Below are 255,065 nucleotides of genomic sequence, written 5' to 3' on the forward strand. Positions count from 1 at the left end.
GCCGCCGCCGCCGCCCGCGCCGGCCCCGCCGCCGCCCGCGGAGAGGAAACTGTTGACGAGGCTGTTGGTGAGGCGCGGGGACTCCGCGGGGCTGGAGTACAGCGGGTCCGCCCGGAACAAGCCGGCCGAACCCCCCGCGCCGCCGCCGCTGGAAGTTGCGGCGATGACGGGCGGCGCGGAGACAGCCATGGCCAGCCCGACTCCCGCAGCCCCGCGCACTCTCGCCGCGCTGTTTGCGGTACTACTAAAAACAGCGCCGCGCGCCCGCCCTCCCACACGCAGCGCCCGCCGCCAGCCGCGCGCCCAGACCCCTCCCCAGCGCCGCCGGGGGGAAGAGTGACGGCGCCGTCCAGCCAATGAGCCCCGCCCGCCTTCGGGCCGAGCGCCGCCATTGGCTGCCTGGCGGGGGGCGGGGCGGGGCAGCGCCGGCCGCAGCACCTGGGCCGCGGGGTGTGAGGCGCGGGGTGGCGCTGCCGGCGAGAGGAGGGGCGGCGGGTGGTTGCGTGAGGGCGTTTCGGGGGTCGCGTCCCGTTGCTGGGTGCGTTGGCGCTCCCTCGCTGCCCGCCGTAGCTCAGAAAGTCTCGGGAGGTCTCACGTGTAACTTTTTGAAGTTCCGAGAACCTACTGCATCATCAGTTGCGTTTCAGGTGCAGCGGTACCGGGCCCCTCCTCGCGCCTGGGGCAGCACGTGCGGCCCTCAGCCCGCGCAGCCGCGCCCCGGGCCGGGCGTGTCCTCGCGGCAGCGGTCGCGTGGGACGAGGAAAACCGGCAGAGTCGGGCGTCCCTGAGGGAGAGCTGAGTGAGTGCAGCCCAGCGATGGTCGGAAAAAACGCACGTGGAGGTGTTGAGTCTGACGCACCCAGGCACAGCCTAGGCAGCTGACTGGGTTGTTAGTTTGCTCCTTCGCTTTTCCAACTCTAGCTTTATTGGGCTTTTGCTAGCACCGTCCCTTTCTTCCTTTGAACATCCTTAATTCTTCTTGTTTGCTCTTTTTGCAGTTTTTTTTAATCTTTCTTTCTTTCCTACTCTAATAACTTCTCTAGTTCTTTTGTTTTGTTTTGTTTCCCCTGTGGCATTCAGTAAACAAAGCAAACAAAAGAGTACCAACAAAACGTGTAGGTGGATGCCATTGGAGCATTTTAGATACTTCCCTGGTCGCACTGCTTGCGTGAGCCATCTTTTTGCTAAGCTTGCTTAGCTAGCCCCTCTTTCTATAAAATGTACCATTTTTGCTTTATGAGATGAGGAGAGATGGCTGTATGCTAACTAAGTTGGTGTAGTGGCCACCCATTTTAGGCTTCTAATGTAGCTGACTGGGGCAGAATTACCACATAACCTGGTGCAAAGTGAATATCTTTCAGTGAGAATAATCGTCTTTCTAAGATGAGAACCTTAGATTAGTTGTGTGGTGCAGGGGCTATCTGCTTAGCAAAAAGTTTCGTGCAGTTGAGCCCTGAACTCATCTTGAGATTTTTACATGCTAGAATTGGTACAAATATTAAGTAACTGACTTCAAATATAAACTTTTGGGGGTTAATTTACAGGATGTAATTGCTATTAGGAGATTTAATAAATCAGATTTAAGAATTTCTCATTGGCTTTGCCCTTTTAGAGACTTTTTTTTTTTACTTTGAGATTAATGTGACAATCAAATTCCGCTGTGAGAATTCTTTTTCCTTTTTGACTTTAATGTCTTCCATAAACTAAACATATTTCTAAATAAGACTGAATTTTTGCAAGGCCAGAGGAAGCCTTGCGCATCAGCACCCCGCAAGTTGGACTGGCGTGAAGCAATATAAAATCATAAAGGCTGTAGTAAAAATAGTACCCTTGAGAGGTGACTATCCATGGAGAGCAGAACTGCTCTTAAACTAAGGAAATGCTCAAGGTTTGAGAATTAATACCAGCCAGCTGCCCAGTTCAGCCACGCATGCAGAAATCAACAGTATCAATGAATATTTTTATTTGCCTGTAATTTTATTACTGACAAGGCGAAGTTACCAAAGCCTTACAATCATACAGTAATATCTTGTCATTTATAAAGTATCCAGATGGTTTATTTGAGTAGAGTCCAGCAGTATGCAATTTGAATGTAAGTCTCCCTAGAGCTTAAATAAGTATTTCAGAAAATTTATTTGAAATCAAAGTTTCGGTATTTTTGTTAACGCTAGACTGGCATGCAAAATAGATTTTTTTTTTTTTTAATACTGTCAGTCATTGACATAGCACTGTATTGTATATTAGTGATGTAAAAAGTGGCCACATACCTATGGCAAAATATCAAACAGATTCTATTTGCCTGTTTTTGCTTTTATGATCACTACCTATGCCCAGTTGGTGTGAAATGTGAAAGAGATCTTTTCTGATGCTACAGAACAGAGGGAAGCTCCAGTCATTTCAGTTAGGGCCAGTCAGCAGCTTTCCATAAACTACTTACAGCCAGCTGGCACAAACGTGGCCACTGGCTCACGGGGATCCTACAGGTAAAATGGGGGGTGATGTAACTGACTAGGATAAAAAAAAAAAAGTCTGCTTGAAAAGTAAAATAATAAGAAATTAATAAATAATAATTTTGTTTCTAGAGGACTGGAAAGCACAGTAGTGAAGTTTGTGTTGTGTCTCAGTTTACTGTAGTTAAACATGAGGCAGGTTAATTAAAAAAAGGAAAATAATTCCATAGATCTTGTTATGTGAAGATGCATGGTGAATTTTTTCTTTTTTTGTGTGTGTAAATTCTTTTTTGGAGCCTTGATACGAGTATGTCCAGTGTGAGCGTATTATGGGAGAACATGTTTGGTTTTAGTGACAGTCTTGGAACTCTCCCCTGTACTCAGTGGTTTCTGAGGTGTAAATGTGATCACAGATTTATGAGGGTCAGAGGCAACTGTGGACCCAAAATGAAGAATGAAAAAATAACTGAAAGATTTATTTACAATTCTCCCTAAACATAATGAAATGAAACACAATTTTTTCTGAATTCCAGCCTGACTGGAGTCCTAGTGACAATGATATTCCCCTAGTCCTTAACAGAAAAGTTACTTAGGCTGATCTAAAGCACTCTTTGACTTAATGTCATGACCGTGTGAGAACTGATAGAGCTAATTCCTAGTACAGCCTTAAAAAGGAAGAAAAAAGTTGAGTCCTTTTTTTGTTGTTTGTTTGCTTTTGAAGGTTGGTGTTAATGCTTTCGATGTTTTCAAGGGAAAGTGTAACCAGGGTCAACAAGTGTAGGCCACTGATGTGAGAAAATGAAGAGAGTGAAATTAGTGTATCTTCTTATTACCCATCTTTTTTTAAATGCTCTAGCACTTGGTACTTGTGTTCAATTTACTTCTGACATTTCAAGAAAGTTTTGTTGTTTGAAGTGTGGATTAAAACTTCCCATCTAAGCATCAAGGATTTTAAGTAAAACTGATGAATCAGAATGTCTAAGTATCAATAGAAGAATGATCCCTTCTCTTCTTTAATCAAATGTATTGTATTAATGTGTGCATAATGCAAAATCAATAAATAATGAATTACCACTGATTGTAATTGAATGTTTTCATAATTTTATTGTCAGCCATGATAAATAATCAGTACATTTATACTGCATTAAATTAATTAGTGTGTCATTTCTATTACATACATCAGCAGTGAAGTAATGCAGTGACATCTGTTTCTAATGTTTAAATGATGTGATATTCCTTATTAAGTAAAAGGAAGAGTTATTAGAGGTATTTCCTGTGATTGGCAGTTATACTGGTAGATTGAAGGAGATTGAATATAAGAACATGCACTTCTGGCAAATGCTGCATTTCAAGCCTTTAATGTAGAGTGTAACAGCGAGTGGGGTGAATTTTGTTTATTCAGGCTTTTAAAAAATCCTCCTCATCTTGTTATAGGAAGTAAGAGTGGATCTTCTCTCTCTAACACAGGCAGAGAAGATTCTAACATCCAGTAATTAACACCTTACAGAATAATCACGCATCTGCATTCATTTCTAAATCTGTTTTTCTGCCTCAGTTCTCTGTGTTTTGGCAGTGACATTCTTATCTGGGCTTTTGGGTCTGCACCTTTGCTTGGAAATTGTACTAATTTGGCATATCTCGGCACTTTGCCACTCATGCTGATGTACATTACTTGCAAAGGAAAGAGAAAACTGGATGGATGTTGCAAACATGAGAATTGAAAAATGGAAGATTAGAATATGAGAAATAGAGTAAATGGAAAGGTACATATAGAAGAGAAATAAGAATCACACCGAGTCAGGGTGTGACTCAGAAAAACTATGATCAGTTGGTTAATCATCTGCAAGCAGGGTGATGTCAAGTAAAATACACTGAGAAACAACAACTGTGGACTACAATGTAGTTCTGGGATTCTTAATGAACACTGTCTTTTCTGAAACAATTATGGACATTCTTAATGTTTCTGTACCATTGCATCATCTTTGAAAAGAACAATTAGAAAGCCTCGTTAGGGCTTGTCTTGCCCTTTGTGCTTCATCCATAAAACCGCTTTTAATTTTTCATACTATTAATGTCCTTAATAATATTTAAGGATAATTGAAACAATTCAGAATTATTATTTTCAGTGCAAGTCTCACAAACTGCTTTCAAGTGGAATCTCAGGAGCGTCTAATCAGAAATGACTGACTCCCTTTTGACATTACCTTGTAGTACCTTTACAAATTTGGGAGAGCGATCCACAGCAACTGTGTGCATAGAGCAGTTTGCCCAAGGGTTGCTGTGTGTACAGTAAGCTCTAGTCTTGGTATGGATTGCCTTTCTGGGCATGACTGACATCAGGCTAGCTCACAGTGTTCATATGTTGCATACTTGGAACGCTCTAACACGATATTCCAGCAGCTTGTGAGCCTGCATCTGTAGGCTTGCTCACAGTAGTTGAGAAGTTGATTGTTTGCTCTTCAGGCTATCCTCAATAAGACGTAGTTTCAGAGACAACCGCTCCAGGTCACAGAGTCTGAATTCAACGGTTCAAGCTTTACTTGACACATGAAGGATTTGACCATTTACTGTAGGAACCCGAGAAAATTAAAGCACAAAAATACTTGCTCAAGCAAGGTCCTATTTACTCTTCCTATTCATTAAAATGTTACCTGCCTTTTGCAACTGAAGAGATGTGCCCTTTTTGCTTAGACAGTTACTTCTTGTCTAAGTGATGTGTAAACGCTGCTCTCCATGAAAGCGAGCAGTATGTTTGTTGTGTAAAAATGGGAATAGTACTTTAAAATCATTCAACTGAAATAAATAAAAGATACAGTTGTTGTTAACAACTTGCTACTTTAATCTGGGTTTTGATTCTGGTTGAGGATAGAAGACAGTAAAATGGCACAGCCAGGACCTTTAATATAATAAAGCTATATTACATGAGCTACAATCATCATTAAAGTTCAGTATTGTTTGTATCTTCTTCAGGAAGAAAAATTAATGCCATTAGATGTATACTGAAGTTAAAACACACTTTATAACAAACTATGAACACAATAACATGTACTTGAGTATTTTTAGTAAGTCATTGCACCTGAATGCTCGTTAACATCCCCAGAAGAAAAGATTAACCTCACCTCTCATTCTCTATGCTTGCAGGTCAGCTAAAGAAAGCAGAAGTTTTCTTACAGTCTGTTAAAGCATCTCAGCCCTAATCTGAAGGCACCACCATCTAGTGGGATAAGAAGGTATTTGATTTTTCTTTACTTTTTTTGGCATTATTAAACACAAACGTTGCATTCTGCTTAAGCAACAACAAGAAGTTTTTTTGTTGTTTATTTAAGCATATAAGGCTCATGTGGACTTTTCATAAATTCTCCTATCTTCTGCCTAACAACAAAGTATTTTCCAATAAAAAACTTAAGAACTATTTCTGTGAAAACAGGTTTTCATAAACATAATTTTATCAATGAGAAAATAACTTATCCAGACTCAATGAGAAGTGTAATTGATTTATTGAATAAATATTTTTAGTGTTTTATTGAATCTACTTAGTGGAAATCCAGTTGGCAGAATTATTAATAATGTGAAGGTAATTATCTTAAGCTCATCTTAGTAAAGATACGTAGTTGCAGTTTTCTATATAGCCATTAAATATACAGCAGTGGTTCTAAGTATACTCTGATCATTAAGTCCCATCAAGAACAAATTTTGAAAGTGAATGCAAAGGATCCATTTTATCTTTGCTCTAAGAGTGACCATTTATTGTACTTTGCCTGTACTGATACATGGACTGCTACCTGACTTTGTTTTTCTTTTTATGCACTTAACAACTGGAAAGGATAATGACAGGGATTTTTTATGGGGGAGGGCAAACATAGAGGTGAGCACTGCATATTCGTTTGTTTATTTTTTCCCAGAGAGTGCATGCATCTGCAGCTGTTATCCTAAGATGCCTCCTTGTGTTCAGGTCTCATTGATCTTGTTACAGCATTTCACACATACAAGGATAATTGATTTACATCACTTGAGACTACATATCTTTTGCTAGCATGAGAAGAAACGTTAGCAAGTTATTGTGTTTTAAAATTCCGTAGATATTTCAATATTTTTGTCTAAAACATTAATGAAATAACAAAGATTTAAAGTACTTCACAACACAGATAATATACAGATATTCAAAATTTGGGCCTGCTTCTGTTTCAAGGAATTTGGATGTATTTTTTCCACTGATACTTCTTGGCTTTCCTCTCCATAATTAACAGAACTCTTGTTGATGAAAATTAGCATCAGTGTGTATTCTGCATTGTACCGAATTTTAGTTTGCTACCTTCAAAAATACTACATTTCTTCTGGAAGCCATGCAGTAGCATCAATGTATGTTGCCAGTTCTTAGTAAATCAAATTGAAGTTTTGAATAGAAGTCAATGGAACTTGTCTGGACTAATTGCAGTGGTAAATGCCAGTTTTACCCTTTGGTTGCTAAAACACAAGCATGAGAATGTTAGAAATATTTCATTTAGAATGCAAATAAACAGCATTATAAATATATTCAGTTATCTAAATGAAAGTCATCTGTGGTTGATAAAGTCCAGAATGTTGTAGCTTCTGGTTCTTCTTTAAAAGAGCAAAAATCTTAAATGCCTTTTTAGAAGGCAGTCTGGGATGTATAGAGCAAACATCTAAATTAAGGCCAGTAATCTGTAGGCCTTCCAACTCCTGAGTTGCAAGTAAGTGTAACTATTTAAAATCCTGTATCTGGTCAGGGAGTCCAAACTCAGGTAGAACATTATTGTTCAGAATTTTTAAGAGAAATTTCATGTTCCATCACTCAGTATCTACGTACCAGTTTTTCTGTACATATGCATGAATGTATGCAATACTTCTTGATTTGACTTCTTTTGAAACATCTTTCCACCTTTTAAAAAGATTACAATAGCTTGCATGAAAAGTTCAGACTGAAAAAAGCAAATGAAAAACCATAAGCACTAAAGCACAAAACAGAAAAGAACTGCACTGACATGTGAGATGTGTTAAAATTCTTCTTTGAATCAGTCATTTAGACATACAAAGATAATGATGATGATTATGATGACAATAATTATAATCAACTGAAATTTAAATTCATCCATTTTCTTCTAGGCAAATACCAATTATATTTCTTTTCTTTAAAATGAATGTGACCATTTTAAGTAGTTATTCTTGCAAATCTTCCTAATAATCTCCCTCAACATTTACAACTGCGTAGCATTCTTCTGAAGTGGGGGAAAAATTCTGGCTCTTCCAGCTTAACTGAAGGGTCAATAAATGGGTTTATATAAGCTGTATAGAATTAATATTCATACAGCACCTTCAGAATCTGAAGAGATATGACCTGTTCTTTCCTTTTATTTACTTAGACAAACAGAGGAGGCAGTGTCACTCAGAAGGTGCTAAGTAGGTACAAAAGCAGAGAGTGAACATCATGTTCTCATTAGTTCTGCTTTAGAGTTTCTGAGTCATTACAGGTGCACAGCAGAATTAAAGAAGCATAATGGATGAAAGTCTTCCTCACCATAGAGAGTCTGTGATGGAAATTTGCTCTGAGAGGTACAGTTATATTTCTAGGAGTAGTCAGAAGTTGGGCTACAATTGGAAATTCTGCTATTGTGGAAATCACTTTGTCAAAGGACTGTTATGTTACTGAATGGCTGTATGATGTAACCATCTTCTAGGACTGACAACCACCAAGCTTAGATCTTATCTCCAAACAGATGATGCTAAGATTAAAAGGATAAAAATGGCTTCTAATTAGTACTGCTTAATGTGATTTGTTACCTTCCACCCTAATTTTTTTACTCAGACTCAACCAGATTTGACCACGTATTGTTCTAGTTGTACCCATCATCACTGTTTATAGGAATGCCTAAACTAGATAACATGCTTGTCATGGCCATGGTGTTGAAATGTAGATTTTAAATGTAGTAGAATTCTCACTTGCATTATCCTCTGAAGAGAGATTAAGATGCAAACTTCTTATAAAAGTCGCTAAATACTTTAATATTGCTGATCCACAACATATTTACAGTATAAACATTCTTTGCCTAGACACATGCGGTTTAATTAAAGTTTCAGAAGTGCAATGTGGATGTCTTATTTTCTGCACAAAAAAAAAGCTAGCATTTATGTGGAGTGTGCACTGTGTTTGGATTAATGAAAAATAGATGTTAAATCGTAAGTGTCCCTTCTGAATTCTCAAAAGCATTACTACACAGAGTCTGGCACCAGCTTACAATCTCTAAAAGAAAAACATGTACTTTTCTCCTTTCTGTGAGACAAGCTGAATGTAATTTAATTTAAAATTTCTTTAAAATCTCAGTGAACCCCTGTAGTTACTCTCTGACTCTAAAATCCTAACCAGGATCTTTTAAATTAAAAAAAAAAGCACGAAAACTTTTAATTGTAAGGTTGAGAGAAATGCTTAATAAGCATTTCCTGCATGTGGCTTTAGAAAATGTACTTAACTAAAAATAAGAGGTGATCAGACATACTCCTGTTTCTTAAAAGCAAGACTGACAGCTGTAGAAACTCTTTAGAGAAACTCAAGCTTTCTTTCTAGTCACAGTCCATTAAATAATAATAATAAAAAAAGTCTCCCCAAATCACCTTCCTACAATTGACAGCCATTTTCTCATGTTCTTTCAGGGGAAAATAGAGTAAGAGGGTCTGGCAGCTCCTCCTGGCCCTCTGTACCCACAGAAACATTAATAAGTTTTCACCACTGCAGCTGTAAAGCCTGAACTAAATCTCTGCTCTTGCTGTAGAGCGATAAGTGCTGCTCCAACTGACCCGGCACTTCTCAACTAAGGCAAATTCAACCTCAAACACAGACTTTTATGAAGTTAAAAAAAAAAAAAAGTAAAAAAAAAAAAAAGGGAGTATTATGTTTGCTGCATTACATTCATCACATTTATTCATCTGTTTATATCATTTCATAGTTGTTACAGTTTAGTTCATATTTTTAACTTACTGATATAACTGATAGCTCACTGTTAACTCATTCCTGACTTGTAGATGTCTCTTGGATATAGTTTCATGTTTGAGTCTTTAGCAATAAGTATATCTTCACAGGAATGCAAGCCTGCAAGAACTCATTTCATCTGAGGCCTTTACAGTCTTTTGTTTATGGTTTCACTGGTGAAGTCTAGGTAAAAATACTGCATATGAGATGCATCAATTCACTTGGCTTTATGGACTACTTTAAGCCCTTTAATTATAAGGGAATATTTATGGTGAGTTTCCAAAGGGAGCTTTTTCAGTTTCAGAACTTAAAGTCTTGGTTTATCTTCTGTTTTCTTTTCAGCCATGTGTCATTTATGATTTTTGAGTCTGGAGAAGACTACTGTTCATTAAAAAAAAAAAAAAAAATTCAAAGATCTTTTACTTTTCCATTCTCCTCAAATGAGGAACAAGAGCCTCGCACTTTGTGGGCTGTTGTTCTTTCTTTGTTGTTGGTTTTGTTTTTGTTTTTTGCTTGATATGCCATGTTATCCATCTCCCAGACCATCTACTGTTTTTTTAAGTATTTGTGCATGTTTTTAAATATGTATATACAGTGAGATAATTACTCCTATCTGTACACATAATTATTTTTGTTAATCACTTAGCAGACACGATGATACAAGAGGCTGAACTTTGCATGGTAGAAAATGGGTCAACTAAGGAAAGAAGACTATGCCCTAATCGGCCACAAGTCTGAAGAAGTTAATGAAAGAAATGCAATGCGATAAATAAAAGGAATATTTCCAGAGAAAAGAGATAAGTTTTTCATATAAGTATGATCTCCAGATGTGTTGGAAAAGATATATTTTTCCTACACTCTGAGAACATACGTGTGAAAATCTCTTACTATGCATTATAAACTGCTTAAAGTAATGCCGCAAACAAATTAAGGCAGTAACTGACTATGACTAGACACACACAGTTACTAACCTTGATTTATCACGCCACTTTATATATTCTTCGTAGGGCTATTTATCCAATCATTTTCCTTTTGTCTGTTGTTTACTGGCAATATCTGACATATCACAATTGATCAAGACTTTAGAAGTTGGAATATACAAACAATGGAGTTGCTGGTACAGAAAGCACCAAACTCTACTTTTTGTAACGTTGTGTTTTATGATCACATAATTTCAGTCATTCTTCTCAATTTCTATTGATGTTATTGATACAGAATTTTGTTCTGACTCATTTTCAGTACGTGAGAAGAAACAGGAGGCATTGGTTATTAAAGGAATGTTTTAAAAATGCTGTTATCTTGTAGAACATATAAAGAAGCTGTAAAAACATACTTGTTACATATGCAAAGTACATATATTCTACGAGAGTTTATAATTTATTTCGTTACTAGCATAAATAAGGTTCAACTGTGTATACTTGAATTCATTTTAACTGGTTGTTTGCTTTTCCTTATGATTTATCCGGCATTATCACAGAATCATACCATAGTTAGTCAAAATGTGTCTTTCAAACTGTCCTTGTAGAAGAATGGCTTACCTTCCAACTTTATCCAGTCACAGGCAGGCTCTGTTAGTTTAATCCACTCCTGGAGATTTATCACAAACTTGTTTGCTACACTGATCTTCTCCAGCTTCCCTTCAAGTTTCTTCCTAGCCCTCTCCTGTATTCTTTTTTCAGGCTGACCGCTATTTTTTCTAAATTTTGATCAGGGCCCAGAACCTTTAAAGGTTGCAATGAGATGACTGAAAAACTTTGAAATTTTATTTTAAGTCCCTGTGACTTGGCTTTCCACATGGGGCCAGCTGTGTGCTTTTTAGTAGCAAAAGCGGTCACATATTGGAGGAACTAACATTTCTAAGCTGTGATTTCAGTAGTGCTTTTTCTTTGATTTCAAACACATATATGTTGTAGTGCCTGCACTATTTCCGCAGTTTAAAAACTCTTCCAGCCAACCTGGCTAATTCTGAATTGATTAGGGAATTGTTCTATGGAGATACATTTTTCCAGTTTTGCTAGAGTCATTTCAAGTTGATGATTTCTCTGTCTTATAACCTACACATTTGATGAAGAATACACAGAGTTGGGCAAATGAGAAGTCTTTTTTAAGTGAGGGAAATAGAATTGCAGCTTGTGCCTACATAAATCATTATGATTTATGTAGCTGTGGTTAGGCAGTTTCCTTACATCTTTTGTGGTTCAACTGCCATGATGCTTAATCCTCATTAGAAATCCATAGTATTTCCAGAACACATTTTTGGCTTCTACATCAGAGTCTTTTCTAATGCTAGGCAGGAACTGACTGCTGTGCATTCCTTTACATGCAGTGTGAGTATTCCACACTTGACGATTATCCTGACATCAGCACAGGAGAGCATTTTCCCTGGTAACTGATTTTGCCATTTTTTTTTTTACCAGTCTTGAACTTGAGAGTTTTAGTATGTTGAGGAACTATTTATAATTTTTCATTTACAGAGTGATGACACAGTGGTGAGTTGCATCTTCTTTTATTCATTTGAATAGGAAGATCTGGTAATCCATACACAGTATAGAGTCTAAAATAAAGCAGTTCAAAAGTCATGTGCAAAGTTCCACCAGAAATACCACCTTGTCAAGGTAGTCTCAAGGGCCTCTTATATATGGTTCAGAAGATTCTACCAGGAGGGTGAAGTAAACTTCTGGAGAGGAAGAATTGCTTTACCTGAAACACCGTTACAAACTCCTGATGATTTTTTTCCCTGAAATGTACAGAAAGTTGTAGTCTTTTGCTTAAGTTATTGACATTATTTCAGTTTCAAAAATAGTTTACACTATCCTGTCTCTATTTCAGAAGTATTAGAGTTTTTATCTAGAAAGGGTGTTTTACAAATATGTCTAAATGATTCAAAAAACAAAAGTAAAACCCACTCAAAAAACTAAAAGAGAACATACAGCAATAATAATTCGCATGCTCTACTAAATGATTTTTGCCACTGCTAGAGAGCACTGACAGAAGTAATCTAACTAAATAAAAAACTGAACTGACACCACATATTGCATATAATGCACTAATGTCACACTTTTAGAGCAATGTAAGTCAGGATACAGTCTGATTCTACTACACATAGTTCACTCTATCTCCAGTTCCTAAGGTAAGTCTCCTCCACATGTCTCTAAGAAACAAGTTATAAAAACTGCACCATTATTAGTCATCCTAGATTTGTAAGCCATTTCAAGTATAAAAGATTAACTTGTAGCAAAAACAAAACAAACTAAAACCCTGAACTTGTGAGCTATTGTAAAGACTATCTCCTCCATCCTGCACACTGCTATTTTTAGGATTCCTGTATAACTCCTAAGAAATCATTAATGAAGCTAGAGTGGAGCTTCTTGCTTATTCTCACAGTTACGCTGGACAGAGCAGCCTGATCAGAGCTATGATCCCATTTATTTCTCCTCTGCCTTCAGTTTGTACAAGAATGCTTTGACTGCAATGAGCAACCTACAGAATTTTTGCAATATATCATTAATTAAAGAATTGGAAAAATGGACTTGTTGCTTTGCATGCTTACAGAAGTGAAGCAAAATCAAATTTTCTTTTCCCATCTCTTGAAGTACCATCTTAGTAGTGAAAGTGGCAATTTCATCATTCGTTTCAGTGCTCCTTAGTTTCAGTGTGTAGGTTTAATGTTTTGAGATTTTTTTGTTGTTAATATGTTTTGTTCACTGGTTAACCAACGCCAAGATTACTGTATTAAAGGACTATTCATACATACAGGAATTAGGTATCAACATGTGATTGAGAATTTGCAGTTTAGGCTCCAATCCCAGTTCTGATAAATAAATGACAAGATCCATATGACTTAATAGGGCTGCAGTCGGGCCCAGTGTGCCAACCAGTGTAGTACCTGTGCAGCAGGGACAACCTTACCAGATTGTTACAAGAACAACAAAATACATCCGAGACTGTATGATAACTGGATTAATTACACATAAACATTGTTTATTAAAATAAGATCATTAAGTATCTACAGTTTCAATTTCATTAGCTCTAGGACTTAAGGAGCAGAATCTGTTGATAGAAATTGTGAGATTGTTACTATTTTTCTCAGTGTTTATTATAGATCAGACCTCCACTAGATGAATTACATAGAAGAAAATGAAGGAAACAGAAGTTTTGATCTGCTTAAAAACGTTCCAAATACATTGCCATTTGCTATGTATATGTATGTGTGAGTTCATGCAAAGATTAACAATAATTTCTATCATTCCAAGAAAAATAACTACCATTTTGATTACAAGTTGCTATTACTGCTCTGGAATTAAAATTGCACTTCCTAAGGAAGTTTAGAGTGACAGAGTCCTCCTATCTGTCCCTCCATGGATTTGGTAGCCAAACAATCATTTATCAGGTATGGGGAATCTGAAATCTGTAGTGTGGACCAGAATAATGCAAGATCAGAACAGTGTCTCACTGTGGAATGTAAGAAATAAAACACAAATAATGTGTTTTATGGGCATAAGTGGGAGCAAAGACAGACAATTGGAAGCTGCTAAGAGGTAGAAAGAAATATTCAGGTATCAGTAACAAAGAATAAATGTGTATCAGAGTTGAAAAAGATTTTGTAAAGAAATATACTTTTCCAAGCATGCTTGAATGTAGAGTGGCTGTTTCCGTAGTTAATGAACAATCTATTTTGTGCATGCTTGAGTGACTGACAGTTGCATAACAGCAAACTCTATATGACAACCATGCATAACTTCAGCAACACACAAACATTTTCTTGCTGCCTGAACTAATGAGCCATTTAGTTGGATAAATCAGGTTATTCAATAGACGTTTCAAGCAGCTAATAGGCCCGATCCTGCTGCTGATCCTTATTCAAACTGGTACTCAAGGAGAATTAAATTCTGTATCCACTGAGTGAATAATAAAGTGAAGAATGAGATTTCACACGTGAAGTCATGGCAGGATAAAGATACTATGTAATTAAAAAAATCATAATAGTGTGAAATATTTGCTGTTTGTTTTTTTTAGAGAAGGAAATATTTGCTGAAATGATCTGAAAATAGATCTTGAGGCAACTACAAACTTAATTGTTCAAATACTGACTTTTCTTGATTTTTTTTCCTATGGCCTTGGGCTTCAGTGTTTCTATCTGGAAAAATAAAAACATATAGGTTACGAGTTTCTTGCTAAGATTACTACATTTCCAAGAAGTATTTTAGTAAAGTTAGATATAATCTACATAAACTTTAAAATAAATAAGGTAGTTCTATGAAAATGTGAAAATCTAAAATAAAAGGTATGAAGCAAAAATCTAAGTTTGTATAAGAAAATAGATGTTTTACCTGAAAGCAAAGCCAGAGAAGTTGCTTGCAGAAAATATATTAAAAACTGCTAAATGTGGAATCTCAGACTGATCTTTGCATGTGTCCTTCTGAACTGTTACTACTAAAAATGCCTATGGATTCTTTTCAGTATATCAGATTATGAGTTATTTCACAAAAACAAACAAAAAAATTATGTAATACAAATGATTAAAAAAATAAATTTTGTCTGGTCAGTGTGCATTCCTGAATGCTTCTTGGCAGTTCTAATTGATGAGACCTAGTTTTATAAAATATAGGGAAATTTGCAATCAGCCCACAGGATGTGCAGTTTAATTACGTTGGTGTGCATTTCTTCTTGTTTCTAATGTAGAGGATCTATTGGTAAAATGAATGCCCATTTTGTGGTCTGTTATGCAGAAAATGTTTAATCCACTGTTTGATTTACTCTGTTAAATCTTCTTTATTGAATGTGCTTATTCATCCATGCAGAATTGGGTATGCTGCTTTCTGTTACTATGACATTGCAATTAAATAGCTAAAGAGAAAAACATGGCAAGACATTTTCTCAAGGTCCGTGAAATTCTCATAAAAATTATTCATACTTACATATTTTACGTTTGCTGATATAAAAAATGTAAGGTATGGGAAAATATTTTTGTTTTGTTTTGTGGGCTGACAGACCCACAGTTTGCAGTTAAAGATCCTGAATAATCAATTTTGTCAAGTAAATAGTACTAAGAAAAATTTCTGGTCCAGTGGATAATGACTGTCATCATGAAATAGGATTGCACTGATTGCATCTTATGAATGAAGCTAACAGGAACTCAGGGAACCAAACAACAGCATTTTGTGCTGGAATAAATACTTAAGCACTTGAGAAACAGTAAGACATTGATAGCGAAATAGCTCAGTTCTGTTGCAGTCCTACAATTATACTAAACAATAACAGAAGATTTTCACAATCAAATTATATTTTCATGAGTATTCTCTCTCAGTAAGGAAAGAATGTGAAAGGGGAATTTGTCTTATCTGAGCTAACCAGTATAGTGATGTTTTGTTCCTCTGCTCCAGACATTGAGGTCAGGATGATCCAACATTGTGAGAACTCTGGAGCTGAATGTTTTTGTTAGAGGTTGAAAGGTAGGCATGGCAGCCCCGTTAGCACAGTTGGACTACAGAAGCTGCAAAATGGAAAAGTTCTTAACATTTCTATGAGACATTTGGAAGCATAATATAAGGAACATAAGATTTGATTTTACTACTTTTACATCTCAATCCGTAACTACTACTTTTCTCTTTTACATAGTTATTTGCATTGTAATCAGGCATCAATGTTTATATGTTTTTTATTCTTGTGTTGAAATGTACTGCTAGGTCACTTTCTGCTCTGAACTCTGCTGTAGCACGTCTGGCAGTACCATGGGGGTAAGGTGGGCTCTGGTTTCCATTAGTTGCTTCATACCCCTTTCACTGTTCTTTGTGGTATGTGCACTAGGAGCTTGTAAGAAGGTGTTAACAAGCTGCTAGCTGCTTTATTGTTATTATTGATTGAAGGTGTTAAGATTTGTATATTATCATACACAATGAATAGTCATAAGAGATTAGTTTAAACCCGTACAAGTAATTAAATGGAAAATAAAAAGTAAAACTTAAATTTCAAGCATGCTGACACAGCTACTCTGTGCTAGGTTATTTTGCTTACACTGCTGTACATACATTTGGGTATTTACAATACAACTTGTTGTTCTGAGTATGCTTTCACTCAGTCCGGTGGTACAGGGGTGCTGCTCTGAAGCGGTGCGTTCCTTGTCACTGCTGATTTCCCTTTCATTTCTCTGTGACGTGAAAGAACAGGGAAAGCCAGACTGTAGGCTTCACAGGAGCAGACAGTGTTCCTGGTGGGCTAACAGAAAGTTTCTGAATGCAACAGAGAACCAGGTACAGTCCAACATACAATATTAATGGCTGTTGACAAGGAGGGACACGGAATTAATGACCAGAAACAAGCTAATGCACTTTCTTTTAAAATGTCTTTGACACAGCAGAAAAAGGAAAGATATTACCACAACTGGGCAGTGAGGAGGCTTTAATATGGGAAATATATTCTTAGATCTCAAATGACAAAAAAAGACAAAGCCTGCTGTGAGTTACGGAGTTGTAGCGGTGAGTGCAGTGAAGAGGCCACAATCGGTACAGCCCATAGGGCTCCTTGCCCTGCAGCGCGTGCATTTGGTTTCTAGCGAGGAGGCGGCCCTCGGTCATACCGTCGAATTTCGGAAGCTCACAAACGGGTGCTGGGCGCTCGCACATGTTCCGCGTTGCTTCCACCATATTTAGTACCCGAAAAAAAAGAAGAGAAGCAAGCTGCCGGGCAGCGGGCCGCCCGCGCCGTGAGACTACGAAGCAGCACGGCGCTCCGCCCGGCCGCGTGACGTCAGCGTGTTGCGCGGGAGGACTACACCTACCGGCGGCCCTTGTGTGCGGCAGCCGAGATTCCTGCGGCCTCCGCTTCCGGCAGCGCAGGCGACGTGACGGTGCCCCTCCCAAGATGGCGGACAACCTGCCCTCCGAGTTCGATGTGGTGGTGATAGGGACCGGTACGCGGCGGCGCGGGGCGCGGGCCGGCCTGTGGGTGCTGGGACCGTAGAGGGCGCGACCGTGGCGGCTGAGGGCGGGGGGAGCGGCAGCGATGTGTGGGGAAACGAGGTCGTGGGGCTGCGGGTGGCGGGTCTGCCAGGAGGCGCCTATGTGGACGGCGCGGCATCTCTGTACCTGTGCTGGCGGGCTGCTCGGGAACTGGTGTTTAGGCTTCAGCGTCAGGAGTTATTTAAGATACAAGGGATAGCTGCGGTGCGGGGCGTCACCGGGAGGGCAGCGGGCGCTGTCTGTGAAGTGCCAGCTCGCCAGTCGCACCCCAGCCCCTGTACTCCTAAGGTCGAGTGCTGCTTTGGTGCTTCACAAAGCCACTGTCACCCTGAAATAGCCCTGCTGGATGAGTTGAAAACTTTCTTCAGTGAACTGAAAGTAGTTCTGAAGAGCCAAACTCAGTATTATGGTGGGAAATATGGTTTATGCTGATAATCTTAACTGTGTCCCGTAGTGTGAGAATTGCATTCTCTCTTGAAAAACTTTTTTATAATCCCTGTGCTTGCTTACAGACAACCCCAAACTTCCTCTTTTTGGATACTTCTCGTTAAAGCATTTTATTCAGTGTACAAGAAAATGTAGGACTGCAAGTACTTGACTTGACTCTGAACTTTCTCAGACTGCCTATGCTTTGTGTATCCTATACAAAATCATAAATTTTCTATTCCAGTGAGTGATAGTGGAGATCTCAAATGTGTCACTGAAACATACCACAACATTATAACTACAACTAAAATTTAAAATAATTTCTTAAATTAAAATTAGAAATTAAGAGATCCCCACTGTGTCCTTGGTTCTGTTGTTTGGAGTGGAAGCCTTAGTAATGAAGCTGATGTTTTCTTATGTGTTGAGATTTGTGACTGTTTTGAGTAAAAGAGAATAACAGCAAACAACAAATGGCTAAATTACCAAACTGAAAGGGTGAAGTATTAAAAGCTGTACAACTCCTGTGATTTAAGAGTGTAATTAGTCTTTATTTCCATGAAAAATGCTTTTGTATCCAGTGGTGTAGAAAATTAAAGGAAATGCGGCTTCATAAAATTAGTATTTATGTTTTCTCTAGCTAATCTGGCTAAGAAAAGTAAAAGGTGAAAACAGGAATGGTGCGTATTCTAGATGCTAAGGAAGCTAGTGAAGGTGTTACATCTTTAACACATCTGACTAAAACAAGCATAGATAAGACTTCATCTTTTCACGATTCCTATGGAGAACAAGAACATGCTGTCAAAATTTTCTTCTGGAGGTTCTGTAATTTTTGTTAAAAATAAGATGTAATCCAGTTTGCTCTGGCTGCTCTTACGTTGAGGGGCCTCACAGGACCGTGTTGCAGGCAGAGTGAGTCACGGGCTGCAGTTGTGTGCTGTCCTTGCTGTCCCTGTAGTGGTGTTCTTGCTTGCTGTATAACATGCATGTTAAACCTTAGGCTTCATGCGTAACAGTGGTTGGTAGTAGCAGGTCACAGACAGGAAGGCCTGCGCTTTCCAGCCGTGCTCCTAGGAGTGTTCACCTGAAGCGAGGCACTTCTGGCTGAGCAGTCTGTGGCAGTGAGGGTCGGTCCAGGAGCGCATACCCACCATCGTTTTCCCTGCTTTGGAAACAGCTTTTAATACTAGACATTTCATGCTGTGCGGGAAAATTCCATGAGGTGAATTCTTTTGTTGAAATGTTGCTGTAGATGGTGTTGGTATGGATTTGTATGAGAAGATGCCTTTTTGAGATGTTTGCCCTCCTACAGAGAGCACTGTTATGCCTAGTTTGAAGATGTTCAGAGCTTCTGCCTTTCCAGAATTACTGACTTTGCTTTGCATTTCTTCTATTAAAGACATATACAAATGATGACTAACGGTGTCAATTGTCTATTTTTTTAACTGTATTAAATACTGGTACTAAACTACTTTTGAGAAAGATTATTCCAAGCAAGATTTTTATCTTTCAGGAAACAGCTGCTGAAGGAATTTCATAGAGTCTTTAACTCCGTGTACTGATGCTATAGCCAATGCTGGGTGTACATATGCATATCTAATTGTCATATTATAATAACTGAAATGTTGGTGTTAATGTTTTTTCTTTTTACTCTTTTCTGCTTGCCTGGCCTTCCTCGGGTTTTATAACTTCTGTATCTGTTAATTTTAGTAATTAGATTGAGTGGTAACATTAGATTGGAGTTTGTTTTTATTTCAGGCTCATTGAACTATTTCCCTGGAGTAAGCTTATTGAAAATGGAACCTCACACTAAATTTTTGTTATCTGTGATGCATTTAAGAGTTAGGTTCAATTACTTTATCAGTATTTCTATGGTAAAAGCAAATTCAATTATTGATGAGACTACTTCTCTTTAACCCAAATAAAACATGTTCTTGCACAGACAATTTTAGAACACTCCGGATATGTAGTACAAAAATACAAGTCCTCGTGGGTTCAGTAAGAAAAGTTTAATTACTATCATGGAACTCATATACACAGTTCTTAAGAAAATTAGATTACTGTAAGACATAAAAATATCTTGAGGTTTTCAGTGACAATACAACATGGGAATTAAAGCTGTTATGACATTGTTCTTTCATTCTATCCCCATTTCTTGTTGTAGAATTGAAGTTCATTTTAAGTTTTATCTTAACTTCTTCCCCAACAAGGCTCTTGAATCCCTGTTTCCTTACTTTCGGATTATATTACTATGTTCATGTTATCCACTAACCAAGTAGGAATGTCTTCATGGGATGATTTTCTGCCAAAGCAGTTATTATACTTGCAGTAGTTCTGGTATTTTGGAAAATTACACTTGTTGATTGTTATTTATGTTAAATCCTGTAGCATGTAGTTTTGGATGGCTGTTATTGTAAGTGCATACATGGAGACTTCAGAGTGGGCAATAATCATATTCATTATTGCTACCCTTCTATGGGTCAACTGTTTACAAGGAGGGAATGTTATGAGATCTTTAAGTACATTAAAAAAAACTGTTTGAGAGAGTGACACAGATCACGGAGTTAGTGGCAGGGATTTTATTCAGGCAATTAACAAATAGGAAAACTTGCAGGCAAAACATTCAGCACTGTTGAATTTATGGCATAAATCACTATAAATGTAAAGATTAGCAATATTTGCAAAATGCAAGCAGCCATAACATAAATATTTAAGTGAGTGTTTAAGGATACAGGGTATCCCTTACTTTCAATTTCTTCAATTGTTTGGATTATATTCAGTCTTGACTTGGTAAACTAGTTCCTGATATTGCAGGACTCCTGTCTTAACTTCTAGTGAAGTTATAAAATAAAGGACAGTACTCTTTAAAAGGTGGCTGTATTCACAAGTTTGCCAGTAATTCTAATTTTTTTTTTTCCTAAATAGGAGTTATTCTTTATAAAAGCAGTCACAGTAAATTTTCTAGTTCTATGCAATTTTCTTTCCATTCTGGTTTTCAGTGGCTATAAATAACACATGAAATGACTTTCAAGGTAGAAAGCAGGAATCCGTTTTGAAATATTCTATAAAATAAAGAGTGATTTATGGTTTCATATGATTTTGGCTGAAAGCACTCGGGCTTTGCCAGGTCATCAAAGTCCTGTCAGGAGAATCTATTATTTATTGTTCGATATGCTGGGAGTGGTGTAAGTACTTCTTGTTTATCTTATGTAAGTATAGTGTTAGGAGAAATCACTTCCAGACACTAAAACAGTTCTAAAAATACACAGTGAAAAACGAACCTAAATATAATAATGTGAATGATGAAGTTAGCATTGGAGATAGTTTTGTAAAAATAGATTTTTGAAAAGTGAATAATTCCTAATGCTTTTATTATTGCAAGTGTAAATGTACCTTTATTTTCTTCCTGCTGACTTTTTAAACTTAAAACTGAGTGGTTTTTTTTCTGGCATGCTTTCTATTCTGAATGTTCTTGTTCAGAAGAGCTGCTATGTCAGCCTTCTTGAAGGCTTGGTATCCCGCTGATACCTCAAATGGGATTCTTTTCCAGATCCTGTGAGATGTCCCTTGCTGCTCTTATAAGAAAACTAATTATTTTGTGAAGCCTTTGCCGTCCTCGGCCTGTTAGTGTTTCTCAGATTTTCCAGATTATTTGCTGATCTCACAGAAGGAAGAGACTGTACTCCTCTGGTGAGCTGTTGAAAATATAGAGAAGGGACATTAAGGTGAAGAATTCCTATGGAAAAGATCTCATCAGGGTACCCTGAAATTCTGTTCTGAATCAGGAGTAATCAGAAAGGGTCAGGAGTGATTGAGAGTTACTACAATTACTCCTAAGGAGTAGCAGAGGGAAGTGCTGGTCTCTGCTTGCTGGGAGCCAAGGGCAGGGTGCGTACAAACAGCACAAAGCTACGCCAGGGAAAGTTCAAAGAGGACGACGGGAGAAATGTCCTTATAATGAGGATGGTCAAACACTGCACAGGATTCCCGGAGAGGTGACTGGTGCCCTGTCCTGTCAGTGTGCAGGAGCCATTGGGACAGTGCCCTCAGTAACCTGCTTCAACTTTTGGTTGGCCCTGAAGTGGTCAGGCAATGGACTTGAGGATCTTTGTAGGTTTGTTGTGACTGAACTGTTCTTTCTTACAGATGTGAGTATGTACTGATGTATTTAGCTAAATTATGTTTAGTTTGATACATCAAAGTACACAAAATTCTTAGAAAATCCTCCTCCTACTGGAAGCAGATCTCTGATGAGGAGGAATCAAGTTGCTATTCCTTTCAGATAAACAGAATCCCTCACCTTGCAGTAGTGTAGCATTGGAAAAGTGGTGAAGGATAAGAAACTTTTTACATATGGCTCCTTCCTTAACTAATTATCATTTCTTACTCATCTTAGTAGATGGTGTCAGTAACATTACCGTATTTTGTAATGAGGAAACATTTTATGATATTATTCTGTAATATGGACATACAATAAAAATAATTGCAACTATTGTTAGTTTTAATTAGCTAGCTTTAACTTTAAAAACCCTGTCAAAACATAGGATTTCTGTTTAAAACATTCCATGAAGATTTTCTAATGAGCTTCTCCACAATCACTTTAGAAGTTTGAATACAAACAAAATTTATTGCAGTCGGTCAACTGTCTGACTCCCGAAGATTGTTTTGAAATTGTTTCTGTCCCAGCATTTTGAATATATTTTCCTTCGACATTTTATGATATGAAAAAGCAACTTGTGATTTATTTAGTAGACACAGTGAGGCACATTAGACATTTAAACCTCTTCAAGAGGAAGCTTGTGTGATTCACAAAAAAAGTGAAAGCTTTTTCACAAGTAAAAAGCTTCCCAGCCAAATGGCTGGAGAATGGTTTTCAGTGGAAAAACTTCGGAGCTGAGATGCTTCCCCTCATATGCAGCTGTTCAGTTTGTGTATTGCTTGGGGAGGTGAATGCGTCCATTTCAAGTCAGTTGAAGATGCAGCACATCACTATAGCACTATGTATAGCTATTAATTGCATGAGATAATGCGTAAGCCTGAAAACTAGCTTTTAATTACACACAGGTGAATTATAACTTTATTTTGTAGAGCTTATAAAATGAATTGGCTCTTAAAATTGAAGAAGAAAGCTTTCTAGTTCAAGAGTTACTTCTAATTTTCATTTTGCTGTGTTGAAGCTAAAAATAAGATTCATACCTTGACAACTGTATGTTTGTAGGTAGTCCTCTATTTACTTATAAAATGCATCATTCATGAAAGTGAAAGTATAGCTGATTATGTTCTGTAGAGAAGGTCTGAAACCTCTTGTAACAGAGATTATCTTGGTCATATGTTGCTGGAATCAAGTAGATGTAAACTTCGATGTCAGCTTGCGATAGTCACATTGGTAAGATTTATTGAGATTCATCTGGCTCTTATGTATCCAAGAAGGTTATACCAGAGCTGGGAGTTGCACAGCTGGAGTGAAAACTAGTGCTCTGAAATGGGGACTTGATTCTTCATCGTAAGCATGTGTGTTAACCTAGTGTTTATACTGTCCTCTTTCTGGATTACTTTATTCTGGTGCTGAAACTATTTCTGATACAGTCATGGAATCTCTTGTGGCAGTTTTCAGTGCATCTTGCAAATAGCTCAAGAACCAGATAAATGTGTAGGACTCATCTCAGTTTGTATATGTTGAAGAGAGCCGTGCCAAAGTGCATGTTAGTGTAATCAGAATCCACTCGTTAACGATTTTATTTGCTTCCATTTTTGTCTCGGCATCTTTCTGACAGCATGCAAGAATTTCAAGCACAGAAGAGCAAGTATTTAGTCATCCCCTTCTTGAACCAATGCAAGTTTAGAAGTTAGTTCGTGTTGATTTTGTTTATGTTTCAGTGAGGCAGTGTCACTGATCCACGTGAATGTATCACTGTCTGGATAGGTGTTGAGGAGTTCCTACGATGGTTTACCTATTAGAACATACTAGTGATCCAGAGATCACTCATTAGTAAAATCCTTAACTTTATTCTTTTTATAATCTGTCTGCAGATGCAATGTGCTGCTTCACTGAAATTTTGCAGCGTGTTTCTTTGAGAAAGCTAGAGGGGTTAACTTAGCTCATATTGCATCTGCTCCATGGGGGTTAGTAAGAGGAGAAAGAAGTCTGTGTCATCAAGAAATGACAATATAGGTACTGGGTACTAATCAGTCCTCCATCATGAAGAAAAACTTATTGTTTTTCCTGGTGATAAAATTGAGGGACAGGACTGTTGGTGGAAATATTTCACATGTAAGCATTCTAAAATATGAAGGGGCCAGGAAGCGTAGAATGTCTTTATGCATCTTGATAATAGGCACTGCTATTTCTGTATTGACTAAGCCTGAAATATGAGGAAATTCCATGTCAGCGTATTAAATTGATACTACAAAGAATTGCGTGGGCTCCTTACTACTCCACGTAAGTCTCTCTTGTGCTGCCAGATGTTTATATATAAATATCAGGGACTGGATCTTGTTGCTGCTTTGTTGTGGTTGAATCGTATGTTTACTGTTCCAACTTCTTATTTCATACTGTGCCATCGGAAAGCTAAAAAACTGTTTGGACTTGAAACCTTTTTTGAGAAAGTATCCTTTTTCATTTTAGATGCAATAAAATCAAATGTGAGCTGTGTTTCACAGACACTGATATCCCTAGTAACTTAATAGGAAAATACTGGTTACTATTAGTGATACCAGAGGGTATATCTCTCAATGACTCAGCAATTTCATTGCTGTATAAACTTAATTTTTTTCACTGCTTTTTTTTATCTAAAAGGAAATGTAGATTGTCCTTCAGAGCTTGCTGACTTCTGATAGAAGTTATTGAACCCAAACCACAACTCAGCTTCCCATTCAGAAACATTGTGCATCATGAGTGACAGGTTGTAACACCAAGTCCTTCATCCCTTAAGCTAGCAAAAGTAAAAGCTGAGTGTTCCCAAAGAGGGGCAAAGGGCAGGAAGTGTTAAAAGTAATCTTTCATGAAGAAGAACATCTTATAGATACTCAGCTTTATTTACTCGTTAGGTATAAGTGGAACTTTAGAATCAATATTCTAAGTAATTCAATATGAACTTTCTCCTGTGGTCAGTTAAATCTTGCAGTAAATAGTTGCATTAAAACTGAACTGAGAATGAGAAGTAGAGTCACTGTCCTGTGGCGAGGGTCTAAAAGCATTTCAAATGTGAGTACAGCTCAGCTTCAAGTTCTTGGAAAATCAAAGTTCAGAACAGGAGACTCTTTCCAAATAAGAACAATTATTTTTTCCTTTACTGAATAATCTGAACTATTTTGTGCAGCTATTTTGTGTGAGCATCCTATAGGAGATGGTTCAGCCTCATGTGGTATAGGTAAATAAATTTGTACCATTTTGGTAAGGAGGCTTTTCCAAGAGTAGCTTTTTTTGTTTCTTTCTTGACTAGAGAGGAACAATCCTTATTACAGTGGTCTGTGTACCAGTGCCGCCTCTGTTGGAAGGAACTTTTGTGAAGTAACTGTCTTACAGTCCAGATCTTATGCAGCAGTAACTTGCATTTGACAAACCTACTTGTTTTCCATGTGGTTTTATTTCTGTTAGATAATAGAATTCAGAATCTGGTGCCCAAGGCACAATCTTGATTTCTTTGGTTTACTGAAGTTTTGTCACTTAAGAACTGATGATATCTTGATCCATCACGTTCTAAGAGCCTCTCCAAAAGCTAAAATGCATGGGCTGTGGCATTCTTGTATTTTCTCATTCTGTTGCTGGTGGGTACTGAGGACGCCCCCACATCTTAGAAGCAAAGGATTGGTGAAGAAAATTGATGCCAGCTTTCAAGAGCAAGGAAGCTAATTCAGGGAACAATTTCATCCAAGGTTAATGGAAGAACAGACCTCCAACACAGTATCAATTGGATCAAGCTTAAAGCAATCAGTTATGCTCTAGTAGCTATAACTCCAGTCCTGGTCAGCCAGGCAGCACTTGGTGATGTTTTACAACACTTTCTCATTGGCTTTTATCAATAAGGAAGGAGAAACAAGTTTCTCAATTCCATTTCTAGAGTGATAGTCTCTGTGCCTAAATGAGGGAAAGAAAATCTTTTCAGAAGCTACAAACAAAGCAGTGCGTGAAGGTTCTGTTCCAGACAGTTAGTAGGCGAAGAGAAATGAAGCATATGATATATGTATGTGTATAAATACCTGTGGAGGTTAGCTGAGTGTAGTGTTGTGTTTTTGTATCATTTGGCTGTGCACGTGAACGATCTTGTGGCTGTCCTAAAGTGCGTGCTGCACTTATGCTCTTGTGTATTTTCTCCTTATCTCTTTCTTCAGAATAGTCTGTATATAATGGCTTACTTTAAAAAAAAAAAAAAAAAAAAAAAAAAAAAAAAAAATCCTTTGAAGTCTCAGTCAAGGCATTTTGTAGCTTTTCCCAATTATTGATTTAGATTCTCTAAACCAAAGACTTAGGCTAAAGGTTTAGAATAGTGGTAGATGCCATTTCTGGCTCATAGAGCTCATGAAACTGTGGTCTCATGTATCTAAGTCCTGCTAGATTTTCTCTAGGCTGTTTTTCAATTTCTGTAACTAATAAAGACCAACTCAACCATTTAAAATGGTTTGATCCTGATTGAGAGTGTTAAATTATACTTAATATTCCACTCAAGTCTAACAATGGCTTCTTACTCTAGATGGGTAAAAACTGATATCTGTAAATAGTAGACCAGTAATCATTACCATATTGCATTGTGTACTTGAAGTGAATCATCAAACTGGCAGTGTGTCATATTCTTTTGAGAAGGCACTATTCTTATTCTGGAGAGAGGGGGAAAACTGCACACCTAAAATTCTCATGAAGATGTTAGCATGCAGCTAACCCAAGTTGCTTCTGCCCTGCCACACCTGCTGTTTGCACTTGCAGTTCTGTCTCACATCAGTTGTACCAGAACAGCTGCTTCTGGGGCTGCACTGTAAAAATCTGTGAAACACTTCTTCCACTTCTTTTAATCTTGTCCTTTATTTGAATACATACCGTGTGTCTCATAATAGTAGAGCTGTAGAATATAAATCCCTTTCACTGAATTAGCTGTTTAAAGAGCCAGTAGATCTTTTTAGAAGAGATTTTAGCGAAATTAGCACTGAACAACTTGTTAGATCCTGGGCTATGCTGCTTTTCTGAGTCTAGTTTTAAGTCCAAGTCATCTAACTGCATCTAAACATCTAATGAGTGGAAGTAGAACTTAGCGAACAGCCTGGTTTATTAAACGTTCAGGTGGTGTCATGTCATTCGGAGGAACATTGGTGGTAGAAAAATATATTTTCTTTGCTGCTTTTCCAAATATAATGAGAACATACCTATTTTATAGAGCATAACTGCATGACACAGAAGATAGCGATTCCACTTTGAAGATGTCCATCTGATAGATAATTGCTCCGTCCCTAAAACTACCCTTTTAAATGTGAAGTACACCTACACTGTCACTTTAGCTTTTCTATTTGCACTCGATTCTTGGTCTGCTTACAGAACTTTGAAAGCAGAACTTTGTAAGCCGAACTTTTTGTTCTGCTTACAGAACTTTTTTCCTGGGTGTTCTTTTGCAGCATACCAGTCGGCTCTATCTCAGGCCAAATCTAATTGTAATTCTGAGACCTGTGCGCACTAGGTTTGTTTGCCAACAGACAGTGTACAGGAGACAGCATCATGCAGGACATTATTTGCCTTGCAGAGATGTTCAGTGCCATCATAGCAGGTTTATACCTTCATATCCTCCAGTGTGTCCCTGAGCAACATGCTGGGTAATGCAACACCAACTATAAGCTTTGAAATTTATAAACATTGTTTTAACGGGTCGTGACACAGTAATCACATTGTCAGTCACGTTGAAGTGAACAGAACTACACAAAAATGCCCTCAGATTAAGTCTATCCAAGGGGATACAGTTACAGTGCATCCCTTGAAAATTTGGGTATCATTATGCTGGCATTTGTCCAATCTGCTTAGAGACAGCAAGGCAGCTGGAGAAGGAGCTGGTGACGAGCTTTAACTCAGAGGCGGTAGTGTTTGCAGGCGGTGTGTGCTATACTATTGTGCATTCAATAGGGTGATGTTAGTAGGCAAAATGTTAATGAACACAGAAGAGTGTTTGTTATTTTAGTAGCATAAGAGTATTAAAAAACTTAATGACATTGTAAATTTTTTAATTGCCTGTTGCTAACTGATTTCTAATTTTATTTCAATTTTTAAGGTATCTTAGCACACTAAGATCTAAAAAATGCATGTGTTCTTTCAGGTTTGCCTGAATCTATTATTGCAGCAGCATGTGCCAGAAGTGGCCAGAGGGTTCTTCATGTTGATTCGTAAGTTACTCCAATAGTTTACCTTTTTAAGAGTTAAATTGGCTAGAAGTCTATCTGTGTCTTGCTCAGTATGTCCTTGTATCCTGTGTTCACCTGGCATAAAGCAATCATAAATTTCTATCTCATTTTGGGGTGATTTCATCAATAAAGCATGCAATTTTTGCATGTTATCTTAGTCATTAGTAACATACCTGATGTGGTCAAGAATGCTTTTGATAGCTCCTTTTTTCATACAGGTAAGGATGGTTACAAGTTTAATGCCCTTCCCTATTATTCCCAATAAATATCCCATTGTGTGAGGATTTTAAACTCAGCCATTGTTATTTGATGACTGATGTTTTATTGCTGTCTCCTTTCTATCAACTTTCAATGCCTTTAGAAGTTAATACAAGTATTTTTGCATCTTAGTTGGTTATCATGACATCTGGCTGATAAGAGATTAACAGAGCGCTCTTCATTTGTCTTGTTTATCGTATACTGAATAAGTTTGAGTACAGAACACTACTGTTCTTTTACACTTGGAAATAAAAGGATTTGAAGAAGCACTTGGAGTAGCACATTTCATGGCATCCTTTCATTTTACTTCTTTTCTTTACTAGTTAGCCAAAGATGGCAATTTTCTTACAAACTTTATAACTATACACTGATGCACACTGTTTTTAAAGAAAAAAAAGATATTTAAAGCCTAATCTATTTGTACATCTGCTCAGCAAAATTTAGTGCCATGACTTAAGTCTAGTGCTTTGGTTTCAGAGACACACATGAGATCAAATTCTTCAGCTTAAGATAACCAAGACAAACCTTTAAAATACCCCTCTCCCCTATCTATTCCTTCAAGGCTCTTGATTTCTCATCTGTCTTTTGAGACCATCTTGGTCTCCACTAAGCAGCATTTGAGGCTGCTTTATTGTCTGTGTTTTTCTAGTTGATAACAAATGGAGTGCATTTCATACGACTTTAATGCTAGTCACCAGGACTGTGCCTGATATAGTTCATTATGCATTATCAAGGTATGATTTATATAGATATTTATTTTTGGCAGGCTCGTCTTGTCTTAATTGCAGCTGTCTCCTGCTCCCTTGCTACTTTTTCAGTCCAGTCATTAGTGCACTTGCACAGTATAATTTCCTGGGCTTGGCTGATGCAGTTGTGAGAAAGGGATGTAAGCAGTAAGCAAGGACTACCTAAATGGCTCTGCTGCTGCTAAACATTGGCATAGCCTAAAATGCATATTAAATTTGTAAGTGTAAAAAATTATCATGCATGTAAATTAGTAAATTAAACAAATTTCTGCACTTTGTCTCAGCTGTGGTAAGTTATTTCTACACGTGACTAAACTGGAAGCTTTGGTAAACCTTGACCTGAAGTGGAAAAAAAAAATTACGCTTACCTGTAAAACCATAACTCCGTTCATAACCAGTGAAAGTCGGGTTGCAGGCAGCCCGTTACTTCTTCTCCAGGTGGTAGAAGTTGAATTTCAGGAGAGAGAGTAACAGCTGGAGGGTTTGAGGTGATGATAGCAGCAACACTACTGTGAGCCCGGGTGCTCTGATTGTTGGTTGTTTACCAAAAGCTACAGCCTTGGCTTAATGTTTTGTTTTTACATCATTCTTGAGATCTTGCTTTCTGCTGAATTTCTTGTAAATTGTACATGTAAATGTGGACCACACTTTGGTTTAGAGACTTTTTCACAGGCATAGTGTATGTGCTTTCAGTTTTCCTTCTGCTTCATACTAGGAGCTTACTATGGATACTCTTCCTCCTCTTCACTTTTTCTGAACTGTATTGGTTTAAAATTAAACTTCTGTAATGTCTTTTGCCCACAGCCCTTCCAAGGACCTATCCGTTTTTCATACGCGTATTTCTTATATGAATTCATACTTAAATTCAAAACTTGCATGAAATACGATTTGAGGCTGCTTAGCTGACTGTTAACACTGTCCGCAGCATCTCTGGCTTCTGGTCTTGGGCTAGCAAAAATTATGCATACGTGACGAGCCTTTCAAAAAATTACGGAACAGGCAGCTGGAACTGTGCATTAAGGATTTTGTTTATTACTGTTTGGACTTAAATGTGCTCTATTAGGTTCTCCCATGCTTTTTTTTTTTTTAATTATGATTAAAAAAAGGCTTCCTTTTTTTTTTCTTTAATTCCTTTCTTCTGTGGAGTTATTTTGCAACTCCAAACTAGAAGCTACAAGCTTCTTAGATCAGGAAGAGGCGTTCTTAACTGAGCTGGCTTTCACTCCTGAGTAGTTGGCATTTTAACTGGTGCAAGTACTTACTAAATGATGGTCTAAAATCCTTAACTTGGCCAAAAAAAAAAAAAAAAAGTGTTTGTTTGTGCCATACAACCCCCCCAAAAATAGGAAAGTGTTTCATGCCACCTGCTTTTCTTGTTCAAGCATGATAGTGCTTTTACAAAAATAACAGTGAGAATAAAAGATACACACAAAAAAACCCAATGCCATTTGAATTTCAAGCAAAAAGTTGGATCTCTGGCAAGCTTTCTAAGACTTCATCTGAATTATAACATTTAAATTTTATCTTGTGTATGTCTAGTTTAATATGCTAATTTCCTCTTAAATTTTCAAGTTTTATTTTACTAACAGTATCATTGAAAATTGATCAGCTAAAATCTGTGTATATTCAGAATATCACTTTAATGATCTACGTCGTTCCTGTCTTGAAGGGTCATCAGTTAAAACTGTTTTCAAAGCATAAGAAAATAAATTTGGGGGTTACTCAAATACCTGTGTTAGATGTACTGCTTCCATTAATTTCTGTCTTCTGTTCCCTACAAAGGTCTGAGTTAGGTTAGGTACAAGGTTTAGAAAACATTTATGGATGAAGTCTTTGTTTATAATTTGTTTGCATTCATTACGTTGTGTAGATCATTTTATTACTTTTAATCTCCAGCCATGTTTGTGTTTATCATACTATACTGGATAGGTGATTATGGTAGATAGTTTTGAAGTGGCTTATTATAAAATACTAAGTTCTAAGCTTGATTTATAAACACTGTCCAAGCATTGCCATCAACAGTAGCTAATCTTATTCAAAATAGTCTCTTCACTGCAGTGTTGCCATAAATTCCTGTAGATGGATTTTAAACTAGAGGTAGCTTCTGCCAAGTAGTAATTGAAGGAGCTCTATTTCTCTGTGCCAGCTATCTGTCTCAATAAACGTAAAATCTGTGGTTCTTTTTAGAGAGCTACATTTACTGTAGATATTAATGAGCTGTTGACATGTGAATTTTCAAGGATAGATATTAAATGATTTAGAGAAGTAATTTGCAATTTAAAATGTGGAGATTGGCACCTCGTTTAAACTCAAAGATGTTGAAGGAAGGCAGAGCAAGACTAAAAGTTGATTACTTTAAGTGACTGTGCCTCCCACAGTAATTGTTCATGTGCATAGGATTTTCTCTTGGTGGTTAAACTATGTTTTCTAATTTTGGTCCTTTGCTTATCATCTTCTTGTATGAATATAGTTATGTACTGGTTTGTTTACTGAGGATGAGATACTGGAGGTGAGGTATGTTTAGCTACATGTTTTTTATTTGATTTTCAGCATCTATAACATAATATTTTTAGATTGTAAATGTATTCTGTATGTCCTTCTTGTCTTTGCATGTAGAGTTTAATTTGAAGACTTTCGAGGTAGAGGATTTTAACTTCTCTTTTGTTCTCAATTTACTCTTTCTCATGTCTTTTTGTTTGTTGTGACCTTGTCTTTCTTATTTTTTTGACCTTGATTCACATGTGGAGTACCTAAAAGTTCCTGGAGTTTTGTGTGAATACTGAAAAGCTCAGATATCGTATCTGTGCGGTTTCTTCCACTTCGTTCTATATCTGTCTCGATTTTTTTCATAACTCATTTAAAATATATAATGTGATACAACCTGTGTCTGCATGTAGTCTTCTTTTTGATCTTTCTCTTCTGTGAAGTGACAGAGCTGTGTAAGTACAGCAAACAGGGGAAAAGTTGCCCAAAGCAAATCAGTTTATTCTAATAAAAACGGAAGAAATGTTTAATTTTCTGAAATCTAGGCAAAAAGAAAGGGGAAAAAAAACAAAACAACAACAACAAAAAAAAACCTAATTAATTCACCTATATTTTAACCTTATTTGAAAAAGCAGTTTTCCTGTTGTTTTAGCATATGAACTCAGAGCAAAGGTATTACAGAATAAAACTTTGTCTCAGCTGGTTTGTGATAACTAGCCTTGCTGTTTTCTTATCTTAGGATACAGCGTAATTAAGGTAGTACAACAGACTGCCATCATCACCCTTTTGTTGAGCTGGAGGATCTCAGGAGACAGTGAGATTAACTGTTTCTCTCTGTGTGGAAACTTGTCATGCTCCAGAACACATTTACTGTGGCAGAATGGGAATTTCAAATCAAAGTCTGTGTACTTAATAGGTAGCACATGAAACTTTATGGGTTTGAAACAGAAGTCATTTCGTTTTCAGATCCTTAAAATCGATGTGGCAGTAACTTCTTTTGCAAAAGACAGCTGCTCTGATGGTAAGAGACTTCCTTCTGAAAGATCAAATGCCAGACAGACACAGAGGCGGCTCTTGGGAGCAAGCATGAAGCGTCAGCAGCTTTTTGTCAGACATCACCATCTTTGACTGTTATACCATGACTGTTAAGACACAGCTTTCAGAGAGGCAATCTTCTTACATAGGGGTAGTCTATGCAATACTCTAGTAAAACGTGAGCGAGAACAGATATCGTGCTTTCAAAAGTTTTCAGTTTCTAAAATTGCAATCTGTCTTCAGAAGGTAATGTTAGGTATTGGTTCAGATTCCAGGGATGTTAATGTGTTGGAAACAATTTGCAGTTTTACTGTTCGAGGCTGGGAGTTAGTAATTCTTTCAAAGTATTTATGGAAAAAAAAAAAGTGTTAATAACTGAGGAAAAAATCGCAAACTAATGTAGGAGAAGAGAGAATTAAGCTTTTTTTTTTTAGAGGTGAAACTGTACCTGGGTTGCATTTCAAAAATCTGACCAAAAATATAGCTTGATCAATTCTGTTGTTACCTATAAAATCCAAATATGGGATTTGAAAAATCGGAAATATAAGCAAGAATATGTTAATTCATATGAAGCTCCTCTTACTACAGGAGATTTGAACAAATGGCATTTAGGGAATAACTTATGCTATGTAAAGAAAAAATCTGTTCTCTATCTACTTGACAGAAAAAAATATTTTCTAGTTAAAGGGTTACTCCTTAAGAATGTGTGTTGACACAGTTGTGTATTTGCAGTGTTTCATGGGCTCATCAAGAGGATAATTGAATTATAATCCTAAGAAAAGGAAAATTGGTCTTTGTGCTCTGCTAATATACCAAGAGAAGAGAGAACTTCAGTGCTCAAGATTTGGGGATGGTGTTTTAGCTTTAATTAGGCTTTGGTCTTGACCATTACTCAAAAGAATTCCTTATTTTAGTCTGTCTTCAGTGCAATTATAACAAAAATATTTTATTTCAAAGGAGTACGAATTGTAAAACCATAAATCAACTCTTTTCAGATTACTTCAAGAATTTTACAAAAAACTGTTAATTATCAAAATAATTGTGCCTTGTCTACCTTATTCTGTGATGTTTTCATAGGAAAATTAAGCAATCCTGTTAACCACGTAATGCAGAGTGGAAGAATTAAAATGCTGGGGGGAAAAGAATCTGAAAGTTGATGCTTCCAGAGGAGATTAATATTAGAGGTTGTGTAACATAACTTGGGAATGGTGCTCAGATGCCAGAAAAGAGACAGCTGTGATTCATTTTCCGTTTGAGAAAGACCATACCATCCTCTCAAAACTGATTGAGCTTCAAAACAGAATTATGGGGTGCTGTGTTGAAAACATTGATTCACATCAGTGCTGGTTAAAATGGAAAGCAGTTTCAAAGGAAAATCCACCTGATGAGCAGAGGAATGTTTTCATCAAAGATGACTGACAGCTCACAAACTTTTGTAACTTTCTGCAAAAATAATTTCTCTTACTGAAAGTTTTCATTCTAATTATTATTGAATTTATATTGGCATAGTTTCAGGAAACCTAGCCCTAATTTTAGGCAGGTGTTTTCTGCAATTCCTGTGATCGATGGCCTTGCTTGCACTGACAACCAGATTGTATTCCATATTCAAGAAAACTCGCAGCTAAAGCAGCAGATTCCCTTAAAAATAAATCTTTGTGGCTGTGGTTTTTCACAAGTCCCAGAAGTGGCAGATAATATATGGGGATTTATTCTGTGAAATCTTAAGAAGAAGCAAGACAATAACCTGCACTGTTCCTTCTTTTTTTTTTTAAGAAGAAAAAGAAATTGACTGTTGTCGTTCCATTTAACTATCAGTTGCTGTTTTACAGACTAAAATCTAGCAGAATCAGGCATTTAGTAATAGACTTAATCATTATCTCTTTATATTCTAAATGATACCAATTAAAAGCAATTTTTAAGCCGCTCCCATATCATTCACATAATGAGACAAGTTTGAACTCCCTTTTATAGATTATTGGAGTTTCGTGTAGATAACGTTTGCAGATGAAGTCGTTCTTGGGATAACCAACTGGTAGGGTAAACAGTTTGAATTTCCTTCAAGCGTATACCGAATCCTCCGCAGTTCATGGCCTTAAACCATGTGGGTTGTTTTTTTTTTTTTTTTTATAACCCACCTTAATTCAGTGAATGTTGTATTCTGTTGTCTTTGCAAAAGATGTCCTATTTCTGTTCTTCCCTGTTGCCCTGTAGAAGCTGAAAGACTTTTTTTAGGTCAGTTTCTAGTCAGGAACAATTAGGCATTGTTTAGCAGACGTCTGTCTTTCGTATGCTAAGTAAGCAACATAGTACAGAGCATAGCTCTGGTACTGCAAAGGGGCTGACACTCTTAATGAAATCTTTCTCAGTACAGATAAGCCTTGTCAAAAATATCCCCATCTCAAACAGTGGAAGCAACCACAAATTTAAGTTTTCACTTTTATCATACTTATACAATTCAAAAATGGAAGTGATTATGATAATGTTTTAAGTTCATTGGATTAATCAGTCTTTGCATTACTGTATAAGATATAAAGCTACCTTCGTTCCAAAATGTTTTTTTTCAGTGTGTGCAGCACCAGTAAGTATCCTTTCAGAAGGGCATTTTGGTACCCTTCACTCTCCTGAAATGCCAGCATACAGTGCCAGAGAACAGGGTTAAATGCCATAGCAACTTTTTTATTTTGCAAATACTGATGATTTTTATCAAATGCAATTTTACCAATTGCATTTATTCCTATCTAGGTTGTTAAATATTTCGATTAATACTTTGATTAACAGCAGTACAATTGATTGATTTAAAACAGGTAAACTAGTATTTTCAAAGCAGAAGGTGACAAATATAAACTGAAAAGTAATCAAGAAGGTACGACTATTTTCTACGAATCAGTTCCTTTGGCTCCACCTACAGTATATACAGCTTCATCATGATTTAGCCATAGCCTCTTAACAGTCAGTAGTAAGCATAATCTATTCTGTGAAATGTAGATAAACAATAGTGACTTTTCTGTTACTCAGGATAATGGGTAACAGACTTGTGGATTTTACTGTCTGCCCCTGAGATGGTTTTACTTAACCTTCCCTTGCACGTCTACCTCATGAAGTGTTGTTAGGTTAGAGGGAGCGCACAGTGAAATGGTTAACTTCCAGCTCCTCTTCAGTCAGAAGCACATTAGCGATGTTTGTGTGACAAAGCTGGTAAGTCCTGCCATTCCTGAAGCTGAGTGTGGTACAGATATGGAAGACCCCAGCTGCCTATTCTGAGAACACAGCTGAAACTGGCAGACATGTTAGTTTGGCTCCACATTAAGTAAAATGATTGTAGTGATGTGCGTGCTTCAGCTGGAGGATCAGTCTTGGCTGAAGAAGCATAAACTATCTATATTTTTCTTTTACTCTCAGCAATCCATGTGCTTTCTCAGTATTATTCAGTTTACCCTCTGAATAATGGGATATTGGACTACAATTTATTTGGTCAGAGATGAATGAAAGTTGAGATCTTACATCTGATTAAGAATTTTGAAATATTACACTAACTTCTATGACTGCAAAATCTATCATGAAAAATATTTTGAATGTCTCAAAATTTGTTTTTTCACTGAATCTGAAAAGCTGTATGATTTCTGTCCATCACGTTTCACCATTCTTTTGTGTTTGTTTTTTTTTTCAGGCGAAATTACTATGGCGGAAACTGGGCCAGTTTTAGTTTTTCAGGATTGTTGTCCTGGATTAAAGAAAATCAGGTAAAAATTTCTCAAATGATTTTTAATGTTCTTTAATGTTAAATTACAGTTGTTGGCATAAGTTATTACAAGCCATTATCACAATATTCTTTCTCTTTGTGGAATTTTACAAATAAAGTAAGTTCCTACTTAACAGCTTCGCTGCTTAAAACTCCTCTGTCTGGTCTAGCATACTAAGACTCTGGTATGCGTGTCTTATTGATATTATTATCTGGGACCAAGAAGTCCAGTGATCAATCATGCTTCTTGATTGTGGAATTTATGAAGCAACTATACTGCTGTTTCTGTTCCTTTCTGAGCATCTTCTGCAAATGATATTCTGGTCTTTTCCATTTCTTGTTTATTTTCCATTCTTATCTTTCAACCCTTTCGTTTTGTCTTCTGTGCTTTCAGCTAATTCTTCCTAACTGTAAGAAAGATAGTTATTGGACCCTTCATTGAAATGTCCTTTAACCAGGGTAAAAAGATGAATGTTGATAGTGTATTTTTCAGTTACCAAAGGTTGTCAGAGTTTGTTTTAAAATATACAGAGGTACAACAGATTATTTGGGAATAGATTTATGTAGATCAAGAACAGCCAGCACAGTACAAAATGTAATTTCATAATTGTTCTTTGTAAGCAAAATACGGATATCAAGGATGAATGTGAAGACTGGAGAAAACTGATCCTTGAGAATGAAGAAGTTATTTCTCTTAACAAGAAGGATAAAACTATTCAACATGTAGAAGCTTTCTGTTTTGGCAAGTAAGTATAAACATAGAAATAATCTCATGTGCTCACTGGTAAATTATTATATTGTGCTTCTGGCTTCAAGTACTTCACCACTCTACCATACTTCCTGTTGGTCTCAGAAAGTAACTGTGAGCTCTAAAATGTTCATAATCTGCTTGTACTTTTGTTGAAATCACACGCGCTTCATTGAAACCAACTGATCCTTCTTAAACTGCCCCGTCTGAATCTAGTTTAATTTGCTGGCCAACTTTTGAGCTAGTAATTTACATCTGAGTAAAAGAAAATGTTGTATGTGTCGTTCCTGATTTGTTATGAACTACCATCTATTGACTTTTTTCATTCTGAATTTGGCTGTTAGGTGTTATTCTCCTACTAAACGTTAAACACATATGTACGTGAAAAATAGAGATGATGTAAGAACAGGAAATGCTAATGGACCATAGTACTGCAACTGTAAAATACTTGACTATGCTAAAATACTGTAGTAATATATGTCTTTTGTCATTTTTTAGATTCACTACATTTAATCCATTAAACAGTACTTAGCCATGGTATTTTGTCAACAATTGCATGATCAGAGGCTCCTGGAAATACAACAAAAGTTAACATTTTGGGCTGTCAGGTTTTTTTGTATTTGAAGTAAGGTAACTCATCCCTTACTTTACATATGACATGCAAAAAATACATACTCAGTTGGAAATAAACACGTTTACCTTTATGATTACTTGTTGCAGAAGTACATCGTGAATAGTACTTCGTCTTAGAACTGAGGATGTGGTAGATATCTTTTAGCTAGGAGTTTGTGGAGGTATGTCTGCATTAGCAGAAGTGTATGAAGTTCATTTTCAGTTCAGCTTTTGAAGTAGGTGTATGATATGTTGTTACATACAAGCTATGTAGCTTATCACAATGTCATGTTATGTCATTTGAAAACCTAGGAAAACCAGAAAGTAACCTTGTGAAGCAGAAGTGTTGACCAGTGCATAACCATGGTAATAATGTATGGAAATTGTGTGGGGTCTCAGCTGAATTTCTCCATATTTGTTATTTTTATCTCTTGGATTTTGCTCTGATCTGAACGCTGTTCTGAACTCCTGGGTTCAGAACAAGGTTCTCTGGGTGAACTACACACGTTTAACCTTCAGTCTTCTCGCTAACATGTTAGGTAGCTGAAAGAAGCATTGCCAAATAGATACTCAAATAGAAACATATATTTATTTATTTAAATGTTGCAAATAGCTTAACAACAAACAAAAAACCTACAAAATAAATAAATGCAATTTCTGCAATCTGAAGGCCACAGGCTCAGAATATTCCAAATTTGTTTATTGCACGTTAATGGTTGCCAGACCTTTTCTGCACGTAAAATGTTACTCTTGTTTTACAGCAGGTATCAATTGAGTATTGTTATTGTAATCCTATTGGCATAATAAATATTGTTCAGAACCAATATTAAATCATATTTGAAGTTTCATAATTTCTTAATTTTGCAAATGAATTTCCGAGGAAGGTATTCTGTTGACTGGTGGCTGGCTCAAAAATAAGCTCCCTAGCAGTAAGATTTCACAGTTGATTGAAGTGAGCATTATACTTGAATCTTCCGTTTTTTCCTGCACCTACTTTTAGGCATTTACGTTAGTCTGAAAACACCGTGCTGTCTGTATCATCAGACAAAAACCAAACAAACACACAAAAAAACCAACCCCGTACAAGGAAGAACGATAAGTTTAATAAATCTACCAAAGATAGCAAAGAAAAAGTTTTCCAAAATAACTTCAAACTTTCTGAGTCAATTATTGTGCTTCCGAAACTTAAACATTCTGCCTAGATTCTGTTGTTTTTGCTTAACTTTTATAACTCCTATGAAGTAACCATTAAACATTTATTTTGAAAGAATAAACAGCTGGGTAGCAGTATAATATACACACTGCAAATCTGAAATGAATGGCCTTAGAACAAAGTGCATCCATCAAAGGAAAAGAATACTGTGTCTACAGCAAGCGGTATTGAAAAAAGGCAAATGGCTGAAAAATAAATAGTGAACACCTGTGCTGAATAAATTAACCAGCTGGTTGGCAATTTTTCATTTGACCTATCTGAAGGGGTTGCTGTTACAAGGCATTAATAAGACACATTCATTTTAAGATATCCCTTTGTTAGTACCATTAATTGATGAATGGTGGAAGATAATATTCTAAATTTACACAACAATTTGTCTGCAGATGTATTTTTTTTTTCAGAATTAGGAGAAGAATTGTCAGTACAGAAGTTCAATCTGAGTGATTTTTATAGACAGCTCTTACGTTATTCAGGGATATTTGTTGCTATAGGAAGGATGTCATGAATTTAGATTATATACAGGTTTTCGTTATAAAACGCCTAGAGATGCAAATCATGTAGATTTATATATTCATTTAGTGGGAATTGAATAGAGAATTAAAATATGTAAATATAGCATTTCTGCTATACTGCTTTTTAGTGGTATTTGAAAAGAGAATGTACTGCAAATCCAAATTTTATTTTTATCTTTTAATAGCAATAAGAGTATGTTTAAAAAGAGAATTGGCTGGACTGTACCTTTAGCTTGGGAGAAAGTAGAAAGAAGAGATTTCCCTGATTTTTTTTTCTGTTATATATAACTTTATGATGGATTAAATTAAAAAAAAAAAATCACTATTAGTTATTGCATTAGTATGTCTTTGCAAACCTCATGTTCAAAATTCCTGAAAATAAATAAACCTAAAGAGAACCCCACAACTGAATTGATCTTCACTTGTATTTTTAGTAGAGAGTATTCTTTAAAGAACACTTGATAGCATATTTGTCTTTTACGTTTTATAGTTATTTAATGCTTGCTGTATAAAGCAAAACCAGAGAAAAATGAAAGTACAGAAACAGACTTGTTTAGTGAGTGCTTCCTTACAGCCATTCCCTTATTTCCCAGGGCAACGTGTTACTCCACCCAGGAATAAGTGCTTCCTGGTGGCTGTGCACAAGCTGAGGCACCAAACTCTCACTTTCATCAGCCTGTACAAGCTTCCTGAGTTCACATGAGATAAGTGAGGAACAGTATAAAGGAGAGAACTTGTCTTCCTTTTTTACTTGAACAGAAATTTTGCCTCCTCCTTCCATCTTTAAGTCTACAGGTATGAGAAGGAGCGTTTTTATATGTGCTGATTAATTCCTTGCTGTCTGGTGAATGTTAAGCATCCTGATAGTTACTGCAATTTCATACTGTACATGCGCAGGTCACCTTTAAAATCATAGTTCATTAGTTTTCATCCAAGATAAAATTGTTTATTCAGTGCATTAATGGCTTGTGGTGTAAAGATAAAAAGATAGTGTGAAATTATTGCTGAACTCTTTTCACTAGCGATGATGCTGATTTGATTTATCTCAGCTGGTAGTTTAAACTGAAATTCTGAGTTCAAAAGTACTACTTTCCAAGGTAGATGTCATTGAAGTTCGAGATAAAAAGAGTAGATGTGATTAAAAGTACAGGTCTGCTTTGTATGAAGAATTCTAAAGGACTGCGTTACGTAAAGGAAATGGACTGGGTATTGCTTGGTGTGGTCGTGTCCCTCCTTTTGGCTGACTGCCTGCACCCTACCTATGTTAGAAATTAATCAGAACTATGCGCAAACTTGTAACGCACAGAATAATAACATTGCTTCGTGAGGGAACTTTGTTCTGTATGGCTGTTAACTTCTGCAGCTAAACACAATGCAGGAGAGCTGATAAGTAACCATAAATTTTTAACTTCAGCTTCAGTTCAAAATTCCGTGTTTCTCTTAAGGACCTACTACAGTAATATACAGGAAGCAGTCTCAGTTGTGTAAAGAACTTCTGTTTTCTTCTGCAAGCTTGTTGGAGGTGATGGTGTTGTTTTACGTTGTATTTTTTAATTACGAAAAACCCAGTCACATTTCATTACTCTGTTTATTTTGTTTATGTAGATGTGTACTGTGTACCACTATGTGAGTTTTGATTTTCATGTTAACCTCATTCTGCCTTTTGATTATGTTAAATAAGAACATAAAAGTGTTCTGTTTTGTTTTTCCCCAGTAAAAGTACTGCTCTGAATCAGTCTAAGAACCAGATTTCTTTGGTGTGTGATACACCTGATTTGTCCAGGATAAAGAAATTCTAATGTTTTTTAATAAGGGGGTTGAGGTTTCTGTTCCTGGCACAGGCTCAAAAATTTAAACAAGATTTAAAGACTCTTAGAGGTTTTTTTCTCTTCTTCCCCTGGTTTTTTTAATCAGTCAGGATTCAGCCGAAGATGTTGAAGAAGCCGGTGCATTGCCAAGGCCACCTGTCTCTGGAGCCTCTGTTGCTGAGGAGGTTGCTGAAGAACCAGAAAAAGAATGCCCACCACTGGAGAGCGCCGTACTTGGGGCTGAGAACTGGGAATCAGAGAAGGCTACAAGCACAGATCCAGCAAGTGCAGCAGAAGGGAGTGTTAAAGAAAGAAACTCTGAGAATGAAAGTTCTCATAATCCAGCTTCAGGCGAGTCCACTCTGGAATTGGGAAAAACTGAAGCTGCACTCTCAGAAGTTTCTGCCCAAGAAACAAAGAAAATCACATATTCCCAAATTGTTAGAGAAGGCAGAAGATTTAATATTGATTTAGTTTCCAAGGTAGGAACTTAATAACTCTTGTCATACAGCTACATTTACTTTGCTTAATATGCTGTAATGTAAAAAATGTATACGTTTCATTTTTAAGAAGGCTGATACAGTACTTTGAGGCAAAAAATACATTCTCTTGACTATTAAGAAAGCATTAGTACTAATAAAGCAAAGAGGAGTTGTTTCATGTGTTTTTTTTATTTTTTGTTTATAATAAAAAAGCCGTAAAGCACAGCTCAGGAATCTGTCTGGAAGAATAAATTTCCTGAAATTTTTCCTGAATTTCCTGAAAAAAAAAAAAGAGGAAGAAAAGCAACAGAGGACACTCATCTAAATGAAGATTCTTGTTTTCAAAATGAAAATAGTTTTTCTGCCTGTGGGGTATCTCCTAGCTTTTAGTAGCCTTTTGGCTACTTTCCAGTGTAAGTCCCTGCAAATTCAAAGTAAATGCCATTTTTTGTAACTTCTGTGTTATTTATGTGCTATTTAGTGGGAAGATTTTAATTCGTTTAGTATTATTTTGCAGGTACTACATCTTGATATTCTTTTATTTGGATTTTACTTAATTGTGTATACTTATAAATAGTTACAGAAAATATCTTACATATGAGTACTTTGGTGTCACTATTTCTTTTTCTTTGATGTAAGCATTTTCTCTTTACTCATTATATTATTTTTCTTCATTGTGCAGCTGCTTTACTCCCGAGGCCTGTTAATTGAACTTCTGATTAAGTCAAACGTTAGCAGATATGCGGAGTTCAAAAATGCAACACGAATTCTTGCCTTTCGAGAAGGAAAAGTAGAACAGGTATCTTAGATGAGATTAAACACATGCAGTATATAATTCTTTTTAAAGTTAAAAAAAAAAAAAAAAAGTGACTTTGGTTGCATGAGAGTTTTCTAACAATAAGCTAGTATTTTCCCTCAAAAGAAAGGAACGGGTTTTTATTTCTCAGAATAAGAAAGATTTGTAAATGGTATATCCAAATTTTAAATCACAAGACGAAAAACCTAAAACTAATTAAGAATGGATAAGAATGTGCATTCCAGTGAGCTATTGTCGTGAATCTTTGCCAGATATTTAGACCGTGATTGACTCATCAGTTAATTCTTAATGATTCACAAGTCTTAGCTTTTCAGCTCCCTGGCATGGATTTCAGGAGGAGTCATTGGTCTGATAATGCTAAGATGAGATTTTTGGCACAGGTAGTTAATGTAAGCTCTTTTCATTAACTCTACAGTTGGACATGCGAGTTAAATTGAAGAGAAATAAAGGAGAAGGAGGGGAAAAAGATTTTAGTATACTTTTGTGGAAAATAGATAACTTTTCTTGCAACAATGTTTAGAAATAATTGAAGTAAATATTTAAGAAAGTAAGTGTAATAGAAGATAGCTGATTATCTAACAAATATTTTCAATTCCTATGGTGTAGTTTCATGCTTTTCCTATTTAGAGTATTGAAAGTATCTGAAATTATTAAATATATATTTTTCAGGTACCTTGTTCTAGAGCAGATGTGTTCAACAGCAAGCAGCTTGCGATGGTGGAAAAACGAATGCTAATGAAATTTTTGACATTTTGTTTGGAGTATGAACAACACCCCGACGAATACCAAGGTAGGGCTTCGATGAACAGTGCACACCCATGTCTTGTGAGTTCATTCAGTTAGTTAGGCAAAATTTTGATAGTTCTCCTGTGTTTTCACCCTACTTATTTTTATGGATTCATTATTAAAGTATTCTTTGATCTTTTCACTTTCTTGTTGAATTCTTCTACTGAAATACTTGTTCTTCTGTTTCCCTCAACATCATTTATTATTTACATTTTTTAACAGGTTGTTTATTGCAGCAAGTTTTCAAGATGATTTAGATGATTTTTACAGTTCTTTTTTTCTCTCAGGTTTTTTAATATGGTGTGAGATATCTCATTTTTTTCTTCTCAGCTTCTTTGAATAAGATGCAAGTCTTATTTCACAGTATGTTGCCACAATAGCAGAAATGGAGGAAATGGAGTTTTTAACTTAGAATATAAATGTAATTTAATACCTGACAGAGGGCAAGTTTAAAGTGCTGCTATTAATTTTTGTCTTGTTTGGGGAGAGAATATATTTGAGCCATGTTGTAGAAAGCATAATGAGCATGATGTCAAAGAGGAAAGTGACTAACAGAAGGAGGGTGATGCGCAACTACTCTCTGCTTTAATTTTATACACTTAAAGGTAGCAAGAATTAAGCGGTCATGTTCTCAGTCTTTGGAGTCAGAAAATAAACTCAGGCAATAAAAAAAAAAAGAAAAGAGTGAGGACACGGGAACAGTTAAACTATTAATGTACGTTTCAGACTGAACCATGTTAGTCCTCATGTAGCTTGATAGTAGATCCATTAAGCAATGGTTTGAAAGAAGATAGTGTTAGAAACAATTCTAAAAATCATTTGTGTTAGTCTGATTGCTTAGAGCTGTAGGTGACTCTCTAAGATTGGGTACAAACATCAGAGAAAGTTAGTTCACCTGTACACAAAAGAAAATTGGTCAATATAGAGAATCATCTGGTAAGATTAGAGAAGCAGTCTAATGAACTTTGCAAAATCCTGTAGGGGAGATAGCTCATAAAATTCAGGTGTTTTATAGATTACAGGTAACTTCAGGTTTTTTGCTGATGGTGGAAGTAGAGGTACATAGAGTAATAATACAGGTGGAATTTAGAAAATCTATTAGGTAAAAAAAAAAAAAAGATCCCACATCAATTTTAAATTAATTTGTTGATTTATGTGCCTAAACTACATTAGATTTATTTTACTTCCAAATATAGTTAAACACATTTTGCTCTTACACTTTAAAGTAGCCTGGGAAGTAAATGGGAGTATTTTGAGTCAGGTTTGTATAATCTAGAGACTTCAGAACTTTGAAGTTGCTCCTGGTGAGATGATTACATTCACTGGAAGGCACACTTTCTATTGGAAGAGTTCACGATGGTTAAATTTAAAAAACAAAACAAACCACAGAAACACTTGTCATTCGGTGACTTGCATGGCCGTGCATCTGGTAGTAAGATGCATTCGTAATAAGCCATTGGTTGAGTCTTAAGCAGGATACGTGGCTTGATAATATTAGGCACAGCACTGATGAAATTGCTTCTCATTCTTTGTATGCTTCTGATTCTTTGTATTTCTTTGAATTAAAAAATGCGTCAGCAATAGTATTAATTTAAAGGGGAAATTCCTCATCACTGGCTACTGCTTATCTTATCCACGCTTTTGTGTTGCGAGTAAGTAAACAAAATATGTGAATGGCTCTTCTCTGCATATATGTACATTCTAAGAACTAAATCAATCTGGATTTAGCAGTACTCTTCTTGAATGTGTGTCTTTCAAATGATATGAGTAATTTAGCATCCTCAGGCACCTTAAAACCAATGGATTTATGTGCACAGTTTCTCACATTTTTCACAACTTAGAAATGTATTTAGATGAACATAGCATAATAAATAGAAGAGGCCGTATTTAGATGTTGATCTTCAGAATGTTTGTCTTATGCAATGGGTTTGTGTTATTCTGAAATATTTTAATTGTGGTATTTCTCTCTTCTGAGAATTTGCTTTATGTCTGAATGAGCAATGTCTGAACAACTCATTTGCTTTTATAATTATCTTTGTATATTTAAATATAATTGAGCCTGAAGAAAAATGTTTCTGTGAGAAAATGCAGGTGTTATGCTATGCCCTTTACTTGAATTTTCCTTTTTCCTTAGACTACAAGAACAGTACATTTGCTCAGTTCTTAAAAACACGAAAATTAACACCTAGCTTGCAGCACTTCATTCTTCATTCTATTGCAATGGTTTCGGAAAATGATTGCAACACTCTTGAAGGTCTTCAGGCAACAAGAAAATTTCTTCAGTGCCTTGGCCGCTATGGCAACACACCATTTTTGTTTCCTCTGTATGGTCAAGGAGAGATTCCACAGTGCTTTTGCAGGTAGGTCTTACCTTTTTTTAACACGGATCTTCAAAACAGGAAATAGTTGGTAACCTAATGCTGGTAGAGGTCATTCAATAGAAGACATCTCGCTAACCATTTCGTGTTTGTTTTGTTGACTTTGTTTTCATTGGCTATGAAAAGTCCGAAAAAAAGTCACAAAGTGACAAATCTCAAAAAAAAAAAAAATGCATATTTTAGTTAAAAAGAAAAATAATTATAGGGTTGTCAAGCACTCAAAGCACTCAGCTGATGAGATCAGGAAACTGGATTTTGAAGAGTGTTCCATTGAGAGAAGGAGAAATGCTGTAAATTATGCCATTTTAATACTTGTAATAAAATGAGAATTGTTCCGAAGTTGTAATGGGTGATGTTTGCACTCAGTGACTGCATTTGGTAATAAGCGGACAGGAGAGGATTTAAGTTGTACATGACTGTTCCTTTTTAAAACTGACAGATGGGGATTAATAGTGGTGTCTGCCCAAGATGACTGTAAGTTTTGGTAGGTTGAGAAAATGTACTTTTCATTCTAACTGAGGTTACAAGGTGATATACGTCATAAATCTGTGTTACAAACTAGTGCTGAGAGTACATCTAGAGTTTCTATTGTCCCTTTATAGGTATTTCATAGTGAATTCGATTTTTTTATGAAAGGAAGAAAGTACTATTGTATATTCAGTTTATTACGAATCAAAATATTATGCATTTCTATCACTGTTGTTGTATCACAGAGTTATCCATATGGGGCAACCAATGTGAAACTCTATCGTTATTCTGTTGGCATAATTTTATCTATCTGCATGTGCAGACCGCAAACTTCCTCCTACAACTTCAGCAGCATATAAAGGCATCATAAAGCCCTGTTATTGAGATATACTGACTGTAGTTTTACATGCTAACATCTTAAACAACGACCATATGTTCTCCACTACTTGAGCCTGAGAAAGTAATTAAACAAGCAATACCTATATTGATTTCAGAATAAAACAATATCCACTTGAACCCCTTCACTTGAGCTGTGGGCATGGGGTGTGTTCTGTAGTGTGACTCCAGACGTGTGCTAGGGATTGTAGATCTTGCAGGGGAATTGTTGGCTGGTGCTTTGGGTGACCATCAAGAATAGAAATACAGAGGATGATTGGTTTTAATTTTCACTGCTTTCTAACAGCTCTCAGGTGTTGCTTTCTTTCATTTGTTGTTGCTGACAAGAAGCCTTTACATCTGCTCTATGTGAGTTTTTAGTATTGCTAACCTTGTAGGTCTGAAGCAAATATGTTAAAAATATATATATATATATATTGTGCTATCAGGCCATTTTGTTACTGTGAGTGATATATTCAGATATCATTCATTTGAATATCAGTGCGAAGTCTTACCTACTTAATTCTTTGGACAAATTCTGCTTTTTCTGTGTGTGCTACAATTAAGTAATTTTGTTTTATAGCTTGCTCTTGGTTGTTAACATTCTTTTCTCGTCTGCGTGATAGATTTTCTTCTCTATAGCAGTATATAAGCTGCAGTTAAAAGAATGGCCTTAGCAGTTTGAGCTTCTGTGGTAATGTATAGGATGGATGTAACTATGTGTTGATAGAAATATTCTGGAATAATTATTGTACATCATGGAGGGTGTCTTTAAAGTAGCTGGCTGCAACAGCAACTGGCGTTATCGTGGAAGGTCTTACTTGGCCGTGTGAAATTGTCCTCTATTATGTTTTAGTATTCATCTGTATAAATTACCTAATGGTTCCATTAGTTCCCTAGGCTATTAGGAATTGTTCTTTACTGTATTAAATGGAAACTTTATTTGGTGAATTTTTCCAATAACCTTTCATCTGCACCTTAAACTGTAGACATTAATAAAAAAAAAAGAGGGGGGATTATACAATTAAGCATTCAGAATTTGTGAGCAAGATTTTTTACATATTTATTCAAACTTCTGATAAGGATTCTGAACATTATCATGTTATAGAACTGGTGTTTATGGATGTTAGAGATGTTTTTCTGTCTTACCAGGACTCTGTGTTATTAGATACAAGTACGTAACCAACAGACTAAAAGTCAATAGATTATTGGAGACTGAATTACAGAAGCACAAGTTTTGTCATCAGTCTCCTTAGACCTTCTTGGGCTTCAAATACCTGAAAGAAAAAGTACTGAAATTCCACTTGTAGTTCTCATTGTATTTTTTTTCTTGCAGACTTAAAGGCCATTTGGCTTCATTTTGTTTAATGGTCAATACAGGCAATTTTCTGATCTGCAACAGCAATATATTTCAAGAGTTAGAAGCAGTGGTGTCTAGAAGTTGTGTGAATTTTCTTATTGGAAAGCTCTTTCACAATCACAGGAAATCTTCAGCTGGATTGAACTTTATACCCATTGTTTGTTGCATTTTAGGTTTGGTTTGGTTTTGTTGAATTGTAAGTCTTAGCAATATGATAAGGAGAGTATTTAAATTGTTGAAGCAAACTACTCTCTCAAACCAAGAAATAATGTTTTTAAAAGATTTGTATTATGAAACGTTTAGGTAAAAAAATTAAGAAGTTTGAAATGTCTTCAAGTGAACAAACAGCTTAGAAGGCAGACACTTTTTTTTTTTTTAATTAATCCCAGTTAATATATCTGGACTGCCTGGGGTATTGTATCTTTTTAAAACTGAGAATTATCTGAGGAGTACTATTCAAACTGTATGGTAAAGTAGAAATGCCACAGCCTATACATCATACCCTCCAGTTTTTATCACCAGGTTATCAGAGTAAGGTGTCACCTGTTCTGTGATTTCTAACCGCTGTTCTATATTCTGTTTTAATGTAAACCTCTTAAGCGTTTCTTGCAGCCAGTTACACTGTGTGTTCTCATCAAGGCTACTGTTATAAATGGCATACATGCATATTTATGTGAATGAGTCAAAGACATTTGTAAGTCACATCCCTGCATTCCAAATGAATTCTGCATAAACAGTACAACATTTTATAACTACTGATGACACTTGAGTGAGTAAAAGCGGTGTTAGTTCTTTATTGGTTTAAACAGGTATGGTTTAGGAGAGAAAATTAAACTTTTATATCACTGTAATGTACCTCCCAATATGTTGAGGTACAGATGTGAGATTTCTGTCTCTATAAATTGAATCTGTGATATAAATAAGGTCATTGGAAGCCTTGTGCTATTCTAGGCTGACAAGAAGCAAAACTTCTGCTAGCTTGAATACAAGCTGCCTTTTGTTCAAACTTGTAGATATGAAACTGTTAGCTTCCTTCTTTTCTAACGAAGTAGTAGGCATTATGCTTGGTAAAAGTAAACTAATGAAAAAAACCTACCATTTGAAGAAAATCATACCGAACCTTTAGATTTGCTACAGCAAGCATAAGACACCAAAACTTCACTGAAATATATGCAAGACAGCTATAGGAATCAGTATGTTGTGTGGTTTGCTATTATCATGTTTGCTGCAATTCTGTAACAACTGTAATTTTCCAGAAAAAATGTCTCTGAAGAAAAATGACAACTGGGCATTGTTGTAAGCTCAAAGGCCTCAGGAATGCAGCATTTGTTTTGCATGGAGTGATTGTGTTGTTTTCTTTATACTTCTAGACATGATTAGGAAATGCCCCAAACATTTCTTAATGAAGGAGTAAATCTTAAAATTGTCAACTATTGATTTTTCCTTTGTAGCTGGAGGTCAAATAAGAAATATAGGTTAAAAAAAAAAAAAATCTAACATAACTGCCAGATACTAGGCTATTTATTTTGAGTTGTGACCTAACATCTGTAATTTCTCCATTTGCTTGCTTTGGGAACAACATGAATTCTGATGAAGTCTTTGAGTTTCTTTTCAGTTTGTTTTCAGATTCTTTTTTTCTGGACACTTGCAAATGTGAACATTCAAATGGAAACCAGCCTTTCTAAGTAGTGTTGCATTTTTTTTTTCCCAGTTAAAATGTTAGAGAGAATTAGAGACTGTTGGTACACCATCTTTTTGCATGCCAAAGACTTGGAGGGGTGATACACCCTGCATTTATTTTTTTATTAGTTGTCATCCGAGAATTGACAAATGTGGTCCTGGTAATAGGTGATCTTCTGCTGCTTTGCCATAGGAACTAACGATTCACTGACTTGTATGGATAATCAATTAATGTCTTGCATTTCCTATAGAAAGGCTCTGAACTTTTACATTGCGTGTGCATTTTGGGGGCAGTGTAACTTTTTCTTAGTAGTTGTTAGAGATTCTAGCTGAAATTAGTCATTTTGTCTCAGAGCCAGCGATAATTTTTTGATGGAGGAAAGATTTGATGAAGGTGGGTCATCCCTTTGAGTCCCTAAATTTACAAGACTGTTGAGTCCAGGCTGAGATAAAATGGATTATGCAATTGATTTGGAAAGTTCCTGTATGTATTTCAGAAACGAATAATCGGTTTTTACCCCTACATTTCAGGCATTAACTGCTACAGATATGGAAGCTTCTAAGGTTGCCTTAGGTATTTAACATTTCAAATTATGTACATATTAAGATCTTTAGGATGCTTTTGGTGATGTAAAATCAAAACCGGATCTTAGGAAACCTGAACATAATATGCATTTAAAATTGATATATTAAGAAATTCATCATAATAACATCTCTTTCACTTGAATCTATAAATAAGTATCAAATCTTTACATGTAAGCAATATGCATAAATTTTCTGTATTAGAAGATTTGGCATATTAATAAATTTAAACAGTGTTGTTAATTCCTTTTGACAATCAGATGACAGATTTGACTATTAAGAATTCTGCAGTTCTGTGCTAGTAGGAAAGAAACACAGCTGATTTTAAAAACATAGGCTGTATCTGAGAGAGAACATATAAATTTCAAAATAAATCATTTTCATATTTATCTATCCATTATCACTTAAGATAATTCCCTTCAGACCAGAAAATTTGCTTTGGAATTACTGCTCACTTGCCTGTATTACTTGGTCTTCACCAAAATGCCAACTAGTAAGAGAAGCTACTGTGCTGGTTTCTTTTTAAGTTACTTCGTTTTTTACTTGCAGTACAGTGAAATAATAAAACTTCTGATGCAGTTTGGTTTTTAAAGCCAAACTTGATATATTTCTTTTCAATTTGTTCATAGATGAATGCCAAATAGACAAGTGTGTAGCATGGCTTTGTAGGATCAGTTGTTTGTTTTTTCCCCCTAAAGAGAAACTCTTTCTTGGGATAAACATCATGGAGGTGTGATAATCCATCAAGCTGAAACCTATTCTGTAGTGATGGATGGATAGATTGGTAAAGTAACTCAATAATCTTCATTTTTTTCAGGTTATTCACAGATCAGTGAGCATTGTCGTTAATAAAGCTATGGAATGCTTTTGTGTCCTTGCCCACATTATTTCTCAGGATTTGACAGGAAAAGACTTCTAATTTGGAAATAACCTTTGTTGGGAAATGCATTCTAATGCATTGTATGAAACTTCTAAAATGCCTAGAATTTATCTTTTTTTCTCAATGAAATGTTTGGTTAAAAATTATTTACAAATATGAGAGCTTTTCTTATACTTACTGCTTCACTTACAACAAGTATAGTCATCTTCAAAAGTTTGTGCTTCTGAGGACCTTCAGCCAATATTAGGATTTATCACGTGGAATGCTCTGAATCATAAGAAAGTTGACAAAATGTGTAAGTTTTAGAGCCCAACTAGTTAACTGGTTAACTGAAAAATTTCAGTTGAGAAATTGTATTACAGGAATTGGAATGCACTCTAATGTATTTTTTTGGTATTATCTCTCAACCATCCCCTAACAAGCAAATTACTCTGCATTTATTTGGGTAAGTGCAAATTATGTCTTATATTAAAGAATAAGGATTCAGACATATTCATGTCTTACAGCATTATGAGCAGGTATATGGAAACAACCAATGTGAGATGTAAATGCTGATGTAGTTGAGCAGAGTCCATTTTGATTAGAGTAGAAGGCAGAGAAAACTAGCCTCCAAAACATTACTAAATTAGTAAAATAGTCCATGAATTCCTTTGGTTAAGATAACTTGAATTTGTAAGCCAAGAGAAGACAGATGCGTTTTGTAGATGACCTAATGCTCACTGACTGGTTTCTGCAGTTGCTCTTTTCTCTGTCTGTGCCCTAGGGTCTGGATCTCTCAAGTTCCTCTTTGAGGGCAGAACTGTTGTGTAATTGCAGATAAAGGACCTTGTTTGAGGAATGTCTTCACTTCATAGAGCTTACAGCCAGACAGGTCTCATACTTTTACCTTCCTTAGAGATCACTCTTCAGGTGTGTTTGTAGTTAGCTACTGTCACAAAAGTAGAGAAACCACTGAAAAGTTTTGTGGGGCTTTTTTTTGTTCTGCTTTGTGGTAATGTCTTACAATTTCCACGTTGCTTTGGATGTAATTAGTAGGACAGTTGCTAGTTATGTAGTTGAATTTATTGTCTGGTGGATCTTTACCTTACTGACATATAAATAGTCTGTTTGAATATAACATCTGAGAGAATGATTATTAATTTATACTTAAAAGTAATGTTAATTGCAATATCCTGAAAATTTTTTATATATTTCTTCAATTTAATAAGCCAGTATTAAGCAACTTTTTTTCTTAAATTCTGGTAATTAACAGCTATATGATGATACTAGTACATCTGTGATATGGTTTAAGTGTGTTATACTTTAGGATCTTTGCCCAAAACTCAGTGAAGAATATGCAACTTAAGTATAGGTTCATTTTGTAGTTACTTCCCCTCTGAAGTCTGTTCTGAAATAATTTTGTGAAGCAAGATGCATGAGTACCAATTAAATCCATGAACAGTCTATTTGGAGTTAAAAAAAAGTTATTATTTTAAGAAAGGACACTTGCAACATTGTAGTTTTTGACCTTTCAAAATCTTGAGCCACTTCATGGCTCTGTAACAGCTTGTATTAGACCTAGTCCCGTATTCCTTACCTGAAATTTTGAATCGTTGCTCAAAAGATAGTAGGCTCATACTTCATCATATTGATCATCATCTTTGCAGTGTGTAGATTTACGTTACAGTTTCTGGAAGCACGTGAAATTTATTACTATATACTATTATATTCGGTGTTAGTAGTAATTTATTAATATCTGGTTTTGCTTCAACAAGTGGCAATACTTTTACCCTTACAGTTTTATGAGACTTTTTTCTGGATATGCTTTTACCCCAATAAGTTGTCATATTGTTTGTAACTTACAAGTCTTTGCTAAAATCTTTATAATTTTCACTCTTCCTGAGATTTTCTTGTAATTATTGTTATTACATGTATTATTGTATTAGGTTAGTTTGGTAGACTTTTATGTAAACATACCTTTCCTTCTAAATACTGTATTTAAGAAAGGCTGAAATCTAAACTATTTAAAGGCATAAATAGGAATATGTATTTCTCTATATAACATTCTTAAATCCATACAATCAAGAGCTAGTACTTCGTTCTCCATGAGAAGAGTTTGGTGAAACTGAAGGGTACAGAGGTGCTCGCTTTACAGAGGCCCCTCATTATTATTTCAGTGTTCCAACTGGGAGCTCTGCCATTATAGCAGCTCTTCTTGTAGCATTGCCAGATCAGAGTTCCAGGGTTTCTTTCTTTCTTGCAATGCTAGGACAGAAGCCAGGATCTGGTAAAAGAAGCTACCATGTTGTCTAAGTACCGGCATAAAAATTTCTGATCATTTTGTTAATTGGATTTGTGAACTAGGATAATTATAAATTCATCAGCATATTTCTAAAACTTTACAGGAATGCTGAACAGAATCTCTGGGGAAAAACTCAAAGTAGTTGACACTTTCTTCATTGGCTTGCTCTAGAATTTGTTGTAATTTATTATCTTTATTAACTAAAAATGCCAGAACAGTTCTGCGTGGAAGAATTAAGTATTTCTTTGGTGCTGGTTTTTACATTTTTTCTCTTCACTGAGCTGATCACTGCACATAATGAAATTGTCTTTTATATGGGAACTCTGTTTTGAAAAAATTACTTTTTTTTTTTTTTTTTAACTGTAGCCCCTACAGTTAGTTCATTTGTCTGTATTCTACTTTTTAATGTTTTTAGAACATAAAGCAATATTGAAGGAAATGCTTAAGTCCTGGAGAACTTTAAGAAACAGAATTTAACATAACAACAGGGATACTGATTGCTCTATGAAGAGGAAAAAAAATAAACCCGAAGAGGGCAATGCGTTAATTCAGGCCTTGACATGCTTTGGTTTTTTATTGATCTTGCTCCAAAAGTTGCTGTGCTGTTCATGCAGTATTCTTCTTTAAAAAAGTTGTTGTTGTTGCAGAGAGCTATACAATTGTCAGGAAAAATATTTCCTAACTGATCCCTCCATGCAGTTTAGAAAACAGAAGACAAAATATATACTAGAAGTAAAAACTTGTTCATATGAGTTAAACTATACTTTGTGGTTTGGTTTTCCACTTCTTTTATGTAGTTTCAAATTAAGGGTGGTCTGCATGTTCAGGGTGTTTATGATATCTCAGTATTGAAAATCAAGATGTCAGATGGAGAGATGTTCTATTTTTGTTCAATTAATATCTCAGAGCATTACATCAAAGTGGTAAACTCCTCATGTAGCAACAGATGCAGCAACCCTGAAGCCTATTTTTCTCTCATGTTACATTAGTGTTTAATTAAAGAAAACAACTAGTTGGAGGCAGTTACTTTCTGTGAAATATAATGAAGATTTATTTTGTAAGTGACCTTCACTGTATTAGCTGAAGCAGTAATCAGAAAAATTAATAGAATAATCCAATTATATACAAACTCATAAATCATCACGAATGTGTTGTCAAAAAATCAGCTTTTAATATGTACAATTGCTTCACAGCTGTATTAGCAATTACAGCTACTGATTTCTACCTTGATGGGAACTGAAATGCCATTTAAAGGCTGCGTGTGAGGGAGGGCTACCAGGCCAAAAATTTTCAAAACTGTTAATTTAGTTGTGATATGATTTGATGTCACCAGGGCAAAGTTGAAGTAGAGTACACTGTTGTTGTTATCCTTCAGCAAAACTTAAAATATTGTTGTAGGCAGTAGTTAATTAGAGTAATATCAGTTTAAATGCCTGTCATTTAGGGTTAATGGTATCAAAGAGTTCCCTTGTGCTTGAAGCGGAGTCACATCTTCTTGAATAGCCTATTGTATGAAAGTAATGTTAGCACAGTGATTTCAGTTTTGTCATAGATTATTGGGATGCCACTTAGTTAATATTTCAGCTTCTATATTTAAATAATTTTGGCAAGTTCTTCCTAAATATGCAATTTTTCATGCGGAGCTGTTTTAGTAATATTTTGGCTCTTCATGGTTGTTTAATACAATAAAATTAAAATTCATTCCTATTTTCATTTAAAAAGAAACACTTTCTGCTGGCCTACTGTGAAAACAGGTCATGCCCTCCTCTGCTGGAGTGCAGGCTATTCTTGAAAATAAGTAATTCACATTTTTGTGCAGCCAAGCAGCAAAGTTCTTTCAAAGCATGCTAGAAAAATAAAGTGCATTTATTTGTATTGAAACAAACAAAAAACAACCACCAATCTTTACTGTAGTTGAAGTGAAAGGAAAAGTATAGTTTCTACGGGTTTTTAATGAAGTAATCTTAGTTCTAGTTAGGAAAGAGTACAAATTTTTTATGTTATACCATATGAAATAAATTTATCAGAGTTGGTTTGAAAGATCCTGGTACATGTTTTATCAGCTTAGAAGTCATTCTTTGCAGTATTACGGACAATAAGCCAGTATCTCAAGGCTCTATAATAATTCTTCAGTGGACCTTATTTTGTGTCATGTTCAACAACATCCAGACAAACAAGAGCAGGATTCAATATGATGAATCTTCTCCCTGCTTTTGCTTGGACAGAAGTGGTATTTCTAGGGTAATGGATCTTCTGATTTGGCAAGAAGCAAGTAAGAAATATTGTTTGCATTTCCATAGACCATTTGTTGGAGTACAATTCAGAAGAGATGTGAGCTGTTAACACACTTCAGCCATTTGCTATGCTGCATTATTCATACTGTTTAAAAGGTATCATGGTATTAACTGTCCTTGAACTATCTAACGTGGCTTTCCAGTGCCAATACGGTTTCCATTTTTGAAGTAAAGTTTGCAACATCAAGCTTTTCTTTTCTTCCAAGTTTATCATCCATGAAAGCTACGCATGTGCCATTACTGGCTTGAATTTGTTCTTATGGGTGGTGTCAGGGGCAAAAAGGGAACGAATGTTCTTCAGTACTGCAGAATATCTTTAGTATGTAATAAAATATTTCTTTCCAAACATAATAATATCAGTGTGAGGTACGCAGTCTTCTCTGCATCTGTATTTTTTGCAGTGCCTCATTGGATGGTCATTGAATGGGCAAAGAAATGTGGATGAGTTACAGCTTATATCTTTAATTTCGAAGGAGACTGCTGTCTCCTGACTGACCCTGTTTCCTGTGAGCTGCTCTTACAAACAATGCATACAGCAGTATGATAGGGAAGACACAGACAAAGGTTTTGCAGAAATAGACTTTCCTGTACTTAATTGGTATCTTTCATTAAATAAGATAAGGCACATTTTTAACAGAGGAGAATAAACGTCAATTTCACTTGGGAATATATTCACATATCAAACTAGTTTTTAGTTTCTTACCTGTGGAATAATTGAACTTCATTAGGAAATTAGAACATAACAAGCAATGGTTGAATGATTAGTGTTATTGCTGCATACTTTCTGTAAAGTTTCAGTAATACTTTGTACGCTTGTAATTTAGAACTCAACAGTGGTTGGAACTCAACAGTATGGCTTTAGATTGGCTACCAAACTGAGAATTAAGAAAATCCCTTTCCTGTGACTGGATGAATTAGATTTATTTTTAATTATTTTTTATTCCACGTTAATAAAAAAGAAAATACTCTTCCTATTTTTTAATAATACATGATTTATTGGAATTCATTGAAGAGCTGTAACTTCAAAAAAGCCACAAGTTGTAAGCCATGAAATTCCCACACTCACCCTGGAAGTCGAGGAGAGCTACATTCCAGCAAGCCACTTTGTCTTTCTCGTATTGCGTGCTGTAGCTAGACTGATGCCTAGCTTAATGCCCTACAAGTATTAGAAATGTGGTAACACTAATCTTTTAAATTACAGTGTAAACTCTACTAAGGAAAAAATAGGATTGCACGTTCCTTTATTTTAAATGCAACACCTACACAGACTCTGTTAATAAGGCAGTGGATGTAATTTCTAATTTTTATGTCCTCCTAGTTCCAGCTCTGTCCGTTCATCTGTGAGCTGAAAACTAAATAGCTGGGTCCCACTAGAATCTAGGGGAATTAAAGGGCCATTAACAGGAAAAATTAGAGTATCTTTCTCCATTATGGTAAAATGTAACAAGTTTGTAGCATGTTCAGTACTGTAACAGACTGTTTTATATTTTCTTGTAAGAAGTTATTCTGGATAACAGCTATCACAAAAAAGGCACAGATTTATTTAACCTGTAAGAAAAAGGAAGACTTGTCAAATGCCACTTGATAGCATTTGGCAGTTATCTCAGCAGTTCTATCTGAGGATACTCAGTTTATGCCAATATGAAGATTGTATTCTTTCTTTTCTGCATAGATGAGAAGAAGTCAGTGATGGCTGATTGAAGTGAATGATCCACAGGAGAAAGTAGAATAACAAAATAAAGGTTCCCAAGATATATCAGGCAGTCCGAACAGCATAAACTTGAAATTGTAAGGGATCGGGGACATCTCCCTTTTTTACTTATTTCCATACTGGCTGGAAATTTTAAAAAGAGATTGTTTCTCTTTTAACATAATTGGAAAAACATTTCATCAGTGTTATTACTGTTTTGCCTTTTGCTACACTGAGAACTTCAGCCTGTTTTGTATTATTCTTACACTAAAAATACCTTGAAAATAGTGCACTGTTAACAACAAAAAAAAAAGACTGAATTGTTGTCCATACTTGCTTGATAGCATTTTCAAGATTTTCATCTTATACTAAGATTTCTGAAGAGCTCGGATTAAAGCTTTTTAGAACTAATGATAATGCAGCCATTTGAATGTTAATGTGGTCCAGTAAAAACTTGGGGCATCACTTAACATAAACTAAGCTTTTACTTATTTATTTTTGTTAATTATCTTTTGTCTCATCATATCAACTGAAAACTAATCCCCAGAGGTTTAGCCTGGAAGATCTAGGAAGTTGGGATGGGGAGATGAACCTGAGATCATATTTATCACAAGCGACAAGGCTTGTGCAGGGCTTGGAGAATATGTCCTGTGAGGAGCGACTAAAGGAAGTGGGGCTGTTCAGTCTGGGGAAGAGGAGGCTGAGGGGAGACCTGATTGCTCTCTTCAAATACCTGAAAGGTGATTGCAGGGAGAGTGAGGTTGGTCTCTTCTCACTGGTGACAGGTGACAGGACAAGGGGAAATGGCCTCAAGCTGCACCAGGGGAGGTTTAGGTTGGATATCAGGAAAAACTTCTTTACAGAAAGGGTTGTTAAGCACTGGAACAGGCTCCCCAGGGAGGTGGTTGAGTCACCATCCCTGAATGTGTTTAAAAACCGTTTGGATGTGGTGCTCAGGGACATGATTTAGCAGTAGGTTGTTAGAGTAGTATGGTTAGGTTGTGGTTGGACTTGATGATCTTTAACATCTTTTCCAACCTGAACAATTCTATGGTTCTATCAGCAGACCAACTGAACTTCTACTGTGCTGCTTTATGGGAGAGCAATTTTGGATCTTGTGCGTAGGACAGATTCATCTGGCGAAGGCTTTGGTGAGGGCTCAGTGAGACATCCTGGCTAGTGATGAAATCTTGCAGTGGGCTTGCTTCATGTGAAGGCCCAGATTTCATTCAGGTGCTGTCATACTAACTCTTTGGAAATGGAACAAAGATTGACCTTTTTAAAATAAGTGGGAAATCTAAGTATGATTTGATTTAGCAGATTAGTCTCTGGGCCTAGTTGCAAGTAGTCCGCAGTGAAACACAGCGGAGAATGGAAGGCACAGGTCTTAGAACAGAGGCAGCATGTTTCTAAGCAGGAATGCATGCAAGGTGTAGCAGCAGGTTACTTCTTAAAATTAGCCATGTTACAAACGGTGTGGTAAAATATACCTGTGTAGGACTGAGATTGAGTTGTTGACCCCTACATCAGCAGTGTTGTTCTGAACTGTATACATCCCACTGCATCAAAGCCCAGTACAGAACCATGGCCAGATGATTATTGGAGAACCTCTTACTAAAAGCTATATCCTTTAAGAGTTGGTATAAACACGTTCAAGAGTAACTTCCTAACACTTCAAATCAAACAAATTGTGACATTTAACTGTCAGTCTCCTTGGAGTATAAAAACAGATGAGTTGTAGTTCTGGCTTAATGTTTAGGTAGTGTAATTTACTTTCTCTTGTGCGATTGCGATCTGTTCCTAGATGGAAAACTGTTCAACAGCTTAGTTAATGTAGCTTTTTGAAAAACTGACTTGTGGATCTGGTTCCTTTTTCTGGTTAGAACACTTTTTTATTATTATTCCATGCATAGCAGCTAGATCTTAACATAGGCAGAACTTGGAGGAATCACTACTTGTAAGAGGATGCTTTCAGATTTTAAGTACCACCCTTTTCTCTTGCTCTCAAAATTTAAGCTACTCATAGCCAGTAAAGTGGCTACACTGCCTAGTGTCACGTACCAACTGACAAGTAATCCCCAGGGATTCGTAAGAGTAAAGGAATAATTTTTGAATCACACTTAAAATTCCAGTAGAAGTTTGGTTTGGTTACTGCGTGTTCTTCTCATTCTATACCATCGGCAGTGTAGTGTGGTCAGTAGTTCTTCTGTCTGTCTGCGGTAAATAGGTGCTTTTCCACCCTAATGATTGAAGATGATAACAGAGAATGAGTTCTCAAGCTAGTGTAACAATTTAGAAGACAAAGTGCAAATAAAAAAAAAAAAAGTTAACAAATGTTTTGCAAAACTATATGACAAATATGCCTTATTTTGATTAGGTTTTGATTATCTGATTCAGAAATTGACTTGTCATTAAGAATGTTGTACTACAACAGTGTGCACAGTACTTTGCCTTGCTCACGTTGCTTACAGTTAGTTGTGATAGAAGTAACCTTTATTTGGTATGTTTCTAGGATGTGTGCTGTATTTGGTGGTATCTATTGTCTTCGCCATTCCGTGCAGTGCCTTGTAGTGGACAAAGAATCTGGACGGTAAGGATAATATAAGTAACCTTCTGTTTATATACAAAATACAGATGAAAAATGTGTTAGGTCAATTTAAAAAAAAAAAAAAAAAGATTCTTCAAAGATCCTCCTTGATATTAATAACACATCAACCTTGATTAAAAGTAATTTGTGTATAGGTCCTCCAGAACAAGGAAAGTGGGTCTAGAATATAGAAACTAAATTAATTTCCCTGTGATATTACTACAGCTCCTGATCACCCAAGCTTGGAAGACAAATCATTTCAGCTGCCGAGGGCTGGTGATGAGTGATGTTAGTTTTCCTTGTGGCCTTACCTACTCTAATTGATTTTCATCAGATGACAACAAAGCCCTCTGTTATTGCGTTTTTAAAAATGGAGCTCACCTAAAGACTCATCAGATTAATCTCTGCTGATAATGCATGTCACTCCAAGAGAAAAGACTTTAATGAGTTTTTAGGTAGATTGTTGTCATAAACTATGCTGCCCTCTTATTCTGGAATAAATTCTTTTACAATATCAGGCCTGTAGGCAGGCTTAAAGTTGAGGTAAGAAAAATCAACCCAGAGTTTTTCCATAGTGGCATTTTTTTTAACACCTTTGTAGATTATTGTGTGTGTTACATACATTTTATCTGTCATTAGTCTACCTGCAGGCTTTGATTCTTTTGAGTCTTTTTGCTTGTTTTTCAGCTGTAATTGAAAACTTGAAAACATTCTGTAGAAAAAGTAACCTAGAAAATATGTAGGAATACTAGTAGTTTGTCTTGATTACAAATAAGTTAAACAAAAGACATACAGACAAATCGTGCAGTGTTCACAAATAGTTTACCAACATCTTTCATAGACTTCCGAATTTCATTCAGATCTTAGTGCAGTTAGTTTTTTAGTTTTTTCGATGCTTAGACTTTAATGCATGTAAAGACAATTTATACTTATAGATAAAGCCTTGATTTTTCATCTCTAACTTTTTATTGTCCTTTTAGTGTTTTAATCTGACCCTAAACGTTGCCAAAATTCATTCCAACGCTTCTCCAGACATGGCTAGCATTCTGTCTGGCTCAAGAAAACTAACAAGCAGTTCAATATCTAGCTGAGCTGCTTTTCCACTCTTTTTTACTATCTGTAATTGTATATACAGAGAGCAGTCGATTATAGTCCTGACCAGTTACATTCAGCATATTATTCTAGCCCTTTTTGAAAGTAAGATTCAGGGGAGACAGCATGAAATTATGCAAACTTTTAGACATACTTTTTTTTAAAGTTTCATTAATTCACTTGCAAATTTCTATTTTTTATTATCATATCTGATTAGGTCCAGTGTTCTAGTATATATGCAAAACTTCCTGCACTCTTGATGGAAAGTTAATGCTTTGTTAGAAAATTTAAAAAAAAAAAACCAATAACAAAAAACACCATGTTGCTTAGTTTGAGGTTAAAGCAAATTGAATGTATTCATGATGATTATTTTCTTTTTTGTTTTCTTTCTCTGTTTTTATTGTAGGTCACTTATTTGGCTTTGTCTAACAAACTTTGAAGTATTTTAGGTTACGTGTGTTGTGTTGATCAAATAAATGTCTGTTATTAGTATTACTTTCAAAATATGTTTCCAATTACTTAATTACATCTCGAAAATGGAAGAGAGATGAGAAATGGAAATTTATACATCTGTAATAAAAAGATATAGCAAACACATAGTAATTTACATATCTGTCTTGAAATACTGCACAGCAGCTTTGTCAGTGCTGGTAAGTCCATTTCAAGGATGTCGCCCTTAGTCCATTAGTTTGGATAATGAGCCCTATAAAGTACATTTATAACTCGTGGCACTGCAAGGAGATGGATTCTAATTTTCATCCTTTTATCTAGACACATTGAAAGAAGGTCAATGGAGGGTTCTGTATGATTCATTGTCCCAACACATATCAGATGACAGAGACCTGATAATGTCAGTGCATGAGTGTCTTCCATATTTGGAAGCAGTACTTGAAAGAAAATTTCTCAGCATCATCCTTTGAAGTAAAGTGGAGACTGATATGAAAAGCACTATCTCTTGTCTGTTCAAAATCTTATCAAACACACAGCCTGATAGCTATTCCTGAACAAAGGAGAGGAAACAACATTTAGCAGGAAAATAAAAAGCATGTAGCTGCTTTCGCTGGCTTTGAGTGATAAAACATGACATTTAATCAACCTTTCCCCTTCGATTACATATAGGGGGGTGGCAGGGGAAATTGTTTCATAAACAATAAGAAAGGTTATAATTAGATAAGAACTGTAACAGCTTGACTTCCTTGTTTATTTGCAATATTCAAATGAGTGCCTGAGAAAGAAATCGGTTAGGTTAACATTAAGAAAAAGCTTCTTAAAGTTGTGAGTGAAACGCAAACACATGTTGAACAGGATGTGATTGAAACTATGAAAAATACTGCATGTTTAAAGTTAAACAGTACTTACACCATTTGAGTTTTAATTACCTCTTTGGAAGTTATCTGTTAGATTTGAATATAGGTATACATGTGACAACCAGATTCATATGAAACAGACTTCAGAAGTCAGTGTTATAAAAGTGTGCTTACTTGTTATTAACTTCTTACATTTTTAAAAAAGTATTGCCTCCACCCTTTTTAAGTTCTCATTTCTGACTAGAAGCAGCAACAGTGAAATCCTAGCCCTGATAAAGCTGGTGACAGCTGATTGCTGTTACTTATGTAGGTTTGATGCTCATCTTCTCTTGTAGTATAGATGGTCTTGATCACAGAAGTTACAATAATGTCATTTATTCGTAAGCACAACTTGCATGTCAGGATATTTACTGATAGATGAATAATGTGCAATGGGGGAAAAATAACACCATGATGAAATCATTCAGAGTATGACTTTTCCATATAGTGTGAAGTGTGAAATATATGCCATTTTCATGCATAGTCAAATGGCAGTGTTATTTAAGTTTGTTTTCCTTATAAAGTGACAAATTTATTAATATTCTAACATGTACATAAAAATTGCATATACCATGTAGAACGTATAAGTATAGGATTTCTTTATCAATTATTTTAGGGGTTCACATGATGATAAAAATGTACAGATAATTCATTTGACAGATATAAATGGTGTTCTGCATAACTTATTTAAAACATGCATACTTTTGTTACTTTGTCTGAATTTATTAGTTGGGTTTGAATTTTTTAACAGATGCAAAGCAGTTGTTGATCATTTTGGACAAAGAATAAGTGCCAACTATTTTATTGTGGAAGATAGTTACCTTTCAGACAGCGTATGTGTAAATGTGTGTTATAGGTATGTAGTAAAACAGTAAGTATAGCATATCTCTTCAAACAGTAATGTATAAAGTATTCTGCAAATTAAACTTAAAAGTATATTGTTTCCTAATTAATCTTTGTAGCACAACCTCGTTCTGTGCATAGTTCTTCTCTTGTATATGCTTGCAGGTTTTTTCATCTTTCTGAAATGGAATATTTTTATTTAATTACAGGCAACTCTCCAGAGCAGTGCTTATTACAGATCAATCTGTGCTAAAGACAGATTCAGAGCAGCAGGTACATATCAATTTTGTTTCACTTACCTATTTATGAACTGTATTTATTAATGTTTAAACCATCTAACTGTTTTCAATTAGTTTATGCTCTTGTTTCTGCTTGAATCAATGTTTTTGATCAGCCTTCTCTACTGATATTTGTGTTGATAAAAGTGTTAGTAATACTACTGTATTTTAGTTCTATGTCTGAGGTTTCCCTGATTGTTGGTTCACACAATATTACTTAACGGTTTCTTGTTTGTTTAAGGATTTTTTTAATATTCATTCACTTTTATAGCTTGAGATTTCTTTCATATTTGTTCAGATCTTTTAAATTCTCTGCTTTGTCAGTCTTCTAACGCAGATTGCTGACCTTAAGTGTTTCTGCTGTATGCTTCCTGTACTCTCACGTACTTAATATTATCTGCAGGCTAAGAATATAGATGACAAAGAAGCGTATTCTTCCTAACCATTGTAACCAGCAGTCCTGCATTAAAGTACTGCTCTCATTCCCACCTAGTAGTGCTCTTGCCAGCAGATTTCCTAAACTGTCATCATTTTCAGGACTGTGATGTGAGGTTTTCTTTCTAATTTGCTGTTGAAGATGTTCCAAACAAAGATGACCTTATTGACTTCTGTAAAAAATTCATGTATGCATGATCAGGGTTAATACAGCATAGATGAAAATTGCATTTCAAATTAACTTCATATTCAGAATTTTCTCTTTCTGCTTGGTAGGTTTCTATTTTGACAGTGCCTCCAGTGGATTTAGGACAACCAGCAGTTTGTGTCATTGAGCTGTGTTCCTCAACTATGACATGCATGAAGGACACATGTAAGTTTATGCATGTGGTATGTGTAATCTTAACTGTGTTTGTTCTTTTGACAGTCAACTCTGGAACAAAATTTTAAGAAATTTTAACCAAATTTTAATTCCGTTGTTATATAGCAATTAGGTAATAAAAAGTTACTTGAGAAAAATCTGTACTAAAGTTACTGTTATCAGCAGGTAAGAGAAATAGTCCACTGTCTGTTTTTTATAGTAGTCCAGTGCTTAAGAAACATAATACAAGATTCCTCTTGCACTCAGTTTTGTCTTCATTTAAATTTATGCACAGTAATGATATCTATAAAAAGCTATTGTGGTTCTCATGACAATGAGATACATTGTTCTTTGTTTCTAATTAAGATCAAAATTAAGCACTGCTTTTGCAGTTATGTGGCAAATGAAAGTCGCAGTTTTATTAATAATGGGATACAGTTCTGTTTGCTTTGCAGTAATTATAAATTAGTGCCAACTTTTCTCTGATTGCTGTATATTTTTTTTTTACAGTGTACAAAATTTCACATTGTATGTTTTCTTTATGCTACAAGATTATTAAGGCTCCTGAAGATTTAGCAGAATAGCAGATATGTTAGTGGAGAGCTCTGGGAGATTGTTACTCCTCCACTGTAACTGAGATTCTACAGTCTTTAAGTCAAAATGTGAGGATTTTTTTTAACTTAGACATGGTTGGTTTTCTATAAATTTTCTGTCAAGAATTTCTCTTAGCACTGTGCTGAAAATGCCAAAAACCACCCAAAGTATTTTCTCATTTCTGAAAAAAAGCATGTAAGCAAAAAGCTGTGGGTTCGGTTATATAGATGTTGAGATATTTTTTTCCTTGAACTCCTTCACAAAATATGCTACATTCTTTAATGAAATTTATCATTATGTATTGAAATGAGTTGTATTTTAGGAATAGCTCAGTTCTTGTTATGGGAAATATTTCTACTTTTTTTTTTTTAAACAAACTTTCACATGATTATCTGTAAATAGCTTTTGACTAACCTGACCGATTTCTCTTTCAAGCAATTATTTAAGATAAGTTTACAAATGCATCTACTCTTTCATCACTCTGCATAAATGACAGGCACATAATCTGTATTGCCAGTTGAGTGGAACCAAACTCCTTCACTTGCCCTAAAAATTGAGACTGTAATGATGAAATCATGAACTGAACTCATCGTTCTTCTTGCTGGAAGAATTACTTGAAGACAAATGCTGGCAACCACTGTAACTAATGCAGTTATACCTGAGTAAATCAAATATAATCAAAATATATACTGATGACTGTAACTCATAGCCATAACCTTAAAGGTAATAAAAAAAGATTTTGCAGGAAGTAAATAATGAACTTTAATAATTTACAGCTGAACGTTTTGTTTTGTTGGAATTTTTTTTGAGGAAAGAATAGGTTGTGTTACAGTGTTTGTAGTTGTAAACGTTTAGGTAACAACAGAAGAAGACTTTTCATTGTCACTGCCTGTGCACCCAGATTTAAATCGTGAGTAGCCTAAGCAGGCAGAGTCAAAATTCCGAATTCCTGCTCAGTCCCAGTGTAGCCATTATTGAAGGGTGTTGACTAAAGTACTGGTATTTGTGGGTTAAGTATGTTGCTGAACTATCTGACTGTCAAGGAATATGGAATGTACTCAAGGATGTTCTTAGAGTTTCTAGATATCATTAATTGAAAATATGAATTTGTTCTTTCTTGATATTAGTAGTCACCTATTCATAGAACAATATTCTCTCAGTCTGTAGTACTGAGGTTAAATTGTATTTTGATCTTCAATTTATATGGATGAGAGTATAATCGTGAGTGAGATTCATGGGTGAAAGGCAGTTATTGGGACACTGGTACCTGGTGTATTCACAAACTCAGAAGAATGAGTAGATTCTTGTTGGAATGAATATAACTCACTTGTTGTATGTTGGAGGATGCCATGAGGAATTCATGTTTTGTGGTGCTTTTGTTTGTTTTTAAGTAATTTGGTAATGTTACTTTGGAATGGGAACTAGTATTTAAGTATGTGTACATGAGCTCATATCTACTACTTGTTTTAAAATGTTTAATACTGCTGCTTTGGTTCCTTTGTAGGTTTGTGCAGAGCTTCAGTGATAAACCTCTTAAGAAAATTTGTGTGGTGTATGTACAGTGTATTTTACATAATACAGTCCTAATCTGGGTGAAAGGAAAGTAATTTATATGAAGAGCAGTGACTTCTAACAGCCTACTGTGCCTCTTTAAAAATTGTAAATGGTATTTATATATCTGCATACTGGTGATTGTAATTAATTTGTGTTCTCTTTCACAGATTTAGTCCATTTAACCTGTCCATCAACAAAAACTGCTAGGGAAGATTTAGAGCCTGTTGTACAGAAGTTGTTCAGTCTAAATGCTGAAACAGAAAGAGGTAAAAATAACTATGTATTATATGAAAAATAGGACATAGCTATTACCGAACATCTGAATCCATCATCAGAATGAGCATATGTGGTGAGCTGCTATTTAGATGACAGCATTTCAAAGCAAAGGAATCTGTTGAGAGTGAGATGATGATTGGGCAGATGTCACGTTTCTTGTATTCCATGATATAATGTTCCAAGTATTCTTCAGCTACAGTGTACCTTCAGTATACAAGGATCATAGATTTAAGTGTCTAGGACTCTTCTAATATTTAGCACTTCTTTCCCCTATGGAAATTTATTTGCTCCTCAGCATAACTTTCAAAGGTGCAGTAGAGAAATGAACTATTTGTGCACCTTTATTTTTTTCCAAACTATCCTGTTTTTAGTGATCTCTATCACTTCTCTGTGATAAATAAATGAATAAATAAATGAACAACAAAATATCATAAAACCCCGGAAGTAATCTGCTTTTTTCCTCCAACTGCCAGATGTGCTCAGTGCTACAGTCTTCTTACTTTTCATTTGCCTTCTTCTATCCTAATGCCGTTACTTATTCTTTCCATCTTCAAGTGCTTCCTTGTTTGCTATTTTTGAAATTCTCTGGATTCTGCTTTAAGCAGTGGAAGTGTAAAGTTTTTATGCACTGCGTTGTTACTGAGAAGACAGATTTCCAGTCATTTCCAGTAATTATTTAGTTCTATATTTGAGAAACTTTGTCAGTGACTTTCATGAACTTTGACCGTGAGATGGACAGTTTCTGAGTGCCAGAGTAGCTGTTGACAAAGCAATCATCCCTGAGATACTTCGAGCTAGTTTCACAGAAATACTTGAAATTTAGTCTTGTATTCTTGAATTTAATTGCATTTTTGAAGAAAGCTCGTGTAATAGGTAGTGTGCACGTAGAAGCTGCTGCTATACTCTAACCCTGAGTGCAGTCTTTTTAAATAGTCTGCCCTCTTAAATATAGCAAACTGTAGTTCTGCTATGAGAAACCAATGCTCCCCTGTCCGTAGAAGTGTTTGACTGTATATATGCCAGTTAGTAAGATTTGGATATATTTTAAAACACAATCTGTTTGCTTGTAGTAGTTGCTCTAAAGCTTCGCTCCTGGTCACTTCATACATTCAGTTAGAATTTTCTCATATTGAAAAAAAAAAACAAAAACAACCACATTCTTTTATGTTCACAGTCTTTGTTTTTCCTCTCAGGTTTCTGTAACCACAAAAATGTTTTGTGAAGAGTTGGTTTCTGCTGCTTATAATCTTACTTTTCTGTGTTTTTTGCCCATTTTTTCCTCTATTTTTTAATGAAAAAGCAAATAGCTTATTGTTATTGTACAACAGTAGGAAGCAACTTTAAATAAAATCCGTTTTCTTACTTTTTTTTTACAGGAAAGTCAAGCTTTGTTTTGATGTCCCAAAGATGTAAATTTTTTAGTATATTTGTAGTACAAGAGTCTATATAAAAGAAATACGTTATTTACAGCTAGAGTTCGCAAGTTTAAAAAAAAAAAAAAACCACGCTGTAATCACTTTTCATGTTTGCATTTGTTGATTTAAAGCCTGCTGATTTCAGACCGTTAACCTTCAAAATATATCTTAAATTTTCAACACGGTACCATGTGTTTTGAAGAATCAATTGGTGAAGAAAAGATTAGCTTGCAGTTTAGCATCTTCTAGTCATTGGGGGAGGGGAGATAGCATTAATCTTAATGTTTAAAGTGATCCAGTTTTGAAATGATATATTGTTTAGAACCTGACTGAAATTCTTCTGTAGAAACTGTGTGATCATAGGGGTCCTCAGGTGCACTGAGGCACTGAAAAGCTAGTTTTCACTGACACATAGGCCTTTTTATCATCAGGATGAGGTAGTGGTCGTATTTTAATTAAAATGTCAGAACAAATACTGTTGGAGTTATTGAAAATGAATCACCAGATAAAGTGAGCACTGGGCCATGGCAGGTCAGAGAGGCAAAGTCACCTGGAGAAGAAGACTCCATTCATTTTCCTGCCTAAATGAGGAAGAAGTAACTTTTATGAGCAATGTGAACTTTTAAATATATTAAAGAGCATCTTGCCCTGTATTAAGGCTCAGACTTTCACAGGCTGATGAATTTAATTTATATTTCAAATTCTTCAAGATGTTTAGCACCTATTTTTAAGTATTTGGCAGTTATAAAAAGATACTAAAATAGTAGCATAGTAGTAGCATTCTTTTTTTTTTTCAAATTCAACTGTTTTAAAATACTTTTTTGAATGCTGTTATGTAGTAGTTTTTTCCTTGCGAAGAAGTAAATCTCACAAGGTCTTTTATAGGCTTCGTTTATTTTAGAGGATCTAAAATAGCAAAAATGGGACAGCAAATATGCCAAACAAACAGTATCTATTAAGCCTAGAAACTGTTTTGTTCATTGCATTCTGTGCTGTTAAAAAGTGACCTTCATCTTCCAAGATGGTGGGTTGGTTTTTTTTGCCAGTGTGCAGAGAAATTATATGAACATGCAAAGTAACTGCAAGAAGGTATAAACGATGACCAATCAAAACATAGTTTACGGTCATTTTGTATTTGTTATGTGTATGAGTAGTTTTACACAGTACAAATCCTCAACAAGTGTAGATAAATATAAATTAATGAATGATTATCATTTAACAGTATTTCCGAAGTATAGAGACTTTACATGTTGCATATCTCAAATAGAGTGCTTCTGGTTTTAGGTAACTCTTTATCTGCAGTTAATATGAGGAGTATTCTTTGTTGTTGTTTTTTTTTTGAAGTATGGCATTTGTTTATGCTGTGAGCATTGGCGAGTCTCCTCATTGGCTTGAAGAAGCCCAACCTTGAAGCACACCTCATTCAACCCACGTAATGCTCATGGAATTTGTCCAGAATAAGCTAGACATCATGATTTGTAAAGAGGTTAAATTTAGACAAAGCTTCTTGGCACTCTTCATTTAGATGATAATGCATTCTTCTGTGGCATATTGAGTACAGAATAAGTAGGGTTTATATACCTATGGGGAAACAGAAGTATGATGAAAGAGTATCTCTGAAAACAGTGGACAGTAAAATTAAATAATTTAGAAATACATGTTTATACATATGGTGTATTATGGTAATTTTGTGTTAATAAACTGACTTTTATTGTACTAGATTATGTATTTCTTTTATTACACGTACACACTGACCATGAGAAACACTATTTTTCTTTTTATACAGAAACTGAAGAACTGGAAAAACCTAGAGTCCTGTGGGCAGTATATTTTAACATGAGAGATTCTTCAGGAATTGACAGAAATTCATACAGTGGCTTACCCTCAAATGTATATGTCTGTTCTGGCCCAGACTCAGCTTTAGGAAATGATTGTGCTGTCAAACAGGTTAGTAGGACCAGTATTTTTTTGATTGCCGAATTACCATTCTGAAGTACAGTGCAGTCTGTTTTTGTTCTGGGTTATTCTGCCTTTTAGTAAGTAAGCAATAGTCATACATCTGTAAAGCTTCACAACTGGACAGACAAACAAGCAAAGTGAATGTCAGTGGAATTGAGAAATGGAAGAAGTTTCAGAAGAGGAGAGTTAGTGTATTGACATTAGCAGTAGTAGATGGTTAATCCAAAAAGGTATAGAGAATTTAGAAAGCAGCACTACCTGAAGATGATGTTCTTGCTAGGATTGTTACTTGCTTTAAATCTGTCATTTCAGTGGTACAGCTCTCTAAAATGTGTAGTCTTTTGTGTGTAAGGTTAAAGGAGAAAATTGTAGAGAAGCAGTATAAATGAAAGGTCAGAAAAGCCTGTCTACAGTTCAACTTGGAAAAGATGTCAAAGTAGTTTTAATACCTGCAGGATTTGGCCACAAGCCCAAAAACTCTTGGGTCAAAAAACCAGCATAATTACTAGTCTGTTATGTTAAGCTATCTGTCTCATCTTACCTTGCCTTTACTTTAGTACTACTGTATAAAAAAATCTATAGTGCAGTTGTATCTCTGAAAGCATTGAGAGGAATCTCACTGTACGTACAACCTTGAGATAGTATTTGGCACCAAGTCACATTCAGTTCTAACTTTTATTTCTCAGTATTTTGGTATCTGTGTATCAGTTTTCACCTAGCTGGAATCCTGAATTGAGAACCACTTGCAACTTGCCTAGTAGTAGAATTAACAGACCAGGACTCAAATAGAGACAAAATGCTAGTTCTTTGAAATGTGAAAGGTTTAAAGTGAAAGCTCCATTGAAAAAAAGGTAGGTGGAGAAATTGTGAAGTAGCTGCCTTCTGTGTTGGCCATACGCGGAGTATGCAGGAACACGAGATCATCAAGGTTGTGTACTTAGAAATTTGTTAAGTATTTTACATTGAACCTCTTTTTATGCCTTCCCAACTACTATTGAACAGAAGAAGACAAGATCTTGAGAGTATGCAGATTATGACTCGTTCAACAAAAGAAGACTGCAGGATTGCTTCTCCTTTGCTCTTCCATTCAAAGAGCGGTTTTGACAAGGAAAGTGTAGATTCTTGGGCAAATCTGCCACAGCAGTCACTATGATGTCAGGGTGCTTTCAGACCTGATGTGTGAGAACATTTTTACATCTTCATAGGATTAACTGGCACTACTCATTTTTAAAGCTGTTTTTTTAATGGCTCAGTTCAGACAATGTACATGCTATCTTCTAACTAGTTGCAGGAATTTTTTATGACTAAGTCATAAACCTCTTAAAATAAGAGTTTAAAATGTAAAGGCTGACATAGTCTGAACTGTAGGGTCAGAACAGTGTAATTAAGGGCTAATAGTACCCTTCATTTTGCTTTACAAGGCAATAATTTGCTTCCTGGTAGGATAAAGGATTGTAAAGACAAAAAATAATGCAAGACAATTATTATGGTAGCGGTTTTAAATTGTAAATGAATCCTTTTTTAAATGATTTTTTTTTCAAGGTAACTTGAAACGCTGCAAGTTAAAAGCTGTTTAAAATCTTGTTTTTTATATTTGTTAAACAGCTTATTTACAGTTCAGGTAGCCACCTTTTCTAGGATTCAGCTTTATTCTATCTTAAATGCTCCTGTTCTGATTAATGAGTAGATCAAGCTGTTTTTTAAGTAGCATAATTGTTGTAGTTTGCCATTATCTCACTGATGGGCAACAGATTTCACAGAAAAGTTAACTTAATACATCTCGGAGGAGAAACAGTCGAAAAGAGCATGACACACTGGCTTTCAGAAAGAGTGGAAGTTAGGGATTTTTTAACCTGTTTTAGATTTTGAAACAGACAGTCACTAATTTGAGTGAAAAGTACCTTAGTGTGAACATGTTTGTAATTAAAAGTCATAATTGGGGGGGGGGAGCAAGGAGTGTATGTTAAGACCAAATAAAGACAAGGCTGAATGTAAGGCAGAACATGCAGTTAGAACATACCCTTCCCATCTACTGTGAAGGTACCTTTGAGACAAGTGGAGAAGGGAGATCATGGATCAGAAAGCTATTAATAATTATATTTTTTAAAAAGAGTGTGTGTTAGTTTTGGAGATAAACTATATGCGGTTTTCCAAGCTATCTAACAGATTATCTTTGCTATTTTTTTCGTTATTGCCACTAGTTATTACTAATTTCTGTCTGTTGGGTTCTTTGAATGTATTGATGGTACATTATTTGTAAGGTAAGGTTGCACAACAAATGATTGATTATCTGTTTGCAGCTCAGTACACTAAATACTTAGTTCTTGTTTTGTTTTAACTTAGTGATAAATTTTTAGTATAGTGTTTAATAGAATTGATTAGTCTGTGTGCCATCAAGGGGGGTAGTTAGGATGAAGTAAAATACTTTTTATTCATAGTAATGAGTGAAAGTAACATACTTTTATTCAACTTTAAGCAGTTTGACAGTTGTGAATTAGAATATCTGTGCAAGTGCTTCACATGCTTACGTCTTACTGCGTAATCAAACGTGTACTTAAACCTCTGATACACTTAACTTTGAAGGAACTGTTTACTAACTCAATTACTTACAGTAAATATCAGTATGCTATTAATATGTCAAGTTATTATTGGTTATTTTGCATGACTTCAGCTGGGTAAGGTTAACTTAAAAAATTGTTAGACCTGAAAGCACTCTGTACCATTAAATTGTTCTATTATAATCAATGTCATGATGTCCTACATGGCATACTGAGAATTTCTTTCCATGTTCAACCTCATAATTATTTGACCATTTTTGTTCACTGACTAATTGGAGGCTAAAAAATTGTTCAGAAATGCAACAGGAAATGTTTAAATGCTCTAGTTTTTCATATGCTTAGTGCAAAATATGGCATTTTCTTCAATATTCTATTATGTGTAGTAATTCAAGTCTGTTTTTGAAGTTTCAAGGACAAGTGAAGCCTTGAAATACTTCTCTTACATTCAGAAATGCACCTTTGTAAGCCTTTTGTTGGACATTTGCTCTCCTTTGTCTTCCAGACTTATTAGGCAGAGTTTTTACATTGCAAAACCATGTTTTTGAAGTAGATAAACTAATTTTTGTATATCTATTCACATGTTAATATAAATAGCTTTAAAACAGTTATGAATGGGTATGGAAAAGTGAAATTTAGGAAGCAGAGTGAAAAATGAAATTGAGCTGGGAGTAGACAGGGTCATTTAAGCAGTTAATAATGGACCCCTACATTCATTCGCTAGTGATACAAATCCACTGCTGGTGGGCAGTCAGGTTTATCACAGAAAGCTGTTTGGTACATGCTCAATGCTGTATTAATCTGAAAACAATTCCCCCTTGTCCAGGAATCCGCACTGTGTAATCAGCCTTAGCACTTGGCAGTACCTGACCCTACTGACAGCTTTTTCAGTGCAGTGTCTGTTAATAGTATCAATGTAAAAATCACCTGTATTGTTGCCCACGTGGAAGCTCTTCTAGTGGGTTAATTTTAGAGCATAGTTTACTAAACAGACAAAATTGAGAGACAGTGTTCCTTTGCCTTGGAAGAAACGCAAGACGTAACTGGTGTCTGTATCAATTATCTCCATTTGCCATGGAATCCAAGGGGATTGGAAAAGAAAACCTTGATGGGCGTTGTGGTGATTTAACTTTAGTAGGGAGCTCAGCAGCACCATGCCACTCTCACTGTCCTTCCTCAGAAGGACAGGGAGAGAAAATACTATGGAAAAAAGCTCATGAGTTGAGATAAGGACAGGAAGATCACTCACCGGTTCCGTCATAGGCAAAACAGACTCTGTGTAAAGGCAACTCATGCAATTTATTGCCAATTAATAACAGATTAGAGCAGTGAGAACTGAAATTGCCTTACCCCATCCACCCTCTTCTACCTCCTTTCCCTGAGCAGTGTAGGAAACGGGGTCTGCAGTCAGCCCATAACGCTTTGCCTCTGCATTCCTTCATGCTCACTCTCTGCCCCTGCTCCAGGGGCACCCTCCCATGGGATGCTGTCCTTCCCGAACAGATCCCGCATGGGCTCTGCATGCAGCTGCAGCTCTTCAAGCGCTGCTTCAACACGGCTCCATACCATGGCACCCATCCTTCAGAAATTGCTCCAGCACAGGTCTTCACGAGTGGTACCTCCTGCCCCACCACAGGCTCCTCTCCATAGCAATGGCCTGGGGCCTCTTCCTGTAGGGGAGCTCTCCAGGAGCTGCAGCTTCCTTCAGGCCACATGCACTGCCGCGCCATGGGCTTCTCCATGGCTGCATGTGGCAATCTGCTCTGCGTGGTGCCCAGGGGCTGCAAGAGAACAGCCTGCTCTGCCATGGGCATCTCCTGGGGTGCAGGGGAACTTCTGCTCTGTTGGTAACAACTTCCTGGCTTTGCTGGATCCTTCTCTTTGGAAAGAGGCAAGATCTTTCCCATCTCTTTGAGTTAAGATATCTTTATAGTGGGAAAGGATTTCTTAGACAACTGCGGGATGTGTTTACAAAACTGCCAAAACATTAAGTCAGTATTGGTCTGAAAGAACGTATAATTTAAATTTCTGCACAGTACTTCTGTAAGATATTACATTTCAAGGTAAAGTTACTTTATTGTGTTTGTTTTCCTTAATAGGCTGAGACTATTTTCCAGGAAATGTTTCCTACAGAGGAATTTTGTCCGGCACCACCAAATCCAGAAGATATTATTTATGATGAAGATGAGATTGCATCAGAAGAGACAGGATTCAATAATTCACCAGAGACAAAACCTGAATCCTCACCTCAGGAAAGCAGTAGCAGAGGTAGTACCGCTGTTAAAGAGCATATTGAGGAATGAATTAGATCTGTACTCTTAGCAGAAGAGGCACTTGACAGAAGTTAGTTTAAGGGAGGAAGGGCAAGAAAAAGAGACTGGGAAAAAAAAACATGATACTATTTGTGATTGCCTTGCTTCCCTTAGCTTGAATAATCTTTCTCATTCAAATAGCTTCATTAATAGCTATTTCTCAATAAAGTCATATGTCTAACTGATCCAGGGGTATTCATAGCTAAAATAAAATAAAAATCATAAAACAAAGCATTTGAGTTTAACATGTTAAAATATAATTCATTATTTGTTGGAATAATTTGATTTTGGTTTACATCTTGGAAAGACTCCTCCATCTTTTAGACAGTCAAGTCAAAACTAATTGAAAGATCATGAAAGGTTGCTTACCAGTCGAAAGGTCATCTTCTGTTACAAAGTGTCAGAGTTCTACTAAAAGCCATTGTGCCTGTGCTAGTTCAATGTAAGTTTAGTAATCTGTACTTCAGATTGCTTTTTCAGAAAGAAACTTAAAGGCAATAATGTTGACGGTTCTGGAATGGCTTTAGACTACATAAGATGTCATGTTTAATTTGCATAGTGAAAAAAAAATTAATGGTTTTGAAACTGAAGCCATGAATTAGAAATGCATTACATTCAGAATGTTTTTCTTAAGAAGAATGCATAATTACACACTTTTACCAGTCAGTTAATTTACTGTAGTCAGGAAAACAGCACAATTTAAACTTAGTGCTAGACTTCCCAACAAAATTCAAACTCATGTAGTGAGTGTAACTATTGTTACCTTCCCTGGATTTGTTGCAGTGTTTGGACATCTGATAAGCCAGTAATTAGTTTTTTGCAAGTATGATGTCTGAGAAGTTTAGCGATGAACTGAGATTTTCCATGCTGAGGAGAAGGTTCAACTGGTAATTCTAAAGGTTTGTACTGATCCCAGTTAATAGGATTAAAACTAGTGTGATAGCTGTACGTGATGCGTTTTGTAATGATAATCATAAAACATTTCTACAATAAAATTTATTAAACTATTTATAACGGTAGTTTATATGAAGAGTTACAGAACAAGAAGACTGTTGTAAATGACAAGGCTAGACTTGCACTTCTTCTGAACAATGCTTGAAATTAGATATTCAGATTATGAAAAGCATTTAGCATTTATTTTAAGATTTACCTTAAAACATACTCCAGATCAACAGTGTGTCTAAATATAGAGATCAGTGAATTATGATGAGTCAGAGTTTAAGCTTGTACCTGAATTTCGATATAGTTCTAGCAGTGCTTAAATAGTGTGTGTAAATAAAAATGCCATTGAGTGATGAATATTCAGCATTGTCTGAACTTGACACAACCAAATTTTTGTACAGTTTTACAGTGCATGTGCCTGCCTTCAAAGTGGCTTCATGCCATAAAGGTTAATTAATTTATTTTTTTACAGCATGACAGATATAGTTAACTTTGTATTGCATCATTATACATTGTCGAATTTGCATTTCAAAAACTAGTTTAGTGCTTACCTTCTTTGCATATTGGATAGGCACTGTTGTGCATATAATCCCAAAGACCCCAGAAAAATGTCATTAAAATGTTTCCAGTATTAAAGAACAGTTATCTTTGGATGCTTGTGATTGGGCAGTTCATATATATTATAGTATTAAGCAGACTTACGCTTTGTTTGGCTGTAATTACTTTGTGTGTATTGGAAAGCACGAGTATCTGGTAATTGTATTTAACATCTAAAAATCTGTATAAGAAGTGGAGGACCTAATACCTGTTTGTCTTTCGGTAGTGGGGATCATAGTTGAACTTTTCATTTTCTATGTTTACAAGGAAGTTGTCTGATGAAAATTAAATGTTTGCTTGCAAGTGCATTTTTGTGTGTTTTCTTTCAACCAAACAAGGAAAGCGGATCATTTTTTAGCAGAAGCTTTCTGATAATTTTGTTCTTTACTTTCAGCATACTGCCAGCTGTAATATGATTGAAGCTTAATGTGTGTGACAGTATGCTTACATAAAATAGCAAGTTTTTAAAAAATAACATCTTAGTACTTTATATCCATGTTAAGCAAAGTTTGGTTATCCTGCAAATGTGATTTTAGATGAGACAGAATAATCTGCAAGTTACAGGTTATGACTTTGCACTACATTGATTGCTTAAAAATGTTTTCATGCTTTACTCTTGTGGTAAATGGAAATTTGAAGTGCTTTTCCTATGCTACTTGAGTACCCAATTGCAAGCTTACTTGCAATAGCAGTAGATAACACTGATTTTTTTTTTTATTATTTTACAGAACTGCATTTTGTTCTTGCTTTAAATGATTTAAGCATACAAAGTGAGGGTTAAGCTTATTTGAAGTAGTTTTTAAGGCTTGTCATACAGGATGTATTCAAAAGATAACATGACTTTTTAAAAACTGGCAATTTATCTGTAGGATTATTAATAAATCAAGTTTAAGAAAGATAAGGTTAATTGAATTTTTAAACAAGTAGCTGTATTATCCTTCAAGCACCTTGGAGCTCATACAATATTCACACTTTTTTTTTTTTAGGAGTGCTTTGATATGTTTGAATTCCTTTTTTAATGAGTACTTTCTTTTTCACTTGGTTAATTGGATTAACTCTTAATATTCAAACAGTCAATTTTATGCCATTTTCCCTTCTGCTGTTGTATTGCCTTATCAGTGTGACGGCAATTAGTTACCCTTCCTTTGGAAGTATTTTCAGCTATGAAGCTGCTACGTCTGCTTTTTCTGGTGATGATGATGCTTAGGGCCATTTGACAGGTAATCATTAGAACTTGGATCCTTGCAGGCTATGGGGTCTTTTATCCTATCATTGCTGGGGGATTTATGTAGGTAACTCCTATTAATGTTAATGGGACTTGCATGTGTAAATCCTCCTTGCATCAATGGGAAAATTGACCCCTGGAAAAAGAATCTTCATGTTAGACTTGCTGATTCAGAAAGTGCAGACACTCTCAGCTCCTGTGTTGGAAATGTGAAGGGTGGGTACATGCTAGCTAGCCAAATCGTTGTACATCAGCAATGTGAGTTGCAGTAACTTAATTTCAAGTACAATTTGCTTGTAATCTATTGATTAATGAAAAGTAGGAAGTATTAAAATAGTGTTTTCATGCAGTAAGAGACTAGGTTGCTTACAGTCTCTATTCTCAGCTGTTGAAAGGATAAAAATCACTGTCTGAAAACTTTTCCACCTGGCATTGGGAAAACATCAACTATCCACTTTCCACATGTGGTAGAAAGAAGAGAGCATCAAACAGGTGGAAATAGCTAAAAAAGGACTGACGTAGTGGGAGGGGGAGGAGAATATGAGGGCATTGGAACCTCTGTGCTCTGAGATCAGCTGTCTTGCACTTTTATTCTACCCTTCTGCTGTGTGGGATTACACAATTTCTAATTGTTGATGGACTTGGAGGGTGTGGTAAAAACGTTATGTGCTTTAGGGAATTGAGGCAACAACAGCTAGCAAAGAATCTTATAAATGGAGCAATGCCTAACACATGCACTGAAGAGTTTACAGTACAACTGAGTATTATTTTTTGTTTCTGTGGATATATTTGTCCATCCTTTATTGTGCATTTTGATACTCAGTTACTGTTGTAGGTCTTTTGTATAATCCTCTGCAGTACATTTTAGTTTTTCACATTAACAGTTTTGTATCAGCAGCAAACTTCCCCGCTCCTTTCCTTAAAATCATTTCTGAACATATTCAACAAGTTGGGTTTGAGACAATTCCTATGTTTTTTTTCTAGCTGTCATGACTAGATTTGGTGTTTTTTCAGGAGTTTCTGAGGGATCACACTGGAAGTTTCAGGGAAGGATAACATCTCTATGACCTGTAACCATCAAATTAGATTCCTCAAAAACTTCTGTAGACTTCTGAAGCATGGCTTTTCCTTGTGAAAGACTTGTTAACACTTTACCAATATTATGATTCTTCGTACCTTGTTCTTTTGTTGTAATGGTTTTTGTCAATATGCATGTTATGGAAATAGTGGTAACCATAAAGCCAAGTCCTCTGGAAAACAACAAAAAAAACCCCTCTCCCTTAAGAAAAAGAAAAGTTCCAACTCATCTCCTTAAACAGGAAAAAGTCTGATATCAAAGCAACTGTTCCATTGCTCTGAATATAAATTCAGATGTTTCTCCTGACTTTTCTGCCATAATGAATATTCTGTTCACTCATTAATTGTCAATAAGATCTGTAGGTTCTGGTGGTCTGTCTGCTGTTGATGTTCCTTTTCTTTTATTATTTTTCCTTAGGATTCCGTGCCGTTTTGTTTAATTTCAGTTCTGCAGTTCTGACAGCCCAAGTTCCTAAAACATAATCGTTTTGCATTTATGAATGTAATTTCTGTATGATCAATGAAGTTGCTTAATTTCTAATTAAGGGATCAAGTTACTAAAGTCACGTTGTAAAATTTGATTTTTTTGGTGTATGCTGAGTTCTTAACAGATTTTTCAGAAATAGTACATATAGCTCTATATGTGTATGTATACATATATAAATAGCTACTGTGACAAAATGAGTAACTCATAAAAGTTTATCATTTAAACCTTTGCAGAAATCAACCACTATACAATGTCCAAAAGTTAGAATTACTTGCTATTGCCAAAGCTGTCAAAAATATGTGGAAGAGTGGTAATGTTGATGGAGTTGCTTGCATTCCTTTGGTAAGTAGTAAAGCCAAGTGTCTTGGTAAGGTTTGAAAGTAGTTGTAACATTGGAAGTTTGAGACACCAAATCTTAAATGTTCATTTTCTGCAACCAGCTTAGGTAGTAAGAAGACTTCAGTAATCAGATAGAAACCTTACCTTAGTTGTGCACGATTTAAAGTGTAATTATTTTTTTAATGGGACAAAAATTATTGTAGGTGGATGCTTTCAACTGTGGAGGCGACAGTTACGAAATGGTCAGCCACGTGGAATTCTGATGTCATCCTCATAACAAGCCCAGAAATTACTTTGGTTGTAAATGGAGCTTATTAGCAATTTGAGTATTTTTATTTACAGGCTGCCAGTTTCCGTTCATAGCAGTGCCTGGTTCTTCAAAATCTGGATAGGGAGGCAGGCAGAAATGTTGTAAATATCAATGACATTTGAGATTTAGCAAGTTGACAGTCAAGTATCAGGAAGATGCAGTTGTTGACTGTATGGAGTTCTGATCACAGGAGACTTTAATAGAAAATCCTCCTCTTGTCACAATTTTAACAAACAGTGTATTTTACACTACTTGCATACATTGACACAAATATGGCAGGTATCAACCTGAATGTGTATCAAGGCCAGAAATGTTTGAGTAAACAATAGCTGAGTAGACAGTGGCTGGCTCTTGGCGTATAAAATGCTGTGCAAGTGGCAGTTTTATGTAGGTTAGGTGTAATCTTGGTAAAGAGCTTCTTTGAGAGTGTTGCTTTTTTTTTTTTTTTTTTTAAATTTGGCCAGTGTAGTGAATTCAGTAGTATAGTACCTTCATCGGTTTTAGTTTTTTCCTATTAACTGTCAGGTTTTTTCACTCCAAAGATTTAAGCATCAAGTAGATATAAAATACTTTCTTAGTGACAGTCTAATCTTTTGATTACCACAGGAGGCTTGCTGCAAGGAAATTGTACTTTTTAATATAAATAATGCTGATTTTTAGGAAAACTCAGAACATCCATATTTTTAGATACAGCTTTTCAGGATCTCATACTTCAGAAGCAAGTGCAATTCTTTAGCTGTTAATATATATTTGGGTCTCTGGAGAAGGCTTTGGTGCTATTCCTCCACACTCCGCAGTTAACACGTCAGTAAGTGGGGCATGCCAAAGGCTGTGGACGCTCCATCTGTCTTCTCAAACAGAGGAGCTTCTTCTCTGAGGTGTTACTGCATGATAGCAATCACCATTTGTGGCTAACAAATGTGGCTTCAACTTTTGTAGCTGCTTTTCAGCTGCTCCAGCTTCAGAAAGTTATTTCTGTAGTTCAATACTGATAGCTTTGTCTTATTCCTTTTCATTTGCCCTAAGCACAGAGTTGGACCAAGAAATGATTCTCCATTGTAAGCAGTTGTTTTCATGATTCTGAAACTGTTGTGTTAGCAAGTCTTAAGTAGCACAGTCATGAAACATCTGGACAATAGCATCCTTGAGATTAGATGCTTCAAGGCCTAGTTCACAAGCCATAAGACTAGTCTGGTGTTTTGTCAGGAAACTGCTATTCTGTACCTTAGTTGAATGGCCAGGCTGAGGAGCAAACGTTTCATTGCTGGCTAACATCATCCTAGAAACTCAAAATCTAGGGAAGTATAGTTTGTAAATAAATGTAAATGCTCCTGTGCTATGTTTTAGTATCAGTTGGTAAGAAACTTTACAGTAGCCTGTGTAGACTATTGAATCTGCTCTGGTTCAAACCCAGGCACATTTCTGGAGCTCACCCAAGGCCAGGCCATTTAATCATGATGAGAGACCAGCTGTCAGACCAGTGTAACAGAACATTTTTCTGGGAACTTTTCAGTAGCATGGAAGTCACTGCCAGTTGTGGTTGAGTCCTTTGTTGTGAATAAATTATCTAGTGAATTCAGCCTTTTTTCCTATTCAGAAATTTGTGTAAACCCTAGCTAAGTGCCTTCAGTGAATAATTTTTAACTTCTAGATTATTCAGAGACAATCCACTCTATAATTCTTACCGTAACTTACTTTTTAAGTCACATGATAGTTTTCATGTTCTTTAGTTGGATTCTGAAATAATACACAAAACTTAATTTAAAAAATGGCTTATTCATTTTTATTTCATATATGTTTTTAAGACAAAAATGAATACTTAGTGAAAAAAAATGTTATCTACAATCTTAAAAAGGCAACCTTTGTAAAACAAGTTACTCTTGTGACACTTGTACTTTTATGCTTGTATTTTCCTTCCATACAAGTAGTAAGCGAGGAGACCTTACGTTATTTTCTAGACTCCCAGTCTAAAATGAAAATAAAATAATTGTAAAAGCTAATAGCCCTCTCAGTTACATTTGCAGGACATACTCAGCTTTTTCAAGAAACCACTTGAAATGCACACTGCATAGAATACACATCTGATTGACATCAGATCTCTTCAGATGGTCAGTTCGGCATCATCTCTGAAACAATGTCAGGAAAATGCATGTGTGTGAGTTTAAGAAAGATGGGAAAAGCAGTATGCAAATGAAGTGTAGCAGAAAGAAGTGGATAATGTAGCAAGTTGGGTTTCAAGATAAATGGACTCATTTCTTGGCTCTGGCTCTGGTTTCTTGAATGAACTTGGTTGAGTAATTTCCCTTTAATGTCATAGTAAAAAGATGTAAAATAGTGATGGGTTTTTTTAAGCCTTTTGAGAGGTCAGTAAAATATAGAATTAATATGTGCATTTGAGAAGGAAAAGGAACTGTATTAATGATAACTGTAAAAATGGGGAGCAGTCATACTGAATAGAGGTGCAGTTGATTTTCTTAGGGGAAAACATGATGGCATAGCAGATACTTTTTTAGCTATCAGTGTAAGATTACCTGTGTTTCACAAGTAAGCTTTCACCAATCAGCACAAGCTTTATTTACTACTTTGTAATGTAAAGTTACGCTTCTTGAAATACTTTTTTGCCTGCAGGTGTTTTGACAGCAGATTGTGATGCGTATTGCTTCTTTGCTTCTTTGTTTCATTCGGACTTAGAATGTTAATGGCATTAGCTTTATGTGATAATTCTTAGGTTGCTTGTTTATAGATACAATGAAAGCCATATTTTTTTGTAGTGAAGTGTTTTTGACTGTGCTGTTAAATTAAAAATAATGTTAAATTTACTCTAACCTGATGTTAGTTGGTTGTGAGTAGTCCAATTAATCTGAAAAGCACTGCTACACACACTAAAAACATATTTTTAATGGTTCTTTGCTTTTATAAAGAGCCTGACTCGTGCTTTCCTTTGAGAAAGAAAAAATCAATAGATGGCGTTAAGCAGCAATCTCTGAAAACTGAGATCTGAAATTTGAAATCTTGTTCTGCTTGAGGACTATTTGGAGTTTTAATACTGAATTTAAGGAATCACAATTTTATCCTAATTGTATGCTGTGATAGTGCTTATAAATCAGATAATTATGCAGCACTTTTCAGTTTCTCACCGCTTCCGGATGTGGTTACAAAGTGCAAAATAATTGCTGAATTTTGTACTCCATGTCATCTCTTTAGTATGGACAATGAATCGTATGGATTTCTTTTTGCACAGGCTCTTTCTGAGCATTTATAATATCTTGTTTGCATAAATGATCTTCTATTCTAGGAAGGTTTTTAAATAAAAGCAGTGGGGTACCACTAACAAAAATCAATATGCGCTGTAATGTTGCAGTTTAATTAACTTTTCATTGTGTGCTCTACAGTCATTAGTACTGTACATCTGTTTGAGTCAAACAGATGATCAAGGAGGTTTTTTAATGGTATCAAGGCAATGAATAATACTTGAATAATAAATGGGAAGCTACAGAAGTTAAGGAGAATACACTTAAGTGCTGCAAGTTTCCTACCTACATTCTGTACACAATTTTTTTGCGCACACATTTTGTTGTGCCTCATGGGCTTGGAGTTCTTGTGTGGAGCTGTAGTGTTCCCTGTCCAGCTGGTGGTGGATGCTCACCAGACAGAGGAGGAGCAATTCTCGTTCTTCGTAGATGATTACACTTCACCATGTTGCTTCCTTCTTGAGGGAATATAGCATTAAAAAAATAAAACTTGTGGTGCAGTGCAACACAGGGAGGCACAAGAGACGGACTGTTTTTTGTGTCGCTCCTCTGAATCTTGTAAAAGCTTTGCTGTTGACAGATAGTGACTTCTTTGGCCAAGAGTAGTTGCTGCCGAGTGGAACGTGCTGTTAGGGCACCTCAGCATTCACCTTGTGCTTGCTGTTTTTAGCTCCTCAGGTGCAGAAGTGTTGAACCAGCACTGACCAGCTCTTCTGGACAGGGGAAAGTGAATGCAAGTCTGGACATAACTTCACAAAATGACTAAGCTTATGTAGGAATTTGAGGTGAATTTTGAGTTTCGTCTAGGCTTTTCTGTGGCTGTCATCCTTGGTGATCTTCAAAAGATGACCGAAAGCTAAATAAGCTGAAACAGTTCTTCTCTAAACGTTATTAATTTTCCACAAAGCTGGGCTGTTCCTCCAGGAAAGCTCGCGTTGCATGGTTCTCTGAAGGAGCTTTCTGGTTGCCTTTCTGGTAGCTTCACACTGGAGAGCATAAATTTGTTGAAATCAATAGATATTTTTCTTATGAAACCACATTGAAAGATTTCTAAAGGCTTACTGGAATTTTTGGATTACTGCAGATGAACTCATTATTTTTCACTGAACTGAATTACAGCATCGTATCTGTTGCTAGCATGTTAATAAAATGTATGAAGCTAGTTTCTTTGTGAAGAGACTCTTAAAAAAATAAGCAGGAAGGATTTTTCAAAGATGTGTATTTTTCTCAGAGTAATGTTGCATACAGACTGGAGATTGCTTCTTCTCTTGAATTGCATAATGAAAAATCCATCAGTTTAATGGTTGACAAACTTTGACATTCAAATAAAAATGTTGCTGGTATTTTCATAAAGACCTGTAGGCAGAGCTAGATTCAGTGACTTTAATTTATGCAATAGTAAATGTCTGCCAAAACATCGTACAAATGACTGTATAATGAGGCAGTAATAACTATGAGGAACGAAAGAAAAGCAAACAGAGGCTGAATTTCTCAGTTTTTGCTGATTATACAATTTTGCAAAGCCTTTCAGTGTAAAGCATGTTTCTACAGCATATTTTTCAACAGCACATTCTGTTTTGAAAGAAATAGCTGAAAATCATCAGAACACATTTATCTGAAACTTATGCATAGTATTGCATTAAAATGTTTAGTTTTTCTACTTGTTCAAGTCTTCTAACCAGACTGCATTTGCTTCGTGTCCACTTCACATCCTACTGTGTACTCAGCAAAAACTAGCTAAACAAAAAAGCCTTATACATAGTGGTTCTATTAGATTTTTCATATGCCGGTGAGCAAAAAGAAGGGATAGCAGTCCTTCGGTGAAGGAGGAGGAAAAAAAGTGAAAGGCTTGACAAGCTTCTGCATTTTCATGTATATTGGTTGCTGTTATTGATGGTTGTTTTTTTCTTTTTCTTTAATTCAGAGGGGAGAGAAATCCCAATGAGGGCAGAGGACACTTTGGTTTCCTAATAATTTATGATTTAAATGTATGTTTGAACACGCAGTTCAGAGCAAGAATAAAGTGAGTGCTGAGCCATGCTACTTCTTTCAGCCTTTAGGTACTCCTGTCTGAGATCCACATAGAAGAGGTAACCTGCTGGCATAATAAATCCCACTATCATCTCTTTTCCGAGAGTAATAAACATTCACATGTTTTTGTCTTCATCTCTTAACTGTTTAAAGTTTAAAAAAAAAAAAAAGTAGTGATTATAATTGATACAGAATTCTCCCTGGTGCCAAGGTAATGAGTAAGCAGCCCTTTCACTAAATAAGTTACCAACAATAGGTCTTCTCTCTCTTCTTGGTGTGGAACTACAACGCTTGAAGTTCGTACCAGCACACAGTAGTATGTACTTTATACTGCCCTGTTCATTCTGCATGTTGCTTATTCTTCTAGACATCATTGTAGGTCATACAAGTTTGGCTGAGGTTATTATGTAAAAAATAAATAAATAAATAAACCTTTATCCATGAAAAATAGTAAATATTTTATCCATAATGATAAAGGAACCAGTATTTGAACGCTAATCAAAAAGGTCTGCTAAATTGAGTGGAAGTCGCATCAAGCGGAGTTTTCAAAGTTCTAAGCTACTCGTGTGTTAGTTATTGTATCACTTGATTGTTGTAAGAAAAACAGATCTTGCCTGTAAAGAGTTGCTTAATTTTTATTTCAGTTGTATTTCAGCTAAAATTACTATTTCATTTAAACATACTTTAAAACCAGAAAATTCATAGACTTGTCCAGGAAGGAATCTGGCTTAAAAACGTTTCTGAAACTGAAAGAAGTATTTAGCCCTTTGTGTCTGAATCAAAGGGAACAGCTTCAAAACCAATGTGTTTTTCTAAACCTTTCCTCAGTGTTAGCAAGCCATCCTAGATTCCTCTGTTGGTCGTGCTGAAGTTGGATCTTCATAGCTAGACAACTCTCAGAGCGCTAGGATGTGTATACATCTCAAGTAATTACAAATGAAGCAAGAAAACTTTATCTCACTTCTTCATGAAAGCATGCTTTCTCAGCAATAGAACTGAAATAGTTCGCTAACCTCCAGCACTTGTCAGCAGCAAAATTGAAAGTATTTTTTGTCACCTGCATTGCTGTCAGCAGGGAAAAAAAATAGAAAGTAGAGGAACATAATTTCAGCACTAACATAAGTATCAGAATGATTTACCTGTCTGTTCTGCTTCACTTTCATCTCAGCTTTCAGGGCTTCATTCATCAATCTTTTATTTACACACGCATATCTCATTTTTAGACAATTTCTTTCTCCCTGACCAGATGGCTGCATTGTCTGCTTGGTGTTCATCAAAGGGAATGAGAAAACACATGGATGCGTTGTGTCATCTGGGTAGAATTTGGCTAACTCTGTTTTCAACAACAATTTTGTAAGTACTCAAATGATGAAAAAGAACACTTAGCTGATTCAGAAAAGTACCACAAAATCCTCAAACTTAAGTGCATTACATATTTTTCTGTATATGAAATTATTGCCTAGCCTGTGGACCAGGTTTATTTCATTGCACACAGACATAGAAGTGATAGTAGTTCAGAAGGATTAATATAAAGAATAAAGCTGGCCCGAAGAAGAAAGGTACACATTAACTCAAGTGAAAAATACTTTTAGTATTCAAAAAAATTACTAATGCAAATTTGAATTTGAACATACACATATGCTGCAGTAGTTCGATTTGTATTTCATCTGTAGTACCTATTTTGTCTATATATTGTTCTGTATTTAAAACAAGTTTATTATTTCCACTGAGCTTTTCATGAAATGTGTAGAACTTTTTTTGGAAAGTAGCTTGTTCTAGTCTTAAAATGCTTATAAACTTTACTCAGCTAATTTGTTACAAAATTTTTTTCGTTAATTCTGTGTAATCTGTCTTGCCTGCAGTATTTCTAACAAGTTTTTTAATTGTTGTATTCCTAGGATCTTAAATGCCATTTATACGTACATATTAACAGTACAGAATTTAGCTTCAGTATGACACATTCATTATTGCATCTTGTTTAAAATTCAACATACACATATTATAAATAAATATTAGTCATTTTATTTCCAGTTTTCATCAGTCCCATCTGTTGTAAACCAGATATTTTTCAAGTGTTTGTTCGAAGTTAGAAGTTGATTAACCTAAGTAATCCCATGAAAGAAATGGAAAATCAAAAGTTTGTATGGAATTTCACTCCTTTTGACAGTTAACATTGTTTTATCCATGACAAGTATCACTAGACTAAACTTTATATATGATTCTTTGGGATTGATGTTGAATAGGTATTTGTACAGATGCAACACAAATTTTAGATTGAAATTGTCTTTGCTAGAACACAACAAATTATCAGTGTGTTATGAATAGTGCACATGTGAAATGTATATAAATACAGCTAAGAGACCTCAAAAAGAAGCTAACAGTGGGAAATAGTCTTTGAAAGGGAGCATTTCTGGCAGGGTAGAAGAGTATGATGTTCTTCGTATTCTTATCAATAAAGTAACATAAACATTATACTACCCGTCAGGGCATCTGCCACTGACGAAATGGTTATGGCTTAATAAGCATTGACAAGGACAGAGCCATTATGCATAGTAATAAGCTTGTAATGGCAAGCACTGACCATTATAATAAACTATGCGTTAATGCTGCTGTAGTCAGATGTATTCTTGTAGACCAGAGAAGATAGTTTATAACTACAGAACGGACACTGTGTCCAGGAAGGAAGTGACTTCGAGGAGGATTTAAAGATAACAGTAGTAAATGACACAGTAGAAATTCCCAGCAAAAGCAACGTAAAATAGCACATACCGAATCTCGACTAACTGTACGTTAAATGACTGCACACTGCTGAGGCATTATGTGTTTTATTTTTAATTCTGCAGTATGTTCTCATTAATTCTAGTATTTAAATTGTAAAGAACGTTGAAGAGCTTCAAACATGAGTCAGGCTAGAGAAGCACCTGCAGAATAGACTGAGGCTGGCTTGCTGAGCTGTTCAAAAAGGACTTAATAGGATAACAAGTAACTTCATTGCATAAAGATTTGTTTACTAAAGTCTCTTTAACACAGATATAGCAAGGTCTAGAACCTTAAAGTAAAGTAAAGTAAGTGGTAACTTCTGATTATTATTGTCCTGGTCACAGAAATGTGTTTTAGTTTATCAGTGAATTTATTGAAAAGTATCCTGGAAAATGGGCGGACAAGAACTGCTCCTCAGAATAGCAGACTCTCAGGAGAAATTTGAGGAGTTGAAGCTCAAATGCCAAAACTATTTGCTGTGGTGATTTAACTTTTTTACAACAACCCACAAAACTGGTTTTATTTAGTGGCAAATAGCTAATGGACATAAAAGAGCACAAGAAGCAGCAGAATTGAAAGCGATTTTCTGTTAAATGAATAACAACGGTCACATAAGTGAAACTAAACTGAAACATAGCCCTGTTTGCTCCTTTTATTCGTTCCACTGAGACTGCCTGAAGTAAGAAGATGTACTGAAACTGGAATATAAGGAAAATATGCATTTGGATCACTTTTTGGCTTGATATTTTTTAGAGGTTTTGTATCTAATGCTGAAGATGACTTTTGGCTCTAAGGGCTACTTTGTCATTTTATACCACTTAATATAATATTTCCAGAGGGGAAAAAATTCAAATACTAAAATGTAGTCAGACGTAAAGCTGAATACATACAAAATTAAGGCTCTAGGCTGAAGCAGAGAAATAAATACAGAGTTCTCTGAATATGAAACAACAGGGTAAAGAGACTGCGGTTTTCTAGTGCCACAGTTAGTCCATTTTGTTTTCAAATTCTCCATGCTCTCTTTTGGTCTTCTTGATTGAAAACAAAGTATCTTGCTAGAGTGTAAGACCCTTGGTCTGTTGTCTTTGTGAAACTTTTTCATAGTTCAAAATTCAGGAAAATCATTGGCTGCAGCTCTAGATGTAACTATCACAGGTCTAGTGATTATTTATTTTAACTACATACATTGTTTTACGCTATTTCTGTGGAAGGAATGTTAAAATTAAATCTGTTTAAAAAAAAATAACAGGAAAAAAGCCAACAACCAACCTCTAGCTTTCTTAATCATACTTCATACTTCTACTGAAACTGGATAGTAGTTGTAGTACATACATTTTCAAATACAGGTATATGAATTTTAAATATTTTAAAAGATTCATTTTACAAGTAGAAATGTCACGGACTATTTTAAGAGTCTGTTCTCCACTGTGTGTAGAGAACACTGCCATCTGGAGAAAAAAGGAAGAGAATTGCCTCACACCTGATGGCAGGAAACAACTAAAAATTCAGAGTTCAGGAGCACTAAGTGACACGGGATACATTTTCTCAGAGCAATCTAACAGGCTGTGAAGACAGCAAGGCATCACTTACACAGGAGCAGGACAACTGTGATTTTGTTGATGGACTGTCCTCAGCAGGGCATCTCAGGTTTCAGGAATGGTCCAGGCTAACAATAACTATCTTTCTGAAGCTGTGAACTGCCCTGAAAATGAATACAAGCCCTTGCAGCATAGAAATGAGGAACTTCAATTTCTGCTGAATCATTTTTCTATGTCCTAGAAGAGAATAGCCATGACGGATGCAATGCAGTGAAATAACAGGAGCTTCTTGAGTTCATGCATATCAACAAGTTCCAAAACTGCAATCCCTCCATCTTTATCATGATATAAAAGCTATCTAAATCCAAGTACCTCCTTTCCCACCTCCTTTCAATGTTATGGAGCTCAATACATAGTCTAGTTTGTTTGATAGTAATTATATTAATACTACTGTTAATACGCATCTGTGGTTTGGTTCACACTTGCAAACCTCATAAATAGGGCTGATATAATCCCTATTTGTTAGGCTGGAAAACTTGAGAAGGAGGTTGTGACCTGCACAATACTTAGATACCTGAATAGTGGAGCATAGTTCAGACATTTTAAGGATCTGCTGAGGAGGGTACGAGTAAGTACACGGTCGGTTTTAAACTCTTTCTAGTTCTTTCATTCAGTCTTGAAATTAACAGTAAAATTTTAAAGATGTTTAGCATTGTAGATGCATTTTTTCCTTTCATCAGTGAATGCTAAGAATGTTAGTACTTCGAATCTTAATCATACACGCAGAGTCTATATTTCTTAGAGTTTTTTGGTTTTGTTTTTACATTTAGATGTTTTCTCTTAGTTTCCAGCTGGCGTTTGCTTAACCTTTCATATTAGACCTAGGTTCTTACGACGTAGCATGCATTTAGTGTGAGAACGATAGCTCGCTAATCATTATGTTTTCTTATATTATTAAATCATCTTTGACAGCTACAGTATCCTTAACTAGTCCTTCAGGGAGAGGAATGAAATCAAACCGCAAGAACATGTAATTACTGAGAATACCTGCTAACTATTAATCTCTACTAGTATAAAATAATGTAATGTATTTTGTGTGGATATGCTGATTATAACGATATGATTAGTGGACCAATTGTTTATGATCAGTGTTTTTCCAATGGATTCAAACACACTGCCTCTATTACTGAATTTAACGAAGCAATGTAAGTATTCATTCTGAAGTTTGGCTGCTGGATGCCAGAGAAGTCACTTTTCTCTCTCATGTGGAAGGCTGTTTGCATCTTACAAGCAAAATCTCAGTGTGTGTTCTTGGAATTCTTAAGCTCTTTAGTTCCTAAATGATTAGTGATTTTTTTTTTTCGGTTTTTCTAGGTTTAGCAACATCTTTACAGAAAATGAAAACTTTGTTTTGGTTCAGATATCCATCCTTTTTAAAGTAAATGTGAGTGGATGAAGGAATGCTGCAAGCTGTGGTGTGTAAAAAGATGGAGTATGTCAGCTCACAATCTGTGTCTTGAAACTGCCATGTATCAGGCGTAAGGACTGTTGACAGGTCTTGATGGAAATGTGTTATATCAGGTTATAAACTTGCCTAGCTGACTCTAACTTCTTTGACCTTACAAGTAACTCCAAAAGAGAGTGTTTTCTGATTTAACTTAAAGGTTAAATAAATAATCTTATATTAGGCAGAGCATTATCAGCAAAAACTGGGTGAAATGAAGAGAAGCTAGAAGTAGGGAGAGGGGAATATGCAATGATAAAGTCACTATTTAAAAAAAAAAAAAACCAAACAAACCTAGTAGAAGTTTATAATTGTCATTCTTGATTATATGTGCTCTTAGTCACAGCCAGCATTAGATGTTCCTGTGGATGAGTGAGAAACTTCTAAATGGGTATTTAAAGGAAAACTTGGTTCTAGGGGCTATTTTGGCATAACCCTCAGCCTTAACTCTATCTTCAAATCACAGTTTTCTCATGTTATGATATGGTCACAAAGATTAATAAAAACCTTTTTTTAGGATAGTTATATCTAAAGGCTTATCAAAGACAGGGTCCTCTTTCACCTAGTTTTTCACAAGTATAGTGTTCTATATAACCATTGTCTCCAAAAGGTAAGACATACAGGATGGTCAATTGGAGAAGAAGTATAGAATTCCCACAAATATTGTATCCAAATGACCTGAGGGAGGAGGAAAAAAAGGAAAGGATTTTTGATTATAAACTGTGGCCAGTTAGGAATGCAAGAGTGCATCTAATTTATGCATGCAGTTGCCATGACTATGTATGCGTACTAGATAATTGCTAGCACAAATGACTACTGGCATTTGCACACACATTTATCCAATTAGTATGTGCAATCAAAGTAATTTCATGCACAAATTAAGTGCACAATTGTGCATGTCTTCTGCACATGTAATGGTATGCCTAATTGGTCTGAAAGTCTTGTTCACAATGTGTGTCTTGATTTTATTGCAATATAACATAAAAAAGAGTGAATTTTATATGCAGAAATGCAAATTTTACATAATATTTGCATTTAATAATAAGTCCAAACTCTTTTTATTAGATTTCACAAAGCAAACATTTCTGTATGTGCTACCTGTAGGCAATCCAAGCTCTCATTCCATAAATTAACTGACAATTGAAAACTTAACTTGCCTCAAGTAGAAATGAAGTCCCAAAGTTTCCCCATTTTTATTCCTTCTGTGCTACATCTAACATTAGAAATTAGTACCTTATAATTGCTTACATATGAAGGATGTTGAAAATACTGCCCCAATTTCATATTCAAAGAAAATGTATTAAGTACTATGTTTAGGTAAGATAAGCATGAAAGTTCTGCAGGAAAAAATACTGGAATCAGTGAAGTCATAGTTTTGTTTAAGGTAATTTTTCCCCCATTTGATCATATGCCTCAACTAGAGCTTCTTTAAAAGTGAGTTTGTTTTGTAGTAATGTTTATTGATATAATTTTTTTTAGGTTTTGATTCTCAGAAACAAGAGCTTAAGAAGGAAGCTATATTTTTATTTGAAAATACCGTATCAGCCTCTGTCAAGTAAGCAGTTGTCATGGAAAAACTTCCTGAACATATACAATATATCCAATTTTTTTACTGTCTGTAATTCACTTAATTTACAAAAGCTTGGGCATTGCTTTTAACATTTCTAATGATGTGGTACAGTAGGTACAGTATCTTCTGTGTTTTCCCATGTTGCATCAATTGAGAGCTAGGCATAAGAAAAGTATATTGCAAATTGTGGCTTGAAAAGTGTTAAAAAATGAGAGAGATTGTCTACCACTGAATTTCCCTTTATGTTTTTGAATTCTTTTTCTTGATCAGGCAGTACTAAGAATACTTTGCCAAAACTAACCCAGATATGAAAGAAAGGTAAAATAAAGGAAGAGTGAATGTACTTGTTTGACAGGAAAGAAGAGCTTTTATTTAAGTATCCAGGATCAAAGAGAGGTAATAGATAATCAGGCATTTACTGGCAGATAAGAGAAGCTGATAGCAATCTTCAGGGCATTCCAATGTGAAAGAGCTTTTCTTACCTACCTTTGTACCCTAACCTGAAGGCCATTCTGGTGATAAAAGTGTAGGGAGATCTATCTTGCTTTTTTGTTAGGACACTGTTTATGGCAGTCTCAAATTGTTCAAAGTAATGCTGAAAGCAGATCAAAATTCCTCAGCTGTTCTTTGGATAGTTGGACTACCAAGGCAGCATTGACAGCATGCAGTAAACCACGTTCTTGGAGAAAGAGAATCCAGTTGTTGACTAAATCTCAGTAACTACGAGGGAGAGCAAAGCAGCAGGACTGGCCGCTAGATCCCTCGCATGGCTCCAGTAGCTGGTCCCTGGCTCTGAAAGTACTGCATGGATCTGGGCTGTTCTGTCTGGTGCTGTCTGCATTTCTCAAGAGTAAGATTAAAACACCTAAAGCGGGTTATTAGGTGATTGTTAATCACTGCCTCGTGTCTGTTGCATGAAGTTAGTTAATATTTAAGGGGAAGGAACCTGCACCATCTGTGGAACACACTATGTGTAACAGAGAACGTGTCATCAGTTGCTACTAAACAGTGTAGATGAAATCTTGGTCCCAAACTCCTCACTGTCAGAAGCTAGGACAGGGTATCTGAGGAACCTGTTTCTGGTATTCTTTCCCTAAGGATTTGCTACCAGACATGATAAAGACAGGATACTCAGATGCAGTATGGCAGTTCTTGTGTTCTTATTTGATTAATTCCAGTAGTCTCTTGGAACTTGGAATACAGTTTTCCTGTGCTTGGGATACAGATGGATGGCTGACCCCTGTGATCTAAAGCCTAAACATAAACGCTATCAGAAAAGAAATAAAGGCCTTTTTTTCCTCTTTAAGTACTGAAGGAAAATGGACCTGTCTATCCCTGAATACTAATATAAGCTAAATATTGACTCTCACCTGAGTCTCGTGTACATGTGCTTGATCCGTTCTGTCTGAATAGATGTGACAGTATTCCCTTCGATATGCCTTTTTGTTTTTTCTTCCTTTTTTTCAGATTGTGGTCTTCTCTTTGAATACAGGTTATAATACCCTCTCATTTTGTGAAGCTGGAGGTTAGTTTTTTTAGGAAAAAAAAAAAAAAACATGGAAAATGCACAGGTTTTTTCCTAGCTTGAAGATAATCTTCTCGTTTCAGCTTTTGATCTAAAATTACCTAAGCAGCTTTTTTTTTTTTTACAAGAAAGGAACAGTAGAGGGAGGTGTTCTCTAACTTTCTTACTATCAACTGTTCTGAAGTATGTAATGAAAATCTATTTTGCCATGTGATTGGAATGATGTATAAATACAAGTATTACATTGCATTTTAAGTATTTTGTGTCTGAAAATAGCAGTTGAAAGCCTGTTGAAAGTGTCCAAGATACTTGGCATATGCTCTGGGACTGGAATTGAATATGTTTATTCAGACATTGGGAAGGCTTCATAAGGCAATTATATATAAATATATATATATATATTTATAAGGGTGACAATTCTGGTTTCATAAATTGAAAAATCATACCAAGATTACCCTTAAGACATACATTTTAATGAAATATATTTTGGCTTGTGTTTTGAGTCTCTAGAAAAATGTGATCACTGTGATTATTTTCAAATTCATTTCTGATATTCAGATTCATTTTTTAAACAGAATTCGAAAATTTGGTTCCTTATGGTTTCTTAGGAGCTTCTTCTTTGTACTTGTCAGACACGCAGGATATACTGAGCTGCAGTTTTGTCCCCTTTTCTGCTTCCTTTCATTGTCCCAGCAATCCAGTGCAGCCTTTTTTGCTCATTCTCTGCTTCATCCTACAATCTCCCTGCATTCATCTGCACATTGTTTTTTCTTTTCATGGAAACATGGTATCATTAACTTTGGGGAAGTTCACTAAGATTATCAAGTACAACCATCAACCCATCTCCACCATGTCCACTAATCTGCCTCATTCAGTGCCATATCTACCCTTTTCTTGAACTCCTCCAGGAACAGTGACTCTGCTGCCTCCCTGGGCAACCTGTTCCAGTAACTGACCACACTTTCTGAGAACAAATTTTTCCTAATACCCAGCCTGAACCTCCTCTGTTCAATTTGAGGCCATTACCTCTCATCCTATCACTGTTACTGGAAGAAAATACTGACCCCCACTTCACCACAACCTCCTTTCAGGTAGTTGTAGGGAGCGAGGAAGTTTCCCCTTTTCTCCAGACTCAACAATCCCAGTTCCCTCAGCCACTCCCCATAAGATTTGTGCTCCAGAACCTTCACAGCTTTGTTGCCCTTCTCTGGACACACTCCAGGGCCTCAATTTCTTTCTTGCAGTGAGGGGCACAAACTCAACACAGCACTCAGGGTGCCGCCTCAATAGTGCTCTGCACAGAGGGATGATCACCTCCCTGCTCCTGCTGGCTGCACTATTTCTGATACAAGACAGGATGCCTTCTTGGCCACCTGGGCACACTGCTGGCTCACGTTCAGCTGGCTGTCAGCTAACACTCTCAGATCCTTTTCTTCCATGCAGCTTGCCAGCCACTCTGTCCCAAGCCTGTAGCAGTGCATGGGATTTTGGACACTCCTAATTTCAAAGCTCACTGTTTTCTCTCTCACCTTTCTCTCTCACCTCTCCTGTCCCTGCCTTTTTGGCCTTTGTGTTTGTTTGCTCTCTCCTCTGCTGTGCTCAGTTTCCTACAGACAAGTAACTCAACCTCAGTCCTTTATCAAACACTTTCATGTTCAGGTTCTTGTTCGCCTTTCTACCATCTTGTTTCTCTAACAGCAGGTTTGCTTTCATTGAACCTTGAGGGAAGTAGCATTGCATTGTTGAAAGGTGTGTGGTCTCTTTCCCAAAGAAAACATGAGGAAAGAGAGCCATGCTGAGTGAAAGGTTCGCAGAAAACCTGTAGTAGTTTGAGATAAACTAAGTATTTACACCGAGGCTGGTGATAAAATTGTATGTGTCTGCCTGCCTTGCAAAGCCAGAAACGTACATTTGGATTAGACTTCTCTGGGTGTCGGCTAAGTGGATGAAAATAAGTTTTGACATAATAGACATATGGATTCCTTCCCAGCTATTTCCAGAAGGATTCTTGTGCAGCCTCATGCTAACCTCATTTGTAAAATGGGGGAACAATACCGACTCTCTTCATATGGTTTTGCTCAATAATTGGGTCTTTGAAGCATGGTCTTTTGGCTTCCATCCCAGTGCACCTGTCTCTTGGTGGAAAGGTATTTGATGAGGCTGTTTACCTCTGTCTCTCAAATTGCAGATATGTTGGTCAGACACTTTCCCAGCTGGGGAGCCATATGTCGCAATTGCTTATGTTCAGTGGCTTTGATTAGGCATTTTTCTTTCAATTAAATGAAAATCATCAGTTTTTAAGCAAAGTGTTGTCTGTCCATCTGTAGATAAAAGGTGAAACTTGCAGGAGCAGTGACGTAACTAAGCAGGACAAGCTTACGTAAAGTGGGTACAGAATTTGAGACCTAGCTGTCCTCTATGATACATAACTCTTGATAATAGTGTGCGATGGGTACTGCATTGGAATTTTGAAGCTTAGTGAATTATAACGTTCTCCTATTTCAGGAGGTAGAAGCAAACTCAAATTATGAGTCTTTTATAATTAAAAGTGACATTTATCTATAATTTCATTTATTTCCTGTATAGATGTTTTGACATAAAAATCTTTAGAACATGTTCTATTAAGTTAGAGGCATGAAAATATGAAAATCGTTGGTGCATGGCTGCCTTTTTTATCTGTATGTTTTTCTCAAAGAAAGTAAAGTTAGCATTTTTCTTCCAGTCATCGGTCACATCTTTAAATTATTTCTGCTGTGTTCTCAGTGATGTTCAGCTGCTGGTATTGATGAGTGGAGCTTCCTGAAGTGAACTACCATCACCTTTTGCAAGAGAAAAATATTTTGAGGAATGCATTTTGCAGTGTTTCCTGGAATTTTCAAGTGCATTTATCTAGTTAAGGATTGTACTTATCATATCCTTGATATAGGTCATGTAACTGCCTTTTACAGATACACCTTTGTAAACCTTATACAGATACACCTTTATTTGCAACCAGAAAATGTCTTTATAAAAAACATTTCAGATCAGGTACTTCTACAATTCTTCCTCACGCCTAAGTGGCATTTCACTAGTGTGGAAAATCCAATAGTAAACATAGACGCATCAAATTTAGAATTCAAAGTCCACTCCCACTAGAATGAGTAGCATGCCATAAACGATGGGAACTAAACTGCTGGTTTTTGTCTTCTATGTAGGACAGTAAATTCATTTTTCATTTCTGTGATATTTCTATGGAATTGAACTGCTATTTCATTTCTTTCAGGAAAAGAAATAACTCTCCTGAGTTTTAGCTATGTCTTTCCCTATTCCTTGATAAATTGGATTTTTTGTTGCATTCAGTGTACTTCATTTTAGAAGATTTAGTTGAGGGCCTTCACAATAATGCTAAAGGGAACTCAGGAATGAATGCTTCCTCGCTATCTGGCAAGTGAAATCTTAGTGTCACAATTTGCTTAAGGAGGAAAAAAAAGATCTTGGATTTGAGTGTAGCATACTAGTATAGTCCTGTTTGGACCCTAGAATCATAAAATCTGCATGAAATAAGTAGCTTCACTGATTCAGCTTGTAGCATCAGTTGCTGCTTACCCTTTACTGTTGACTATTGTCAACGGTTTATGGCCTGGTTCGGCCTGGTTCTGTGACTATTGGGGACTATTGGGGGACCCATGGACCCACACCCTAGGAAAGGGAAAAGGGAAAAAGGGTAGGGAGATGGGCATAAAAACAAAACAGTGGCAGCGGTCTGAGGAGAAACAAACTAATTTACCAAATAAGATATCGGAATGCAAAATAACACAACATAATGCAATATAATTACAATTTAAGCTAATAAATCCAATAAAATGAGAGAGAGTGTCCAAAATTAAGGTAGGCCTTACTCTAATGCTGATGGTGAGACGGCTGGGGAGCAAGATGCTGCTGGGACCAGAGATGGGAAGTGAAGAAGGGGACGTCTCGTGATACGCGAACACTTTTTATCTTTCCCTCTGAACGGAAAACGGTAACAGAGCAGCAGGGTCCTCTGGGAAATGTAGTTCTTCTTCTCTTCTGAGGACCAGGTACCTAGCACTATCCACGATCCACAGAACCAAAGCATTAACTCTTCAACTCCCAGTACACTACATGGTGTTATGATGTGGAATACCGATAACCAAAAATCATAAAACCATGACAACTATGTATGGTGAATTGTTCCAGGTAGAATTATTATTAAGTCTTACTCCATGAAGGCAAATTCTTAATGTAACAGTGACCTTCTGGACTAAAAAATCTGCACAATTTAAGACAATGAAGATATATTAAAAATATACCAAACATCAGATGAGTAGGAACTCTGGAACCATAGGCTCTATAATGTGTTTGTTCCACGTCTGACTGATCTGAATATTTCTTATGACATGTCAGTAGGACATGCCAATGAAGTACTGATTCTTGGGGAATAAACATTTGAAAGTGAACAGGATTGGCACTTGCTGAAGTGTGATTGAATGACAGCTGTTCTGTTTTCCTAAATTTCAACAGGAAAACTAGCTTGAAGTTCTCAGGAGCTAAATCTATCAGCTTTTTGATACAAAGGAAATTCTGAAGGGCTAGAAAACTGAACCAAGCGGAGGTGTGAAGCACAGTTGTAGAATAAAGATCACAGTTTTTCAGATTTACTTTTTATTTACATTCTTGTCATATTTTAGAACCCGAGGTTGAATAGGCATATTAATAAAAATTCAGTAAGAGGCTGCAGGAGTATGTGATCTGTTTTTCTCTCCACATGCAGTGAATTTCAGTGTCAAACATAGAACTGAGAAAGCAAGGTAAAGATAGCATAGCTGTGGCTGTACATACTCAACAGAGGGACCAAACTAGAACCTATGCAGCATGTTGCACTTGCCATCAGTTTATTACTCTAATATAGGTGATGGTAATTCTCATTCTCAAAACTCTCCATATCTGGTGCATGGTTGTAAATGAACCACACTTTGGCTGTCATATCTTTCTTTCTGCAACTGCTGCTAATGACATTCTCCATGTGCAGATTTTATTTAAATTCCATTTTTCTTTTGATCTTCTTGTTAGTATTTGAAGTTGACTGATATTTATCAGTGCTCTCACTACCTGCCCTACTTTGCCTTGTGCATACCCCATGGCCCTCTTGCTTAATGCAGAGATGCTGGCAAGCTGATGATGTCAGACTAATGACTTAGGCTGGGTTCTGAACTTAAAGCTTTTGCCATTTCTGTTGAGGTACTTTTTTGTTTGTTTGTTTCAGCTTTCTCTGGGAGTGTTGAGGGGTGTTACACCCAACAAAAAAAGTCTTAGTATGGACACAGCTACTAAGCTAGCAAAGCTAGTCTAGCAAACTTAATATTTGGTGAGCATTCAAGGATATATTATGGAGGCCCTGGGCAAGTCAAATGAGTATTTTAATTTAGCTTTCTGTGTATTTCTCCTATGGTTAGGTTACTCATTTTAAAAGTAGCCATATTTTACTGTCAGGGTCATGTAAAAAAAAAAAACAAAAAAAAAAAAAACAGAAAACAAACAAACAAAAAAAAACAACCAGCACTCATTTTTTCAGTATAAATGAAAGGGAAGTGTTACCAGAAAACAAATTTGTGACGAGTGTTCTTCTGTTGGTACAGATGGCATCTGTGTATTTTTATCACTATAAATCACTCACAGTTGGAATCATACTCAGTCCAATATCTTGCTTTGTGTTTATTAAAATACTCACAGTGTTAGATATTATATTAATTACTCAGTTCATCTGAAACTTCTACATTGGTAGATGAAAAAACACTTATTTTGAGAAAATGAATGATACAGTTATTTTTCAACGTATTTATAAATGTACAAATGATATGCAAAATTGAAAAGTGGTGAATTAGTAAACTGAAATGTTGGTCTGCAAGTCATATTTTTCTTATACAACATATTGCAACTGTATGATTTGATATATCAAGACTTAAAATAGTACCATTAAATATGCTTGGAGGTAGCTACTTATGTTCAAATTTGAACAACATTCATAGATTTTTTTTTTACCTGAAAGTTCCAGTCTATTGATAAGATACAATAGCTCTTGATTTTTGCTTTTTATAATGATGACTACAGTTGTAATTGCAGCTCTGAGTTAGTAATAGTCAACAGTAGCACTAGCTTAAAGGGAAGGATGCGAAGAACTTAAAGACTAGATTTTCAGCTAGAAGATCACAATTTGTATCTCATAGGTTTAGATAAACTAATAACATTTTTGTCTGCTTCTGGAGATTGCTAATTTGTTGGGCTGTTAGCATAACCAAAGCAGTTTACAGGCTCTCTTGCATTATGTAGGTTATCTATGCTCTAGAGATGTCCATTCTCAGTTTGAGTGCCCTGTCAAGTCTTCCAGTGCCACAGCCAAACCTCCACAACACAGAAAGGGAGGGAGTAGAGCTGTAGGTGCCTACATGCTGCTCTTTTCTGTGTTTTGTGAGTTTGTCTAACTTTTACTGCAATTTCTGCATAATGTTGATTGTGAATCACTGCAAGTCATGCAGAAAACATTCTGCATAGCAATAGAAATGAGCTGTAGGCTGTGCTTCCTTCATCTCTTTGCAAAGTGGTAAACAGGGAGTAAATTTGCTCCAAGCTCTTGAAACTATGAGCTACAGCCTGAAGCAAAACTAAAGGAATAACTTCTTAGTTCTTTCAAATGAAAACCGGTTGCCCTCTGCTTTCCATAGGATATGTGAAGGAAGTGGGCCTGCATGTGCATTAGATGTTGTAAATTGATGCCAACTGGTTATATAACCTATGCAACCTGATCAAGATAGACAACTTCTTACAGTTACTGTTTTCTTCCAGAATGGATGCCGTTTTTCTGCCCTGAACTTCGATTATTACCCAGTTGAATTAACTTTAAAGAATGGTATTCAAACTATTAAACACTTAAATTCAACTAAGAAGTAGCCAAATAATTTTTCATCAGTAACATTTATTGAAAACTATGAAAAAATGTATGTTTCTATAGACAGACACACCCAACCTAACCAGTTTCAAATTTGTACACACTTGCATTAGCAAACTGCAGTTTGCTTTGCTCAACTGAACTATGAGTCATAAAGATATCAAAGAAAATAGCATCCAGAAATTCACTTTACGAGTAACAGGTAATTATAAAATTGGTTGACTCAAATGAAGTCTTGTTCATAAGTCAAATTATCTTGAATGACCTTCTATTTAAATATGCCTTTATAGAATGGCCTACACTTGCTGTCCCTTTTCATGTGAACTCTCTGCGCACATCAGCAGCGTTACTCAAAGGGCAGAGTTGCAGAGTCAGGCTACCTTTAGCACCGCTGAGTTAACTTGCATGCAGGAATGCAAGATGTGTTGCATGCACTATAGGAACAAAGAAATAAATATGTACTTTATTGCTAAATACTTTGAACATGGCATTTCTATTCATGGTATAAAATATAGTAAAAAGAATGCCCTGTCTTGCTTGATTGATAAAATTCAGTTGCTCCTGTCATGGAGAAAGGACAAATTTTTTTGCTTATTTCTGACTGGAGGAATTTCAGTAACTTCAGGGCAGTCACTCAGTATTTACGGCCAAAAAACTGAGTTTGGAATGTGCCCCTCAGATCTAAAAATACTCTGGAAACAGTTGTGAGAAGATCATGCTGCTGAAGAAAGTAGCGGAGAGAAAAAATATTTCAGAAAATGATTTGCGTGATCTATTTTATGAGTTCATATTTACATATGCATACATTTATATTTATACATCATAGAGAAACGAACATCAAAAGTTATCCAATTCAAGCCACTTTGACGAGCTAGGATTAGTTTTGCCTACAGCATGTTTTATAAGAAATGATAGCTTTATTATTAGGGTTTCTTGAAATGGAATTCTGTGCTTTGTGATGAGGAGCACCTCAAGTAACCTTAAATTTGTAACAGAACTTCAGAGAAAAAAAGGATGTTCCCATATAGATGCTTTTTCCTATCAGCTAAGAATCTACACTGTCTTACCATTACTTATGATAGATCTACTGTACTTAGCAGCTGGCATTCTCAAATAGATTTCTGTTAGTAGAAATGGCTTATATTTATATATGGCTTATAATATTTTATATATTTCTATATCAGAATAAACCTAGGTTTATTAAATATACAGTATTATCCATATTCATGAACAGAAATGAATGTTATTGTGATAATCAGATATATTTGTAATTAAGTTACATTTTTCTGGGGAAATTATATGCATTATACTTCCTATATTGATTCCAATGTCAATCATATAAAGATGCAATACACTTTTAAAAGAACATCATGCAATTGTGCTTTTAGAAATGAATAAAAAGATGCAGCTATTTTCATGACTAAAACACTATGCAGCTTTGTGTTTTATAGCAACCTACATAGAATTTGAAGGAAGAGACGAGCTGTGAGACCACTGAGTTGAGGTACTACTGTGCCGTTCTTTGGAATTTCTCCATGGAAGAACAAATTTTAAACATGTCTTGTGATACCTCATATCGGTGGTTACCTCAGTAAGGTGGTATTGCAGTGTATTTCTTTACTTCTTCCACTTGATCAGATTCAGTGCAAGATCATGGCTTGCATTAACGTATTGTATAATCTTTAAAAGGTATCATAATGTAATAATATTACATGTCCCAGAAACTCAATATGAAAATACAGCATAATTATTTCTTGCATTTGATTATAATTGTGGAGCAAGTCTAAATTAAAGAATAAAAACCAACACATTTCATACACAGCAAATATTACTGGAGTAACAAATTGGAAATTAGATATGAGAGAGCAAAAGTTGTTTTCCCCACATCTGCAGGAATGCATCCATGGTGAATGATTAGGCAGACGATAGAGTTTTTCTACCAAATCTTGTAAGATTGCTATTGCAAGATTTATGCTATCTGTAACTCATTTTAATGAGACCAGCTGTTCTTGTGTTATTTCAGCCACTTCATTCCATTTCATAATTGCAAAGTACATTTCTTCTAGATAAAGTGACAAACTGCGATACCAGATCCTATACTGCTTGTCCCTCTCCACTCATTCTTCTCCCTCTGGATTCAGTGGCACTAACTCTTTGCATTCTGGTTTAATTCATTTGTGAGTGTAAATGCAATACAAAACAATACTGTTGGAGCTGCATTTTAACTGTATTGTTATGGTGTATGCACAGCAACAGGTTACAGTAACATATTAAAAAAGTTCACTAGATACTATTGAAGAAAAGTTGTACAGAACTGTCCTAGGCATCACTTAAGAGATATTTGATATGTGGAATAAAAAGTATTTGTAACTATTACTGTGATTTAAAATGACTTCTTGATATCTTGTTTTTTTGGAATAAAAGTGTGAGGGGGAAATAAAGAGAAAATTAGAGCCACTTTTTTACAACTTTTTTCAAGAAAATAGAAAACATAACATACTGAGTAAGGAATGATACTAAAGTCTGTGAAGTACATCGAAGTACATTCCTTTGATAATTAAACTTTCACAGATTCCACTTCTCTGTTTAAAGAAAATGTTATTTCTGTAAAAATATCTTCCTGATTATCTTGAGATTAAAACCTATTATAGATGAAAAACCTGTAGAAAACCCCCGTATATTAAAGTCTATAGTAATAATCTGTTGCTTGCTAGGATTGTAACCAAATTTTAGAATTTATTTTTAAGTACTTAGGCTCATCTTTTTTAATACCATGACTTGGTAGCTGAGTAACATCTTTCTTCCTCTAACTTCTTTGCATTTTGGCAAGTATTTTCAAATATAAATGCCTGATATTAAATGACCTTATTTTCAGACAGAGTGGCTTGAAACCTGTATTGCATTATGGAGTGTTCAGTAGTTTTGAATATGCCTGGAATATTGCATAGTTGCTATCTTTTCTATTGAAGCCCAAAAATGTAACCTGTGTTCGTTTAATTTATTTAACATTAGCTATTGAAGAAAGAATATATCAGATTGAATAGTTAATCTAAGGATGGGTTTATGTTTTTGATAATGTAACTTGTTCTGCTGTGGCTATGGACAGGTTACAGCATGCCTGTAATTATATATCATATAAACACATTACTACAGTAGTTTCTATAGGCACAGTTCCAGGAACAGACTGGGTTTGTTCTAAATAACAAATACAATGTCACTGCAAAGTGTGGGAAAGAGTGTATAACATCCAGTGAAAACGCTCATGCTGTCAGGACTATCATTTGGTTGTTATGAACATAATAATACAAGAAAAAATTAATTAGAGATTGTTAGGAAGGGGTTATAGATAACTGCTTTGCCAAATTAGTACTCTGAAGATAAGACCCAGCTCAGTGGAAAATTCCTTACTGTCGCTATCTGGCAGGAATGTATGAAAGGGGGATTAATCAGTTGTTCTGTAAAATAATTGAAAAATGTTGTTGTTGTTTTTTGAGAAAGGTGAGGAATAGGAACTATTAGGGTGGAGCTGATAATTGCCAGCTGCAGATCTGGTTGGTGATTCAAGTATATCACAGGGAGTGATGGACGAGTATGTAGAATATGCAGGAGCGCTGTTGGTTGGTTATGTGGGCCACGTTCAGTGATACTTGCAGCTCTTTGTGACAACGTTTTTGGTTTTTTTTTATTCCAAGAATGAATTTTCTCTACTGCAAAGTGGTTCTTGAAATTAAGACATGAGCTTCTGTTACATCTCTTGTATTCAAAAACAGAAGATGTATGATGGTTTCTTCTAACGATTCCCCTCTATTACTATTTTTATTCACTTGTGAAATTTGGCTGGAACACAACAGATGTTTTTGCAAGAATAGTCAAAGAAGGATTTCCTAAGCAGTAACAAGGGTATCACTTGATGGGTTTTGAGCTCGTTCACAGTGGCTCACTGAAAAACAAATACACAAAACTTTGCAACAAAAGAAATCCATTTCAAATACTTAGCTGAAACATGCTGCAGGGAACTGAAAATGCACAAGGATGAGAATGTATCATCCTGTCAGCATTGTCATAACCAAAACAGCCCTTCTCACTTGTGGCTATAGTTTTAGTGTAGCACTAGTGGACTATGCTGACCCTTTTCTATAAGCTATGCAGCTCAAGAAAAGCTTGAAAGGTTCCAGTATGGTGCCAGTGCTTGATTGACCATAAAAAGCCACTTAAAAGCAGATATGAAACCTGCAGTAGGAACTGTGAGGTCAGCAGGGTCATCTCTTCTTTTCCACCCCAGATATTTCAGGACTAGCATCATTTTTTTTTTTTTTTCTTTTCTGGAACATGGATTATGGCAAAACTGATCTAATGTATTACTTCACATTCCTGACATCTTTTTATAGTTTTAGTGTTTTACTCAGTCTGGGGTATAAGGTTTAAAACACCTATTTATTAGAAGAAAGTTTATTTTAGAATTACTGCAGAAGAAAGGAAGTGTGCATCTAATCCAGGAAAACATTTAAAGAATACAGAATCATCATTCTTATTCTGGGTGTGCAGCTACAACGCTGTGCTTTGTGGTGAATGCCACTTGATGTAGTCTGCCTCCTGTAATATGGTGAAAAATGCCAATTTGTCATGAACGCATTCAGTCTAAAATGAAAAAAAACAATTCACATCTTTACGTGGATACACAGATGCAATACAATGACAGAGTAGAGTTGTTTTGTTTAATGAGTAATACCTGTGGAATTTGTTGCAAATTTTCCCTTTGAAGAAAGAAGTTTATCTGGATACGTTCCAAGAAAATATTTTGGACAGTACTTATGGTGTGAAACACTTTGCTTGTAACAACTTTTAGAAATGTTGGATCTCAGTTTGCTCTCATAACAACTTTGGTGATGATGCTTATCATTCTTATTACTATTATTATTTTTATACAGCTGATTAAATGTCATAACACTTGGAAATGAATGTTCTACTTAATTACAATAGAAGGACAGCTGTTAGGTGTAGTGATGACTGTTCTTTATTTCACTGTCTTTGAAGTTTAACTCCACCCTACAAAGCACCTTCTTCCTGCTGTATAACCATAATTCTCGCTGTTAAATGCTTGCACAAGATTCACGTGTATTAACATCCATTCAAAAACAATTCCAAGGTTACAAATCAAAACTGCTTGAATCTGAGAGACTGTAAAATCACCTAGTCACTTATCTTTACCAATACTCTGTGCTAAGACAGTAAGAAATCCTTAGTTCTGCTCTAGTCAACGATGCAAATTACACAGCATGATCCCTTCTATTTTTCCAGCATTATCAGAACTATAAACGTGTGAATTATAAAATTACATACAAATATTTTATTAGCAAGTTCTCTTACATGTCAAATTGTTTTATTTTCTATTTTTTCTGTTTTCTATATGAATTCCTTTAAGGTAATTTCTTGTCAGCTCAGATGCTTTCCTTTTGAGCTGTATTTTGCTCAGTCTTTAGCCCAGTCATTAGCGACAGACCCTTTTCAAATTCATGATTCATCAATCAAATTTTGATCATACTGTATCCTCAAACTAGGTAACTTTCATAAATCATAATACAGAATTTATTTCAGTGAGATAAGTACAATGCAGATATTTTTTCAGAGGAAAAAAAAATGTTGAAGTTTCTCAACTTTGTATTTTATTGTCTTCAGGAATTCTGGCACCGTGCTGACCTTTATTTGGTATATACATTTTTGATACTTAAATCTGAAATTAAATATCATCCCCTGTTGCTTTCTGAAGACAGCTAGCTGGAATAAAGCCCTCTGCTTTAATTTCGTGATGAGGGCTCTGGCTGTTTTGTGGTGTGGTTTTTTGTTTTGTATTATTTAAATAACGACAGACTCTAGTTCCTGGTTTAGCAGTCCCTTGTAGACTTCCTGGAAGGAAGGTAAGCAGGTGACCTCTCCCAGTGCAGTCAGCTCTGTAATGTGCTGTCTGTCATGAGAGTGATTCGTACCCTCTTCAGCAAACCCAAACAGCTTCCTGGCTAAGAATAGAGATTTCTGGATTCTCTTGGGTTTTGCAACTCCTGACTAATTCTAAACAAGTGTGTCTGGTTTGCACAGAGTGATCACTTACCAAGTTTACTGTATTCTCTTTTTGGTGCTCTTTCAGGTTTTTCTAGGTGGTCTCTGTTTTGTTTTGATTTCTTTTTTAAGTGGATACTTCTTTGAGAGGAGTAACTCTATTAATAGTCTTACATTTTTAAACCTGTAGAAGGAAAAGGAATAAGCACTTTTCTCTATCCACCAAAAGTGTTTCTATAAATTAAGTGGCAGCAAGGAAAACTTAAGATAAAATTGAAGAAAACTCTGATGAAAACTGTTCAGCACTGGAATCAGTTTTCTACAGAGGTAATGTTGTTACTAGAAAGAGACTGACAAACCTTAAGAAGCTTTTAGGTATAGCTGATCCTGCTTTGACACAAGGGAAATGACTTCTCAAGATCCCTTCCACCTCTTGTCTGTGAGCCAAGAAAGAAAAAAGCGTGTCTCATTCCTCCTCTGCCTCAACAGTTGCTAACTTAGATTTTTCCTTTTCCTGTCAAGGCAGAAATTATGACCCTGATACACTTTTTTTTTTCTGTGGGGTTTATTGGTTTATTACCTATTCGGTTTGTGTGGCCTGGAAAAGCAGGTTTTGCAGTTGTATAGAACAAAGATAAACAGTGTGCTTCGTAGTCCTCTTTAACTTTTATTGTAAGACTAACAAAGGATCTTTAAAAAATGAATTAAATTATAAATGTCACTTTTAGATGCTTGAATTGTCACACTCATAAAAAGGCAAAATAGAGAAAAACGGCAACCATACATAAGTCTGCACAGAAATGTAATGGGAACAGGGACCAGTTTGGCCTCCACAAAATCCTGTCCCTGAAAAATCTAATAAGTGGAGGGGGAAAAAAACAAAACCACACACAGAAATCAACTGTTGTTTCTAGGAACATATCCTATGTTTTTCCTTAAAGTATATGCCATAGGGAAATTCTGAATTTGTCATTTGGAACTCTGAAATTGCTATCTGCTAAGCCAGGATGCTTTTTCTAAGTGGAAAAATGTTTAACTCACTGAGCCAGGGGAAGGGTAGTTAAGCTCGTTAGACAGACATAGCTCTCTCCTGTCCGAAATCTTGGAATGAAATTCTCTGCATGTGTTTATGCATTCCGTGATATCAGAGGTCTTTGTACTGTGTTTACAGAACAGCTTTTATGAGATATAAATACCAGCACATTCTGGTAAGTTTCTAACAAACAGAATGGTCTACTCAGACTCAATATGGTCCTGTGCTGTAGCAGATTGGATACTATACTTCAGTAATGGGAAATACGTTTAAATTTTATCCAATGGTGTGTATACTTTATAAATTTAGATGCCTTGTGGGTGTATGGAAGCTGATTGTATACCATTATTCATTACGTGCCTTATATCAAGTTTTGGTTCCTGTTCTTTTCTATAGTTGCACATCAGCGCTCTTGAAGCTTCCTGCAGAACTGGTTTAAACTAGTCACTCCTGCCTAAAGAATATTCTATTTCTTCTGCTCTTGACATTATAAAAAGTTATTATTGATAGTTGGTGATTTTCCAGTACTCTTCTTGATTCATAAAACTACAGACTGGGTGCTCACAGATTAGCCATGTCTCTGAGAAGGTGTGATAGGTGGATAGATGGATAACTGATGGGTCATTTGTGAAAGGCTCATGATGATTACCTCCTATAATTGATCAGTTGCATTATCAGCCAACTTGCAATTAAGATAATAAGGCAGCTATTAAGTTAAGAACTCTGGAGGTGATAGTTTAAATTGCACTGACCACAGAATTAGTATTTTGTGTACCTCATTCTTACTACCTGCAGTCTCATCTCTCTCTGCTACACTCAGTTGAGTTTAGCCATGTTCTTTGCTGTGATATGCTTTCATTCTACTTTGTGAATTATATTCCTTACAGACAGAGAGGTTGGGATGCTGGGAATGGGGGAAACATCTTTTCTGATATAATTAAAATGGTTATGATTTATTGAGGTTGGAATTTTACTGGTACCTTTAATGGCTGATAAATCGATGAAGCCAGGTACGACGTAGGCCACACACTCAGACAAATATACTTAAAACATCTTATTTATTTATCTTTCTGTTTTTAGTTGAGAAAACTTTCCCAATATGCTTATCTTAAAATAATAAATCTTGTTTCTCAGGTAATGTATATAAGCATGGGTGACCAATATCTCCCTTGCAAAGGAACTAGAAATTTCTCAAGTTGATTGCACTCAATAGCTTCTCAGGTAAGGGCATCTCTGCACAATTAAAAATAGTTGTAAAAGGACAATTACATTTGAGCCAAACAACAGAAAGTAGAGCAGAAAAGCTGAAGTATAACCTACATGTGAACAGATTAATATAGAAAACAGAATCTAGAAATACTTAAATGCAATGGGAAAATATTTGGGAGGAAAGTGTAGAATCTGATGTAACCATAAAAACCACAGCTAATGTGGATTTAAGTAACAGCATGAATTTTTGTTATTGTGCACTTGTAAACCTACATACCTATGTAAATCATCAGTGTTCCCACAGCAGGGTACCTCTTTAGAGTGCTGCTTGCACAAAGTAACCATCACCCAGCAATGACAGGATGATTGTTAAGCTTCTTTAAGTGGGAACCAGGAGGCAGTTAGTGAAAGCTCAGATTCTTTAATCTCTCACTGCTCAATGAACTTTGTTCTTATTCTGTCATCTTATATGGGATAAGTATGAAAAGACCTCCTTGGAGGAAGGTGCAAAGTATCACTTTATTCACAGGAAAAGAATAAACCTCCATATCACAATAGGTTGTTTGAGAACATCATTTACAGCCTGAATGAATGTGGATGTCTAGAGAAGGCATATGGGAAAGGTTGCACCTGTAGAATCAAAATATTATTTTGCATGATACTTCTGAATTTCTGATCCAGAAGGAAATTTACAGAACTTGTAAAAAGAGTAATCACAGCGAGAGACTAAGATTAGAAAATATTTTCTGGGTCAGAATTACAATACTTACCTGAATGGTGAGTTGTGAGTTGTGTGCATACATGATTCCTGAAATGCTAAAGCTAAAGAAGTTCGGCATTTCAGTGTGATGTTTCAGATTCTAAAGCTAGTACTCCTTTCAGAGAATTAGAATTGAAAACGAGTCTGCTACCTGATAGAACTAGATGGTAGAACTCCTTCTTTCTCCATCAGGAATGCTCATTTTTCTCATGCACCAGTCATTAATCACTCACTTTCAACTTCCATTTTCTGAATCACACTGTGCATAATTAAGGGTGAGATACTGAAGTAAAAAAGAATTGCGGGATTACTGTTTTTGCTTCCCTAGACCTATTTCTAACACTAGGTAAAGAATACTTGCTTGAGACAGAGAGTGACTGTTTTGACTGTTTCTACTAGCAGCATGGCATAAGCTTATCTCTACTTTAGCACAATTAATTATTGTTTTGTGGTTTGAGTAGAGGGGCAAAACAGATTGGCCAGCTGCTGTTTCCAGTTGGCATGAGTGAAACAAGTCTGAGAACAGACAGTTAGTGGAACTGGGTCAAAATGAAAATGCCTTCCTCAAGAATCCCCAACAGTTGTGGCTTAGAAATATAATCTTTCAAATTGTGAAATGAAAGTATACGTTTTACTCACATTTTTTTCTTTACTTCTCCAGTTTGAAATGTAATTAAAAAGTACTTATAAATCTAAATGTAATAGCACATTCAGTCTCTACCGGCAAAATAATCTTGGGTTTTTTTTTTTGAAGAATGAAATTAAAATTTCAATGTTTATTTTAAATTAATTTTAAATTTTAAAAAAACACCCTTCATTGCATTCCAGTACACAGCACAATACAATCAGAAAACCAAAGATTCATCACTCTATAGAAAGTTCCTATAAGAAATCTTTGAAATCTTTCTTATCTAGGTTAAGAGTCTGTACAGCAAAGAGGTTTTAAATGTAACAAAAATTTATGCTTGAATGGGTTATAGAAGCCATGGAGCCTTCAATTAAATCAAAGCTCTCAAAAACAAAATATCAAGTCCTACTTAATAGAACTGTTTCATGTTTATGCTGCCAACTTGCTGATCTTGCATAAAGTTGTTCCCTTACTAAGGAGTTGGTTTGAGTAACGCCCATCATCCTAAAATGTATTACCTTGTAGGAGATCTACATTTTAATCAGCTGATGAAACAGATGTGGGAGGATTGTCATGAGCTCTGCTTCTGAAATCTGAGAGAAGCAACTATAGATCTGTGGAAAAAAAAGAAACTCCATCAAGTTTGTTTCTTGTTTTTTGCCTGACCAGTAAGAGACAGGTTAGAAATTTAAGATTCTCATAGATAATCGTAATTGAAGGGCTTGAACTGAATATCTTTATTTAGTGAAATTCTGCAGAATGCTTTGCTTTTAAATAATAATGTTTTAAAAAGCAAAACCAAAGGCTTGGTAAACACATCTATAACCAGGCAACCATATTACATACAGAGAAAAGAGCATAAATTCAGTACTCACAGAAATAGTTAAAATTTCAGGTATGATATAGGCATGTAGCAAAGTTAGGTTGCTCCAAGGGAGAGAAAATAAAATTTCATAATAAAAGGATGTATGCTTATAACTCGTAATTTAAAATATATATTTAGCCAAACAATGTGGTGTGAAGGAAAGGATGTATAGGTCACAACATGGAGACAAATCACATGCGTTTCCGTTAGCTTGTTTCGATACTAGAACAGTGTGACCATGGTGGCATGAAGCAGGAGGAGCTGTCCCTCTTCCAGTTCCTGTGAGCAGGTTGCCTGAGCTATTTAGATAGTATTCTAATCTCTGTATTGCAACAACATGCATTGTCCGTAGAACTTTCTATTAATTACACTTGTAGTTTTAAATTCCCATCATCCTTCATACCTGGCCATAGAAATTTTGTAGCATTTGAATAACATGGACGTAATTATGCATCTGAAATAAAGTGCAACTTAAACCATTATTTCTTTTTCATAGGTTACTGGGTGGGAAAACAGTCTTTAAAAATACATCTTATAATAAGAAGGTATTCCCTTGTTTTTAGTAGTTTTATACAAACTTCAAACTTAGACAAATTCCAAATGTTCTTCTGTTATTTGGTTAATGATTTCAGATTTTTTTAAAGACAGACCAGCTTTTCTTATGACATGTTTTTAGTCAGGTCCAAGTAAAAACAAAGATTAATAAACACCCAGAACCCAGTCTTGTTCTCCCTAGAATCCAGGGTACTAACATTTATTCTAAAGTATGTCACAATCTCAACTCCTTTATCTCCTTTATTAATGAGGACTCTTCCTTAGGCAGTCTGTCCAGGAGAGGGAAATGCAAATTATTGTTTTGGAATTAAACTCATTTCCTGCTCTTTGGTCATAATGAAGGTAATATCTTTCCTTTAATGTATCCAGCTCCACAGATCAACTGTTAGCTTACTATATTCCACATGACTGCAGGCTCTTTTCCGTTATCAGTTTGCTTTAGAGCATCACAGAACTATAAATTAAAAGTGGTAGTGTAATATAGATATCAGAAGGCTTTTGCAGCATCCTGACGTATGCTTACAGTCATCTTTTGCTAGTTATTGTGTATGAAGGCTTAAAGAAGGATACAGTTCTGTACTTAGCATACCCTGTTGTATTCCTAAGTTAGTATTGCAGTCATTTGTGGTAAACGATGACTGATAGTGTTTCATTAAAATGAGGCAGCCACTCTTCAGCATGCTGAATAAGGTCTTTAATGGATAGGAGAAATGTTGCTCAGCGTGTTTCTTTGGTTTGATCACCAATCTCATGCATAGTATTAATTATCTGAAACAAAGCAAATTGACTATTAAATAACCTCAACAATTTAAACAGGAAAATGGTTGGAACAAAAGAATAACTTCTGCTTACGGTAAGTACAGTATTGCATTATTTCACTTCCTGGAATGAAATACAATCTCTTGAGCTTTTGAGTTGTTGAAAATACTGACAGCCATAACAAAAAAACAGTGTCTTCATACAACAAAGTGATTCTGCACTGAATTTTTTTTGTTGTTCTGCATACACTTATACTATAGTACAGAGATTATTTTTCACCTGCTGGTACAGCAGAAATAGAAGAGGTATATTTTCATGTTTCTGATAATTTTGGATGATAAATCATCCTAGATATTAATCATTAAATTCAATTTTAAGTCTGTTTTTGTTTGTATATTCAAATGATTTAATTTCTTTTTGAAATGTATTAACTTGAGGCTCTAATTGATGCCACATGATTTTTATTTACAAGAAATATTAATGAGCTTTCCCTCAGTCTTGCAACAGTCAGTTTTACGGTCTGATCATTAGTTACTGCCAGCACAGTGACAGTCTTTAAAACATAGCCCAAGCTCTGTTTAACCTTCTCACTGAACTTTCTTACCACTGAAGCACTATAATGTATGAAGAGAAGTAAAATTCTGAAATCGTGTTTGAACCATTCCAGGTCCGGTCTTGCTATCTATGCATTGCAAGGTCCCTTGTTAAAATACAGCATTTCTAAATAAAATAGTACAGTGGATGCAGTCATTGTGGATTAATATACATGAATGCTTACATGGAACATGTAAAGTGATGGACCCTGAAAAACTGCCTATTACTGCTCTAGTGCAAGACTTTGTGATTGTGGTAGATAACTGTTTAGTGGCAGTCAAAAAAAGCAAGTGAAACATTGGAAGCTATTAAGAAAGTAGCAGAGAACAAGAGAATAAACATCACGGCACCATTGTTTAAATCCATGATTTTTTCCACTTTTGGAGGAATACTATGGAAGGTCATGGAAAGGGCACTAATCTTCCAAGATATGGAATAACATCTAGATGAAGAAGATTGAATAGGTTTTTGTTGCTTTTTTTTTCTAGTCTGGAGGAGAGGGCTTAAGGTTGAAGCAGTGAAGTTATATGGAAGAACTGGAGGCTGTGGAACTAGGAGTCACATTCAGGAGGTTCTTAATGCAAGAGAGAAAATCTGCTGAATGTTCTTTCCAGAGGCATTTGTGGGTGCAAGAAGTTTACCTGAATTCAAGGTGGGTATCAAACAAGTCCTTATATGTGAGATTGGACTAATGAGAAAACATGAGTTTGAGGCCCGTCACTACAAGACATCAAGGCCCTTGAGTGTGTCCAAAGAAGGGCAGTGAAGCTGGTGAGGGGTCTGGAGCACAGGTCTTGTGAGGAGCAGCTGAGGGAATGGGGATTGTTTAGTCTGGCAAAGAGGAGGCTCAGGGGAGACCTTATAGCTCTTGAGAACTCTCTGAAGGGAGGTTGTAGTGATGAGGTGGGGGTCAGCCTCTCCTCCCATGTAATTAGTGGTAGGACTAGAAGGGGTGGCCTTGAGTTGTGCCGGGGAGGTTCAGGTTGGATATTAGGAAAGATTTCTTCTCAGAAGGAGTGTTCAGACACTGGAATGGGCTGCCCAGGGAGGTGCTTGAGTCACCATCCCTGAAGTGTTCAAGAAACGTGTAGATGTTGTACTAAGGGACATGGTTTAGTGGAGAAATATTGCTGGTAGGTGGATGGTTGGACTAGATGATCTTGAAGGTCTTTTCCAACCTTGGTGATTCTATGATTCTATACTGTGCTAACAAAATACCCTAAGTTGAAAATAATTTGTGAGTGTCAAGTTTTAAGAGGGAATTGTTACACTGGGGTATCTGGATCAGTGTCTGCAGGCAGGCAGCTTCTACCAAACCTCCAGTGCGTTACTGCTCTTACTTCAAAGGGAAGATCAGAAAACCAAAGCCTCTACTTACTAGCTGGTTGTAACTTCCTCTTCAGTCTCTAAAGCTTTCCCTTACACTTGAAAGCAGATTTTTATCTCTGGCCTCATCAAGTTATGGCTGTGCAGCTCCCTGCCATTTTGCTGGCTTCTTAACCCTCTCTTCCTCAAGCCCTTCAGTTTCCTGATTCCATGTTGTTTAGACATCTGTTCCCCTACAAAAAAAAAAAAAATTAAGCGTAGACAACGTGGTACAACGTGTACTTCTGCAGGCCTCTTCCCAAGCAAGTATTTTTCTCTCTTATTTTATCAAAACACGGTTTTATTCCTCCCTAGCCACAGTTGTCAGAGTGGGAACTCATTTAACAGATAACATCATGATACAGAATGGAACATCATTTTTGGTTTTAGACGTATATAAAACTTTTGTCAGATTAAAATTCATGCACTTTGTTTGAGGCTCTCATTAACTGGTACAGATCACCCTGCATATATTACTGTTATGATTTATGACTGCAATAATCCTTGCCACATCCACAAACTTTTCCGGAAGTTATTTTTTATTTCCATTACAATAGGATGATTTAGGCCTTTCTTTCTGCTGACCCTTGTAAGAAATTTCCAAGGCACTCTTTATTAAACAGGGCAGTACACTACAAGCTGGTAATGTTTCCTGAGCTGGCTAACTAATTGTTTTCTACGTGATACATTACAGCTCTTGTTTTTCCCTGAGGAGTATTACTGTAGTTTCTGTGGTTTCCTACTGAAGCATAAAGCAATTTCTAATGGTTTGTATAAAAACAGAGACCAGGCTGTTGTAACCATATGTTATTGCTTTCCGTGATATTTTTTTAATTGTTATGTCAGAAGCCATCAATAGCTTTTCCAAGCTGGTGAACCAAGAACGAGGTTTTAGGAGAAAACGTGTATTTCTCTTATGTCTGGGTATGTCATTTCCTCTGGCATACAGCACCTTTGAAACCAGTGGAATAGAACTTACTCCAAATGTGTTTGGTTTTAAATACTCTCCTAGATAAACTGGATGTCCTTGGGTTTAATGATAGAGGGCTAAGGGAAACTTTATTTTTTGATTAATATTTTTCCAGATGTCACTGCCGTGCCACATAGAGTAATACAGCCAGTAGTGCTCTATTGTCAAGGGTCTTCTGCCATTGTGTGACTGTACTGTATGACCTGAAAGTGCAGCAGGCACGTAAGGGAAACAAACTGACAAAATTAAGAACCTAAGGTTTATTATTAAGGATTATATTTATTACACAATATTATATAATTATGTTATTACAACGTTACCACGCAGAACAAAGTTACATTCTTGGTTAGGGCTTGCCTGACTCAGGTAATGCAATACAGAGGCCCAAACCAAAAGGTGCTGCATTGAGAAACTAACCTGAGTTCATACTTTTCTCTACAGAGTGACAGTTTGGGTAAGTTTCCAGCCTTACCTTTTATGGACGAGCATCGTGTTAGTCCCCCTGTAAGGTTAATAACACCGGCCTTGGTGAAAATAAGCAGTCCCCTCCTTTACTTTACTGCACGTTTGCCTATGAAGGAGGCTTCAGCACAGCGCTGTCCCTGCAGCAGCCCCGCGCTGCCCGCCGTGCCGCCCGCCCCGCGAGGGGGAGGCAGCCGCGGGCCGCAGGTGCGGCCCGCCCTAGGCGCGGCCCTCCCGCAGGTACTAATCGCCGCCCTGCCCCGCCGCCCGCTCGCATTCGTCGCCCCGCTGCGCCTCGAGCCGCTGCTCCCTGAGCGCGGCCGGGATGCTGGGGGGGCAGCAGCAGCTGCAGCCCCTCGCGCTGCCCCCGCACCTCCAGCAGCAGCAGCAGCAACAGCAGCACCACTACTACCGGCGCCAGCAGCACTACAGCACGCTGCCCGCCCCCCGCCGGCCCTGCCGCGAGCCGCCGCCGTGCCCGGAGCCGCCGCCGTGCCGCGAGCCGCCGGCCTGCCCCGAACCGCCGCGCCCGCCGCCCTGCTTCGAGCCGGCGGCCCCGCAGCGCCAGGAGGGCGGCGCGGCGTTCGACCGGGTGCGGACCTACGGCCCCGGCTGCCGGCGGGTCGACGCGTCCTGCTCGTCCCGCGCCTCCTCGCCGCTAGAGTGCTCGCACGGCCACCAGCAGCTCAGCGCCGGCTGCCCGCCGCAGGTACGGGCGCGCGGCCCCCGGTGCCGCCGGGCGGGCTCGGGTGGCCCCCAGCGGCTGTGCGGCCGCCGCCTGCGCGGAGCGGGGCCGAGCGCCTCGGAGCCGCCCCTTGGCCGCGGCCTTTGCCTTCGCGGCGGTGCTGGGAGGTGCGACTTTTCCGAGCGGAGAGAAGCGTCTGCGCGGTCCGTAGCCTCCAGATACGCTTGGCCTTTCCCTCAAAGCGCCCTTACAAAACACGCGCCCGAGGGTTGCCCCGGGGCCGGCCCGGCCCGCAGCGGGAGCAGCACCGGGGGCTCATGGGGCGGGAGGAGCGGGCGGGGCAGCGTGCCGTGCCGTGCCGTGCAAGTAGCGTGCTGTGGTAGGGTACGCTTCCCTGTACATTTCTCTTTTTCGTTTGCATCAATTTCGCATTTGGTTCCTGTTTGGCAACTCCAGTTTACTTCTTTTAAAAAACAAAACAAAAAAAAACTTCCAGGTAACTTTTTCTACTGTACCCATTTTGCCCGTTCCGTCAGCAGAGCCGTACCCCGCCGGGACGCCCGGTGCAGGCTCTGGGCCGCGCCCGCCCTCTTGGTGCCGCACGCGCGTCCACCTGCGGCGCGGTTCATGAGGGGCTGCCGCCCCTGCGGGCTGAGCGGCCGCTGGGAGCCGGGCAGCTCTGCGCGGGCAGCTCTGCGCGGGCAGCTCTGCGCTGACAGCACTGCGCTGACAGCACTGCGGTGGGACGTGGTGGTGGCAGCTCAGCGGGATGTGGGCGCTGACGGTGATCGGTGCTGCTGGGCTGCGTGGTACAGGTTGTCGTCACGTAAGGTAACGTTCATCAGAGCAAACGCCGCAGTCCCGGGCTTCATCTGCTGAGATGGGCGCACGGACATCTGATTGTTGACTCAGGTGCTGTGTCTGCGCTGCAAAGTGTGTTTAATTTTCAACATCTGTTATGGTCGCTGAGTCCATTAAGTCGTGCTGATGAAAAATATTTTCTTGCTGAAGTGTTTTGCTGGGTTAGACTTTAAAGACAAAAGAAGGTGTAGCTCACATCGTGTGTTATGTGGGTAGCAGTTGTAGTGGCGGAGGGAGAAGATGGCTAATAAAGGTTATTAGGAAGTTATTCAGGGAGAGAAGCGTGGTGAGGAAGCCAGCTGGGAGCAGGCGGCAGCTGCGTGCCTGGCGCCAACTGCAGCTGAGGAGAAGTGCGGGCAGGCAAAGTTTTGTGAAGAGTTGTGACCAGAAGAGCACTTCTTGTGGATGCTGTTGTCCTTTGAGCAGATCCTGTATAGCTGCATAAATGAAATAGCGTGGCAACGTGTGCCTCCCGCAGGTATTTTAACACTTAAATCTCAGTTAATGGCCTATTAATCTCCAGCCTGGAGCTGGAGGTTAATCTTCCTAATGCTGATAAGGCAAGGGGTTTTCTTTGAGCAATATTTAATTCACTTTTGCAGAGCTTTTGTAGACTGATGACAGTAAACATCTTCATCGCTACTGATACACTGTCATAGTATTCAGTCTTACAGTTGGCATCCTCTGTTCAGCTTACGTACGTTGCTATAAGCCAGAGGGAGGGAAAATCTGAAAGTAGCACGTGCATAGAGTGTGTGTGATTGTTTTTTTTGTGGTCACAAAGTGTTCAGGATTCACTTTTCTTTCCATTTTTTGGGTCTAACTTGCTTTATTGTTGATGTAGAAGCCAAGTGCTACTCTCAGCCATGGCAGGTTTCATTTGGAGTAATTGAAGGCAAATTTGCTCTCGTCTGCCTGAACTAAACGGAGAACAGTGCTTAGCATAAATACTCTTGGTGTGAGGTGTCTGTTTTCAGTGCAGGGGTAAAACCCCCAAAGCCTTTGCAATGGTCCACTCGTGAGGAACTCTGTGAGGTTTCCATGGCTCAGCTCAGTTCTGCAGCGCTCTTGCCTCCCATTGTGAAGATGGTGCCATGTTACTGTGGTATTAGCCAAGCTGTAGGATTTCCCTGTATTCTTTGGAACAGCCTCCAGATGTGGCCTCCCTATTTCAGCTGCCAGATGTAATTCTGAAGTTCTGATCAGGTGGCTGTGTTGTTTGTAATTAATGGGACAGTATGCTACATAGAAAAGGTTTAGTGTTTGTGGAATTTTGACCATAATCACGAGTTTGTCTGAAGCTGAAGGGAAACTTGTTGGATATAAAAGTTGGTGTAGTGATTGCTTTTTTCTTTTTTTGCACACAATGACTGGATAAATCTATCAAAGACCAATTTTAAAATTGTAAAGACAGGCAGCCGTCGCTGTGAAAGAGCTGATGTTTGCATTTTGAAGTTACCCTTGTAAATGTAGACCCAGAACTGCTGTCACGTCCTTACAAATCCCAGACTGTTCTGGACACTGGGACCCATGGCAGCAGTGGGCTCTCCTGCCAGCATAGCACCCGCCTTCCTCCTCCTGTTACAGAATGTCCCCCCTCTGAGCACTGTAGGCAACCCAGGAGAGGATTAAGGAGAACCTCAGATGTACCCTTGGGGACGGCAGAGGTCTGTGGCAGCCTGGGGCTGTGTCCCAGTGAGCTGGGCTGGGGCTGGCACTGGGCTGCAGTGTTCCTGGGGCGGGGGTTCCCTCCCGGCTGGGTCAGGCTGGGCCTGTTGGGCTGGTCTGGGAGGGGAGCAGGCACAGCCCTTCTGCCGCGGGGCGAGGGAAGCGCGTCTGCATCCGAGCTTGCTGGAAGGGAGAGTTCAGTGCCTTACAAATAGGTGTCATTTTATCCAGACAAACCTAGGTTCTGTATATTATTCTGCATGTGATTTATACCGTCCTTTTGAATACTACAAGATTAAAAACGTATTCTAACTTAAAATTCTCTAGTCTTCTAATTTCTGAATTTATTGCTCTGAGAGCACATGAGTGCCTGGGTACAATCATTTACAAATTATCCTTCCTGAAATAGATAGCATGAGTTACGTATTCCAAAGTCCTGTGGCAGTGGCATTCACGTCAGGCAGGTTTGTACAACTTTTCACTACATAGAAAATGTGCCCTTTCATTTTGTAGACAATGCTCATCTTGTTTTCATGTGCCATACCACAGTAGCCAAAGCTGAAGAAGAACAAGGATCTGTCTCCCTGTGATGTCAGTTGTATCGCTGTGGGTGCTCCTGTGTGGATGAGGAGACTGGGCTGTGCAAGGCACACAGCAGGACCTTGGTCGCCTTGCCGAAGCATTCTGGTTAACGTGTGCATTTGTCTGCTCAGTATTTCACTTTTCGGTTTGATTCTTCCGGTGTCAGTGAGATGCAGAACTGGGGCCGTGTGCTCCCTGCTCCCTCGTGGTCTCATTGCAGGGTCAGGTTGTGATTCAGAGCTGTGCTGACTTCAGCGGGCTTTGTCCTGCGCTGCCTTGCTGCAGCCATACCCCAGGGGGTGGAAGAGGAGCAAGAGGGTGAGGAGCAGGAACTACTCAGTAACGCAGAAACCCAGCGCAAGCAAAGCGTAAGGAATCCATTTGCTACTTCCCAGTGGCAGGCAGGTGGTGGTCAGCCGCCTCCAGGAAAGCAGGGCTTCAGATGTAGTGGTTTCTTGGTCAGACAAATGCCATTGCTCCAAACGTCCAACCCTTTACTCCTCCCTCCCCCCAGCTCTTGCTGCTGAGCACGATGCCATGTGGAATGGAATGTCCCTTTGGCCACTTCGGGTCAGCTGTGCTGGCTGTGCCCCCAGCCCCTTGCTGGCAGGGCAGTACGAGGAGCTGAAATGCCCTTAGCGCTGTGCAAGCGCTGCTCAGCAGCAGCTAAACAGCGGCGTGTTACCATCACTGTTTTCATCAAAAATTCTAAACACAGCATCATATGAGCCTCTACAAGCAACTCTATCCCTGCCAAATCCATGACAGCCCCGAAGGCCTAACTCAGGTACACGGAGTGCGGGAGGAGGAGGGAGCAGCTTTCCAAGTTTTCTGCAGCAATTATCATTTTGAGATTTCTTAATTACTGTGATTGGTGCTAAAACAATTTCTTCTCTACTTTGATTTCTGTTCCCTGGTGATGTTATGATTCACTTTTGGGAGATTTGGAAAACTGCTTCAGGCTTCCTAAACTTATGCAACAGTTCACAACTGGAAATTTGACCTACTTTGGAGTTGCTCTTAATCCAGTTAAGAACGTCTCTGAGGCTCAACTAAAGCAAAGTAAACTTTCCAAGCCCACAGGTTAAGGGAATAAGTGATTTGTTAGGAAAATTGAAAGTCTGTACTGTGAGGAGGAATAAATAGCGTGTTGTAAACTAACAAACTGCCTAGTCCTTACATGAGATTCAGTGGGAATTTTGCTCACTTGGATAAACAAGACATGGAGACTTACTTCAATCAGCATGCATAAACTGTTCTGTTGTTGGTCCACACGATGGAGTAGACAGTGCAGGGGGAGAAAGAATCTGTACTCAAAAAGGAACAAAACTGTTGCAGTTTGCGGATTTCTGTAATTTAAAAAAGCATGCTTGCTTTTTTTCTTTAAGAATGAGCAAATGTTCCATGTGAGCATCTTTATAGGTGTTAATTACAATGTTTCATGCCACTTTTTGAAGTAATTGCACTCGTTGGTTTGCTGGATAGTGGTTCGTTGGATAGTGGTATCTGGTTTGTTGGCAGTTTCTGGATCCCCTTTATTTTGGTGTTTAAGCAAAGTACACGTTTTCTTTCCTTGGTGAAGCAAGAAGTGTTGTAGAAGTACATCACTTTGCACCAGCTGACCTTCTTATGTGACATGTAAGGCTGCAAGTTAAAGACAGTGTTGTTACGTGGAATAGAGATGGGATCCTTGAGGTTCCTGTCCAGCGTATTAGCTTTCATTTGTATCCTGTTCTTTTGGCATTTGCAGAAAATGAGGTCCGATTTCCTCTAATAGGTGATTGAGAAAAAACCCAAACTTCTGAGAATCCAGACTGTGCCGTACTGTATACGGGTTATTTCCTTTGGGTGGAAAGGCCGTAGCTTTAAAACTTCAAGTGATGTCAGCCAACAGATCTCAATGTTTATAGCTGATGGCAATATTCAGATTAATGTGGAAGTGTATGTAAGCTGAATTCTGAGCATAAAAGATTTTAAAGTACAATCATCACTGAATCTTTACTTTCTTCCTTGCAGGGCACTGTTCGAAGGATTATCATAGAGAATCCTGAGCAGGTAGGAAAACTGTTTGCTGCTGGAGTCTATGTAACTCTTTCTTCCTGAATTACCCCGGTTTGGAAAGGTGCTTCCTTACCTTTGTCATGCCACACTGAATATTTTGAAATCATGAGGCCCATCCCTCTGGGAGAGAGGAAGCTATTAGGAACTGAAAGTTATTAGGAACTGCTGCATTTGGCTCTGTTCTCTCAGAGCTCTGCAGGCCTACCTGAATTGGTCACTGCTCTCTCAGTGGTGCCTGAGTGAAGAGTTAAGGTGAACAAATTTCATAGCTCAGTGAACTCTAGCTAACGTGACATAATGCCCACCTGTGTCACACAGACTGCTCGTTTTCTTCTGCCTGGCAGGATTCTGCAGCTGAGAGAAAACAGTGCATTTGGCATTATACCATGGGGGGGCGAGGGAAAATAGAGATGCAAGATGAGAATCTATGTGCATGCTGCGTGGATATTGCAAAAGAATAAATCTGAGTTCAAGGGGATGAAATGAATGCACACTCATACATGGATAACTCAAAAAACTATCTCAGAGTGCCACTTCGAATCACAAAATCAAGTCATCGTGTTTTGGTTAAAGTTGTACTAACTCTGAATTTGCTGCCAACATTTATGAATACTTTTAATTAAAATGTGTTACAGGAGCCATTATCGCCATTTCTTAGAGGGGGGAATTTCTGTCCTGGAAATAATGTCATCTATGAAAAGACAATAAGAAAATATGAACTGTTAAATCCCAACCAAGTAAGTTGGATATTTCTGTTATCTGTTGCAAAAGAAGATTGAGTCAGTACAGGAAAAGTAGTGTTTGTGGTGCTTTGTGAACTAATGCCAGCCAGAGAACGGCCTTGCTGAGGAAGAGAACACATTCTCAAAGACTGGAACATAAACTAGTTTCCCGTTTGTTGTTTGGGTGGGTGGCTGATTTTGTCAACAGCGGATTATAAAAACAGGACGCATGTGTCCCCGATATGGTGTACACTCTGATCCTGGAATTGCTGAAACATTTGTAGAGGAAAATGTCATCAGCTATTTCCCACAAAATACATTTATATTAACTGAAATAACAAAAGCTCAGTAATTCAACTGGAGCTCTTTAATCTCTAAAATACTTAATGGAACAGGATGTACATGTGTTTTAAATTAAATAATGGAGGTTCCTATTGCCTGAGTATGCTAAGTGGAACAATACAATGAAGCATACAGCTCAATTAAGAAAAGCGTGTCTTCTGTGCTTTCGTTTGCAGCTGCTAAAATGTGAGGAGTTGGTAAAATACAGCGTTGAAGTATAATAGTATGAGGCAAACTCATATTCAAATAGTAAGAAAAAGCAATTTTATTAACATTATTAAAATACCCAAAGCAGTCTTTCAATACAAAAACACCTTTCATTCATTGCTGTATTTTTATTATGCTTCCATCTCATTAAGACGTGTTCAGCAGCTTAAAAAAATTCACTCCTGTTTTAGGAGAAGCAGTACCAATTTTCCCACCAGTGTCAGATTCCGCAGCCGTCTGATCAGTGCCATGCCATCCAGCCCTGCCAGCAGCAAGAGCAGCCCCCAGTCACACACCAGTGCCAGCAAACACAGACCGGCAGCCCCTGTGAAGTAATGCCAGTCTCTGTGACCGACGACTGCAGAGGAAATACAGTGAGGAGGGTGACAGTTCAAATGTGCGAACAGGTAAGAATCATTTCCTTAATGTTTTACTATTCGCAGTGTTTTTGTACAGAGAGTACAGAACATCACAGATAGATAAAATTACTGATTTCTGCTCTCAAAAGCCCACATTCAGAATCATAGCGTGGTAATTAAGCATTATGTACCCACTGTAAGTATAAACAGTGAAGTGCTGAAGTGCATCCATCAACGCTTGCTGCTTTGTTGTGGTGCTTTTTTCTTCCTTTATCTGGGAGTGCTGCTCATTGATTCAGTCAGGTTTCATCTGTCAGTGTACAACAAAGGCTGAGTAACACAAGACTTAGGCTTCTTTCCAGTTTTGGTAAAATGTAGGTAAAAAGCGCTTCATAAAGTGCACACAGGTCAATTCAGCATTGCTTTCTATCTGAACTGCTCAGTAGGGGTTTGAAATAACTTTATGTGGAAGTGTTTGACATAGTTTCATTGAAAGCACAAACCGAGGAGCTGCTGGAGGTAGCTGTTGGTGTACTGTACTGTTTTGGTTGGGGGTGGTGTGGCAGTCCCTTCCCATGCATATGCTGAACATACAGGTGGCAAGACTAACATACTGGGTGACCTCTCTATTGGCCTTATGTGGAATTTTCCATAGACAAGAGTCCCATAAAACAACTTAGTTAAACTCAGTTAAGGCTGCTGTTTTCACTTTTATTATTCATTTAAGTAAACATTTTATCTTGAATCGGAAGTGCTTTAAAATTCTGGGTTTAAAAAAAAAAAGAAAAAGGAGGTGGCTTATATCAGCGCCTTTCTGTAAATTCTGGGTGCTGTCCACGTGTGTTCTGCCCACCACTACAGCCATGGAAAGATTAAAGATCATTAAAGGATGATTTACTAATTATCTACGCTTTCTGTATTAGAATAATAATGATAACATCGCTGTAGAAGATATTATTTTGCCTATTTCTTGTTGCTGTAAAGGAGGAATTTATTTCTGTATACTTTACTGAAAACCAGAAGACATGGAATGCTCAATACCAAGGAAGAGCAGTATAAACAAATTGCAAATTAATAAGAGCAAACAAAACAATTCCATCATACTTGTAGCATTTTCACACTCAGCTTTCCTCCCAAGGAAGGGAATGGGTCATGATCTTCTTGCTTATCTTGTGTTACGTTGTTTGCTCTCAGGAGAATAATGACCAGCTGGACTGCCGCTACTTTGGCGAGCTCCTTGCTGAACTGAACCGCAAGACCAACGACCTGCACAGCTGTCTACTACAGCACGTGGAAAAGATAGGAGGAAGGTATTGGCCTTATGTCTGTTATTGAATTTTGGTATTCCAGAAATCCTAGGAATGCACAGTTGGGAGCACAGTACTGTTGGCAAGTTGATTCGAGTCTCGACAATGTCCTTAGCCTTCCCTCACAGTCAGCATTACTTTGCTATTCCCCACTCACTGTCTCTCACTTTGTGGTTTCAAAGTTCACTGAAATGAGTATAACTGATCTGTAGCATGGGAAGAGTGGAATTTAAACATCACAAAAAATCCTGGCACTGCTAAGAAAACACTTGATGCATGTCAATACACTTCAGCTTAGTTCTGGGTAAAGATATCATCCCAGCCAATTAAGAACTGGATTATCCAACCACAACTGGGATAACTGCCCAGAGATACAGACAGAGTTAGCCTGTGTTGACTGTGCTGCTGTTAGTATTCCAGTCTCCTCACACAGTTGTACAAGGAGTCACATTTAACAACACACTGCCTGTCGCCTTACAGGGAAGGTGACAGCTCTTAATCTCATGATGAACCTTCCTTGTTCTGTACTGTGAAGATAGCCTTTCTGTAGCTGTCAGAGTGGTCAAGTTCTGCAAAGTCTTGTGTTAATCAGCCCACTGCATTTTGTTTGTTTTCCAGGAACTATGACATCGAATTTACAAGTCAGGTAAGCATCAGGCAAGGACTTACAAAGCTGTGCTCTGAAAGTCTCAGTAAGAATGGTGTGGATCTTGGGAACAAATTAGGCCAAGCAAGTTTAACTAAAAGATGCCAATCTTTTGTTAGTTCAAGATTTCTGCTTAAAAAGCATTCAGAGCCTGAAACCTGCTGCTAGTGTGTGTTTGCAAGAGTGATAATACTGAAAGAAGGAAACCTTAATAATTTGCATTATTCCAGAACAAGTCAAATTTTGAAAGTCTTTCCTGTTATGCCAATAATGGTTTCATTGTAAAACATACAGAGATGCATATATTTTCAGTATGCATTTTTGCAAAGGATGTTTTACTCTCTTGCCAACAAAGCAGCTGCTTAGCAACATGCACTGCTGTGCACTGCAAGAAGTAAGGAAAACTCATCTCACTGTGATGAGAGGAACTTAAGTCGACAGAATGACTTTCTAGATTTACTGACAGCTCACTTGTGGGAATCCAGCCATAATGCATACAATCATCAGGACTGTCTTATTTTTAAAGTCGTTAATGTTTGTGATAGAAGTGTTTGTTCAGGATTAAATTACATGAAGCAATACCACTTAATCACTGTCAGTATCTCCTGTAAAACTTTGGTCATCATTTATTTGTTGACAGTCTTTTCATTATTTAGAAACATGAGATTTGCTCATTATCATTAACTGCTGGGAGCTCTGTTGCATAGAGTTAAGTGCTATTTCTTAAGAGAGGATTGTTTTGAGTGCTGCTTTTAAAATAAATGTTAAGCTTAATGTAGATTTAAATATATACTTCATTTATCACTTTATCTCCATTTTTTATATGCCGCACGTACGTAAGACTTTGGAAATTTTCTGGATATACTTTGATCTATTTTCACTCTTATTTGCCTTGTGCTAAACATGTTTTTCATAGCAGAGCTGTGTGTAATTAATTAATAAACTTTATAATGATCAACCAGGCAAAATTCTTAATCAAGATGCCTCCTTCTTCCTCCCTTTGCTTAGACTGAGGATATTGAAGAATTAATTCCCAAAGGACTGTCTGAGGCAACAAAGCAGCAGATTCGTTATCTCCTCCAGGTATGTAAATAACATGGAGGGGAAGTCTCCAGTAACTTGAAACGGTAGAAGCTGGTGTGCACAAAGCAGGGAATTTGTACGTAACATACACTGCTCTGTATTCTGCTTTTTCCATTTATTCTATGTAAAGGCTATGGAATCACATAGGTGGCTCAAGTGCCACGCAGCAGTTCATTTCACTGCTCATTTGTGTATTTTAAACTGCTTTACTGGAACTTTCTTGCAGTTTTGCTGGAACCCATTTTGGCTTTTGGCAAGTAATGACAGAACACTGAATTTCAATCTTTTTATTTGCCTGTGTTGTATATTAGTGCTTTACTTTAAAAGCCAAAGGCGAATAGTAGGTGTTCTACTGAGTGATGAATTGGGTACCAGTTACTAATTACATAAACTGCCTCTAACCTGGTCTCACCTTTACAAATGGTCTGGCTAAACACCTGTAACAGCACTCATTGCCATGGCACATTTACAGAATCAAACCATTTCAGGTTTGGGTCTATTTATAAATGGCTTCCTTAGCTACTTAACCATCTCAGCGCCTGTGTGCAGTAAGGCAATAATTCAAAAAGAACAAAGTGGCTGAAAATGTCTTTTTAGAAAATGTGGGCACTGCAAAGAATGGCACGTGTTGTAGTTCTAGGAGTTATTTTCAGCTGTTTAGCAGTTCTGCACTTTTACATGTAGTTAAGCATACTGTGAACAAAACTCACTAATTAATTAGAATAATATATATATTTTTTTCTCCTCCTAGATGAGAGTGACATCAGATAAATCTTTGAGACTTGTGCTTTCCACTTTCAAAAACTTACGTGAAGAGCTCTGCCATTTACAGGATGACTTAGGGGTAAGTTGTACTTTTCAGTCCCCGTGGCCTCATCCATTTGCTGGTCCCTCTCAGTAAGAAGTCCATTATGATGAAATTTAACTTGTGAAGTCCAAGCTTAGTTGCTTTCATTGACTTGCAAGATTTGAGCAGTGAATGAGGTTAGACTTCTTCCTAGTAGTGATCAAGTGTTCAGTTTGTTGAAACCTAAAAAAAACCAGCCACAATTTCAAATGAAGAAAGGGTCTGTGTGAGTGGATTTAGACTTAGCTCTGCATTAGTACATACAATCTATATATGTCTACATTGATAGAGATGTTTTGGAACTGTGCTTTTGTACGTGCCCTGTCTATGTTAAAAACACTAAGTGCTAACTTAACAGTACTCTTCCAGGAAGCATGGGAGCTCAAGTCCTTTCCTGCCTTATGTGTATCCCCCACTCTATAGGGGAGCTGTTGTCAGTTGGCACCTTCAACAACTCAGCAATCCTGAGTTGTACAAGCATCACACTTTGGAAATTGGAGCTCTACAGCTCCAGATAGTTCCTGTTAGGAAAGCAGAAACATTTCTCATGGACAGCCTCTGTACTTGACATCACTGGAGCTTCAGAGCATTCTCTTTTAAAATACGTTTGAAGAAGAGAGGGTTTACCAGTCACCTCTGATATAAAACTAGACTGTGCAGTGAAGTGCTCTTCAGTTTGGATTTTTTTCTTGGATGCTTTTTAATAAATACACATAAGAAAGTCCTTCTGGGACAGACTGAAAGAGCACTTTCTGAGATCACTGCTTACCACGCGATGTGAAGCCACACCATGAGCATGGTACTGCTGTAATGAGCACACACGAGCTTTGTAGTTAAAAAAAAAAAAAAAAAGTATCAAGAAAACTGGGTATTTTTCACTCTTAAAAATATCACTTAATTCTAAGTATGTTGCACTTTGAACACACTTAGGACTAAGTTTACTGAAAACTGCACTTTTGTCTTACAGAAGCTAGAAACTGACAATATCTTACTTAAGAAGGATTTGGCTTTTAAAGAATCTCAAGTAAAAGAATATGAAACTATGTTGTCTTCCCTGAGAGAGAATAATCGTCAGCAGCAGGTAAACCTAAGAATATAGTTTCAGTATAATTACTGTCAGCCATAAACTAGCTTCTGTGCTGGCTTCTGAGTATTCCAAGTAATTACTGCCTGGCTATATGCTGGCATGTGTGACCCTGTTACTTCCCTAAGGAACACCAAGCATTCATTCTGCTCCTGTGCTTTCCAGCAAGGACTCAGAGAGAGTACTGCCAGGTGTCGCTCTCTGGAAGAACAGCTCCTTTCTCTTCGACTCAATGAGGGAGAAAAGGATTGTCAGTTAAAGGAACTGGAATACTCCAAGCGTGCCTTGGACCAAGAGATCCAGAGTCTTAAACTACAGGTAATAATACCTTCACTTGTTCTTTGTTCAGCTGCTGTTACTCACAGATGCAGATGTAATGGTGAAGAAAATAATACTAAAGAAATCTTTTTAAAGGAAAATAATACTTTTTTCCTTTAGATCTGCTCCAGTCCAACCATTCAGGCGACCACAGATGAACTCTCCAGCCGTTACGTAGAGATGATCAATAACTTGAGAGAGGATAAAGACCGTGAGATCCGCAGTCTACGGGTATGTTGATAAACTTGGTATATGTGCATTTGTCACCTTTTGTGACTGGAGATAATCAGGCTATTTTCTATTTAAGAAAATATCTATCAGATGCTTTTCAGGTATCTTTTGGTTCTGCAATTATTTTATACAGCACTGAAAATCATAAAACTGTGATTTAAAAAAACAAATTCCTTTGCTGTCTTACTGTTAGTATGTATTTTGTGGGTTAAAATCACAGAGTTCTAGCTGTATATGGAAAGGTCACCTGCTGGGAGCACCAAACTCCTAACTGTTTCTCAACTGCTGTTTTATAGTCTCAGTTGTGCCAATTCCAGCAAGACATATCAAGGCAAGAAGGGAACAACAGTGACTTGCAAATAAAGCTCCATGAACTGACAGCAATGCTGGAGGAGAAAGATGCTTGTATTCAGCAACAGCAAGAGGTAAAATAGTACAGTGTATTTCTTGTCTAAGAATATTCTATGCTTAAGCCTCCACTTACTATGAAGGTAGCAATTTAACTAAGAAGTCACGTGTACCTTCCTGGTTCAGGAACTGGGGTTAGGATTATTATTATTATCATCATTCTCTGGGCTAAGATTAATAATGCTGTTTGTTACTTCGCCACTTCTCTTGGAAGGACAAACTATTTCAGAGTGATCTTCAATATGAATTTCAGCACGTATTCTGCTGTGGCTTTAGTGAACCAGTATGTCAGAAAGCATTATTTATTTTACTTCAACGTTTCTTTCTGGTTTTCTCAGGAACTTTTCAGACTCAAGCATGAGAGAGTATCAAGCAGTCAGTCTCCTGGCGTACCAGCTATCATCGCCAAGAAGTAACGTAGTTATTCATCTTTCTTAAAAATACATCCTCTTTGTTTTCCATTGCATAGCTTCTGGTAACCATATCCTTACCTCCGGCAAATGTCTTAATGCCAAATGTCTGTTCAACGTACATGAAAGGGAAAAGCTCCAGCTAGTAAAACCTACTCAGAAGGATTCAATCCTAAGCACTGTAATAGCAAACGGAGGGGTGGCCAACACGTTGCTGACATTTAAATTACAGTATTTGCATTTTTGTTACTCGTAAAAATATGTGGAGATTGTTAACTGACAGGATTGTGGGGCAAGATCAGACATGGTGGTCTGGATACAGGTATGCAGATGTCAGTTTTGTAGTTTACAACTAAGCAGCTCTTTCTGATACAGGTACAGGAATCAGTATCCTATCCTGGGTCTTCTGTCTGATGACTACAAGGTTACATCACCCTCCAACAAATCACAAACTATTGTAATTGAGAGGACTGGAGAGATATGGAAACATGTAAGTTCACCTAGATTCACTATAGTGTCTCTGAAATTATTATTTAATTTTTCTTCAAAGACATTATGAGCCAAAACTGATGTCTGAGAGAAAGCAACAGTGTTAATTTAGCCAGGCTGCAAAAAGCAAGGCAATTGAGTCAAGTCAAGGAACTGCACTGTCTGTTGCAAGGAGGCAGTAATTGCTAGGTAGAGTATAAATAAAACAGCGTATTGTTATTTTCTGACCTTTAATTACCCTTAATAAAGGAAGTGGTGTTGCTCTAGCAGTCTTTGCCTAGGTGCACAAGGCAGTCTTCTGGGCATCAGTATCTGTAGTGAGGAGTTGAGAACTTCTTCACTGCTCTGCTCTCAGGTGAAAGGTACGGTGCTCTGTTTTGGGTGCATGGTATTCCTCTGAATCATGAGTATTAATTACTCTGCACTATTATTAAAACAGATTAAGCACTGTGTTCCTGAAACTTACACAGAGACAGAGCAGTGACTAATCCAGGAAATGCAGAAGAGTGGTGACTTCTTTTTAAAGAGTGACTTGAAGTTCCAGGACAAGGTAGGACTGCAGAAGCTATTTATGTTACAGGGCACAGGATAGCGTCAAATCTGAATACAAGATAATCTGAATACAAGGTAAATATTTGAGAAAGATCAGCATGGCCAGCTCACAGCCCTGTGTTCTGAACAGCAGAGTCTGATGAAGTTGTTTGCAGACAGAATATAGGGCAGGGGCACAAATACAGAAATGTAAGAACAGCTTTCTGGGGGACACAAGCAAGAAAAGGCAACTTGAGGCAACATGAGCAGCCTGAGAAAGTAAAACATCTGGCAAGCTCTAAGAGGATATGCAAGATGCTAACTGGAATTTTATTACTGATCTCTGAAACTCATGCTAATGAAGTATGAAGGAATTAACATAGTAATAAGGAAATAACAGTAATAAAAAGCTAAAACCTCTTCCTAGCTTACTTGAAAAGTAATATTTTCCATGATAAAAATGGAAACAATGAGTGCATGCTGCATTTAAAGAGATCAATATCACTGAATAAATAAGAACTATTAACTGGTTGCATTTTAAGTTTCCCAAGGTCTTTATCACTGGTGCAAGTTTCAGCTGAAACAAAATGACCTTGTTGCAAGATAAACTTGATAAATGCAGTTTAAGAAGTGCCAATTTCCTCCCAGCTTGACAAATATTTTTTCTGCATTTATGTTCTGTCAGCCAAATCTTTCTATCTGCATTCATTACTGAATAGCGATGCTGGCTGATAGCTATCTGAACAGCGTACTGGAAGTAGCATGTACATGACAGTGCCTTCCAAGTAATGAGTATTTATCATGCTGAGTCTTTTAGGATGCTCAAGTAAAAGAACTTCTAGACACTTCTAGACACTTCTAGAACTTCTAGACACTTCTAGAACACTAGAGAAAAATTCTACAGCAGAAACTCTAATGTCTGCTATTCAGGTATCTGATAGCTTCCTGCGCTTGCTGGTATTCATAAATACAAAAATAACCCCTCCCACTATTGTTTGTTCTTGTGATTACTGAGGACAAGTGAAGGATGCCAGTTCTGACCTCTGCCACTTGCTGAACAGAACTGTCTGCAGCTTAGTGATATGACTCTGACCATTCCAGAACTAGCTGCTGTAAGAGCTAACTGCACAGCACTTGTAAAGGGGAAGGCTCACTGGCCACTTAAGGCACTTACAGACTGTTAGAGAAAATAAGTATATAGCTAACTGAAGCATGCTTCATGTAGCAGACAGTTCAGTGAGTACGCATATTACCTTCTAACAGGCTGCTTGTTTCTTTGCTTTCAGGAATGACAGAAATCCGTCAGCTATCCAAGCTGCTTAAAAGAGTCCACAACAACCACCTAAAATTGCTTTTCTTTCTGCTTTTTTTTTTTTTTTTTTGCATCAGTAAAAGGTTTGGTCTGATAGTGAGAAAAAGGCTAGGGAAGAAATTAAGAACATGAAAGCATGAAGACAATGCAAGACAGACAGTGTCTTGTCCTCATCGTAACAAACTGAGGTACCCGTATCCATAACTTGCTGCTAACATCTATGCACAAATGTTACTCGTACTGTTTCATGCACTTACTTTTCTCTCAGAAGAGAATGGCATGCTGTGCTGGTGAGGACTTCCATTTGTCCTGATGTGCCTAGTGTCTGTTCTTCAGTCACTCTTGCTGCAAGAGTAAAAAGACAAGTAAAGACAAGTGTTTTTTTAAAGACAAAAGTAAGAACTCTGAAACATTTTTGTTTCCTCTTCCTAGCATTATCCATGTTTTTTCTCTCCTATCTGCTTGTGATTGAGAAGTAAGAGTGATAGAAATCTAAGTCACACACATATGGAATGGCTGGTTTCAGTACAGATTCACAGATTGTCACTTCATCTCCTGCAGCCTGTTCATGATGAAGTAAAACCCGGTAAGAACTGTCCTGGGGAACATTACTTATGTTACATCTGCCTATCCGAAACTAAACCACAAAGGAAAATGACTTCACTTGTTCCAGATATACTAAACAAACCCACTGAACGAGCAGGTGATTTAATTTGGGCCAATGCCAATTTTGAAGAATGTTACTGACATCAGAATTAATGTATTTCAGCTACACTTCTATAAGCCCCCAAACCAGCCATAACTATTTATTTTGCTGTGTTTGAAAACATTGAGATCTCATTATATTTTTATATAGAAAAACGTGGTTTGAAAATAGCTCCTAGAGTAGATTTTATTATCAGACCGGCCTGCTATTTACAATTTTTTGCTCCAGGCAGGACCACGGGAATTCTTTCAGCTGATTTGGTACAAATAATTAAACTGCTTTGGTATAAATAATTATGTAGCTACCTAACCACCACAGTGAGTTAGGTGAGCGGGAGAAGCACTAAGAGAAAATGATAGGCAAAAAGCTTTATGCGGTCAGAAGGTGCTGGCTCTGCATCACAAGGTTCTTGCTTTGCTCTATTTCATGGACTCATAGAATGTTTCTGCAGACATATACTTCTGTTCGCAAATAATATACAGCATAGACACTGTTTAATGGTGAAAGAACCCTGTTGGCAATAGATGTTAAATAAATATAACTTTCTGAATTATGTCTCTCTACTGGAAACAACTTCTATCTACCCCATACTGGAGGGGGTTGTTTGAGGGGGTGTGATGCTTTTCTGAGACAACGGATTTCTCTATACCAGTCTTTACAAGTAAAGGGATAGTGGGATGTCTTTTTTCTTGCAGCTGATGCCACCTCCACTCAGTTAATGTAATAGCATAGACAAAAAAAAAATCATAATACATTGACATAGTACTGTCAAAGGCATTCTATCCCAATAACTTTACTGGCACTCTCTAATGACTTATCATCCTTGGTGTCTCAGACCATAAAATAAAAAGAAAGAAAAACAAATTTGTTTAATGCCATCATACTGATAGGTGCAGATTTCCCAATGAAAAGAGACAAAACAACTTTCTGACTTACTGTGGTCTTTGCCATGAGCTCATCTGAGCTTGAGGAGCTGGAACCATTACACAAACAGTTCCAAAGAAAGAAGCTGCAAACAGCAGAAGCATCAGTTATTAAAGGACAAACTTCGCATTCATTTCAGCTACTGCAGTGGCTGTATGGTGCATTTACTAATCCTTCTAGAAAATAACTACTGAACTAATGTTTCCTTAGCTCTGTATGACTTACTTTCTTAAGACTATAACAGCACTACAAAAGCAGTAAACGCCCCTATGGACAGAAGAATGCAGACTGAATGCAGTCAGAGCTGCTGGGCGTTGTGTTGTCATTTGATGACAGGGCTGTGATTAGGCAAATGAACTGTTTTGCATATACAGCTGGCATTATGATCCATTTGAAAACATGCTGATTGTTCCCTGTACTTGGAGAGCCAGTAGCACACATACTACTTAAAAAACAACGAAGTCTAGTTTACTAACCAGAAGAGACAGATGTCAATACTGCATTGTGTAGTAAGGACCAGCTGCTCTGAGGCTCATCAGATTAACTTCCAACTTCCATTCTGAGCTGGCATAAACTGACATTGATACATTTTTGCAGGAGTAAATTCAAACAATCAAAGGCAGCGTTTATGCATTTACAACAATGTATGTACTGCCCTCACCAATGACAAATGGTTTTATGAACTGAACCCTCGCTGCCTGAGGTGACCTGACAGTATACAGTTTCTTGTTCTTAAACTGGAAAGCAGGAGAAAAAAGTTTCTGTTGGTTTCTGTTGCTGACCCTTCCAAGTAACTATGTCATGTGAACAGTTTCTCTGCCCCAGCTGTGAAATGAAAGCCAAATACAGTCCTAGAGTCAAAGTTCCTGATACCTCTAGCATTGTCTGAAGAGTCAACATAACATAAGCTCTGAGTACTGCAGCAAGGCACCAAAGACACCTTTACTCCAACCTTTACCTTGAGATTACTTTGTTGGCATTCTTCCATAGACTCCCTCAATTTCATCACTTTTAATTGCAGGCATTTGAAACCTGAAGAAAAAAAACAACACAGATGATGATCAAGATTTCAATCATTTTTAACTGCTTCTGGCTTTTAGGAATTCTGTCATTCAAATAAAAAAATCCAATAAACAACTGACAGGTAGAGCAACCCCTCTGCATGTCTGTGAAACTTGCTGCTTGCTCGAGCAAACATGAACTGTTTGTGCATCACGTGCAACATCACAGGAGCAGGCAAAGGGAAATCCCAGTGTGGTCAGGGACAGCTGGACTAGCACAGCGCTGCGCTCCTGGGGACAAACAGCGTTACAGCACAGGTCACCCTTCCCTCCCCACGGCACTTCGCTTGTGAAGGTAACTGATCGTGTTAGTGCTACTGCACAAATTTGCAACAGTTTGTAAAGCACAACTGTTTCCCTTTTCAAAACAGCTCAAAACCCTTACTCTTTTAGTTTAAAACTGAAAGACTTTCCCCCTTGTCCTCTCACTATCTGTCCATGTAAAAATTCAATTTCCTTCCTGTTTTGAAGCTCCCTTTAAGTTCTGGAAAGCTGCAGTGTGGCCTCTCCTGAGTCTTCTCTTGTCCAAATGGTGACAGGAGACATCATTCAGGGTTTTCAGAAAAAGTAATAGGGTACAGTACCACCACCAATATAATTAACCTTTCGTCAAAAGACTTACAGAGCTTACAGGTGGCAGCACGTCTCCTTCACTTACCTGCTGCCACCACTCGGGAACTGATCTGCTCTGAAAACAAATAAGCAGCAGCTGCCTGCAGAGAGCTTTGTCCCGTCCTAACAGCTCCATCGCTCTGGGTACACAGAAGGCGCAGTGCTGCCAGCTCGGGGGAGCCAGGCAGGGCAGGCACAGCCTGCAAAGAGCAGGGATCTGGGGATGCACTGAGAAGAATTTTACTGTGATTTGACATCATGCATTTTAAAAACCGTGACACCTCTGCAGAACAGCCATCCCAAGTTAAATATATACCGGCTAAGTGCATTGAGAAGAACAGAGGAACTTTCTCAAACTGCTGTGAAATTTTTTGGCACTGTTGAAATTCAAGAACGTATGGATACCAATACTTAATACTGTTACTTTTTCCCTTCAACAGACCTTATTTCCACAATCTTCTTAGCTAGGCTTCACTGTCCATTTCGCTATTCCACTGCCAAGAGAAGAAAGAAAGAATTAATATAATGACATGTTCAAAATGCTAAAGCAGTAAGCCAACCAAACTGCAGTGGTAACTCCTCTTCAGACTTCCAGCTGGACAAGGCTGCCTGTATCCATTGCCATTAAACTCAGCTCAGGCTCTCCATCTATCTGTCACAGAGAGCAAGGCTCCTACACAGAGACTACCAGGCTGCACCTGTTCTTCAACTTGTCTTTCCCTTCCCAAATTTGTTCCTCAGCTGATAACAACCAACTACTGTTGTTTTTCCAACCACTGCTCCCTCCCTCACATCTTGGAAAACACATTCCTCACAGATTCCCACATCCCAAAAGGTACAACTTTTTTTCACCTAACTAGAAGGAAATCTCACTAGGCAGACCTACAGGCTGCAGAACACTCAACACCAATTTCAACTTCTGCAATACAAGGCCACAGAACTTCATATGACAATGAAGCTAAAATGAAGTAGATCTTTATCCAGCACCCACCAGATGATTGTTTTTGCCATCATTAAGTTTGTTAAGAAACAAACAACAAAACAATGCTCTGTGGACTTTACAGCGTGCAGGTTTCGGGCATGGAGAAACTAAATGCAAGAGAAAGTCTGAATAACGTAACTGATGTCCCACGCTGCACCACGCTTTCAGGACGGTAGACACCAGAGGCTTTGAACTAACAGTTATTCTGAGAAGTTATGACACATCCCATAACTGGAATAAATAAGCATCATTTAGGGAGTTGTTTTCTCAGATGAAGCCTGTAAAAAGAAACCATACACGAGGAAAACATAGTACAGCTGTCTGCTGTAGTTTTCCTCAAACTTTGGAAAAATGAGAGCAACTTAACACGGCCATCGCTAGAAGATGTGGTGTCACTTCCAAAAGCTTAAAGACTATGAGCAAAAATCCAGAACTCAAAGACAGGTAAGGTAACAACTGGAATTCAGTTAGAGATTTAGAAAATAAGAAATCCAAATTTGGTGTGTATTATCTCATCTTACAGAAAACAACCATTTATCACAGAAAGAATTAACCTACATCTATGATTTTAAACTATGAAATATTGTAAGGTCAAAGCCTTCCACCATACTCCTTTGTCTGCTGCCCCACGGCCTGTTCTGTACCACACCAACTCTGGTGGGTGCTCAGGCAAGGCAGAACTGCAGCTGGTTACAACATCGGCTAAAGATGTTAAAAATACTTAAGTACCTGGTTGTTCTGTCCATCCTGAAGGTGGAAAAATGAGCCAGCGCGCAATGGTCATCTTCAGTCTGCTATGAAGAATCTCCTCCAGTCTACGTATTCAATACAATTTTCGGGAATAAAGCATTAAAATTGTCAACAAAACACAAGATTAATTGTTAAGATTTTGTGAACGTTACTGTCTCCTCCTCTGCCTGCTGGACCTACAGAAGAAAGCATGAGAAACAAAAACCAGGCTACTCCGTTAACATCTGCATAGTTTGTCCATACAAAAGCCACGTGCTGGCTGGCTAAAAGCACGCTGGAAATCCTCAATGAAGTGTTCATTGGACACTGCATTCTTTTCTTAAAGGTTCCACTCTATCACTGATGTCATAATTCAAGTATTCTAAAAAGAGAAGAAAATTAAGAAAGCAGTACATTGAGCACTTCGACAGCTGTTCTTATTATACAGTTAATAAAAGACAATACCTACCTGCCTTTTCCCAAAAACTGACATCTTATGTTCTCTTCACTTAAAGGAAAGAATTTCAAAGGTACGACAGCATCACATGTGATAATTATTTAGAAACAAATGTAAGTCCATCACCTGTAACTCTAAGGGGTTACCTGGAAGCGCAGCGCTGCCCCTCAGCAGTGGTACACACGCGTACCTCGGGTAACCTGCTTACTCGAGATGTTACTGCATTTCATATTAACCAGGGAATAACAATGTCACTAAAACATTAAGGCAAAACTACACCAAATGAGACTTTCCTAAATCACCATAAATGAGAAATAAACTCCAAAATATTTGGAGTGCAAGAGATGCATTTTATTGTATGCCCGTTACGATGAGTAACACATTTAGAAATAATAATCCCACATAACAGTGACAATCTTATTTTACAGCGTGTACATCATTTTTTACAGCCACATAAAACACGTATTTTTCTAAGAGATTTCCCAAATTTCACTTCCTGAAGTTTAGAAATATAAAAAAAAATTTTCTCAAGGAACTGATTCTCATCTGGTGCAAAAACAAAATATGAACATTATCTGAAACACAAAGCCACAATATAGCATGAAGTTACAATTTCTCATGTGAACAGCTGTGTGCAAACATGAAGCAACTAAAAAGAGTAAAAAATACACATTATATGCGTAACACTTATGAACAGGTTGTTCATTAAATAGCCCTAGACCAGCTCGTTATATTAAGCGCCATTTGATTTGCAGCATGCTAACACAAAGCATTGTTTAAAGGGATGCATATTTTAAATGTATACACTGTAAACTGAAGATCCATCTCCAAACTCTAGCGGCAGCATATTCCTCTGGCTAAATACTGCATATATACTTCCTTACAGATTGAAAATGCACGTTTAAAGTACGGTATAGATTTTTTTTTTAAGAATTGATTAAAAGGTGCAATTTTATGTCTATATTGAAAATTTCATAATAGGAGGCAGGACAACAGCCATACCTGTTAAGAACGGTGCTCTAAAGAGCTTCTAAGTACTTTGAATTTTAATTAAAAACAAACTATAGGTTTTTTTTTCAATTTTCTTTTAATAGTACTTTTAGAGATCTTAAAGTAGTGAGAAAAAAAGGTAGTGCTGAGTAGCAACACCATCAGCTGCATCCATTTCATCCAAAAAATAGAGAGTCGGATTCAAACGTAATTTTATGTGCCATACTGAACAACATTCAGCCGTAGTTTCAGGTAAAAAAGGGAAATTATGTACATACACGTCTTTAAGCCTAGCACCAGAACACCACCTCCGAGATCATAACACAACGCTGTCTTTTTAACACTGTATCCTGCAATAAAATAGGTTAGCAGCTTTGAAAATCATTAAAAATTTCTTGTTGGACCAAACTAATAGAGGAAACCAAAAAGTTTCCCAATGAAATGTTGTTTTTGTTGAAAAAAGGACAACCCCCCCACCTGACCAGTTCTAGAATGTAATTTCCAGGCACAATTGCAAACGTTATGATCAAGTGACTGACGAATACTCTTCTCTCAAAACCACGCAAGAAGCCAGGCCCAGCTGCCTCAGCAAACCAGTTGTGAAGAATCCCATCACGTATCTGAACTGTTTTAGTATGGAGACAAATGCTCTCACTGACAAAACGGGTAACACAATCATCTTCTTTTTGTCTTCCACAGCTTAACAACGCGTAATACTATTATTTGAAGACATTCATTCATCTTTCTGCAAATTTAAGACATTCATCCATCTTTCTGCATTCTATAGTGCTCTTCAGGTTCTGATAAGCAACAATCATAGGGCTATGAGATCCCCTGTCAACCCTAATATTTTTAAGACTTTCAATACAAAGAATGTAAAGTTATGATTTAATATCGAGCTTTGAAACCAGGAGAAACAGTTCATGAGATTTTTTTTTCCCCAATTATCAGTTTCTAAATTGCTTCCTTCTTGACATCATATATTACATTATGGCCTCTCTGTGGTGCCTCATTATATGCTGATTTTTTTCTGATGGTCTACGGAATCCCTTTTTGCAATACTCACACCTATGTGGATAGTCCTTTGTGTGTATTGATATTACATGTCGTTTAAAGCCTGACGCATCCGTAGTGCTATATTCGCAATACTGGCATTGATAAACTTTTCTTCCACTGTGGGTCTTCATGTGCTTCTTAAGTTCAGTTTGCTGCCTAAATCCTCTTTTACATCTTTTGCATTTAAAAGGCAGGTCCTTGGTGTGAACTGAGAGGATGTGCCCGCTCAGTATAAAAGGATCTGACGTTTTAAAGTCACAGTGTCTACACTGATGTATCTTTTTACCTTTATGGGTTTCACTATGCTTTTTGAGCTCTGAGGGACGATGGAAGCCTTTTTCACACACCTCGCATTTGTGGGGAAAATCCTTTGTATGAACTGAAATAATGTGTCGCTTCAGGTCGCTCGAGTTGGTGCTCTTATGGTCACAGTGTGGACACTGATGAGTCTTATGCCCTTGAAACAATTCTGTGTGCTGCTGCAGTTCCTTTTCATCTGTAAAAGCCTGGGGACAGTGCTCACATTTAAATGGCAAGTCATTCCCGTGTTTGGTTTTGATGTGAGTTTTCAGATTGGACTGATCAGCACACCTGAAGACACAGTGCTGACACTGGTATGGCTTTTCCCCAGTGTGGGTCCTCATATGCTTTTTCAGCTCTGACGGATGACGGAATCCTTTCCCGCACTCAACACACACATGAGGGAAGTTCTTACTGTGAACTGCAAGTAGGTGTCTATTGAGTAGCCCCTGCTCTGCGGTTTCATAGTCACAATATTTGCACTTGTGCAGTTTAGGCTCTTTGTCCCTCAGTATAAGTTTATTAGAACTCAACGGGCTTGCTTCTCTGTATCTTCTTGTATATTCTGTAAACTCATGGGTTTTATCAACTTTGTTTATAAGTTTATGGCTTTCCAGATGATTGTGGAAACTTACTTTTTTGTTAGTTGTGAAGTCACAGTCTGTACACTGGTATTTCTTCTTAATCATATGATCTGGATGATTCTTCATATGCCTTTTCAAGAATCCTCTGGATTTAAATTTTTTCCCACATATATGACAAGGGTAAACTGTTAAGGGCTGTCCATCAGGACCTATTATAACAGCTGTTTTTAAACAAACAAAAACAAGTTATGAAGGAAACAAACTTTCTGATAAAGAAGTTTTAAATCAGCCAACTGCTGTTCAGATTCATGCACTTACACTTGCAGCAAGAGTTCAGTAGTTTAAAAACAACCAATCCACAGCCCCTACAGCTTATATAGTTTTGTTCTAGAAACTGCTCAAATAGGTAAGTTATATCAATGTACAGTGAGTACGTCCACAATTACTTTTTAATTACTCGCAACATTCAAACGAATTACATCAGCACTAAGTTGCTAATTTCAATAGCAAAACCTACCACATTTTCTATGCACAGAATTGGAGGGGGAAGGACACAGGAAATCCGCAAATCACCATTTAGATTTTTAACTGTGAACCAGTTTGGAAAAAAAAAGAAAAAAAAAAGAAGAATAGTAAAGGAGTAAGTGCCACTCCATGAGAGCACACATAACCATACAGTGTTTACCTGTTTGCCATTGCCTGGCCTCTCCTCTCCTCCTTTTCTTGGTTTTTTGTTTTAGCACTCTATTAGTGCTAATGCTATCACAAATCTGCAGGTATTGTGTTGCATTACCGTTTTTGTTTTCTAATCGTGTATCCAAGTTATTCCCTAGAAACAAAAAGACACCATAAAAAATCTTAAACAATTATTTTCTTTGGGACTGATGACTGGAATTGCACAGCAACATGTCTACTTTGAAGCAAAAAAATCACCCATTCCTCTACAATGAACATGTTTTTAAAAAGTGCCAATATAAAGCACTGCCTTTGTTGCTGGCCAAACTCAAGAACGTAACTGTTTAAACTATTATTAATTTTCACGTACGTTTTTTGCTATCTTGTATTCTCAGAATATTAATTGCTGACAAATTATGCCAGTTACTTTATCTAATTTGATTTTACTTCCCAGCATCTGCATTATCTCTGCTCTGACTACAAAACTATACAAAACCAGCCACTTCCCCACCCACTCTGAAGGCCCACAACACTTACAGAATTGTTTTCATTTCAAAATAGAAGAGAAATACTATGCAGTTCTTCAGTATATGCTTTATGGATAATTTTTTGTTTTTTCTGATCAGGAGAACTACGACACATTAATGTATACTGTTTTAAAAACACTAAGTTACTGGTAAAGCTCTACACAGCTTATCTGCATGCCCTTACCTGCCGCTTGACCATCTTCATATCTTCTGGGTAGTCTTCTGTCATCTCCTGCAGAAAATGGTTTTTTAGTCACTATCAATTAAAGTTCTTTTTAAAGATGATGGTTTTCAAAGTCCAAGAATGAGAAAAAACTAACTTAAGTAACAGCTCAACTCTGTCCAAAATGAGCTGTGCAGTTCACATCAGTATTTTGCCATTATGGGCACCAGGAAATAAAGATCATATCTTTGTCAGTACTTAAATACTCACTGAAGATGTACTTGCATGCTTACCATGCTGTCTCTCCTACCTCTCACTAGTAATAAACTTGTTTCTGTTAAGTTTTAACCTTTTAAGAACCTCAGATGTCAATTGAGAAATGAGGGTACCTGAAATCCACAATTTGTTCCTGAGAGCCAAGTACTTTATCCTTACGGAGTAGAACTTGGCAAATAAAAGAACTTCCACCTTACCAGCCACTCAGCTCTCCTATTCTATGAGATGGAGAAATAATGCTAAGAATGTATTCCTCATTTGGGATTGAAAGTGTTTACTGCTATGTGCCAAAGCCCAGCTACTGTGCTCAGAAATAGAGTGCCACTGAATCGAAACCATCTGATTTGCTTAATTATAAGCCACTGATGATCTGATACTCTTAATATAAATTTAACATGGAAAATCCTAGAAAAGAATAAATCTGAAATAAGAGAATATTCAGAATTCGCAATATATCCTGATACTTCTACCATTTGAAACATGCCTGCAGAAAACAGTTTGTTTTTTTCGTTTATGATCTGAAGGACTAACAGGTTTAAAATGAGCTATATCAACGGAAGTTATCAAGGATGAATTTACACATCTCTTCTATTTTTTAAAGTTATTTCCCCTTTCTCCTAGTGAATATAGAATATTTAAGGTTATTCCTGCTTTTGTGGAATCTTCAACAGTTCATAAAATCATAGAATGGCTTGGGTTGGAACAGACCTCAAGGATCATCAAGCTCCAACCCCCTGCCGCAGGCAGGGCCGCCAACCTCCACATCTAATACTAGACCAGTCTGCCCAGGGCCCCATCCAACCTGGCCTTGAACACCTCCAGGGATGGGGCATCCACAACCTCTGTGGGCAGCCTGTTCCAGCACCTCACCACTCTCTCAGTAAAGAACTTCCCCCTGATATCCAACCTAAATCTTCCCTCCTTCAGCTCAAAACCATTTCCCGTTGTCCTGCCATTATCTACCCTTGTAAAGAGCTGACTCCCTCCTGTTTGTAGGCTCCCTTCAGGTACTGGAAAGCTGCAGTGAGGTCACCCTGCAGCCTTCTCTTCTCCAGGCTGAACAAGCCCCACTCCCTCAGCCTGTCTTCGTAGGGGAGGTGCCAGCTTTCTGATTATCTTATTGGCCTCTCCTCTGGACCTTCTCCAACAGCTCCCTGTCTTTCTTGTACTGGGGGCCCCAGACCTGGACGCAGTACTTCAGATGGGGCCTCATGAGGGCAGAGTAGAGAGGAACAATCACCTCCCTATCCCTGCTGGCCTCCCCTCTTCTGATGGAGCCCAGGATACCACTTGCTTTCTGAGCTGCAAGAGCACACTGTTGGCTCATGTTCAATTTTTCATCCACCAGGACCCCCAGGTCCTTCTCTGCAGGGCTACTCTCAAGGATTGCTCCTCCCAGTCTGTATATATGCCTGGGATTCCTCCGGCCCAGGAGGGATTGACTTCATCAATCATAAAAAAAACCCATACGTTCTCTACACCTGAGCTGGTATTAAGAACAAGGGTATCAAAGTTCTCCAAACAGCTTTCCTTCCTATTTCATAAAACTCAACGTACAGCAATCCATTCATTACATGCAAGACAACCAACTACTGCAACAATATGACAACCGCTAGATAGGCTAGCATTGAGAAAAGAAAACACTACAAAATGGGATTGGTTTTTTTTCTCCCATCTGAATTACAAAAAGCCAAGGACTTCACATGTGAAAGGCTGTGAATTACGCGGAAAAGAATTTTTCACAGCATTTCATTAACTCCACTGGCTGACACTGCTAAGAGATGTGAAGGAGCTGCCTCCAAACCCCTACCAAATGGTGAAAAATTGTGACATTTGTGCGCAGATTCTGGAAGCTAGACTGGGGAAAAATAATGAAAGGGATTTTCAAAAAATAAGGATAGAGATTCCTACCGTAAGCAGCAGCCCAAGCAACAGGGACAAAGGTTTTATTCACACCAGTCTCTTCAAGCTGTGTGTCTGGAAGTGATGTAGCTTCTTCTTCACCTACAATAACTTCCATGTAAACTTCATCTGCTATTTCAGCACAGCCTGAGTTAAAGGAGAAGAATACGTCTTAAATTTTACTCTGCTCATTTTAAATTTTCCTGCATTTAATTTGATTTCATTCTCATTGATACCAGTTATAAATTAGTTTCTTCCTCTGGCATTTAGAGCCACACCTTCCCTTAGGGGATAACTGTTTATTCAGACATTCCTTAAAAAGAGAAAACACGTATCAATAAATACAAATACAAACTCAAGTATACAAATTTACAAATTTAAAAAATGATGACATTTATTTGCCACTTTGCCAGAAAGAGAATTAAACACGGCAATTCACATTGGAAAAGAGATGAAAAAAATGAGAAATTCAACTAACCTCATTAACTTCATCCGCAGACATGTTAAATTTAATATAAATAATGCAATGATGGCATACAGTATGAAAAAGTGCCTTTTATCCACATCACTTTAAAATAATTATAGCCTGCTCTTTATTTTTAGGGAAGATGAACTTAGTTTGCTACTACTTCGGGCTGAAGAATCCTTCAGAAAAATTTAAAAAGTCCTTGAGAATGATGCTTATATTGTTGTACAAAACAGCACAAGAAACAACAACGTTTCGTATTATGCTTACTAATATCCTCATCTTCCTGAGAAGAGTCCTTAACAGCCATGTAAACCATTTTTTCCCGCTGCATTCTACCAACACCTCCTTGTTCAATTACTCCAGCTACTGAATGTCCATTGTGAAAATCACTCTCTGTAACAATTTCTGTCCCACCTTAAAAAAAAAACAGAAGTCACACACTGTAAGTGCATGTAAACAAAGCCATTCTCAAGATTAACTTCAGACCAAATTATTTCTTTCTTATTTACAATAAAGCTATTTTATAAAACTCATGCTTTTGAAAGCAGTGGCATCCAAAATGACAAACTAACGTAGTAGGTAACCCCATCAGCCAGACAACAGAAGTCAGATCCCAGGCATGCTGTGAGGAGCTTTTAAGAAATTTGGTCATTACATTACAGTGGAACTAATGCCAATCCAAACCATCAGCCCAGTAAGTCTGTGTAGGAGGGTACAATATCACGCAGCTAGAACTAGAGGCAGCAATATGCATTATGCTCCCATAATACTACTCTCAAACTGCAATCAGCATAAAGGCACCACTACGCAAATATGACTGTATTGCTTCTAAAGTCAAGCAGGATCACATACAGCATACTGGTCTCCCAGTACAGAGGTTTCCCTCTTAACTGGACTTGATGGATTCAGTGTTAAAAAGGAACACTTTATTTTTCCATTTTTAGTTTCTGTATGCTCCCCAAAGTTCTGATTGACATCATGTGCCATGAAGAACTTGAGGAAAGATACACAGGCACCCCCATGGTCCTTAGGTTTATGAGGGGAGAAATTACAACCAATGATCCAACACAGAATGCAGGAGAGAAATGGAAACTAATGAGAAATGATAAGCAGTGCCATACAGAGGCAGTCGAAGCCAGATTTTCCTTTGGGGCACTGATTCTCAGTTTACATTTGGCATACGTACATATGTGTGCCAAAACTGCTGGTCATTTTTCAGTATTTATTTTTCAATTTTTACTTTTCCGTATTTAAGACAAAATGCAGGGGATTTTACTACCACAGCTTATTTTCAAAACTTTTGTCGAAAGTGGCTCGGCCAGGACATTTCTCCAAGTAACAACAGACTGCAATGCACTGACACACAATGAGACCAATGCTATTAGTAATAGTACTATTAAGAACACTTGTTACTCACAGCATTCTGTCCTGCAAAGTCAGAGAAAATAAGTATCTATAAAAAAAATGCAGATGTTCAGCCACTTCTGTATTTGGGATTTGGTCATAAACAAATGAAATGTAAACACTGAAAATAAATATTGCTTGTCAAAAAATAACCTGAAACTAACACACTGAATGTTATCAGCATACGGGCAATCCCTACCGCTATCAGCCTGGGGAACAGTCCAGTCAGTGAATTACAACATATTAAGACCTGCAAATGCTTTTTCATACTACTGGAAAAGAAACACAGAATTTAGAAAGGTACCTATTTCAACATCATCTTCAGCTTCAGCTTTAAATATATACACTTTGATAACTTCGGAACCAAACCCATCATCCTTAGCCACTTCATCATTCGTCACCTCAGTACTAATTTTCAAGGGAGTGCTTCCTATGTGGTCCAGTTTTTCTCCAACATCATCCACTGTAAAGATAAGAGAGTAACAATGAGGCTCAAACACATTGTTGCATGTCAAGAGTTACCAGCAGCATGATTTTCTCTGTTACTATCCCCACGTCTAGTAAAGTTTTGTGTACATTAAGGGCCTTTACAAAATAGTTCATCTTAAGGTACTTGAAAGAAATTCCAGAAGCTCAATACTCATTTTGTTGCAATTCTGGAACCATTTCATGAACTACAGACTGAAGAACATTAGGGAGCTTGTCATCAAAGGGTGAATAGTTTTGCCTGAAACTGTTACACTTCAAAAGCAAAAATGTATCAATAAGTGAAGTTAAACATATATCCATAAAAATGTAAAAAACTAGCCCAGGATTGCCTGTTACAGTGCAAGAGTTCCAAGAAGCTTCACTACCCTGTAATACTGGTGACTAAGATTCAGTGGTGGATATTCTGTTCAAGAGCGGTATCTCCTGAGTATACTCCAGTGACAGAAATGTGCATTAAACATTTCACTACATCTTCAGTCTAAAAGAAATCAGGATTTTGTCCAATCTTACCACTTGAAAACATACCACTTAACAAAGATTACTGCATAGCATACAGCTGATTGAAAGATGAGGTGAAAGTAAATCCAAATAATACTATCTGAAGTTGACTTCTCATTCTTTATGTATACACGTTCGTTACTCTGATGTATTTGGGCCTACATAAAAAAAGTTCATTCTACATCTTCAACAAAAAGTACACTCAAACCATTAAAACTTTAGAAGGAATACTGTTTTGGTAAGAAGAGCATGCAGACAGATTTCCATATATGTATGTCCCAAATTGCTAACACGGAAGAAACTGAACCAAGCACCTTTCTGACATATGGATTGCCACCACACTACCGACAGTAGACAAAGTTAGCTTCTTGCAGGCGGCCAACATGGGCCTATGGAACACCCACAGGCATCCTCTGACCGGGGACGAATTCCCCAAAATGTAAACAAAACCTGAACTAAATACATTTCATGGACACAGCAATGTATTGCATGTATAACGTGTAATACTAGGAAAAAAAAAAGGTAAATTAACATTTACGTGAAAACAGTGCTTCATGACTAAGACCATGAGCCGACTCAGTGTGGATGCAGAGGGCCCTGGCTCTGAGGAACGGATGGCTGCTTACCTTGGGATGCTGAGGTGCTCCCCAGTGCCCCTCTAAGCTTCCTGCGCTCTGTGCTGCCATGTCTGCTCTTGAAGAGCTGCTTTTAACTACTTCAGGCTACAGCCTGGTGTACTGAGGGACATTGGAATTAGTTTAGGCTTTTCTTAATACTCAAGGCAGTCATGCAAGATGGTTCAGAACCCATTACAAAAACTGCAAGATGCCTTTCTTGCAGCAGGGCTGGAATCTACCACAGCGATCCCAAACTAAGCTCTTCCCCCTCACAGACATGATTCCATGGAAAAAATTAGCCAAGCTAAACCATTTTCCATCCACACATTGAGGAACCTTATTTTTATTTCAGAAATTTTGAACTGCCTCAGAACAGTACAGAAGTTATTGAGAGCACAACTAGATATAAAGTAGCTAAGTATAAATAAGTGTTTCATTTTAGAACTTCTAAATATTACCTTTACATTTTGATAAAAACAGGAAAAGATAAAAAAAAATCCTAGGCCTGAGTTGTTTCTTTTTGCAACAGACTGACTGAAACGCCACAAAATATCCCAGTTAGGATCAGCAGAAATAAAGTAAAAATACCCTCAGAAAAAAAAGTTTTTTGTTTTTTAATTAAGAACATACTGAAACTCCACTAAAATCAACACCACCACCATCAGTCCCTTACCTGTTAAAGCCTGACGTGCACTGCGTTACACTCACGTTACCTTGCAGGGCAACGTAACAGAGTATCGACACCACTAACAACAAAGCCACAACTTATCCACATTCTTTAAAACAACACACCTTTAATTTTAGTACAAGGAACATTCCCACTACATATACAAGTCTTTGAAGGATCAGAGGTAACTAACAGCGCAAGGCAGGAGTGATCATACAAATAGCTATGTGACTAGGTACACTGCCAAAACACAGAAAGAGAAGTTAAAGGCTGGGTATTGAAGATCACTAACTGCATGCTGCTACTGTAATCCTAGAACTGGCAGGTGGTAGTGAAGTTATTTTCAAATCTGTAATTCAGACAACATCCACTTTTTCTAAACTCATGCATTTTATAAACGTAACAGGTCAGTTTCACACAGGAAATAGGTATTTCAGTACTGGAAGCAGTACAGCAACTTCCTAGCGGCCAGCAGAGCCATCAGCTGCACGTGGTACGCTTCCTTCACAGAGAACATTCCCCACTATTCGACTAAGGTTGGATGACTACGTATCTGGTGAAATAGCATGAGAATAAGCAAACAATATTAGTGCCTTACCAAGACATCAACTGCAACTCAACAAAGATTACATGAAAAATAAAAGGGGAAAAATTCAATTTTAACTTTTTTATAAGATTAAGGATTTTCACCCCAAAATTTAGTGTAAAATACAGGAATACAGTACGCACGCCCACGTGCTGTATTTTACCAATTCAAGTAATGAACTCAAATTTGTAATGCTCTTTTTTTTTAAAAAGGATAAAATCCAGTCTTAGGGGGACCAACTCACAGCAGTATTTTTAAACTCAGCAGTGACTCCCACACCATCAGCCATCCTGTGTGTTTCCTAAGGACTGCAGTCTCTACAATTTAAGCTAAAGTTATGGAAACACAGGGAGCCCTGTGTACAGAGGGCCTCTGAAATTACTTTCCTTGGAAAGTAAAACTGAAATAAGAAAATCTGAAAAGTACCAAGTAGGCTGAGGAACTGTTACAGACACAGACAGCATTTGTAAGATGCTGCCATTTCGAGTTTCGAGTACCTGCAACAAAAGACACTGGCTGAACAGGTGATACTGCTTAGATTGCCATCTTACGCAAAGCACATTTGAGGGTTTCAATCAATTATTTAAAAACAAATTTAGATCAGCAAAAAACAACACAGCAGGACATGTAATCTTTGGCACGTTCCAAACCATGAGGATTTTTTTTTCTTTCAAGGCCATGAAAATATTCTGTGGTCTAAGTGACAGGGCTTCAATTACGCACTGGTATCCCAACAATGTTAAAATAACTGATGCCTTTTCCCAGTGATAGTTCCCAGGTCCAGGAATGCTTACTTTATGTCAATGGAAGAATATCAAAGTGTTTTCCACATCTGACTCATCCACCAGAAGCACTACATATTATTATCTTGTCATTTAAAATTAACTGAAAAAACACAACAGAAAACTTTAATAAATATACGCCGAATCCTCCCGAATAACAAGGCTTAAGGAAAACTCAGCACACTTCTAATATTAAACTTACCTTAGCTGTTTTCAGGTGTGTGATGTCCAGATTCACCGTGGATTGCCAGCTCCCAGTTCACGTGATGCCTCAGCATGCACTATGCTGGTGATATCACACCCACCATAGGAGCCCATAGGAATAACACGAGGGCAAGATAAGTCCCACGGTTTTACAATTTTTCATATTTTTCCGACGTCTGATATACTTATTTTATATCCCATAGGTCACAATATAGGAGTATTAATACTAAAATGTTCAGCAAACTATTTAACACTGCACTGTAATACACCAAAAAGGAGGCGGCGGTGACAGTACCTTACCCCTAAAGGCCAGCTCCAGAGTTGTTCTTTGGTGGGTATGAGGTCACCAACATAGTGCATGCAGGGCCAACGCGCGGACCGGGAGCTGGCAATCCCCTGTGGGTCTGAATATCGCAAACCTGAAAAACAAAAAAGGGCAGGCTTTAAGCTACACGTGTGCTAACCCCGCCCTGGCAAAACGGGATGCGCTGCTTATGATATTCACATCTCAGTACAGAGACGGATGGGTGTACCATCACACCATGTGCATTCATCCTGTATTTATCTGCTTTGAAACAAGTACTTTCTCACCAGGTATTCCAGAGCTTTAAAGAAAGGGGATCATGCACATCCCAGGGAACATCCCATATATGCATCAAAACCAAGAATTTTCAGTCTCACGCTTGCAAAGCTGATTTTAAAAGCTGAATTCATCTGCACTGGGACAGACCCAAATGCTACCATCAGCATACTTCAGCTGAAACTCCCAGCAAAAGAACAAACTAAGACTTTAAGTTAACACTCATGCTCAGCTATAAACCCCAAAGTAAAAAAATGATTTTAAAAACCTCCTACTATTTTAGAAGTTCCCCAAAACGTGTTCCACGGCTGGAATATTCCCTGAGGGTACAGCTGCCACACTGTGCACAGCTCCCCCTTTTCAGCATTTCAATTCCATTAAAAGACAGCTAAGAAATAACATGAGTCTTCAATATTTTGAAGTGATCTAAGTTAAAATTAAAAAAAGTTAATCAACCCTATACATACATCCTAAAAAAAATTACACCATAAAATTAACTTTCTACAATATCTACTGAACATTTGAAATTAAAAATGTAAGTAAATAAAAACGTCTTTAAAATGCTTGTTAAACTGATGCATTTATCTACTCTACAGAGATTGTCTTCAGAAACATAACAGATTAATGGCCAATTTATAAAACATAAACAAAAAACGTGCAATCAATGAAAAAATAGAAGAAAATAAAAATCAACAGCACATTCTTTGTTGGTTTCAGCTGGCACACAGAGCACAACACAGCCTGAAAACTTAACAGAGGCAAGACACAGCCTTAATACGCACCTGATTGCTTTCAAACAAAATTCCAGTCTAACCATGTAGCTTCCAACCGCGATCTCAGCCGTATCACGGTTACACAGCCACGCAGATGTGATCTGCTTAAAGCTGGGCCTCAAAGTGGCTTTGAAACATTGGAAAAGCCATCAAGAGGCTGGAGCACACCTGACAACACGAGGGTACGTACCAGCCCCAGCTGCGGGCACCAGATAAATCTACTGAAGGCTGGGATGCTCTTGTCTAAGGACAGTGACTGTCACAATCAAATCACACATCTATCTAAAAAGAATTCCAAAGATGACTTTACTTACAATTACAAAGGTGCAGTTGGAAATACCGTGGTTACAGAATACAACTCATCGTAAGTACTCTGTCAGAAAGGAGGAATTTTTTCAGTGAAACAACTGCCTGTAGGAGCGGTGTTCCTCTATTTACAGACTGATGGGATTTTTTCTGCTGTAGCTCTAACTGTTACGCTCTGAAGTTTTTAACAAATGGAGCTTACTGTGAAGAGATGGATGCTTAAAAAAAACAGAACACGTTGGTTCTGACACAATAAAATCTGTTCCGATGTACTGACATTGCAATACCTAACTCGGAGCAATCAAAAATCCAAAAAATGATCATATTTTATCAAATTTTGTGCAAGAGCAAAAAATGCTACTTTAAGTATAATTTAACCACTGAAGAAACATAATACACCTAAGGAATACATTTACTAACCCCTTTAGTAGCTCTTGCTCAACTCACAGCCTGTAACTATCCAGCTTCCTCAAGAAGCTTGGACGGGGTCTGAATGCCACGTGGAAACTGGAGTAGGCAGCCTCCTTCCACTTCTAGAAAGTTTCTCAGTTCATGTACTCAACCCCTTAATGTCAAGTTGTGTCCACAACAGCCCGACATGCAATAAAATGGCTATTACTGCTTTTAATGCAGCTAAAGAAACAATGTTTTGTTGACAAGAGGAGAAAAAAAATGAGGCATCCTGAAAAAGCCACCTTCTTTGTTGGATTCTACTGACCAAACCCAACGTGTTATTTTTTTGTGAATCTACATAATACAGTAATACGCCTCTGTATGTAAAAAAAAGTTACCTAGTCAAAATGTATGTAGTTTTTAACTTTCATATGTTTTACTTCATTTTGGGGAATAGCAGTTTCAGAAACAGAAGCATACACATTCAGCAACTTGAAGGTCATTATTTTTCTTGCTCTATCAGTGATAATTACTTTCACTGTGCAAACTCAAATCCAGACAACAAGAATTAATTAACTGGAGAGCTCCAATACAGAGTGCAGCAAGGATCCAGTTAACGCGATTCCTCCCCACTAGACCGCTTCTACTTAAGGTAATCTCCTGTTCACGTCTACCTTTGTTTAACTTACAAGATATCATTAAGTAGTCTTCAGATGTACTCTTGCCATCATCATCATCTTCTGTTTTTATAGTCACTGTAGAGCCAGGAACAGTACCAGCTGCCTGAACGACTGTTTCAGAATCTGAGTTCGTTACAAGGACTTCTTCCGAGACCATCGTAGGTGAGTTGGCTCCTGACACGGAGTCTTGCACCACGTGCTCCAAATGTCCATCAGGACCCGTAACAAGGTCAGCCACAAACACCTGATCAGGAACTCTAACAGCTTCTGTTATTAGATCAGAAGTCAAAACATGATCACTGGTATCTAGTGCTTCTTCAATAGCCACATCAGTTTCCAGAACAGAATCAGGAACAATAACACTTTCTGTTACAACATCAGTTTCCGTGATGATGTCAGGTCCTTGCACAACTTCAGCTGCTAAGCCATGGTCAAGAGTTATTCCATCATCAGTAACAACATCAGAAACTAGGACAGCTTCAGGGACCGACACAACAATATGATCTCCATCAATGTGAGCAGTGCCGGCCATTCCAGCCACTACGGAACAATGAGGAATGAGGAAAAAAAGGTTAAAATTATTGCATTAGCAGTGTTTATCCAAGGAACAGAATAACTGTGTAAGTGAGGTAAACACAGATGTAAATCTGCTCCTTTTCAACAATTTATACTTTGCATCTCAACAGAAAAAGACTGTTCAAAGTAGCCTGCACGCTAACAATACATTCATTGGTGGTACAAAAAAAGGACTCTGACTCTTCAGACTGCAGGAGCCTTGATAAAGATAAATATTCTATCACATGCCATATTTATAGCACAATTTCTATAAACTTGCCACATTGCAATCAATAGCTAGAGGCAGAAAGCTGCTTTTCGTTACCAGACTTGACTGGTCAGCCATATTTGCAAGCTACTTCTCTATTAAAAAAAAAAAAGTGAATTATTGTAATGCACCCTGCAATAGCAGGTTTAATCTTAATGAATAAAACGTTCAAGAACACAGCTCCTGTCAGAGTGAAAAAAATGTTAGAATTAGTCAACACTGTACTGCAAATGCAATTTTTTTGGCACTTTGTGAAGGACATTAATTAATTACAGATTCAGTTACATCTGTAAATTGTTGCCTACCTAGGAAGTTATTTGTTGACACACACAGACTTTATTTTCCACCTCATTTACACGTCCTAAGTGAGAACTGGAGACAGTAATCAAAGCAACCAACAAAAGCTCAGCATGCAGATGTGTCAGCCGGCCAGTGGTATTTCAAGCAGGGGCACACACTACAAAACCACGGAACTCCACACAACATCTGTCTCATCTGGGGCACTCCGGACCACAGATGGCTGTTATTTTTTTGAAGTTACCTCAATTTTTTGAGGTAGGTGATTATTTCAAGAGGATTGACCAAAGTATACAAAGCCTCATTATACATCATCTTATAATTTGAAATTTTTCCAAAAAGCCATGCAAACATCATTGTCGTATTAGTCAACTTTACATCTTGAAATCAGTTGCAAACATACAGCAAACCTAAAAACAGTCTTGATGTTACTAATTAGTGTTTAAGATAAAATGTTTACCAAAGTCCTGCATAATCATAGCGTGAGGCATTTTGGATTCTTGAGTTTGCAATCCAAGACTTCCACCACCTGGATCCATATTCAGCTAAATTCATTCACAAATATCTGCAAAAGCAAAATCAGAATTTGTTAACCACAGCACTATTGTGTTCATCAGCTTTACTGAATTCCTGTGTCACACTGACTAACAGAAAAACATTTATCCACAAGTTCAATAAAAAACAAGCAGCACTTCATACAACTCACTTTGCTTTCTTCCCACAGCTTTGTGTTCTGTGACCTAATATCCTGCAAATGTTTCCATCTGTAAATAATCCTGCAGTAATCAAAAGAATTATTCTTGCAAGTGAAATCAAACATGTTAGTAATTCCTTTTCTATGTAAATCTCTGGTTACTGCCTGGCCTAGAACAGTTCTGTTTGTAATCTGTGCAATTAAACCAACAAGTACTTTTTGCTTATCTTCAACATGCAGAGGAACAGACTTTGACTTTACTTCTGGAAGCAGTAAGCACTAGAAATGCCACAGCCTTCAATTTCCCCACTGCAAACTGAACGTGAAGTTTTGCAGTGTCATGATGCCATCTCCACAGATTAACAGCTCACATTCCCAAGCAAGGCCACCCTAACAAAACAACGTAACGCGTATCAGGAACCAGCAGAATCTGATTAGGTGTAACTACGATCCAGAAGCAGAAATTTGCCGAGAGGGCGGTTACCTTTGCTGGAAATAAACCACAGGTGACAGTGTGGAGAAGCAACACACAGAAGTCACCTGAGCACCACACGCAGGATGACCACCTCCAGGCCTTACCCGACCAACCTGCACCAGCATCCATGCACCAAAAGCCACCTGCGCTCTGCCCCGGATACCCCTTCAACAAATGATCAGGGCTGGCCATGATGGGTGCATGGGGCAGGGTGCACTGAGGAAAGCAGAGAGCTGCACTGAGAGAAGCAGTTGTTCAGATTCTCTTACGGTTTTGTATCTATCAGCTATCGCAAACTTGCATCAATTTTTTTCATGGGTAGATTTCATTAAACACATGAAACTGCAGTTACATTTTGAAAAAGCCGCACTGTGCACTAGATTTACGAGAACAGAAGTGCTGAAGCAGATTTTCAGAGGCTGTGCACGAGCCCCTCCGTACCATTAAAAAACAGCCCAACACAAGACCTAGCATAACACTTCATCCATGTGTGGTTCGATGTGCACGCACAGTGCAAAGCCACCCAGTGCAGCAGCAGGAGCCACACGTAAGAAATGCCGGCTTACTGCAGCACCTCCACTGCCAAGGGACTCTGCAGGAGAAACAACAGCGCTGACCTGACTTCTGCACCAGCACCTCCGCTCACCAGCCCAGCATCAGGCAGGACAGCATCAACCACGTTGGTTGATGATTTTCACAAAATCATCTCATTATTTTAGAAATCTGAGCTTCAAAGCGCCATCCCTTCTGTGCCACCTCACTTCTGCAGCCAGGAGAAAGCCAGTTCTACACAGCCATCTGCAAGGTCCCTCTGGCAGGAAACCAGTCCTGTACAGCTTTTGACAGAGCAGACCCACCAACCAGCTGCAAAATTCCTGCTGTCACACCTTCGGCTTGCTTGCTTTGCTTTTGTTTTCCACACCCGCTTTGTTACTTTGGCTCTTTAATGCTCAGGGGTTTCTGTTTCCCAACTCATCCTTATCTAACGCGAAGACATACAAAACAGAGTAACAACCAATCTTAGACAAAATAAAAACGCGGAAAAGGCGATGCATGCTTACTGTATCTTCATTATCAAGGAAGGATCTGAGCAGAGGTTATTCTTTTGTACTCTTGAAATCCTCAGGTGAGGAAGCAGCAAGCAGTCCGCAAAGATGGCAATTTCAAGCAACAGTCACTGCTCCACCACAGGGAGGCTCCAGCTTCACTGAGGGCACAGAAGAACCAAGGAACTGTTATCACCCAGAGCCAGCAGCACGCTTTTAACACTTTTTCCAGGCATCATAGTTAAAATCTACTGGTCTCAAATTGTCTCGAAATCTAAAACGCTAATTCTTAGGGAAAAAGATGAATGTATTTCTCCCTACAGAATTTATTCTACAAGAATCCCCTACAATCATTTCTGAAGGTAGCTTAACTGGGCAAGCTGCTCAGACCAACAAGTACTGCGAGCACAAAAGTCAAACATCACCAGCGAAGAAAGCAGTCAAGGATTTAACTAACCCAATCCACCCAAACATTCAGATTCCAATGTAGTTTTAAACTTTTAGCTTCAAGTCCAAATTCATTCACTGGTGTAAGAATCACAAAGCAGCTTCAGAGCTTTAACACAATGCTCAACCCCTCTTAAATCACTGCCGCAGCACCTGAAACTCTTCAGGTCATTAACAAATGCTGATACAAAGTAAGATACCATTCTAGACCATAAATGGCTCACCCGACTGAGCGATGTCAGAACTAATGCAGTACTCTCCAATGTCCCAACCACAGTCACTAACCTCAGTTAATCTATTTAAAAATATTTTCATGAATCTGAAAAATTATTTTGAATTATATTAGTCTGAGACTACAGGATAAATATACTGGGTTTTCTTCCTTCTTAACAAGCAATTTAGTTTAATTTTATACTATATAATTAGAGACTCAAATATATATTGTGCTACAGAGAAAATTCAGTACAAAGTAAGACTATGATTTCAATTCAAAATTTCTGCGAGGAAAATTAATTATCGCTAAGAATAATTTTTCCCAGTAACTAACCGGAATATGAAAATTATCAGAGTTCTGGGATGGCACCCTCTGGGCATGCATGCAAGTGTCTTAAATTCTGCACTCACAACCACGATGGACGAACACATGCTGGCAGGGAACACGCAGAGGTGTATCCTGGTTGATGCAACTGGCATCCACCATAAGTTCACGCTCACGACCCCTCGGTGCAGGTAAAGGGCAGAGCAGCACCAGCTATCAAATCAGAGATTTTCTTATGCCAAATTTCAGATTCAGAAGGAATGCAGTAACAGCAGGAAGACCCCTTGTTGCTAATGCTTGAACATTCAACAACAGATAAAGCTCGCCATTCTGCTATAATTGGGTAGTTTTCCTCACAGATCTCAGCAATGCAGATAATTTCACATGCTACGTATCCACGCAAATCTCATTCTTATAAGCAGCACAAAAACGCAGCACAGTGATGAACTGTGGATCTTCGCAGCTTCCTTTTGTAGTACGCTGTGGGTCACACGCCCACACAACTACAGAAGACATGTTCCAATCAAACATTTTAAAAAGGACATTGAGAAATAATCCAGAAAGCCTCAACTCTGGATGCTGCCATAGTCCTGTGTTTATCCACACCTCTCCTCCATGAACCAATTACGACTTCAAGTTTTCCCTCTCCCTTCTCTCCTTTACGTACTTAGAAGAAAACGCTGCAAAAATGCTGCAAAAAATTAACCCCAGGCAATAAAATAATTTCACTTTAGAGCATTCTACTAACACGTTCATTGGTTTAATTGCAACTTGCTGCCTCAGCTGAGACCAGGCAATACACTGTACAACAAAAAGAGAACCCAGCACCTCTATGCCTAGAGGCAGGAACTCCGTGTAAACCCATGCTAATGCTGTTTGTAAAACCAAAGCTAACGCCTGGCAGCTTGGGACTACCATGCTTAACATCACTTGGTGCATATAGGTTGATGTACCGCAATGCATTTTCATACAAAGAAATGACAAGAAAATTGATGGTCAGCCCTTAGGTACTCCTTTGGAGTACTGAAATTCTCCTCATTAATATTTAAGTCTTGTTTACATATAAAGAAGTAAAACACAGCATCGTTACTCGGCCAGGAGCTGCAGATCCTCTCGGCTGCACGTGACACTCGGTTGAACTGAAGCTCAGCTACAGAAGCGTTCCAATGTAACACAGTAAACAAACTCAGATGTAACTGAGAATTCCAACCAGATGTTTTCAGATTCTCCAGTCTCTTAAAACTCGAGTTCAATATCAACAAAAGAGAATTATCCTCCCTTGAAAATATTTCAGCTGTGTTTTTCAAATTTTAATGCAGCAACCCACAGAAATGCAATGAGAAACGTCCAGCTCGGGCAGAAATAGAACAGACGGAGCCAATTCAGAAAACAGCACGGAGAACAGCACGAACCCTTTGCACAAAAAGACCAGGTGTTACAGCTAATGCATCCGTTTTAAAGTCCTTTATTGCGATCACCTATCCATGAAGACACTCAGAATGACAAAGACGGCGAACGACCGTCCCGCTGCCCCAAGCCGCACGGATTAGGGATACAGACGCACTCATCCCCGCCGGCAGCTCCCGCCCGCGGGGCGGGCAGGGCAGGGCAGGGCGGCACCGCAGCGCCGGGGCTGCGCGGCTGCGGAGCGCTGCGCGTGCCCGCGGACGGGGCGCGCCGCCGGGCGTCAGGAGCGCGGCGCCGGGAGCCCGCAGCGGCGGCGGGCAGCGCCCGGTCCCCGCGCTCCGCAGCGGGGCTGCGCGGCGACGGCTGAGGGCGGAGCGGGAGCGCGGAGCCGCCGAGACAAAGGACCCCGCGGGACGCCGCCCGCAGCCCAAGGGCCGGCGTCGCCCGCGGGCTCCCCTCGGCGCAGCGGCCCCGCGCCCGCGCCCCCGGGCCGCCTCCGGGCTCTCGTCCCGCGGCGGCGGCGGGCCGGGGAGGCGGGGATAACCCCTGTCCCGCCGAGCCCGCCGCCTTCCCCGCCCCGCCGGCCGACATTTTGTTTTCCGCCATTTTCTGGCCGCCCGCGAAGGCCCCTCGGCCGCGCGGCCCGCGGGCACCGCCCGCCCGGCTCGGGCTCCGCGGCGCGACGAGGCGCCCGGCGGGGCCGACGCTCGGGGGCCCGCCGCCGGCGGCGCTCGCAGGCCTCGGGCGCGGCCTAACCGCCTCCGTCGTCCCCGGCCCCGCCGCCTCCGCTCACCTGTGCGGGTCCCCGCGCCGGGCGGCCTCGCGGCGGGCTGCGCCCCGGTGTCGGGCGGCGGGGGAAGGGGGGGGCTCGGGCCGCAGGACTCCGCCGCCGCCGCGGCCTGGCATTCGGGTCCGCCGGGGCCGGGCCCGCACCAATCACAGGCAGGGCCGGGCGGCGGGGCGCGAGCGCGCGGGGCCTGCTCCCCTCCCCCCGCCGCCCGCTCGCCGCCGGCCTCGCCGCGGCCGCCGCACGTCACTGCGCGCCGCAGCGGGCCCCGCGCGCCGAGCAGGCGCACCCGCCGCGCCGAGGCCGCTGCCCTCGCTCTGCCCGCGCCGCCGAGCGCGCCTGTGCGCGGCGGGGGGAGCGGGGAGGGGGCCCGGGCGGGCCGAGCGCCAGGCAGGGGCCGGGGGAGCCGCCTCGGAGCGGCGGCACCGGGCGCCGGGCCCAGGGCCCCGGCCCAGCGCGACGGGACGGCAGCTCCCCGCCCCGGGGTCGCGGCCGGGCACCGCCACCCCGCACTTCTGGGGAGAAAAGTACAACTCGTCCCCGACAGAGACCGGAGCAAGTATCGCAAACCGGCGCTTGTTCTCCGCTGAAACAAGGCAAGGCCGGCCTTATTTTTAACTCAGTTGGCCGTTACTTCCAACTCTGCATATACATTTCAAAGTGGATACAAAAGCAAAAGGTTTCAAAAGAGGCGTCAGAAATCCCAGGGACCTGGCGCAGCACCACTGTCCTCATCTGCAACAGATAGGTACCTGAGCGAGGACCTCACGACAGCATCATACAACACTGTAATATTAAAGCCATGGGTGCGGGGGATTTAAAATACATTCTTGCCCATATTGCAGTTTCAAGAGTACAACTAACGCAAGAAAACCTTGTCTGCTAGTGAATTGGATGAAACTGCAGGCACAAACATGATGGTGAACAGTATCACCTTTCTCATTGTTTTCAGTATATCCATGTGGACGCCAGTCTCCACCCAAGCAGTACTCTTAACTAGCGGCTAATCCAGCAAAGAACAAAAAGAAAATTCTTCAAGAGAATTAATACTGGTCCCTAAGGAAGTGTAGGCCACAAGCATTTACCATGGCCAGCTTACCATTAAACTGATGAAATCTACTTATAATTAACATACATAAAGTGCATGCAAAAACCACAAAATCTGCTGCTTAATGAAGTATTAAATAACTAAAGTCCCAATCTTAGGTCTCTAAAACCTACATTCTGAAACTAGACATGCTTAACTAGATTTAGAACCACTGACCCCTGACCACATTGTGGACTTTTGCCTCAGAGTAAGCGATGTGGCTTCAATTCCCATCTAGGTACCGATTTTTGTCTCAGCTTTGCAGGCAGATGTAGCAAAACAATGTGTTAGAGCATCCATGGGATGTTGCTAGAATTAATATATCTTAGTCCCCACAGTACTAAATTGTTCAACACCTAGAGATGGCATACACTCAAGATGCAAAAACTTTTAAGTCTAGAGGAGCCTATCAGGTCTATTCTCTGATGGAACCCAATGGGTTGTACATGTGAATTCTTCTAAGCTGCTTCTGCTCAAAGCTGAGAGCACTGTAGCATACACAGACCTCTAATTTAGAAACCACCCTGTTAAATGGGTGCACAAATTGTTTCGAACATATATTTGCACTGAGTTGTCAACTTTCAAACACCATTAAGGACATAATAATCAACTGTGTGTTTTTTTTTTTAAATAGGTAACAAGAACAAAGGTAACTCAAAGACTTGAATCTTTGTTTTATAAAGCTTTGCCTTTACATTTACATTTGACATGAATTTCGTTCGTGGACAGTGGGATTCAGTTGCCAGAAGTCTAACTGATGGGATGTCCAAAATGTATGAATGAGTGGAAAAATAACTAGAAAGGTAATCATAAAACTGTGTACTTGGGAATGTGAATGAGAGAGCATCTTGCAAGGTGATAGAATCAGAAAAACAGAGACAGTCATCCCTTTTCCTCAACAAAATCCCATCTGTGCTGGGTTCCCTCTTCTGAAATAATATCAAGGGAAAGCTCAAAAGCAAAAAGTAGCAACAAGCAACCACAAGGCTAGTGCCAACAGTGTGACACAACATACATCAGAACCAACATGCATATGTGCAGAGTGAGGGAGCAGTTACAAAGAAAGCGCTGGTCAGAAGCACAGAGTGGAAAAAACAGCAAGAAAACCACCACCACAACAGACCAAACCAAACTTAAAGATACCAGTGATCACGGGTATCCAAATATCAAAAGTCACAGCACTGAATCAGAAAGAATGCACAGAAGCCAAACCATCACTCTCTACATCAGTTTACAATGTTTGTACCTGACAGGGAAGTAGCACATCATAACAACCGTAACTAGCAGAAGACCAGGCTTGCCCTTTGCCCTTCAGCTAAGAACACAAAAGTTCCAAAGAACTGTGGAGCTTCTCGGCTCTCCAGATAAGAGGCAGACACCCAAAGCATAATGATGTAATCAAAAAGGTATTTAAAATTGTAATTATTCCTTTAAATGACACCACGCTATTTCAAGCACTTTCTTCACATTTTTTCTTTCACATACCACTGCCTGACGTTAGCACTGACGATTTGATCATGAGCAGTTAAGTAAAACAGCAGCAGTGCCTATCCCTCTGGCTGATGTCCTGCAACCCTTGATCTGCCTGAAGAATAAAGAGCAGAGAAGTCTGAACAGGAAAGCTTCATTCTCTGTGAAAATGTATTCATTTTAGTTTAAGCAGCATGAGCACGTACCTCCAGATAGCTCTTCTCTTGCCAGCACCAAGTATATTTGACAGGATTGCCTCATCTCTTTCTCCTCCTATGCCTTTGCAAAGGAGAGGTGGAATATGAAACTGAGCTCTCAAATGCTATAGTTACCCACAGATTGGTGAATGGAGCCAGAGATCAGTAACAACCAGAGGTTTTTTAATTACGGCGCTACTGGAGGCTAAAAATGATGGAAAAAATAATTCATGGACAAAATTCTGACACACTGGGACCTGACTTTCTGGGGTCTTAATAGCTTAAACTGATAGCCTGGGATCTAACCTCCACAGTTTGTTATGATTCAGATGATGGCAGGCAGAACTATTTTCACTTATTTCTGATAGAAACTGAAAAGGAACGGGATGATAGTAGGATACTTTCACTGAATGTGCCCTATAGAAAGGACAGTCTGTCACACAAGTAAAAGGAATTTTAATTCTTCCATGCTTCATCCTTCAGTGAGACAAGATGCTTCTTCGAGCTGATTGTGGATGTTAAAAGTATGAATATTTTATATTTGTGCTTTAATCAGCAAGAAAATTATTAATGCTGACATGTAAAGGCGTTGTTCGAGGCTGCACAGAGCCTCAGAGGACAATGCAATGCAGGTTTACAAGCTGCCTGCATTCAAAAAATCCTTGGAATCTTTTCAGTGAATTTTGGTGAATGCATTTTCAGCTATTCATGAAAAATTACTCTATCTGCCCTCAATATCTTTTAGGTCCAGACTGAAATACCTGCTGGTTTCTTACAGTAGTAAAATTGGTGAAACCTACCCACTTTAAATGTTACCAGAAACCAAAGCAAAAACAAAAAACAATAATGGCTGGAGATTTACTAGTCAGGACAGCAGGTAAGTTACAGCACTATGAAAAAACTGCCAGCTTTGGAGCCATAGTTCCATTTTTAGGAAGCTGTACCTATTCACTACATTTTTTTGAGGAAAAGAAAGCAAAATGAAAGGGGTCTGGATAGGTTTCTGGCTTCTCTACCAGTGTACCCGCGCAGGAAAGCCAGTATAGTCTGGGCAATAACTGACAGTTATATAGTGGAGAGCATAGAAAGTGCCAGAATGCAGCTAAGCCATGAAGCTGGTTGCAAGGAGGGAATTCTGATTTATAAATAAGAAATGTCAATATTTTCATGTTTCTAAAAACCTTAAGATTCTATTTTGTCTTCTTATTGTTTCACACATCACCTAGCATTAAAGAAAATAATCATTTAGAATAAATATTGAAATAACGTGCTTGAGCCTTTTTGGAAAACTGGAAAGATATCCAGGACTTCAGTATCTTTTATTTGTTAGTTAGTGGTAAGGCACTCAATTTTCCATAGCTTCATTTATTTTCATTATTCACAAAAGACATTGCAAAGAAAGACTGTATTTTTAAAGAAAAAACATTTGAGCTGTTAGGATCAACAAGGTGGCTAAGTAAGATAAGGTGAAAAAGAAACAAGGCACTGCAGAATGGGCTCACGGGCTCATGCTGCTGTATCAGTATTGCAGTATTTGATGCATCTTGAGAAAATGAGAACCTAAGTGCCTTGGTTACACTCGTGCAATGCCGCTAGTGTCAGTAGACTAGGTGGCTACACCTGACAACAGAACCTTCCCTTTTGCCTCATTCTTTGGGATACTGGAATACACAAAAATACAGATTTTAATAAACATTCGAGCTTGTACGAAATCTGTTGTTTTTCTTCCTTAACTATTGGCTCTTTTGGGGAAAAAAAAAAAAGAAACATCTATAAGGGAACAAAAGATTCTACACACTAAAATGGCCTGAAGAATCTCCATAATTTCAGTCAGAGAAATTTGTGGTCTTATTTAAAACATTATTCTAGGAACCACTGCTCACTAGCATGTGGATAGATGATTCAGAGAGGAGCAAACATCACAAATAAATGGGAAAGCCAAATGGAAAAACTGTATTCGGCAGCAGCTGTCTTTGACAAGCCTTCCTAAGAAATAAGAAAAAAAAAGCAACTCCTCTTTTCTTTTTAATATAGATTTAAACCCACAGCAATGAAGGAAGAATGATGATTAGCATGCATATTTGTCACCTCTCATACTGAATTTTTGGGAAGACTTTCTTCTTTCTTATGAGTTTCCTCTCAGAAAAGGCAGCTTTATCTAACAGGTACTTGTTATTTAGGCTCATGACATAGTTAATCAAAAAAACCGCGTCAAGATAGATGTGCAACAATTTAAGTAATTCTTAGAAATAAGTGTATAAACTGTGAAATCAGGTATCCAAAAAAAGTTAAACTTTCATAAGTTATACAGTAAATAAATTTGATATTAGTTTTGTAATTATGTTTTGTTTTATAATTCTACACTTTTTTTTTGGAATGACTTTTAGTGCTCTCTACTAGTTACTATTTTCTCCGTGTCCATGTATGCAAGGCCTTACTGATTTCTCAGTGTTTGGATTGCTCATTCATTGATCATGCAGCATTCTGAGACACTTCAGATCAAGGAAGCTCTGGTATTAGTATCTCTGGAAAGAGATTAGAATTCAACTGTTAGCATGACATACACTTCCTAGTGTATATGCAATTAAAATATTTGTATCTAATCAATCTACATTTATACATTTCTTTTATTAGTATCTGGACATATGTAGTTCTTATGAATGTGTACTCACCAAGAGCTTTAGAAAATTATTTTTATGCAAACAACAATGTATTAAACTTTGTATACACAAACTGAAGCAGGTTTGGAAATATTTCAAGGAGAAATGGTTTTAAGGAGGGAAGATTTAGGTTGGATATCAGAGGGAAGTTCTTTACTGTGAGAGCAGTGAGGTGCTGGAACAGGCTGCCCAGAGAGGTTGTGGATACCCCATCCCTGGAGGTGTTCAAGGCCAGGTTGTATGGGGCCCTGGGCAGACTGGTCTAGTATTAGATGTGGAGGTTGGCAGCCCTGCCTGCAGCAGGGGGGTTGGAGCTTGATGATCCTTGAGGTCCGTTTCAACCCAAGCCATTCTATGATATGATTCTTATGATATTTAAAAACATTTCAGCAGGCGTGATCTTTGAAGGCCCCTTCCAAGCAAACTGCTCTATTCTATTCTGCTGTAAAATTTACATAGTCTAGAATGGAATTGGCAGTTATGTAATATCCCTGAGGAAAATACCTGTACAGGAGGAGGAACTTTTAGGCCTTTTACTAACTCACATCCTTTTTCAGCGACACAAATCCTACCAGTCTGAGTTACCATAAATTGCTCTCAGTACCAGGACTGACAATTCTGTAAGTGTAGGTGTGGTTTTTGTACGTACCGAATACTGCCTCTCCTCTGCATAACCTGCATAAGGTCTGTTGTTGCCTGGATAGACAAAGCTGTCGTATTGTTGGGATTGCTGGCTGGAAAGATAGTCTGGTCTCGGTGGCTGAGAATACCTGGGGCTATGCAACAGAGAAAAGAGGTTGTAAAGAAAGTGTATGATGTAAATTAGATAAAGTATTTGCTTAAAATGAAATATAAAAATAATGAAGCTTATTAACTGCATACATGACATCGAGCCTATTGCAGTAAGACAACAAATTGTTCTGTCTTAAGTTCCTTTTACTGCAAGACTACTCATACTGCGAAAGTGAATTTAAAGACATTAACGTATTCTGTTTGGGATTTTTTTTTTAAACTTATACTGAACAGTGCCGTAATACATCATGATAAGTAAACTATCAACATCTTCCATGTTCGTATTAAAAAAAATTCAGGCCTTCTTGATGGACCAAAATATCAGAAAGCTCCAGACCATTTCTGCAGTAGGACCCTGCTGTTTGTGAGGAAAATGTTCTGCTATCATTTAAGCTATCATTTATTTGTCTCATGGGAAACAAGTTCTCTGCAAAAATTGCAGGTAGTATATGCAACAGTTGGTGGATGTTAGTGAGGAAGATTGAAGTGAGGAAGCAAAACTAAGGAAAATGTTTCCTAAAAAAGAATTAAAATTTTTAGAGTAAAATCATACAAGCCTTTGGATAAGCCAGTACTCTAGAATTTAGCTTCAGAATGAAATTCACACAGACTTCTTCATTTTAGTATTGCATTAGGAAAGCAGACTACATCAACATTCTTTAAAAACATTACATAACACTAATGTAATTTGAATTCTTACAGAGAAAGCTGACAAATTTAGTCCTGTCTGCCAGCTCATTCTTACAACCTTTTCTATCACACTCAAACTACAAAATAATGTACGCAAGTTATCTAGTCAAACGCTTAGACATTTACTGGATCTCTGTCCCACCACTAGCAAAACTACACAGAAACTATCAGTTTTCAAGCCTAAGTATAAAGTGAAAATCATAAAAAACAAGATGGAAAAATAAGAGCATACCTAGCATTATCTAAGTAACTTGGGCTTGGTTGATCATCAAAATCTTGTCTTCTCAGTACAGCTTTTGGCAATTGTCCAGTCCAGGCAACCTATATGTAAGGGTTGCACAGAGCAAAATAACAACAGATTACAAAAATAGTTCACTAGGCATGGTATATTCACAGTTGTCTTTGGTGGAAAAGATGTGTAGGATGACTTCTTTACTGGTAACAAAATATATACTGTTTTTGTTATAGACATATTTTAATATATATAAATTCAATTTATCTAAAAGATTCAGCAGAAGGAAGACCCTTAAGTATCTGAGTAATGAGGAAAATGTACACCTAGGACATAACAGAGAAGTACCCAGGTAAGTCTGTGAAATTAAGGTAAACTAGGAATTAAGGGTCTTATCGAGTCCAGTGAGTTCTGTTGAGTCTCTTATGATTAAACATTTCAAGAAGATGCCACCCCAGATATAACAGGGGATTTACCTCAGATTTATGCAACACTGAGTCTAAAATTAAACTAAATACAGTGTTTGATAATGAAGATCAATGAATATTGCTGCGTAATTTAAACTGGCTTCTGTCTTCCCAGACATATTGCTAAAGGAATAATGAAAACAACATGAGGAAACAAAAGGTCTGTTCTATACTCATCATAGAACTAATGGATTTTATTCATTTGCTAAAGGTATATTTGTTTCAAAATCTAACGACCTGAAGCAATTTTCAAAATACAGTACACTCAGGAGAGGAGCAGTATTCAGGGAAGATCACTTGCAAGAGCAAGAGCTGGAGCTATCATACCAGACACTGAAGAAAACAACCCCATCCCAGCTGAAACTAAGACACAGATATAGATTTCAGTTTCCTCTCTTGCCTCCCTCAGGCAGCTTTGGTTAAGGTTCCCCAGTTTACAGAATAATAAGTGCATGAGGCTGCCACTGTGATAGTCATTTGCATGACTATCACATCTAACAAGGAGGTGAGGCAGGCAGAAACATCTGTCTCTGGGCGGCAATGTGCTGTCTGGATCATGAGGAAGCAGGACATATCGCAACCATCATCCAAAGTAGTTCATTTTATAATAAGATTTCTTTCCTGAACTAGATGTGCAAATTTGGTCTGATTCACATCTTGAAAATGATAGCATTAATTACATGACATTCCAAATTATTTAAAATTAAACAGCACCATCTGCTGGTGAAGGTGGCTCATGCCATTTTTTTCCCCATTAATATACTCCATTTGCAAGATACTAATACTTCACAAATGTATTTAACAGAAAATAATGTATCTGGCTACATTCCCTTCTTTCATTTCTCTATAGCCTATAAAGTGTCCACAGACAGTATACACTCTTTAAATAATCACTTCAAATACAGAATGAGGAAGTGAGTACAAACACACAAAAACGTACTCCCGTTCATCTTCCTTATTATTTCACATTTCCTGTTCTGATTTTGAAAGGTATTCATCCACCTTCTCTTGCGCTAACCACTAGTTCAAGTGACAATCTCTGTTGTAAAATACGCCTTGCCTTGTGGAGAAACCTTGCACAGCAGTTAGCCTAGTCCAGAAAGCAACACCTGGCCCTTTGCGGATCCACATTCAAAGAACGTTGCAGGTCTACACACCTTTAGAAAAAGCACTATTTTTTTTTTTTACTTAAAACTTCAGCCTGATTTCATAGACCTTGCATTAAAAACAGTGTAAGAAATGACTGCTCTCTGTCTCTTCTCATACAGAAATCAATGTTGATTATGCTGAAATTCCAGATGTACTACGTGTCCTGCCAGTCTTTCCTCTGGTGAAGTGTAGCTAATAAACAATGGAACTGTAGGTGCAGCTTGTCAAGCAGTTTAAACGGGTTCAGATCTGACAGTAACAATTTCTTCCTCTCTGGCTGTGTACTCCTACTGGCAGTATTACCAGTAATAGCATGCAATGATTGAGTTTATGAGCTGATCAGGCTGAAACTAGTTCACCCAGCAGCTGGAAGAGAACAGTGATGAAACAAGGAAAAAGGCCATAACACATGGCTTGCGCTCTCATCCAAGTTCTCTCTCTTTTTAACACTGATATTCTAACTGGCCTAAAAGAAAACATTTATTTGGACATGGTTTCAATACCCAGTTCGTTTTCTTCTATGCAAGCTGAATGTATTTTATGCTTGATGAAGAGCTTCATGCATTTAGATGACCTTGAAAATCAAGTACTGGGCAAATAATATTAATATCTTAAACTCAGATTATCTTTAGCTTTACAAGAGGACAACTTTATGCTGTTCAGACACCACTCTGTTCAACCACAAGTTCAATTTCCACTAGAAAGAGGAACATGTGATACACAGAACGCAACATCTCTTACCCTTGGTGGCTGTTGAGAAGCATGTCCCAGGTTACCAGGATGTTCAGGACTAAATGTAGGATTATGGTGCACTTCAAGGTACGGAGAATTTGTCTGCTTCCTGGTGGGGAGGAAGAACATGAATTCAGAGCATTAGCAATAGTTTTGTGGGTCATAATGAATCTTTATGGGCTGCAGATTTGTTCTAAAACTGTACCATTGGTTGAGATTTATTGGGGCAATGATATGTGCGAGCTGTGTAATACTGCAGTTCTTCAATAACACAGGATGTACCAGGGATACTTGCTAACAGGGCACAAGGAAAGATGGAAAAAATGAAATATTTAGTACAGAACTGGGAGAGATTCCAGTGTAAACAAAGACAGTGTTGAAAGCAAAGAACAGCTCAAATTGCCAACAGTTAGGACCAAAGATTGGTCAGAATAGTGTTTAATCTGCAGGACTCATCAGTGTTTAGCAGCCTGATTCCCTTTTTGTTTTTGAACTTGAGGAAAGCAAGCCAATCCTTAACAGCAAATACATCAGCAAGATTTGGTAGTCTTGAGTTAAAAGTAGTAAATGCACATATTAATCTTTAAAGCTTGTGTAAGGAAGAGAAACAATGACTTTGAGGGAAGTTCTGAATACTGTGGTAAAAGATGAATAACTTCAGATGTTTGATTTAGGTTTAAATTGTGCAAAGAATACTTTGGTAAAGGATGCTATATGGTAAACTTGTTGATTTAAATATCAAGAAGTTACAAATTAATCAGACTACCAGACTTCTTTTGCTTTACTTTCGTTTTGATTATAAAAACCTTTTTAACTGTAGCCAGAGTAACTTACCTGGCTTTTTTAGCTTTACAGTAGTAGACACACTGAAATATTGCAACAACTAAGAAAACCAGGGCTACTGCAGGAAGAACAGTTACTAGTATTAAATCCAGTGTGTTCCAAAGCTGGTTACATTTGGGACCCATGTACCAATACTCCATCCAGCCCTCTCTGTAGTAATCACATCTGCAAATAAAAATATTTTAGCAACATTATTTTAATTTAAAAATAAGTAATACAAAAAAGGAAAAAATATCTTATTGTAGAATTATTCGTTATAGGACACTGCAGGAGTCCAGAGATTCAGTATTTTTTCAGTTTGTCTGAAGATGTTTCTGATCTGAGAATGTCTACCCATCTTATTCTAGATATGATGCAAATGCAGACTCAGGGTCAACCAGGAACTGCATATCCAAGTTGGCATTGCAGTTTTTCCAAGATAACAAGCTCTGCTGAGAACATAGTATGTAACCCTAGTCACAGAGCGATTCCAGTCAAGGATCTTTTCATCATCCATAAACATGTGAAACCTTCACTATCTCCAGAACAGATACACAGATATCTCACCTCAGTTTATATGCAACGCCTATATGGAGCTGGATATGTTTTAAAATACGTACATTTATAGTTTCAAGTAGCATTTTATTTACTGGAGTTGCAGTAAAATTTAGGCAGTACACTCAGTTATCTAATCTGATATATTGGCTAAAAACGGAGGTCAGCTGCATATAAATAAACAACAGAACATTATGACTGGGTGTATGGGAACTGCGGAGTCATGGCCTGAACCACTGATTGAGCACCTGGAGGAAAGACCCAGTCAGCCCTGGGAGCACAGGTGAAAGCAATTCACTGTGTGACTGGAAGGGGTGGAGCCTGGCTCCACCTCTCTTAGGCCTCATTGAAGGGCTGACTGCCCCTGAGGAAGGATCTCTTCCTGGAGATCCCTCCTTGGTGGAAGCCTTTCCCTGCAAACCCAGAATCTTCTGATATGGGTGAGCAACCTCCGTCCCTTCCCTTGTAGCACCCTACTATTGTGCTGGTCCTTCCACCTCTTTTGTAACGCCTTTTCCATTGTGTTGGTCCTTCTGATCACTATGCTGGGTCACAGAGAAATTACTTCGAGTCAACCAGTTTAATTAGATGAGCTTCCTAATTCTGACCAGTTATTTTCTTGCTGACTTCCTACAACAAGTCTAATGGTCAAATTATATGTTAAAAAAAAAAACCAGAAACGCCACGTTTTCTACTCATATGATGACTTTTGGTTTAAAAGGAAATAAGCACACACATCTTGGAGAATGTTTATACATAGGATTTTTTTGAAACTTCAATTTTGACTAATCTGAGAAGAAAACTTGTCATTACATATTTCAGTTCTAAAGCACAATATCTGAGACAATAGCAATTGTGGGAAAATTGATGTTTATAGTGATTATATAAACTATGAATCACATACTGTAAAAAAGATTACACTCAGACCTCAGCTGTGATGCTTTCCAGCAGTTACAATTTCATGCAGACTATGAACGAAGACATCTACTTTCATGGAACACAATGCTGGGTCTAAATTTTGTTCTTCATTAACAATGTATTCAACAAGCACATTTACATAGGAAATAAGACCACGACTTACCTGCAAAAAGGTTTTTCATTTTTACATTGACATGGAATATTGATAGGACAGAAGCTGCTGCTATCGCCATTGCAGTCACTGAAGTCCTCAACTGCAGTGCAGTTGGCTGTAAATTAAAAAAACCAACAACAAAGAAAAACAGCTTAAGAGGCAACATACTGTTATCAGGCTGTATTTCCAATTACATCAGAAATTTAAGCGTCATACAAAACACTGCAAAAAATACTAAATCTTAATTCCCAGAGACTTGTTCCTTTAAACTTTTGAAATGATCGGAGACACGAAGGCTTACCAGCTCAAATTACTTTGAATTTGCAGCAACCTTCCAGATAGCCAGCAAAGTATATGGCTGATATTATTGTAATTTCTATCACATTATTTAAATGTGGCTATATATGAATTGTACTATGTATAATCTCTAGATTGTTGGTAAAGACTAGAAATCATGACATCCATTTAGGCCTCAAATCCTCTAACTATAAACCCAAGCAAAATCTTTTCATGTGGTTTGCTTTTAGATTATTATTTCTTATTTTAGTAAACTAAAGGATTTCTTTTGCATTAATATGGCTTCTCCTCCAACTCTTTTACTGGATATGCACTGTGGGCTGTAAATTATGTTCCAGAAGACAACTGCTTACAGTTCTAGAGAAGCACGTGGCTATCTAAAAATAGTTACCTCATCAGCAAACTTTTGTCAAATCTCAGAAGTTACCACATTTGTCATTTCAGCCCTACACAACCCTACACATTCCTTGCTGGCTGTTTCTTTCCTAGATAGGATTGGTCTGAACGCTGCATTCACACCAACAAGCTACAAGCTGAACCCGAAGTTCTAGTACACAGCTGGCGAGGTCTAAGATTTAGGGACATGCACCTGAAATCTTTACAAGGAATGGACAACTAAATGATCACCTGAAAGACACCACTGGAAAACGTCAGGAAGAGAATTAGAACTGAAAGACTGCATATTGCAAGGCTAAGCATCATTACGATAGAAAAAAAACCAAAATGACGACAACAACCAAAACAGCTGAATATTATTTTGAATAACTTTTCACAATAAGATAAACTTTTAAAGCCCTTTGAATTAACGTCATAACATTCAATTTCATTAAAGAACACTTTGCTGAGTCATTCACAATACTTATAACACTAATTTTTTTAAAAGGGTTAAAGAAAAATGATATATAGGAAAACCTCCCATAAAACAAGAAATCTCCCTCAGTCCTATATATAGCAGAATCAGAAATACTTCCATATAATTAAGTCTTCATTTAAAACATGTTTCCAATGCATCTGCCTTCATGTTCTCAATTACTGATCATTTTCTCCGTGTTAATCTCAAAAAACTTTGAAACTTACTTTCTATAGAAAGGATGTACAATTTTTTAAAATCCACATACCGAGTCTTTCTTCTAACTCAAAAAATAAACTGTCTTACATGTTTAAAATATATTCCATTTGACAGGTTGGCTTAAACGGTCCAAAACTCTTGGCAGTATGGAACTCAAAATCTATGAAACACTTCATAACAAATGCACAAAAGCAGTTAATGCACAAATATCTCAATACTTCATTGTTTTCCCATAATTAAAAATTATTTCTACCTAAGCAGTTAGGAGAACTTACTCAGAAGCAATGCGACTAGAACTGCAATAATTCAGGAGTACTACTAAAGGTTAGCCAAGTATTCCATAGAAACATCACTCTTCTAGCAAATTATAAAGCAAAAATGCATTTCTTACGTTCTTGACTCAGAGAATCACCGGCCACCAACAGAATGAAAAACAAGACTTTAAGAACGGACATCCTGAAGCCAAGTGTGGTAATAGATGGCTTCTCCCAGACGTTGCAGAATGAAGTTTCTGTTACTGCTGTTGACCACAGCAAGTCAAAGATCATGGATTTTGAGCTTGCTTTATAGCATTGATCTCTATAAAACAAATTACTAATTAACTTGCATCAGATACAACTTCCTGGTAACTGCTCCACCAGAATTCATTTTACGGTAAGCAGGTAGTTCCATAAAATGTTCGTTACCCTATCTCTGAATACTTATGAAAAGAATTCCTTTAATAACATGAGTTTCAACATGCTAACGTATCTGTCACAAGTGTTTATCTGTTCTCCTTTTAGGTGTATATTACCTTTTAAAGATAGCAACTCTGAACGTATTTGAATACAGAGTTCCTTGAATATACAATGCTTTTAAAATATGTTAAGACTGTAAACCTAAATACTAGAAGCTTGTTATTTGTATTTGTCATTGGTCTTAAGACATCGTTGCTTTTTAAACAAATGAAATCTGGCTGCAATTGTGGCTTCTCTGATTGCTAGACACTATAGCAGCACACAGCATATTACTGACATCCCTTTCTTCAACCCACAACCAGTTTAATTACAACACATGGTTGCAATCTTTTCCAATTTTTTCATGATTTCTTAACTTCTAATGTCATGATTTTTCCAAAACTTCTCTCATAGTTCGACATGAAATAGCATGCATATTCTTTCTCATTATTCCCATAATAATTATGAATTTTCCAATCAGATTCTAAAAGGAAATTAACATTTCTGAACTTACTAGACAAGAATTTTTCCATTTCCTACTTTCTTTGCATCTCTTCTTTTCACAGATGTGGAACTACACTTTTATTTCAGTCCAAATTGCAGCTTTATTTTGATATTCTTGTCTGCATATGTGAAGGTAAAAATCATGCCCATTCTCCATGAATAACTGCACCGAATTCTAGTTCCAAGCACAGCAGTTCAATTTACTACATTTGGAACTTAAAATCTTAATAGCATGGACTTCCTTCCCTAGATTATTAAAAAAGTAGACAACATGTATACATCTACTTCAGTGACAGCACATTATTGGTCTTCTTGAAAAGTGCGCAAGTCATAGCTGGGCAGAGGTTTGTGTCAAGGAGTCCTGTATATGTTCTGGCAAGAACCAAGTTTGAACATTCGTTCATTACTAAGATAAATAAGTATCTCAGATTCTAGGAAGTCACTTGTACTCTCCTGAATCAGAAATCAGCGTTAGGATTATTGTTATTAATTTTATCTCAATGAATGTCGATGCTGTTTGATCCTCTGCCACTCCATTGCAAGGACAAACTACTCCAAGGTTTTCTTTGATAGGAATTTCTGCAGGTATTTTGTTGTGACTTTAGTGAACTAATATGTCAGAAAACGTTATTTATTTCACATGAATGTTTACTTTTGGTTTTCTCAGGACCTCTTCAGCCTCAAGTTCCCAATTCTCTTCTGGGACCATTTTCTTTCAAGCTTGGCTTTGACACTTGCACCACAAGCTGCTTTCAAATTTGCTCAGCAACAATTCAGGACTGTTCTAAAATTCCACCTCATCAGCAACAACTTAGACAGGGATGTGGCATCTTTTCCCATGATATTGCCTTCCCTTAACCACTTTTTAGAGGCTTACTAGAATCTTTCCTGCTGACCTACTATAGAGGATTTAGAAGGGCATTCCTCCTCAAAAGTACAACTTAAAAATATGTTTTTAAGTAGTTCAATTTCAAAATTAGACAGTCCATTCAGTACCTTAACATAACGTTAATGCAAAGGATCACTTTGGTCACACTGTACTCAGTTTACACAATATTACTCTTGCAGTTTCCACAGTAGGCTGAAACACACACACGCAAAGGACAATTTTGTCCTACCTTAACATTAAATACTTGTTCTCTGGAAATAATTCACTACACAGTAATATCCTTGATCTGCTGCGGTCACTGTGTGAATGCCTTGTCACCCTGAAGAACACACAACAATAAATGGGGATACATCAAAAGTTTGTGAAAGATTAGCTGGCTTGAAGTACAAACATTAGTTCTAAGGATGATGCTCTTGAAATTTTTTCGTACTCAAAAAACAGCAGCACAGATTATTATTTTTTTTTTTAAATCAGGAAATAGCTGCTTACAAAGACACGCCAAGCATAGTTAAATTAACAATGAAAAGTAAAAATTAACCTTTATTTTTAGAAGGATAAATAATTATCTGTAAAAATCAATGCCTAGTATATTGTACATCCTTCAAACAATACTGCTCTGACTGAAAGTTAGATCTTCAGCTCTATCAGAAGAATGTTTCACAACAGATCTGGCATCACATTCATTTTCTCATCCAAGAAAAGAGAAATTAACATATACTCATTAATCAAATGTGTAATCTTTCTTCAGGTGTAACACAGAAGTGTAAGTACCTGTTTGCATACGTGCTTTGTTGTTCTAGATGACATGAAATTTTCCCTCTGGCTCCAACTCACAATTACTGAATGCTAAGCATTAAATACAGGTACTTCATGTTGTGGGATAAACAAGCAGCTCTATGTAAGGCTTTTAAATTTGATTAAAACAAAAGATGCAGGAAGGCTTTAATTAGCAGATTTTACTCAGGTGAGTTGTTCTAACAAAGTGCACTACAAAATACAGACTACTGGCTGTCTATTGCACAGTGGGATTCTACCGAATGCAGCAGGTTTGGACAAGGCCTCACAGAAGGGTCAGAGAGGCCATCAGTAGGTTTTTCTTTTTAATGCCTACTTACATAAGAACTAAACAGTGGATTAAGTTTATGCCATGTAGACCTAAACAGTTTTAAGCTTTTCATTTCACAGCTTACACCTTTCTTTCACTGTCCAAGTTTCTGGAACATTCAAAATCAAATTATACATTCTACAGCTACAGTCTACATATAGATGACATCTACACTATAAGGCTGTGGAGCCTCCTTATCTGGACACCTACCTGTGCAACCTGCTGCAGGGAGCCTGCTTTGCAGGGGTGTTGGACTCGATGATCTTCAGAGATCCCTTCCAACTTCTACAACTCTGTGACTCCGTGAAAGTTACTGACTGAAATTACAGGTCAAAGCTGGCCAACTGCTCATTAGCTGTAATCCTAATTCCAGAACAGCTTCAAGACAGCTTTTGGTAATACACTCTCTACTACTATTGAGTTGCAGAGGTTCCAAAGGAGGCACAGAAAGTAAGCTAAAAACTTCTCAGGTATTGTTATTAGGACCACTACAAATAAAGCTTATGAAAGTTAGCAGCAGTTAAAAACATGGTAGCCTCTGGTTAGACATATTATCTGATCACAGCAAGGGAAACATCTAGGATTTCTTTCAGTTGTTTCAGGATTTGCCAATTTTTAGATTTCCTTCTGCCTAGCATTTCAGTTTCGTTTGTACATTTGCTCTGGTCTACTGGCAGAACTCATCAGTACTGTGGTTATACAAACAATAAATAGGGTAACTTCTCAAATGGTTATGATTACACTATTTCATTGACTACAGCTTACTTCAAGCAACTTACCTAGGCTTTTCTTTGCCAAAACCCTGCAATTTAAAATAAAAATTATGCACAATCTAGTACATATGAATGCTCCTTTTTAGGAAGAGCAGACACTGTAGTATCACATTTTCTTTTTTGATTTAAAATACATATTTTTGTATTTTAATGGCATTGAGGAATACTCACAATTGTCACTACAAGATAGCTATACTGATGTATTAAAAAAATCTTTACAATGTCCACCAAGTTATTCAAGAGTCATAACAACAACATGACATTTAAAATGGGCACATTCCTTGTTCACACATTTTTTTTTGTTCAGGCAGTCGTACTGTAGTTCACACCATATATAACTTTAATTATTGACATTTGGCTTGAGAAATTACTTTACCTGGAAGACTACCATGGAGTCATACTGCAGTAAACATATTTTCTATATCTCACTCTTTAAATAGAACGTGCCATTCCTCCAATATGGGTAAAAGCCTTTTTTTCCCCTCAGTCCTGAGCTTCAGCATTCTTGAAAAGAAATTATCCAAGAAAAGAAGATGGAAGCACTTTTCATTATTCAACACACATAAACAACTGAAAATGGAGTTTTAATACGTACTGCATGTTTGCACTGTACACATATGTAGTGATGACTTCTACCAGTAATGCTGTTCCAGCACTCCATGAGAGGGTTTTTTTTCCTCCCCGACATTAATGAAACATACGTGACTTAGTCATGTTTACTAATTAACTTGTAAGATGTTCTTTAAAGAAAAGGAACTGACAATTGGCCCAACAGTTGAGGAAACATACAGGAGTTAATGCTGAAAAGCATCTTATCACCCTTTATTTTCAGACGCTTCACAATATCATCACAAAATAAAGTATCACAATCTGTTTTAGGTAAATAAAAAAAATGACAGTACAAATGCCAAATCTCTATATAAGCAATACAATCAACTATAAATAAAAAACATGCAGTAATTTAAAAATATATTTATATTATAAAATATTGCCCTGTGATCCAGTCCTTTAAGAGACATTGGATTTTTCAAAAATACAAAATATACATCATTAAAAAAATCACAGTATGATTTCTTACTCCTATTGTGGTACTCTATAGATATAAACTTGATTGGGCTTTCAGAATAAGCTGTAACTTCATGTGACCATGGAATGCCTCTCAAATGTGTAAAAGTGGTTCACTAAAATTTAATAAAACCATGTCTTAGAATGCAACTTAACAGGTGTGCCTAGGTTAACTTTCCAGTATTCAACAGGTTTGCATACTGGATCTGAACACCATACAAAGACTGTAAGGTGCACAGACTTAAAAAGAGGACTCAGAAGTGTGTCATAAGGTACATTTGAACTCGCATTTTTAAAGCCATTGCACAGCTCCTTTGCCATAATTAATACAGAGACATGGCTAAAATTCCTTCTACTTATCTGGAACAAGCCATATAAAACGCGGAGCTTCAAATCTCTCAACTGAAGAGGGCCGACATCATTTTAGATTTGACCAAGAAACGCTTCTGAGAATACCAAGTAACGAAGACTCAGTCACCATTTCATTTCAACATTTTTACAAAACCAGACCAGTAATCTGATGGGGGTTGCCTTCCTTCTAGCAAATATATTCCAAAGTTCTCTGCATTTTTTTTTTTACCTCTCAAAATTCTTCCTCATGTGTCTGAGGCAAGTGGACAAGACTGAGTCCAACAGAAGTTCATGTTCATAAAGAACTATTATGCCATTAATATCTATTCTCCAGGATACAGAAACACCCATCGAGAGACTGGCTGTCATCGTCCTGAAAGCAGAAAATGCACCCAGCAAAGATGCAAAGCTTTTCATACATTTTTTGCACCTTTTTCTTTGCCTCGAGATCCTCAGGCTGTATCTGTCCCAGTGCAGAAATCCAGGCCTCTGATTTTAGTCCCAGGCCTTTGACTGTGAGGATACTGAACAAAAACTCGTGATAGAAAACAAACAAAATCCCTGTCTCACGTGGAGGAGAACACGTAACAACAGCAAAATCCCCACTGACCAAGAAACTGTACTAAAAAGCATCAGTAACAAAACAAATCCTGAGGTGGAATAAACCCTCCGCACACTCGCATGCTGGCTAGCTCCTCCCTTCCACCAAGATGAAGTAACACAGCAATACCACTCTTATGAATTGCAGAACTGTATTGCTCACAGTTTATTCATCAAAGTGAGTACAAGCAATAATTTTAAGTTATGTCCTAGAAAATGCATCTAAGACTTTTGAACAATGTAACTATGTAGCACAGTTCTATCACAATTTTGTCCTGAGGAGTCTGTAATACAGCATAGGTACAGCTTGGTGCATCATGTACTTTTACAACCTGAATTTCTTCTGAAGTCACAGCTTATAACACAAACTGCTTGGATGAAACATGTAAGATTGCTCAGCTTAACCATTAAGAACTCCAACAAACCTTTTCCAGACCAGACACTTGTCTCTGTCATGAGATAGGAGTATTAATGCCCTGAAATTATTCAAAGGACTGGAGCAGCTTTTTGCATTCTTGTAGAGGACAGTCTATTAAGGCCTGCTCTTGCCTGGGAAGGGCACACACACTTGTTCCTTGGTATCTCCCTAATGAAGCTTCCTACCCTGCTCCCAGAAGATTAATACATAGTTTTTTCATACTTTGTCCTGAAAATGTCACCACAGCAAACCATGCAAACCTGTATCATCTTACCTTTCTTGTTGACTTGTAGTAGTGCTCCACTCAAAGCTAAGTTAGAATTTAAATAGACTCTAGGTGAAGAGCAAATAGTTTTGCCTTCATTTTTTAATCTAGAAGCTGAGTAAGGGACTAGATATAAAGGCAGGTAATTCCCACCATCCCATCTAGCACTTGAAAGTGATCTTTCTTTAATCACTTTCACCTCCTGCCTTATGTCTTCCTGTTTCCCTGAAAATGGCATGGGAAGCCCAACCATCTAACTTTTCTTCTAGCTCTCTCTGTAGTGGAGCATGGTGTCCAGGAGCTCTGTGAAAATTGACTTAGCCTCTGATTTCTGCCTGAATTCTGGCAGTTTCCTGGACCTTATGAAGTGATTAAAGAAACAAAATACATGAAATTCTAATTCAGGCATCCCAAGCAAGTTTAACTAATAGAATTATTTTTTCTTTAAACCTGTTATTTACTGACTTGACTTTGTATTGGACTCTGTACAGGCCCAAAACTTCACCTGAAATCTGGATTACAGAATATCAATACATCTGTTTCTGAGCCATTATAGAAGCCTTACTTGGTGCTTTTGTTCATTCACTATTTATGCTTCGTGCATGCTCCATTGTGCAATATCTCCTCACTAGTTCTGCTAGCCCTGCAGTGACGCTAGGAGTACTGACTGCCTGTATTAAAGTCATCTGACTTGGAAGTGGCAGCCTCATAAGAAGGAATCAGGTAGTGAAATCTATTCCTATGTAGAACAGGAGCAAATATCCCTTCATACCCCACTGCTCAAAATACATTCATATGAAGCAGTGTTTCCTCTCAGGTTTAAGACATCAAATGATCTGTTTGCATAGCGGTATTCTCACTTTTTGTTCTCACTGTTTATTACTTTGGCATTTTTAGATATTTATCAGCCTTTTAACCTTCTATGCATTTCTTACTTTAAACCTTCAAGCTCTTCTCTAACATTGCTTATTCACTCTATATAAATCAAACAGTATCAGCTTCATGGATTCAGCAATTTGCATACAGTTCTTCAAGTTATTAGAAGTATGTAAAAACTAATGCATAGTCTATCATGGATGTTTTAAAGATTAGTTGTGTTTCCCAACTTAAGTGACATTTAAATACAAAACAAGAATGCACAAGTTCAGCTTCCATTCACGTTTGTGAAAGACACAAACAACAACAAATGACTCTGCAATGAAAAAAAGTGATTTGTTTATGTCAGCATTAAAGATAATGCTACATGTATGATAAAATAACCAACTAAGGGCACTCAGAGCAGTAAGAGTTGCTCTTCATTCTAGAGCTTAGAGTGAAAAACAAAGAAGCCTCTCTAACCCCACCCATCACATTCCTCTTTTCTATCAGTGAACATCTGAGCTGAAATATAGAGATGTTCACCTTTTCAAATATCTTTTGTGAAATGACATTTATTAACAAGTTTGGCACAGAGAAACTTCATTGTGAGAAGACACAGGCAAATCTCATTTTCTCAGTGTCACACTAATGACACTGAATATGAGTGAATTCTCACTGCTTGTAGGTAGTGGAAAACAAAATATTCATTGAACAGAATCGTGTAAGTCAATAATACAGTCCAGAATATAAGAAAATACCTGATTAAGTTATACCTCACACAGAATGAATCACAAGGCTTATTCCTTCCCTTCTTCCCTCCCCCTTATCTGTAATACTTTGCAAAGACTTGTAAGCAGATGCCTTAGCTTCTTGTACTGTACATATCCACATCTTCTGGGCTGGACTGACCATGGTCCATAAGTTTTGGGTCAGGTTTAAACTTTGTTGACTTCACTGTTCCTGTAAGAAATATTAGAGAAATTTATTAGAGAAATAATATAATCCACACCACAAGGAGTGAAAGAAAACATTACCGATGGAAAATCAGAGATACATAGTAACTTTGAAACCGATAGGGTGCACAGTGAGAAAATTAAAATATTCTTGTTGTTATTAAATGATACTGTCTTCAATATATTCTTGAGAATAATATGCTATGACAGTCTGTTCTATTTTAAAGCAAGAATAAGTACAAAATGAATTCAAGTAATTCAGAATATGCATTGGATTTGTATATTGAACCTGAGATTACATCTGGAATTTTTTAATTCACCTGATGAAGGCAGCGGCTCTTTAGTACTCCAAGACTCTACAGGAGAAGATTCTGTTCTGTTAGATGATCGTGATTCAATAGCAGATTCAAACTGTATATTAGATATTTCTTTATTTTTCTCATCTTCTTGTGTAACTGATTTTGACTCTTGCTGCAGCTGTGAACCAAACATTAATGCAAAATAAAGTTATCTCAAAGGTTCCATTTTATAAAATTACTCAGGTGTGACATAATGCAAAGACGTCATGCAACCACATTCAGTTGTTAACATTAGTTGCCATTAACTGCAATAAAAAACCTCACAGCTTTGATACTCTAAAAGTTCACATTTAAGCAAGTTCATTTTTTCATGAGTGTCTGCTCAAATCTGATGCTCTGTTTTAACCTGAGACACTCCAACTGCTTCACAAAGAACTCGTTGTCTTCTACAGCCTTTACCAAGACAAAGACAAAAAATACGCAGATCTTATAAAATACTTATTACTAGGCTACTTACTACTGTTAGACTAGATGATCTTAGAGGTCTTTTCCAACCTTATTGATTCTATTGTATTTTTAGTTAACAGAAGAAAGATAAATCATGATGTCTCCCTGATAATGGAAAGGAATATGTTGTTTTGGTTACAGGCTTCACCAAGTGGAAAAAAATTAAGTTAACAGGAAATGTCTTTACCACATCAATTCTTGTATCTCTGTCAGCTTAATGACATTTACCCAAACCTCATTTTCAAAACTCAGAATTCCATTTGCCTCCGCAGTGGAAATTAAAAGGGAGAAGTGCACAGAGTAACAGCATAAATTTGAAACAAAACATTCCTAAACATTAAGACAACTGAGAAATTTTCATTTTCTTTAAAAACAGCAAAAATAATACTGTGCAGAACTGAAATTTTATTTAGGCAAATACTTAAAAAAAAAAAGTGTTTTAAATCTTTGCTGCACAAAAAAAAACTTTTCAAGTTGCAGAAAAGAACTTGGTCTAATTCTGGAATGTACTAACTTGAATTCCATACGCAATTTAAAGGAGGTAAATATTCCTCTCAACTTAGTGCTGGCAGGGCCCTAGGTTGTGTACTATGGCGTACTGTTTTGACTTTATTTTACAGGAGTTACAAAGTTTGTTTTCTATTAAAGGTTATTCTCTGGAAAAGGTAACATCAAAAAACAGGATAAACTTTCCATGCATAGAAGATCAATATAAAGGGGTTAACGACCATTTTTTCCACTGTGGCTGCACCAAGGATGGGACTAGGAAAAAAAAAAAAAATCAGCTTAATCTGAGATAAACACTATTTAAATCACAGGGTAATGGAAGCAGACCACCTGAAAGGGTTATGGAATTTCCTTCTTTCATACATGTTTAAACACAAGTTAGTCACATCTACAGTAATTCTGTGTTTGTTTGTCTTTTAAATCTTAAGTGCAGTCAGTGGTCTGCATAGGACCAAAGGTTGAATCAGAATGGATTAACTTCTGCTAAGCTCAAAAACAAGCTGTAAGAGAAGCTCAGTCTTCTCTTGTGCATCTTACACACACTGTGGGAGCACACAGAGGATCTCAATTTCTACCGCTTTGAAAGGTGTAACAGATAACACATTAATTAAACATTTAATTTACAAAAATATCAGAGAGTTTTCTGCACTTCCCTTAAAACAATTAGTAATCTTAAACACCATCAGCAGGATGCTGCTTGACCTTCTCACTTTTTTCTCTCTTTGAATTCATGAGCTACAGTCATTACTTCAGACAGCCTACCTTGGAGGCATCTTCCTTCTTTGCCCACAGTGATCGTACAGCTTCATAGGTTTGATGGCTTGCAGAAAACACCTTTTTCCCTGTTACCTATTAAAAAAAACAGCACAATTTAAAAATAGCTTTTAAATAAACAGATACATAGACCATTCAAGTGCAACACAACTGATGAGAACATGCTCAACACCATACAGAGTAGGACATAGTTTAGTCATCTGCTTCTCCAAATCTAATGTATATTTATTTCTCATCAAGTCCTAAATAATGTTTACAGTGGTATTAGAAATCCACAGGCAGCTTTCATATGCTATACCCATCTATCCACAACAAAATCAAAACCTACTCAGAGAACAGTGTTTTGTAAACGTTAGCACAATTGACCAGAACAACAAATATGAAAGAATCCAGACTTGCCTCACTATTCTGCTGATGATCAAAGACAGTAATACAAAAGACTGAAGAAAAACCAAAACAACCACCAAAAAATGACCCAGTCTGTGTAAGTGAGCAATGTTCTGCTTTACACATGTCCTAATCCTTCAGTCTTTCAGATTTTAGAAAAGTAATTTTATAATACCACAGTAACCACGGAGAAACTTCACAAGTGCTCTGTAGATACAGAATTTTTCACAGCTACAACTTCAGAAAAGCTGCGGAAGCTGACACAAGTAAACAGGAAAGAAGGATTTAGCCTCCTGAGGAATGCTGTGATACATGGCGTGGCATTTCTATTCATTTCTGTTTCTTCCAACCCTGACATTTAAGTCTCACTCTAGTGAGCCAAGGAAGTTCCCCCACTGCCTCCTGAGAAACTGTAATGCTCAACAACTTGTATGTATGAAAACAAATACTTCTGCTCAGCTTAGTCACATGAAGCTGCCCAAAGATTTTAACTACGGAATTAAGTCTTTGCAGTGTCTTCCTAAATACTCTGGAAGCATGTAAGAGCAAACACCTCATTAAAATAAGTAGATAGAACAACTGACTCAACACGATGGAAAAATCAGAGATTCAGATTAATTTAAAGACTTAAGCACAACTAATAGAACTACATTTTCCTGCCTCGTTGATTTCATATAGAAGTGCACTTTTTAAACTACAAATGCTAAGACTGTCAAGGAACCAAGAGGAATTCTACGAAAACTACAGAGAAGGAAGAGATGCAGCCATGTTTTCAATTCAGCCTTTGTATAGCAAAGTACTGTAAGCAAACAATTCTTGCATGCAAAATATGAAGTATGGCACTGCTTTTCTATGTAAACAACGAAGACATTAATCAGGTAGACAACTGCAAGATGACAGTAATTTCAAAGCAAGGAATATTATAAAAGGTGCAGTTGTATAGCATCTCAAATTGCATACCTGCCAAATTCAGCAGCTCTGTATTCATTTTTTATTTAATTTTATTTCAGCGAGATGAAAACATCTTCATTCATCTGAGAAACGAGGACAAAAATTGAGAGGCTATACAACCGCATTTTTAAATTCAGTCATTTTATTCACTTCTGATAGTTACGCAATTAACAGCTGCGATACTTTATGTGTTTTAATGAAGATGCATTTGAATTCCAACTCCCAGTCCCACGACACTTAAATCAAATGAAACTGGAATGCTGTGACTAAATTCACTGTTAATTCAGAATTAAAACACAAGTAAACTTACCTTAGCAATTACTACAGCCTGAGCTGGATAACAAACTGAAATTCCTAAAGTAGTAAGTCCCAAGGGATAAGCAATTTTCTTAAATCTAGAATCTGTACAAAGCCAAATATTTCAAATAATTAGACACTAATGTAACATAAAGCTAAGCGGTTGTATTAATTAAACACAATCGTTTAACCTCTAACAATTGTTTGCATCTAGCTTATACCCACCATGGCTGAAGGAGAGAATACATAATGTTATTACAGTTCAGTAAATGGCCAGGTTAGCGAGATACCGATATTCTCCAAGATGGGTTTCCCAAACAAGAAAGAATCCCAGATTTTCCAACATTGTAAAAAAAAAAAAAAAAAAAAAAAAAAAAAGAGCTGCTGTGGCTCTTCAGCTTCTGAATGCATGCTCTCTCAAAGACAGAGTGCAGAATATGGAGCAGCCTGAGAACTTGGGCCTCTTTCCTCAATCACGAGAATGGCTGAGCCAGACTGAAGCTCCTCTTTGTTGACAAGAAGCCCTGCTAACAGATTCTCAAGCCAAATTTATTTTTAATTAAAAAAAAGTTTTTAAATGTTTGTCCACAGAGAAGTAACAGGGATACAGTAAGAAACCTTCTACCCATCTGTCAGAATTTTGATGAATTCGTTTGCTTTACAAAATATTTGGACAAGATGTGCACTCAGGTATTACAGATTAACATTTTCTGAACAGTATTTTCTAGCAGGTTAAGTGTTATTCTTCTAATATTTATCTTGAAAAGAGAGGAGACTCTCTCTACAATTACCATTCTGACTCCAAAGTTGCCCAAATCACACCTTCTGATGCATATTCCCCGTATCTGTTATCCAAATGCCAAGGGCTACTTAATTCTGCTCTATTGTTTTAGCCAGCATCTAAAATAAATATTTAATAGCATCCTTTCAGTTTGTCAGGAAGGATTTTCTTTGAATACTTGTTGGTTATTTTCTCTATTTCAGAAAAATCTTTGGGCTATTAAAACTACTACAAGCTACATATACAAAAGACCAATGATGAAAATAAGCACAGAAGCCCTACCTTTTCTTGCCAGCACTGCACCAGCTAGGCCTGATATTGTAATTATGCCAACTCTGGGAAGAAATTCTGGTGGTGGATTCTTCAGGTAAACATAAGCATCTTAGAATTAAAAAAAAAAAAAAAAGAAACATCAAAGAAGCAAAGCAAGTGAATATTAATCTCTTTGTTTCTCACTTAGGAAATAACGATGGAAGTAAAACTGTAAGTATCCAAAACTGAATCCACTCTTAGACTGTTTTCATTACTGAATGAAGATGTCTCATTTTCCAGGTGCACACTCTAACATCTGTGTTAGCCGGGAAGGGAATCCCAGTCCTCAAAGGACAGCAGTAAAGTCAGTGGTTTTTTTCCCTAGATCCATTTTTGTTTCATCAACAATCAAAAAGAAAAGCATAGGTTTAAGTTTTGACAGTACTATTACTTAACATAGATTAAATACACATTTTTGAATTTCCCAGTATAATATTTTTATAGAAAATTACTCTTATTTCTTATTTGTAGGTTCTGACACTGAACACTAACATGCAAACACTACTTGTAGCTTTTTTTTTTTTCTTTTAAACAATGAAGATGAGTTGTGGAATTTTCAGCCCTGGAGCTGTTCAAGGCCTTGCTCTGGCCCTGCTTTCATCAGGGGGTTGGACTGACTGATATACAAGGGCCCCGCTCTGAGGGTTCCACAGAGGATCTACAGAGGTTCCAGCTTCAACAATTCTGTAATTCTACGATTCTAAAAAAAATGAATAGTAAATTAAAAGTACTCAGAAAGCATTTACTCAGCTCTACGCTCAAACGTTTACACAGTAGAAGTCAGGACTGCCTGTGTGCTACCAATTCTAGAGTCACTGCCACCCTCAAACTTCAAAAAACATTCTGCAGAACAAACGCGAGGCAAAGCGAGGGTAGGAAATGTTCCCTGCACCTTCCCTCATCGCAATGAAATCTAACATTTTGACACTCCATACAAAATCCTCAATCTGCAAAAACAGAATTTACCAGGAGGTCACAAAACTCAGAAGGCTAAAATCTAAGGAGTGAAAAGTACTACTCAAATCGTCATGTCTCTCCCCTAAGGACAGAAGTGGAACTCCATGGTGATATGATGAATTAAGAGTGGCCAGTCATCCTTCTTGCCACACTTCTGGAAAGTACTCCAGTGCAGTCCCACTCTGTCCCCTCCCTCCCATTTTTTTGTTTGTTTGTTTAAGTACCATTTGCTGGTTAGGCCAGTTCTTCAAGTTGCAAGGAGAAAGAACAGAAAATGTTCCATTCAGAAATACATGACTTGCTTACCTTTACCAAACTGAATTGAATCCATTATTCCATTTTTAACAAAGAAAAAAGCATCCTACAAAAATAATGAAATAGATGTAAATACTTTGCAAAAGTAGATGTCTGTAGTAAGAACTAGCCAGCTGATAGATATAGCTCAACACAATAAGACAAATATTACTGAGCTTTAAAAGAAAGTCCCACCAGATTAGTGAAATTCCAGAGGCTGTGCTGAGACTACTTCCTTTTTGCCCAACACATTTACATTATTTAAATTTTCATCCATATTTAATTAAACAATTTATTTTTAATTTAATGAGAATTTTTTCAAAATTAACATCTTGGGAACAAAACTGTAGGGCAGCAGCAGATCTGGACCGCAACTGTGCAACATAAGAAAACCCCATCACAAAATATCATCATCTCTTCCCCGGAAAATCTTGCCCAGCAAAATTAACTTTGTCATTTAGATTGCAAACATGGTACCCATTTTTGCCGAAGATAAGCAATACTTACAGGTATTAAGATGTGTGCTCTATTATTTTGCACGACTCCTTTCAAATTGGTCAACTTACATTACTACAAAGTTTTTTTTAATCTTGTAATTAGCACCACTGTCCTCAGGCTGCTACACAAATCAAGTATACCTTCTTTAGGAGATTAACAGAATATCATCTTCAGTTTCCTCACTGAAACAAAGCTTGCAGTAACACTGACTTTGTGCCACCAGAGGTCACTGCTAATCAACCTCCAACCCCTTGACTGCTAAGGACATTGAAGTGAAGTTTGATACTGATTTATAACTAGATTGTTTCAGTTATGTAGTCACTGGTAATACTTTCACAGACCAACAGAATCAGAATTGACAGAAAATACACATTTTGATTTCTGTCTTTTTCAACTGCTCTGTTGTGTTTCTTAGAAAAAAGTACAAGCAGAAAGCATCACATATTAACAGCAGCGTTAAGAAGTTGCCACTGACTAATGGGTAAGAGGATGCTGACATTATCACATTTTCTTCTATGCTTAGAATATTCAGTAACAGAGTTGCACAATACCGTTGATGAACAGTTAGTGAAAGGCTGCTTTAGCAGTCAGATTGGATGCACCTCGTTTACCTTTCCCAAAGGACCTGTATCTGGTTCTTTGAAAGCAGCGCTCTCTTTCCAGGACTGTACCTGGAATTTCAGGCTCCCAAATGTAACAGCTGGCAAGAAGTTACCTACATAACTCTCACCACAGAAGTTAAGCAAAAAATTATTCTGAAGCTGACAGCGTGGGTTGGCCTTGACATGCTTTTGTACTGACTGAAAGGGACCTATTTGATCTTTCTGATATCTGCACTGAAGAACAGGGAGAACGTACAAGTTCCCTGTTAAAAGAACAGTAATGAAAAAAGAGACAACAGTTCATTTTTGCATTTTAAACTACAGGTCTGTGATAACACAAAAAGTTGCAAAAAAAAAACCCAACAACAGAGTTAAGTAGGATTTTTTTTTTAACCTTTTAGTCTAGTGCTATCAGGAATTGTAGGAAACCTCGGGGGCAGGTATTTCTTACCTTACACCATCCAATATAGCGGCCAGTTGTCAGTCTTATTGAAGAGAATTGCTTCTGCAAGCGACCAGGCTGTTCTTCAATGTATTTTGATTTCAGAGATGGTGAGCAGTAAATTGGAAGCTGGAATCACAAGTGTAACTGTACTGTGGGGAAACCACCCTGTAAACTGACCTGCATTTACTGCCACTGAGCAGCGTTCTTCAAGCCCACAAATCTTTAGCCTTCCCATTATGCAAAGAAAGGCTGCATATCAAATCCTGATTTTTTACATTTAAAAACTTAATTTACACAAGTGTGACTGTCAACGGCGACAGTGACTACAGGTTAATTCTTCACAAATGAAAACAGAAAGCACTGTACATGTCCAAAGAAGCAGAATTACTGAGTATGATAAAAATGCACTTTATTAATGAAAAGCATAAGAAAAAATAGTTGGAAGATGCACGCAACTTATTGCTAGAAATTGTACAGTAGAAAAAAACTTCTTCTAAGACAGTATTATACTCTGATCTTACTAGAAACAATGTAATAATGAAAAGGAGGTAAAACCTCACTCATTTACACTCCTCATTTCTATTTGTGCTGTAGTGATCAATTATTTGGGAGGTAATTTGTATGATAACATAATACTCAGTTATGCCTTTTATTTACATGTTAATGATAATCAATAGAAAGAAATCATATTTGTAGACCTTTCTAGTATTCTTTTAAAGACTGACAAGCACTAGGAATCATACCTGGGTTGGCTTCACCAGCTGACTTGTCGGTTCCTTTTCTGTTGCTGCATACACTGCACACACAAACGGCAGAGCAGAAGAAGCAGCTGCCAGCCTTGCCACCTGAGAGGGAGATAGAAGAAGGGAGTCTAAATGTAGAAATAAAACTTCATTCCAATCTGGTCTTCACTACTGTATTGTGCTTGATCAAATATAGGATAAAACAAGTTCGTTTAAAAATCTTTTCAAAATAGCCTACTTTCAATAAACTCTTCATATACAAACACTTTCTCAAACATCAGTGACAAAGCTAGAGATCACAATTTTGTGCTCAATGTCATTTTGATGCTATCATCATTCCTTACAATAAATTAAGTTCTAATCTAGTCAATGTGTAAGTACTCCAAGTCAACGAATGACATCTTTGTTTCAGCAAGAAACAGCTCAATTTAATTGTAACAATCTGCCATCTCCCAGTTCAGAGAAGGGTCTGAGCACCGTCTGGAAAAACTGCGTGTCAACAATAAGCAACAAGACCGGAAAGAAGAACCACCCGCTTAACCCTTCTAACCCTGTCAACTACAATGTAACTTACAAAGTCTGGTCATAATAGCTCCAGGTCTACTTAGAAGATTAAATGTGGAAAAAGAAAAAGCCCTACGCAGAGGCGAGCTGGAATACAGCTTCATGGGAAGCTGCTTTTTACCTCGCAGCCTTAAGACACCAACAGGAGGTGTCCCAGGCTCACCAGCACATGGTGTATTAACCACCAGCCCCAACACGCTGAAGCATCTGCAGCTTCCGTCAGTTACAGTTGCTTCCATGTCAGTAACAGCCTTTCTGCTCTTCTTAAACTGCAAAAATGTGAAAACAAGTATGGAAAGCATTTCCGGGATCTGCACGGAGATGGCAGTGGTAGTGGCACAAAAACTGAAATCCGGGAGGAAAAAAACACCTTGAAAGTGAAGATAACAATGAGGATTTCCTGAAATCAATTGGAAATATCTTGCCAAAGGAGTGGTATTAACTCCACAGCATTTAAGTGCAATAATGAAACAAGTGCGTGGTTCCACAAAACGAGCACCAAGAAGAGTGAAAGCACAGCCCTGAGTGAGTTCGGGTTCACCTGAAAACGCACCGCACGCAGACTCAGCCACCCAACACAACAAACCTTCATCGTTTCTAAAGCAAACTGTGCAACCATCACAGCAATGCTTCCAGATCATGCACTCACAGCCAAACACAAGGCAGCACAGGACTGCTATGAAAGAAGGGGCAAACAGATAGCCTGCCAGCAGTTACTATTCATGCTTTTTTCCAACATAGAAACGGTACAAAAATGTGTAGGGCAGATTTCATTTTGCCTGAAGAAACAGAATTCCATCACTGTTTCTACTTCTGTCAGAAACATCCCAAATTCCCACTGCCCGGAGCCACAGCTCCACAGCTAAACTAGCAAACCTCAGCTGGCAACACCACTCCTGGGGACACACCACACCAACCAGCACGCGCTGCTCGCTTCACTTACACCCCTGATACCCCAAAAACCTCCCCTTTGGCAGCAAACAAAGTATGATCCAATTAACACAAGGACTGTTTTTGTGATAACGGTGCTCAGAGCCAAACAACACAGTCTGAGCTCCAGCAGATTTACAGAGGTACACCCGTCCCCAAGGAAAAGGCTGCATTTTATATGAATTATTAAAGAAAGCTATTTAAGACGTACTGTAATCCAGTTAACCTACTTCAGAACACGACGCTAGCAAAGCAACACTCCAGTTTTCAGTAGATGCTAGAAGGAAATTTTCAGTTGAACAAGCATGAAAAAGTGATATTGTTCACTTAAATTTGATTAATTTCTTTTAGAGAGTCACAACATAGTTTATTTGGGGTAAATGTAAAAGAGAAAGCTACACTGTGAACAGTGAGAGTACTCCAATTCCTGACTGACACTAATTGCTTTACTTTTGGATGCCTGAAGACAAATGCATAAATGTTTAAAATCCTGGTGAACAGCTCTGCTATCCGACACTGATCTTGGCATAATTATGGAGAGGTTAACTCCTTCCACTGAAATCACAAAGAACTGAGGAGAAAGAAAGCAGCATCACTTCAGCTACATTCAATAGGTTTCAATGCACCAAGCTGTTACAGAATCAGAGAATTGCTCGAGTTGGAAGGGATCCTTGAAGGCCATCACTCCAACCCCCCTGCAATGAGCAGGGACGCCTCCAGCTCCATCAGGTGCTCAGAGCCCCGTCCAGCCTGACCTTGGGTGTCTCCAGAGATGGAGCATCCACCAGCTCTCTGGGCAACCTGTGCCAGTGCCTCACCACCCTGATCGTAAAGAACTTCCTTATATCCAACCTAAAATCTTCCCTCTTTTAGTTGGAGATCCCCTTGTCCTGTCACAACAGATCCTGCTAAAGGGTCTGTCCTCTTCTTATCCTGTTCTTTGCCTCATGACCATTGCCAAATGAAAAAAGACCTCAATTAGTTAAGGTCCTTTTTATTTATTAATTTTTTTAAAATATTTTATTAAATATATTGTTGAAGGACAGCAAGCATTAAACAAGGAAAATAACACACTGTTTACCTAAGGAAGTCAAAAGATAATTTACCTATGAAATCTAAAGGTTACACAGCACTGAGCAATGAGAGGTGCAAGAAGCCCCAGCTATAAAACATGCAGGAATTGCACAGTTAATCAGTAAAACAGCTCCAGAATATCAATAACAGATTCAAATCGCAACAATCTTCTTGCTAATAAATTCAGAAAATAGTTTAATTCACCCTTTAAAAAAAAAAAATTAAAGAGTTTAGTTCAACATCTGATCTGCATTTTAATAATGGTTCTGCTTTTATGTGAGTTAATGCTCTAACCTAAGCTCTAGGAAAACAACAAAAGAAAATCATTTAGTCCCTAATGACAACAGATCTAAATACCAGAAGACAGAAGAGCCATGAGCCCAGATAATACCTTCTGGAGATGAATTCAATACAAATATGTGTCTAAACACTGCCAGAATTACAGATACTAGAAGTCACATGCCTTAATATCCTGGATAGGAGGGGGACAAAAAAGAAAAGAAAAAGATGGACAGTAACGGTCAAAATATTTCCTCTAATACCACCATCATGCTACTGACACCACAATAGCTACTGACAGGTTGTTTTTTTCCACAGGCATAAACAGCACTTCGGCACCTAATAAAACCATTTCAACTTGCCCTAGTCTACAAGACGTAAGTATTGTTTCTCAGTGGAACTCCACAGATTCACAATTCTGCTTCCAAGTAGGCACAGACTTCAGAACAAAAAGACATCAAAGAAGTGGGCTGTATGCAAAGACCTGAGGCACGTGTATATTGTGCATATACCTTCTCTGCCATAAAACCAGAATCTACTTGGCAGATTAAAATGAAACTAAAATTTTAGCAGCTGTTGCATGTCACATTTTCAGTGGAGAGCTGTTATTAAACGAGTAACGGGTGCAGTGTTACAGTACAGAGCACTGACCCATTCAGATCTATGCCCTGAGCTCCACCATCACCTGGCCATGGCATGAAGCCCAACCCAAAGCAACAGCCCTGATCCTGCTTTGCAAAAGTAAATATGAGGATTCACATGTGAGCAACCTACTCATCAATTTGACTGCAAAGACTAGAAAACCTGACTGCATACATGAGAGAAAGTGCAGAGCTTTACAGGCACATCTTGCCCTGTTTAAACACAGTTATCTGCGATTATTTCAGATACTCGTGAGCCTGTCTGTTACCACGTGCTTTTAAACACCCGTGTTTAGATGATGCACTACACACTTCACAACCCTCCTACCTACCAAGTGTCGTGATGACGTTCCATATCTCACGTAAGGAGCGGCAGGCGTTTCAGACAGCTGCTGGTAGATAGAGAACAACCACAAACAAACCACCTTCCCTCCCTAGAGCAGAATTTAAGCACTCTGGAACCAGCTCCTTTTGGCACAAGTTCCGCAGCAGAGCCGCGCAGCGCTGAGGGCTCCGCTTCCCGCCCCTTCCCCTCAGCGCGAGGCGCTCAGCGCTCTGCTCCCACTCACACCGGGGCAGCGCGGCCACGCAGCCGACACGAGCTCGGCACCAGACAGCCCGCCGCAGGACGGCCGCGGGACGCGCAGCACGGCGGTCTCCTGTCCTCACAGCCCCCGCGGGCCGCCCCCGGCTTCTCCGGACCCGGTGCCGCCGGCGCGTGCCGACAGCGCGGGCTCCCGCTGCTCCGCAGGGCTCTGACGGGAGCTGAGCAGCGAAGGCCGCACAGAGCCGGCGGGAAGCGCTGCTCCGCGGAGCGTTGAGGGGCGGAGGAGCCGAGGGAGGCACCACAGGCTGCCTTCGGCCCTTCCCTCGGAGCGGGAAGAGGGCCGGGACCCAGGGAGCCGCCGCAGCGCCGCCCTCCCCCACGCCGGGCGGCACTCACCTTGGCCGCCATCTTAGCGACAGCCGCGTACGGCGAGCGGGAAGGGCCGAGCTTCGGCCGCGGGCTCCTCCCGCGTGGGGCGGGGCTCTACGGCTCCTGCGGCGGCTGAGGCGCTGGAAGCTGGGTCGGAGGCTTGGTCGCGTGCTTTGGGCGGGGACTGCTGCTTTAGTCGCGGCGTGTGCCTGGGCCTGGCCCCGCGGACCCTGCCCAGAGAGCGGCTTGCTCCCAGCCTGGGCTTGGATTGCTCTTCGTAATTACAGTTATTAGAGAACACACACTAAAACAACGCGAGCACAGATTTTAAGTGCAGATAATTCCGTTTATTGAAGTCCAATTTTACAACTGAAGTTTACAACTTCTTTTTTTTCCCCCAAAACAAAAGCTTTGTTTGAATTTAGGAAGAATAAATGTTCTTTTTAATAATGTACAGACTATATCTCTTAAATAAGTTAATATCTTTGAAAAAAGAGCAATATGTTCCTTTTTTAATGTTGCAGTGCAACTTACAACTTACACGTCTGTGCAATGTACCATGAGGTATATGCCCAGTGAGCAACACACAGTGAAGTTTTCCATTCATAAATTTTCATTGTAGACACACAAAAAGTTAACAAGTTAATCTGTGATAGAAAAACGCAGCCAGTTACAGTAGTTCACACAGAAGTCATCTGAGAAGAGGAAAAAAAGAAACCTAACGTTCACTGCCTATATAAACTATTGGATCATCTCTCAACATAGACAAGTATAAAATTAAAAATACTGTTGTGAAACCAAAGAAATACTGTATTATCCAGGGGTTGAAACCTAGCTTAACCTGTATACGTCCAGTTAGAGTAGTTAATTTTCTCTCTCTGTTCAATGAGCTGAAGGACTTTACTATGGTATTGGTAGAGTATCTGCTCATAAAAGCGCTTAAGCAAGATGGTAATTAGAGAAAAGTTGCAGAATGTCATAAACTGTGATACAACTCAGACACCTTCCCTTTCATGGATAGATGGCTTACTGTGACCTCTCAGTTCATCTCACCGTTGACTGGAAAAACAAGGCTGAAACATGGAAGATTCCGAGTATTTGAAGCTTTGACGCTTCAAACTTTTCAAGATGGCTCTTACTAAAAATACTTATTTTTCATAATGACATAAAACACACATTTACTTTAGAAAGAATCAACCACAACATAACTTTGTGATAAATAACAGTTCTGCCGCTAATACTTATATACATACCGCTTGTAAACAAAAAATGCCCACAGGTCATGGAGTCTCCATGAGTTTTATACAAGGCGCTATAGATTTTTTTTGTTATTGAAAACAGTCCTATTGAAAGTTTGGTTTATAACCTCCTATTGCTACAGAAACAGTAAGAATGTTTATATTTACAAAGAAACAAAGACCATGGAGACCCCATAGCATTATTTGCTAAAGATTTTAAGTTAGTGGGGTTTTCAAAATACACATTATCAGCACGTCCAGATTTAATTAACAGTACAGGTTGAACACCAGCAGTACAATACTCTAGTGCTTTGGTATTTCAACCCCTGAATATACAAAGACATTACTACAGCCTACTTCACAGTTTAATGCAAGTAAAGTGCAAGCCATAGTACAAGGGTGTCGTACATTTTCATACATGTAAGCATTATCTATAAAAGGCTCTCTATACAAGTTTTATTAGCTACTTTAGTAAACTAGACAGAAGTCACCTATGGCCCAGCAATTAATGCTCTTGCAAGGATATTGTCTTTGTAATACAGTATGTGTCAAATGTAAAAAGTTTATTAATACTAGTGCATTTCTCCTATATTCTAACCTGTTTCCATTTCAGATTTTTAAGTTGAAAACCTTGTTTCTCAGTAAAACAGAAGTCTTAACTAGTAACGAGGCCTTTGCTGTTATTTTGGCCAGTGAAGAAGAATAATTGTTAAGACATTTGCTTCGTGGTTGCTAGTGAAAAAAAAGCAATAGAGTTAATATGTATAATGTGGCATCCTTATTTAAACTGCAGCATTCAGACAGATACATTTACAGTTAGTAAAAAGATCTGTATTGATACCCTCACCAATGCCTGAGAATGAGTAATATTCTAGAAATGTGAGGACAGAAGTTAGTGGACCTTTCTGGTCAAACATAAATTTGTTGACATATTTTTTAATTTCTTCAACATTGCTTTCTCTCAAATACTGCTCATACAGTGGCATCAATGCATACAGCAAAATCCCTAATTGTCACGTTAACCCTTGTATGTGTGTGATAAAAATAAACACACTATATTTGTCTGGCCTGCATTAAGAATGAATATGATTCTTGAAGACAATGATGGGCAGTATCCACCTGAAAATTGTTTATACTTTTATTAACACTAGGTCCCAGTAGAATATCAGCTATCACAAAACAAACAAACCCAACAAACAAACAAACAAAACAAAAAAAACCCAAAACTGAAAGTCTGCTAAAAGCTTAAACAATATTCTTCATAGTCCTCAGTCTAAGTGTGCAACTATGGTATAAGCTGTAAAGCACAGAAATTAATCTTAAACAAATGGTTTTTCATGTACTATATCAAGAATAATACCAAGAATAGTCACCTGCCTACACATAGTGAATGGAGCTGTTCAGAAATAAAATACTATGCTTATACATAATAGGAGTAAATAAATATTGTAAACTCAAGTAAGAAAGTACAACTTACTTGTTTTCACTTAAAACAACAATATATTTTCCATTAAACAGCTGATAATATGTCTCAGGTTTGATTTTCAGATGCATGTTGAGTTAATAGCCAGTGAGAGCCACAGCCACACAGTGTAAATAGGAGGAGATGGGGAACCTGTCCCAAGAGCAGCCTGCCTGAAAAAGCTGCTCCAAACCTTAGCTTTAATGAGGGAAACATTCTAGAAGGAAAAAAGGAACTTGTTATTACTTAATATAAATTAATTAGATAATATTGCATCTTGAGTCTGTCACGTTATTAACAATTTTTGTAAATAATTATCAATAAACATCATTTGGCAACAGGGAAGAGTGCTTATTATCCCTAAGGAGATTATAAGCTCGGTGGTCTAAGGCCTGTGGTATGTGCAGTCTTCTACACGTTTACCCTACAGACAAAAGCATTACTACAAGGGCTGCTCTGAAAGTAATGCCTCCCACTTCATTATGCAGGCCCACAATGCCAGAGGCAGATGTTGGTGGGATGGCAGTAGAAGTTGAACCTTACTACCAATATTCTGTTCCATTTTGTTGCTGTGTGACAGATGGCAGCAGAGGGGCAGTCTGAAAAAATGACGCCTGATGTGGAAGTGTGTATGAAGCAAAGGTGTGGAATTGAATTCCTCCATGCAGAAAGAATTGCACCCGCTGACATTCATTGACACTTGCTGAACGTTCTGGAGACCAAACAGTGGATGTGAGCACTGTGAGGCACTGGGTGGTGCATTTCAGCAGTGGTGACATCAATGTGAGAGACAAGCCCCATTCTGGACATCCATGCACAGCTGTCATACCACAAAATGAAGAGCGTCTTGACCAGCTCATCTGCATGAATCAGCTAATGGTGGTGACTATGTTGAAAAATAGTGTTTTGTAGCTGAGAATTTCCTCTATCAAATAGTTTTATTGTTCTCTTTGATATCTGTTGTCTTTTCCATGGAAATAAATAGGAGGCATTACTTTTGGAGCAAGTTATGCCCTTCTCTTTGATTTCCCTATTTTGAAAATTAAGCAGAAATAAACAATCCATTATGAAACCAAACTGCCACATTACTTTAACAATATACTACAGGAACTTGTGTGTACTATGAACAGATTTTTTTTGAGCAATTCTCAGCATGTCAGTGAAGTAACCTCTTCAAAGGTACCTTTGCAATCCTTCACTAAAAACTTTGAATTGAAGAATAATTATTTTGGTCTGGAAAGCTGTAATTGCTGACGACAGTAAGAATTTAGCAAGATGTACATCTAGCAATTCTCTGCAACACTTTATTTTTCCTTGGAAAAAAAGCAAGTAGTGCAGCACATTCCTAGCTCAAAAGATAGCAGGCTGGATGAATATGGATTGACTAATCATATTCAGAATTCCCGGCTTGGAAAAGACATCAAATCACATCCTCCAATACCTTTTAGTAGTAATTGATCAGTCTCTCCTTATAGCACTAAAATGTAAAGCAGAGCAAGAAGTGCACACGATGTGTCTGAGAAAGGAGAAGATGCAGTACGATGGTTTTTGCCAGTGAAGTGAAGCAACTGGCTTTTTTGGGGGGGGGAGGATACAGATTCCCTGCACAATACAACACAGGTTGATTTCTGTGAGGACAAATAGAATCCTACCTGTCCTGCCTTCGAGTACGGAGCCAGTATTTTCACAACTTTATTTCTAGCAAAGAATTTGGGGACACAGACTGATGAGAACCTCCTCCTCCTTTGATTACTTCTTGTTGATATTAACAAGACTAAATTCAGGAACATTTTCTCCTAAAATCTATGAAAACAAGAAAAAAGCCCCAGTATTCCCAGTAAGTGCTACTGAGATGGCTTCTAAGATAGTTTTCAGCAAACAAAGAATTCAGTGGATACAGAACAGTATACTAAAAAGAAGGGGAATCAGTAGTTTAGTGGGAGCATTAATTCAGCTATATAGAAACGTATGTTAAAAACAAAAAGACTAAGCTTGTGAAGTCAGAGAGTGATGATTGAGGGACATTTTTCCTGCAGCTAAGAAAAGTATGTCTAACAGGCAGGAATTCTGGCTGAAGACACTCAGTTGGCTAACTTTAATAAAATCTGGATAAATACACATCCAAACAACCTCTTCATGTAGTTATATATGGTAGGAACCAGTTTTTGTCTAAGCAGGCAGGCAGAAGATCTATTACGCTAATAAATGTACTCCACTGATGCTGATTATTTCCCTTGAAGAACTCAACAGCAAACATTATTTTTTTCCTAATTTAAAAACAATATGTCATCAAGGCTACCTTAATAGTTCAGCTGCGTTGTACAGAGTTAGAGTACTTATTGGTCCAGGAGAATTTGACTTATTTTGATTTGGTACATGAATTTTAAATACAATATCTTTATTGCTCTTTCATTCAAGTTATTTCAAAGATCATGAAATTCCAAACAATTGCTCTATGGTGACTTTGTGCATTAATTTCTGCAGGTTAGCTGGATTAGTGCCTAGATGCAGAAAGGAAAAACTAGTCATGGGGAAGGAAGGACTTCAGTATGGAGTTGAGTATACATGCAAAAAGTATGTAAAAATTCTTGCCAGCTAGCCTTTGTGAAAGAGCAAAATGTTCGTGTTGCTTAATTTAAAAGTAGATTTTGCTTGCTATAAAATACAAGCAATATTACTTAAATCTTACAAACTTTATATTTGCTTATGAATATAGAAAATTTGATGCACTTAATTTGGTGACCATCTATCACTGCTTACACATAAAGTATGAATTGGTTTATAAATGATTTGTATAATTTAGGCATTTCTTTGCATCACTGCTTAATATTTATTCCATTTTATACGAAGGATGGCATTAAAAATAGTGAAATATATCTTTCAGAGATCTGCTATGAAAAAAGTTAGGCAAATTCCCTCTATTAATGCTTTTGCTATTCCGTTGTTCAGTAACTATAGTGTTCACATAGTAAATACGTTTAAACTGTTTTACATTTTGCATAAATACCGCAACTCCAATTTTTATGACAAATTGTTGTTCTCTATTTCCTGTATGTTTTTTATGACCTCAGGTGTTAGACCCTTCAGTGTATGCTTAATATTCAGTAAGGTATGTACGACGTGATCCTGCTCCACCCTGCTGTATGCATTTAAGGAGCCATTGTCTTCAGTGACTCTTAGGTCTATAGTTAATTTGCTAAAGCATGTCAAATATGCCTTCATGTTGTATGTTCTATCCAAATGTATTTGCTGCAATGATGTTGTGACTCTGCTTCTGAGATGAGAACAGCTGTCAAGTAACAGATCCCTACTAATAACATCTCATACTATTATAGACTATTTGTTTAATCACCGTACCCACTGTGGTTCAAATAAATGCTAGTGCAAATGAGAATAAAAATCAAATCTGAGTTGTGTTTTTTCAGGGCTGTATTGGGTTGACAGGACAAGGTTTTGGTAGCAGAGAGGCTGCAAGAGTGGCTTCGTGAGAACAGAGCAAGGGGCTGTCCTCAAGTCGGACACAACCCTTTCTGGCCACCTCAGAAATGGCCCTGCCACTGGCCAAAGCTGAACCATCAGCAAAGCAGGTAACATATTTAAGACAGGATAAAAAATACCATGCATCACTTACGAGAGAGTGAGAAAAATCAAAGAGGCAAATCTGCAGGTACCAAGACCAGAGGAGGAAGAGCGGGGGGATGTTCTCAGGCACCAGAGCAAAGATTCCTCTGCAGCCTGTGGAGGAGCACTGGGAGCAGCGGGTGGATGTGCCCTGATGGAGACTGCAGCCTGCAGGCAGCCCACAGAGGAGCCCAGGGGGACGCAAGCAGGAACAGCATGCTCCTGAAGGACTGCATCCCAAGGAAAGGAGTGGGGGGAGACAGAAGAGGCAGGAAAGGAGTGAAGTTGAGCCTGGGTAGATGGGGGGCAGTGTAGGGGTAGGTGGTTTTAGTTTTGTCTTTGTTGCTCATTATCTTCCTCTATTTTTAATGAACAATTAATTTAAGTAGTTTTCCATAAGCTCAGTCTATGATGGTAATTGCTAAGTGATCTCTGTCTTTATTTTGACCCACGAGTTTTTCTCCCTGTGTCCTGTTAATTTGCCACAGCTCCTTGGTGGACACTGTCCTAAACAAACAGAATACCTCTACCCAGTTCTGGCTTTGTGAATACGTAAATCTCTTTCTGGGTACTAGGACCTCTTTGAGATAACATTTTTCCCCATATTATATTGAATAGTATGAATTTTACAGTTCTTGGTATATGAGAGACAATTAGGTTTATATAGTGGAAAAATATCAGCGAATATCTGTGTTTAAGTAAAATGATCTCAACTGAATTCACACTTCCTTTGTCCTGCTTTCTTGAAATATTCTAGTAAGAATAGTCAAAGAAAACTGTGAATGTGTGTTGGAAACATGTTCAGTAACATTCAGAGCAATCCTTTTTTTTCCAAGAATGCAAGTATTTTCTCCAAAATCTAATTCATTCTCATCCAGGCAAGGAAGTGAAATACATGATGTAACCTGTGTGTCTTTTCAAAACCAATCAGTACAGATTGGTTTTCTAGTGATGTAATGAATAACTTCACCCACTTGCTGATGTACTACTAACAGTTAAAAATTATTGCCAGACATTATTATAATTTTGAATAATTTACTCAGCTTTAGATGTCAGTCTATTACAGAATTTAATTGATTAGTTCAGGTTTTTTTTTTTTCATTATTTAATGCTTATCCTTAAAGCATCAGAGCTTTTTTGAATTATGTGACACACAGGCATGTGTCACTTAAATTCACAGTGAAGAAACTATGAAAACCTGCAGAATGTGCCATATTCAGTGCAGATGTTTTTCTTTCACCATGAAATATTTCAAATTATGTTAAAAGCAGCGTAAGTTGCAGCATTAGTGAACAACCAACATTGTTCTACTCATATCTTAACTTCTGTGCCACACCTACACACTTATATTCATTCATTTTAAAGGCAGGCACAGTATTTTACAAACACAGTATCTAAATGGCATATACTGTATGCCCATAGGGCCAGATTGGGATCTATTTGCTAGATGTACAGTGTACATGTTAAGGCACACTATAGGGATTGAGTTTATATTTTGATAAATCTGTCCTTTTATTTGCAAGGATGGTCACTACTTGGAAATGTAGCAAAAATAATCGTTCATCTCTAAGAGTGTCCAATGTCTTTATGTTTTCATTTTATATTTTTCTCAAGAAAAACATGAAAATGTGAACTGTAGAGCAGTTAAAAAGTAAATATAAACTATCGTGTTACATTTTATATACATAGATATATTTAAATATACCTAAATATATAAAATGGTTGCAGGAGCTCATACTAGAAGCTTGGTTTTAGTACAGTACTTTAAATATACTGGTGTTTGTTTTCAGTTACACTTCTGCACTGCTTCTTTCTAATGCAGAGCTTGATACGGACATCAGTTGATAATAGCAAACAAAAAAAATAATAAAGAATATTATTGTCTTATCATGCAATGTAGTAGGCATCCTGTGGCACTATTCTCTTATCCAACTTATTTACAGTACTGCTGAGCACATTATTTATAAATATTACAGTGTTTGTCGTACTGATTTTTCATGGCACCCAGCAATTATTCATGCTACGAGTCCTGTCAGACATGAGTTTCAATGAATGAATGTGTATGGGTCAGCATTGGTGCTGAGGTTGCAAGTTCAGAGGCTCCATTTTGAGATTTCAGAGCAGCACTGTACTCACAAATGTCCAGGAAAAACTCATAGTTCTTTAGTTTCCAATCTTTAAACTTCTTTGATGTTAAGTTGGGATCATCCAGAAGGCTGTTGATAACTGTGAGGTCCCCTTCCTTTGCCTATCCAGAAAGACACAGTACATGTCAAAATGAAATGTATCCCACACTTTGTATTTTGGAATTTTATTTCTTCTCTCATTTTAATGGAAGGTGCTAGAGAGACTACTATGGACACTTGAATTTTTTACCTATATTCAGGAACTATTACAGCTTAAGCTATTTGACAGCTGATGTCCTGGCACTTTCTACAACGTGCCTACAAAGAGTGCCAAGTAATGTTTTGCTGGTTGGTTTTGGCTTTTGCTTTGATTTGAGACTAGAACATAATTGCTTTCAAGTACTGTTAGTTTCTTTGAAACTTAATTCTAAAGCGGCAAAGAAACACCCTATATCTGGGGGAAAACACTGGGAGATTACACTTCCACAAGTTCAAATTTCTCATATACAAAATCAATGATAAAGCCTTACTTTTAAAGTGCTCTTGAGTACTCTGATGTGGTGAAGCTTTTCATTGATAACTGGATCATTACATCGCTTTACAAAAGACTTGCGGAACTCCTGCTTGGTAGAAGGGCGCTGCTCTCCAAAAGCTGACAAACTAGCTTGTTCCAGAGACTTATACAGCTCTTGCAGGCCATCTAAATTTTCTCCAGTTTCTTTTATGCTTTCTGAAAGAAAATAAAGAAAACTAAGAACAACCACAGCAATTCAGCTGAAGTCAATTAAAAAAAATACTGCAAATGAGTGTGTAAAATAACCTGACACAGTCTTCCCGTTTTCATTCTGAAAAGCCACAAAGCTATATCATTAAACGCTACATTCGAGTGTTTTAAATGCAAAGTCCTGTGTAGTTCTTGATGAATTTGTCAAAATCAAATCTTGATGGACAAAAACTTGGCTGAGAATAATGGAAATATTGCTCTTTCAAAGCAGTAAGGAGGATCAGAGAATCTTTAAAAGCTTACCTTCTGCACAAAAACTATTATGCCTTCTAATAGGAGTTTTCTCTTCCAGGTTGTCCTCTGTTCCTTCTATGGACTTCACACGGCCCTTACCCCTGACATCTCTATTTCGTGGAAGGCTTTGACTACGTTGCTTCTGTGGCCTGCTATGAGAGCTATGTCCTCTCTGACATTCCACTAAAGGGAAAGGCCCATCCTGTTCATAATTATGACGTCTTTGTACTGGCAATGTTGCTTGTCTTCGTCTTTCTGGTGACATTCCAGGCTGACCACTCACGTATTCTGGATCAGGAGGAACAGTCTGGAGAAAATGGAGCCCTGAACTGGTTAATGGAGTCTCTATCAGATCCTGCCATGAGCGTCTTTCTCGGTAGGGAGGTCTGCATCCTGATGAATGTGTGCTTCCTGCTACATCTTGTCGAGAATCTTCAGCAGAAGAATGAGAATATGTTGATTCACTTGAAAAGTGTCGTCCATGTTTGGCTTCAGGGAATGGACTTGACGAAGTCACCTGAAAAGAAACAAAAAGATCTGACTTTAAGACAAGGTTTTGAATAGACCCAAGAAAATTACAAGATTACATGGTACATACTAATAAAATGGGCTTATGTGTGTGTTTTGATATGTCATGATATGAACCTTTGTGAATAGAACATAACTAGCAGTGAAATCTTTTATGCGAGTGCTATGTTTTAACCACTCCCTATTCTTGTTTTGCACATTCTCTGCCCGTTAGCAACTACTGCTGGAAAGAACTGCTGGAAAACGAAGGTTTTCTGAAGACCTGTCCAGTTTATGCTCAGTCCAGCAGTGTGCTGTGAAGACATGAGAGCCCCCAAAAGAAACTATAATTGGATTTTCTTTCTTATTTTTAGAGGATAAATATCCAGCCAAACAAGAAAAGAAAAACAACAAAAAAACTTCAGCACCCAGGAAGATTTTTGAATTTGGGGGGGACTGCTAAACATATCAAATCATTTTAATTCTGCTGGGTCTGTGTATCATTTTAATTCAAAAACAAAGAGGCAAAAAAGTGAAAAAACAGAAAGGGAGAGGCTTAACCTGTGTCTCAGTTGATAAAACAGCATCACATGGGTGAATATCAGTCTGAACTTCACCCATGTGATGCTGTTGCCTCAGTCACTCTTTCTTTGGTTCTGGTTGTGTGAGGATCGTGTCATTCACGCTGAAGAAAAATCTGAAAGAAAAATAGAGAACAGTCCTATCTGCTTAGAAACAGATTAAATATCACAGCATGTTCTATATGTTAGAAATGTTCTTATTTGCTACTAGAACCTGTTTGTATACAAAACATTTTTTCTCTATTGTATCAAAACCTCTCCCCACACAATATACTAGAATTATTTTTGTCTTCTACTTAGTATCTTATGACACTGACAGAAAATACTGTCACTGCTATCGTATTGTATGCAATGCTCCGTCTGGTGAAAAACAGACAACAAAAAGCCTTACCTCTAGAAATTCATTTTTAAAAAGGAATGTTTGTACTAAAACATAATTATGAAATGAATATGATCTGGTCTTAATCTCTAACATCCAATAATATCCAGGGTCCAACACTCATTTGAAAAACAGTCTCAGCTAATGCAAACTGTCCCATTCATCGCATTGTTTTCACATTCTGCAGTGAAGACAGCATTTTAATATTTTGTTGGTATTAGATGTAATTTCCCAAATAGTACAAAAAATGTAGTACACACAGTCTGGTGGCATATCTGTGTAAGGGGACATTTACCTCTCCTTACTTTGTAGTTGACTTGTTCTGGAAACATTCAGTTCATAGCTCATGAGGAACAGCACTAATTTAAGTCTTACAATGAGATCCATCTTTGTGCCACCTTAATAATAATTAATATTCTAAACAAAGCAAAATGCAAATCAAGGCACATATTTTGTGGTGACCTAATGTCAGTATTTATAACTCACTGAGGGTGTTCGGTGATAGGTGTCACACAGTGTTGAGGAGCCTTCCTGCTTCAGGGTTAAAGAGCCATCAACATCATCCTGGTCACTTTCACTCCAGTAGTCTGCTAACAAAGCATTCCAGGTTTCAGTGATGTATTTTTCCACAAGAAAGCTATTCTGACAGTTTCAAAATATCATTAGCTTGCAAGGGCAAACATTTCGCAGTCACCTAGGTCACTTGGCAGCCACTAAGGAGCAGACCTTGCAAAAACGGCTGGTATTTAAGATACACAGGTACAAAGAAGAACCTTCAAATGATTGAGGATAGTGTTACAGAAAGCACATTAGGCACCTAACCACTGTACAATGAACAACAGCTTCTGGTCAGAGTTTCTAAAGGAAACTTCCTTCTAGAAGCCAAAGTAGAACTGAGCCTAAACATTTACTTGAACTGTGTTCACCTAATAGGTCATGACAAAAAAGGCAAGGCTCAGAAGATGAAGAATGGATCTAAAGCACGTCTCGACCTGTAACTGTGATGTCTTCACTTGCTGTAGGGTGATGAGCATAGCTGATGGCTCTGCTCTGGGAGATCATAATGCAGCCTGGACTTCGCATTGTGTTTATCATTTGTCTAAGATATTTCTTAAAATTATTATTCTGGATTTTATTTTATTTGCTGGTACTAATAAAAATAATTCTTCAAGGCTATATTTTCTTATGATAATTTATATTTTAAAATACATAGCACACATGTTAATAAAGAAGTCAGTTATGACATCCCCAACTTCATTCAAATAATGAACAGGTGTACACTCTGCTCTCCTCCTACTTATAATCTCTGAAACATTACCTTCATCAGGATGAATATCCTTGTCATCGGGTGTGTAACCAATTGCTGCGAGACCCAGACGATTCATCCATCTAAAAGAATAATAGAAAATGAAGAGGGATACTTAAAAGCAGCATCTAGTGTGCATGATGGTGTACAGATTCCTATCATGTATAAAAGACAGAAACAACAGTTAGTCCCTACACTGAACACTGTTCAGACTGTTAAAATCATGATTCAGATAAATTCAGTAGTTAATAATTTTAGGTAACTGAAGGTTGTTCCAGTTCACATTGCATTTATTGCACAGGAGCACACTGTATTTATTTTGATCACTACCTCAAGAACTTTCCTGAAAATGCTACCAAAAGACTACAAAACAAACTAGAATGATGATAATACCCGCATGAAAACATGTACCTGAGTTATATTCTTAAATACTCCCTTCCTCAGCGGCCAAATATTATGTCATTAATTTTGTAGCATATTGAATGTGTTTTCTAGAAGCAGCTCTGTTTTGTTTTTGACAATGCAATGCACATTTTGTTAATAATTACTTTCTTGGTTGATGAATCATATCACAACAAAAAAACCTTTCAAAGACTTCTCAAGAAAGATATTAGTAAACAATTTGTACTCTACAATAAGGACCATTTTTTGCAGACTGAAACAAGAAACCTATTAAGTGTAATTAGAACAAAAAAAGCTTCTGAGGGCATTCATGAATGCATTACTTTTCTAATGACATAGAATATGAAAGATAGCAGCAAGGAGACAGAAAATGAAGGAAGAGCATACTCCACTAAAAATAGAATACAATTCAGCATGTAGTCATCTACTGGTCTAAGCAATGCTCTGCAGTTGCTCAGAGCAATGGTCTTCATCTGTAATACTGGATAGAAAACTGACTCACTGTATGGCATTCAGCAAATCATTCTACATATCTTACGACTTACGTAAGTATCCAAAGAGGATAACAACATTTACTTTTTACAGATAATTGTTATAATGATTAATTCAACTGTAAAAGTATGAAAATACAAAGAATTGTACAATAGCATTGCTTTGCCTTTCCATATTGAAACAGAATCCCCCAAATTGGAAGTAAAAATTATGATTATTTTTCACACATATCAGCTACATGCTTAGAACTGCTAACAGAGACATTGCTTGCATCAGCATGCATACCTCATCTTTATCATGAAGGAAGTAAATTTCAAATGGATTAACAGGTTTACTGAAAAGCTGATTTTCTGCAGTGCTCACCAGAATAATTTCATTCAAGAAAGGGCGTGCTGATCACTTGACATTTGCTTCATTTTAAAGGCATGATATTTATAGCAGTAATTGAAATGACATCATACTTTTGCTCATTATTAAACATTTGTATTTGCTATTTTTTCAACAGTTATTCCTGAATTTCTAAACTCATTAGCATTGGAGAATAACAGCTGTAGTCATACTTTACCATATGCCCTTGACAATTAAGCAGTATGCCTCAGATACTTTAACTAAGGTTCTGCTTAAGCACCGACGATAAACCAGGGTGCTACCACCATCAGACTCAAACCAAGTTCAGCCTTTTTGGTCATCAGTGCACTGAAATTTATGTTGGCTTAAATTTCTTGCCAGTTTTATCTTGTTGCTCATTGTTATTTGCTGCTCATTGTTAATATTAACCTTCAAAATAACATGGATTCTCTTATCAGACAGAGTATCTGCTTTACTCATATGGCTTCGGTGTCCAAATCTGGAATTAGCAGAAGGTACTCTTCCTTCTTGAAGACTGCCCAGATTTGTTCTTCCTACCAGAAGGCAAGAAGGTCCTTGCAATAGTTACAAGTACATTCTTACCTCATTTACCACAATTCAGAGTTAGCTCTTTGTCAAGAAAATGAAAAGAGATATCTGATGACATTCACTGGTTTAAAATGATAAATTCTCTTCCAACAAAAGAAAAAGAATTTCAATCTTAGGTTTTGTATTTTTTTAAAAAGCCTGAGTGAATGTTTTTGAGGTTAATCAGGAGTTACAGAAGTGCTGAGATTACAGATCTTTTTCTTACAGTTAACACATCCTTCCCCCCGCCCCCAAGGAAATGCAAACTCAATTCAAAAGGAAAGCTGTGTAAACATGATGAATTTGCCTGATGAGCAAATGCATACTTTCATTTTTATTAAGAAAACAGGCAGCCAAGGTTATAAAAAAGTTCTCTCTGGAAAGCTTGAAACTCAGCCACTTGGTTCAGAACTTTGCACTGAATGCCTTGCAGGCAAATGTCAGGTTTCAGGAAGGCAAGGGGAGCTGTGTGTCAGAATCAGACTCTCTAAGGGATAAATGACTGCATGCTTAATCAAAGGTCATGCAATGCAAGACTATATGCTATACCTGTCAAGCAGTACAGTGAAGAAACAGGAGATAGTTTGTCTAGTTTGGTTTATATTGCTGCTTCCCTCATAGCACTTTGAATTGCGTGCAATCACAAAAAGACAAGAGATATTCTGGCAGGTACATGTATAGCAGCTTTACATGTACATCCCCACAGATCTTGGCCCCAGAGGCAGAAAGTTTGACTCCTCTTCCTCCAAAAAAAAATACTCTTACTTTTTTCTTTTGCAATTCATCTCAAAAATAAGTAGAGAACAACTTAAACAGCACTTTTCACTAGGTTTGATTCTAGACCGGTCAGCAAACTGTAGGGTTTGCTTTCTGGACAGAAAATAGCTGTGATGCATGCGGAGCTGTGCTGAATATCCCAAGGATACTCTACTCCAACATTTTATCTTCAATATTATATATAAACCCTATGAGATACAATATCTATCTTACTGAAGTGCATACATTGTAACAACTTATAGGGAAACAACAAGCATGTTAATTATTTTTTCTTATTGCCTTTACCTTAGCAAATCAAATGGAGGGAATGGGAAGCCTCAGGAAAAGTCACATCAATAGAGGAGTAAGTTTTGTACTATGTCTCAATAGCTCAACTTTTAAATAAATCAGACTTTGTTTTAATTAATTCTGTTGATTACAAACAGGCGCTGCTGTCATTGCTTTGGGATAAAGTAGAGCTGCATGGCAGGAAGTTAAGTTAAATTTACTGAGATAATTCTGGTTAGTACCAGGGGGTTGCAGCCCAGGGACTGTTCTGCAAGTCTGATTCTACCCCAAGGCCTGGAAAGGGATGTTTACAAAGACACCGAGGGCAGTCGTGAACTAAGTAGCTGTGACAATAATCAGAAGTTGATACTGAAGAGTGAGTCATGCTTGAAATGCCCTGAGTTGTCAGGAGTCAGCAGCACACTCTCCTACCGATCATTTAATAAGAACACTGGAGAAATGTTAAAATGGACCGAACAAACAGAAAAACATTTTTATACAGCTTCACTGTCCAGGAAGACTGTATTAAAAAACAATAACATGCCACCACTCATTTTACAAATGCAGCAAGTTTCTGTTTGCTGTTACAACTCCTCCAGCTGAGTACAACAATGAGCCAAGCCAAGGTCAGCGCGAGTCCCTGGGACTGAAGGCAACAAGAACTCCCAGATCAGTTCTTCATTTTAAGAGGGTCTGGTCAAAGACAGAACCAATTTATGAAAGGATGTACATTTTTATCAATGGTTTTAGAAAAAAAATCATTTCCTTGAAAACTAAGTGCTAACCAGCTGAATTGCTTAAAGTTGTTAAAGGAAGTCAGGTGAAAAAATAGTGATGTGGGCAAGGGCCAAAATCTGAGAAAAGAAAACCACAGACCAAAAAAAAAACCAAAACAAACAAACAAACAAAAAAAAAACTGAGATACTGCAAAAATGTGGGAGAAATGGTAGGATAAGGAACATGCATTTGAGTCGGGGAATAAATAGGAAAGTATAAAAAAAAGCAGTACTGTTAATTTATAGCAAGGTGCTACCATGAAAAAGTAGTACTGGTATCAAAAAGGACAGCTTCCTCATAGGCAGAGAATAAATGTTTAATGCCTGTATTTAGGGTAAAGGAGTATTTTTCTGAGTCAGACTTCATCCACTTGGCTATTTCTTTCTAACAGTCCAGAACAAGGTAAATAGAAGTGAAAAAAAGCCTTGGAACATTTTTTTTTTAATTTATTTCAAGTGAAAAAGGAAAAAATGGATATATCCTGAAAAGGTGTAAACTCAAGAAATAACCCCTTCCCCTTAACTATTCATTTTTCTTAAGTGTTCCCTTAAAAATGAAACCAATGAAATACCAAGATGTTAAAGCACACAATAAATCAATACAGAGTTATATTTAAAACCCGTTTCTTATCTTTCTCATATCTTTTCATCAATTAGTACTTGCACTTCCAAGTCATCACAGGTTTGTATTTTAAAAATTTCAGAGCAGGAATGTATCTTTCTTCACTTTTGGGATTGCACCTATGCTACAGATTATTTGGCTAAAAGAAAAAAAAACAGAATTGTAGTGGAAGTTAAATTCAACTTAATCAAGTTATCTTTTAGTTTATTAAAATATAGATCCTCTTGAACCATCTATTTCATACTTACAATTTATTTAGTGCAATTTATATGATTCTATGATTCTATATTTATTTTCAGGTTATAAACTTTGTACTATATCCTCTTGGACCACTGAGATAATTGGATTCCAGAGTTCACCGTAAAATTATTTGCAATACAGAATAATATTTTAAAATCAATTTTGTATTTGGTACACTGGCTTCTTTCCGACTAGTCTTTCTTAATGGATGTCTGAAAAATCAATGTTTCCCTTTTAGGCTCTAAGGGTACATTATTTTCACCATTCACTAAGGCTGAATAGGTAACGCCCTCATTTAAATGAAAAAAAGTTAATGTAATAGGTATGGCTGAAATTATTCCTTTTTTTTTTCTCTACATAAAATAAGCCCAAACACATAACTGATGTCTCACGTTGACACACAGCACTGAACAGTTTTCTCAATGAGCTCATCTCTCCAAATACATCAACTCTCAACAGCCTGCATTTCTACTATTTTATTTGTCACAGTTGCTGGAATTTGTTAAGTAAAATCATTCAAGGCATAAACTGTAAGTACTCTCTGATTTGATAATTTGACATGACTCTGTTGATCTTGTTTCATGCATTGTCTTCTTAGATTTGTCAGGCTGGAAAAATATGAAAAAGAAAACCCAGACACTTTAAGAATTGACAAGTGAACCATAGCAATTTATGCCCTCTTTGCATGTGCATCTACTTCATGCACTTAATGTGGAATATATATATATTTTTATATCTTCACTCTGTCAACTGAATGCACATCTAGGCCTTTGTGGTCAGAAGTCTCTTTTGTTTCAGTTCTTTTTTGTTTGTTTGTTTTTGTGTTTTTAATTCCTGCTGGATGATAGACAATAAAATTCACTGCTTCTGTGGCAAATAAATAACCCTTGTGGTAATAAATAAAATAGCATTTTAGTGTACAAATATAATTGTGTAACACAGAGAATATACACACAATAACTTTATGATAGACTACAGTTTCAAATAAAAGCCTCAGGAAATCTACCAGAACCGTCACAGAAACTCACTCAACTGGAATGTGCCTTGCCAAATTTCAAATACATTTCCAAACACATTTGTAGCAGCTCTAACACTGCCTAGGCAAAGCAAAAGGAGTAGCCATTTCTGAGATGAACTTGGATTGCCATGCTGATACCTAAGGGAATCAATTAGATGAATCAATTAAGAAGAAACTAAAATATTGTCTTCATTAATGAAATGCAGCTACTGAATGTCACCCTAATGTAGTCTTGTCCCATAGATTTACCAGTCTACTGTGGATAATTCACCAGACTTTTTCAGCATCCACCCATAGGCAAGTCATAGTTGTTGCCTCCCTCTACCACTTCCTTTACTATGCCATTGTAGATGCTCCAGCATGTGCATCCATACTGTATTCTTTTCCATCTTTATGACGGTGCTGGTAATGAATGGGAAGCTGAAAAATCCAAGCCAGGATTTCACAACGCTTAATGCGTGCTGTAATTTTATGCAGTTATTCAAGCTTGTATGCTAGTAAAAGTTACTGCCCTTCAAAAAACTTTGGAGAAATAAAAAATTCTTCATGAGAAAGAGAATCTGAGTTTCCTATGACCTGAAAAGATATGGATGAGGTTTGGGGGTTTGGAGGCAGGAGGCAGAATATTGTTAAGGAATGGGATGATTTACTTCTGAAATTGTGTCATGTTATTTCCAGATACTCTCAGAGAAAGCAAATCAAACAGGCCAAACAATACTGTTAAAGGCCTGATTTATATAGTTATAGCCACTACTTCATCCTGTTCTTAAAAATTCCAGTTTTTGCAATGTTGGGTTAGTATCTCCAGTATAACATTACCATATGTGAATATAATGCATGTTCATTTATCACTGAGAGGTATAGCACTGTTCTCAAAAACACTGCCCTATTAAATGCAGATGAACTGTTTGGCTCCCAGAACAGCTATATAGATTCACAATGGTATTATTTCTAGCAGAATCTGATTAAGTTAATTTTTTAGTTTCAGCCAATGCAAATCCTAGCTCCTGCACATTAGGGATAAATTCATACCTGAATGCTAATCTGGACTGTGTATTGGATAATTGCAATTGTGTTTTGCAAACTCCTTTAAACTCTTCTAATGTAATACTAGAAACCAGTGGTTCACAATCTGTGTCAAGGGAGAAATGATAGCGCACAAGTCTGTGGAAAGTAGTCCATAAACCATAGAAGGAAGACTTGGTGGCTTACCAAAAAAAGGAGACTTTGAAGACATACAGCTCTGTACTGCCACTTCCTAGTGCAGCATTTTCCCCAGACTGAGTGCTGCAGCTGTACTACCGCACTGTTCACTCCCACATATGTAATGGTTTCATCCAACCTCTGGGGCCTGCAACTTCTGATCAGAAATTTTTTTTTACTTGCGCTGCAACTTATGAGTTGTTATGTGAGCACAATAATTTAGAGCCTTGAAGTGGTCTTAGGAGTGACTGCATTTTTCCTGAATTTGAAACAAGTTTGTAGGAAGATATAAAGAAAGAAAGGAAAAATCTGCTGTTCCTGTTAATTTACAGCACCATTGGTAGGTGCCAATTCAGGGATTTCCACCTGTAAAGTATCTTTCATACTCCCCATAATTTCACTGGGCAAGAGACTGGAGAGTAAGAGCTCTTTACTAACTTACACAGATCAATTTCTTAAAGACTTGTAAATAAGGACAGACAGGTCTGACACAGATAGTCCTCCATTCACTTGTTCATGAGAGGCAGTGTCTAACAGGGGTATATGTTTAACAGGTCAGAATTCTTTAGTTGCCAAGATCTTTCCTTACGTGTTAGCTTATTCATAAAGAAAGATTAAAAGTAAATTAAAACTGTAATACATGCACAAATACTAGCCTACCATCTGAGCTGGCAAAGAGCTGACAATGACACTAACATGCCCCAACTTTAAGGAAGACAGCTGAATGAACTTTATTAATAAAGATGGCTTAGAGAAAGTTTGGAGTAACTCTCTTGTTATACACCATACGTAAAAATACAGAAGATACGCACCCTGAAATTTGCTTATATTGAACAGAAGTTTAATTCATAATATATCAACATTCAAGAAGTTTCTTTTTAAGACGAATGATGTTTCACAGACTTTCAGATCTTTACTTGGAAAATATTGGAAATGATTCCTCCAAAATGAATTTATCATCATTTTAGGTTTCAGTGGGTAGTGTATTTTTGAATGAATGGCAAAGATTTATGGAATTATTAATATCATGAAGTTAACCCAGCTATTCAAATCAAGGGTGGTCAAATTATTCAGCCTATAACAGGAGGATGTTTTTTTTCTTCCTTTAACATTTGTAGTCTACAAGGAGATTGTAAATGAACTTCACACTTCAATCACAAGAAAATTTTAAATAAAATAGACATTGTAAAACAACTGAAAATTAAATTCAATGCTAATTTCCTTAGGAGTATTAAAGCTATAAATAGGTTATACATGGTCTGGGAACAGATGAAGCACTTCTGTGAAATAAGGCTTTAACAAGCTTGGAATACCACATGACCATGGCAAGCAAAATTTGAGTTCATCAATTTCATTATTAATTCATTTCTAAGAACACAGCTATGCTCATGTTATGACAAAACAGCATGAGCATTAATTTTGCAAAGCAAAGTCTGTCTGCAACATGCTACACAGCAGGCAAAAATTCTGCTGCAAAAGAACAACGCTATCTGCTACATACAAATCAATTACTACCCATCAGTGGATAGTACTTCCAAAAGCCATGCAGTATTAAAGGCAGATTCCAATATTCTGGAGTGTAAAAAAAAATCCAATCTAGCAAACAGTGAATCTGGAATAAGAAATTGAATATAAAAAGCTGTTAAAAAAAAAGCTGGCGGTAAATGCAGTAGAAAGAAAAGCTGTATGTTTGCTACATCATGAATGAAGAAATGCTACTTTCCTCTTCTACATATTAAGATTCTTTTCAGTGTAAACATGGAAAATCCAGTTAAATTTTGTGGAGACAGCAGTATTATGAGACACGATAGAAAGTATTTGCCGTATTTCCTTAGATTACATGGTAAGCAATTTGGTGGAAAGATAACAGTTTATGAAATTAGTTTTTTAGGTGCATTTTTATCTATGAATCTTGCTTACTCCTTTCAAATATCAGACATGATGTCTGGGACAAGGAATTCCAGGAAGTATATAAAGGCTGCAGGGGATGCCCAGAGATTTTACAGAGGCAGCATTGCAATCCATCATTTGGGTTGCTGAGTGAATTACAATTACCCCACTGGAATAACACTTCTGGTGGAAAAATACTGCAAAAAAAATTCAAGGGGAAACTTCACCCTTCTTTGTCTTCTCTCACGGAAAACAGATCTTAAAAGTTAGAAAAAAAGGCTCTAGTTAATTCTGAACTATTGTGGCAGCATGATATGAAAACAGGTCCTGGCACCTAACCAACTGTTATGCTCCACAAAGGCTGTAAACTGTCATAAAGACAGCTGTGTTGTCTCCCTAGTGTAGGAAAATCAATGGATATTTTATTGAATGTACATCAACACTTCCTGGTTTTCCTCGAGTCAGAAAATTTTATGGTATAATAGAGAGAGCTGATCAATGGCACTTCAATAAATCATATCTATCAAAGTAGCTAAAATTAAGGGAGAAACCATGCGTATTTAAATGTAGCAGAAGATCCTCACTTCAGTTTTGTACAAAATAAATCTCAGCCAGATTACATAACCAAATAATGAAACATTGCTAACAATGGAAAAAAATATTTTGCAGTAAATTATTATTAAAAAAAAATCCATCAAGTGGTATAGCTCACTACAATGAGATACTCCTGAGAACTGAACCTCCTCCTCCTCATCATCATCCTTAATGAATGATGAACTGGCCTGAACTGTTTCAATACATCTAATCTTATGCAGTTTAAAAATAATATTTTGACATTATTGTTCTGAAGAAAAAAATCCATCTGTATCCTGGAGGTAGTTCAGCCTAACCCTTCGAACAGAGAAAACTAACGAAATTTCAAAGTTTCAGCAGTCTATGCCATGAAAGATTTAAGACTTCAAAGTATGGCAAAGTTTTCCCATGTGTCCTTGCTTTTTACCCCAGCTGTGAATAAACAAATTCCTGAAGTAGCAGGAGGAGGTAGAACATTTGACTCTGTCTTTGATCCTCACAGGCACATCCCCACCTTTATCTAACCTCTGCCTTCATCACTGAGTCACAGGATAGAAGCACAAGGTAATTTAGGTTGGAAGACATCTCAGGAGGTCATCTGTTCCCACAGCCTACCCACTGCAGAGCCAACTTTAATTTTGGATCAGGTTGTTCAGGGCCTTGAATGCCCTCCCAGCACAGCCAAGGACATTTGACAGTACACAGGAACACTACCAATACAACTCTGCTAGCTTTATTGGGAGAGTGGTACAATTGATCAAATTAAATTTTTCTTTTATTTTCTTTCTTGTTTTAAAAAAAATATTTTGACATGAAGAATAAAGGCATCTCATTAGTCCTATTTCTGTTTAAAAAACTATTTCAAATTGCTTTTCACAGGCTTTTGGTGGCATTATGGTACTATGAACTGACAGAACTCACTTAAAACTATCTTTGCCCATAATGCAAGTTACTCTCAGTAGAAGCTTTGGTAGGCATGCATTGTTTTTACATACCAGAAACTGTTAGAGCATAACATCTATAAGGATATTTTCAGCGTTGATGAAAAAAATCAAAGTGTCATAAAAAACTCACAAATGTTAATGAACTTAGATGAGACCAACACAGCTAACTTTCCTAACACCTTTACAGAATTATGCTATGTGGCATGACAAAAAATTCCAGCCAACAAAATAAGCCACACAGTGTAATGCTGTACATAATAAAACTAGTGGAAGACCAGAATGGACTACATTGAGAACACTATCAATCAGCAGTACATCATGCTCCAGGAGCACACTTCTATGTGAGATTAAGTATTATTTTCATTTGTTGGTGTATCAAGAAAAAGAATATATTACTTACCTATTCATTTCTTCAAGGCAGTCTGTTGCAAAGTAGAAACTCTTTATTTTGGGGTGACATGCTTTGAAGGCACTAGAAAGCAAATACAAAGAAGAAAAAATATCTTTTCTTTCAAGCATCTTGTCTACAGACACATAAGTCTGATGTTCACCATAATTCTTCAGCACGTTTCAGGCTTAATAGGCCTTTTGAATGCTCAGTCGGAGTCTCTTGCTGAATAAACTTACAGATGGATTCCTACTGATCTGTTTACATCTATATTTTTGAGCCTGATATTTTGTAAAAGTTTCAGAAGCACTTGAATTATTTGCAAATGTAAATCGATTCAATAACTGCTGATGTTATACATTAAAATCTTCTTAGGTGAATCTGAAAATCTTATTGAGTAAATTTAAGTACATATGAGTTGTGTTCCAAAGATCAACAACTCTAAAGGACTATGAATTTGATCCCACCACATTTTCTCACACATGGCTGTGGTTTGTGTTCTACTCAATGAAATACTTAGGACAGCCAATTTTTATATTAATTAAATAATATAATAATTAAAAGGATTATTGCTATCAAGGAAGCCACAGACTCAGACCATTAAGTACTATTGTTTTGATTAGTTGGCAGATGAATAGAATAGAATATCAACCACCATACATAGAATTTAGGTTAAAATACTGACATTTATATGGTAATCACTAGATGTAAGAATTAGATTAGAAATCATTACACATGACATTATGAAAAACCTGATTATGCATGTTTTCCACTACTAATAGCTTAAATGCAAATGAGTGCTTTATTAATGACTATGATTAATTCCAATTTTTAGAGATTGAAAGCTGAAGAAACTTGACTTGGGCACACCTATTTTCTTACGCATACTGGTAATGCAGATGCATACAGTAAAAGGCTTTCCTAACAAAGGTTTTGCAAAAGAATGAGGTAGCGGAGTTATATTTCTCTGTAGTTTCCTTTGTCATGAGTTTGCATGTATATTAAAATTATAAGTTTACCCTTTCACAAAGGTTCATCATAAAACATCTCAAATCCACAAAAAGATGTAAGAAATATTTAAGTATTGTTTTGACATGTGAATTGACAATTTCAATGCAGATCCTAATCTTTACTTCTGCTGATTTATATCATGTGATAAGTGACAAGACCCTTATTATAAAAATGGGATATTCTAATGAAATGAAAATATCAAAATACTATTTAAAGATCAAAATACTAATTAAAGATCAAAATACTAATTAACATTAGCTGGCCCAAAAAAAAAAAAAAAAAGCACAAGCAAAACCACAGCATATTCTGGCATTTACTGTAAATACCAATACCAGAAATTTCAAGCAGTTTGTACGTTGAAAATGAAAAGAAAATGCATGGGAAATCCATAGATAGGAAGGAAACTTTTCTGATGCCCACTAGATGGCATACAATTGCTAATCATATATACTGAATTTTAAGATTTTAATGTGAGAGATTTTGATCTAAGCATATGTTATTTATGGGTATATTCTTTTCCCAAATGTCATTACTCTTTGCAGTTAGTTGGAAACACTGTGCAACATCTTGACCTTCTAGTCTTCTACTTGCCCAACCATCTTCCAACCTTGAGATTTAAGGACTGACTTGAATTGGAAAGGATTATGTGGTGGATCTAGGCATTCTAATCCTCTTGATTAATCCTGTTAGAATATCACATGATGGAGTTTCTGCTTGTAAACAGGATTATTTTCCTAGACAGGAAATTTACATACATAAAAGTATTAAAATGCCAGTATTAGAGTCTCAAAGTGAACCTGTTAATCGTCAGAGGATTTCAGATAAATCTTAAATTTGGTTCCACTATGCTCATGTAATGTGATACAGTCTGCAATCATATATTTCAACACAATATTTTCACAAGAGCCCTTCCTCAGTTAAGGTACAGAATGGACTTGTTATGCAAAAATTCTCTTGTTCCGCTAAGTTACAGCAGGCAGATTTCATAAATGGTTACTACATAAATGTTCATTAATATATATATTTTTTAATATTCTGAAATTCACTTGAATGGTAAGCACTATCAACAGCAATACTGTACTATTATATATTACACACTCTGAAGTAAACAGGTTTTTCTTTTTATGAATTGAGGATCCCAGGTCTGTGGAAACTTATCAGTGTTTCACAGTTCTCTTTCTGGGATGCAAAGGACAACAATACATCCATCTCCCAGAAATGTCATGAAGACTCTTACTTGAGAAGCTTGAAGACACACTACCATTAAAAACTGCAGATAAGTTTCCAGATAAATGATTCTATATGTGGGGATAAAATGAATAATGTAGAAGAATTATATCTGTATTTTTACCTTTGGCTTCTTTTGGAGCACTCCACACTGAATGCTGTTTGCTTTGCTGTCTACCAAAACTGTCAGGCCTGGTTCAGAAGAGCTGCTCCCCAGCCAGGCAGCTCCCTGCAGGGGCCTGCTCATTCACAAGTGCAGAACTTTGCAGTGTTCTTGATGGATTTTATAAGGCCCTTGTCAACCCATTCACCTAGACTGTGTAGATCCACCTGAACGACAGCCCTGTCCTTGAGTGCATCAACTCTTCTCCCAGTTTGCTGTCATGTAATGTGGGGCCAGAGGTGTATTTCAGTTTTTAGGAATACTGTTCTGAGAACAACATCCTACATCTTAAGATCAAGTTCCCTGCTATTTCAGGCACTGTAGCACATAATACATTTTGCAAAGTTATCAGAAAACAAAAATCAAAATGACTGAAACTGTAGCAACTTTTAAGATAATCTAAGGTCTACATATATTATATCAATGAAATTTTATATAGAGTTCTGGCTGCACTGTTTCAACTTGGATTGACAACCTAAATGGTCACTTTTTAAATTTTTGGAAGTTCAGTCAATACGTTAGTTAGTAATTAATTATATCCTTATTTCCATTAATCTGGCCGAACAAATCATCGCAGGACATTGTAATTATCACTATCTTTGAAAACAATGTGATATTCATGTTATGACACATAAAAACTTAAGTAACTAAGACTTCTAATACAATGTGATCATTCTTCAACACGAAGATGCAGGCTTTGCCCAAAAGCAATGGAAAGTTTATCAGCGTGAAAACAAGAAAGCACCTCTAGCAGGGACAAGGTCATTCTACATCCAAATATAGCCTGGGGAGCTAAACCAGTCTGAGATAATGCCATGATTCGTATAATAATCAGGGTACCTTCATTAAATGCATTAGTGAGGCAAATCATCAAACCATAACGGATAATGCATTCAATGACTACATATTTTAGTAAAAGCTTTCTTAACGCTATTTCATTCAGTGTATACTATGGACATCAGTAACAGTCACACTGTAAAACAGCATTTCCCATCTGATAGAACACTGGATAAGATAATCTACAATCTAAAAATAAAAGACATTATTTTAGATAGACTTCAAATTCTTTTGTTCAAAAGGGTAACTCTTCGTCTTTGAACATTTCACATTGATGGCTCTGAAAATAAGACAAATTTGAGGAGAAATCCAAGCTGAGTGCCATAAAGATTTTTTGAGAGAACTGAAAGAAACCTAATGTGAATTTTGCTGGACTTCTCTGATGTACTAAGAAACTAAGTGCTCTTTCAGATAGTTTTAATTTATTTCTAAGTGCAAGAACCTACCTAAAATATCATAAAGAATAAGGTTTATTTCCCATCCTTACTAACTGTCAAGACAATTGATTTACTAATTTTTGAACAGTTAAAATGAATCATATAGAAGTAAGAACACAATCAGACTTCCTTTTCCATATTTCAAGGTTTCAGTGAAACAGGTTATATTACAACACCTACTAAAAAACATTATTACATGACTAGTATATTCTAGAGTGGAAAGTAGCAAGAACAGATCCTGTAAAATCTTTCCCTAGCTCTCTTAAAAGGAGGCAAGAAAATCCTAGCTGAAGTGTTTCGTTGTAGTCCAGTAGAGACAAGAATGAGCTTTTCCAGATTAAGCTTATTTAGAATGGGTCAACATCACCTTATTTGCAAAAGGAAAGAGGAAGAATCAGGTCACAGAATTGTGTCCCCAGGCTCACCAGAATCATTAGCTTCTCAGCAGAATCAGGCAATATCAATCATGCTCAGTCCTGTCCTCAGTAAGGCAACATCGAAGAGGATCAATAAGTGCTTTATAAGTGCACTTATAGAGGCCATGAATTAGAGCTGTAACACAAGCAGGGCCTGCCATTCACATATACTTCATATACTGAAACATAAGTGAATGCAACACCAGATGTGCTTTCTCTTCAGTTTTTGGAAAAGCAGGTAAAAGAGTATCAAGTATAACATGTAGATTTTATGATAGGGCAAATATGTAAAGGATAGCCCAGGAAGAAATCAAAGGGAAATTCTGCTCAGTGAACAATGGGAATACTATTGACATCTTCATTATACTTTTACCCCTGGACCTACATCTTTTTGAAAGTATTCAAAGCCTGAAGGTACTCAGCTTTCAGTTGTGTTCAAAGTTTTAGTTAATCAGACTTTTTCTGTGCATATACCCTACTGAAATTGTTCTGTAAGAAATGCTAAGATTAAAGCTCTGGAAGATATTTCTAGCTGTGCACAATGACCCTCTGTTTGATCTTCGTTAATTCACTGAAATTTGTTAAGTGTTTTAACAAAAGGATGTTTTTTTCCTGTATTTTTGTTCAATATTATTATTAATATCTACTTGTTCCACAGAGGAATTTATAGTGCTCAGTTCACGTTAAATTTCTTCAGTGATAGTCTCAGTTGAAAGAAGTATCAGAAGTATAAATTGCACTATCATCTTCTCAGACAGACAGTAATAACACCTTCAGACAAGAACACGCAATTGAAGAGATTTGATTTGCTAATCAGCAGTTTCTACTGTAATTCACATCTTCTGTACTTTCTTGTGTGCGTGTTCATAGTTGTAAGATGTATTCCTCAGACCAAAACCATGTTTAGTCATCATAAAAGCATGACAAAAATTCAAGATGCTTAGTGATAACTAGGAAAGCTTTAGTAAGAGTATCTTAAATATATTCTCTGTAGCTCCTGAGGGTAGCAAGTTTTAAAAATCTATGTGCAGCCTGCAAATATTCAGGAGATACTGATGAGCTGCTAGTCTCAAAACATTAGAATTGTTAAACTTACTGCTTGACAGCTATGAATTCCAATCCCAACACTGCCTGCAAACAGTGCCTGTCATTAATTATATGGCAAAGCTTAACATATGCTTTTTACTGGGAACATAATGCAGTAGCAGCAACATGCACATAAGAAACAGAAAAACTGAAACACAGTGTTCCTTTTTGTATTTGGAACTGAAATATTTTAGCAACTGAGAATAATTCAATATTGGATATACACATTTCATCCATAACGGAGAAAATTGAGATTATATTCACCAGCTCTTGTTATGGTATTTCCTATGGTAATTGTTTCTTGCGCATTTGACTCTTATCCTGAAGAATATACTGAACCTAAGAAAGTTTTATCTGTTGGCTAATGTATTCATTTTTTTTTCTTGTACTTATTTAACTAAAGTTGGAACTTGGCTATCTGGAAAGTTGATTAAAGCATAATTCAATTTTTTGTAAGAAGGCTTATAGAATTTACATTAAATTGCATCTTTTAAAATAAAGAGAAACACTAAAGCTTAGGTGGGCTTATGATGTGCTGTTTACAGATTTCAAGGATTTCTTTCTGAGTTCTCACTATTATACACAATATTCTTCCAAGAGTGACACTTTAATTTAAAAGCATAACTGACACATTACTTACTGTTTTTTTCTGCATTCAGTTGCTCTATCTATCCTGAACTCAGGTAAGCTAATGAATCCTTCTGCTTTTTCATCCTATCAAAAGAGAAGAAGTGATAGTGAGGAAGAACACACAGCTGAAGAGAGAAACAAACAGTAGCCATTTATGTCTTATACAACCACCCTATCAACTGAAATACCTAACATATTTTCCCTAAGATAATTTTATTAAACATTTAGTTTACTTGATCATACAATGTCAGAAATTTTTATGAAGTAAATAAATTGACTGCCCCTTAAGGGAGCTGCAGTCATCCTAAATTCCCTTTGATTACACAAAACCTTTAAGCATCACATAAAGCACCTAGTATAGCATTCAGGATATTAACAGCCACAGAGAAAAAATCTCAGTTTTTTCATCATATAGTCTACACACCGAAACTGTTTTGCATTAAAGCCATGATTTTACAAATGATCTGTCCTTCTGGTAATAACTGAGGAGGTTCCTACAGTGAGCTCACTGGTGTTTAAATGGAAAAGTAATAACTAGAAAGTACTTCTTGTCACTTCTTATTTCTCTTGAATTAGTTTGCCAGAAAAAGCAAGGAGATACAGTAACATCAGTCAGATTGTTGAAAAACAGAAGCTGTGTAAGCATTGTATTAGTCCAAATAAATACTAACTTGGAAAAATATTAACCACTGATATATTTGTTACTTTAAGAGAACCATGAACCTCTCCTTTTTAGTAAGCTTGGCCTTCAGTTTTGAATAATTCAGAAATAATTCCAATTGAAGTATTTCCAGCTCAAGTGAACCAGACCTGGCAACTGAAGTGGCTGTTCTCTAATATTTATAGATTTTATTCAAAAGAATGATAAAAATTAAGGTTTAATTTAGGCTTTCTCCAAACACAGAGTATACTTACATTCTGGTTTGTGTACCAGTACAAGGAAGAATCCTTCAAAATAAACCAGTACTTTTTCCACTTCTGTGTGAAGTAACCTTTGGCATCCTTTTTTTTCCACAGCCAGCCTTCACAATCCCCGTGCCCCAAGTCTTTGCAGGAAATTCGTCTTCTGCTCCCACTTGTCAGAGAGCTCCCTGAGGACACAACAGTAGTGTGAGACATCTCTCTGAATGCTATTCTCAGTATGGCTACATTACTAGTTTTAAACGATAAATCCATTCAAAAGTCTTCAAGCCAATTCCTGTCCGATTTCAGAGAGGAGATTGAATTAACTGTTTCCAAATTCCACAATGCTCTACAATGTTGGTTTCTAAATGATTACAAAACAAAAAGAGCCTTTTTATGTAATGGCATATTTAATCCCCAGAGGACCTGTTCCTTTTAGGACTGCATTTTTAACTGATAAGATGGTCATCATCATTTCATATTCATCATTTTCAAATTCTGGGAGATTTTAAACTCATTTTTCGTAGTTAATATTTATAGACTATAAGAAAGAAAAATCCATGTTCATAAAAATGCACATGCCTACATTTCTCCTGTACTGAACTTAATGGCACAATACTATTTTAACCACATTAGATTGTTTTTGAATTCACAGCACCAAGAAAAGTGTTGGGTTTTGTTTGTTATTTTGCTGTTGTTTTTCTTCTTTTTGTCGTTCTATTTCAACATACTCTAATTAAAAGGCTTAAAGTTATAGTGTCTTTTGCAAAATTAAAAAGAACACTTTTCATAGTTACGGTATCATTTTTCCTTAAAAAGATCTTGTAGGAAATTTCTTTAAAATCTTAGACATTTTTTCTGTGAAAAATCAAGTTTGTACTGCTACAATAATTATATTTAATCTACAAATGTGAAACAATTAAGTTTAGATGACATCAAAACATCATCCTTTGTTCTGAAACATTCCCCAACCAAGCTCTTAAAATTTAGTTCTTATCAGAATAATATACTGTGCTATGTCCAGTTTGAAGCATTAAAATTGTCTGGTAAATGTAAAGGAAAATTTTCCTAGGAGACTAAAACATGACAATAAACAGATCTCTGGCTATATACATTCAAATGAATGTATTATGCTGTAACTACTTTTCTTCAGTTTATTGCTTTAACAGTCTCAAACAGGCCATGAATGGAAAAAGAATCAGAGCAAAAGGAAATGGCAAAATATACATATACTACCTTCCTGCTACCTAAGTCAGAGAAAATTTTACCACTGAGACTAGCAACATTATATCTATGCTACCTAAAAAACATTTATTTGCTTACTTACTTTGGTATTTACTATCAAGTTTAGAAATATTGGAATTAAGATGAACTTCGGCACTTGATTGAGCATGTTTATTATCAGTTAAGAACTCTCATTTTCTGCTTTCAGAGTGTTAATTTGAAGAAATTACCTTTTGACCATTTTCTGGATCTTACCCTGAGAGAAGCGTAATGGAATGACTGTAATAAAGAAAAAAAAAGGGGGAATTATACAAACCCAATACAGATAATAGCATTAACATGAAACAGCTTTCACTACCATCTCCATGGTTATCTTAGGATTAGTTATCATAGGATCTTATTTTTATTTCTTTTTATTACTATTATTAACAACAGAAAGAAAACAGTGGTAAGACTACCAATTAAAATTTCATTTTTTTCTTTTATTAATCACACTTCTTGCAATCAAATCATTAGCATTCTCTGGTTGAATAGACATGCAGTAACTTGAAAACTGAGGATATAAACATGCATTGCCATGCTAAAAAAGCAAATGCTTGCCGCAAAGTTCTTATAAGCAACTGAAACAAAATATTAAGAGTAAAGATATCATAATATTCAATTTAATATAACTGAGGACTAACAGTAATAAATTATTATTAAAAAATTAATATTTAGAATGAAAGATTCCAATTTAAGCATTATAAGAAACCAACATCTGAAAATAGAACCCCAACTACCTGGAAGACATAAGCAAAGTTTAGTTCAAAATAAGAATAAAGGGGGAAGGTATTGTTTTGCACACATCCATGCCTACTTGTATCCTCCCTGTAACAACAGCCAGCTCACACTACTGAATGGCACGTCTTGCAGTGATCAGTAATTATTTGTGAGAGAGTTGGCTCAGAGAACACCAGCTTGCATGTCTGACAGGTGACAAGATCTGTAAGTGTACATGCATAGTATCATTGTAAGACAGCTGCAATTTTATCTATTTTTTTGAGAACTACAGAAGACAGAAAGATTAATGCTTGTACCTGTACTACAGGAAACATAGTTAAAAACAATCAGGAAATGGAAGAGCAGAACTAAGTCCATGAGAAAGTATTAAAGATGCAGAGCAAACCTGATATTTTATTAATGTACTACAAGGCCCAGCAGTAGAACCAGTCAGTCACATTGTCCCAACTGGGGTCTGTGCTGACTATGACTGAAACAACCTGTTCAGCCTTCCTCTCTCTGCATAGAAAGGCATGAACATAGAGCAGGTGTCTGTTTCTGCAAGAAAAATCATCATAATTTTCCACAGTTTAGGGTAAAAAAATACATTACTGAGGTAGAACTCTATAAATCTAATCACATCTGAAAATTCTAATTACAGAACTTCACGAAAATGAACAGCCGGAGGATATCTGCTTTAGAATACACACCAGGAAGTGGTATGTATCATTCAGTATAAGTTTTAAAAATAATGAAAATTCAAGTACAGCAAAACAACAAGAATTGAAAATATTTGCTTCCAAAAATATAAGTTACTTAATCTTAGTATGTGTTGTTTATGCATACATACAAGGTATTAAAAGCAATAAAACTAGAGAAAGTGAAAGATTTGCAATTCCTTGCAAACAAAAGTTTAATTGGCACTGCTAACTTACAGAATTCAAGCTTCATATTCTGAGAGGTAAAGAAACTAACTTATAATTATAACTTTGTGGTAAACAGTATAAGAAAACAGTCAGAACTTGCAACTTAAAATGAGTCAATGTTGCTACGGGAAAAAGGCTGATGACAGAACATACTGTGGTTGTTAGCATTTAACCTTCTGACTCAAAAACCACAACATGAAGCAGAATGTTAAAGAAAATGCACGCCTCTACCCCCACCTCAATCAACAAGAAGCACATCATGGAAAAAAATGATAGAATTGAATGTCTTCTATGTGAAGCTAAATCAGTGAGACCTCAATACATTCACAGTGAAGCAGTAAGAAAGCTGTCTAGGTGTTGCAGAATTACCAAATGAAAAGTTAGGTTTCATTTAAAAAATGCCCTGGAGAACTAGATATTCAGTCACCTGTCAGGATGAAAGGAACTAGGTCATTAATGCAAACCCGGTAGCACATACCTCCGCTATTTTGAGCCACAGACAATTTAAGGGAAAACTTTAACAAGTTCAGAACACAGCAATTGGTGAATTCACTAGAACAAAGTACACAAATCATGGAACACGTAGTGCTGAGTTCCTCAGGTTACGTGTATTAAATTACTTGTAGTACTGTGATCCCATGGAACAGCAGCGGGTTTGAGTGCTTTCCAAGGGAGGCAGCACACAAGGTAGGGATTGGCAGGTGGAGGAAAACTGCAGAAAATTTAGTGATAGGCCTTCCACTACAGCCACTGATATTGAGCATCACTGCGTGAATCCTTAGGAGGCAGAATGATATCTGGTAGCTTACAAAAGTTAGTGTCCACTTAGCAAAAGAAGTCTTGTCAGACTGAAGAAAAGGTATTTTATAACTGAAGGTTCCACTGTTTGTTCTTTTAATGAAATACTTGACAAAATATGAAATGATTAAAAAGTCTAGATATTTTCTGTTAAAAACCTTCAAAATTGGCACTATAAAACTCTTTGAAAATCTAAATACTAAATATCCTTGTTAGAGCACGTGTACTATTTAAATATCTTAAAAGCTGTTAAAATTTTCTTTTCGTTTAGGACAACATTGGAAGATGTCCCTTTCCAAACTAGTTTACTACAGTTCTCCTCTCAGAATTAATACATGCCTTAGAATATCTAATAAGGTTCCTATTAACCTTAACCAAAAGTACTCCATACACTTCAATCCACTACGGTTGCAGTAGATACTTCTCTGAATTTAGAAATTCCTAGGCTCTGTTTTATTTTGTAAATCATTACCTTCCTCATGGATGTACTTCCTTGACGGTCAATGGCAGAACTAGCATATCTGGGAGAGAGAGGAAGAAAGATGTCAAATAACAACAGGAAATAATAATCTGAATAATAATAAACACACAAAGTATGCATTTACAAATGCATTCCAATAGATATATTTACATTTTCAAAATGCAGCACCTAAAATATGAGGCCCTTTGGAACTTTACACATTATTTTCAATGACTTTTGTTAAAGTTATTTAAAAACATAAAGTCATTCTCAATATTCTGACTCAAAAAGAGAAATCATCTCAGAACATCCATCTCAATAACTGGCCTAAAATACACAAATTTCGTCAGCCAAAACTCAAAAGCAAACAACACAGTTCCTCCCTCTTTCAGTGATTCTTAGGAGATATAAATTGAAGTTTCTTTGTTGCAGGGCTGTTATTTGTACATTTTGTACAGCAGCAAAATTTGCCACAGGTATAATGGACTACTAGTGTTTATACTAAACTGGGAAGGAACAAGTATTTTTAAACAAATAGCAACAAAAAGAAATGCAAATAAATAAATTAGACAACAAGACTATGCCCAAGGTCTCATTCACATTTCAAAATTTAACAGTTTATGGATATGTATTTGAACATTTGAATGTGGCATTTAGGGAAACGCTTACATGTGTTCCATATACTGCAAATTTGGTTCCTTCCCATGTCATCACAGAAGAAATTTGAGTTAGCCTTGGTTTGATAAATAAGCATCTTCCTTTGAGTTATTTTCTGGGTATTCTATATAAATAAAATATTTCTATGATTCTATTTTAACTTTAGCAATATGTAAGAAGATCTATAAACACTGAGACATTAATGAATACATAACTGTTGGGCTAAATTTGACGTGACTGTCAGATGCTTGCCAGGTATGGAAAGTCTAATCTTTTCTTTTATGCAGTTCTCCCCCTGCCACCTCCTCTTTGATGCTTCAGAAGCACTTCAAAACAGGAAATTCATAAAGACCACAGCAATTTAGCAGTTAGCTCAAGAAAGATTCTTTAGATCATCAGAATAGCAGTAATATTTTTGCAGTACTAACATCCTAACAGTATCTTAATTGGCAAACATGGAATGCAACAGCTACATTTGTTGCTGTAGGGAAGTCCAATAACCAATTTTCATGAGCCCTAAACTGATTCTTAGAAAGAAAAAAAAAAACAAACAAGCAAACTTCCTCAAACTAAGCATGAGGTAGGCTCCACCAGCTGCTACAGTTTTGTCGTTATACTTTTTAGCAACAGCATCCCTACATTAGACATCCCTGTACATGGCTTAATGCTTGGAAAGGCTATTGGTGTGTGCAGTTTCAGTTCTACATCCCTGGAGAAGGTCTGGGCAAAGAGTCACTTTTCTGAGTATGAATAATGATGAGCATCTTGACACCATGGTAATCCATGTCAGGTTAGAAAGGGAAATGCCCGAGACTGCAGTGAAAAGATGGGATGCATAACATTAACATTGAAATTACATGTTAATAATTAAGACTTTGAAGTTCTGAGCTGCCTGCGGATTTCAAGGATTGAAAGAAACAACTGAAAAACAGAGATGTTAAACTTACAACATTTGGTAAAGGAATGGACAGAAGCCCAAACCGCTGCAAGGCAGATTTTGTCATTAATGCTCCATTTCTGCCTACCCATGAGAATGCCATAAATGTACTTCCATCCTGCTGGGCATTCCCCCCTGCTTTCTGGTCTGTTACTTTAATCATGGCTTTGACCCATCTGGAAAATGTCAGTTTCAATGCTTCCATTCTTTCTCTCAGCCAATATACAATATGAACAATACATCTGCTTTTTTATCTGAAAAGTCCTTAGTCAAGTTTTATTTGCTTCCATGCAAACAGTGTCATGCATCTCCTTACAGTAATCATAGACTCGACTTACCAGCAAAAATCTTCTAGTTATAGAAATTATCTGCAACCAGGTTTCTGAAAGCTCTTCAAAAGTTAACATCTAATGAAAGGTCACGAATATGTATTCTAATGTACAATGAGCGTAAATTTTATTTGGGAAAAGTTTTGCAGTCTGCAGGGTTCTTTTAAAAGGTTTTATATGTATTAAAACTCTTCACAAAATTAAATTATTCCTCAAATATTCAGATCTACAGATAACAGAAGAAGAAATGCTGACCTTTTCTTCTCTTCAGACACGTAAATTCTCTATATGGAACTGGCAGAACCAATTAATTTAGACATAAAGGAACCCTAGCATGTCATCTATTTTAGTTCACTTTATCTGTACCACATTTGGTTGAACACCTTTCTTTCAAGGAAAACAGTTGTTACAGAAGTGAAAGAGAGAGGAAGGAAGAGGGAGATAAAGCCAAATGGAGTGATATGGTTATGACAGCAAGGCCCAATATTTCTCAAATCCCTTAAGAGATCTGATCTTACGAATGCTTGTTTTCATGTCTATGTTTAATATTGGTTTTGATACAAACCAGAAACTAGCAAAAGGAAAACCAATTCCTTATAACTAATTTATGCCAACCTAGCGAAAGAACAAATTGAATACCAGGGCTGCTCTGAAAGTAATACCTCTTATTTTATTATATTAGCCCACGCCATTAGAGGCAGATGTTGGTGGCATGGCAGTAGAGGCTGAACTTTCCCACCAATATCCCATTACATTCTGTTGCTGTAGAGGAGCAGGAGAGGGGCAGCAGAGGGGCAGGCTGACAGCCTGGCATCTGACATGGAAGAGCATAAGAACGAAAGGGCTGGAAATGATTTCCTCCATGTAGAAAAAATGGCACCCGCTGACATTCACTGACACTTGCTGAATGTTTATGAAGACCAAACGGTGGATGTGAGCACAGAGGGGGGTGGGTGGTGTGTTTCAGTAGTGGCAACAGAGACAGTGGTCACCTGCGTGGCATGTAGGCTCCTGTTCAATACTGGCAAAAATGGACAGCTACTGATGGTGACTATGCTGAAAAACAGCGTTTTGTAGCTGAGAATTTGCTCTATCAAATAGTGTTATTGTGGTCTTTGTATCTGTTGTGGTTTAGATGGAAATAAATAGGAGACATTGCTTCTGGAGCAACCTACATAAACTATTACAGGATATTTGCAAAATCAATCACTGCATAATATGACATACAAAAAAGGCAATGTACTAAGAAAAATAACCTCTGAAAAAATTAAATGAAGTTTAATTTTGTTGTGAAACTCATTCTAAAATAATTATTTGCACACATTTTTCTTCAAATGGATTTTTGAGGTATTTCTGTTTGATATAAATGTAAAAGATTAACAACTCTGAGTTTTTATATACTCTGCCTAACTGTGCCTCATATACCCACACACTGTAAGCACACTGAAACAAGTATACAAAGTGAAGAATTATGAAATAAAGGTACTAAGCAGCAAGCACAGGTCTAAGGTTAGCCTAACAAGGCTAAATCTATCTCCAGGCTCAGTATTACATGCATACTGACTCAGTATTTAATATTCAGTATGCTGAACATAGAGCTAAAGTAGAATAGTTAAGAACAAGCTAAGAAAAAATGGGAATGTCTGTGACACAGGTGGTAGCAAAACAGAGAATTTAAAAGACTCAAGTAAGCATGGTGACTTCCAACTCACATCTTAAAAGATATGCAAACAAAAGTGCAATCAATTGCTAAGGTTTCTAATGAGGATTTCAAATGAAGAACAGCACCATATGATTAGAAAACAGTGATGATAAATTAGAGTGGTAAAATCAGAAGTATGAGGGATAGTAGAAGTGCTATATTTCAGTTTTAAGTATTTGATAAAAGCTGCAAGAATCTGAGTGTACAGTGATACCCGTGAGGTATTTTTATTGAATGGTGAGAATTCTCACCTACCAAACACTGAATATGAGAATACGACAGAATAGAGGTGTACCTCTGCATTTTTGCTGTCAGAGCATTTATAGCCTTTTTAAGAGCATCACTGGAATTATGAGTAGCCTGAATTTGATATTTGTACAAAAAAAAAAATCATCTTTTAGTGAACATAAGTAACTTAGTTCTTCTTTTATTAAGCATCACTAAACAAATGCAACCATGAACACCATCTCCATGCTGACACTCATTCCTCTTTTCCTTTCCAGGAACATGTTTTCATTTTCTACCATGTAAAGACAGAAGCAACACATCTTCAAATATCACACAAACTCTAGCAAGGGAAAGTGTTTTAGCTTGTACCATTCATAGAATATCTACTGAAAATAAGGAATGATTTAAACCAGCTGCATATAGATTAGGTATCTCTTCATCACATAAGCAATGCTCCAGAAGAAGATCAGATAAAATCACTCTTACTTTAATTATAATATTTAAAATCTCTTTGTATTACCTTGAGGGTCACTAAATCCAACATCAAATGAGTTACAACTATCAGAATAAATTGGCATATCTTATTAAATTCCTATCATTTTGGTTTCTCCACAGGTGATAGGATAATAAATCTCAAAATGATGATGATGAATATAGTCAAGAAGAAAGAATAATTATTTTGAAGTTTACTTACCTTTCACTTAGTCTTCGGTATCTGGAATAGTTACAATCTATACTGTTGACTTTCTTAAACCCCTGATTAAGGGGGTTCTGGCAGTAATGGATAGAATTACAAACTAGAAGTAATATAAAATGATTCTAGTTATAACAAACTGCTAATATATATTTTCCATTGTTTCGAAAATCATCTTAGATACTACTCATTTCTTTGATTTGAATTTATTATTTGACCACATAAAGCAATCTAAACTTACATTCTGACTATCCAAATCTGTAAGAATTTCCTAACCAGTAAAAGATTCCAGTATGCTCAAAAAAACAAAACAAAACAAAAAAAACCAACCATTTACCAGAGCTTACTTCTGAAACAGAAAAAACTGGATATTAACTATTAAGTAGTGCATTTTACTACTGCTGTGATTAAATATTCTCTGATCATTCTGACTGGGTACCTGTGTGGAATGTCCCTGTTGATGCACAGTCAACATACAGACTATTTCGAGAACTTCTGTTGCTAGTGCTCTGCAAGATGGCTCCTCTTTCAAAAGATGACATAAATACATGATCTCAAGTTTACTGAACAAAAGAGTCAAGAGAGAAGTTTGAAGTTGCTGGTTAAATATTATGGACTACATCTGAACATAGTCTCTGCTGTCAGGTATATCTAGAAGTAAATGGGAATTTGAAACACAGAGTTTGAGTAACACCTCCATTGATCCAGAGCTAAGAACAACTAGACAATGGCATATCTGTCACCCTATTCTTTTCCACTTGACAAATACTTGGGAAATTTAAAATTCTAAATGTAAGCAACATGCAAAGGTCTCTTCAGCTTTTATGTCTCACATTCCAAATTGCTTCAAGTACATCCTGGTACATCAGGATTAAAGCCAACACAAATAACTTCAGGAAAAGGAAAGGTCATTGACTATTCCTTTTTTTTTTTTCCCTTATGGTATTTATGTGGTACACAATATTTTTTTTCAAAAAAAATGTATTTTTAAAATCACATCTGTTTCTTTCAGTAACCACAAATTTGGCTTTATACCATTCAAAAATCCTCAGAGATTTGATGCAATTCAGAAAAAAATTACTTTTCTATTTAAAATGTCATTCTGACAATGTTTCAAAATTCTCAGCTTCAACACTGAGCAGTTATACTGCCTAGGGGACCAGATTTCTGCCTTAATGCATCTATCACTGATGCATTATTTATTCTAAAGTACCAAGCAAATTCTTTTAAAATAGATTAGTTAAATTCCTTGCCACTGTAATTGCACAAATTTCAAAAGCAGTGTATTAGAAAATACATTTGTGCAGAAAAGTATTGTACCTTATGTGACATTTCCTTATTGCAGGTTCAGAAGAACACCAGTGTAGCAACCCGGATCTACTCACGTGGTCACAGGAACCTGTCTTTGACGGCTTTGCATGAATTCATAATTTTTTGTTATTAGAATCTCCATAGCTTATGTAATGTATTCCTGCCACAATGAGCAAATGCTCACTGAAAATTAATTATTGAGTATTTTGCAGCAAGATTTGAAATCAGTTCTACGCTGCCTCAGCTACTGGTTCAAAATGATGCTACAGGCTATTACTTGATACCTCAGGCATCAGTCAGCTATCTCAGATGCATCCTTGCTGTTCTGGACTACTGCAGTACAGGAACATCCGTACATGCAAGTTGACAAACAATGTCAAGACTAAAACTTGTCTCTTCTTCTCTCCATAATTAACTATAACTAAAAAAAATCATTTCCAAAGTATGCCAAAACCACTGAGGATACGATAGAAACAATTTTTAAGTATTAATATTTATAAAGACAAAACATTTTATGAAAAAGAACCTGAGCTATATCTCCATGTATAAACAAACTGCAAGTAGTCATAAAGCAGTAGTGCTAAAAACTGTTTATTCAATTACCAGCTGGGCAATGCATGAATGACACGATCCTTTTTTGCCTTCGCTTTTCCTTGCAGGCCTGCGTGGTTAGAAGGTTAGTAAGACCTTCAAAACCCAAGGTCTATGTAATGATGTCTCTTTGAGCAACCTGGTCTTTCGAGCAACCTGGTCTAGTGGGAGGTGTTTCTGCCTATAGCAGGGGGGTTGGAACTAGATGATGTTAAAGGTCCCTTCCAACCCAAACCATTCTATGACTCTATGATTGTATGATTCTATGTCATGATTCTATGTCATTCTATGTTGTAGATGCACATCTAGAAACTACGGATATCAAGGCCTCCTATTACTGATATTTGTTTTTCCTATATTAAAATTAAGATCAAAGAGCACGTAGATATTTGTTTTGTAGAACAACTGGAGAAGCAACTACATGTTAGATGTATTCTTCTTATTATGTATTATTACCACTTTATCAGCCCTGAAACAATAACAAACAGTTGTAATGTACAAATGTCTCCCTCTTCTTCTGCTCAAGCCTAAAAAACCTAACTACATCTGCTTTACATTGTACTCATCCTAAGAGTTTTGTAAGCTAGATCTTGATAGTAACATCCTGTAGCCTCATAAATCTCATGCAGCTGTTTTTGGTGTTTGGCTACTTTGTGGCTTTGACTAATGTTTTTGGTAACTATTCCCTGCAGAGTGCTGTACATTCTGCTACACGGAAGAAGCATCTTTGTGGCCTTTTTTCTTCTTTTTTTAGACAAAATGATGTGATCATATCACAGAACCAACACATGCAACTGTACAGTCAAGGCTATTTCATTCAAATATGTGAAACTTTTCGCACAGCCCCTCAAAACTTTACTATCTGGGATAAAAATCTTCTGGCAGTTCTCATCTCAGCTTATTTTAAGCTGAAATATCTTTATTTAAAGTTGTTCAAACCCTTAAATAAGTTGATTAAGAGCAAGAAGATATCACTCTGCCACTTAAAAATATTTTTCAAATTTTTAAGAGATACGAAACAGTCACATTTTGGACCTGAAATTTAAAATGCATGGGAGAAGGATTAGAAAGGGAAAATCACTCTGTAAAGGAACATACTTTTTCTGGGCCCATAATAGATTTCCAAAAGCTTGTTAAACCAAATGTTCATGGAAAATGTGGCAAAAGTCTAGTAGAGATTTATGTCCTGTCTACCAAGGATGCTCTGTCTGGATTGTAATGTCCCTGACATACTGAGCATGTGCAATCCTTTCAGAGTAATTAGGCACACTGACAATCCTGAAATAATTAGCACCAGGTGATGTGTATAGTGACAACAACTACCCTTGTACCACAGGATACTAGCTGTAATGTAGTGAAATGTATAACATTGAAGAAGATTGCCAATTTTAAATAATTGGTGGAAGCACTGTAAAGGAATCAGTTATTTTGTATTCAGTGCATGGCTTCACTTCATTAACAAGTTTAGGTCATACATAGGATGAAAAGATTTTTAAAAAGGAATAATTATCCATATGTACACACTGCAATAAACTTTATTTACAGCATTCCATGATACTCATAAGTTATTTCAAACCTGTTCTTTTGATATGATATATTTGATGAAACTAAAGTATTTGGTACATCATCAAATAAAATGTGAAGGAAATGAAGACAGAAATCACTATTGTATTCACTAGAATTAGTTCATTAAATTCAAATGTGAGAGAAACAGCAGTCCTCATTCTTAGAATTTATCAAATATAAGACAATTATAAACAGTGACATTTGTGCATACTGAATTATATGTTAATTGGAAAATTCTGTTTGTTCTTTTCAAAAATTAAGCTAGACATACATTTGGGTTGTCATTCTGGAAAAAAAAATTGAAGGGTTTTTTTTTTTAATACTGAGAGGAGATGTCTCATATTTTGTACTGGCATCATTTTTTCCACCTCATAATTTTTAATAATTTTGCACCTGAAGCATTTAAATAAATAAAATTCAACCTGTGTAATTTATCTTCATATTTGAAGTTAGCAGGTGAAAGAATTATGATGTTTGCTAAGAGATATTAATGCTTTTCTCACTAAGACTCGAAAATTTATTCTTCAGGTAGTGCAACTGAATTTCTACAAGTTAAAAAGTACACGTAATTCATGGATAAATTATATCATTTAAATACAAGAATAACAGGAGAAATTACCTTTCAGTATCTCCACTAACTGTGTCTCCTGCTCTCTGTAGAAGAAAAACAAATAGCATTAAGCAACGCTAAAGAGTATACACTTCCTTGGTGCACTCAACGTCATGATAACCACAGCAGAAGAGGACACAGAAGTAAATCACAGTACTCATTCTGTAACCCAAAGTAAAAAGAAATGGAAAAAATTAATTTCTAAGTAGATATTATTTCTCAATGAAGATCATGTTTAAAGCAGCTTACATCTTCACTTGCAAATAACTTCAGCTGCTGGCTTATTGTAAACAAAGTTCTTTAAAGTAAAATAAGAAGCTAAAAATGTTAGCAGGTCAATGTTTGGCAAAAATGTTAAAATTTGAACAGGAGCTCTAGAATGTTTTAGATGTAAAGGAGGAATATTGCAATATAGGCTTTCAGAAGAAAACTGTAGAGGATTTTAGGAACAATGAGAAACTTGTCATCAAATCTTTCTTTAACACCATGCTTTCATATCTTTACATAACTTGATTTACTAAACTGAAGTTATTTATCTGAAGTTTGGAGATGAACTCTTTTAGGAGCAAGTGATTAATGATTGAAAATAGAATATTCAAACTCGTTATTATTTTAAACCTAACCTTTCTGATAGAGAAGTTTTCCCACAGCTAAAAAGCAGCTTCTCATTTTGAAATGCAGAAACTGCCACTTAGAAAATTTTTGACTTTAAATCCTTTCTGAATAACCAAATGGGAAACAGATTCTTTTTTTGGAAGTATAATGCCAGGGGTTTAACATCACTACTTCTGGTACTGTAAAATATTTAATCTCATATGACCTCAGTAAACAGTTACAGAACTTAGCTGCATAGTTCACATAACTAAAGACAGGATGTCTGCTGGTTCTATTTTTAAGTCTGCTGGTTCTGTATTTAACTCCACAGACTCTGAAAAATATACTCTAACTCACCCGGATTTTAAAAAAGTTTTGCAATCTTCAGGGGACAAGCATTCATTTTGCCACCTCCTTCCTTCACCCCAGATATAATCATATCATTTATCATATTTTACCACAACATTTCTATGACTAGTGGATGGTTTGCCACTGGAAACAGCCAGAAAACCTTAAATTATTAAGTTATTGTGTTAACAACTAAAAAGTTTGAAAGGGAATTATGATGTTGCAGTAATTTTAACCTCTCAGGAGTCTTGTTTGTCATCTGCTTACATCTAATGAAATTAAACTAGTTACCTAACACGATATCACAAAGATGCTTTACCCAGAGCAGGACTTTTAGTCTTCATCTGGAGTGCAACAGTCCCTGTCTTAATTGTCACGGAATTCTAGTACCCCAGTTTTCTATGATGCCCTTCATGCTCTCTCCTCCCTGTAGTTGTAACTATAAAAAAATATTTTACAACAGACTTTAAGTTTGCAACCCTACAGGATATAGGGAAATATTTTATAGGTGCTACTACAGCAGCTGATCTCTTTACTAAGTTAACCATGAATTATGAGCAATATGGAAGACCATTTAAATAAGGTAGCTGATGAAGAGTACTGAAATCGCATCCTCACTGTTAAAAGGAGAGAGATCTCCCACATAGCTTACTGAGTCTAGGCAATGACAGGAGCTCTTTATTGAGTAACTGAGTACAGAAAGTCATAACAGGTTTTCCTGTTTAAGCTGAGTGATATAAAGTTCTTAATCCTCCATAGAGTATACCTGGAATCTAAAGTGTAAAGAACCTACAGAAATGAAAATATAGCGTCTGGAAATATTCATCAGATTTTCTTGAATCAGACTGAGAGATAACAGCATACAGCTATAGCAAAATATATGTTTGAAGAGCTTTGGTAAAATCCTGCATAATAAATGTCAGATTTCGGCTGCTGTTAATGCACTATTAAATATGAATGAACTGATCTGATCATCCCTGAAAAAAACTGTGGACAGCCTAGTAAAATACATTGTGCGGCCAACCAAGTAAAAGAAAGTTGACAGCAGCTCTACCCATGCTACTTCTTCCAAAATAAATTTTATTCGTAGTAAAAGACGTGTAGTTTTTCTTCCTATATCCTTCTGCCACATAGCATTACTAATTTTAGCCACTAAAAATAGGAAAGTAATTTAGTCAGTTTAATTGTTTCCCATTCTAATTCTCAACAGGCAGAGGTCTTTCTTTTCTAAGGCTACTCCAAAATTAAAGTGTTTCCAGATCAGGATCTATTCAATTTCTCTGCAAATAGGATTTATCTCACACTTCCTGACAAGGCCAACATACTTTTCACTGTACGCACCACGCTGGCCATCTTCTTTTCATCTCCTATACTACAAATATTCACCATCATTACAGAGCCGGTCCAGCTCTGTAATTTGCCTTCCAAAATAATGCACAAAGAGCACCTATATAATGGGTGATCATCTTGGACCAGTGTTCAAAATTCCTTTTGACCAGACAGATTAAATTCGTGTAACTATAAACAACTGTTTGCATTTTGTGAACCTGCATATACTAGACTGAAAAAGAAACAAGAGTTAAGTATGCTTCTGTTAATAAAACGTTCTTCTAGAAGTCTTATTTTCAACGCCACTAATTTTCATAAATGTTGAATAATGAAATCTAATTAACAAAGGGTAGTCTCTCATAGGGAAATTTTACAATGGCTCTATGATAGTGGGAAATGGGAAAGATGAGTAAAATCTGTAACTACTCATTGATTATGCAAATTTTTACTGAGTAATAGCTCACTGCAGTTTAGCAAAGAAGAAAATAGCTGTATAGATAGAGCAAACAGTTGATATAAATACACGAAGGATATTTCTCTTGAATATATTGCATCACTAGCAATTTAAATCTTATCTCTGACTGCCTAATTTTTCTCAGTACTTTATTTTTAAAAAAACTTTGCTCCTGACCAATTCATTAATGACACACATATTATTGCCATTTTAGTAGGAATTATTCTGTATTTATATACATACATGTGGATGACATTTTATTTGACTCTTTTTGTCCCCAGAAAGCTATCACTGGAGTTCAATCTCATTGCTAACTTGAAATGTCAAACTTATAAAATGATTTCTGATTGCATATATGTAAAACCAACAAAACTCACACTGACATTTTTATAAACGTGTACACTGCTACAATTAATTTCCAGGTGTTATTCAATTGCACACACAGATATTTACAGTGACATATATGACAGACTTCTATCTGCAATTTCATCAATGTTATATGCCTTTTTTTTGTGAGCAGTTGCTTCTTAAATTATGTTCCTGTTATGCAGATAACAAATTGCCTTATCCTAGATCTCAAATTAAACTTTACTTCATCGTACTAAAATGTCACGTTCATGACTAGTAGACACGTGGGAGGCTCACAAAGGACAAGTCTCGCCATGCTGCCACGTACTATAAAGCACAAATTCTGTGAAATTCAGGTCACTGGCACCTATCAGCCTTCTTTCAAGTCAGCTTTGCATTCATGTAGCTCCAAGAATTTTCAGTGGATCTACCTCAGATTTACATAAGTAGAAATGGAAGAAGAATAAGGTCTGTACTTTCAATAACTCAACAACTATTTACCTGAAATGTCTATAAATAATTGAAAAATAAGTGAAGAAATAATATAAAATCTCAGGAAAAAAAATCTGCAGAGATAGTATAAAGATGCTTAAAAGTCACTGTTTACTTGTTTACATGCAGAGGAGACTGGAATACTTGGTAGTGAGACTAGAATAGCTTGATAATGAAAGTTACTAATTGCAATGATCAAATGAAATATATTCCATCTAGATGCATCATATATTAAGACACAAAATAAAAGGTTTTCCTTTACCTTTATAATAAATACTGTTCTTCCTCTCCTCTATACTCAGATACTTAATGCTCTTCAAAATTATTTCTTCAGCTGCTTCCTGAACTCACATATTCATTATCCTAAGCATTTCTTTACAGTATGCTTGTTCAAAAGTGAAACTGTAGCCGTGCTGCCAGAGGCTTTATTTATCTCTCTAGCTCAGTGAGCTGATGCTTAAGCCACTGAAGACGTAACGTTTGCAAAATTATTATGCTCTGCAAAAAATGAAAGCTGCCTTTGAGGTTTTTCTTCCACTCCTGGTTGAGGGGTGAGATAATAGAAACAGGAAATAATCTTGTGAAAGATACACACACGTGCAACTCAAAGAACTCAATTTTTAAGCTGAAAAAATTGTGACAGATGAAAAAATAACTAAGGATAGAAAGGAAAATATCCACTTAGAAATTTTAATTATGTTCTACATTAGAGATATTATGCCAGTGTATAAGAGGTAACAGACGGCAGCAAAATTTTTAAACGTTTTTGGAAAAAAAACATCTAAAAGAGAAGATACCCCAGATCATAGATGAGATTTTAAAAGTGCTCTAGGAAAACATCTAAAAGAAGACTGCCTTTTGGCTAACAATTTCTCATGTAATAAAGAAAAAAATAATCCACAAAGGCCAAAGCACAGCAACAGAAAAACTGTATTTTGTATTGACTAAAGTCTCCTTCTCCTCATCAACCCATCCTTTTAAAAGAAATTAAAGGGAGGCTGAACCTGAACATCAGAAGATGTAAACAACAAAGAAACAAAAAAAAACAAAAATAAAAGCTCTAGCTATTTTCTTCAAAAACTCAGAATAAATACAGCATTCTAAAGAAATTGAGGTGGTTTTATAGAATGAATTGTTTACTAGCAATGCTGTTTACTAGCAATCTAAATTTTACACAAGATGTACAGCAACTAAAGAGACGCTCATTTGAAGCATATGCTAAAGTTTAGGGAATGGAATTTTATTTCATTACAGAAAAATTACAAGATAGAATTTTAGGCCAGTAGTATTGAAGTTGGTGTAAAAGATCACAGACATGAAAAATGTACTGCAGTTCCTTTGGAAAACCAATGAACAGAGCTCTAATACAGTTGGAAATCCAATCATATGAAATTATGCTGCTAGATATGGAATGTATTTTTGAATTATAAGTTTCTAATGTCAAGAAGCACAAATATTATTTTTCTGAGGAATTAAAAAAATTTGACATGCAGACAAATATTCAGCAGTGATTTTCCTGCACATGATTTTATGGGAAAGGTAAAGGAAGCGGAAGAAGGAGTGGCCCAGGTTGGAAAGATGTAGTGCAGCTTCAAGAAGTTACACAGGCCAGGGAAAGAGATTCAGTTCTTTTCCCCTCCTTTTTGTCAAGGTACAGGCTGCCAGGATCCTGCCCTATAGAGGACTAATCTTTTTTTCTATCATGCCAACAGTGCTGTCTCTTGACTCCCAAAACTTCTTGCTCAACTCTCTCACCTGGAAAGGGAAAGGATGGGGGCCAAGGCTCCCACTGTGTGGAGAGGAAGACTCAGAGGAGTGTAGTCACTGAGTGTTAATAAAAAAGGAAAATTCTTCCTAATAATTTATTTCCCCCAGTGACACCAGGCACTTTAAGGTGAGAGGAGGGAACCAGAGCAAGCAGCTCATATTTGTCTGAAGGGCAAGGCAGCAAAGAGTAGATATATAGAAAGTCTACCCCTATATAAACCAAAGGTAAAAATGTTGGAAATGCTGAGCTACAGAACGCCATCAAGGCTTGACTCTGTGAAAAGCAGCAGACATGCAGTGCACAACAGGAGAAGGAATGGAAGGAGATACTGTAAATTGCCTTTTCTATTTTGAGTTGTGTTTATAGATTATGAAGAGAGGTAGTTTACAGAATTATGTCTGAAGAGATCTGCAAATAAATATGTTTTATTGGATATGAGTATTTTAAGGTGGGTCCTAACAGCACCAGCTAGATACTTGTCAGTTCAAGCTTCCATGTATACAGCTAAGATATAGAGATACAAATGCATAGTAATCTTATCATGCAATCACTAAAAATGGACAGAATCAGTTTGAAGCTACAGAACCTAGAAAAACTCGTATTAGCTTCTCTGATTTAGGTTCCTCGTAATCATCCTCATAGTGATTTCTCAGCGTACCAAGAAAGTAGGGAAAGAACGTTATCCATCTTTCAGATGCTTAAAAAGAAAAGATAGAAGTTATCTGTGAAGAAACTTATTGTTTGACAGTTAACAGGCTTTTTTTCTTCTTGCAACAACAGAAAGCAAGAATAAAAATATAAGCACTTTTCCTACAAAATTAGCAGTCTTCTTCAGTCGTATGGAGCTGAATTCATAGAATTCCCCCAGATTACCTTATTATCTTTATCATAGTAGTACTCAGACTCTTTATCATTCAGAATAACATCTGGAACATCTGGCACATCCCAGCATGCATACATTACAGAAAAAGAGGATCTGCATTGTTTCTGCACACATTTTAGTTCTCAGCATGTACCACTACATTTTATGTCTTTTGTGGAGCAGCATTCTGCAGTTCCAAGAACAGTCAGATAGCATTCGCATTATTCAATGCTGAAAAAAGGCATAAACTACCAACTTAGTGTCATCAGCAGCAAGAAATTAAATAGCAAGTTCAGCAATCACTGTGAAACAATGACTAATCCTACACTACTATAATGCTTCAAATTATCTTTAAAATGGTTCTACTGCTGTAATATTCCCAATGACTACTCCACTGCAGCCATTATTTGGTTTACTAGGTAGGGAAAGCTGTATTGAAAGAATGTCTTAAAATTTGTTAAAAATTAAGTGTCTTTTACACTGAATTTTAATTCACAAAAAAATTAAATGATTTAATAGTTTGTAATCCAATTTCTTAATATATAGTACAAAATAAAATACCCAGCTACTTTGTAGACAATAGTCCAGAACATCTATCATCAAATAATACAGATGAGCACTCGTTACCTTTCATGAGAATTTAGTGAAGTACCCAAAGGATTTAATTTCAGAGGTTCAGAAAGAACTGCAAATCTGAGGCATTAAAACCATGAAGTCGGACAACATGTCGATTTTCAGATTGAGTCTGGACTAAGAACTCCATTATTTCTTTTAGACAAGAGCTGGTTCCCATAGTGCAGAATGGAACTGAGCAGCAGAAAATGTACAGTTTGCTAGAGATTTTAAAAATGCTGAGCAGCAAAATTTAAAGACAGAAAGTGTCCTCTATTCAAGACTTTTGCCTTTGGTTTTATGGTGAAAAAAATATGGAATGAAAAATTTTTCCTGTATATATCTTCTAGTGTGCCGGAGTCCTACATGCTAAATTAATTTTCTTCAGAATGAAAGCTGTTAATACAAAATAAATAAATAAATAAATAAAATTTCACTTCTATTCTTAGAAGTGCAGAGTGTATTATGATGGAACATTTCAGCAATATTATTATGTATATAATTTTGTTACATTTACATATGCCTTAGTACTTATGTTTAAACTGGTAAAAATGTCCCTACAGAAGAGGACTAGTAAACTCATGAAGTTATGGTGTAAAAAGTAATCTGTCATTAATTATAACAGCATTATTAATTGTAATTCACCCTACCTCAGATTCTGTGATGTGTATCACAGAACTGTCTATGAACTAAGTTAGCAATCAATATATAGTGAAATGGGCAGTGTTTCATATGAGTAATGTTTTACTGCATCATGGCTCTGTGGAACATTTTATATGCTGGGAAAACTGCCAGTATTACACTACCTATATATCCATTTTACATAGTAATTCTGCATCCTCACTTCAACTTATGAAATCAGGCTAATTTTCTAATGTTAGGTTCCAAATCCACATTACTTCCAAAACATTAATCTAATTCTGCAACTATGCAATTACTGATTTTGTAAAACTTCTTGCATCTCTGTCGGGGGATCTCAACTCTTCTTTCTTTTAAATGTGCGTGCATTTGTGTAAGTAGGCTTAAAGAATCAACAGTGGCTAAATGAATTGTACCTCAAGTGTCTCCTTTCATCCTCATGTATTTGTTTGCTCTTAAGACACAATCATCTTTACTAAGGGAAGGTGATGGAGATCTTATCTTTCAGTATTACCTCCATTTTCCAAAGCATTTGTCTGTAGTTTTGACTTTCATAAGAAAACAAAGACAAACCGATTCTGTCTTCTGCCTCCCAGCATCCAAGAAGCAGAAGAACACAGACAAGAAATTAAATGGAAAGCTAAGATGACCTCAAAGAAACAATTACTAAAAAAAAAGAAAAAGGATTTAGCAACATTTGTTTAATGATAATTTGGTTAGGTAAGGCTTTGAAATATCTCCTTTTAAGTCTTACTGATTGTAGAGTAAATTCTCAATTGAATAAAATCTCATCACCTAAATAAATAAATATACGTAAATACTGATAAATACATATATGTATATACATAAAGGAAATGAGATGATCTACTTAAACCCTATATTTCTTTCTAGAATCAGATTTTTTTTCTCTTTCTGTCAAAATGCCATTAAATGTTCTTTGATACTTAAAATCTTCACTCCGAGTAACTATTTTCCACAATTTTTTGCTTCACTTTTCAGAATTCTTTCAGTACTCCAAGTGGAAAGACGTTGTTCATAAAAACGATCCTATACTGGCAAGAACCCAGAAAACCCATGTCAGCAACTCTTGTATATCTGTCAACTCAGTTCCTCTTGTATATTTATAAGGCAGTTGACTGAGTGCTTGAGATATTTTGATTTCTTTGACTCTCTCCTGAAGAACTGCAAAGTTCTTCAACAACTCAAATGTTGCTTGAAACACTTCAACTGATAGAAGAATTTATACCACTGTGTCTGCAAAAGACTGTCTTCCAGGTGTCCTCCTCCGCAGTTACCACACATTATAATAGACTTTATGTGACTGGTACTGAACTGTCTTTTTAGGTAGACCAACCACTGCATGTAATGTTACCTGCTCCCATGATAATGCCTTCTTTTTTCTTCAGTTCCCATCATTATATTCAGAACCTTTATAATTGACATATTATGTTCCTAGATTATCTTTTCATACTTCTGTTATCCTGCAATATCATATTAATAATTTAGTATCTTTTTTTGAAATTGATACATTTCTTTTAATACAGAATGAAAGCCACAGCATAAGAATTCTGCTCCTAGTCACCCTGATCTACAAACAGAAAAAATGGTTATAACTGCATATTATATTATTGCAGATTTTTAAAATGAAATAATACTTCTGTGATATACTTTTTTTTTTCTTTGCAGAGTGATTTGCAAATTGCTGTACAGAACACAACATTCATATGATTGTATTAGAAAAAGCATGAATACGTGGTATATTAGCCTTTAACAGAAATGCACTGAGGTTGCTTTGGTGATGATAAACGATGTGACAACAGGCCTGCCTCTGGGAACTTAACCTGCAACTATCATTATTTAAAACTCAGCCAGCACTTTACCTCATATAACCCATTTCCCCTACTTCAGAAGTCAGGTGAGTCAAGAGACAATCCAAAAACTCATGAAAACCTGTTGAAACAGTGGAAGTTCTACAGAGAAACATTTGCAGAGCTATGATATGCTTTTTTGTTTTGTTTTGCTTTGTTTTATTTTTGCAGATTTGCACAATGATTTTCTCATAACAAATGAGGTGATAGTTTTTTCTCTGGATTTGAAATCCTTTTTCTTTGACTGTGATCTCAATGATATGTGTAAGAGTTTATGGATGTAAGAAACAACTGTCACTAAACAGTCATATGTATTGGTTTATAAACTACTTGACTTTCTCTGAAGTTGGGGAAATTCCATGTTTTTCAAAAATGCTAAGTTCCATTGGCATAGGAAAAGGAAACTTACATTTTCCTCAAGACAGAAGAAAAATATCTGATGTTCAGACTATCAAAAGCTGGCAGCTTGCAGGAAACAGAGATGAATGGCAGGCCATGTTTGAATGTATCCCCTTGGGCAAACCTTACTTGGCTCTCAGGCTTGATGAAAACACAATAATTTCCCAAGATTTTGCTTAGGGAGAGAAACACCAGCAGAGTTCCCAAATGCAAAAGAGGATCAAGAAACTTGCTACAAGACCTGCTTTTTCTTCTACTTCTGATCGGAAGTTCATCATGATTAGAAAATAAATACACCCTGAGAAACTTCCACATTGATTGTGGGGAGGAAATCTGCTCTTTTTTACTAAAACTGCCTTGAATACATTAAGGTTTGAGCCCCAAAATCTTTGAAGACATCACTCTGTGTCACAAGAATGGAGTAGTCTGCTCCTAAATGGTAGGACCATGAATAAAGAACGCAAGATATACATACAAAGTACAAACAATGAAAACTGATCTCTGAAAGGCTATTTCTTATTTCTGATCATCTAAAATAACACTGAAATTCTGTACTAGCTGACAGCTGTGGGAACTTTTTCACTGTAGTTATGAGAATTGGCTGTTCATCTGGGAGGTACAATTATTCCAGATTTATTGCTTCCAGGCTAGTGACAATCCACAGTTTTCACTCCAAAATATTTTCTGTATTATTAGAATGAACAAATTCACATTACTAGACTGTGGCCGTGGTACACAATATAAATAAACAATAACTCCATTAAGCTTAAGTCTGTTTTTAGGAGACATACTAAATCAGATATATGGTAAGTTTAAGTAATCTATAATTACCATCATAGCATGAGATCCTTATGAATCATTGAAAAAAAAAAAAAAAAAAGGTCAAATGCACTACTTTACTTAAAGCATCTCATACCCAGTGGTGCTTGCCATACATTTTTCCATCTGTCTGGACTGCTCTTAAGTGAAAGCTATCTTGATATGGGCATTAGGAAAATCCTTGGACCATAAAATACAATATTAAAATGTCAAGTAAAAGAATATGCCTTTATACCTTATCAGTCCTTAAAGGAAAATGTTTTAATGTTTTTCCATGTAATAACATAATAAATAAAAATTAAATAGCATGTTTTTTAATGTACTTACATGGTAAAGAGGAACTGTATTGTTTTCTGCTAGTGAGAAATTCAAGATATCTTGCTGTCCAGGTTCAAGCCTAACGTTAACAGTAGATGTCAACGTAGGTGGACTAATAGGGTAGTTTGGACTGCTTGCGTTTTTGCCTTTTTTTCTTGACCTACGACCTGTGTCTCTTTTGCTGTCTTTCTGTGTCAAAGGCTCTTCTTGGATAACCAGTATCTTATCATCGCTCAGATACCGCAGAAGTGAATTCTCAGAGTCAGTGGTTGGATGGAAAAAAAGAGAAAAGAAACACAAGTGAGACAAAACAGAAAATCTGGATTTAATTCCTACAATCACAAATGTTAAGGCGAGTTACCAGCTAAATACAAAACCTTGTTTTCTTTTATGACAAGTTTATTTTAATCTTATGTAAGTTTACAGTAAATATTGTGCTATGATATTTCAAATCTATAGCTTGCTTCAACTGAATGTTATATGAAGTGTGTTTAAGCGCAAGGGAAATACAACATAGCTGATTTTTCAGTTTTTACATTTATTCAAAATACTGGCTGCCATGGAAAACAATCTTTATTAAATGTGCAGTGTTCCACTAAACTACAAAACAATACAATAACATGAAATGCAAATGTTAACACTTCACATTTTTTTCCCCACAAAAAAAGACAGTTAGAGATGAGACGTGGAAAGGAACCTTTTAAAAGTCTATTTTTCATTTGTTAACACATCCTGGAATCTAGTAATTCAACCCTAAATCTGCAAAACAGACTGGTTTGGGCATTATTCCTCAGACTGTAAATCACTCTCTCATCTCAGTGACAGAATCGCCAAAGAACACTATGTGTTTGGATTATGGAAATATTTACAGGGGAGCTATATACATATAAATTTGGTTAAAGAAAAAACACCTAAATTTAGAAAGAACATGTGAACTGGTTCTTGAAGACAGAATGAACGCCTAACTTAACGTTATCATTAAAATCTACAACAGTAGCACTTTATAAACACACAAAATGAGTTACAGTGTGGGTAATGTCCCATTAAGGGTTAATTACACAAATAACAAGTGGAGTTGAGCTATAGTAGAGTGACGCAGGCCATCCTCAACTGTGTTAACAAATGACAGTACTTTTCATGCTTTGCAGTCTTTAAAACACGCAGCGTGAATGTTGGGAATGTTTTCCAGGGTACGTCATTTGCATGTCACATATCTTTCTAATTAGTTTATACGCATACACACTTCTAATCTTTATGCACCTAATTTCTGAGTCAACACTATTTTTATAGAATTTTACATGCCATTTTGAATGAAAGTTTTCATTTAAAAACAGATTTTGGTTACAACAATTTGAACTGAATGGCACCTATGGTTATTGAGCCAAGGTTTAAGTATCTTCTCGACTGGACAATCTCCACAAACCTTTTGCGATGTCTCACTGCATTCATTACAGTGTTCTCAAATACATTCCAGTCATTCAGCCACAAAGCAGAACATAGCACCAGTCTCCTGGTAACATTAGATAGACTGTACTTCAGATAATTTAACATTTACTGAAAGGGCCTATGTTTTCCATCTCCTACAGGTTTCTTGCTCCTACAGGTAATACTGTGTTTTCTTTAGCATAGTTTGAATTTAAATGAACTTTTTCAGTGGACTGCTCATCATCTATGTTCAGCTGTCAGCCACAAGAGCGACATCTTTACAGGTGACTTTTTTAATCTAAGCAAACTTTACAGAAGAACCTTCACTGAAAATAGTTTTGAATCAGCAAAACATATATCTAACTTAGTTTTTGAAGTTTCAAGTGAGGATTTCACAATATAATTCAAAGTCTTCAAATAAAATCTGCTTTTTAACTCATATTATTATTTGAACCATTCTAAAAGATGACAGTTAACTTATAAGAAAAACAAGTATCATTAAATAGAAAACGTTAATATTTCAAGGTCTTTCTGAAATCAATTTTATGGACCTAAAATTTAGGACTGAAAACACAGGAATATTTACATTCTATGTAAAAAAGTTTGATAGAATACATTTGCAGTTGTACTTCTTAAAATTATTTCAATAGGAAATGTACATTTTTTTGTTCTATTTCAGAATGAAAAGAATAATCAAAAGAACAGAAATTAAACCAACAGCAAAGTCATATTCTCACATCTTAATTCTTATCACTTATTTTACAGAACTGTAAGGATCAACAACTGACTGGTATTAGCACATATCTAAATCTTTGAGTCTTTTTTTTTCTCTTGGTGTTTATCTGTTGTTATACTAAAAGTAAAACCCTTACACTGATACAAACTGTACGAGTACAGTATTTTCTCTGTGGCAATCAAGAAAACTAGATTTAGTTTCTGTGATGATATCTTCATGGTTCTTAAGTAGGGAAAAAAAAAAAGAAAAAAAAAAGGAAACCTTTGGGAACAGCAGAGAAAAAAAGAAAAACTCACCACGGCTCCCTCTCTTGTACATGTTTTGTTCTTTTGATTCCCCTATCCAGCTATAGTCAGTAGGCATCGAAACAGGTCTTAAATCACCTAGAAACAAATCAAAGTGAATCAATATAATTTTTGAAGATCAGAAATAGCAGGCTGTAGAATGAGTAATGCCTGCACATTAGAGGCATGACATAACTCTTCAGAGCAATCCTCTTTATGAGCATCTATACATTAACTAAGCTGGAGCATTCAGAAACAGTTAAACAATGCAAATGCAAGATTCTCCTCAGGTACCACTGATTTTGGTGAAATTACTTGTAAACTTAAAGTAGTTTTAAGTTATTTTCCAGAAAATCTTGGTCACTCATTAAATAGATGTTTTGGAATAAAGAAATAGTTTTTAAAGTGGCTAATTTAGTATATAGAATCACAGAATTGCCAAGGTTGGAAAAGACCTCTAAGTTCATCCAGTCCAACTGTCCACTTACCACTAATATTTCCCCACTAAACCACGTCCCTCAGTACAACATCTAATTGTTTCTTGAACAAATCCAGGAATGGTGACTCCACCACTCCCTGGGCAGCCCGTCCCAGTGGCTCACCACTCTCTAGGAGAAGTATTTTCTAATATCCAACCTGACCCTTCCCTGGCACAACTTGAGGCCATCCCCTCTCATCCTATCGCTAGTTACATGGGAGAACAGGCCGACTCCCACCTCACCACAACCTCTCTTCAGGGAGTTGTAGAGAGCCTTAGTAAAGCTAGAAAGATTATTACTACAGCTACAACGTGGCATATCGATCAGTTAAATAGTAAAACCTATCTGACCTGGAAAACCACATGATAAGTGGTGAGATCTCATAGTTTAACAGAAGATTAATTTCAAATGCCTTAAAAACAGAAGATGGCCTGTAGTTCGCTAATAACAACAACAACAAAGATTCAGACATTAGGATTTTAATTAAAGTGATTTCATGGCTATGTGATTGTGAGATATTCATGTACATTATTCATTCTCCACTATGGTATCAGTAGAACATCAATAGCAGACCATTAAACTTGGAATACTACAAAAACTGTCTACAAAGCATAAGCACTTTGGCTTTGTCTGAGTGTATTAGCATCACAAAACAAAGACACACACCCTTTAAATTATTAGTTAAGTTTTGTATGACCCACAAAACAATCTGCCAGCTGACAAATACAACAGGTTTCTTAAAAAAAAGAAGACAAAACAAAACAACAAACACAAAAAAGTCAACAAGACAAGAATATGAATATGAATGCACATAACAAACTGAAATTAACAGAAAAACTTGGCAGCTTTTCTGTTCAAGAGAAGAAAAGTCTGAAACCCTGATGAGATTTGTAACACATAAATCCCAGATGTCACAGCATGATCAACATTAAAGGTAGAAACTTAGGATGGGAAACACACACAAATGAAGAAAAAACTGATTTTGCATGCTATTTTAAATGCAAGTTCTTTCCCAAATAAATGTAACCTATGAACTTGTTTTAAAATTGCAACTTGGATACTAATAAGACAACTGGAAAATTACTGTGTATAACAAAAGAAATTAAAATAAACAATATTGATTTACGACACCTTGGTCTCTAACACAAACAGAAGAGATTTGATATGCATTGCTACAGGATCTCTAAATACAGGAACTCAAAGTATGTTAGAGTCAAGACCAATAGTAGATAATAAGCCTTGGAAAATACAAAATGCACTGTAATCATGATAAATACAAACTTAATTTTCACAAATGTTTTGCAAAAAGGAGCTTGTTTGCCTCCACGCATTTTGCATATATTATCAGTACTGAGGGTCTCATTTTCCAGAGTATTCTTCCATCTACCACCAGCTGCAACAGAAACTGATTTCTAATAATCACTTTATTTCTGGCAAATCCCTGGCAGGAATTTTTGAGATGCAGTTTGTGTGAGTTCTAGCAATAATGAAAGCATCTGTTCAACCATGAAAGACTTCAAAAGTCTCATTTTTCCTGTTTAGCCCATGGCTATTTGGTTCCAGCATCAGATGCATGTTTCATAGACCCACCAGAAATCTTGTCTTTCCACAGAGACATACAGTCACTCTGGTGAATCAAATGTACATCTTTAAGTCAAAAAGTAAAAATGTACACTATAATAGAACAACATTTGGAATTGCTGTTAGTTATGAGATTAATTTGTAGTTTTAAAAAAAACTTTGGTTTACCAATTGTTTAAAAAAAAAAATCCTTAGATTTACAAAACAAATTCTTCCTAGATTTTAGAACAATGTCATAAAGTGAGAGAAAATCAGACAGAACTCTCCATTGTAAAACCAGGAAATTTGCGTACTATTATGATTAGGCACAGAGCCCAGTATTTTAAACTTGAAGTCATTACATAGTATGATCCTATGAAAGCATGCCAAATTCATCCATCTGCCTCCAGTTTTAATCACAGTTAATATTTCTCTTTCATACTAATTTTATTATAAAATGATGCTGCCTATCAGGGAGATAAATATAAAGTTACTGTATTTAAGATGGAGTACTACGCTTTGGTGTTAACCTGGTTAAGTCCCCTCAAGCAGTGAGTAGATGGCTGTAGAAGTTACTAAAAATATTCTATGTGGAACAAAAATCTGTTAAAATTTTATCAAAGATGAAGAAAATATGTCTGGGTTTTTTTAACAAAATGGGGAAAAGGAAAAAAAAGTAGCATCAGAGTTGGTGAATGAAGTACTTATTGATGGCATCATAAATATATGTCAGAAGATGGAACCTAGCCTTAGGGAATGTTATGTCCAAAAGCAGTCAACAGTGCTTTCTCTGAGACACAAAAATAATGTCATTTGCATCACCAAATTCACATATAATCACAGTTTTGAAAATAAATATTTTATCTTAAAATTCTGTGATCTGTAGAACTCTGAACAACAATAACTTACTCCCCTATTAGAATACTCAAATATGCACTCTGATATTTCAGTTGCATAATTCTAGAATTCACCAAACACCAGAAAGGTCATATTTAATAAATAAACTACAAAAATCCTCATTTTCAACAATACATTTTACACAGATATACACATATGCAAGCACGTATATGTATAAGTGTAATTATATGGGCATATGTACATAAAAAAATTCTAGGAAACGAGTTGATTGTTATTTTAATAGTATCAGCTATTTAAACAGTCATTATTTGAAGATATTGAATTATATTTATAGCATTAAAATTCATCATAGGACACTATTCAAACAATTATGTCTGTTTAAGACAGAGCTGAATGTTGTCAGACTTTACATCTTATAGATATTTTGTATGACAGATAAGTCTTTTCAGGCCCTCCATTAAATTGTAACAGTCCAGAATGTTGCAACCAGTATTCATACTACAATTTGTAAATCCAGTTAATTTAAAGATGTTAAAGAAATTAAGCCTACCGTGAGTGGGTGTTTTTTCTCTTCTCCGCACGCCTGTAGCTCTGCTTCTCTCATAATCAGAGCTCACAGGATGGCCTTCACCTTCAATTAACGTGTAGTATTTACCACTTTCATGCTCAAGAAAATAACTTGGAGATTCAGAGCCTTTCATTCCAGTCTTTCCAAACTTGCTGATGTCATCACAAGACATCATGCCAATTTCATCCCTAAAAATAATAAACCAGAATATTATGGGGAAATAAAACATTTTATGAAAAAGCCAAAGCATACCAACAGTGTATCCTAAGCTCTATAAATGAAAAATGGACTGTAATTGAATTGCTGTATGTGAGAACTTTCATAAAAGTGATTCAATTTCAACAAATGTAAATTAATAAAATCATTAGATTCCATTTTAACTGCAAGACAAACATAGCTAACCAACAGTTTTCCTGCATTTGAAAGGGAGCATAAGTAATTGTAATATGAGATGACAAGGATTTCCCTAGCAGAAATGCATGCTTTAGAATAAGCTGCAAGTCATATAAGAGTAAATAAGACTAAACAATGAAAGACTTCTTTAAATGTTATTCTGGTTTAGGAAAACCAGTTTTTGCTCAACCTGGATTAAGCTAAATCAAAGTCAAAAGTGTCTCAAAAAAATCATATGCTGCTTAAAGTATTTCCAGCTCATAATTTCACTAAATATTTAGATGAGGGTTTTTTCCCACTTTTATTAATCTAGTTAAATTAAAGTGTAAAACTTTGTTTTTCAAGACCTCACGTTCATTAGGAGTTAAATACCTGGGACCATAAAGTCCTGACATAGGAGAAAGAATGTAAACATCCTGGAGTGCTGAGTTTTCCATTTTGGAGGACATGCCCATTGTACTCGTTGGCGTTGTGGAACTGCTCGTTGGGCTTGCTGGAATTACAGGCTGCAAAAAAAAAAAAAAAAAAAGAAAAGAAAAAAACCCAGAAACATATGAATAATAAATCAATGCTTTCTGTGATTCAAGCAACATTAAGTCAACATGCATGATTATACGAATCACACCCACTTTTTGAATTAGCCATTTTTAGATTACTGACGATTCTCCCAAAAAAATGTCCATGGAAATGCTGTTTCAGCAAGGAGATCAATGCTAGATACAAAAGCAGCTAATAAAAGACCATTAAAGAAATCAGTTTAAAAGGTATCTCATGGAATAATCTGGGATTCAGGATCAAACTATGATTTTTAACCAAAACAAAAAATCAAGTGGGGAGAAAATGTCCCTATGTAAGACTAGTTACAGAAATCTGGAAAATTTGCAGTGAATGAAAGCGCTCAGAATAATAACGTTGGCTTGTATACATTTATCGTTAACAATTGTTTATTATTTTTCACTGAAATCATAGATGTGATGCATGTATCACAAAGATACAAAAATAGGTTCTATCGTGACTACCAATGAAATATAAATTAATCTAAGCAGTAAATGTGCACATGATACATATTTAAAGTACTACTAAAATTTGAGGATTTTTTAGGATGTTTAAAAATTTTTAGTTTTTAACTGAATAATTTTTCACCCAGATGTCATCGGGATGTCCAAGTCAATGGATATAAGGACTGCTAAACAAATATTCAATGCAAAGATATATACACAGAATCTTTTTTCAGTCAATGTACGGTCTGTATTTTTTATTCAATAAATAGAAATTGTCTTATGTAGTATAATTGACCTGGAAGTCTTGGATGGGGAGCGAAACAAACCCCCCACGATTCAGGAGGAAATGGTCAGAGACCGACTACTCCACCTGGACTGCCACAAGTCCATGGGGCCGGATGAGATCCACCCGAAAGTACTGAGGGAGCTGGCAGAAGAGATAGCCAAGCCGCTTTCCATCATCTATCGGTGTTCCTGGTCAACTGGAGAGGTCCCAGAAGACTGGAAACTTGCCAGCGTGACTCCCATCTACAAGAAGGGTTGTAAGGAGGATCCGGGGAACTACAGGCCTGTCAGCCTGACCTCGGTGCCGGGGAAGGTTATGGAGCAGATTGTCCTGAGGGAGATCACATGGCATTTGCAGGACAACCGGGGGATCAGGCC

General features: G+C 37.1%; 5 protein-coding genes and 1 long non-coding RNA gene across 22 annotated transcripts in view; 1 reads left to right on the top strand and 5 right to left on the bottom strand.

Annotated features, from left to right (window-relative positions):
* On the top strand, positions 16,638 to 133,787 carry LOC110403045 (rab proteins geranylgeranyltransferase component A 1-like). 9 transcript variants are annotated; one of them, XM_021405808.1, is made up of 18 exons: positions 16,638 to 17,341; positions 28,103 to 28,169; positions 36,378 to 36,450; positions 37,071 to 37,195; positions 41,449 to 41,824; positions 42,507 to 42,623; positions 43,311 to 43,431; positions 45,562 to 45,787; positions 59,928 to 60,005; positions 63,192 to 63,296; positions 63,493 to 63,556; positions 64,273 to 64,369; positions 66,673 to 66,771; positions 69,983 to 70,143; positions 74,810 to 74,978; positions 122,188 to 122,226; positions 122,868 to 122,969; positions 123,695 to 123,734. In XM_021405808.1, the coding sequence occupies exons 1-16, from the start codon at positions 17,053 to 17,055 to the stop codon at positions 122,220 to 122,222; spliced, it is 2,202 nt and encodes a 733-aa protein (XP_021261483.1). In that variant the 5' UTR covers positions 16,638 to 17,052; the 3' UTR covers positions 122,223 to 122,226; positions 122,868 to 122,969; positions 123,695 to 123,734. The 9 variants fall into 9 exon arrangements, with proteins under 9 accessions (XP_021261483.1, XP_021261480.1, XP_021261485.1 ...); XM_021405805.1 differs by lacking the exon at positions 123,695 to 123,734 and adding an exon at positions 114,067 to 114,230 and having other exon boundaries at positions 122,868 to 122,965; XM_021405810.1 differs by lacking the exons at positions 122,188 to 122,226; positions 122,868 to 122,969; positions 123,695 to 123,734 and adding exons at positions 79,584 to 79,692; positions 114,067 to 114,192.
* Positions 97,985 to 116,535, bottom strand: LOC110403049. Of its 4 annotated transcripts, none has more exons than XR_002441469.1 (5): positions 116,386 to 116,535; positions 114,957 to 115,137; positions 112,815 to 112,993; positions 111,324 to 111,419; positions 97,985 to 107,359 (listed from the first exon to the last, which is right to left on the bottom strand). It is a non-coding gene; the product is annotated as an uncharacterized LOC110403049 (long non-coding RNA). The 4 variants fall into 4 exon arrangements; XR_002441470.1 differs by having other exon boundaries at positions 97,985 to 105,061; positions 107,228 to 107,359; positions 114,957 to 116,535; XR_002441468.1 differs by having other exon boundaries at positions 97,985 to 105,759; positions 107,228 to 107,359; positions 114,957 to 116,535.
* Positions 123,538 to 159,518, bottom strand: ZNF711 (zinc finger protein 711). 5 transcript variants are annotated; one of them, XM_021405802.1, is made up of 15 exons: positions 159,441 to 159,518; positions 156,271 to 156,416; positions 154,501 to 154,605; positions 152,930 to 153,460; positions 146,650 to 146,808; positions 145,209 to 145,355; positions 144,482 to 144,619; positions 142,316 to 142,363; positions 141,723 to 141,758; positions 137,543 to 141,150; positions 136,274 to 136,325; positions 135,117 to 135,190; positions 134,171 to 134,243; positions 132,786 to 132,873; positions 123,538 to 127,928 (listed from the first exon to the last, which is right to left on the bottom strand). In XM_021405802.1, exons 3-10 carry the CDS (start codon positions 154,577 to 154,579, stop codon positions 139,973 to 139,975), a joined length of 2,316 nt encoding a protein of 771 aa, XP_021261477.1. In that variant the 5' UTR covers positions 154,580 to 154,605; positions 156,271 to 156,416; positions 159,441 to 159,518; the 3' UTR covers positions 123,538 to 127,928; positions 132,786 to 132,873; positions 134,171 to 134,243; positions 135,117 to 135,190; positions 136,274 to 136,325; positions 137,543 to 139,972. The 5 variants fall into 5 exon arrangements, with proteins under 5 accessions (XP_021261477.1, XP_021261474.1, XP_021261476.1 ...); XM_021405799.1 differs by having other exon boundaries at positions 141,615 to 141,758; XM_021405801.1 differs by having other exon boundaries at positions 135,878 to 136,325; positions 141,615 to 141,758.
* Positions 163,489 to 177,379, bottom strand: LOC110403144. Of its 2 annotated transcripts, XM_021406012.1 has the most exons (10): positions 177,089 to 177,358; positions 176,150 to 176,256; positions 175,064 to 175,153; positions 173,117 to 173,304; positions 171,369 to 171,474; positions 169,745 to 169,918; positions 168,920 to 169,019; positions 166,563 to 166,651; positions 165,498 to 165,624; positions 163,489 to 164,713 (listed from the first exon to the last, which is right to left on the bottom strand). In XM_021406012.1, the coding sequence occupies exons 1-10, from the start codon at positions 177,101 to 177,103 to the stop codon at positions 164,705 to 164,707; spliced, it is 1,005 nt and encodes a 334-aa protein (XP_021261687.1). In that variant the 5' UTR covers positions 177,104 to 177,358; the 3' UTR covers positions 163,489 to 164,704. The 2 variants fall into 2 exon arrangements, with proteins under 2 accessions (XP_021261687.1, XP_021261688.1); XM_021406013.1 differs by lacking the exon at positions 176,150 to 176,256 and having other exon boundaries at positions 177,089 to 177,379.
* APOOL (apolipoprotein O like) lies at positions 178,867 to 194,156 on the bottom strand. Its single transcript, XM_021406014.1, has 9 exons — positions 194,008 to 194,156; positions 189,577 to 189,678; positions 188,840 to 188,959; positions 187,301 to 187,355; positions 186,008 to 186,106; positions 184,958 to 185,049; positions 183,298 to 183,384; positions 181,543 to 181,699; positions 178,867 to 181,229 (listed from the first exon to the last, which is right to left on the bottom strand). Exons 1-9 carry the CDS (start codon positions 194,017 to 194,019, stop codon positions 181,132 to 181,134), a joined length of 822 nt encoding a protein of 273 aa, XP_021261689.1. The 5' UTR covers positions 194,020 to 194,156; the 3' UTR covers positions 178,867 to 181,131.
* The window catches only part of LOC110403333 (connector enhancer of kinase suppressor of ras 2-like), a 169,898-nt gene continuing 113,650 nt past the window's right edge, over positions 198,818 to 255,065 (bottom strand). The window contains 15 exon segments of the mRNA XM_021406448.1: positions 198,818 to 202,549; positions 202,958 to 203,157; positions 203,455 to 203,962; positions 205,399 to 205,502; positions 206,231 to 206,301; positions 216,759 to 216,830; positions 222,564 to 222,637; positions 223,469 to 223,644; positions 224,911 to 224,959; positions 227,636 to 227,684; positions 232,171 to 232,295; positions 242,163 to 242,278; positions 249,556 to 249,642; positions 252,991 to 253,196; positions 253,774 to 253,907. Coding sequence (XP_021262123.1) covers positions 202,334 to 202,549; positions 202,958 to 203,157; positions 203,455 to 203,962; positions 205,399 to 205,502; positions 206,231 to 206,301; positions 216,759 to 216,830; positions 222,564 to 222,637; positions 223,469 to 223,644; positions 224,911 to 224,959; positions 227,636 to 227,684; positions 232,171 to 232,295; positions 242,163 to 242,278; positions 249,556 to 249,642; positions 252,991 to 253,196; positions 253,774 to 253,907 — 2,187 coding nt within the window. The 3' untranslated portion in view covers positions 198,818 to 202,333.

Source organism: Numida meleagris, chromosome 8, assembly GCF_002078875.1.
Source record: "Numida meleagris isolate 19003 breed g44 Domestic line chromosome 8, NumMel1.0, whole genome shotgun sequence".
In the NCBI taxonomy this organism is placed as follows: domain Eukaryota; kingdom Metazoa; phylum Chordata; class Aves; order Galliformes; family Numididae; genus Numida; species Numida meleagris.

Excerpts from the sequence above, each read along its gene's own strand:
- LOC110403045 (XM_021405805.1), top strand. The coding sequence starts at position 17,053 with ATGTTCCGCGTTGCTTCCACCATATTTAGTACCCGAAAAAAAAGAAGA. Across the intron at positions 37,196-41,448 it reads GAAGCTTTCTGTTTTGGCAA|TCAGGATTCAGCCGAAGATG; the intron begins GTAAGTATAAAC and ends TTTTTTAATCAG. Across the intron at positions 60,006-63,191 it reads GTGGACAAAGAATCTGGACG|ATGCAAAGCAGTTGTTGATC; the intron begins GTAAGGATAATA and ends ATTTTTTAACAG.
- ZNF711 (XM_021405799.1), bottom strand. The coding sequence starts at position 154,579 with ATGGATCCAGGTGGTGGAAGTCTTGGATTGCAAACTCAAGAATCCAAA. Across the intron at positions 142,364-144,481 it reads TGCTTGGGCTGCTGCTTACG|GAGATGACAGAAGACTACCC; the intron begins GTAGGAATCTCT and ends CATTTTCTGCAG. Across the intron at positions 141,151-141,614 it reads GGCCAGGCAATGGCAAACAG|CTGTTATAATAGGTCCTGAT; the intron begins GTAAACACTGTA and ends GTTTAAAAACAG.
- LOC110403144 (XM_021406012.1), bottom strand. Across the intron at positions 171,475-173,116 it reads TGATTCTCTGAGTCAAGAAC|CCAACTGCACTGCAGTTGAG; the intron begins GTAAGAAATGCA and ends TTTAATTTACAG. Across the intron at positions 169,919-171,368 it reads AATGAAAAACCTTTTTGCAG|ATGTGATTACTACAGAGAGG; the intron begins GTAAGTCGTGGT and ends TTTTATTTGCAG.
- APOOL (XM_021406014.1), bottom strand. Across the intron at positions 186,107-187,300 it reads TTCAATTCAGTTTGGTAAAG|ATGCTTATGTTTACCTGAAG; the intron begins GTAAGCAAGTCA and ends TTTAATTCTAAG. Across the intron at positions 183,385-184,957 it reads AGGCTGTAGTAATTGCTAAG|GTAACAGGGAAAAAGGTGTT; the intron begins GTAAGTTTACTT and ends TTTTTTTAATAG.